Consider the following 288,358-nt stretch of genomic DNA (forward strand, 5'->3'; position numbering starts at 1 on the left):
TCAGTAAGACAGAGATGTATATAAGTACGTCTACCACAATTACCAGTAAGATATATGTTCCACTGTTAAAGAAATCTGGAGCTTCATAGCATTACATGACAATTTTTTAACATAGGTATCATGACATCACCATTGAATACCATAAAATAAAAAGAAAATGTGTTTATTTCACATGTAAGATTGAAATATATTTCACTTGTGAACACCATAAATTACATTAACACATGTAGCTGCAATTGCATATGTTATTCACTCAGTGAAATATATTTCGATCTTACACTGAAACTAACATAATAAGGCTTAACTAAACAAGAGGACCATGATGGTCCTGAATCGCTCACCTATCCCCACAAGACCCAGTGTTGAACTGAGTATGACGTCGTTATTTCTATTATTTGACATAGTTACCTAGTTTTTGAGCACATCTGACCTAGATATCATCAAGATAAAAAATTCTGACCAATTTTCATGAAGATCCATTGAAAAATATGGCCTCTAGAGAGGTCACAAGCTTTTTCTATTATTTGACCTAATGACCTAGTTTTTGAAGGCACGTGACCCACTTTTAAACTTGACCTAGATATCATCAAGATGAACATTCTCACCAATTTTCAAGAAGATCTCATGAAAAATATGGCCTCTAGAGAGGTCACAAGGTTTTTCTATTTTTCGACCTACTGACCTAGTTTTTGACCGCACATGACCCAGTTACGAACCTGACCTAGATATCATCAAGCTGAATATTCTCACCAGTTTTCATGAAGATCCATTGAGAAATATGGCCTCTAGAGAGGTCACAAGGTTTTTCTATTTTTAGACCTACTGACCTAGTTTTTGACCCCACGTGACCCAGTTTCGAACCTGACCTAGATATCATCAAGGTGAACATTCTGACCAATATTCATGAAGATCTCATGAAAAATATGGCCTCTAGAGAGGTCACAAGGTTTTTCTATTTTTAGATCTACTGACCTAGTTTTTAACCCCACGTGACCCAGTTTCGAACTTGATCTAGATATCATCAAGGTAAACATTCTGACCAATTTTCCTGAAGATCCATTGAAAAATATGGCCTCTAGAGAGGTCACAAGGTTTTTCTATTTTTAGACCTACTGACCTAGTTTTTGACCGCATGTGACCCAGTTTCGAACTTGACCTAGATATCATCAAGGTGAACATTCTGACCAATTTTCATGAAGATCCATTGAGAAATATGGCCTCTAGAGAGGTCACAAGGTTTTTCTATTTTTAGACCTACTGACCTAGTTTTTGATCCAACATGACCCAGTATTGAACTTGACCTAGATATCATTAAGGTGAACATTCTGACCAACATTCATGAAGATCTCATGAAAAATATGGCCTCTAGAGAGGTCACAAGGTTTTTCTATTTTTAGATCTACTGACCTAGTTTTTACCCCCACGTGACCCAGTTTCGAACTTGACCTAGATATCATCAAGGTGAACATTCTGACCAATTTTCATTAAGATCCATTGAGAAATATGGCCTCTAGAGAGGTCAAAAGGTTTTTCTATTTTTGGACCTAATGACCTAGTTTTTGACCCCACCTGACCCAGTTTCGAACTTGACCTAGATATCATCAAGGTGAACATTCTAAACAATATTCATGAAGATCTCATGAAAAATATGGCCTCTAGAGAGGTCACAAGGTTTTTCTATTTTTAGACCTACTGACCTAGTTTTTGATCCCACGTGACCCAGTTTCGAACTTGACCTAGATATCATCAAGGTGAACATTCTGACCAATTTTCATGAAGATCTTGTGAAATATATGGCCTCTAGAGAGGTCACAAGGTTTTTCTATTTTTAGACCTACTGACCTAGTTTTTGATGGCACGTGACCCAGTTTCGAACTTGACCTAGATATCATCAAGGTGAACATTCTGACCAACTTTCATAAAGATCCCATGAAAAATGTGACCTCTAGAGTGGTCACAAGCAAAAGTTTACGGACGCACGGACGCACGCACGCACGCACGGACGGACGGACGGACGACGGACGCCGCGTGATCACAAAAGCTCACCTTGTCACTTTGTGACAGGTGAGCTAAAAAGAATTCATGATAGTTGTTTACACCAGAATTCCATGTAAGCCTGAGGGGTGTTGCACACTTCATTACATTTTATTTACAGACTCAGTCACACCGAGTCTGCTATCATTGCTTGGTTGCATTCTGTCCTTCCAGGGGATCTTATAGATTTTATTATATCTGACGTACAAATAAATACAAATACAAAGACAGTGTTTTATTACAAAGTGAAGATACTGCTTTAATTTTCTCATAGGATTGTGAAAATATTTTAATATATGAATAAAAGCACCGGACGATCACTTTAAATGTTTGTAGATATCTATTCCTTTCCCATTTATCACAGTTTACTATAACTGGTTCCAAATGAATTGGTTCCAATATCACAAAACTTGTTGCATCACAAATTGATCAAGTTTACAATCTGTCGAATGGTTGCAACAAGAAACTGCACCAAAAGATCTTATCACAAGTTATTATAGCTGGCTACAACTTGTTCTAACATTACAAAGCTATCAACAAAATCCTCCTCTGTCAACCCGTGTTTCACATACTGATGTGTGTAAGCTCTTGATGAAAACATATTCCAAGCTTTGTCTATCACAGAATTTAATGAAGCGACTGGGAATTTATTATTAGTAACAAGTGTAGCACATTTTTCATATTTGTTGAAAGTTCTCTGCTGTTTATACACAGATAACATGCCATCTGCTGGTACCCAAGGTGGGTAAAGTCGAGGATCAGAGAAAGCCGACATGTCAACATCATCCAAATCCTTCCCTCTAAGAATCAATGTGTTAGCCAAAGACCTGCGACTTTCCTCCAGCTTAACCTGCCAATCAATACCTGAAACACATACATATAACAAGCTTTACTAGCATTTGAACATAAAATGTATATAAGAAATAGGTATGATTTGCCGTCAATTTGCTGTTAATGTCAGTAATAATGTATCACGTGTCTTCACAAAGTTACTGTATAAAATTAACTGATCCTTGTTCTATCTTCGTATTATGTATGTTACACTGTTGTCTATATATGATACATTTTGTTTCACTTTCCAAAGAGCTACTGACAACAGGCATGTATATATTTGTTGCATCACTTAGTATTTCATCTACATCCTTCACCAATCTTTTTTGACAGCTACATTTTAATGGCTGTTACATAATATTGCGCAGGCGAAGTGAGCCACAGAACGACAGTGGGTTGTTGCACAGAGTTGTTTTGATCCAGAAAGGAGGAATTTAAGGACAAAGCTGGTGTCGTGGTGGGGGGGGGGATTGTCTTCCAGGATTGTCGTAGGTACACGCCTCTTAAAAGAGTTGGATCTTTGCTCCATCTAAAACTGAAAAAAAATTTGAAGGGTCTGGGTCCAAACCACTCAATCATATGCATGTTTGTATATGTGCTCTTAGCATTCTCATTGTAAGATTCTAATTTCGATTTCCAATGTAGGTGGCAACAATTGTTTGGATAAATTAGCAGTTTTCATTCCCATTTTTCCAGTCCAAATATCATTTCTGATATCAGGCAGCCTTTTAGCACCTTTCATTTCGCAACAGTCAGCAAAAAACTGATATTGTCCATATCCCAACTACATCTCCAAGTTTGTCAAACTGGATATAACGTATTTGAATAATAGTGTTCTACTATTAAGACAGCACAAGGATGAGTTAATTTAATACAGTAACATTGAGACGACACTTGATAAATCGATATTGTGGTTCCTTCTGTGATACTTGAAGCGTAACCATTGCCATATATGCCGCCTATGCAAGTGTAGCTTGTGCTGTAACTAACCTCATACAAAAATCACAGTGCGCATTTAGGCTTTCTTGTTTAACACCACCATGTTGACATTTACCATTACGTCACTGTCATCTACTTTGACGTGTTGCAAATCAATTAACCATTTTATCATTGGACAAAATAGTCAATTTGTTTATGTTTTAACAATGAAAAAACAAACAGATATTTGCTATTTCTATCCAGTGACGGCAACCAATATCCGAATACATGAGATCACAGAGTGATCTTGGCGCCCACCATTGAGCCATTTTTGATTGTTTCAAATTTCAAGACTAGCTCAAGGTCAAATTTCATTTCAGTACACATCACTGTGCATGTGGTCCATGCATGTGATCTAAATTTGAAAGCTGTAGCTTGAGAAATGTGAAAGTAGGTCACAAGATCAATTTCAAGGTCAAAGTTCATTTCGGTATACAAAACTATGCATGTGCTTCAAATTTGGAGGCTGCAGCTTGAGAAATGTGAAAGTAGGTACTAGATAAAAATCAATGTCAAATTTCAATTCAGAACACAAAAATATGCATGTGGTCCAAATTTAAAGGCTGTAGCTTGAGAAATGTGAAAGTAGTTCACTAGGTCAATCTCAAGATCAAAGTTCATTTCGGTACACAAAACTACGCATGTGGTCCAAATTTGAAGACTGTAGCTTGAGAAATGTGAAAGTATGTCACTAGATCAAAAACAAGGTCAAATTTCATTTCGGAACACAAAACTATGCATGTGGTCCAAATTTGAAGCCTGTACCTTCAAAAATGTGAAAGTAGGTCACTAGGTCAATGTCAAGGTCAAAGTTTCTTTCGGTACACAAAAGTATGCATGTGGTCAAAATTTGAAGGCTGTAGCTTGAGAAATGTGAAAGCAGGTCACTAGGTCAATGTCAAGGTTAAAGTTTTTTTTTTGGTACACAAACTATGCATGTGGTCCAAATTTGACGGCTGTAGCTTGAGAAATGTGGAAGTAGGTCACTAGGTCAAAATCAAGGTCAAATTTCATTCCGGAACACAAAACTATGCCTGTGGTCCAAATTTGAAGCCTGTACTTCAAAAATGTTAAAGTAGGTCACTAGGTTAATGTCAAGGTCAAAGTTCTTTTCGGTACACTAAACTATGCATGTGGTCCAAATTTGAAGGCTGTAGCTTGAGAAATGTGAAAGTAGGCCACTAGGTCACAATCAAGATCAAATTTCATTTAGAAACATAAAACTATGCATGTGGTCCAAATTTGAAGCCTGTACTTCAAAAATGTGAAAGTAGGTCACTAGGTTAATGTCAAGGTCAAAGTTCTTTTCGGTACACTAAACTATGCATGTGGTCCAAATTTGAAGGCTGTAGCTTGAGAAATGTGAAAGTAGGTCACTAGGTCAATGTCAAGGTCAAAGTTTTTTCCAGTGCACAAAACTAGGCATGTGGTCCAAATTTGAAGGCTGTAGCTACATAAATGTGAAAGTAGGTCACTAGGTCAAAATCAAGGTCAACTCATGTCAATGTTCATCTGGCCACTCAAAACTATACATGTGGTCCAAATTTGAATGTTGTAGGTTATTGACAAGAAGATTTTAAAAGCTTTTCCCTATACAAGTCTATATAAACCATGTGACCCCCAGGGCGGGGCCATATTTGACCCTAGGGGGATAATTTGAACAAACTTGATAAAGAACCACCAAATAATGCTGCATTACAAATATCGAAGCCCTAGGCTTTGTGGTTTGGACAAGAAGAGTTTCAAAGTTTTTCCCTATGTAAGTCTATGTAAACCATGTGACCCCCAGGGCGGGGCCATATTTGACCCTAGGGGGATAATTTGAACAACCTTAGTAGAAGACCACTAGATGATGTCACATACAAAATATCAAAGCCCTAGGTCCTGTGGTTTTGTACAAGAGGTTTTTCAAAGTTTTTCCCTATATAAGTCTTTATAAACCATGTGACCCCCAGGGCGGGGCCATATTTGACCCTAGGGGGATAATTTGAACAATCTTAGTAGAAGACCACTAGATGATGTCACATGCAAAATATCAAAGCCCTAGGCCTTGTGGTTTTGGACAAGAGGTTTTTCAAAGTTTTTCCCTATACAAGTATATATAAACCATCTGACCCCGGGGCACGGCCACATTTGACCCCAGGGATATAATTTGAATCATCTTGGTAGAGGACCACTAGATGATGCTTCATACCAAATATCAAAGCCCTAGGCTCTGTGGTTTTGGGCAAGAAGATTTTCAAAATTTTTCCCTATATAAATCTATGTAAATTATAAAAACTAAGGGCCATAACTCACTCAAAAATTGTTGAACCAGTCTGATTTTCAGGGGGACACAACTAGGGTACCAATACATCATTCTGACAAAGTTTGGTCAAAATCCCCCCAGTAGTTTCTGAGGAGATGCGATAACGAGAAATTGTTAACGGACGGACGGAATGACGGACGGACGGACCACGGACGTAGAGTGATTTGAATAGCCCACCATCTGATGATGGTGGGCTAAAAACATATCCGAAAATGTGTTCCATGAACAGTAGTCACACTTCGTTTAGCACAGACAAATTTCCACCATTATACCTTTATCTATTATACATATGCATTACCATTATCTTCTAGAATCAAATTTTACAAATGCATAGATTGGGTTTTTTGAAATCCTCCAGTGTATTCTTAATGTTATTTATAGCAAACTGATCATGAAAATCATACCACGTTCTTATATATTTTTTGTATTCAAATTGTTATGCTTTTGAATAAGAATATCCATTTTATCCACCTCTTTGTTATAAAATTACTGAAGAATCATTTAAAGTGTTATAAACATTTTCAGTTATTACAAGTAATCGTATATGGTAGGAAAACCTGCATAATTAGAGTGTCTAATGCAAAATATAGGCATTTTCCATTTTGGCTGCCATTTTGACTGCCATTTGGGATTTTTCAAATGACTTTGTTCTTTTAAATATACAATTAATGCTGATTTTGTTACCTCTAGCAACAAAAATAATATATACATTATTAACCCTATTCAAATCTTCTATATTAATTAGGAGATAAGTCAATTTTGCATTTGAGGCGGCCATCTTGAATATTAAAAATTGCTCAATGATGACAAAGTTGCATCATCCATTTTCGATGAAGGTACATGTTTTAGAACCTTTTTATGCAAAAACATATTGTGCATACTGTAATTTGAGGTTAGGTAGCTAATTGGCATTTGGCAAACTTACTAAAACTGACATGATGTATTCCACATCAGATTAGTAACTGTCTGATTTGGGTTTTGTACAATGTAGTTCTATTAGTAATGTAATACAGCCGAACATTGTTAACTTGAACTCGTTGGGACCAACAGAATTTGTTTGAGTTATCTGTAGTTGGTGCCAACAAATAATATACAATACACAGGGATTTTGCCGGGACCTGACCAGGAGTTCGAGTGAAGGGTGGTGTCTGAATTATCCGAGTTCAAGTGAACGAAGGTTTGATTGTAGACGGCATATCAACAATTATTACACAGTGCTATTGACCAGCCTATAGTTCAACACCAAATTCTGACAGGTTAGAGTCAAAATTTGGAGACAAAAATACCAAAATCTATTCATGTAATAAAATCCTGAAAGAATTAGTGGCAGTAAAAATCACTGCTCGAGGTCCGAACGTCAGTATTTCAGTATAGACCAGTACTTCAATATTATACTCATACTGAATGGCTTTCTGGTTAATAGTGAGAACTATTGCTCGAGGTCCAAAGGTCAATAGTTTTGACAAGTGGCTGGCAAGCCATTCAATAAGAGTATAATAATGAAGTACAATCAAGGTGGTTGCAAGAGAAGACATGGGTGGATGAGGAGAATAACTCTATACTATACTCACATACCAGATTCTAACAAACAACGTAACTAATAATGCACCATGATTCAGACATGGCAAATGGAAGCTAAAGCAAATTTTATGTACTTAAATAGGAGTACCTGTTGCATGCTTATGTTAGCAATCAACATTACAAATACAGACCTAACTAGAGCTATCACTAAAGGTGATGAATGTACCCCCCGCATGCAGTGACACAGTACATTGCAATTTGACACACACAAGACTGCATAATTATGTGGACTGTATGTATATAGACTGTATGTATACAGTATAGTAACAAAAAACAAAGTCCCATAACTATGCAGAATATTTATCTAAAAGAATGTAACATGCACCATGCACAACTAGGGTTGGTACTGATCACTTGTGTGAAGTTTCATTAAATTGTGTGTAAGGGTTTGGTAGATTAGGCACGCACAAGATTGCATATGCAGACTGTATGTACATAGTATGTTAACAAGAAACAAAGTCCCATAACTCTGCAATTTTTGTCGCTGAAAGAACCTAACATGCCCCATGCACAACTACTGTTGTTACTGATCACTTGTTTGTCAGTTTCATTAAATTGTGTCAAGGGGATGAGAAGAGATGGTGCGCACAAGATTGTGTCAATGTATATAGTATAGTAACAAAAAAACAAAGTCCCATAACTCTGCAAATTTTTTTTCTGAAAGAACCTAACATGCCCGATGCACAACTACTGTTGTTACTGATCACTTGTGTGAAGTTTCATTTAATTGTGTCAAGGGGATGAGGAGAGATGCTGCGCACAAGATTGTGTCTATGCATATAGTATAGTAACAAAAAAAACAAAGTCCCATAACTCTGCAAATATTTTTTCTAAAAGAACCTAACATGCCCCATGCACAACTACTGTTGGTACTGATCACTTGTGTGAAGTTTCATTAAATTGTGTCAAGGGGATGAGGAGAGATGGTGCGCACAAGATTGTGTCTATGCACATGATGTATATAGTATAGTAACAAAAAAACAAAGTCCCATAACTCTGCAAATTTTTTTTCTAAAAGAACCTAACATGCCCCATGCACAACTACTGTTGGTACTGATCACTTGTGTGAAGTTTCATTCAATTCTGTCAAGGGGATAAGGAGAGATGGTGCGCACAAGATTGCGTCTACGGACAGACGGACAGACGGACAGACGGACAGACAACCTGAAACCAGTATACCCCCCCCCTACAACTTTGTTGTCGGGGGGTACAATTACAGATCTGTTACAAATGAAAAGTTAATCAGACTGATTTTTGTCCTATATAGTATAGTTTGAAATAGAAGCCATTCTAAACAAAATGAAAAATATCTTTGCTATGTCTTTACACAATCAAGTTATGGCCAGTACCTTCTTCCATTGCAGCGTTTGCTATCAACATCTGTCTAAGATGTTTCAGTAAACCATGCCACTGATAGCTGCTAAAATCCTTGGATATATCTGACATCTGAGGTATGTTTTTCACAGTCAGCAACTTGTAATCTGGGCAGGGAACCAGATGTTCCAACATTTCACCTGCAAAATTCCATGTCTAGAAAATTTACGTAAAGCTAGGTTAAACCTTCCTGTCAACATTTTAGAGTGTATTACATTTTGTCACTGCATAAACTGATTGTAACAAGTGTCAAAGCAAATGATACTGCACAAATAAGAATTGTAATACAGGTTTTACACAGCTGTAAAGTATGCACGAGGAGGGCTTTTATACAATACCTTCAAAGCAACACAAAATTTTAAAGACCTTCTCAATGTTTTTTTTTTTTTTGGTATGTGACCTATTAAAATCAGAAGATACAAAGTATCACTCCTCTCATGTATAGCTGTGTGCATGACATGATATTTCTTAATATTGGTAAAACTGAACAAAACTAGAGCTATCACTAAAGGTGATGAATGTACCCCCCGCATGCACTGACAGTACATTGCAATTTGACGCACACAAGATTGCATAATTATGTGGACTGTATGTATATAGAATGTATGTATACAGTATAGTAACAAACTAGAAATGTGTCCATGGGACACAGATGCCCCCACTACATGACATTAGTCAGGGGCCAGAACTCCTACAATACTGAATGAATCCGGATGCGAAACCCCAGGTGCATAACTACACATGCTGACCAACATTCCTGTAAACTTTGGTGATTCTAGGTCGAATACTTTTGGGGCTATGCGCGACACAACATTAAAATGACCAATTTTTTACTAAGTCAGGGGCCATAACTCCTACATGACTGGATGAATCCGGATGCGAAACCCCAGGTGCACAACTACACATGCTGACCAACATGCCTGTAAAGTTTTGTGACTCTAGTTCATATACTTTTGGAGCTAGGCACGACACAACATTAAAATGACCAATTTTTACAAAGTCAGCACCCATAACTGCTACATGACTGAATGAATCCGGACGCGAAACCCCAGGTGCACAACTACACATGCTGACCAACATTCCTGTAAACTTTGGTGATTCTAGGTCAAATACTTTTGGAGCTATGCGCGACACAACATTAAAATGACCAATTTTTTACTAAGTCAGGGGCCATAACTCCTACATGTCTGGATTAATCCGGACACGAAACCCCAGGTGCACAACTACACATGCTGACCAACATGCCTGTAAAGTTTTGTGACTCTAGGTCATATACTTTTGGAGCTAGGCACGACACAACATTAAAATGACCAATTTTTACAAAGTCAATGGGCCATAACTTCTACATGACTGAATGAATCCGGACGCGAAACCCCAGGTGCACAACTAGACATGCTGACCAACATTCCTGTAAAGTTTTGTGACTCTACATCAAATACTTTCAGAGCTACGCGTGACACAACATTTTCGGAAGGACGGACGGACGGACAGACGGACGGAAGGACGGACGGACAAGAGCAAATCTATATGCCCCCCCCAAAGTGGGGGCATAAAAACAAAGTCATAACTATGCAAATTTATACTAAAATGAATGTACGCAACCATGCACAACTAGGGTTGGACTGACAACATTGTGTGAGTTTCATTAAATTGTGTCAAGGCGAGAGGAGATAGGGCGCAAAGAGGTGTCTATGTATAATAGTATAGCCACCAAAAAAAAAAAAACAAAGTCCCATAACTTGCAAATTATTTTCTGAAAGAACTAACATGCCCCATGCACAACTAGGGTTGGTACTGATCACTTGTGTGAAGTTTCATTAAATTGTGTCAAGGGGATGAGGAGAGATGGTGTGTACACGATTGTGTCTATGTATATAGTACAGTAACAAAAAAACAAAGTCCCATAACTCTGCAAATTTTTTTTCTGAAAGAACCTAACATGACCCATGCACAACTACTGTTGGTACTGATCACTTGTGTGAAGTTTCATTAAATTATGTCAAGGGGATGAAGAAAGATGGTGCGCACAAGATTGTGTCTATGTATATAGTATAGTAACAAAAAAACAAAGTCCCATAACTCTGCAAAATTTTTTTCTAAAAGAACCTAACATGCCCCATGCACAACTACTGTTGGTACTGATCACTTGTGTGAAGTTTCATTAAATTCTGTCAAGGGGATAAGGAGAGATGGTGCGCACAAGACTGCGTCTACGGACAGACGGACAGACAGACAGACAGACAACCTGAAACCAGTATACCCCCCCTTACAACTTTGTTGTCGGGGGGTACAAATATACGTCAACAGGTAATCCCATATGATACAAAATAACACAATAATTACTATTCATAAAACCTACAAAATAATTTCAGGTTAATACTTACTAACAAATAAACATCATGACTTTGGGTGCTTTTTTGTTTGATTTTTGTGTCAAATTTATCAATCAGTGAACATTATACAGAGAACTTACCTAAATTATTAGATGTTACATAGCCAGTGTATTTCTCTGTGATGGCTGGTAATAAAATACCCATCAGTTTGTGACAAATCACTTTGTTTATGTCCCGAAAACCAATCTTCTTGATATTTAAAAGTTGTGTACATATCTTATGTAACTGGTCATTTTCCATAAGTAATACAGCATCGGAACACTGGTATAGGTGGGACAATGTTAACACTGCATTGTAATTCTGAACTATCACTTCTCCCATAGAATATGGCCATACTACCTGGTTTAATAAGAATGCATGTGGAAATTCATCTTTCACACACTGTGTAATATAGGCACCTACACCAGACCCTGTGCCCCCGGCTAGACTCATGAATGTCATAAACCCGTTCAAATTGTCACATTTCTCAGCCTCTGTCTGAATCATTCCCATAATCCTTTCCTCTGCTGCTGGACCATGAATCCTGAAAAATGGATACAAATTACACTTATATAATAATTTTTTTCCACATCAATGCATACAACTTTAGCCGGTGAGAAATCAAACAAGAGGACCATGATGGTCCTGAATCGCTCACCTCTTCCCACATGACCCAGTTTTGAGTTTGACGTCGTTTTTTCTATTATTTGACATAGTGACCTAGTTTTTGAGCTCATGTGACCCAGTTTTGAAATTGACCTAGATATTATCAAGATAAAAATTCTGACTAATTTTCATGAAGATCCATTGAAAAATATGGTCTCTAGAGAGGTCACAAGGTTTTTCTATTATTTGACCTATTGACCTAGTTTTCGAAGGTACGTGACCCTGTTTTGAACTTTACCTAGATATCATCAAGGTGAACATTCTCACTAATTTTCATGAAGATCTCATGAAAAATATGGCCTCTAGAGAGGTCACAAGGTTTTTCTACTTTTATACCTACTGGCCTAGTTTTTGATCGCACGTGACCCAGTTTCGAAACTGACCTAGATATCATCAAGGTGAACATTCTGACCAATTTTCATGAAGATCCATTGAAAAATATGGCCTCTAGAGAGGTCAAAAGATTTTAATAATTTTAGACCTACTGACCTAGTTTTTGACCGCAGTTGACCCAATTTCAAACTTGACCTAGATATCATCAAGATGAACATTCAGGCCAACTTTCATACAGATCCCATGAAAAGTATGGCCTCTAAAGAGGTCACAAGGTTTTTTTATTACTTGACCTACTGACCTAGTTTTTTAAGGCACGTGACCCATTTTCAAACTTGACCTAGATATCATCAAGGTGAACATTCTGACCAGTTTTTATGGAGATCCATTCACAAGTATGGCCTCTAGAGAGGTCACAAGGTTTTTCTATTTTTAGACCTACTGACCTAGTTTTTGACCGCACATGACCCTGTTTCGAACTTGACCTAGATATCATCAAGGTGAACATTCAGACCAATTTTCATACAGATCCCATGAAAAATATGGCCTTAAGAGAGGTCACAAGGTTTTTCTACTATTTGACCTACTGACCTAGTTTTTGTCTGCACATGACCAACTTTCGAATTTGACCTAGATATCATCAAGATGAACACTCAGACCAACTTTCATACAGATCCCATGAAAAATATGGCCTCTAGAGAGGTCACAAGGTTTTTCTATTATTTGACCTACTGACCTAGTTTTTGAAGGCACATGACCCACTTTCGAACTTGACCTAGATATCATCAAGGTGAACATTCTGACCAATTTTCATGAAGATCTCATGAAATATATGGCCTCTAGAGAGGTCACAAGGTTTTTCTATTATTAGACCTACTGACCTAGTTTTTGACCGCACGTGACCCAGTTTCGAACTTGACCTAGATATCATCAAGATGAACATTCAGACCAAAATTCATACAGATCCCATGAAAAATATGGCCTCTAGAGAGGTCACAAGGTTTTTCTATTATTTGACCTACTGACCTAGTTTTTGATGGCATGTGACCCAGTTTCGAACTTGACCTAGATATCATCAAGATGAACGTTCTGACCAATTTTCATGAAGATCTTGTGAAATATATGGCCTCTAGAGAGGTCACAAGGTTTTTCTATTTTTAGACCTACTGACCTAGTTTTTGATGGCACGTGACCCAGTTTCGAACTTGACCTAGATATCATCAAGATGAACATTCTGACCAACTTTCATAAAGATCCCATGAAAAATGTGACCTCTAGAGTGGTCACAAGCAAAAGTTTACGGACGCACGCACGAACGGACGACGGACACCGCACGATCACAAAAGCTCACCTTGTCACTTTGTGACAGGTGAGCTAAAAACATCCACCAAATGTACCCATAATAAACATGATTAACTTTTTTCTATAACAGGTTAAAACTAACGCATGGTAGACAGGTTAAAACTAACATATGGTAAACAGGTTAAAACTAACACATGGTAAAACTCACACATAGTAAACAGGTTAAAACTTACATATGGTAAACAGGTTAAAACTGACACATGGTAAAACTCACACATGGTAAACAGGTTAAAACTTAAACATGGTAAACAGATTAAAACCCACACACGGTAAACAGGTTAAAACTAACACATGGTAAACAGGTTTAAACTAACACATGGTAAACAGGTTAAACTAACACATTTTCATGGTAAACAAAATGCTTTGGTTTAAATGAGCATTCCAGCAGTTTCTAATTCAAATATCAAACTTTTTTAGTTTATGACTCATAAATTCCACTTATCTTGTTGGTCAATAACTGGTCACATGGATGTCCATAGAAAGTGATATTCACTATAAAAAGTGATATTTTGTTAGCAAACTAGAACAAGCAGCTATTCTTCAAAACAAAGTCTTGCAGATATTTAAATACAGATCTATCAAATACCAGCCAATTATAACTGGTTTCGTTAAATGCATAATCCAATCTGCAGCCTTGTTACATTCCAACAAAATTGTGTATTGATCTCTGTAAACATTTCAGCTTCATTAACTTAAATATTAACTTGATCATCATACAGTATTTGTTCACCATCAAATATGAAAAATATTATATGCTTTTATGAGACTGACAGGAAATTTAATTTTTTCACATCAAATTTGTGCATTTATTTATGACTTTTAAACAAAATATTTAAGAAAGCTATAATCTGCCTATTTTACAGACTACATAAATCTTATAAATTCTGACTTTTTTTACATAAATCTACAATGAGTAGATGAAGATAATACATTCTAGGTAACCAAACCAGTATAACATAAAATATCTGTTCTCTGTAAGTAACTGACAACTTCCCCACTTGATCACATAACTTCCACATTATCAGACAACTTCCCCACTTGATCACATAACTTCCACATTATCAGACAACTTCCCCACTTGATCACATAACTTCCACATTATCAGACAACTTCCCCACTTGATCACAAAACTTCCACATTATCAGACAACTTCCCCACTTGATCACATAACATCCACATTATTAGACAACTTCCCCACTTGATCACAAAACTTCCCACATTATCAGACAAATTCCAAACATGATCAGACACCTTCCCCACATGAATGGGACAACTTTTCCACATGCTCAGACAACTTCCCCAAACAAACAAGTCACCTTCCCCACACAAATCAGACGACTTCCCCACATGGTAAACAATTTCCCCACATGAATCAGAGGGTGAGGTCAAATGACCTGATACATATTTCCTTTAATCAATCATCCAATATTATTGACTTGCTAAGAATTCAAATGTGGGCAATAATGCAGTTGTTTAATTGTTAAGGTGTATTATAATTTTATTTACTATCACACAACATGAATTCATCTAGTTCATCTCAAGTGTAGATTAAGGGAAGAACTAGAATCCTGACGCCCAAAGAGCATCAATGTCAGCAATGTCAAGTCTGTTATCTGTTGACACACCACATAAATATCTCAAACATTTCAGCCAATAAAAAAACATAAGCTTTAGCAAGATAAAGTTACAGCACCAACCACATCTGCTATGATCATTGACTCCTTAGTGAGACCTCAACCTTTGTTGCTGGGTGGGGTGGGGGGGGGGGGGGTGGATCATGTGGCAAAAGAAGTTTCATTGAGGTAATTTTCTCTTCCAAATAAAAAAAAACAATTGCATAGACAAGATCATACATGATCTTTGAGATAAGCACTTGAGGTTTATGTCTTACAGTTTGTCACACTGAGGCAAATGCTTATACTAAACAAAATTAAGATTAGACTGCTGCATGCATGTTTAAGTTACTACCCTAACAAGCTCTAAAAGGACTTTTGGCCCCTAAGAGTGGCCTTGACCTTTTTGACAAGAGACATGAGGTTTGTTGTTGAAACAATTATGCCAGATAAAAAGATTGCACCCACCATGCATAATAATGTTATGGCCCAGATAAGATCAGACATAACCTTCGACCCCTAAGTGTGACCCTGACCTTTGAAATAGGAATCTGATGTTTGAGTGGCAAACCCAGTCTGATTTAGATATACATTCATGCCAAATATAAACAAAACTGCTCCATCCATGTCAAAGTTATTGATCGATACACACCAATCTTCAGCCCGAGAGTTAAGTAGAGTTAAGGCTGCTCTCTATGCTGACGATCTGGTGTTATGGTGTAAAGAAGAACAAGCCTCATACAGGATGCAAAAAGCCATCAACAAGCTTTCAGCTTGAGCTGAAGATTGGTGTGTATCGATCAATACAGAGAAATCGTCCACCACACTATTCTCCCTGTCATCAAAGCAGAAGGCGGGTAAAATCATGATGGAAAATACTTCACTGATTGAAGCAGATGAGGCAAAATACCTCGGAGTGACCTTTGACAAACGGCTAACCTGGAAGCCCCACATTAGACAAGCAGAAGGGAAGGCCTGTAGGAAGCTTGCCATGATGCACAAACTTGCTGGAACAACGTGGGGAGCAAATGAGCAAATACTCAAGACAGTATATCAGGGAACAGTGAGACATTTAGAGTATAGTTAACATTTAGAGTATAGCTCAACTGCCCGGTCCACTACTGCCAAAACTAACCAACAGGCTTTAGACAAGGTTCAGAACCAAGCATTGCGGATCGTGACAGGTGCTACAAAGTCTACACCAATCTCCTTGATGGAGAAGCTAACAGGCTCCTTCATGGAGAAGCTAACAGGTACACAGCCGTTACAAGACAGAAGACATGCAAAGGTTCTGCTTCAAGCAGAGAAGTTCAGGTCTTTTCAAGACCATCCCATGAAAGCCAAGCTAGATGGCTACACAAAGAATCGGCTCAAACGTAGCAGCTTCGTACATAAACCAAAGAAACTCAACCGAGAGTTCAAAACTGAGCTGAGCATACCAACAACTCCCCTAGGTAGTGAAGACATTATAAACCCACTAGCGAATGATCTGTCCTCAGTGACTGTGAGACTTGCTGTTCCTCGTCTTGACCGCGGGAAGCAAGAGGATGAAGGCATTCGGAAGAGCCTCACATTTGCTATGATCAATGAAGACTATCCTCTGGAATCATGGACTCATGTCTATATAGATGGATCAGCCACATGCGCCGTCAAAGATGGAGGAGCTGGAGTTTTCATTCAATACCCATCTGGCAAGAGAGAAACACTACATGCAGCCACAGGAAAACACTGCAGCAATTACAAGGCAGAGACTGAAGCACTCATGAAGGCCGTCTCAATGGTTGAAGACTCGGCAGAAGAAAGCTCCTCAGTCGTCTTTCTCACAGATGCACTGTCTGTCATGGAAGCTCTGATCAACAATAAAGCTCCGCAGCTAGCCAGGAGAATGCAGAGCCTGAGAATAACCTGCAAAGTAGCACTTCAGTGGATTCCATCCCATTGTGGACTTCCAGGCAATGAAGAGGCAGACAAACTGGCCAAGCTAGGCGCTCAGTCAGAACAACCAACAGAACCTATGAGTTACAAGGAGAAAGTCACCATCCTCAAGGCACTAACGAGACCAAGGATGGAGGAAGATGCTTTTCATCTCCTTGATCGGCCTGAACAAGTGAAGATGGTCAGGCTCCACTCAGGGCACAACAAGCTCAATGCTCACATGTACAAGAAATACAGACTGACATCATCGCCAACTTGTCCATATGGTGAAGAAGATCAGACTGCGGAGCATATACTTCAGAGATGTAAAAGGCATGACCAGGAGCGAGCTGCGACTTGGCCGATAGATACCTCAATCCACCAGAAACTGTATGGAGGCACTGAGGATCTTCAGCAAACCACAAGTTTCATCGAGGCTACTGGTCTGACAGTGTAGTCGCGAACGAAGAAGAAGAAGATGTCAAAGTTATTACCTAGACAAAATCAGATGGAAGCACGCACAAATGCATGAAATTTCGTGGTTTTGGTCAAAACGGCAAAACAGTCAAATTTTGAACATACAATTAATGAGAATTTTACTTGTTCATTGGGATTAAATTTAGCAGATTGACTCAACCATGAAATCCACGAAAATTAGTCCCCCATGAATATAAATGATTTCACAGTATAAAGTCACTTTGACCTCTATGTTGGGCTCACTGTAAAGGTAGCTCGACAAAAAAGATGCACTGAATATGTAATTTACTCTTTTGTTTATTTGTGAGTTTTCATTCATGCTGCTAATTACTACCAGAAACCCTTCTCCTGATAAAATTTTGTTTCTCTCCCAACTGTGAGCCCAAATATTACCGGAATATTACCCATTTTCAAATAATATTGTTGTTTCTCCCCTCGTACCTGTAACCATGTGCCCAGTTATTGCCGGAACCCCTCTTCTGATAAAACTGTTGTTTATCTGGGTACTTCCATTTCCCAGACTTCTTTGCTTCCTGACATGTCTGGGCAATTGCCTGTAAAACCACGAAAATTTACTGATATTAATTTGACATTTGCACACAAGGTTTTATTGCACCATTGTTATACTGAAGGAATATCTGAACAAAATCCCTGAAATTTTATTCATAAAACCACCTCACTTGAAAATCTACAACAGAGTCTACAAACTGTTATTACTGTGTAAACAATTTAGTTGGTATAAAATCATATGGTTTCTGCACAAACAGTTCTTTTCAAAGATATCAGACTCCTAATTTTTATGTTTAACAAGAGCTGTCCATAAGACAGCGTGCTCCACTATTGGGCGATTTGACAATAAAATGAATTTTAAGTCATTATCTTATATAAACATGTAGTACCAAAGTTATGTCTAGAAAAGGAAGTTTGTCAAAACATTTAAGTATGAAAGGGGCATAATTTGGTCAAAAATACAAATCAGAGTTATGGGGATTGTTACCACACATGCAGTCCCTGCATATACTTTGTTTGTATGCTGGACAATGTTCATGTGAACTTACAGTAAGATATAAGAAATAGTAACAAAGAAATGATAGAAAAAACTTTAATCTTAAAAATAACCTTAAGTATAACACCTTGGTGACCTTAACCTTGGGTATAATGGGCCCTGCACATACTTTGTTTGCATGCTGAACAATGTTAATGTGAATATACAGCAAGATATAAGCAATAGTAACAAAGAAAAACAAAGGTTGCCGAAAAACTTTAACCAAGAAAGCTCATGCTGGCTCTTCAAAAGGGGGTACATTATCATGGGTCTAAAATAAAATACATTGGAATTTTACAGTTACATTTGTATGTTCTCTTGAACATATTTTTATTTTAGTGATTTCCATGAAAATTAGTTCCTTCGCAAATAATTATGATTTCACAGTATTCTTAATTCATTAATGTTAGAGCACAATTAGAAACAAGTCTTTCTGAAACAGGCTGATACTTACTCTAACTGAACCAAAACTTCTGGTATTCAAGCATTTTATTTTTTTGCATGCCAGGCAGGATTTTCCAATGTCTTGCCAGTGCTAGAAAAACTTGAAAAACTTGTTTAACACCCCAGGGTGTAAGATGACTCATGACCTGTACTACTAAAATTAAATAGTGCTTAAAAGAAAAGCATTCATTTCACTTTATTTCTTCTATCAATCTAAGAATACAGTATGCAAAAAAAAAATCAATCACTAGTTAAAGATGTGGATGGAAATATCCATTCTCATTCATCACATGTTCGGCATGGTACCGAGACAAAAATTTGGTATGCGAGAATGGGAAATATCTGGCTCTCGGATAAATGGTAACTCAGTAGAACCTTTAGGGATTTTTCTAGAGCAGAATAGCAGGGCACTGCGCCATGCCTTTTTTTAGCGCCGCCCTTCTGCACAAATCGCCGCCCATTTGCCTTTCTTCAGCGCCCTTTTACCCTTTCAGCACCGCCCCTTTGAATTACCCGCCAATCATCTTTCAAAATAGCAGACGTCCCAAATAACTGTCAATCGATATGCAGATATGACACTAGGTGCTGTGTATTTGCCCGAGGTGTGTATGCAGCGATTAAAAGACGATGACCAACTGAATCGTAACAAACAACAATTAGAGAGGTCTGCAATGAAAGCAAATAGGAAAACAGAATTAAAGAAAAAACCTAATTTAGAACAAAGTCTGCTGTTTATTAAATGGCCAGTAATTATCGGCAATTGGCGTGACACCTCGTGTCAGTTTTGTTGTTCACAGTTTGATCTCGGATGAAGATAATACTCGATCTTTAATTAGTATCATAATATCTATGATTTTTTTTATATATTTCTTTCATCAAAATACTATTAAATTTATATGAAAATTTCAAATTAAAATTGTTTAAGAAAAAAAAAATAAACCACTCGATCTATTACAGAACATAATGGCAATCTTAGATTTTAGCGTAGCAGTTAGTGCGGAGAGTAGTTTCCCTTTACCCAAATAGCGAAAAATCGTAAACAAACTTATTTTGAAGTTTGAAAATCATCTATACCCATGTAAACTACCCACTGAAATATGTGCACCTATTTACACGAGTATCAACGGCCTGTTCAGTAATATAATGAATGTATAATGACATTTATTGAAAATGTATTCAGATTTGCACTAGCAGAAGAAACTTGCAATGAATTCGAATGAAAAAAAAAACAAAAATACATTATTCCTGTTTATTTATATAACATTCTTATCATTAATAAATACATACTGCTTGTTCTATCATTGCATTCATTATTGCAAGTTTTCTTGATTAGAAATACCATAAAATGTTATGTTCTGCATAAAGATTGTATTGCACAACCTCATATACAATGTAGTAACTTACAAAACAGACACTTATAACCAACAAGAGCTGTCGGAGGACAGCAACGCTCGACTATTCGACAGCCTTGTCAGTTGAATGAAAATAAAAGTTGCAAAGTGGAATAATTTTGTAAAACTGCAGAACAGGGTTATGTAACCTGTAAAATGCATATATCAGTTCATGACAGGGGACAATTATGTGAAGTTTCAATCCATTCCCATTAGTGGGTACTGAGATACCAGCTTACGTACAAAAACTGCTAAGTCAAAAAAGGGACAAAATTTTGTAAAAATGCAAAGAAGAGTTATGTAACATGTGCCTCACATATCAGATCATGACAGTGATAGTCATGCTAAAGACCATGGAAATCTACTTTTTGGTTTTTGTAGACAACGCGCAAAATGCACCCTGCCCCTTTTTAGCAGCACCCTGCCCTTTTTAGAGGTCTAGAAAAATCCCTAACCTTATTTCCACCTGAACAGTTACCCTTCAGCTAGATATTTTCATCCTCACCTTCAACCAATAAAAGATTCTTATAGTAGCAAAACAAGATATTTCATGACATTCATCATTGTTCCTACCCATATATCCCCTGAATATACAAGTCTATGTGAGGTTATATGAACCACGTGTGTATTCTGAGAAATCATTTTAATTTTGTGGGCATGAAATTTTGTTCATTCAAACAACTTTGCTAGAGGAACATCTTGGCCAAGTTTCATCTAAATCCATTCTGTGGTTTTGGAGATATCGTTTAAACACAATTGTTAACAACGGAAGACTTGACGGATGGATGCACGCATGATGGATGACAGATGATAAACACAGCGTGATCACAATAGCTCATCATGAGCACTTTGTGCCCAGGTGAGCTAAAATTACACAAATGTCTCCTCTTGAAATGTGCAGTTCTATTCCCCGACTTCTAAAGAAGAAAACAGTTTAAAAACAAGAGCACTGTATTACGGGTGCTGACGCTCATCTGATTTTTTTTGTATAATAGAAATATTGTCCTACATATGATTTTCTAAGTCTAAAAAGGGCCATCATTCTTGCAAAAAGCAGGATAGAGTTATGTTTCTTGATGTACAGCGTCCGCTTATGATGGTTAACAAGTGTTGCAAGTTTTAAAGCAATAGCTTTAATAGTTTAAGAGAAAAGGTTGACCTAAACATAAAACTTAACCAAGAAATCTGATATTTTCTAAGTCCAAAAGTGGCCATAAATCTTGCAAAAAGCAGGATGGAGTTATGTTTCTTGATGTATAGGGTCAGCTTATGATGGTGAACAAGTGTTGCAAGTTTTAAAGCAATAGCTTTGATAGTTTAGGAGAAAACTGACCTAAACATAAAATTTAACCAAGAAATCTGACTTAAACATAATACTCAACCAAGAAAACTGGTTTTCTAAGTCCAAAAGGGGCAATAATTATTGCAAAAAGCAGAATGGAGTTATGTTTCTTGATGTACAGGGTCAGCTTATGATGGTGAACAAGTGTTGCAAGTTTCAAAGCAATAGCTTTGATAGTTTAAGAGAAAAGGTTGACCTAAACATAAAACTTAACCAAGAAATCTGATATTTTCTAAGTCCAAAAGTGGCCATAAATCTTGCAAAAAGCAGGATGGAGTTATGTTTCTTGATGTACAGCGTCCGCTTATGATGGTGAACAAGTGTTGCAAGTTTTAAAGCAATAGCTTTGATAGTTTAGGAGAGAAGCTGACCTAAACATAAAATTTAACCAAGAAATCTGATATTTTCTAAGTACAAAAGGGAGCATTAATCTTGCAAAAAGCAGGATGGAGTTACGTTTCTTGCTGTACAGGGTCCGCTTATGATGGTGAACAAGTGTTGCAAGTTTCAAAGCAATAGCTTTGATAGTTTAGGAGAAAAGCTGACCTAAACATAAAACTTAACCAGGCAAGGCCGACGACGATCAAGTGATGACAATAACTCATCATTTTTTTTCTCAAAAATCAGATGAGCTAAAAAGAACTCTCACCTTTGGTTCCATATCAACCATGACAGCTCTAGCCTCTGGTACACTGCCTGGCTTGTCAGGGCAGTTAAAGAACCTCTGTTTCACTTCCTCTATATAATCATTATTAACCTGTGTTGAAACATTGACCTAGAACCACAAAACATGTAACTTTTTAATAACAAAACATTTTATGCATTTGTATTTTGGTATAAATTCTAGGCGCTTATGATAATTAAACTTTTATCCAAATTTCAGACAGTAAGTTGAAACTTAATTATAAAACTGTTCAAACATTAAACAGTCCCAGGGCAAAGAGACTCACAATGGTCACACAATATTATGATAATTTCTATCAAATCACATCTTATTTCACTAAATCCTTACCAAGTTCCATTTTGAATTAATTCAGACTGTTAGTTTTAGATTTAGTGTTTACAAAATGATACACAGAAAGCATTGTCTTTAACTCAATATAAACATTTTACAAAATCTACTATTTTGTCACATCAGTGTAATAATTTCAATTAGGGAGCAGATCTACAACAGTGTTGTAATGAAGCACCTGAGAAAGTTTGGTATATATGTCATCAATGAGGCCGGCAAACAGTTGTCCTCCTACCTGGTTCCCACACTGACCCACTTGCAGCGTCACTACTGACATCACTCTTTACTGAAAATAGAATTATGAGTAGTTACTGTTTGAGACTGGTTAAGTAAACAAATGTTGTTAGGCCAGAAATTAATGGATGTTACAAAAAGAAAATAAATAAAATAAATACATAAAACAAATAATAGTGACCAGTTATCAGAACCACAGTCCATTATATTTATGTTATAACAAAACAATTGGAGTAAAATTTGCATATATAAAAACCTACAGCTGTTTTCATATGAAATTTTCCGGCCGATTATAAAGAAGTTATCATATAAAATATTTATAGTAACAACAAAGAGAAATTAATCCTAAAAAAACTAGAGCTATCACTAAAGGTGATGAATGTACCACCCCATGCACTGACACAGTACATTGCAATTTGACGCACACAAGATTGCATAATTATGTGGACTGTATGTATATAGACTGTATGTATACAGTATAGTAACAAAAAACAAAGTCCCATAACTATGCAGAATATTTATCTCAAAGAACGTAACATGCCCCATGCACAACTAGGGTTGGTACTGATCACTTGTGTGAAGTTTCATTAAGTTGTGTGCAAGGGTTCGGAAGATTAGGCGCGCACAAGATTGCATATGCAGACTGTATGTACATAGTATGTTAACAAAAAACAAAGTCCCATAACCCTGCAATTTTTTTTTAAAGAACCTAACATACCCCATGCACAACTACTGTTGTTACTGATCACTTGTGTGAAGTTTCATTAAATTGTGTCAAGGTGATGAAGAGAGATGGTGCGCACAAGATTGTGTCTATGTATATAGTATAGTAACAAAAAAGAAAGTCCCATAAATCTGCAATTTTTTTTTCTAAAAAAACCTAACATGCCCCATGCACAACTACTGTTGTAACTGATCACTTGTGTGAAGTTTCATTAAATTGTGTGCAAGGGTTCGGAAGATTAGGTGCGCACAAGACTGCATATGCAGACTGTATGTACATAGTATGTTAACAAAAAACAAAGTCCCATAACTCTGCATTTTTTTTTAAAGAACTTAACATACCCCATGCACAACTACTGTTGTTACTGATCACTTGTGTAAAGTTTCATTAAATTGTGTCAAGGTGATGAGGAGAGATGGTGCGCACAAGATTGTGTATATGTTTATTGTATAGTAACAAAAAACAAAGTCCCGTAACTCTGCAATTTCTTTTTCTGAAAGAACCTAACATGCCCCATGCACAACTACTGTTGTAACTGATCACTTGTGTGAAGTTTCATTAAATTTTGTCAAGGGGATGAGGAGAGATGATGCGCACAAGATTGTGTCTACGGACAGAGAGACAGACTGACAGACAGACAACCTGAAACCAGTATACCCCCCCTTACAACTTTGTTGTTCAGGGAGTACAAAAATTCTATGTAATGTAAGTCCAAATCAAACTCTACCAGGTAGTGATATGTCAAAACAAAGAAGTATAAAATACACAGAATGGCAACAGGAGATAACCTCGCATAAGCGTGTGTCACTGCGTTATCTTATTGAAGCTTTTGCTGACTTGATCAATTGATCATTCCTTCCCCATGTAGAAAATACTAACAACATTTAAAACACCATTATCATTATTAACAAACTATCTGATAGAAAGTTTTTCCGAACACAAAATTTTATCCTTCTGCTGTCTGTTTTATACACAGGTAAAACGAGATCTCATTCAGTTCCCACGTGATGTTGGCGAGATTTGCTCTATAAGCCTTTCAAGTTGCTGATCTATTTATTTTTATAGCTCTTTGCTCAAAATACACCTGAAGATTGGATGTAACATGCATGTTGTACCACAGAAGAGTGGTCTCGATTTTTCCCTACGGCCAGTAATAACAAGAGCTGTCACAGGAGACAGCACGCTGGACTATTCGATGCTGGATAGTGAAACTGGGCACATCTGTGGAAGCTGGAGCTGTCACTGGAGTGTTTAATGACTCAAATGGTGGATGAAGATATTGCACAACAGTCTGTGTCAATAATATTAAGTTATAAGAGAGATAAAGATAAAGTGTATCAAAACACTAAATAAGTATAATTCTAAGCAAAAAGGGGGCATAATTCATAAAATCTTGGTGCAAGAGTTATACACCTTGTGTCATATGATGTGGGTGATGATGTGGAACAACTACTTCAAGTTTGAGTAATTACTAAGATATAATGAATATGCATTAAAATTAACACTAAATTCTAAGTAAAAGGGGGCATAATTCATAAAAAATTGGTGCCAGAGTTATGCACCTTGTGTCATATGATGTGGGTGATAAGGCGGAACAACTATTTTAAGTTTGAATCAAATCCATTTAGTAATATTATAACTGAGACAGAGTGAAAGTGCACCAAAACTTTAACCTAAAATTCTAAGTAAAAAGGGGAGATAATTCATCAAATATTGGTGCAAGATGATGTGAGTGATGATGTTGAACAATGTGGAACAACTACTTCAAGTTTGAGTAATTACTAAGATATAAAGAATATGCATCAAAATTAACCCTAAATTCTAAGTAAAAGGGGGCATAATTCATGAAACATTGGTGCCAGAGTTATGCACCTTGTGACATATGATGTGGGTGATGATGTTGAACAACTATTTTAAGTTTGAATCAAATCCATTTAGTAATAACAGAGATAGAATGAAAGTGCATCAAAAATTTAACCTGAAATTCTAAGTAAAAGTGGGGGATAATTCATTAAATATTGGTACCAGTGTTATGGACCTTGTGTTATATGATGTGGGAGATGATGTGGAACAACTACTTTCAGTTTGAATCAAATCTATTTAGTAATAATTAAGATAGAGTGAAAGTGCATCAAAACTTTAACCTGAAATTCTAAGTAAAAAGGGTGGATAATTCATGAAATATTGGTGTGAGAGTTATGGCCCTTGTGCCTTATGATGTGGGTGATGATGAGGAATAGCTATTTAAAGTTTGAAACAGATGTATCAAGTAATTACAGAGATAAGGAGAAAAAAGAGAAAGTGTAAAAAAAACTTTAACCAAGGTGGGGACGCGGAAGGATGCCGACGCTGGGTTGAGTTAGTCTTCCATATACTTCATATAGTCGAGCTAAAATGTTACAATATAATCTATTTATATCAAAACAAAGGGAGGAAATTCTAAAAACAAGGCTGCCTCTTGGTGGTGAACATTTGTGCCAAGTTACATTAAAATCCCTCCTTGCACGAAGAAGAAATGCTTCTGACAAAATAATTCTTGAATTTGACCTTTGATCTCCAAGTGTGACCTTGAACTTTAAGCTAGGGTTCAGGGTGTTGCCCATTACACATCGTCTCATCATGGGGAACAATTATGCCAAGTAATATGGTAATATCTTGATGCATGACAGAGTTCTGGACCAAACAGGAAAAAAATCCTGTTGACATTTGACCTCAAATTGTCACCTTGACCTTTGAGCTAGGGGTCCAGGTTTGTTGCATGACACTTCGTCTCATCATTGGAAACATTTGTGCAAAGAAATATTAAAATCCCTTCATAAATAGCAGAGTTACTGACCGGGCAGGAAAAAGGCCCTGTTGACCTCTGACCCCCAATTGTGACATTGACCTTTGAGCCAGGGGTCCGGGATTTGCGCATGACATGTCGTCTTATCATGAGGAACATGTGTGCCAAGTGATATTAAAAACCTTTCATGAATGACAGAGTTATGGACCGGACATGAAACATACCCTGTTTATGCCATGTTAACATTTGACTGCCAAGTGAGACCTTATCCTTTGAGCTAGGGGTCTGAAACTTGTGCATGACACCTGGTCTTAATATGGTGAACATTATTTGCCAAGTTATTACGAGGTACATTAATTTTGTGCCAAATAATATTAAAATCCCTTCTTTGATGACAGAGTTTTGGACCAGACTCGAAAAAAACCCTGTTGACCTTTGACCTCCAATTGTGACGACCTTTGAGCTAGGGGTCCGGGTTTTGTGCATGACATGTTGTCTCATCATGGGGAACATTTGTGCCAAGTAATATTGAAATCCCTTCATGGATGACAGAGTTATGGACCGGACACGAAATTGCAGATGGATGGACAGATGGAAAAGCGCATTGCTATAGTCCCGAAACTGGTTTTCAACCAGTAGGGGACTATTAACCTCAGTTATGTTGTTGTACCCAGATCTATATGTAGTAGGGTAAAGTATAAGGGTGCACTTATACTTCCTTGCTATTGAGCTAGCTTTTATAGCGACATGGTAGAATGTCCGCCTTAGGTGTGAGAGATCCCTGGTTCGATTCCCGGTCAGGCCTGAAGTATTTTCAGTCTGTTACATTTGGCGCCCTCTAGTAGATATGAATGGACACCTTGGAACGTTCCACAGAGGTTCAAACTCCTGGAATTTGAGGACGAATTCTAAAATGGAGGGGATGTATGTAGCGTATAAGGGTGCACTTATACTTCCTTGCTATTTAGCTAGCTTTTATAGCGACATGGTAGAATGTCCGCCTTAGGTGTGAGAGATCCCTGGTTCGATTCCCGGTCAGGCCTGAAGTATTTTCAGTCTGTTACATTTGGCGCCCTCTAGTAGATATGAATGGACACCTTGGAACGTTCCACAGAGGTTCAAACTCCTGGAATTTGAGGACGAATTCTAAAATGGAGGGGATGTATGTAGCGTATAAGGGTGCACTTATACTTCCTTGCTATTTAGCTAGCTTTTGTAGCGACGTGGTAGTGTCCGCATTAGGTGTGGGAGGTCCCGGATTCAATTCCAGGTCAGGCCTGATGTATTTTCAGTCTGTTACATATATGACACTCTGACACAGTCAAACTGATTATGATACAATGGTGAAATTCCAGTGACAGGTGTTAAAGTGAGATAGGTCTAAACAATTAAACTGTTGAAAACATAAACAAGTCCACAATGCTATCTACAGCTAAAACAGGAAAAATATCTAAATCTAATAGTATAGCAGCCAGCTACCAAGTCTAGGTCAGGACTAAGCAGTCAAGCCCATCCATGAAGATCCATATTAACTAAAATCTTCCACATATATGTGATTAAGTTCGAATTCCAAAACTAGAGGTTTGCTATTTTTCAGCTATTCTGAGCTGAGGTCTCAGAGCTGGAGGTTTTTCATGGACAAAAATCAAGCAAAGTGCAGTTTTAGATACAAAGTCCAACATTTTATGTAATTCATTAAAAATACTGAAAACATTCCCAGATGGACTGCAGTGACTGAATCAGAAGGAAGTTAAAGGTAAATCAAGATGTAAATTTGACTAGATAAAAGTAGATATGTCTCTTTCAATTATTAAATAACAATATTGTTCAAGTCAAGTCCAACTTCCGGAAAGTTGGGTAAAATGACATTCGGTCCGGCTATGTCTAAAAATCTGTCGAACCAAAAAACAGTTCACCAGACCGAAAATGAAATTGAAATGCAGAACCAAAAAAAGTCTCATGTAAACTACCAGTTTTTACACGCTGTTTTACAAGCTACGCACGAATCTTTGCCATTTATCATTTATACTAAGACAGGACTTCTTCATTTCGTACTCATTTTTGCTTGACAATTCGGCAGGCATGTATTTTCATTAATTTCTGGATTCTGCAATGGTATTTTTTTTTAATGAAGCCATCTTGTCCGAGATGTTGCGGTTCTCAGGATACACTGAATGCCAGTCAGTCGGACCGCATCCGGGTTAAAAAACGGCAGACCACAGGTGACCACACCAAAATCTTGCGGTCATGTCCGTCGGACCGACGACTTTCCGGATGTCTGCAAGTCAATGTTTATTTATTGTTGGTAGTTAAAATAACATTATAAACATAAGCTATGTATAGCTTAAAACAGAGGGACAACATGTCTGAATACCAGGCGAGAGTATATGGAAACAAAAGAAAATTTGACTAAGAAAAGCTATAGTGTATGGCTTTGTCTATAGACTAGGGGATGTGCCTGATGAGTCAGTCTCCTGGGTTTTTCAAAATATCCAGATTCCTGGTACAGGAATTGCTACTAGTGACTGCACAACTTTGTAAAATATTTTTAATTTGCATCAGTTCATGAACTTCATCTGTTCACCAAAGATCTTTAAATGAGAGAATTGTGCGTATCTCGGACACTGTCATATGTGGAAATGTTGCTGTGCATCCATCTGATGGCTATTCTTTGTACCATATCTATTTTATTGACATTAAGTTTACTAAACTAAACACTAAACTGTTTAGTTTAGATTGACCAGACAAAAGATTATTCTACCTGAGGCCTGACAAGAGTTTTATCTGCCATTTCTTTAACCTTTTTAAGGATGGATGTAACATTTTAAGAAACCAAGTGTTCTGTATGCTGTTGTGCAGATTTTGTTAATTTATGAGTGTTTAAAGAGAGGTCATTTTTCGGTCTACAACCAAGGTATTTTGTTAATTTGTTATAGTTTCAAGGATCTGGTCATGCAATATATAATCATGAATTAATTTATTATCAAATATACTGTATAAGGCTTTTATAAACATTCATAACATTGCATTATCATGATTATGTTGAAATGTGTCAGACTCTGTAAATTATATGTGAATACAGATGAAAGAAAAATAAAATGTTATTTTTGTTAGATTTTTGTACTTATTTGCCTTAAACTTTCCTGAATTATTGAAACAGCTGTCAGTTCAACACAAAAATGATGTCAGAAATGGATTCTACATGAAAAAAAACCATAAGACTGTGAAGTTTCATGACTATATCTTTTAAAATAAAAAAGTTATGAAGTTTTAAAGCTAAAAATTATGAATTCTCGGGTCCGCGAACACGATTCGATTTCCTATATAAATTACATGTGAAAATTTCCTGAAAATCTGGCTTTTTGCTGAAATTAAAATTCTCATAACTTTTTATTTTTTAAGTTATTTCAAAAATTTAAACTGTTCTGTGTTCTGGAAAACCAGCTCTTTTAAATGCACACATTTAAAATGCAGTATGAGCACTTTGAAAATTTAGCTGTGGTTGCTATCATGATGTCATGATGACAGTCTCTTGTATTATAGGAAGATTCGTACCTCAGATGATGCCAAAGCCTTACAAGAAGACCTAGACAGATTACAGCAGTGGGAATGAGACTGGCTTATGTCCTTCAATCCCAGCAAATGCGAGGTCTTGCGCATTACCAGGAAGAGGAACCAGATTAAGACCACCTACCACATCCATGGCAGTGAATTGCAGACGGTGAAGGGTGGCAAGTACCTGGGAGTCAACATCGACTAAAAGCTGTCCATGAATGCCTACATCGCATCCATTGCAAAGAAGGCAAACAACAGCCTCACCTTCCTCAGGAGGAACCTGACGACCTGCCCGTAAGACATTAAGGCACAGTGTTACGAGACCCTTGTCAGGTCCATCCTAGAGTATGCCAGCATTGCCTGGGATCCGCATACGAAGTCCAACATCACACAACTAGAGACAGTTCAGCGCCGCGCTGCAAGATTCGTCAAGGGGAACTACCACACAACAAGCAGCACCAGTCAGATGATTGCCGACATTGGCTGGCAGCCCCTTGAACATCGCCGCTCCAACGCCAAGCTCGTGATGGTCTACCATATCACCCACAGTCTCATCGAAATCCCTGCAAAGGTTCTTCCATCCAGCCTCCATCAACACATGGGGTCACTCCATCAAATTCCTTCTCCCCTTATGCCCTTTTTTTTTTTTGGTTTTACCTGCTGTTGTACATACTTGCATGCCTCACACAGCCTTGTACATCAGGGTTCTAGCCAGGATTTTTTGAAGGCATGTTGCAGAATGATATGTTTTGACAAACAAAGGGGTGGGTACAGGAGGGGATGTCCCCTCCCTGTGGGGGGTATGGGGGTTACCCCAGAAAATTTTGTGTTACTACAACTCATTTTGGTGCATTCTGGTGCATATCAGAGTGAAAAACATAGTGGTATTTTTAGTGATTAATAAGCATCATTTACATGTACAACAAGAACAAATAAAGACACTGGGTCATAAAAAATCCTATGGAGTTTATTTGCTGAATGACAATTAAAAGTTAATCAATTTTAAGTTGCTAAAAATGTTCATTTACTATTTATTGTACATAAAACAACACAATTTTAGCACTGCACACAGATCTATTTGTTTCTAAAGTTTATGTTTTCTATTCCTGTGGAGTTTATTTTCTGAAAACTTATCCATTTTTAGTTTTTGAAAATGTCCACTGTTTGCTGTACATAAAACAACACAATCTGAGACTGTCATCCAGGAAAACCCTGGTTTCCATTTTGGATCAATGCCCGATTTCCTTCGGCCATTCGGCGTGGCTGGGAGGGATTCTGAAATTGTGACAGGGGCCTCCCTGGCCGAGTGGTTAAGGTGATGTCACTTTTTGAATTTCCGGTGAATAACAAAAAAACAAAGAATATTCAGTTCTTTCCAAAAACTGTTATACTGTGATTCAACCAAATAGTTTCCATTGTCTACCAGAAAGGAACAATTCTTATATCTTAATATTGAGATTTGATACCTTTATAACAGACAGTAAACTAAAACAAAAACAACTAAGACATTCATATGTGACGTCGGTGAGCTCAACAAAGCAATTTCAAGCACAAATATTAATGTGGAATGTAAAGTAAAGCAATTTTGTTTTTGAGTAAATAATTAAGTAATTGCATTGTTGTATCAATATTTAAAATGAAGCAGATAATAAGATTAGCAGTCATTAATACTTGGAATTTACACATAATTATACAGGACTTACTGTTAAATTTTACCTGATCTGTGAGTGATTAATTTCTAAGTAACAAAATTCTTGGAATACGTTTGTTGTGATATCTGAGATGCCAAGTGTAAAAAAAACTCAAAAACAGTCTTTGGAGGTCAACTCTCTAGATCTAACTAACTTTGGTTTTACCGGTCCAGCAGTGCCACCTCCTCTTCCTGAGTAACAGCTTGTAACCATTGCTACAGTTAGGATTCTGGTTCCTGCACCCACTGCAGGTACTACACAACACTTTATTTTTAAAAAAAAAATACAGATCCAAAAAAAAAATGAATGGTATCATTCAGTCAGAGATAAGATTAATTCTTGTATTAGCTCTACAACAAAATATTTCTTGTTTTGCTGTTGATGTTTGTTTCATTCTATTACTAGTAATGCCAGTGTCCTTTTCTACTTTCAGACTGTGAAAGAGGGTTTTCTTCACTGAAGGGAATAAAAACAACACATAGGTCAAGACTGATCAACACAACACTGAACTGTCTCTTAATAATTGCCATTCAAGGACCTAAGTTGGAAGACTTTCAATTTGAACATTCAGTAGGGTTCTGGCATAAGGAGAAGCCAAGAAGATGTGTGATATAAACTAAAAAGTGCTTTACAAATAACTGTGAACTGTGACAGTGAGATGAAAGTGATGTGATGAAAGTTATTTATTATATAATGTATGTGATTACTATACACAGTAGTAATATGATCAGCATAAGGACAAATTTGTGTGTAATAAAAACTCATATGAACTGCAGAAGTACATGTGTAAGTTAACAAAAACAAAGTTTCATTAGAACACATTTGTAGATTGTATAACTGCTTATAATTAAAAGTGATTAAGATACAAATGTTACACTTAAAAGTATATGTGGTTAAACTTGCTAAAAAGAAAATGTCGGCATCGCGCCCCTCAAATCAGATGGTTTACCTACACGGACCCCATCCAAAAGGCTACTATCTTAAACAAACAATTTGAATCTGTCTTTTCTCCTCCCCAGCCCCTTAGTCTGAAGCATATATGTTCCAACATTCTCTCATCCCCAGTCTCCAAGATGAATAAGATCCAGGTCACCACTGAAGGTGTGGAAAAACTGCTCCATGGCCTATCCCCACATAAAGCCTCAGGACCTGATGAACTATCCCCACGCATCCTAAAAGAACTCCACCATGAGATTGCTCCTGTACTTGCCCATATATACAGGTTATCTCTCGAATCTGGCCTAGTACCCAGTGATTGGAAAAAAGCCACTGTAGCCCCCGTATTTAAAAAAGGTCTCAAGTCTAAACCTAGTAACTATCGCTCAATTTCCCTAACTTGCACTGCTTCTAAACTCCTTGAACACATTGTTGTTTCCAATCTTATGACCTATTTTGACAAGCATAAGCTACTTAGCCAGTTCCAGCATGGCTTTAGATCAGGTCACAGTTGTGAGACTCAGCTCATTAATTTCACTCAGGAACTTTACAATAACACTGAACAGGGTCAACAAACAGATGTTATTGTTATGGACTTCTCCAAGGCGTTTGACAAGGTCGATTACATAAGACTAATTTATAAACTACAAAGCCTTGGTGTCAACCCTCAAATTACCAATTGGGTCAAATCTTTCCTGTCCAACCGATCCCAGAAAGTCGCTGTTGATGGTCATTTTTCCAGTGAACTTCCTGTACTGTCTGAGTTCCCCAGGGGTCTGTTCTTGGGCCATGTCTCTTCCTGGTATATATCAATGACTTACCAGACTCGGTCAAATGTAACGCAAGAATGTTTGCAGATGACACCATAATATACCTTACCATCAACTCCATTTCAGATAGTGTATCTCTGCAACAAGACCTCATTAACTTAGAAACCTGGGAGAAGACATGGTCCATGGAGTTCAACCCGGACAAGTGTGAAGTCCTTAGAACCTTTAGAAAGAAAAATCCCGTGGTCTACCCCTACAAACTTCACAACATAGAGTTAAAAACTTGTGAAGCAGCTAAATACCTAGGCATAACCATTTCCAAAGATCTAAACTGGTCCAAACATATTGACAATATCACTTCCAAAGCAACTTCCACTCTTCGCTTCATACAACGGAATGTGAAAACTGACAATAAAAAGGTCAAAATTGCTGCCTATAACACCTATGTCCGCCCTCAACTTGAGTACTGTTCAAGCGTCTGGCATCCTTGGCAAAAAACCCTCACTAGCAAAGTCGAAAATGTCCAAAGGTCAGCTGCTAGGTACGTCATGTACGACTACAGTTACACCAGTAGTGTTACACAAATGCTGAAAACTTTAGAATGGAATACACTCCAATATAGAAGGTTACACAACTCATTAGTAATGTTTTATAAAATAAGGACCCAGACAGTTGCAGTCAATCAATCTCATCTTATTCCAACTAGAAACCTAAATTACTTAAGCCCCATGTCTCACACTCAGTACTTTTCTAACTCCTACTTCCCAAGGACCATCCATCTCTGGAACTCCCTACCAACTTATGTTAAATCTAGCCCCAGTCTCGGTATCTTTAGAGAGAGGCTGGCGGTGGTCAGTATGTAATTCTATTGCCTCTGCCCCATTTTAACTGTAGCATACTGTCTTTTTTAGCTTTTATTATTTTAACATTTTAACATATCATTTCTTTAACAACTGTTTCTCTGACAGCGCCGCCCAGTGATAGTCGGAAATCGACGGTCGGGTGAAAGATGTAGATGTCAACCCTCTTAAGCCCCTCACAAACACACCAGTTTGACTACCGCGCGCTTCCAGCTATCCCTTAATTTTTTTCTGGGGAGAACCCTGATAAGGGATGTCGAATATACAACTCAAAGTCTGAAGGCGATAATAGCCTGGCGAGAACCCTGTATATATCACATAGTCGGTTCAAAGCACCTAGAGTGTTATGTTGTATTGTTACTTGTATTTATCTTATCAGGTTATCTTACACAGCAAGACCAGAGTGGGGTTTATATCATGTGTTTCATGAAATATAAAGAACCTGGCATTTATTTGGGTTGAAGTGCATTTCAAATGTATTTTACCATTTCCTTAGGCAGTCAAGATCATGTTGAAATTTATTGCAATCAGCTGTGTTACTAAGACACAGACAGTCATCAGCAAACCCTTGAACCTCTGTCTTGCCATATCTAAGGCTTGCCATTTAACCCGTATAATCTAATTTGTAAGTCTGTTTTTAAAATCTGAAGCAACTCAAATTAAGCAACACGTCACTTTGGCAAGTCGAAAAGATCTTATCCGAGCACTACACAACTTTGTTTAAAATTTACCATGTACTGTGTGATCGTCTCATAATTTAAATCTTTCTTATCATCTACTGTTACATCATTAAGTTCTTTCTATGCAAGAATGATCGTTAATTACATTATTCTTGTAGAAAACTGTGAGAAAAATACTAGTTGTACTAATATTTCTTTGTTTTTGTTTATTCGAGGACGAATACAAATATTGTTATCAGAAGGATCAGACTAAAATGCTCACGACTTTCCTTTCCTATTTAAGTTTAATAAGGGTCCATCCGCCCGTAAGGGCACAGTATAGCATGAAAGCTTTGTGGAGTATAGACCCCCGGCATGTCACCAGGCATGCCGTTAAAGATACTTTTTGAAGCCAAAGTGGTGAGAATTTACCTCTACGCAATTTCCGTAGAGTATATGCCAAAGATAAGTAATTTTGATGCCGAAAATGAGTCACTGTCGCGGCCAATGAGACCTAAATGACAGCTCCCATGTGGTAGCCAATAGACAATATCCAAGAACGTGTGGCAAGCATCGCCCTTAAAAGGGCGGTTGAGGCCTCTGGTCCAAGGTGTCTCCCGTGGTGTCGCTGCCCCTCCCCACTCGCCCCTCACGTTGAGCGTGAAGTTTGAGCGGCTCGGGGTCTTCTCTGCATGCCGTCTAAGTACTGGCAGGTCTTCTATCTGGTCAACACATCCGTGCCACGCAGAGTGTCCCGCGAAGATCTGTCGCAGCGTTCTGTTGTTGCTTGTCATCTATCGCCATGCAGGAGTTCCATCATTACCACCCGAGTTGAATGGAGCCGGGTGGCCGAAGCCTTTTTGTTAGATAAAACAACCGAAGTTGAGTAGTTTGGCTGCCCCGGGTAGAGTTGTTGGAAGTCTGCATGGCCCATCTCATCGTCCCAACCTTTGCAGGGCCACTCCCTCCGGAATTAGTCAGGACACCGACAGCTGTCTTGGCTCCACTTCTGTCGATGCCCTGTGCCTTCTCCGCGACGAGCACGCTCCGGAGGGCTGGCTTGATCTCGTTTATATAGGGGGGCAAGGGACGGTTAATTTGAAAATTCCACAAATCTGCGCTGATACCAGTGCGAAAAAAAAATCATGAAAAATCCAATTTTGATAAATTCAAGGCAAATCTTGAGCGAATGTATTGCATAGACTTAGCACTTCATTGTGTGACATTTTCAGCCTTCCCATTCTGTTGCTTCTGTGATAAAAACGAGTAAAACGCAGGTTTCAGGACACTAAATTTTGAGGCAAAAATGGCCCAAAATACACACCTTGCGCGACCTGTACCGTATTATCTGCAAACGACTGACCTAAAACACATGCATACTTTTAAAGCATGTGGCCAGACGAAAATAATGGTGGGAAGAAAAGTATCTCAACAAATCCCCAAATCAAGCTAAGAACCAGAAACTGAAGTCCCTAAAATCCTATATACAAAGGCAAATAAGAGCCTCATACTGGTCATACATGGAAAACGTCATCTTTAGCCATGATTCCCAACCTGGTAGAAATAAAAAATTCTATAGCTACATCAAACATAACAAAAAAGAAAATGTCGGCATAGCCCCTCTCAAATCAGATGGTTTCACCCATACTGATCCAGTCACTAAAGCAAACATCCTTAATAAGCAATTTGAATCAGTTTTCTCCCCAACCTAAGCCCCTAAGCCTTAAACATTTGTGCTCCAAACTGTTAACATCCCCTTCCTCCCTAATGGACCAAATAAATGTAACTCCAGAGGGTGTTGACAAACTCCTTCTTGGCCTATCCCCACATAAAGCGTCGGGGCCAGATGAATTATCCCCCGGTGTTCTCAAGGAACTTCATCAAGAAATCGCCCCCGTCCTTTGCTACATCTTCAATTTATCCCTAAATACAGGCATTGTCCCTCAAGACTGGAAAAAGGCAACAGTTGCACCAGTCTTTAAAAAAGGTCTCAAATCGAAACCCAGCAACTATCGACCAATTTCTTTGACCTGTATTGCGTCCAAACTCCTTGAGCACATCGCGGTTTCAAATCTTATGTCCTTCTTTGACAAACACAATATTATCAGCCAGTTCCAGCATGGTTTTAGGTCGGGTCATAGTTGCGAAACTCAGCTTATTAATTTTACAAAGGAACTTTATAGTAATTTAGAACAAGGCCAACAAACTGACGTCATCGTAATGGATTTTTCTAAGGCGTTTGACAAAGTCGACCATTTGAGGCTAATTTACAAGTTACAATCCCTAGGTGTTAGTCCCCAAATAACTAATTGGGTCAAATCCTTCCTTTCTAATCGTACTCAGAAGGTCACAGTTAAAGGTCACCTGTCCAGCGAACTTCCGGTCCTGTCTGGAGTTCCACAGGGGTCTGTCCTTGGGCCTGCCTTTTCCTTGTATACATTAACGACCTGTCTGACTCAGTCAAATGTAAAAACAAAGAAAAATATCAAACAGGGAGTGCCACGCACCAAAAGCGCAGCCTCCTCAAAACGAACCCACCAGCACGCAAACGCGTGCACCACACACACACTCAAAGCTTACACATCAGGACAAAACGAACAACACACACACACACACACGCACACACGCACGCACGCACGCACGCACGCACGCACACACGCACACACACACACACACACACACACTCAAAGCCAACACATAAGGACAAGACGAACAATTAGCATACACACACGCGCGCACACAAAGTCAACACACAAGGACAAAACGAACAAACAAAGGAACACAGTGGGGCACCGCCTTGGAACGGTCAGTGGCAAAAACACCACTGGGGAGCTTAAACCGGTTTATGGTGCGCACCCAACCTCACTCTTACCCCCACCATGTTCCAAAGACATGGGACAGTGTAAATAAAAGTAATCCCCTCCAGGTAAATCTCTAACACACGTAATGGAAACAAAAAGGCATGGCACGTAAAACACAAAAATGCTCGTGTATAAATATATAAAAAGCAAATCTTAAGAACCAAAAACGTATGTACTCAATGCCTTTTCAGAAGACAGAGCAACAAAAGAAACACCCTTAAGGGCCCGACGAAACAGGCCAGAAGACAAATATCAAAACAGTTCAGTCCTGGTAGGATTTAAAAACTGCTCATCATAGAGTCCTCCCCCTCTTCCGTCAGACGCAATCAAAGAGGGAAGCGTAGTGTCCAACTGTAAACGGGTTGAACACTAAACATGCGGTATGTCTCAAAACAGTTGGGTCGTAACCTCTTTTAATAAAACGTTTGATAATCTTTTCAAATACATTTGGAAAATTACCATGACCCAAGCCCATATGTTTGCAGATGACATGGAATTTAACCCCGACAAATTTGAAGTCCTTAGAGTAAGTAGGAAGAGAAATCCCTTTATATATCCCTACAGGTTACACAATACAGAGTTAAAGTCCACCTCATCAGCTAAATACCTAGGAATAACTATCTCCAATGATTTGAACTGGTCACAACACATAGAAAACATAACTTCTAAGGCAACCTCTTCCCTTCGATTTATTCAGAGAAATGTCAAGACAGATAACATAAAGGTCAAAGAAGCTGCATACACCACCTATGTCCGCCCCCAGCTAGAATACTGTTCAACTGTGCGGCAACCCTGGCAGAAAACCCTAACCCATAAACTTGAACGAGTACAAAGGTCAGCAGCTAGGTATGTTATGAATGATTACAACTATACAAGCAGTGTAACTGAAATGTTGAAATCCTTAGAATGGAAAACTCTCCAGTACTGTAGGTTAAACTGTTCATTACTTTTGTTTTACAAAGTAAGGACCCAGACCGTTGCTATTGATCAAGGTTACTTGACCCCCATTAGAAATCTGAACTACTTGATCCCTTATTCCAGCACTCAATACTTTGCTAACTCTTATTTCCCTAGAACCATCCGTCTCTGGAACTCCCTCCCCACATCAGTTAAAGCTAGCCCCAGCCTCAGTATCTTTACAGAGAGGCTGGCGGCGGTCACTATGTAATTCTTCCATTCTGTCCTATTTTAACTGTAGCATACTGTCCTTCTATCTTTTACTTTTAATACTGTAATATACTAAATTTCTTTAACAACTGTTTCTCTGACAGCGCCGACCAGTCATAATCGGAAATCGATTGTTGGTTGTACCGATGTAGATGTAGATCTCATAACCGTTTACTTTTTCTGCTATTTTGAGCTGAATCTGGATGGATGAATGGCCGTTTCCATTTCGTCTGAATTCCGTTACCTCAGGTAAGACTTTAGACCCGGCCGTCTACAAGGAGCTAGGAAAATCGATTCAAGTACATTACTTTACACAATAACTACTCGTATGCAGGAATCCTCAGTTCTATAAACATCATAAATAACCAGTTGAATATAAATGCCCTTAAAGTGCATCTGTCTATTGATCAGGTCGGATATCCGGGCACTTCAGCGTATCGCGTTGCGTAGCAACAAGCGGAGGTGACAGCAAACGCTAAATTGTAATTGAAAAGCGTTTCATGTTTCACTAGTGCTGGTTGTTTTTCTTTGCTTAAAGTAAAATTTTGGGCAATATTAATAAGTCAGTGAATTTATAATGTAGCATGATGTTCCAGAAATCACTCCCGAGAAAGAATTCAACCTTTCTTTTTTAGGTTTCAGACGCGATATTCAACATTGATCCGTGTAAGCTGCAAGGTCTCATATTTGTGACGGACTGGATGAAAATTATAATTTAAAAAATCGGAGGTCTTTTTAAAGTAAATAAAACAGAAAATCTATTTCATCTAATTAGGTTTCTCCATTCGTTTCACTTTTCTCGTTCTATTCAGTAGCCTGCCATTAAAATAGTTCTGAAAGCCAGAGAGCTTATACTGTGGTGTCAAAAGTGATTCAGTCACTCCAAATTTAATCAAATCAACACCTCTTACCTAAATCCTCATTCGTATGAAATTTAATGAGAGGTGTCACAATTTAAAGCTTAATAGCACATTATGCGTAAATACTGGAGAAGGGATTTTTTTTCTCCCTCGAAGGGTATCAGGATCACAATAGCATTTATAACACAAAGCGGTTTTTTATATGTTACAATTGTTTTAAATGTAATATGACATCTAGAGCTACTGTGTTACACGCGGAGATAAAATGATATATATAATAACTGCATGCTAGTTTCTTTTTTACGAAAAGCCAGGACGTATCAATAAATTGATGACTTCCAATTACGAAAATACTAAAAAAAATACTGATCTCTGTTTTGTCAATTATTTAAAACTGAGAACGATAATTTGCATGCTTTGTCTAGAATAATGTAAGACATATCTTGTAGTTTTCAATATCCATTTTTTTTTGTTAATTGTTAGACTGTCACAATTGACTGCTTCCACATACCACAAAATTAAAGCATTCATTCCAGTCATAAATCACTATGGAAACCAATCAGTATGTGGTATATTGATGAAAATCAGTTTTGACCAGTTCCTAATGACTATCACTTTTTAATAGATTGATTTCCTGTTTGTTTTATCCCTCTGATGTACCCCTTTGGGGCCTTATGGTAATTTCCTGTCTTATCCGTTTGATGTATGCCTTCAGGGTCTTATGATATTTGGAAGATGCACATTATTGTTATTTGCGTGTCAATTGACAAAGGGATTAATAGAGCTACTATACATAAAAAAAAACTTTAACCAATACACATGCCCGAACATTTAGTTCATTTGAAACTTTAAAATTAATTCACCAAACTATTTTTTGGCTGGAAGGACATTTCTTCAAAAAAAATGTCTGCAATAAGATTACATATAGAATAAAGTATAAGTTTTCAACTTTATTTAAATGACTTTCATACTTAATGTACTTCGACATTATAGCATTTTACATTAACTAAATAAAATATATCGCACAAAGTACATTTCAGAAAATGGCAACAATGTAATCATTTCAGAGCATTAAAACATTTAGAAAATCAGCTTATTTAAAAAAGACATAAGAATATCAGAAAATTAATTTACTATTTATTTGATCTGTTCTTTCTTAAAAAGAAAAAAAATCAAGACACTTGAAAGAGATGAAAGAAACAACTGCTACGATTTCAAGCAAAGAAGTTGAATAAAAAAATGTTTTGTTCTCAGATATTTAGTTTAGATTAATATATATATAGCAAACTGAGAAAATGTTGAATAAGCTTGGGAACTTGTTTTAATTATATCTGATCCGTAGCGCCGAAGAGCAGACAATACATAATCTGTCACTTTTTCCAGACCGTTTAAAAATGCCACAAAATCAATTATCACAAAAACCCTACTTTTTTGAAAAATATATAGATTGTACCATAGCGTAAGGGCTGCAGATGATAAAAAAGATGACTCTTGATTTGTTTTATTTGAGAATTAAAACATCACAACCACAGCGCTAGTTAATTCGCTACGAATTGCGAGGTCCTGCTTTCACCTCCAAGGTAATTTGCATAATCGATTGCTCCGGATGTAACGTCACGCCGACCTGATCAATTTTATTTAAAAAACACAGAAAAAAATGGAGAAGTGTATTCCCCGGAAAAACCGGAAATATTACGGCTAATTTCCGGAAATCACTCGAGAGGTTATAAAGTAATCATTTTAAAAGGGATTCGTCTAATTTTAGTAAATATCTAAACTAGAGCCTCTATACTCACAAATGTATAAAAATAAATAGAAATAAATAAATTTTAATAGGCTAATTTGACTGTCAAAATACCGTATTTATCTACGTGAAATAGGCTAGTTGCATTTTGGAAAACCCGGAAATCATAAAATTACTCAGAAATTAAATATATCTAAAGCAATTAATTTAGTTTTATATGTATCTAAAGAGGACCCTATATGCTACGACATATATAAAAAGAAATAGAAACTATTGAGATTTAATAAGGTAATCTTATCGTCAAAATACCGTATATTTCGATGTGAAATTGTAGCATTTTGGATAATCTGAAAATCATAAAAGTGGTTAGAATTAAAATAAATTTAGAGCAATATTTTGCTTTTTTTTTTTTTAGATATCGAAACAATAATCTTTATCATATCATACATGCATAAAGAAACAGAAATATTGATATTTAATACGATAATTTGATCATGTTTCTATTTGAAAGCATATAGCATTTTGGAAAAATCGGAATAGAAATAACTTACAAAGCAAAGATTTCTTTTCAAATATGTTTTCTTTCTACATTGTACATTGTATTTGTATATGTATATCTTATACTTGGATCAAACATTTAATTGCTTAGGAGATAATCTAGCTATAACTTATTTTTTGTTTTCCGAGTTTTCCCAAATTCTTTTAATAAATTTTATACTATTTTACTTTGTGAAAATCGGAAAGAAAGTTATACTAATTAACTCTTTCAAACAAAGTTATTTACCAAAGGAATGGTGTTATATAACATTTATATGAAAGCATGATAAAAAACGAATAGTGTATTCTCAAGCTTTAAAAGCGAATTTAAAAGACAACAAAATTTAAGTACAATTATACGCAGAAACGTCCGTAAAATTCACTATAAAATTTATAACGGATGTGTACTGTGTTATTTTGCCTTCAAACAAATCACGAGAAGTATTTCTTCCACATATACCCTTGCAATTAAGACCAATGATAAATAACTTGAAATACTGGCAATATTTTATTTGATTTATCACACAAGTTCTAATAAGTACCTTTATTGTGGTGTTTCATCGAAGTTACCATATAAAGTAATAATTAGAATTATTATTATAAAAGGTTGAAATGTTAAATTGTTTACGGGTATAATGATATTTAAAGAAACAGAACACAAATACTCTATCATGCCTTATTTCTTTTTTTATTGCTACCAGCGAACAAGTTTTCACCTCTGATTGAATTACCACACCTTCATTAATTGCCTGATGATATACCGCACGTGTATGTTAATCGAGTGTGCGCATTACAATAAACAATCAATTTAGCAATTATGGTGACATCGGTACACACTTTGATTTATTATCTTTGAAGATGGTAATCAGTTCCGGTGTATTTTAAACAAATATTTCTTTATATATTTTGAGAAAGTGCAATAAGGTCGTTTTGGCATGATGTATTTTCACACTTGATTCGTAGGATATAAAAAAAAAACTTTTGATATTTATTTCATCATTTATAAGCAAAATCACAGTAAACATAATAGCCAATAGTGTCTTAAAGTTTGCAAGAAAGATTACATGTAATAGATAAATAATAATGTATGTATGTTTAAAGTTATTTTCGTCACCATTTCATGTATGCTTTTATGTTTTAACTGAATATACAGAATGATATAATGCTATTTCTGATAAATATTTATCCAACTATTTCTTTAACACCAAGTGCTAAACAACTTCTCATTTTGTATTTTTTCTTCGTGGACATTACTTTGCATGAACATTTTATCAATTTGAAATTTAATATTAATATTTGCTATTAAGTTTTGTAAATATTATTCAAAGTCAATTGCCGATTTGCATTTTTTTTTTACTTTTATGAACCGTACATTGTTATTTTTGAAAATAATAATAGTTATAATTTCATGATGTGTTTTTATCAATACCTAGACATGGAGATAGTTAGTGAAAATAAAAAACAGAAAACCTTTGACCAACTATCCGATTTCCGTCTTTTCTTAATGCGGCGATTTCGCCGGCTAAAAATGCTAAAATTTGGCGGTCGTTTAAAAGTCATACATTTAAAAAATAATTCAAGATTTTCTTCCCATTTCAAGCTATGATACTTGAAAATGATATGCTGACCACGTAAGTAACGAAGGAAAATGCAAACATGCTGACGATATATTAAAGAAGAAACTATATCCAATAGTCATAGTTACTCTATAATGAACGAAATGATACAAAACATTGAAATTTAACACATTCTATCTTTAAAGCTATATTAGATCCGAATTTCATATCTAAAAACATGAACAGTTACTTTATATAGTTTGTATAAACACAGAATTATCAAGGTTATGTGTATTAACAGTACTTAGACTTACAAAGTCTGTTGAGATCAAATAATCTGTAATAATATTAATTTCTTCAAACTGACACTGATATTTTCTCAGAAAAAAACATTTTCTCTCTAGGCTCATCTCAACTCTCAATTAGAGACAGAGGCAAGAGATATTGTAAATTTTTGAGAAAGCGGTATCAGAGAGGACTGATTTTATGGCCAAGTGCTTTACATTTAATGATTCTAACGACTGATGCCAGTCTAAACAGTACTGTGCATTGGGTTTAAAATAGTACAAACTGTATACAGGTATAGATAAACACAGTCCAAATGTGTAGATGTACTACCATTAAAAAATGCCTGTTTTTTTTTTTTTAACGATTAGATGTTATTGCATGACATTTAATTATAAATGTTGCACTATATGTAAACTTAATATACTTATTTTTCAGTACTACTATTATTGTACCAATATTTCTTCTTGTTGATGACAACATTAAAAGAGAACAAAGATTTTGTTTGACTTTGGGCCCTTAAGGGTGTTTCTCTTGTTGCTCTGTCTTCTGAAAAGGCATTGAGTACATACGTTTTTGGTTCTAAACGTTTGCTTTTTATATATTTATACACGAGCATTTTTGTGTTTTACATGTCATGCCTTTTTGTTTCCATTACGTGTGTTAGAGATTCAACTGGAGGGGATTACTTTTATTTACACTGTCCCATGTCTTTGGAACATGGTGGGGGTAAGAGTGAGGTTGGGTGCGCACCATAAACCGGTTTAAGCTCCCCAGTGGTGTTTTTACCACTGACCGTTCCAAGGCGGTGCCCCACTGTGTTCCTTTGTTTGTTCGTTTTGTCCTCATGTGTTGGCTTTGTGTGTGTGCGCGCGTGTGTGTGTGTGTGTGTGTGTGTGTGTTTGTTTGTTTGTTTGTTTGTGGTGTGCACGTCTGCTTGCTGTGGGTTTCGTTTTGGGGAGGCTGCGTTTTTGGTACGTGGCATTTCCTGTTTGATATTTGTCTTTGTTGTATTTTTTGTTATTAAAGCCCTGAAATAGATACCAAGACATTTGAAATGACACTTTTAATCAAATGTTTTGTTTATGACTATTAAAACAAAATTAAATTATATATTTATCATCAATACTTTCTAGCGTTATATAAGAAATGTGGGAGATTACTGACCATAGAAATGGAAAAAAATCGTCAATTAACTTATACACAACGGTCTTCAGTTTCTTTAAATCAATGGAGAATTGCACTATTATTAATTCGTCAGCACTTTCTAGCGAGGTAAGAGATGTGCAAAGTTGCTTACCAAATAAGGATAGAAGAAAATCGCCAGCAATTTGTATAAATTGATTTTACATAGGATCGGTCAGCAGGTTTTATGCACTAAGTTTAACTCGTCAGCGCTTCATATATAGCCTTAATTCTATTCCATTTTCAATTTGACATAATATCGGTATGTACATTTTGATACATAGTACATCATGTATTTTTATATTATCATTATTTACATTTAAAAATACCACATTAATTTTTAAAGAAAAAAATATAAAAACACAATTACTTAGCACAGTCTTCGCACTCTATAATTGCATATGTACTGCAATTTACTAGTAGGGTCTATAGCACATTGCTGAAATTTGACTGGCCTGACCAGTGTTTATTTGGCCTACATTTGAAACAGTTGAGTGTTCGTGCTTCAGTTATACTTGTAGGGAGTGTATTCCATGTGTTTACAATCCTATGACTGAATTTTTTTCTTGTGTTTACTTTGGCACTAGGCTTGAAAAGTTTTTGTGTGTTCACCCTTGTACTAGTATTTGTTCTGATAGTGAGCATGTTAGTAAGAAGTTTTGTCAAGTTCATGCTTAAGTTTGTATACTTCAATGGCATCTGCTGTAGTTCTCCTTAATTGTAGCGTCGGCAACCCAAGTAAAGTTTTTAATTATCAGTCCAAGATTCCTGCTTGCAATAGTAACTTTAGTACTTATATATTTACTAAAGGTCAGTTTATCATCAAATATTACCCCTAGGTCTTTCTCTTCAGTTATTTGTTTGATCTTATTTATTCTGTTATCAGTATCTTTTATATAATATTCTTTATTAAATTTAATACGTAGCATACCTTAACAAAATGCCATTGAGCAGCTGTGTTACTGGAGTTAAGACTTTTTACAAGTAGACTAATTTACCTCTTCTTTAACAATATCCCTTTATTTTTAGACGTTTACCACAGAATCTCAAAGTGTCAAGGAAAAAGTTAAGTTTTTTTTCTTAGTTACAAGATGAGATTATTTGATTGCCCTTCGTCCGTCGTCCGTCAGTCGTCCGTCCGTCCGTCGTCCGTCCACAATTTCTTTCGAACACGATAGAGACCTCATTTTTCAATTTTAATCCCTGAAGGAGCCAAAATGTTCACCTTATGAGCATTATAGCAGTGACATTTAACTTTCGACTTTAACCACATTTACACACAAATTAAGCCACAACTAGAGTTGTCACAGGAGTGACGAATTATACCCCTACAATATGGCCTTGTCACAGAACTAAGCCAATGTCAAAGCTGCACTTGCTTGACCTTTGACCTACTGACCTCAAAATCAATAGAGGTCATCTGCTGGTCATGATCAACCTCCCTAAGAAGTTTCATGATCCTCGGCCCAAACGTTCTCAAGTTATTGTCCAGAAAAGGTTTAAATGACCTTTGACCTTTGGAACCAAAAATAATTACGGGTCATCTGCTGGTCATGACCAACCTCCCTATTAAATTTCATGATCCTAGCCCCAAGCGTTGTGAAGTTATTGTCCGAAAACCGTTTAAATGTTCCGGGTCACAATGACCTTGACCTGTGACCTGCTGATCTCAAAATCATTAGGGGCCATCTGCTGGTCATAACCAACCTCGCTATGAATTTTCATGATCCTAGGCCCAAACGTTCTCAAGTTATCATCCAGAAACTGTTTAACTCTTTCATGTTATTGTGACCTTGACCTTTGACCTACTAATCTCAAAGTCAAACATGACCTGTATTTAATCATGTTACATCAGTGTACAAAAATTTAAGATCCTAGACCCAAGCGTTCTCAAGTTATCATCTGGAAACCGTGTAACTGTTCCGAGTCACTGTGACCTTGACCTGTATTTCATGATGTTACATCTGTGTACCAAAAATTATGATCCTAGGCCCAAGTGTACTCAAGTTATCATTTAATTGTTCCGAGTCACTGTGACCTTGACCTTTGACCTACAGACCCCAAGGTCGAACTTGACCTGTATTTCATGATGTTACACCTGTGTACCAAAATATATGATCGTAGGCCCAAGCGTTCTCAAGTTAACATCTGGAAACTGTTTAACTGTTCAGGGTCACTGTGACCTTGACCTTTGTCCTATTGACCCCAAATTCGAACTTGACCTGTATTTTCTGATGTTATACCTGTGTAGCAAAAAATTTTCAAATCGGTCAAGCCTTTCATGAGTTATCATCCGGAAACCACAAAAACCAACAGACCGACTGACCGGTCGCCAAGCTCACTCCTATATACCCCCACCAAACTTCGTTTCGTGGGGGTATAATTAGATCTCGGTCCCTATTGAAAACCAGCTAGATTCCATCATATGTTCAAGAGATACTACAAGGCATAAGTTTTATTATTCAACATATTGTGTTAATATCAAGTACATCATTCGAAATCTATTTGAAAGTGGTTACACCGGTACTAGTTGTCCCGCCAAAACCTTCTCGTTTTAACGTTATTCCTGTTCAACCACTTTCGATAGTATACAACTCAATGTGCAAGTTAATTAAACATGAATAGTAGTAAAACGAAAAGCTTTTGGCGGGGAAATCGTAGTACTGGGGATAGCACTTTCAAAGAGGTTTCGAATCATATGCATGATATAAACACAATATATAGATTGAAAACCTTACGCCCTGATTTTCAATTTTTGTTTACCTTTCTACTTTCACTTTCGAGCTCAAACTGACGTAGCGCGATCACGTGATTAGGCAGACTGTGCATGGAATTCTCTAGGTCAAGTTCGAAACTTTGTCATGTGGGGTAAAAATCTAGGTCACCAGGTCAAATCAAAGGAAAAGCCTGTTAACGCCATACGCCACATTCATAGCATTATCTTCAGTAATGTTTATCTTGATGACTCTAAGGCTAAGTTTAACACTGAAAGACAAACGGAGAAACAGAGTACAAACATCAAACAACAGACAAGCAGAAAAAAATGTTACAATAAATGAAAGACAAAAACTTCATTCTCCTCTGAAAACTCTCACAGCGTCAATCAAACATATTAATTTAAGAGACCTTTAACTCTTTGTTCTAGTGCCAAGAGGACGACAAGGAATCAACTCATTTCAGTTATTCTTATTATAACAACTGAAGAGAAATTACAACTGGGATCATACTTAAATATGCTAAAACATGATAAAAAAATCTATAAAAATGATAAATGGTTGCAGTATGTGCAGTGTGTTGGAGAATACTCCCCCGCCCCCACCCCAATGCGAACCCGACTTTGATATTTTGTGGCCAAAACAAAAATAAGAGACAGCAGAAACCCTGTCAGTTTGTATATAAGATAAGTTGGTCTGTTCTATGATGTAAAAGTCGCTTGTGGTAAGCATTTAATAAAACAATCGATATTGTCAGTTGATATTTTGTATATAATAAGGGAAAAGGAAAATGAAGAAAACCTTCATGCTTTAATATCAATAATCATAATTGAGGTGTATTCAGTACGAAAGAGCATGGCGTTATTATTTGGCAGTTGAATTAGTAAAATAATTATGGTTTAAAGTAAAATTTTTCGTGTGTGCTTTCAACAGAACGGAAGTGCAAATCAATAGCATATTATAACTAAACATTAAGTTGCTGTCTGATGTCAAAGTGATTTCAATCAAAATCCCAGGAAAATGCTGTTTACTTAAGTTAAAAGTCCATAACGAGCATTAAAGAAACAAGATCCACCGTAATGCGTTGTAATTGTACCCACCGCACACTGCGTTGGAATCATTTTTGGTCGATTTTTTCATATGCCTGTAATGAAAATTTACCTATTACGAAGAAATAGTTTTTGCTTGATAGGGCTGTACTTACGATTTGCTGCGAACGTGCTTAGGGGTCGTTTTGTACAAGATTTTACCATTTTTAATGGGATTTCTACAAAAACGACAGTCCCTCGCCAAACTGTACAGAAGTGTTTACATTAATGACAAAGAATTGCACTGAATAAGTGTTTCTGGTTGGAAGAGTACACATGTGGGCTCCTGTCTCACTGGTTGTTTTCAGTCAAACGTGAAAATGTCATTAGAAAACGTACCGATGATAGCATAAATGTAGTCAGTCGGCCATATATCTCCACCGCTTCTGCGACGAATCTTCCACCGCCGCGGCGTTGGAACCACCGCTTCTGCGAAAGCTATGGCCAGTGTGATAATAACATCCCTCACAAAACACTGTTCTATGGTTCTTTGTGACCGGCCTTGCACAAAAGCAACACGGGTATTTAGGAGGACCTACATGGGTTTGTTGCCACATCTCCAGCAAGTACTATCGAATAAAGTTTTATAATACGACATGTATATTGATTATGACCCCTAGCCACTTCCTAAATTTATTCATCATCATCTGGTATAGCATAGCATAAGGATGGATTTTATTTTATCAGATTTTATTATTTACATTTTGGGACAAGAAAATATGCACTGGAAACTGCTGAGATGTTCTTGAGTTAAGTACCTATGAAAATTTCTTATACCACGCAAGCACCAGTACGGGTATATGCCAGATGATTGGTATCTGTACTATAAAGAAGAAGAAGAAGAAGAGTGTCTCACTCCTAATTATAAGAGGCCACCTGGAAAGACGGCTTCACGCGTATATGTGCTAAAGACTGTGCAGGTTAAAAGAACCAGGCTGTCTACTAGAAAAGAGCTAGGCTAAGTCAGCCTGACAAGGCTATACATGTATCTTCTGGCTTTCTCTCTTCCTCTGCCTGGAGGCTTTCTCTCGCTCTGTCCCTCTTATCAGACACTGTTTCTATACTTAAGTAAAGGATTAATTTGGCGCAATTAATGTCTGGACGCAGGAAATCGCAACAGCACTTAAAACCTTAAGAAGTACGTTCAAAGAATGGGCAAATGCAGGGAAACCAACAGAATTCAATAATCCTTTATTTAACCAGATGAAAAACTGTAAGAAATTATTCAGAAGTGAAGTACGACAGGAGCAGGCCAAGCGTAGAGCCTATGACAGAGAAACTATCATGGAAACTAGAATAAGGGATAGTAAACTCTTCCATAAACTGGTAAATAAGCAAAGGAAAACAAAACTAAGCATGATAGATGACTTGAATGTAGGCGGGAACTCGTATTGTGGAAAAGATGAAATTGTTAATGGTTTTCGGCAACACTTTGCGACCTTGGCGACTGAGTCAATGAATCCAAGTTATGATGAAAAATATGATAAACAGGTTAATTCTGAAATCAGGCATATCGACGATCTTCTTTGCCAAAAGGACATTCCTCAAATCACTATGGAAGAACTAAAAAAAGCGTTTTCTAGAATAAATAAGGGTAAAGCTCCAGATTATTATGGTCTTACAATCGAGAGTATAATACATTGTGGTGAAGAACTCCACAATTCTATCCTGACTTTACTGAACAAGATATTCGAACAGGGTCATGTACCATCTACTTTTAAACTCGGTCTTTTAACTCCTATATTTAAAAATAAAGGTATACAAACAGATGCAGTTAATAATAGGGGTATCACTGTGTTACCAGTTTAAGAAAAAGTACTAGAAACAATCTTAAAAGAACGAATCGTTGACGTGTTGGACCAAAAGCAAAACATGTATCAAATAGGATTCACTGCGAATACTTTACCTTTACATGCTGCACTCTTGGTAGAAGAAGCAACACGCGAATTGAAAGACAATAATGAACCAATAGAATTCATATTTTTGGATGCCAAGGCCGCGTTTGATGTCGTTAGCCATAGTCACCTGCTTCGTAGAGTGTATAATGCAGGAATAGATAACAAACACTGAACAATACTTGGTGATATTCATAAAGGTTGAATGAGCGTTGTTAAGTGGTCGGATACAGTCTCTGAATCATTCAATATCTTTCAAGGAGTCCGTCAGGTGGCGTACTATAAGCACCGACTTTTATAAACTATACGTAAATCCATTACTAGATAGGTTAGAAACATCTTCACAAGGGTATTCCATAGGCAACATAAAGTGTAACGCCAGTGCGTGTGCAGATGATATTACATTGAACTCGAACTTAAAGTGTGAAACAGAAGTCTTGATTAGTATGGCAGAGGATTTTTCAAACCTAGAACGTTATGTGCTCCAACCAAAGAAAACAGAAGCCCTGAAAGTAGTACCGGATTCAGAAAGCACGAAGAACTGTTTATAGCTTCATGTCAGCGGGACTACACGGTACGGGGGCGGGGGTGTTAGATGTCCAAACAGCGCTCCATATTGTTGAAACTTATGTATTACCAATTCTACTATACGGGTTTGAAATCATTCTTCCGAACAAAGGACTTTTGAATAAATTTGAAATATATCAAAAAAGACTACTTAAACAGTTATTAACACTTCCGAATAATACTTCTGATGTAGCAGTATATACTATAACGGGCTTTCTTCCTGTAGAAGCATACATTGATAAAAGATCGAGCACTTGTGCTGTTCAATAACATTTGTCTACAACCCGAAAATGCAGTAGAAAAGAGAGTGGCACGCCGACAGTTAACAGTGAAATCTCAATTATTGGGCAAATGAAATTAAGAGAAATAGTGTTAACTTAAAAACTCTTGGAAATCTGAACGTTGAAATTGTGAAACCAAAAAAACTACATCCGCTAATTCAAATGAAGCCAACTTCTTTTCGAGATGCAAATATACTTTTTTTAAATTAAAGTTTATGTGTGGAGTGTACACCATTCAGTCCGTTAGAGCTGCATTTAATCAAAATGAGATAGATAAAACGTGCAAATTGTGCAACCTAGAAGACGAAACAATGGAACACTTTCTCCTATGTGAGACCCCATTCTACTGGACCTAGTACATGAACTGAAAATGATAAATTTTGCACTCTGGGATCAACTCCAACCGAAAGAACAAGTGCAAATTATAATAGACTGTACCCACCTGTGTCAAAGACTTACTCAAGGCTGTTTGTATTAGGAAAAGTCGAATTTCAATGTAGAAGGCTGCTCTTTAATTTACACACAGAAAGATATAGGTACTTAACTGCAGTTAAAAAATCAGAGAACTTTAGAGTGCACAAAACGGCGACGGCCACCAATATATATAATAAGTTTCCAGTGAATAATAGAACAGTCCATACATTAGAAACTGTAAACTGTTTGTGACGTGGTCAGAACACGGTTTGTCTACAGAGGCAGTAGACTCTTCCACGCGTTAGATACTACATATTAATATTCGATAAGACAGATCAGAGAAACGGACTACAGAGGCAGAGAAGACTTGGATAACGATAACGATAACGATTTGGCGCCCTGAATACCCTGAATAGCTACCTTTGTAATATGGAAAAAAACTTTTAAAAAACGTGTTTATCATGAAAAGGGTACTAAAAAGCCTATATAAATCTTGTATGATATAGATTATTTCAACGAAATCTGTGGTGAAACGGATGGATGATTTAGACGACAACAATAATTATCTATTCGTTCGTTCCTTTTACTAGACTACAAATGGCGTCCCTACAAGGGAAATATGACAAGTAGACAACCAAATGAACGGTAGTTCCCTCTCTTATCACTTAAATCAAGCGGAATTTCTTTTTTCTTGAGCCAAACGTATTTGTCTATATTAACATGAACGGTTTTGTAGAAATCGATGGACAGACCGACCGCGTTGCAAGTTGCCAAAAAAAAAAATGCAACAATTTTTTTTTTTATGCAATGAAACCACTATATACAAGCCTGGGTCTGTCATTCACTCATTGAGGTTAATATGAAATAAGGCAAAGCCTCAAAGCGAGCTCAAAGAAATCGGATTTATCTGAAAATATTATGCATCATTTATTTGTCACAAAGAAACTATTTACTAGTCACAAGAACTCAGGAGAACCTATTCACTGAAAAAGTCTACATTTAGTGTCACCATACCTATAACAGTGAATATCATACATTGCAAAATTTATGGGAAGCCGGTGTCACGGTGACGTCATTACCGCGTTCCCGTTTCTTTTGGCTTATTATGACATTTTTTCCATTTTCTGGCCGATGCTTGATCTTTTAAATGAAAACAATATTTTTTTCAAACAACTGGAAATCATTTTTAGCTCGACTATTCATAGAATAGTGAGCTATTGGACTCGCCCATGCGTCGGCGTCCGCGTCCGCATCCCGATTTTGGTTAAGGTTTTGTATGTAAGCTGGTATCTCAGTAACCACTTGTGGGAATGGATTGAAACTTCACACACTTATTCACTGTGACAAACTGACTTACATTGCACAGGTTCCATAACTCTATTTTGCTTTTTTACAAAATTATGCCCCTTTTTCGACTTAGAAATTTTTGGTTAAGGTTTTGTATGTAAGCTGGTAACTCAGTAACCACTTGTGGGAATGGATTGAAACTTCACACACTTATTCACTGTGATGAACTGATCTACATTGCACAGGTTCCATAACTCTATATTGCTTTTTTACTAAATTATGCCCCTTTTTCGACTTAGACATTTTTGGTTAAGGTTTTGTATGTAACCTGGTATCTCAGTACTTACTAATGGGAATGGATTGAAACTTCACATACTTGTTCACTGTCATGATCTGACATGCACTAAGCAGGTCCCATAACTCTACTCTCTTTTTTTTCAAAATTATGCCCCTTTTTCGACTTAGCAGTTTTTGGTTAAATTTTTGTATGTAATCTGATATCTCAGTATCCACTAATTGGAATGGATTGAAACTTCACACACTTGTTCACTGTCATGATTTAACATGCACTGTGAAGGTCCCATAACTCTACTTGGCATTTTTACAAAATTATGCCCCTTTGACTTAGCAGTTTTTTGTTAAGTTTTTGTATGTAAGCTGGTATCTCAGTATCCACAAATTGGAAAGGATTGAAACTTCACACACTTGTTCACTGTCATGATATGACATGCAGTACAGAGGTTCAATACCTCTACTTTGCATTTTACAAAATTATGTCCCTTTTTCAACTTTTGTATTCATTCAATTGACAAGGCTGTTGAATAGTCGAGCGTTGCTGTCCTCCGACAGCTCTTGTTTTCATTATTGTTAAGTGATGAGTAATTTTTAGCAATTGAATGAAGTTCTGTATTCACTCCGGAAAGAAGTACTTCCTGTGAGCACCAGTCCGCTAGGGTGCGCTTTTTTAAAACTTCCGACGAAACTTTTCAAAACCATCACCAAGTGTGAAAGTATACTTGCGTTACCGTAAAGCTCGATTCTCGAGCAGGCCCTTTGGGCCTGCTCTTCGAGCTCGCTATCAAACAATTTAATTCCCAACTGTTGGTAGTTAAAATAGTATTGTGAAGGGACAGCATGATAACTTTTGACTGTCTGTCGCCTATGTAAGCGGACGCCCACCCCGATTCTAGCTGTATCCGTCTGGTTAGTAACCTGATGAGCCGATGCCTAGCCTATACGGGTTTTTGTATGAATATTATAATGAATTGATCAAATTCATATATATTTTGTTTGCTTAAAATAGCTATACAGGGGTTAATCCAAATAATAGCAGGTAGATATTTCAGTGTCTTTTTAAGATAAAGCCTTTTCATTTCAAAAATGATGCAGATGTGTTTATTAACATTATATCTTTCATAATAATACAGTGTTTTACCATATAAATTGTTTTACAAAAAACTACAGCACTTTCAACTTTCGCCTCCCATATTTTGTAGGTCACTATTTTTCATAAGAAATGTAAGTAATTAATTTCAGCGACAAATATTATAATTCTTGTATTTTTCCTCTAATTATGTGTTTAGGTATTGAGCATGTCATGGTTTATCATTCCAGGAGTTAGCAGTTTCTCAGAAATGTTCATATAGATGAAGAAGGAATTATTGGAAGTGGCCACATTTTTCTAATTTTTAACTTATTTTGGATAAAAAGAATTTCTGCAAAGTTGTATCACCCAATTCAGAATATTATTAAGATTAATAAGCAAAGTGTTTTGGATGAATTTATTGATTCCTGACTAAGCTAAAGACACTTTTCACTTTAAAAAGCTTTGTTGACAATAGGGGTCAAGGTCATTGAAATACCTATAGCAGGTCAGAGAGATGGCCTGTTTGCACCAGGCTGGTTCATTTGAACAAGGCTGGTCCAATTGACCCACAACAAGACATGTACACATGGGCCTAATGAACCATATTTGTCATAAATATCATATTGTGATGAAAAACTTATAAAAATATGCGCATAGAAACACATTCGCAATCTTGTTTTGGCGTGTACGCTTACTTCTGAGCATGCACTTCATGCTCAGACAAGCTACATAAGCTGTCTTGACTAGATTTTTGCCACAGAACAAGAGAATACGGAACAGATTTAGAACTGTCAGTAAAGCATGAGTTTTTGCATCGAATTTACGGTAATTTTCAACTTCTATACATTATTTTGGTGTGTTTCATCAGTTTGTTGCCATTTTGCAATTTTCCCAACTGTATTATGATCATGTGACTGAAACTGAAAGTAGCCATTTCATGCTGGCGAAAGCAGGGAGATAACTGAAATAGTATAAAGGGAGATAAATGTTGCCATAGTTTAATTACGGATGCAGGGGGATACAAGTATGCTCTTGCATCTCAGATCAGCTGAAGTCAGTATGTTTTCTTCCTCCTTTATCTCTCGGATTTTATAAATGACCGAAATAAAGATTTTCCAACAGTTACCTTATTATATTTTAAGAATTTTGTAAAATCTATGGTGACCTAAGTGTACAAAATAATATACCTGTTTGCAAATCATTTCGCATGTTGTTGTAAGTGTCAAACTCATTGAAATGTAGTTGCATTGCATAAGTAAAAGTTCAGTAAACCATAAAATGCCCATACCATGATGCGAATATCCATACAAAGATTGTTAGTCCTCTTCTTAAACCAAAAAAAACGTGCTGCACATGTTTTATGGTTCATTAAGCCTATGTATACATGTCTTGTCATGGGTCAATTAGACCAGCCTGGTGCAAACAGGCATCTCTCTGACCTGAACAGGACATTTCGGGGCGTGATAACTTTTGACTGTCGCCGTCTCCGTCACGTCCAAACTTATTCTGCATATTTCTGTTGGGAAATCCCCAATGAAATCCGTTAGGAAAGTTTTCTGGTACATGTACAAAGTAATTGTAATGATTACATCTCTGATAATCAATTTATGTTGACATTAAAGCATAAACTTGCCTTTCTGGCATTTTATGAATGTATATTTTGTGTTTTGTTTCTGCAATTTTGTGTTATCGGCAGTCTGCTGTTCATTGAAACTGGTGTCAGGGAAGATATCTCCTTGCACCTATCACATCATATTTTCGAAGATTTTAATCTCTTAATTTAAAAATATGGATTGATTAACTTCAACCCATTTGAAGTTTCTACATGAATATTAATATTTAATTTATTAAAGCAAATAAGTCTTACCAGTATATTATGACTTTTTTGGATTTGTTAATGTCTTCGTTTTCCTAACAGTAAAATGCAGATACGGGTAAGGCTTAGAGGGATGACAACTATAAAATATTAGATCATAAAATAAGTCATCCCAATAAGGTACACATACTTTCATTTAAAAAATACCCTAGGCTAATGGAAATTACAAAAATTTTCAAAGCAGGAGAGGAAACCCTTCCTGCACCCAACCCACAAACTGTCTGTAAATGTGGCTCAAACTTTCTTCAGCCCAGTGTGGGTCCTGCTCAAACTTGTTTTACATTTTTACAAATGCCCCTTTTTTAGCTCACTTGAGCACAAAAAAAAAGTTTAAAGTGCTCAGGGTGAGCTTGTGTGATCACTCACCGTCCAGCATTCACCTGACCATCCACAGTTTCCAGAAAATGACATCTCTGAAACTGTGTTGCAGAAGTTTATGAAATTTGTCCTGGATTTTCCTTTGGTGGTCTTCTCCCAGAGTTGTTCATTGTTGCAAATTAGGGGCTGCCAGAGCTAAAAATAGAAAAATCTTCAAACAACATCTCTTAAACAGCTAGCCTGATTTTGAAATTATTTAACACAAATGGTCCTTAGGTAACCCTCAACCAAGATTGTTCAAATTAATCTGATTCATCAAAAACATGGCCACCAGGGGGCACTTTTTATATGTCCAAAGGGACGTATTGAGTTATGACGCCGGTGTCCGTCCATCCGTTTAAATAACAATTTTGTGTTCACTCTGTAACTCTTGAATCCCTTGAAGGATTTCGAAGAAACTTGACACAAATGTTCACCACATTGAGATGACGTGCAGAGTGCATGTTTTGGATGGCTAGCTTCCAGGTCAAGGTCACCCTTAGGGGTCAAAGGTCATATGACTTTGTTTCGTGTCCACTATGTAACTCTTGAATTACTTGAAGGATTTTGAAGAAACTTGGCACAAATGTTCACCACATCGAACAATGTGTAGAGCACATGTTTCGGATGGCTCGTTTCAGTCAGTGTCACACTTAGGCGTCAAAGGTCATACCTTTGGGCGTATATTGCTCTGCATTGCATTGCTCTTGTTCCTGTATGTATTAAGTGGAAACAATATCTTCTTGTATGAAACTGCTGTCCTGACTTTGAATTATTTCACATAAATGGTCCCCGTGTGACCCTCTGCCAAGATTGTTCAGAATGTTCTAATTTGTCAAAAGACTTTGCAGCCAGAGACTGTGGTCACTTTTCCCTGTTTGTATATAGTGGAAAGTTAAAAATCTTCTTGTATATTTCGATGCTGGTGCGATTATGAAATAATTTCACACAAATGGTTCATACATGTGTGACCCTCTGCCAAGATTGTTCAAATTATTTAGATTCATCAAAAAGCTGGGGGGAGTGGGGGGAGGTGGACGAGCATAGTCATTTTTACCTAATACGCTATATATGTATTTTAGAAACTTTAATAATCTTCTTGTTAGAAACAGCAAGCCAAATTTAGTTTCCACAAAATTAATGTTTTTTTGTTGTCCCTTCACAAAGAATGTACAAATTATTCTGTTTCATAAAAAAACATGGCTTTTCACTCTATGTATGAGTTTGATATTGTCCCTTTGTATCTTGTCAAGTTATGTCATCATTCCCCCTACGAAATGGATTTGATTCAAACACTTGGAAGTAGTTGTTCCACATCATCACCCAAAATCAAAAGACACAAGGTGCATAAGTCTTGCACCAGTATTTTATGAATTATGCCCCTTTTTTGCTTAGAATTATACTTATATAGTGTTTCGATACACTTTATCTTTACCTCTCTTATTACTTAATATTTTGACACAGACTCAAGCTATTGTGCAATATCTTCATCCACCATTGGAGTCATTAAACACTCCACTGACAGCTCCAGTTTCCTCAGAATAGAATAGAATAGAATATTGTTTTATTACCAATCATGGGTCACATTACTTGACATAATAATCACATAGATAAAGTATTTGAAGGAAATAATAATAATATTAGTAACACAAATAAGGCATGATTTGTATTGGTGTAAAAACAACTAACTAAGGCTTAATAAATCTAACAGTGCCTACTACAAGGCTTCACCCCCACCACAAACAAAATAGTATACCCAATAGGCCTAACACCTATATATGCAAATACACTGCAAAATATTATAAGCTTCAGACGAGACAGCCTGTTGTCACAATCAGGCACTATTCAAAGAATATTTGTCAGACTCTAAAGCATCAAGGGGCTATCTATAGTTTTGCAGAGAGTTGTCTATAGTTTAGCAGACAATTACATGTAATTTAAATAACATTAGATGTACAGATTAACTAAAATATTTCCTGTGGAACTGAAGATTAATAAAATATCAAAATGTGTTTATAAGGCATGTATAATATCATCTGTAGTATTGCAGATGATGTTATTTGTGAAAAAGATTGTGTAACAGTATAGTAAAACCCGAGAGTTATCATTATCAATACTATAAACATAAAGCTTGATAGAGACATCATACTGTTATGTAACCAGGCCCTTCCCCAGAAATCTTTTAAGGAGCTGGGGTTGTTTGCGTGGCGGGATATGGGGTGGGTGCGGGAGGGGTTTCCCCTCCCGTGTTCGATTTAAAAAAAAAAATCGAACCCAAATGGTGCTTTTTAGCTCAATCTGACTAAAGTACTTGATCTTCTAAACGAAGATCTGAGAACGACCCATTCACAGTCGTCTTCTGTATATTTTGGATTTCCAGTATTTCTTTTTAGCTCGACTATTCGAAGAATAAGTAGAGCTATCCTACTCACCACGGCGTCGGCGTCACACCTTGGTTAAGTTTTTCGTACCAGTCCACATTTTGACAAAGTCTTTTGAGATAAAGCTTTGAAACTTTCAACACTTGTTTACCATCATCATGGCCAGTTATAGGCAAGAGCACATAACTCCATCAATGATTTTGGCAGAATTATGGCCCCTTTTGACTTAGAAATCATGGTTAAGTTTTTCGTACCAGTTCATATTTTGACAGTCTTTTAAGATAAAGCTTTGAAACTTTCAACACTTGTTATCCATCATCATGGCCAGTTATAGGCAAGAGTACATAACTCCATCAGGGATTTTGGCTGAATTATGGCCCCTTTTGACTTAGAAATCTTTGTTAAGTTTTTCGTACCAGTTCATATTTTGACAAAGTCTTTTAAGATAAAGCTTTGAAACTTTCAACACTTGTTTACCCTCATCATGGCCAGTTATAGGCAAGAGCACATAACTCCATCAATGATTTTGGCTGAATTATGGCCCCTTTTGACTTAGAATTCATGGTTAAGTTTTTCGTACCAGTTCATATTTTGACAAAGTCTTTTAAGATAAAGCTTTGAAACTTTCAACACTTGTTTACCATCACCATGGCCAGTTATAGGCAAGAGTACATAACTCCATCAGGGATTTTGGCTGAATTATGGCCCCTTTTGACTTAAAAATCTTGGTTAATATTTCGTACCAGTTCATATTTTGACAAAGTCTTTTCAGATAAAGCTTTGAAACTTTCAACACCTGTTTACCATCACCATGTCCAGTTATAGGCAAGAGTACATAACTCCATCAAGGATTTTGGCTGAATTATGGCCCCTTTTGACTTACAAATCTTTGTTAAGTTTTTCGTACCAGTTCATATTTTTATAAAGTGTTTGACATATGGCTTTGAAACTTTTATCACTTGTTTAGTATAATAGTCTCTATCTGTAGGAAATAACTCTGTCGTCTATTTTGGCTGAATTATTGTCCTTTTTAGCTCGACTATTCGAAGAATAAGTAGAGCTATCCTACTCACCACGGCGTCGGCGTCACACTTTGGTTAAGTTTTTCGTACCAGTCCACATTTTGACAAAGTCTTTTGAGATAGCTTTGCAACTTTCAACACTTGTTTACCATCATCATGGCCAGTTATAGGCAAGAGTACATAACTCCATCATGGATTTTGGCTGAATTATGGCCCCTTTCGACTTAGAAATCTTGGTTAAGTTTTTCGTACCAGTTCGTATTTTGACAAAGTCTTTCAAGATAAAGCTTTGAAACTTTCAACACTTGTTTACCATCACCATGGCCAGTTATAGGCAAGAGTACATAACTCCATCATGGATTTTGGCTGAATTATGACCCCTTTCGACTTAGAAATCTTGGTTAAGTTTTTCGTACCAGTTCATATTTTGACAAAGTCTTTTGAGATAAAGCTTTGAAACTTTCAACACTTGTTTACCATCACCATGTCCAGTTATAGACAAGAGCACATAACTCCATCAAGGATTTTGGCTGAATTATGGCCCTTTTTGACTTAGAAATCTGGGTTAATATTTCGTACCAGTTCATATTTTGACAAAGTCTTTTGAGATAAATCTTTGAAACTTTCAACACCTGTTTACCATCACCATATCCAGTTATAGGCAAGAGTACATAACTCCATCATGGATTTTGGCTGAATTGTGGCCTTTTTTGACTTAGAAATCTTGGTTAAGTTTTTCGTACCAGTTCATATTTTTTGTAAAGTGTTTGACATATGGCTTTGAAACTTTTATCACTTGTTTAGTATAATAGTCTCTATCTGTGGGAAAGAGTACATAACTCTGTCATCTATTTTGGCTGAATTATGGCCCTTTTTGGACTTTGAAATTGGTTCTGTTTTCATACAAGTCCACGTTTTGTCAAAACTTTTTGACATATGGCTTTTAAACTTTGAACACTTGTTTATCATTATGATTTCCATCTGTAGACAAGAGTACATAACTATTTTGACTGAATTATGGCCCTTTTTGGACTTTGAAATTGGTTCATACATTGCCATTTAGTGCAAGACTTATCGAAATCAAAGAAATACAGGAACATTGTTTGTCTAATCTATTTATTTCTTTTGTCTGAATATCTGTGGAAATATTTTGACCCCATTCTTCAATCAATTCTTCGAATAGTCGAGCGCGCTGTCATCAGACAGCTCTTGTTTTATTTTATCCAATCAGACGACTTGTTCGAATGTCAAAGAGTAAGAAAAATGTGCAGTCATTCTAGGGCTCGAACCAGGAACCCCTCGCTTACAAAGCAAGTGGCCTACCGACTGAGCTAGCCGGCTATCTGATACATTACGACATAAGAATTGTAAATATCAAAAGTCAAGGCTACAGGTAGATTTGCAAGATGTTGTAAGTTAGGCTCTGATTGGCTAGCAAAAGGGTCGTCAGAACAAAGCTATGAATAGGTCGTTCTCAGATCCTATGCGTAGCGTAATAGGAGATGTACTTTAGTCAGATTGCTTTTTAGCTCACCTGTCACAAAGTGACAAGGTGAGCTTTTGTGATCGCGCGGTGTCCGTCGTGCATCCCTAAACTTTTGCTTGTGACCACTCTAGAGGTCACATTTTTTGTGGGATCTTTATGCAAGTTGGTCAGAATGTTCATCTTGATGATATCTAGGTCAGGTTCGAAACTGGGTCACGTCTCATCAAAAACTAGGTCAGTAGGTTTAAAAATAGAAAAACCTTGTGACCTCTCTAGAGGCCATATATTTCACAAGATCTTCATGAAAATTGGTCAGAATGTTCACCTTGATGATATCTAGGTCAAGTTAGAAACTGGGTCACGTGCCATCAAAAACTAGGTCAGTAGGTCAAATAATAGAAAAACCTTGTGACCTCTCTAAAGGCCATATTTTTCATGGGATCTGTATGAAAGTGGGTCTGAATGTTGATCTTGATGATATCTAGGTCGAGTTCAAAACTGGGTCACGTGCGTTTAAAAACTAGGTCAGTAGGTCTAAAAATAGAAAAACCTTGTGACCTCTCTAGAGGCCATATATTTCGTGAGATCTTCATGAAAATTGGTCAGAATGTTCACCTTGATGATATCTAGTTCAAGGTCTAAAGTGGGTCACGTGCCATCAAAAACTAGGTCATAGGTCAAATAATAGAAAAATCTTGTGACCTCTCTAGAGGCCATATTTTTCATGGGATCTGTATGAAAATTGGTCTGAATGTTCATCCTGATGATATCTAGGTCAAGTTCGAAAGTGGGTCACGTGCCATCAAAAACTAGGTCAGTAGGTCGAATAATAGAAAAACCTTATGACCTCTCTAAAGGCCATATTTTTCATGGGATCTGTATGAAAGTTGGTCTGAATGTTCGTCTTGATGATATCTAGGTCAAGTTCGAAAGTGGGTCACGTGCCTTCAAAAACTAGGTCAGTAGGTCAAATAATAAAAAAACCTTATGACCTCTCTAAAGGCCATATTTTTCATGGGATCTGTATGAAAGTTGGTCTGAATGTTCATCTTGATGGTATTTAGGTCAGGTTCGAAACAGGGTCATGTGCAGTCAAAAACTAGGTCAGTAGGTCTAAAAATAGAAAAACCTTGTGACCTCTCTAGAGGCCATACTTGTGAATGGATCTCCATAAAAATTGGTCAGATTGTTCATCTTGATGATATCTAGGTCAAGTTTGAAAGTGGGTCACGTGCCTTCAAAAACTAGGTCAGTAGGTCAAATAATGAAAAAACATTGTGACCTCTCTAGAGGCCATATTCTTCATAGGATCTGTATGAAAGTCGGTCTGAATCTTGATCTTGATGATATATAGGTCAGGTTTGAAACTGGGTCAACTGCGATCAAAAACTAGGTCAGTAGGTCTTGAAATAGAAAAACCTTGTGACCTCTCTAGAGGCCATACCATTGAATGGATCTTCTTGAAAATTGGTCAGAATGTTCACCTTGATGATATCTAGGTCAAGTTTGAAATGGGTCACGGGCCTTAAAAAACTAGGTCAGTAGGTCAAATAATATAAAAACCTTGTGACCTCTCTAGAGGCCATACTTTTCATGGGATCTGTATGAAAGTTGGTCTGAATGTTCATCTTGATGATATCTAGGTCAAGTTTGAAATTGGGTCAACTGCGGTCAAAAACTAGGTCAGTAGGTCTAAAATTAGGAAAATCTTTTGACCTCTCTAGAGGCCATATTTTTCAATGGATCTTTATAAAAATTGATCTGAATGTTCACCTTGATGATATCTAGGTCAGTTTAGAAACTGGGTCATGTGCAGTCAAAAACTAGGCCAGTAGGTATAAAAATAGAAAAACCTTGTGACCTCTGTAGAGGCCATATTTTTCATGAGATCTTCATGAAAATTAGTGAGAATGTTCACCTTGGTGATATCTAGGTAAGGTTCAAAACAGGGTCACGTACCTTTGAAAACTAGGTCAATAGGTCAAATAATAGAAAAACCTTGTGACCTCTCTAGAGACCATATTTTTCAAGGGATCTTCATGAAAATTGGTCAGCATTTTTATCTTGATAATATCTAGGTCAAATTCAAAACTGGGTCACATGAGCTCAAAAACTAGGTCACTATGTCAAATAATAGAAAAAACGACGTCATACTCAAAACTGGGTCATGTGGGAAGAGGTGAGCGATTCAGGACCATCATGGTCCTCTTGTTTAAGTATACCATATGCAAAAAAACACAACATGTATTTCATTACTTCTACATTTTTAGCTCACCTGTTACAAAGTGACAAGGTGAGCTTTTGTGATCGCGCGGTGTCCGTCGTCCGTCCGTGTGCGTCAGTAAACTTTTGCTTGTGACCACTCTAGAGGTCACATTTTTCATGGGATCTTCATGAAAGTTGGTCAGAATGTTTATCTTGATGATGTCTAGGTCAAGTTCGAAACTGGGTCACATGCCGTCAAAAACTAGGTCAGTAGGTCTAGAAATAGAAAAACGTTGTGACCTCTCTAGAGGCCATATTTTTCATGGGATCTTCATGAAAATTGGTCAGAATGTTCACCTTGATGATGTCTAGGTCAAGTTTGAAACTGGGTCACGTGCCATCAAAAACTAGGTCAGTAGGTCTAAAAATAGAAAAACCTTGTGACCTCTCTAGAGGCCATATATTTCACAAGATCTTCATGAAAATTGGTCAGAATGTTCACCTTGATGACCACCAGATGACCCCTATTTGACTGTCTTTTGATGATAACTTGAGAACGCTTGGGCATAGGATCATAAAACTTGATAGGGAAGTTGATAGGGAAGTTGATCATGATCAGCAGATGACCCGTATTGATTTTGAGGTCATAAGGTCAAGGTCACACTGTCCCGGAACTGTTAAATGGTTTCCGGATGATAACTCAAGAAGGCTTGGGCCTAGGATCATGAAAGTTGATAGGGAGGTTGGTCATGACCAGCAGATGACCCCTTTTGATTTTGAGGCCAAAGCTCTAGGTCACATTGACCCAGTACAGTAAAACTGTTTCCGGACGATTACTTGAGAATGCTTTGACCTAGGATCATGAAAGTTGATAGGGAGGTTGGTCATGACCAGCAGATGATCCAGAACAGTAGAACTTCTGTGTACAGTGACCAAAAAATTGCTGTTCCTTGTGCAATTACTGAATGCATCAAGTGGGGGGAGGCATTTCGTGTTCTACGAGCTCTTGTTTTCTTTGCATTTTTTTTTTTTTTTTTTCAAAAATCACATGGTAGATCTATGCTTGACATGTAGGTAGCATTTTCATAATGAAATAACAACATGACAGAATTTTTCATGGAAACTTAGATCATACACCACCACTACAATTTGGGGTCTCATTTTTTAGCTGATTTTGCAGTTTGTGTGTTTGACTGAAAATATTTTTCTTGCATCAGACATGACCACCACTTTTCTTTTGATTTTTAGCTCACCTGTCACATAGTGACAAGGTGAGCTTTTGTGGTCACGCAGCGTCCATCGTCCGTCGTCCGTCCGTCCGTCCGTAAACTTTTGCTTGTGACCACTAGAGGTCACATTTTTTGTGGGATCTTTATGAAAGTTGGTCAGAATGTTCATCTTGATGATATCTAGGTCAAGTTCGAAACTGGGTCATGTGCCTTCAAAAACTAGGTCAGTAGGTCTAAAAATAGAAAAACCTTGTGACCTCTCTAGAGGCCATATATTTCACAAGATCTTCATGAAAATTGGTCAGAATGTTCATCTTGATGATATCTAGGTCAAGTTCGAAACTGGGTCAGGTGCCATCAAAAACTAGGTCAGTAGGTCTAAAAATAGAAAAACTTTGTGACCTCTCTAGAGGCCATATATTTCAAAAGATCTTCATGAAAATTGATCAGAATGTTCATTTTGATGATATCTAGGTCAAGTTCAGAAGTGGGTCACGTGCCATCAAAAACTAGGTCAGTATGTCTAATAATAGAAAAACCTTGTGACCTCTGTAAAGGCCATATTTTTCATGGGATATGTATGAAAGTTGGTCTGAATGTTCATCTTGATGATATCTAAATCAAGTTTGAAACTGGGTCATGTGCCTTAAAAAACTAGGTCAGTAGGTCTAAAAATAGAAAAACCTTGTGACCTCTCTAGAGGCCATATATTTCATGAGATCTTCATGAAAATTGGTCAGAATGTTCACCTTGATGATATCTAGGTCAAGCTCGAAAGTGGGTCACGTGCCATCAAAAACTAGGTCAGTAGGTCAAATAATAGAAAAACCTTGTGACCTCTCTAGAGGCCATATTTTTCATGTGATATGTATAAAGGTTGGTCTGAATGTTCATCTTGATGATATATAGGTCAAGTTCGAAAGTGGGTCACGTGCCATCAAAAACTAGGTCAGTAGGTCAAATAATAGAAAAACCTTGTGACCTCTCTAAAGGCCATATTTTTCATGGGGATTGTATGAAAGTTGGTCTGAATGTTCATCTTGGTGATATCTAGGTCAAGTTCGAAACAGGGTCATGTGTGGTCAAAAACTAGGTCAGTAGGTCTAAAAATAGAAAAACCTTGTGACCTCTCTAGAGGCTATACATGTGAATGGATCTCCATAAAAATTGGTCAGAATGTTCATCTTGATGATATCTAGGTCAAGTTCGAAAGTGGGTCATGTGCCATCAAAAAGTAGGTCAGTAGGTCAAATAATGAAAAACGTTGTGACCTCTCTAGAGGCCATATTTTTCATAGGATCTGTATGAAAGTTGGTCTGAATGTTTATCTTGATGATATATAGGTCAGGTTTGAAACTGGGTTGACTGCGATCAAAAACTAGGTCAGTAAGTCTTGAAATAGAAAAACCTTGTGACCTCTCTAGAGGCCATACCGTTGAATGGATCTTCATGAAAATTGGTCAGAATGTTCACCTTGATGATATCTAGGTCAAATTTGAAACTGGGTCAAGTGCCTTAAAAAACTAGGTCAGTAGGTCAAATAATAAAAAAACCTTGTGACCTCTCTGAAGGCCATATTTTTCATGGGATCTGTATGAAAGTTGGTCTGAATGTTCATCTTGATGGTATCTAGGTCAAGTTTGAAACCGAGTCAGCTGCGGTCAAAAACTAGGTCAGTAGGTCTAAAATTAGAAAAATCTTTTGACCTCTCTAGAGACCATATTTTTCAATGGATCTTCATGAAAATTGGTCAGAACTTTTATCTTGATAATATCTAGGTCAAGTTCAAAACTGGGTCACATGAGCTCAAAAACTAGGTCACTATGTCAAATAATAGAAAAAACGACATCATACTCAAAACTGGGTCATGTGGGAAGAGGTGAGCGATTCAGGACCATCATGGTCCTCTTGTTATTCAACACTGACAATATTCTTTAAGTAAATGTAAGTAACAGACATTTAATATGGGTCCTGGTGTGTGCTGCTGTCATTGGAAATATGTCAGATTTATATAAAATAAAATAGAACAGCTATTAAATGTGTTGTGACCTAGAAAGAGACATTTTGCTGTTTACTCCACACTGGAAGTTGATATTTTAAATCAGCACTGCTTTAAAATACACTACCATACCATCAATATTAAATCCCAACTATTTGAAGCTTGCCCGCTTAGCTTAGTAGGGAGAGCGATGGTCTGCGGATCGCAGGGTCGCGAGTTTGATCCCCGGGCAGGACGTATGTTCTCCATGACGATTTGATAAAAGACATTGTGTCTGAAATCATTCGTCTTCCACCTCTGATAATTCATGTTGGAAAGTTGGCAGTTACTTGTGGAGAACAGGTTTGTACTGGTACAGAATCCAGGAATGCTGGTTAGGTTAACTGCCCATCGTTACATGCCTGAAATACTGTTGAAAAACGGCGTTAAACCCAAAACAAACAAACAAACAACTATTTGATTTACGTACACATTGAGTGTATAATTAAGAAATAATAAGTTCCCATACGTGGTTTTATCGTAGAATAACCCGAGTTTTGAGTTCTTATGTGTAAGAATATATCACGAAGGCCAGATCCCATCATGAATCATGAACCCTAAAAGGGCCAAAATTTGCCATGTTGGCATGTGAACATGATAGAGACAACATTTTGCAATTGATTTTAATCAGACTTGCACACAATTTGTATTGGCGTAATATCTCGGTTCCTTTTGAAAACTGACCAGATCCTGTCATGGGTTCCAGAGTTATGGCCCCTTAAAGGGCCAAAATTTGCCATGTTGGCATGTGAACATGATAGAGACAACATTTTACAATTGATTTTAATCAAACTTGCACACAACTTGTATTGGCATAATATCTAGGTTCCTTTTGAAAACCGGCCAGATACTATCATGGGTTCCAGAGTTATGACCACTTAAAGGGCCAAAATTTGCTATTTTGATTTGTGAACGCGATAAGAGACAACATTTTGCAATTGATTTTAATCAGACTTGCACACAACTTGTATTGGCGTAATATCTTGGTTCCTTTTGAAAACTGGCCAGATCCCATCATGGGTTCCAGAGTTATGGCCCCTTAAAGGGCCAAAATTTGCCATTTTGGCATGTGAACATGATAGAGACATTTTGCCATTGATTTTAATCAGACTTGCACACAATTTGTATTGGCATAATATCTTGGTTCCTTTTGAAAACCAGCCAGATCCTTTCATGGGTTCCAGACTTAAAGGGACTGGACCCATTATACCCAAGGTTAAGGTCACCAAGGTGTTATACTTAGGTTAATTTTAAGGTTAAACTTTTTTGGCAACCTTAGCTTATATCTTACTGTAAGTTCACATAAACGTTGTCCAGCATATAAAAAAGTATTTGCAGGGGCTGGGCCCATTATACCCAAGGTCAAGGTCACAAAGTTGTTATACCTGGAATTAATTCATGTTAATTTTTTTCGAAAGCTTCCTTTATAGACATTTCTTTAGTACTTTAAAAGATAATGACTTGAAATTAAAAATATTTCTTTATAATCATCATCTGCATGTGTGGTTACAAGCCTCATAATTCTGATTGTATTTTGACTGAACTAGGCCCCTTTCATACTTAAAGTTTTTTGGCAATCTTCCCTTTCTGGATGTAACTTTAGTACAATATAAGATAAAGACTGGAAACTTAAAATGTATCTTTATCATCATCATCTGCATGTGTGGAACAAACCCCATAACTCTGATTTGTATTTTTGACCAAATTATGCCCCTTTCATACTTAATTTTTTTGACAAACTTCGTTATCTGGATATAACTTTGGTACTATATAAGGTAAAGACTTGAAACTCAAAATATATTTTTACCATCATCATCTGCATGTGTGGTAACAATCTCAATAACTCTAGTTTGTTTTCTTGATAAAATTATGCCCCTTGGTGTATTTTCCTTTTAAAGTAGAGGTCTCTTATTCAGACATATATTCATTTTACTGTCAAATCCCCGAATAGTGGAGCGCGCTGTCTTACAGACAGCTCTTGTTCATACTGGGACAACCAACTTTTTCCAGGGAGGGAGTCCAGGACTCCTACTTTGAAAATCCTAGCGAGAACTTTGTTAATAATTCTAACACATTCTTGTACAGTTGAGTACTTTGCAAGGTAATGTGTGGCTGCAGAAACCAATTCCACAGGTACAGGATAAAAAAATAACAAAAACACGGCCAGGTGTTTGTAAAGTGAGTCCTCTCTTGATAGACTTTTCCTAATCCTTGAGTTGGTAACCATGGGCTGTACTGTTTCCATAGTCTGATGATGGAAGAAGTGAAGATAGACATCGGATTGGCAGGATGGAAATGTATGTAATGGGGGTTGCGTCTGGTGTTGATGGCAGTCAGGTGAAAGAGGACTAGGTATTTCAGCCTGAGAAAGGTCAGCACATTTTGCTTTGATACAGCATTCATATAGGGTCTGCTGGTCAAAGTGGAGGATGTTGGGATAGGGACTGTTTTCATGTGACTGTGTGTGTGTCGGGTCTTCATGTGTGGAAACGCAAGTGTAATGGCCCCTTTGGTGGCTGTTGCTCAGATCTACTACATTTGACTTCAGGGTGTTGGGTTAGGTCTTTTCTTCAGTCTGTGTAGTTCGGTATTAACATTTAACATGAAGGCAGTGAATAGAGCAGTTTTATAATAATGGGTTCATAAATACACATTGTTGATAAAACAATTTCAAGATATTATTAGCAACAATGCTTTGAAACATATTTGCGGTATCCTGGTTGCATATGCACTGCATATTATTCTTTGATAGCATAGTTGGGCATATTTATTTTTAAACTGCAGAGGCATTTTTGTTACCAGGTAACAGTGTAGAAAAAAGTTTCAGTTTTCAAGATGAAAATAGAGTAAAAGTTACATAATTCATATATTTATTTATTATGGTCTCTTTTGCACCAGTAAATTAATACAGTTCTCTAAATGCATATATTTCCAGTAAGTCTTTAACTGTAAACTTATAAGGTAAGTAAGATGGTGCTGAACATAACCTGAATTGATTGATTTAAGGTACTAATCATTTTTCATATAAACAGTTCTCTTTCACAGTTTGTATATAGATCTATCATTTATATTCTTTGACAATCTGGACACTGGGTAAGACCTGCGAACTTGTGAACTGTCAATAGCATATGCTGTGAAACATTTCAAAGCTAAACTGCAGGAAAATAGTTTGTCAAAGTGTCATGGTGATTTTGTCAGTTTTCTGGTTTAAGAGTACATTTTGGCTCATCTTTTAAGACTGTTTATGAAACCTTTTTCATTCTTTAATAAGCGGTACTTTTTGCTGATTGAAATCCTCTGTAATCTTTACTTTGCTTATTGAGCAGCCTGTAGCCCTGTGCTATCTCTTCTTTGCTCTTCGGGCAGAATGTAGTCCTGGGCAATTTTTGCTATACTAATATTTTGTGAAATGAATTCAAATTTGCAGACTATTTCTACTTTGCTAAATGGGCAGCCTGTAAGTGCAATCTCTACTTTGTTAAATGTGCACAGAATGTAGTTTCATGCAATCTCTGCTTTGCTAAATCGGCAGACTGTAGTCTAGTGCAATCTCTACTTAGCTAAATGTGCAGATTGTAGTTTCATGTATGTTCTGTTTTGCTAAGTGGACAGACTATAGTCTTGCGATCTCTACCTAGCTTACGAGTGGTCTTTAGTCCTGTGCTATCTCTGGAGCCTCTGTGACCGAGTGGTTATGGTCACTGACTTCAAATCACTTGTCCCTCATTGAAGTGGGTTGGAGCCTCACTCGGGGCTTTGAATTTTCATGTGAGGAAGCCATCCAGTTGGCTTACGGAAGGTCAATGGTTCTACCCAGGTGCCCGCTTGTGATGAAATAATGCACAGAGGGGCACCTGGGGTCTTCCTCCAACATCAAAGCTGGAAAGTCGCCATATGACCTATAATTGTGTCTGTGTGATGTTTAACCCAACAAAATAAATAAATAAATATGCTCTGCTTTGTTAACCAGGCTAATTGCAGCCCTTTGTTTTCTAGACATTCTGTAGTTATGCACTATCTCTACTTTGGCACTGGTTTCCGTCAATAAAACACATACAAAGCAAAATAATACTCCACTAGCCTCTACATCACTGCAAGGTGTGAAAGTGTTAGGGGGTATTATGTTTTATTGACCGAAACTGATGCACTGTTGGCCAGTGCAATATATCTGCTTTGCAAATTGGGTAGACAGAAGTTCTGTGCAATCTCTACTTTTCTATATGAGCATGTGTTATCTCTGCTTTGCTAAATAAGCACTGCAGACTAGAGTCCCTTGCAATTACGACTATGTGAAATGTGCAAACTGTAGTTCTACTCTATCACTACTTCGTAAATGGGGAGACTGGTCATGCACGGTCACTGCAGACTGTAGTCCTATGTTATCTCTACTTTTCTAAATGGGCAGACTGTAATCATGTGTTATCTCTACTTTGCTAGATGGGCAGACTGTAGCCCTATGTGAAATGGGCAGACTGTAATCATGTGTTATCTCTACTTTGCTAGATGGGAAGACTGTAGCCCTATGTGGAATGGACAGACTGTAATCATGTGTTATCTCTATTTTGCTAGATGGGCAGACTGTAGCCCTATGTGAAATGGGCAGACTGTAATCATGTGTTATCTCACTTTGCTAGATGGGCAGACTGTAGCGCTATGTGAAATGGGCAGACTGTAATCATGTGTTATCTCTACTTTGCTAGATGGGCAGACTGTAGCCCTATGTGAAATGGGCAGACTGTAATCATGTGTTATCTCTACTTTGCTAGATGGGCAGACTGTAGCCCTATGTGAAATGGGCAGACTGTAATCATGTGTTATCTCTACTTTGCTAGATGGGCAGACTGTAGCCCTATGTGAAATGGACAGACTGTAATCATGTGTTATCTCTACTTTGCTAGATGGGCAGACTGTAGCCCTATGTGAAATGGGCAAACTGTAATCATGTGTTATCTCTATTTTGCTAGATGGGCAGACTGTAGCCCTATGTGAAATGGGCAGACTGTAATCATGTGTTATCTCTACTTTGCTTGATGGGCAGACTGTAGCCCTATGTGAAATGTGCAGACTGTAATCATGTGTTATCTCTACTTTGCTAGATGGGCAGACTGTAGCCCTATGTGAAATGGGCAGACTGTAATCATGTGTTATCTCTACTTTGCTAGATTGGCAGACTGTAGTCCTATGTGAAATGGGCAGACTGTAATCATGTGTTATCTCTACTTTGCTAGATGGGCAGACTGTAGCCCTATGTGAAATGGGCAGACTGTAGTCCTTTGTTATCTCTACTTTGCTAGATGGGCAGACTGTAGCCCTATGTAAAATGGGCAGACTGTAATCATGTGTTATCTCTACTTTGCTAGATGGGCAGACTGTAGCTCTATGTGAAGTGGGCAGACTGTAGTCCTGTGTTATCTCTACTTTGCTAGATGGGCAGACTGTAGCCCTATGTGAAATGGGCAGACTGTAATCATGTGTTATCTCTACTTTGCTAGATGGGCAGACTGTAGTCCTATGTGAAGTGGGCAAACTGTAGTCCTGTGTTATGGTTACTTTGCTAAATGGGCAGACTGTAGTCCTATGTTATAACTACTTTGCTTAATTTGCAGACTGTAGTCCTGTGTTATGGTTACTTTGCTAAATGGGCAGACTGTAATCCTGTACAATAACTGCTTTGCAGTCTGGGCAGAATTTAGTCCTATGCTGTCTACTAAGCATGATAAAGTGTAGATACCTAAATGCTGTTTGTACTTATTTAATCTTGAGCTATTTACTTAGCTAAGTAGTCAGACTGTAGTCTTGGGCTATTTACTTAGCTAAGTAGTCAGACTGTAGCCTTGGGCTGTTTACTTAGCTAAGTAGTCAGACTGTAGTCTTGTGCTATTTACATATCAAAATGTGACTGTGGTATTTTGATGTATCTGCTTCTACAGTTGGGCACACTGTATAGTATCTGTATGCAAGAAAATGAATATATTGTTTTAAATGTGCTATTTTTTTCCTGGAGTATAGAAATCTCAGCAACTTACCTGTTTAATAATACTCCTTTACTTGACCATATTGGGATTATCAGTGCATAGTCTGCATCTATAATTAGTACTAAGTAATAAGGCTTTGTCTTCGATGACAGGGATTGGCTTTATTCTGTGAAGGATCGCAGTTTGTGATGGCACTTCTATAATTGCGATCTTTAGAGTCTGTCAAGGTACCTTATTACTGATGGATTTAATTATACCTGGATATGGATTTTCTTCACTGTCAGAAAATTGGTGATATAGACAGACTGTGGTGAAATATTGTGTATACGATAAATAAATGGGATGATAAATATTCAGTTTAGGAATAATACCATATTTTTTGTTAAAATAAAGAAGTAGTTACATATAATTTTATAGAAAATAAGAAACAATTAGGTTTTTCCATTCATTTAAAAATCAAGTGGTTGTGATTCAAATTTCTGTTTCATTGGGATATGAATTCCTGAATTTCAAACTTGAGAAAACTGAAGAAAATGCAAGAAGTGTGTATTTTCCATTTGATAAATTTCTTCTCTTACAATTCCACACAATTTTTAGCTCCACTATTCAGAGAATAGGGGTGCTATTCTACTTGTCCCTGTGTTGGCGTGAGCTTTCTAGGGTAAAGTTTTTCGGCAACCTTTGTTTTTCTTTGTTACTATTGCTTATATCTTACTGTAACTTCACATTAACATTGTTCAGCATGCAAACAAAGTATGTGCAGGGGCTGGGCCCATTATACCCAAAGTCAAGGTCACCAAGATATTATTCTTAGGTTAAATTATTTTTAAGGTTAAAGTTTTTTGGCAACCTTAGTTTTTCTGTCATATCTTTGTTATTATTGCTTATATCTTAGTGTAACTTCACATAAACATTGTCCAGCATACAAAGTATGTGAAGGGGCTGGGCCCATTATACCCAAGGTCAAGGTCACCAAGTTGTTATACTTGGAATTATTTTCATGTTAAATTTTTTTCGAAAACTTCGTTTATAGACATAATTATCTTTGGTACATTAAAAGATAATGACTTTAAATTAAAATATTTCTTTATAATCATCCTCTGCATGTGTGGTTACAATTCCCATAACTCTTAATTGTATTTTTGACAGAATTATGCCCCTTTCATACTTAAAGTTTTTTGGCAGTCTTTGCTTTCTGGATATAACTTTAGTACAATATAAGAAAATGACTTAGTGTATCTTAATTTTAAAGTAGAGGTCTCTTATTGAGACATAAATTTATTTAACTGTCAAATCTCTGAATAGTGGAGCGTGCTGTCTTACGGACAGCTCTTGTTTATTCAAGTTCTTGTTTATTCAAGTTAAAGATATTAGGTTTATATTGTTCTTTATAATACAGTGATAAGAGTATCCATTTGAAGAAACATGTGTATTTATGGGATGGGTAGGAGTCTAAATATGCTGTACATACTGTACAAGACAATGTTAAATAATCTTTTTATTCTGTGCTTATTTCTGTCAGTAAAAATTTGGCACCAAACACACGATATCATCTTTCAAACATATACAGAAACATCGTGTCAAGTGTTGAAATTGTTGGTGTTGATATTCATTTGGATTCTTCTATCTGGCAAAGGCTTTAATTTGTTGGCATGGAGAGTTGCATTGACCAATAAAGAATATTATATATCCAGTAAGGAAAGATAATGGACAGCCACATGGTACAAATATAAATTGTTGATTGGAAGAGAGTAATAAGTATAGAATAAATATTAATGATTTGTAGAAAACATTTTATGGAATATGACAAAAAAAGCAGTTTCTGATGGAATTTTCAAGTTTTAGTGTTTGCAATTGCAGCATCTAATTTCTGAATGTATGTCTCAATTTTGAAAATTGTTACTGTCATGTAATACTGAAATGGATACACCTGCATAAAGGCGTCATGCATGCTATGATGTTGTTCTTTTTTTTGTAAAACGTGCCATTTTTTCATGCAGAATTTAAGACAACAAAACAGACTAATGTATCTTACTAATACATTTTAAGCTCTAAGGCAGCTTTTGTTTTTTTGCCAACATCATAGATACTTTTTGTAATTTCAAAAACACACATTTAACATTTTGGAATTACAGCAAAATCAAATGGTGCAGTCATATAATTTTAGATTTTTCAAATTGTAACCCTTTTGTTGGTGTTGGCGTCCTTGTCACGAATGTTAAAGTTAAAGTTTTGAGTCTAAGTAGGTTTCTCAGAAACTTCTAGACTAAATTCTTTCTAACTTCACACATGTCTGCATCATGAGATGACCTCATGTGGCAAGTTACATTACTCTAGCTTACGTTTTTGCAAAATTATGCCCCTTTTTCAACTTAGAAATTTTGTGACAGTTTTTCATGTAAGCATGTTTCTCAACCAAATCTTTTCAGATTCTCCACATGTCTTTGGCATCATGGGAATGACCTCACATAGCAAGTTTCATTATTCTGGCTTACATTTTACCAAAATTATGCCCCTTTTTCAACTTACAAGATTTTGCTAAAGCTTTTGTATTTAAGCTAGTATTAGATGGAAGGGCTTCAAATCGCCAGGCGTCATTAGACAGCTCTTGTTTTATTCTGATATCACATTTCATTTTTTAAAAGTTGAAAAATGAAAATTTTGGAATTACCGGTAATATGGTTTATTAATGTAACTCATTATCTTAGGGTAGAGTTGAGTTATCAAAAACATTTGTTAGTCCCCTACTGGTTGAAAACCAGTTTCGGGGACTATAGGAATGCACTTTTCCGTCATTCTGTCTGTCCGTCCGTCCGTCCGTCCACAATTTCGTGTCCGGTCCATAACTCTGTCATCCATGAAGGGATTTTAATATTACTTGGCACAAATGTTCCCCATGATGAGACGACGTGTCATGCGCAAAACCCAGACCCCTAGCTCAAAGGTCAAGGTCACAATTGGAGGTCAAAGGTCAACAGGGCTTTTATCCTGTCCGGTTCACAACTCTCCCATCCTTGAAGGGATTTTAGTATTACTTGGCACAAATGTTCCCCATGATGAGATGATGTGTCATGCGCAGATCCCGGACCCCTAGCTCAAAGGTCAAGGTCACAATTGGAGGTCAAAGGCCAACAGGGCTTTTTTCCTGTCCGGTCCATAACTCTCCCATCCATGAAGAGATTTTAATATTACTTGGCACAAATGTTCCCCATGAGGAGACGACGTGTCATGCGCAAAACCTGAACCCCTAGCTTAAAGGTCAAGGTCACAATTGGAGGTCAAAGGTCAACAAGGCTTTTTTCCTGTCCAGTCCATAACTCTCCAATCTATGAAGGGATTTTAATATTACTTGGCACAAATGTACCTCATAATAAGACGATGTGTCATGCACAACTTTCAAACCCCTAGCTCAAAGGTCAAGGTCACACTTAGCAGTCAAATGTTAACATAGCATGAACAGGGTCTGTTTCGTGTCCGGTCCATAACTCTGACATTCATTAAGGAATTTTAATATCACTTAGCACAAGTGTTCCCCATGATGAGACGACGTGTCATGCACAAATCCCAGACCCCTAGCTCAAAGGTCAAGGTCACAATTTGGGGTCAAAGGTCAACAGAGTTTTTTTCCTGTCCCATCCATAACTCTGCCATCCATGAAGGGATTTTAATATTACTTGGCACAAATGTTCCCCATGATGAGACAACATGTCATGCGCAAAGCCCAGACCCTTAGCTCAAAGGTCAAGGTCACAATTGGAGGTCAAATGTCAATAAGGTTTTTTCCCTGTCCGATCCAGAACTCTGTCATCCATCAAGGGATTACAATATTACTTGGCATAAATGTTTCCCATGATGAGACGACGTGTCATGCGCAACACCCAGTACCCTAGCTTAAAGGTCAAGGTCACACTTTGAGATCAAAGGTCAAGAGGATTTTTTTCCTGTCCGGTCTATAACTTTGTCATGCAAAGCAGGATTTAGATATCAGTTGGCACAAATATTCCTCTGGATGAGACAACATGTCATGCGCAAGAACCAGGTCCCTAGGTCTAAGGTCAAGGTCATATTTAGAGGTCAAAGGTCAAATTCAAGAATGACTTTGTACGGAACATTTCTTCTTCTTGCATGGAGGGATTTTGATGTAACTTGGACCAAATGTTCACCACCATGAGGCACCCTTGTTTTTAGAATTACGTCCCTTTGTTGTTACTATAAATAGATTTTATTGTAACTTTTTTATTACTGGCGGTAGAGAAAAATCGAGACCACTTTTCTGTGGTACAGCATGCATGTTACATCCAATTTTTAGGTGTATTTTGACCTATCTCTACCTGGTAAAGAGTTTCTTGTGGACTTATATTATATAGATTTTTTTTTTTTTATTTATTTATTTTTTTTTTTAAAGATTAATTTCCCTTTGTTGTTATTATAAATAACTTACATGATAACATTTTTATAATCAGCCAAAAAAATTCAATATGAAAACAACTGTAGGTTTTTATATATATAAATTTTAATCCAAGTGTTTTGTTATAACATATTGTATATATAGTACAATATTGTTTATACATCATTGACAGATATCAGTTCATTATGTTATACTGCAGTAGAGAAAATTAGGTGCCTTCCAGTAGGGGACTTTGTATTGCATGGCAATACTTCATTCACTTGTTTCAAAAGTTCTGCATTGTTGAAAGTGACAAGAAACCTTGGGTCTTCCTTCATCCGTAGACACCTCAGAAAAGATGAGTAAAATGAATATTTGCCTGTGTTTTACAAGCAGTTTTAAAGGATTTCTTGTAATATCACAGATATTATCTGCATGAAACTGTGTGTATAATTATGAAGACTTTACAAGAATTGTAATAATGCTCAATGAGTTTGGTATTACTCCTATCACAACAGTGTTCTTGTAAATTTTGTTTTTTGTTTTCACCCTCTATTCAAATTTTCTTGACTCTTTAAAAATGGGAGGTGGTCATAAAATGATTTTACTGTAATTTCTGTAGGATATAAATTAACAAAATAATTGTTTAAATGAATGTCAAATTTCAGAAATGTACGAATAGTAAGGTATGAGACATTGACAATAAACTTAGTATTTTATTAGAAAAATTGTTGATCATATAGCATAATGCTAATTTAAACTATATAATTATGAAAACTTTGGAAAGACAATAATACATCAGAATATACTATAAAACAAATACTTAACATTAAAAAAATCACATTAGGTTTGAAAAATTCCAAGGTGTTTAGTTTTGAGAGACCACAAAGTCTTTGTTCATAGAAAATCATGAGTTTCAGTGGACATTTTTATGCGCCTCCAATCTACAAGCAACAACAAATATGCTATTGGAGGAACAGCTTTTCACCAAGGTATTTTGTTCTGTTTGTATAATCATTTTTAGTGTTTTAACAAGCCTTTAGTTTTGTCTAAAATATAATTTATTTATTTATTTGGGTTTTATGGCACACCAATACATTATAGGTTATATGGCGCCAAACAGGACTACAAATTTTGGTTCCACATCTCATTTACATCGAAATGAAAACATGAGCTATGGAATCAAAATTTGCATACCTGCTGGAATCACAGAGTTACTGCAAAACCAAGTGTTAAGACCCTATTAATCGCCTCTTACGATCATGCAAGGGTAAGACAGTGGTTCCAATTCTTTTCATACACAGATCGTCCCAGAACCACATGGGGCCTAAAATATAAGGAACTGAGTTACATTGAAATGAAAAAATAGCTGGAATTAATGTATAAGCTTGTCTAGCAGTTCTGCTGCTTATGTCAGAGAAATTCTAAAGTTAAATCAAAAGAATAGGTAGAGCTATTGGACTCACCCATGCGTCGGCGTCCCAATTTTGTTAAGTTTTTTAATGTAAGCTGGTATCTCAGTAACCACTTGTTGGAATGGATTGAAACTTCACACACTTCTTCACTGTGATAAACTGACTTACATTGCACAGGTTCCATAACTCTATGTTGCTTTTTTTTTTTACCAAATTATACCCTTTTTTCAACATAGAAATGTTTGGTTAATGTTTTATATGTAAGCTGGTATCTCAGTGCCCACGAATGAGAATGGATTGAAACTTCACACAATTGTCCATTATCATGAGATGATATGCATTGTACAGGTTCCATAACCCTTTTTTGCAATTTTACAAAATTATGCCCCTTTTTCGACTTTAATATCCATTCAGTTGACAAGGCTGTTGAATAGTCGAGCGTTGCTGTCCTCTGACAGCTCAATTTACTTCATTTTATAAAAATTTGAGTTGCCAGCTCTCTGCTTCTGTTGTAAGGAACAATATATATATATATTATATATTTTAAAATGATGTAAAAACGTCTCACATAGATCTTTCTCAAGATTTTTTTAAAATGGTTAAGCATAAATGACTCTGTTTTGGAGGACTGGTTGCTGGACTTGTTTGAAGGGGAAAATTGCTCTGTACTGAAAATTTGGTAGGGGCAGAGAGGGGAGGGGGCCTTGACCTCCTAGTGTCTGTGGAAAATGGGAATAACAAGATTTTTCATAAATATGTGACACCTGAAAATCTAATAGAAAATGTCTTAGAATGCACTTTTAAAATGATATAGCTGATGAAGTTATGTAGATCTACATAGAGTTTTGGTTGGAATAGGTAAAATAAAAAATTGTTGTATATATAGATATATCTTTATTTTTTGTTGCGAATTTTTGTCAAAAAATGGAGGGGGATAGGTGAACATACTTTTTGGAGAGTTGAATGGGGCCGAATTACTTAAAAAAAAATGGCCGAAAAAAGTACTTGCATCTTTGGATGGATTTTAATTAAATTTATCTAGTAGCGTCCTTGTATCCCCTCCAAAGCATGGTCACTTTATCTAAAATTGTTTAATGTTGACCCAAAGATCTTTTAAGCTGGGCTATTTGAACAATAGGTAGAGCTATTTGACTCGCCCATGCATCTGCGTTGGCGTCTGATCATCCCGCGTTGGTTATGTTTTTGTATGTAAGCTGGTATCTCAGTATCCACTTGTGGTAATGGATTGAAATTTCACACACTTATTCCCTTACATGACATAATTTCCATAACTCTATTTTGCTTTTTTACAAAATTATGTCTCTCTTCATATAAGCAATTTTTGTAAAGTTTTGTTTTGAAGCTGGTGTCTCAGTACCCACAAATAGGAATAGATTGAAACTACTGTGATGATTTAACATGCAGTGCACAGGTTCCGTAATTGATGACTCTGTTTTGCTCACCTGTCACGTAGTGACAAGGTGAGCTTTTGTGATCCCCCTTCCTCCGTCGTCTGTCTGTCATCTGTTCATAATTTCTTGTGAACACGATAGAGACCACATTTTGCAATCAACCTTAATCAAACTTGCACACAAGTTGTATTGGCGTAATATCTCGGTTCCTTTCGAAAACTGGCCAGATCCCATCATAGGTTCGAATGTTATGGCCCCTTAAAGGAATTTTTAAAAAGTAATTTTAGGCTTTCGGTCATTTTTGTGTCGATTTTTAAGAAGCCCTGTGAAATTCCGATTATTTTTCGAGAACAATTGTGAAAATCGTGATTAGTGACATGCTTGAATTCAGTGATCAAACAACAACTTGACTGAAAATAATTTAATAGCTAGAAGTGTATCAAAGATCATATAAATAATGTAGGTGGCACCAGAGGTGTAGTTATTATGAAGGAGTTGATTAATTCTTCACAACATGCTAGACAAGTAAATGTTTCATAGTTTCCTTGAGAAACGAAACTTCAGGACAGTAAGGAAACAAAATGAAAAAAAAAGAAAAAAGAAAATTTGCAGAGTGCAGAGCCTGTATTAATTAAAAAACTTTAGACAACACTTAATCTAATGACGTGGATATCAGTTAGAATCAACCAAAGATGTATTTGAGTACAGAAAAGTACAGAAAAGTGCAGAAAAGTGACAAAAACAAGCCAGATATAATGCTTATTTTGATATAAATGCATTATCCAATTGATATTATGGTAAGAAATGATCTAAGCAAAATGTAACAAATAAATGCATTTCATATGGTTAACATTTTGATTAAGTACTCTATATTCTAACAAGTTGTGTAGTTAAGCTAATTATTTGTTCATATTGCCCTCATTAGATTCCCCCACAGTCTAAAACTCTTCATTTAATTGAAAATATTATTCTTGCTATTAGCTTAATCTACAGTAGACATGTTTAGCTCGACTATTCGAAGAATATTGAGAGCTATACTACTCGCGTCGGCATTGGCATTGGTAAAAGTTTTTATGAAATGGTAATATCTTGTATACTATCAAAGATATTTACTTCAAACTTGGAACACTTTTTAGCTCGACTATTCATAGAATAGTAGAGCTATTGGACTCGCCCATGCGTCGGCGTCCGCGTCCGCGTCCCGATTTTGGTTAAGGTTTTGTATGTAAGCTGGTATCTCAGTAATCACTTGTGGGAATGGATTGAAACTTCACACACTTATTCACTGTGACAAACTGACTTACATTGCACAGGTTCCATAACTCTTTTTTGCTTTTTTACAAAATTATGCCCCTTTTTCGACTTAGAAATTTTTGGTTAAGGTTTTGTATGTAAGCTGGTATCTCAGTAACCACTTGTGGGAATGGATTGAAACTTCACACACTTATTCACTGTGACGAACTGACTTACATTGCACAGGTTCCATAACTCTTTTTTGCTTTTTTACAAAATTATGCCCCTATTTCGACTTAGAAATTTTTGGTTAAGGTTTTGTATGTAAGCTGGTAACTCAGTAACCACTTGTGGGAATGGATTGAAACTTCACACACTTATTCACTGTGATGAACTGACCTACATTGCACAGGTTCCATAACTCTATTTTGCTTTTTTTACAAAATTATGCCCCTTTTTGGACTTAGAAATTTTTGGTTAAGGTTTTGTATGTAAGCTGGTATCTCAGTACTTACTAATGGGAATGGATTGAAACTTCACATACTTGTTCACTGTCATGATCTGACATGCACTAAGCAAGTCCCGTAACTCTACTCTTTTTTTTTCAAAATTATGCCCCTTTTTCGACTTAGCAGTTTTTGGTTAAATTTTTGTATGTAATCTGATATCTCAGTATCCACTAATTGGAATGGATTGAAACTTCACACACTTGTTCACTGTCATGATCTAACATGCACTGTGAAGGTCCCATAACTCTACTTTGCATTTTTACAAAATTATGCCCCTTTGACTTAGCAGTTTTTGGTTAAGTTTTTGTATGTAAGCTGGTATCTCAGTATCCACAAATTGGAAAGGATTGAAACTTCACACACTTGTTCACTGTCATGATATGACATGCAGTACAGAGGTTCAATACCTCTACTTTGCATTTTACAAAGTTATGCCCCTTTTTCGACTTTTGTATTCATTCAATTGACAAGGCTGTTGAATAGTCGAGTGTTGCTGTCCTCCGACAGCTCTTGTTTATTATAACAGTCGCTACCTGTAGGCAAGAGTACATAACTCTGGAAATAGGTTCAGATTTCGTAAAAGGCCGTGTTTTGTAAAAACTATTTTGACATGTGGCTTTGAAACTTTGAACACTTATTTATTATAACAGTCTGTACCTGTAGGCAAGAGTACATAACTCTGTCAAATATTTTGGCTGAATTATGGCCCTTTTTGGACTTGGAAATTGGTTCCATTTTCGTACAAGACCGCGTTTTGTCAAAACTGTTTGACATGTGGCTTTGAAACTTTGAAATTTTACTTATCATCATGATTTTCTTCTGTAGGCAAGAATACATAACTCTTGTCAAGTATTTTGGCTGAATTATTGCCCTTTTTGGACTTGGAAATTGGTTCAGTTTTGTACAAGTCCACGTTTTGTCAAAACTATTTGACATGTGGCTTTGAAACTTTGAACACTTGTTTATTGTCATGATCTCCATCTGTAGGCAAGAGTACATAACTCTGTCAAGTATTTTGGCTGAATTATGGCCCTTTTTGGACTTGGAAATCAGTTAAATTTTTCATACCAGTCCATATTTGCCTAACCTGTTTGTCATCTGGCTTTGAAACTTTGACCACTTGTTTACCATCATAGTCTACATATGTAGGCAAGATTACAAAACTAGGACATTTGTTTGTTTGTTTATTTTGGGTTTAACGCCGTTTTTCAACAGTATTTCAGTCATGTAATGGTGGGCAGGGAGGCATATAGTGATCGTCCTGTCCGTCCGTTCGTCCGTCCGTCCGTACGAGGTTAACCAAATGGGACCGTTTTGTCTAGCATCAATACCCCTTACTAGAATGACTTGATACTAATGCAGATGTAACCTGTGACCATTCCTCATCTTCAGACATCACCTGACTTCAGTTTGACCTTGACCTTGATCTCATTTTGGACTTAGGTTGCTTTATATGGGCCATCTCTTGGTTAACCAAATGGGACCGTTTCGTCTAGCATCAATACCGCTTACAAGAATGAATTGATACTAATATAGATGTAACCTGTGACCGTTCCTCATTTTCAAACATCACCTGACCTCAGTTTGACCTTGACCTCGTTTTGGACTTAGATTGCTTTGTATCGACAAGGATGCCACCGGGGTCATCATGCGTTTATTGAACGCAGCTCCTTGTTAGCTCACCTGAGCACAAAGTGCTCAGGGTGAGGTATTGTGATCGCTCACCGTCCGGCGTCCGTCCGTCCGTCCGTCCGTCCGTCCGTCTGTCCGTCCGTCCGTCGTCCGTCCACACTTTCCTTTAAACAACATCTCCTCCTAAACCAACAGGCCAATTTTGATGAAACTTCACAGGGATGTTCCTTGGATGGCCCCCTTTCAAAATTGTTCAAAGAATTGAATTCTATGCAGAACACTGGTTGCCATGGCAACCGAAAGGAAAAACTTTAAAAATCTTCTTCTCAAAATCAGAAGACCTAGAGCTTAGATATTTGGTGTGAAGCATTGCCTAGTGGACCTCTACCAAGTTTGTTCAAATCATGACCCCGGGGTCAAAATTGACCCCGCCCAGGGGTCACTTGATTTTACATAAGAAAATCTTAAAAAATCTTCTTCTCAAAACCAGAAGCCTTAGAGCTTAGATATTTGACATGTAGCATTGCCTAGTGGACCTCTACTAAATTGTTCAAATCATGACCCCGGGGTCAAAATTGACTCTGCCCAGGGGGCACTTGATTTTACATAGGAAAATCTTCAAAAAATTTCTAAAATAACCAGAAGGCCTAAAGCTTAGATATTTCACATGTAGCATTGCCTAGTGGACCTCTACAAAATTTGTTCAATCATGGCCCCCGGGGTCAAAATTGACCCGCCCCAGGGGTCACTTGATTTTACATAAGAAAATATTTAAAAATCTTCTTCTCAAAAACAGAAGCCCTAGAGCTTAGATATTTGACATGTAGCATTGCCTAGTTGACCTCTACTAAAGTTTTTCAAATTATGACCCGGGGGTCAAAATTGACCCCGCCCTAGGGGTCACTTGACTTTACAACGGAAAATCTTCAAAAGTTTTCTAAAACAAACCAGAAGGCCTAGAGCTTAGATATTTCACATGTAGCATTACCTAGTGGACCTCTACAAAATTTGTTCATATCATGACCCCTGGGTCAAAATTGACCCCGCCCCAGAGGTCACTTGATTTTACATAGGAAAATCTTCAAAAATTTTCTAAAATAAACTAGAAGGCGTAGAGACTAGATATTTGACATGTAGCATTGCCTAGTGGACCTCTACAAAATTTGTTCAAACCTTGTCCCCCGGGGTCAAAATTGACTCCGCCCTAGGGGTCACTTGATTTTACATAGGAAAATCTTAAAAAAAAATTCTAAAAATAAACCAGAAGGCCTAGATCTTAGATATTTGACATGTAGCATTGCCTATTAGACTTTTACAAAGTTTATTCAAATCATGACCCCTGGGGTCAAATTGACCCTGCCCCATGGGGTTACTTGATTGTACATAGAAAAATCTTCAAAATTTTCTAAAAATAAACCAGAAGAGCTTAGATATTTGACATGTAGCATTGCCTAGTGGACCTCTACAAAAAGTTTTCAAATCTTGTTTTTAAAGTTACTTAAAGAAAATTTCAACTATATTTTCTCATAATTCTTTTGATTGATTTCTATTATGATCTTTTGACCTTGAAGACTTGTCCTTAAGTGCAATGATAACAGGTGAGCGATATAGGGCCATCATGGCCCTCTTGTTTGACATAGAAGTTAGTTAAGTTTCGCATATTTTAACCCCATACTTCCATCAATTCTTCGAATAGTCTAGTCGAGCATGCTGTCAACAGATAGCTCTTGTTACATTAGGACTTCTACATCTTTTTAATATTTCCCTTTCACAGCAAGTTTTTGAAGTTAAGAGCTTTTACTGTCTTTTAGCGCCATGTACATATTCTCCTAGAGGGGTTATTATCACATAAAACAATAGTGTAAGTTGAAATGCTGGTTGGCAAGCATTGTTTGATTCATAACTTCGACTTTCTGTTTAACAAAGCACACAAGTGCTTAGTTGGTTGCCAGGTCCAAAAACATTATTCTCCAATCCCTCTTCAACCGGCCAGTGCTAATCAAATATAAGTACAGCACAGTTTTGTGGTATTCTTAATCTTATTTTTAGCAGTATGTAAGTAAACAATCAGTACCATTTTGTTTTAAGGTTTAATAGCTATGTTTTTGTACTTTTAATAATGGAACAGTCTCTTATTTAGGTAATTTTTTTTTCAGTACGATAGTGGTTCATACCTAAATTAGGCAAAGTAAATCCTGCTTATTTCAGTAATCAGCACTCAGCAGATGAGTCTGTTAATAAAACTCTCAAATATCAAAATCAAATTATACCGTAAATATTTTTGTTTGTTTTGCATTACGTGCTTCGTGTAACGTTGTTTTTCTCTGGTTTCCAATCCATGTCTTGTTCTTATTTTGGACAAAATCTGCAAAACCTTTAAATTAGTTGTTTAGTAGTTCATGGGAGACATGAACATTTCAGACCTGGCAATGAGCCCACCTGCGTAAGGAGAGCGCAGGTCTGGATTGCGGGGTCGTGAGTTCGATCCTCGGGCAAGGCGTATGTTCTCTGTTACGATTTCATAAAAGACATTGTGTCTGAAATCATAGGTCTTACACCTCTTATTCATGTGGAGAAGTTGACAGTTACTTGCGGAGAACAGGTGTGTACTGGTACAGAATCCAGGAACACTGGTTAGGTTAACTGACTGCCATTACATAACTAAAAGACAATAAAAAAACTGCATTAAATCCAAAACAAACAAACTAACAAAAGACCTGGCAATGTACAAAGCATGTGTGACAGACCACTACATTGCAAAATCATTAAATTAGAGTTTGAAATAGGTTACTGTTCTAGAAATAAATTTGCCATGTTAATAATTTATATTGCCAATGTAGAAGTTGTAAGTATCAGTCCCTCAGAGCTAGCAAAGTAGTCCTTGACAGCTTGGAAGGATACATCTGAAAGCAGTTTTCTTCCTTTGACTTACATGTGGAAGTTGAAAGAAATCTGTTCATATTTGTGGAGAGCAAGTTAGTACTGGTATGAAATCCAGGAACACATTATAGGCTGACTAAAAGTTATACATGTATTACACAAATATTTGTATTACTACATGTTTACCAAACAGAGAGAATTACTACTTATTATGACCCCATTTGGCCCCTTAGGAAACCTATATTTGATGGTACTATTGTGCTTATTACATTTTCGGATGCAGTAGAAACTGAAGTTTATGCAATATGATTTTCATTGATGTAAAAAAAATTGAGAAAAGGATTAAGGAAAAATACAAAGATTTGGTTGGCTACTTGTTCCAAGCCAGTATAATAATAATATTGACACAGAATTTTGGAATATTGCAGAGAGGAACTGGCCTATTTAACATCATAGATTTTGGCATAATGTAAATGTATACAGTTTCAAAATAAAACGGTTTGGTCAATGTTGTGTATTCTTAATATTTTCAGGGGCCCAGGGGGATCCCAGCATGATGCTTCTTCTCCCTACAAGAGGTCCCGACCACAGAGTCCATCTGGCTCACAGATGCGGCCTGGTCCGGCATACTACCAGGACCCTAGATATGGAATGGCAGTGGCTGCTGTAGCTGCAGGAGGATACGGCAGTATTTACAGAGATCCTTTCCAACCTACAGTAAGTAACAGTATAATTATAAAACTTACAGTATGACAGTAGTTGATGTGCAGTGATCTTAGAAAGACAAACTAGGCAGTACATCTCATCCTAATGTTTCTGCCTTCCAACTTGGCTTATTCAGTTGACCGCTAATTTAATCACCCTAAGAGCTATTGTGATGACTCGCAGTCTGTTGGATGTTATGCATTAGTTCACACTTACTCAAAAGACATAACCCCTGAAACCACTTGATGGTTGTTAAAGTTACTTGGCCAGGATATTCCTTGCATGGTAAGTTACAAGAATTTATTCCATGCAGATCTTTGGTTGCCATGGCACTTAAAAAATCTTCTCAGAAACCACATTCTGGATTTCAAAATAATTTTATAGAAATATATTTTGGGTAACCGTCTACCAAGATTGTTCAAGTTATTCTTCTTATTTGCCGAAAAATTTGACCACTAGAGGGTATGGTCACTTTTCCCAAAATGTATGAAGTGTGAATTTTGAAAACTGCTGGTCCTATTTTCATATAGTTTCATGCAAATTTTTCTTGGGTGACTGATTTGGGTGAAATTGTTCAAGTTATTTCGATTTCTCAAAAATATTGCTGCCAGACTGTGTGGTCACTTCTTCCAGTATGTATGTAGGAGATCCATGTATATTGGAACTTTTAAAAACGACTTTTTAGCTCATCTGAGCTCAAAATGCCCGGGATGAGCTATTGTGATCACTCACCGTCTGTTATCCGTTGGGCGGTCCACGCTTTTCTTCAAACAACATCTCTGAAACTATGTGGTGGAAGACAATGAAACTTGTCCTAGATGTTCCTGAGGTGGGCTTTATCCATAGTTGTTCATGGCCCTCTTTTTAGCTCACCTGAGCGAAAGGCTCATGGTGAGCTTTTGTGACCGTTCATTGTCCGTCGTCCGTCCGTCAACAAGTTGTAAAAAAATCTTCTTCTTGAAAACCACTGGGCAGAATTACACCAAACTTCACAGGAATGATCCTTCAGTGGCCCCCTTTCAAAATTATTCAAAGAATTGAATTCCATGCAGAACTCTGGTTGCCATGGCAACCGAAAGGAAAAACTTTGAAAATCTTCTCCTAAAAAACCAGAAGCCCTAGAGCTTAGATATTTGGTTTGAAGCATTGCCTAGTGGACCTCTACCAAATTTATTCAAATCATGACCCCGGGGTCAAAATTGACCCCGCCCCAGGGGTCACTTGATTTTACATAGGAAAATCTTAAAAAATCTTCTTCTCAAAAACCAGAAGCCCTAGAGCTTAGATATTTGGTGTGAAGCATTGCCTAGTGGACCTCTACCAAGTTTGTTCAAATCATGACCCCGGGGTCAAAATTGACCCCGCCCCAGGGGTCACTTGATTTTACATAGGAAAATCTTCAAAAATTTTCTAAAAATTAATCAGAAGGCCTAGAGCTTAGATATGTCACATGTAGCATTGCTTAGTGGACCTCTACCAAATTTAATCAAATCATGATCCCCGGGTCAAAATTGACCCCGCCCCAGGGGTCACTTGATTTTACATAGGAAAATCTTAAAAAATCTTCTTCTCAAAAACCAGAAGCCCTAGAGCTTAGATATTTGACATGTAGTATTGCCTAGTGGACCTCTACTAAAGTTGTTCAAATTATGACCCCAGGGTCAAAATTGACCCCGCCCCAGGGGTCACTTGATTTTACATAGGAAAATCTTCAAATTTTTTTTTAAAAATAAACCAGAGGGCCTAGAGCTTAGATATTTCACATGTAGCATTGCCTAGTAGACCTCTACAACATTTGTTCAAATCTTGACCCCCCCCAAGGGGTCACTTGATTTTACATAGGAAAATCTTCAAAAATTTTCTAAAAATAAACCAGAAGGCCTAGAGCTTAGATATTTCACTTGTAGCATTGCCCAGTGGACCTCTACAAAAATTTTTCAAATCATGTTCCCCGGGGTTAAAATTGACCCCGCCCCAGGGGTCACTTGATTTTACATAGGAAAATCTTAACAAAAATTTCTAAAAATAAACCAGAAGGCCTAGGTCTTAGATATTTGACATGTAGCATTGCCTAGTAGACTTCTACAAAATTTATTCAAATCATGACCCCCGGGGTCAAATTGACCCCGCCCCATGGGGTTACTTGATTGTACATAGAAAAATCTTCAAAATTTTCTAAAAATAAACCAGAAGAGCTTAGATATTTGACATGTAGCATTGCCTAGTGGACCTCTGCAAAAAATTTTCAAATCTTGATCCCCCAGGGTCAAATTGAGCCATCCCCAGGGGTTACTTTATTCTATGTTACTATAAATAGCTTATTTTGTAACTTCTTTATTATTGGCCATAGGGAAAAACCGAGACCACTTTTCTGTGGTACAACATGGATGGTACCTTCAATTTTTAGGTATATTTTGACATAAATGTACCTTTAAGAAAATTTCAACTATATTTACTCATGTTTCTTTTGATTGATCTTGATTATGATTTTTAGCTCATCTGAGCATAAAGTGCTCAGGGTGAGCTATTGTGATCGCTCACCGTCCAGCCGTCGTCCGTCCGTCCGTCATCCGTCCGTCCACACTTTCCTTTAAACAACATCTCCTCATAAACCACTAAGCCAATTTCATCCAAACTTCACAGGAATGTTCCTTGGGTGAAGCTCTACAAAAATTGTTCAAAGAATTGAATTCCATGCAGAACTCTGGTTGCCATGGCAACTGAAAGGAAAAACTTCAAAAATCTTCTTCTCAAAAACCAGAAGCCTAGAGCTTAGATATTTGTTGTGAAGCATTGCCTAGTGGACCTCTACCAAGTTTGTTCAAATCATGACCCCGGGGTCAAAATTGACCCCACCCCAGGGGTCACTTGATTTTACATAAGTAAATCTTAACAAAAATTTCTAAAAATAAACCAGAAGGCCTAGGTCTTAGATATTTGACATGTAGCATTGCCTAGTAGACTTCTACAAAATTTATTCAAATCATGACCCCGCCCCATGGGGTTACTTGATTGTACATAGAAAAACCTTCAAAATTTTCTAAAAATAAACCAGAAGAGCTTAGATATTTGACATGTAGCATTGCCTAGTGGACCTCTGCAAAATATTTTCAAATCTTGATCCCCCAGGGTCAAATTGAGCCAGCCCCAGGGGTTACTTTATTCTATGTTACTATAAATAGCTTATTTTGTAACTTCTTTATTATTGGCCATAGGGAAAAACCAAGACCACTTTTCTGTGGTACAACATGGATGGTACCTCCAATTTTTAGGTGTATTTTGACATATCTGTACCTTTAAGAAAATTTCATCTATATTTACTCATGATTCTTTTGATTGATCTTGATTATGATTTTTAGCTCATCTGAGCATAAAGTGCTCAGGGTGAGCTATTGTGATCGCTCACCGTCCGGCTGTCGTCCGTCTGTCATCCGTCCGTCCACACTTTCCTTTAAACAACATCTCCTCATAAACCACTAAGCCAATTTCATCCAAACTTCACAGGAATGTTCCTTGGGTGAAGCTCTACAAAAATTGTTCAAAGAATTGAATTCCATGCAGAACTCTGGTTGCCATGGCAACCGAAAGGAAAAACTTAAAAAATCTTCATCTCAAAAACCAGAAGCCTAGAGCTTAGATATTTGTTGTGAAGCATTGCCTAGTGGACCTCTACCAAGTTTGTTCAAATCATGACCCCGGGGTCAAAATTGACCCCACCCCAGGGGTCACTTGATTTTACATAGGAAAATCTTAAAAAATCTTCTTCTCAAAAACCAGAAGCCCTAGAGCTTAGATATTTCACACGTAGCATTGCCTAGTGGACCTCTACTAAAGGTGTTCAAATCATGACCCTTGGGTCAAAATTGACCCCGCCCCAGGGGTCACTTGATTTTACATAGGAAAATCTTCAAAAATTTTCTTAAAAAAAAAAACAGAAGGCCTAGAGCTTCGATATTTCACATGTAGCATTGCCTAGTAGACCTCTACAAAATTTGTTCAAACATGACCCCTGGGGTCAAAATTGACCCCGCCCCAGGGGTCACTTGATTTTACATAGGAAAATCTTCAAAAATTTTCTAAAAAATAAACCAGAAGGCCTACAGCTTAGATATTTCACATGTAGCATTGCCTAATGGACCTCTACAATATTTATTCAAATCATGAACCCTGGGGTCAAAATTTACCCCGCCCCAGGGGTCACTTGATAGGACATAGGAAAATCTTCAAAAATTTTCTGAAAATAAACCAGAAGGCCTGTATCTCAGATATTTCACACGTAGCATTACCTAGTAGACTTCTACAAAATTTGTTCAAATCATGACCCCTGGGGTCAAATTGACCCCGCCCCAGGGGCTTACTTGATTGTACATAGAAAAATCTTCAAATTTTCTAAAAATAAACCAGAAGGCATAGAGCTTAGATATTTCACATGCAGCATTGCCTAATGGACCTCTACAAAATTTGTTCGAATCATGACCCCCGGGGTCAAAATTGACCCGCCCCAGGGGTCACTTGATTTTACATAGGAAAATCTTCAAAAAATTTCTAAAAATAAACCAGAAGGCCTAGAGCTTAGATATTTCACATATAGCATTGCCTAGTGGACCTCTACAAACTTTGTTCAAATCATGACCCCGCCCCAGGGGTCACTTGATTTTACATAGGAAAATCTTCAAAAAATTTCTAAAAATAAACCAGAAGGCCTAGATCTTGGATATTTGACATGTAGCATTGCCTAGTAGACTTCTACAAAATTTGTTCAAATCATGACCCCCGGGGTAAAATTGGCCCCGCCCCAGGGGTTACTTGATTGTACATCGGAAAATCTTCCAAAAAAATTCTAAAAATCATCAGTTTGACATTTGAAACATGTAGCTCATATTACTCTGGTGAGCGATCCAGGGTCATCATGACCCTCTTGTTTGACCTTCCTGTCCTGAAGTGCAATGATAACAGGTGAGCGATATAGGGCCATTATGGCCCTCTTGTTTAAGATACAGCCTTGAAGTTTTGATACACAGTTTTGCACACCAATCGTAAAACTGAATTTCATTGACCATGAATATGACCTACTGACTTTCTTAATATTTTATTATCAGTTTGACATTTGAAACATGTAGCTCATATTACTCAGGTGAGCGATCCATGGTCATCATGACCCTCTTGTTTTTAAATGCTTCCGTTTGACTGCAATATGGTTGAAAAATTGCTTACCAGACTGTCCAGACAATAGTATATGACTTAGTTTGCGGAAATGTTCCTTTGGTGATTTTCTACCAATGATAGCAGTTCCGATAGCCTAAAAGCCTATGCTGCCATGCGCTGGCTTGTATTATGTTGAGGACCCTTTGAAAGATCATTGGAATTTGCATAATAATTTCACAGTGATCCTCTAACAAAACAGTGGAATCATGTTGAAAATCATCTTTTCTGGTATTAAGGGGAGATAATGTATAAGATAAGTTTTCAATCTTTTTGTAACAGTTGTTTCCCTTGAACTGTCAATGATTTAAAAGTTAGTCATATTAGGTAAAGGTCATATTAAGTAAAATTCAGTTAACTCATGGTGTTTGGTCATTTGTTCTACATTCTTTCTTGTTGTATAGTTTAATTGTCAAATGTTTAGTACAGTTGAACCTGCTTAATTAATCACCTGTATTACATCTTTAGCAGCCATCTGCCTTGTGCATAGCCAGTTTGTGTGGCTCCTTTAGCTGGCTGGCTTGGCTGTTAACCCTTTTTTTTTCAAACCTTAATTCATTACTTATGCTTTCTAAAGGCATTTTCATTCTGGTCCACAATCTGGTTATAGAAATACTGATTTTCTTGTTGCCTTCAGTCTGACTGTCAAGTCTCAAATATTTTAGATATATGAATTTAGAAGAATTAACTACTAATTTCTGGATGAACAAGGATGAGAATTATTTTGTTGTTAGTAATTTATGTAGAAAATTGATTAATGCTGGTCTTATTGTTGGAGTTTAACTTGATAATGCTTGGGCCTAGTATAATGAAACTTGATTGGAGGTTGAGCATGATCAGCAGATGACCCCAATTGATGTTGAGATTAATAGGTTTAAGGTCAAGGTCATAGTGACCCAGAACAGTAAAACAGTTTCTGGATGATAACTGAAGAACACTTGTGTCTAAGATCATGAAACTTAATAGGGAGGTTGATCATGACCAGCGGATGAACTCTGTATATTTTAAGATCAATAGGTCATAGGTCAAGGTCACATTTACCCAGAACAGTAGAACTTTTGTATACAATGCCCAAATAATTTCTGTTCCTTGTGCAATTACTGAATGCATCAAGGGGGGCATTTCGTGTTCTATGAGCTCTTGTTACATAGAAATCTAGGATAAAGTTTTGGTGCACTGTTATTACTGAATTGATTTAATTCAAATTTAAAACAGAGATGTGCATAAGTTGGATAGCTTAAAGATATAAAATAGAATTGCAACTCTGAAATCTGTACTGTTCTGTTATGTACCACATTACCGAGGTGCTTGAAAGTCGATAACAAGGTTCTGGTATATACCTTTTTCAACAGACTTCGAGCTGTCATTAATGCCATAGATACCCATGTATAATGCACAGTTTTTTTACCCCCAGGACCACCCCGAATCGTGGGTGCGCATAATACACAGGTATAGACAATTTTGCAACTTCATAACAAGTTTGTTACAGATGTTTGCCATTTTGGTAAAGGGAAACTACTCCCCGCGCTTACTGTCGCCGCTAAAATCTAAGACTGCCGTTACGTTCCGTAAAAGATCGAATGGTTTTTTTTTTCTTTCAAACAAAATTAATTTCATATAAATTTAAAAGTATTTTGATAAAAGAAATGTTAATAAATCACAAAAATTGTGATACTGATAAAAGATCGAGAATTATCTTTAACCGAGATCAAACTGTGAACAACATAATTGACACGAGGTGACACATTAATTGCCGGTAATTACTGGCTATTTGATCGTGACAAACACACCTTTTGTTATCGGTTTGAATTGAGAAGCTCATGTCATTTTGAAAGATACCATACCGAAATATTGAATCAGCTGCTATTTATTTATTCAAAATAGTTAATTAAAAAAGGTAAAACAACAAAAATAACAATATTTTACTGGTTTTATTTTCGAGAAAACAAAAATCGATAGTACCGCGAGACCAATGCTGCTCTCCGCCGCGGAGATAAAATTTATTACCGGTGTCGATGTAAACTCTACTTTCGTTTCCCATCCACCTCAAAGTTGACCAAAAATGTTTTTTCCCGGGATTTTGGGCTAAAATCGGGGTGCGCATTATACACGGGTGCGCATTATACATGGGCATCTACGGTAGTTGTTTTCTTAGTGAATTGCCGGATGAGTACATCTGCAGCAGGATGAGTGAAAATTCTAGGCAGCTCATCCCGCAAGACGACTTGCTTTCAAAAAATTTGTTAATCCCAGCAATACATAAGTGGCCATTTAATTGAACATGCCAATAGTATTTACTGGTAACATCACTGTGAAACATTATTATAATTGTGATCTAGCAATCAGTACATTTAGGATGGAATGCACAATCAGCTAGGACTGTAATAATAATAATAATAATAATAATAATAGTATTCATATCTGGATATAAGATAACCTTACATTTAGTTAGGTTGTTAGACCATTCGGTAATAAATAAGGTTCACATAATTATCCATGTTTAACCTCTCATTTAGAAAAGAAAGTAACTGTTTTAATCATGATTACTTTCATTGAAAATAATTATAAGTACATGTAATTGTTTACTTACAAAATATGCATAAGTCTTGATTTAGTCGATTTCTGTATAGAGAACCGCCTCTTGGAGTGTTGGCCTGTTAGTTCAGGGGTCCGCCTGGGTCAGGCTTTTGGCAAATACCAAAGGAGTTTTTCAGGATTATAAGAAAATAGAACAGAGGCCATTTTCAAGTTTTACTGTAACATTTATTTACTACAATGATACAGAACAAAACACTAGCATGGCACAGCATTAGTTTTGTATCACTATGTAAAATAAAATGGAAATTTTATGAAATTTTATAAAGACAGTTTTTAACACTGTGAAATTATTTTTGTTCGAGTAGGTCAAATTTTCAATATAAGATTATACAATATATGATTATAAGTTCACACCATAATACGCCATTGGTATTTGGTATCATACCACTGGTCTAGGGGCCAGAAACCCCCACCCACTCTGCTCTCCTCCACCCCTAGTTAAGTTTAGAGAATATTTTTAGCATTTTAACATGTATTAAGCATAGGTGACGATCATAAAACACATTTTTGTAACAATTTCAGCGTGTTTCAAAAATGCATTTTTTACCATCAATTTTACAATCAAGTCAGATGGTTAAGGTTTTTTTCAGGTAAGCAGCTTAGGCCCGTTTGGGCCTCTCTCTTATTTAATACTGGAGTAAATGGATTAAAATGATTCAAAGCTAAATTGGTTGTTCAGCATTATCACCTACAAGTTCCATCACTCTGTGAGAAATATTCCATGAATTGTGTCCGTTAATTAGTACACAATACAAAGGAGTATTGATGCACTTTCACTTTATCTCTGTTATTATAGTGATTTTTCAATATTTTGGTTTTATTGACAATAAATAACTGCTAGTATCAGGATGATAATGAAAAAGGTCATACAAGTCAAAGTGACCTAATTTTATATACAATACTTACAAAAAATGATGAATAATTTTGTCATAAATGTGCAACCACTGTTACTGGAATGTAACAATTATATGAGATAAAATAAAATTAGCATGTTTATTTAAAACTTTAAACAGTTGTTCCACTTCAACACCTGCATCATATATGACAAGGTTCATGAAGTGTAGACGTGATTGACATTTTTTTTTCTAAGATAGAGGAAAGATTTGGGGACACTTATAAACTCTAATTTTTACTTACTCAAAAGAAACTTTCCATTTCCGTTGGAGGAGGGGAGAGGTGGGTTTGGGTGGGAGTGGGGTGGAGGGGTAATGACCACAGTTTCCATAGATATACTTGTCACTGAGATAGTGGAGAATGTTGTCTTCTCTGGCAATTCTTGTTTTGCATGACCAATAATCTAATTATATTATTGATAACTTGTCAACCTATTTTTATGAAGAAAAGATTTTATGTGTATTTAAGGGTGCCGGCAGCTTAGAGATAACGGGTAAAACTTGAAATTTGATGAATGAAATCTGAGGTGAATATAGGCCACTGGAGCAGGTAATCATACATGAACTGTAGTGTACTGTAGTATTGAGTAGGTAAAAACAGTTCACTTGCCTGATCCTAGAGTAACTGAATCAATTCATAAATGTACAAGTTAATAGGTCAGTGCTCTACTGTGTAATGTTATGAACTTTTGTGTTTTCTCTCTTCATCACAACTCTTAGGGGACTTGTTTAACTGTGGCTTTATTAATGAAATGAGCTTTTAGAAAGAAAGTTGTTAATTTTTATCTTGCTTTATCCTGAAGGAAAAATATAGATGTTAGTAGTTATCAAGTGACATTTGATCCTTTCAAATAAAAATGTACAAGAATTAACAAAGTGTACATGTAAATACGGTTGGATAATACAAAAGAAGGTATTTATTTTTTCGCATGTCTTAGAAGGAAGGTGTAAATTAGTTATTGCAATGTCCGATAGTTTACTTGTTTGTTTGTTTTATATACTTTGTGCCACTGAATGCAGATTTAAAGTGTGTTAGGAATGTGTATGACACAAAAGGGAGTCGAAGCTGTACCATGAAGGTCAAGGTCACAGAAGGATACACTCCTTAACCTGCTAAATTTCTAAAATTGACTTGTCCATCCTTAAATTTTGGCAGTACCATTTATTAATCAAAGGGATGTTCACTGAAAATTGATGGAGTGAAAAGCAAACAGCGCGGACCATGATCAGCCTCCACGGCTGATCATGGTCTGCAATGGTCGCAAAGGCAGATCACTTGCCAACAGCAGGCTGAAGGTTAATAGTAATAGTATAGAGAAAGGGGAGGGTGCAGGGTATTTATCAGTTACTAGTTTATTGGTACTACTGTCACATATTTTCTGAGGATTTTAGTTTCCTCTTGACTTGTTTTCACAGTTTTACATTAAAATCTTTACAGTATATAAACTAGTGAAAATTGGTGTAATATCCATGCATAGTGATAATTTTGTTGCAGCACAAGGGTTGATCATGAAGAAGCGTTATGAACTTGCCACCAAAGTTTTAACAGCAGACTGACTTGACATCATTATAATTTCATGTTATTTGGGGGTATAGTTTGAGGTTAATTGGTGTTCTGTCTTTGATAAATTTTCCCGTTTATGGTTCAAACACTGTTTTAGTGCACAGAGAAATGGTGTTGGAGCTATACTTGGAATTTTTATGTATTTAAAACAAAATAATCTTAGAAAATATTTTAATAGTAATAATACCAGTATAATAAGAATTGAATTACTTTACAACTTGAAATATTTTTATGATGGTATAACTATGAATTAAAGTGCAATCATGGACACAATGCTGTTACTTCTGGATCAACCATTGTATAAGCCTTTCAGATCTCTAATTATGGTACAATATTTAGCCTCACTGTACCAGTTCTCGAACGGTACCATCTCTCTACCAATGTTGACATAACACTAGATTATCGGTATCTGTAGAGGTGCTTTACATACCTGGATACAAGATTTTTATGCTAATTGTTTAGTTTATTTCTTTTCGTTTTGATGAGAATAAATATTTATCCACTGACTATTCAAGTGAAAACAATAAAACACTGTTGACAAAACTTGTTTTGATTTAGTGGCATGATGCCTAAAAGGTCAAAGGTCGAGAATTGGTTCTCTGAAGTTCGTCAGTATCTACCATTACTCTCTGTATTTAAAAATGCCATATAACTTCATGAAGTGGAATAAACATGCAAAATAAGAATACACAGCTTTGAAAAGGGTCTGTCTACTAGCCAATGTCGGTGAAACATGTGAAAATACTTTAATAGTCTTTATTTACTTGGTAAATGGTGCAAAATGGGTCGAGAAATGGTACAGTGAGGCTACTTGTTTGGTGAACAATTATATGCCAAAACTGGTTTTTTAACAGAAATAATTTTGTGCTTTTTTTGCGATGAGATCTGTACATGAGTTGATGATGTAAACTGAACATGATTGATGATATTTGGCTTTTAACTCCAAGCTAAGGGAGGTGACTGGTGACAAACATTAAATAGAGTTTTAAATTGCCTCCCTTTATGGATTTTCCATTACCCTTACTTAAGAATGATTGATATATACTTCCAGTAAATGTGTCTAAAGGAAGTTGAGAAGCACCAATGTCAACATTCTTCCAGCAGTTCTCAAATATTTACACTGTTAAGAAATATGTAGTAGTGTTCATGGGACTCTGATTTTCATGGCATGTCATTGTGGCATCCATTCCCAAAATTTTAATCCCAACAAATGAATGAATTTCTTATTAATTGTGTCTTAATCATTGAAGGTCCACATATTCATGTTCCCACAAAGTAGCCATTTTTGCAGATTATAACAAAATTTATAGCCCACAAAATTAACTGACTTCACAAGAGACTTAAAAAAAAAAGATGAAAGAAGTGGGTGTTTATAATGATAGATGATATTCCAGTAAGAGCAGGTTCAACATATATATAACAATTACTGGTATTACACAATACCGAAAATGCCAAACCATTGCTACTGATCTACATTCATAAAATACTGTAGAGCCCACAAGACATATTAATTGTTATTCATAATTCATACTGCATATTTTTTTCTCTCTCAAAATGTCAAGAATAACATTTTTTGGTGTCAGAATAGTTACATAAAGTGCAAATGTATATGAACAGCATTTTTGTCTGAATTAACAATATGTTAGTGACTGAACTTGTAACATTTGCTTTATAATATCTCATCAGTGATTTCTGCATTTAGCTTTCACCAAATTAAAACATTGTTCATCAGATTTTTTATGCCCCTGAAGGGAGGCATATTAGTTTTCAACTGTCCGTCCATTAGTTTGTTTGTTCGTCACAACAGGGTTTTTTCTAGCTAATTTGGGAACATAGCCTATACCCGCAAAATTGGGAATTTTTACGTGCAAATGTTCCAAACTGGGAAATATTTAGTCCCATAGGATATAGTAAGGACGGATTTAGGCACTTTCTCATACACTTGTTTCACATTGTACAACCTCTTTAACATACTTCCATTACAAAATTGTCCATAATTTGGTTGAATTTTTGTGCAATTTTGATGATTTTTTTTTTCAGAATGTAGATTGGGAATTTTTGCACTCATTTTGGGAAAAATACATACTTTTTATCATTGGGAATATAGCCGAATAACGGCTATAAAAACAGCCAAAAAAAACCTCTGCACAACGTTAACTTTTTGCATGAAAGCACTTTACTTGCGAACCATTGAACCCAGGAACTTCAAACTTCACATGCTGATAGTACTTATTGAGTACACGACCCCTACTGACTTTGGGTAACCAGGTCAAAGGTCAAGGTCACAGGGGCCAATGTTAACTTTTTGCATGAAGGCACTTTACTCGCGAACCACTGCACCCAGTACCTTCAATCTTCACATGCTGATAGTACTTACTGAGTACACGGCCCCTATTGACTTTGGGGTCACCAGGTCAAAGGTCAAGGTCACCAGGTCAAAGGTCAAGGTGCTGCGGGGGCATTTGTCACCATAAGCTCTTGTTTCTGAAAAAAAAATGAGGTAGCATGTGAATTAAGAAAACCTTAAACCCTGTTTTACATAAACAAGAATTCACAAGTGATTATGAAAATGGTTGCAAATGAAATGCTCTTACCCGCAGACCACAACAGAGTAATAACATTGGTCTATAGTGCAACTTATTCAGTTAGTGCAGGAAAACAATCATTTTCAATTTAATATCATTACCGGTAATTATCTACAGAAAATGGGCATGGCTATGGGCAGTCCCATGGCAACAATGTACTTGCGTCTTTATTAAAACTATAATTCCAGAGGTATGGCTATGGCTTTTAGACAGTACACTGGGACCCCGTTATAACGCTGTCGTCGGGGTCCAAGGTTCGAGACCCGCGGATCTAGCGGGGTTAAATTTATAACGCGGGTTGATCGTATCAGCGGTATATGCAATACCCCACCCACCGGTAACGTATTTTGGACGCTGTTTTATGTTAATAAGAAATAAGAATCGTATAAACGGGACATTTATTTACCTTAAATGCTACTGAAAAATACATTAAAAGAATTATAACGCTGTGTCATCTTCTCATTTTGTCGTGATTATAAAAGAAAATTGGATTTGTGTATCCCGGAAGTAAACATATATAACGCTGTGTGAGGAGTGCGCGGTCGTGAGAATTACATATGCACTGGGGGTTTATGTAACTAAAAGAGAAAGGCTGACAGTCTTAAAAAAATAATTTTGAATAGATTTACATGAAGATAATCGATAAATAAGATAGAAATTTTTTAAATCAGCGTCGTTGATATACGATGTTAAAAAGGGAGCACATTCTCAGTAAGGCTTTCAGTGCGTCGAATCTTCGTTATTTCCGATGAATTGAGTGTGATGATTACGAAAAACGGCTGCAGTTTATTACAAAATTCGATTTTTTATTCACTCAAGTGATCATGTCATCTGCTTAATTGGTGCAAACTTAAACGGTTTGATAGTTGACTGACCAATGTTACACGCTTGTTACGCAAACAATCTAATATTGACACGGTACTGATTGCATAATTGTCACATGTCTACATGTATTGAAACTTAAACAAAGGCGATAAGCAAACAAGTAAGCTAGCAGACGATTATTGATTTTTGTGACAGTTGTCATGGAAAGGTGTTAAAGTACACAGGTACTTGTAGTTTTAACGCTGGTTATGATCAAATTAAGTAACATCCGCGGATTTTTTTTTTTTTTTTTTTTTTTTTTTTTTAATTTTTTAAATTTTTTTACCCTCTAAAATTTGGGCGCCAAGGCCATACAGCGTTATACCGAGGACCGCGGTATATCGAGAAGCGTTATAACGGGTTTCGAGTGTATTTTAATATGGTATGATATGACTCACTAAAGATAACTTAAAGAGTTTTATTGATAAAATCAAGAGCTTTTATTCCTCAGTTAAGTTTACCAACACTATTTCGCAGTTACTTTCCTGAATGTTATAGTAACAGTTTCAAAAGGTAAATAATCTGAAATCATCACTGCAGATGTGAAGGACACAAAATTTTAATGTACATCATCATATTTACAATATTCTTTATTGACATCCTTACTTATGTAATTTTACTAGGTTCAAAGATATAGACATGTCATTTCTGATAGTACAGTTTGATATTTTACCTGAATTATGACAATACTTTATTGATAGAAAGTGTCCCGCTATTATTGTTGACAGTTCATTAAACAAAATTTTCACAATGTCACAGACAGATGAACTGAAACAGAGGAAAAAATGGTAGTGAGGTCATATTGTTCACTGTGTTACAAATCAGCCTTGCCGATTATAGGTTGTATGTTGCATAAGTACTGGCATTTGTTACAGCTATCAAACACTAGAAGTGTCAAACATTTGCATCGTATAAACCAAATTTTATTTGCCTCATTACATGCTAAAACCAATTGTTACATTCAAACATCCACAGAACATAAAGGACATAATTATTAGTAAAATCTAGATGTTTTGATTGCAGCAATATCAATTTCAGTTTTGTTAAATGTGAGAGGCGTAGATCTCCAATTGTTGTACCATTTTAGAAGATTCAGTTGTTACCAGTTCTGCTACCAGTGAGAATTTGACTTGTATTTTGGTACTTACTGTACATCTAAAATGTTATTTGTCTCATTACATGCCAAAAGATATCAGAAACAATATGTTGGTAAGACAGATAAAAATGTAACGAAATGTATGAATAGCCATCGCTTTGAAATAAGAAACTTCTCAGATCCAGATTACTCTTCTCACATTGCAGTGGATTTCAATGGTTTTGTTAGAGGTATCACTCACCAGGCCAGAGTTATGGCCCATGTCTTAGTCAAAAATATGCTTAAAAGGTCATAGAAGTTTGTGTGCTTATATCTCAAAAAGTATTTGACGAAGGTCATGAAACATTACAGGAATATTATTCAGCATTATGAAGTTTTCCACCTAGGATTTTATTACGATTTCTGTCAGTCAGGCCAGAGTTATCACCCTTGATTGTCAGAATAAAGGGCATACAAGTTTGTGTCCCATGTATCTAAAAAGGTATTTCACCTATGGTCACGAAACCATGTATTTTGACAGGAATGGGGGGTGGGGTGTACATCTAGTTTTAACTTGATTTTCTTCAGTTATCTTGGGTAAAAAAATAGGTCATTAGGTCAAATCAAAGAAAAACCTTGTGTATGCGATAGAAGCTGTATTTTTCAGTTGATCTTCATGAAATTTGGTCAGAATGATTGCCTTGATGAAATTTAGGTCAAGTTTGAATATGGGTTATCTGGGATCAAAAACTAGGTCACTAGGTTAGATCAAAGAAAAACCTTGTGTATGTGATAGAGGCTGTATTTTTCAATTGATATTCATGAAATTTTGTCAGATTGATTGCCTTGATGAAATCTAGGCAGAGTTCGAATATGGGTCATCTTGGATCAAAAACTAGGTCACTAGGTCAAGTCAAAGAAAGACCTTGTGTATTCGATAGAAGCTGTATTTTTCAATTGATCTTCATGAAATTGGGTCAGAATAATTGCCTTGATGAAATCTAGCTAGAATTTGAATATGGGTCATCTGGGGTTAAAAAGTAGGTCACTAGGTCAAATCAAAGAAAAAACTTGTGTATGTGATAGAGGCTGTATTTGTCAATTGATCTTCATGAAATTTGGTCAGAATGATTGCCTTGATGAAATCTAGGTCATGTTTGAATATGGGTCATCTGGGTCAAAAACTAGGTTACTAGGTCATATCAAGAAAATACTTGTTTAAACTCAAGAGACCACATTTTGGGTCCAATCCTAATGGAAATTTGCCAGAATATTTGTTTCCATGAAATCACTAGGTCAAACATGTTTACACTGTAATTATGATGTGTTTCTCAGGTGAGCGACCTAGGGCCATCTTGGCCCTCTTGTTTACTGCAGTTATGGCCCTTTCATAGTTTTGCAATATAAAATATATAGAAAAACCTTGTGTGTCCAACTACTCAAACATTATAAAAAGAGTATGCCTCAAACGTTTACAGATGAACAAGTTTGATGTGCTGATGAACATAAAGGAAGGAACTTTTGCTGTGACTATTTTACCACAGTTTGCTATATATAATTTGAGAAAAATATGAGTTGTCCAATTCCTCAATCAGTATTGAAAGGATATGCTTGAAGGTTTCACAGATGAAGGGCATTGATGTGAAGATGACCATAAATAATGGACATTTTTCTTTGGCTATTTTTTAGCCCACCATCATCAGATGGTGGGCTATTCAAGTCACACTGCATCCGTGGTCTGTCGTCCTTCCGTCGATCTGTTAACAATTTCTCGTTATCGCATCTCCTCAGAAACTACTGGGGGGATTTTGACCAAACTTTGTCAGAATGATATATTAGTACCCTAGTTGTGTCCCCCTGAAAAACAGACTGGTTCTACAATTTTTGAGTAAGGTAAGTTATGGCCCTTTGTTTATTTTTTTAATTTACATAGATTATACAGGGAAAAACTTTGAAAATCTTCTTGTCCAAAACCACAGAGCCTAGGGCTTTGATATTTGGTATGTAGCATCATCTAGTGGTCCTCTACCAAGATGATTCAAATTATTTCCCTGGGAACAAATACGGCCCCGCCCCGGGGGTCACATGGTTTATATAGACTTATATAGGGAAAAACTTTGAAAATCTCTTGTCCAAAACCACAGGGCCTAGGGCTTTGATATTTTAAGCCCACCATCATCAGATGATGGGCTATTCAAATCACTCTGCGTCCGTGGTCCGACGTCCTTCCGTCTGTCCGTCTGTCCTTCCGTTAACAATTTCTCGTTATCGCATCTCCTCAGAAACTACCAGGGGGATTTTGACCAAACTTTGTCAGAATGATGTATTGGTACTCTAGTTGTGTCCCCCTGAAAATCAGACTGGTTCAGCAATTTTTTAATGAGTTATGGCCCTTTGTTTATTTCTATAATTTACATAGATTTTTATAGGGAAAAAATTTGAAAATCTTCTTGTCCAGAACCACAGAGCCTAGGGCTTTGATATTTGGTATGAAGCATCATCTAGTGGTCCTCTACCAAGATGATTCAAATTATTTCCCTGGGGTCTAATATGGCCCCGCCCCGGGGGTCACATGGTTTGTATAGACTTATATAGGGAAAAACTTTGAAAAATCTCTTGTTCAAAACCATAGGGCCTTGGGCTTTGATATTTTGTATGTGACATCATCTACTAAGATTTTTCAAATTATCCCCCTAGGGTCAAATATGGCCCCGCCCCGGGGGTCACATGGTTTACATAGACTTATATAGGGAAAAACTTTGAATATCTTCTTGCCCAAACCACAAAACCTAGGGCTTTGATATTGTTATGTAGCATCACTAGAGGTTCTCTACCAAGTTTGTTCAAATTATCCCCCTAGGGTCAAATATGGCCCGCCCTTGGGGTCACATGGTTCATATAGACTTATATAGGGAAAAGCTTTAAAATCTTCTTGTCATAACCTATAACATTCAAATTTGGACCACATGTATAGTTTTGAGTGGCAAGATGAACCTTGACATGAGTTGACCTTGGTATTGACCTAGTGACCTACTTTCACATTTCTGTAGCTACAGCCTTCAAATTTGAACCACATGCATAGTTTTGAGCACTGAAAAAAACTTTGACCTTTACATTGACCTAGTGACCTACTTTCACATGTTTGAAGGTACAGGCTTCAAATTTGGACCACATGCATAGTTCTGTGTTCCGAAAAATTTGACCTTGATTTTGACCTAGTGACCTACTTTCACATTTCTTGAGCTACAGCCTTCGAATTTGGACCACTTGCATAGTTTTGTGTACCAAACAAACTTTGACCTTTACATTGACCTAGTGACCTACTTTCACATTTTTAGCCCACCATCATCAGATGGTGGGCTATTCAAATCACTCTGTCCGTGGTCCGCGTCCTTCCGTCCGTCCGTCCGTCGTCGTCCTTCCGTTAACAATTTCTCGTTATCGGGATCTCCTCAGAACTACAGGGGATTTTTGACCAAACTTTGTCGAATGATGTATTGGTACCTATTGTGTCCCCTGAAATCAGACTGTTCAACAATTTGTATTAAGTTATGGCCCTTTGTTTATTTCTTATAATTTACATAGATTTATATAGGGAAAAACTTTGAATCTTCTTGCCAAAACCACAGAGCCTAGGCTTTGAATTTTGGTATGAAGCATCACTTAGTGGTCTATCTACAAATGATTGAAATATATTTCCTGGGTCTAATATGGGCCCGCCCCGGAGTCACATGGTTTATATAGACTTATATAGGAAAACTTGAAAACCTCTTGTCCAAAACCAAGGGCTAGGGCTTGATAATTTGTATGTGACATCATTCTAGTGTCTTCTACTAAGATTGCTTCAAATTATCCCCTAGGGTCAAATATGGCCCTGCCCCGGGGTCACATGGTTTCACATAGACTTATATAGGAAAAACTTTGAAAATCTTCTTGTCCAAACCACAAAGCCTAGGGCTTTGATATTGTAATGTAGCATCGCCTGGTAGTTCTCTACCAAGTTTGTTAAAATTATCCCCTAGGGTCAAAAATGGCCCCGCCCTGGGGTCACATGGTTCATATAGACTTATATAGGGAAAAGCTTTTAAAAACTTCTTGTCAATAACCTACAACATTCAAATTTGGACCACATGTATGGTTTTGAGTGGCAAGATGAACCTTGACATGAGTTGACCTTGATCTTGACCTAGTGACCTACTTTCAACATTTCTCAAGCTACAACCTTCAAATTTGGACCACATGCATAGTTCTGTGCACTGAAATAAACTTTGACCTTGACATTGACCTAGTGACCTACTTTCACATTTTTGAAGGTACAGGCTTCAAATTTGGGCCACATGCATAATTTCGTGTTCCGAAATGAAATTTGACCTTGATTTTGACCTAGTGACCTACTTTCACATTTCTCAAGCTACAGCCTTCAAATTTGGACCACTTGCGTAGTTTTGTGTACCGAAATGAACTTTGACCTTAAGATTGACCTAGTGACCTACTTTCACATTTCTGTAGCTACAGGCTTCAAATTTAGACCACATGAATAGGATTGTGTATCGAAACAAACTTTGACCTTGACATTGACCTAGTGACCTACTTTCACATTTTTGAAGGTACAGGCTTCAATTTTGGACTACATGCATAGATTTGTTTCTGAAGTGAAATTTGACCTTGATTTTGACTTGGTGACCTACTTTCACATTTCTCAAGCTACAGCCTTCAAATTCGGACCACTTGCATAGTTTTGTGTACCGAATTAAACTTTGACCTTAAGATTGATCTAGTGACCTACTTTCACATTTCTCAAACTACAGCTTTCGAATTTGGACCACATGCACAGTTTTGTGTATGGAAATGAAATTTGACCTTGAGCTAGTCAGTAAGTCTTGAAAGTTGGAACACTCAAAAATGGCACATTGGTGGGCGCCAAGATCACTCTGTGATCTCTTGTTGAAGGTACAGGCTTCAAATTTGGACCACATGCATAGTTCTGTGTTCTGAAATAAAATTTGACCTTGATTTTAACCTAGTGACCTACTTTCACATTTCTCAAGCTACAGCCTTCAAATTTGGACCACTTGCATAGTTTTGTGTACCGAAATGAACTTTGACCTTAAGATTGACCTAGTGACCTACTTTCACATTTCTGTAGCTACAGGCTTCAAATTTAGACCACATGCATAGGATTGTGTACCGAAACAAACTTTGACATTGACCTAGTGACCTACTTTCACATTTCTCAAGCTACAGCCTTCAAATTTGGACCACTTACATAGTTTTTTGTACCAAAATAAACTGTGACATTAAGATTGACCTAGTGACCTACTTTCAAATTTCTCAAACTACAGCCTTCAAACTTGATGCACATGCATAGTTTTGTGTACAAAGAACTTTGTCCTTGAAATTGATCTAGTGACCTACTTTCACATTTCTCAAGCTACAGCTTTTGAATTTGGACCACATGCACAATGTTGTGTACGGAAATGAAATTTGACCTTGAGCTAGTCAGTAAGTGTTGAAATTTGGAACACTCAAAAATGGCACATTGGTGGGCGCCAAGATCACTCTGTGATCTCTTGTGTATGTGACATCATCAAGTGGTCTTCTACTAAGTTTGTTCAAATTATTCCCTTAGGGTCAAATATGGCCCCACCCTGGGGGTCACATGATTTATATAGACTTATGTAGGGAAAAGCTTCGAAAATCTTCTTGTCCAAACCACAAAGCCTAGGGCTTTTATATTTATAATGTAGCATCATCTAGAGGTTCTCTACCAAGTTTGTTCAAATTATCCCCCTAGGGTCAAATATGGCCCGCCCTTGGGGTCACATGGTTCATATAGACTTATATAGGGAAAAACTTTGAAAAATCTCTTGTTCAAAACCATAGGGCCTTGGGCTTTGATATTTTGTATGTGACATCATCTACTAAGATTTTTCAAATTATCCCCCTAGGGTCAAATATGGCCCCGCCCCGGGGGTCACATGGTTTACATAGACTTATATAGGGAAAAACTTTGAATATCTTCTTGCCCAAACCACAAAACCTAGGGCTTTGATATTTGTTATGTAGCATCATCTAGAGGTTCTCTACCAAGTTTGTTCAAATTATCCCCCTAGGGTCAAATATGGCCCGCCCTTGGGGTCACATGGTTCATATAGACTTATATAGGGAAAAGCTTTTAAAATCTTCTTGTCAGTAACCTACAACATTCAAATTTGGACCACATGTATAGTTTTGAGTGGCAAGATGAACCTTGACATGAGTTGACCTTGGTATTGACCTAGTGACCTACTTTTACATTTCTGTAGCTACAGCCTTCAAATTTGAACCACATGCATAGTTTTGAGCACTGAAAAAAACTTTGACCTTTACATTGACCTAGTGACCTACTTTCACATTTTTGAAGGTACAGGCTTCAAATTTGGACCACATGCATAGTTCTGTGTTCTGAAATAAAATTTGACCTTGATTTTAACCTAGTGACCTACTTTCACATTTCTCAAGCTACAGCCTTCAAATTTGGACCACTTGCATAGTTTTGTGTACCGAAATGAACTTTGACCTTAAGATTGACCTAGTGACCTACTTTCACATTTCTGTAGCTACAGGCTTCAAATTTAGACCACATGCATAGGATTGTGTACCGAAACAAACTTTGACATTGACCTAGTGACCTACTTTCACATTTCTCAAGCTACAGCCTTCAAATTTGGACCACTTACATAGTTTTTTGTACCAAAATAAACTGTGACATTAAGATTGACCTAGTGACCTACTTTCAAATTTCTCAAACTACAGCCTTCAAACTTGATGCACATGCATAGTTTTGTGTACAAAGAACTTTGTCGTTGAAATTGATCTAGTGACCTACTTTCACATTTCTCAAGCTACAGCTTTTGAATTTGGACCTCATGCACAATGTTGTGTACAGAAATGAAATTTGACCTTGAGCTAGTCAGTAAGTGTTGAAATTTGGAACACTCAAAAATGGCACATTGGTGGGCTCCAAGATCACTCTGTGATCTCTTGTGTATGTGACATCATCAAGTGGTCTTCTACTAAGTTTGTTCAAATTATTCCCTTAGGGTCAAATATGGCCCCACCCTGGGGGGTCACATGATTTATATAGACTTATGTAGGGAAAAACTTCGAAAATCTTCTTGTCCAAACCACAAAGCCTAGGGCTTTTATATTTATAATGTAGCATCATCTAGTGGTTCTCTACCAAGTTTGTTCAAATTATCCCCCTAGGGTCAAATATGGCCTTGCCCTGGGGGTCACATGGTTCATATAGACTTATATAGGGAAAAGCTTTTAAAATCTTCTTGTCAATAACCTGTAACATTCAAATTTGGACCACATGTATGGTTTTGAGTGGCAAGATGAACCTTGACATGAGTTGACCTTGATTTTGACCTAGTGACCTACTTTCACATTTCTGTAGCTACAGCCTTCAAATTTGGGCCATATGCATAGTTTTGTGCACTGAAAAAAACTTTGACCTTGACATTGACCTAGTGACCTTCTTTCACATTTTTGAAGGTACAGGCTTCAAATTTGGACCGCATGCATAGTTTTGTGTTCCGAAATGAAATTTGACCTTGATTTTGACCTAGTGACCTACTTTCACATTTCTCAAGATACAGCCTTCAAATTTGGACCACATGCATAGTTTTTTGTACCGAAACAAACTTTGACCTTTACATTGACCTAGATACCTACTTTCACATTTTTGAAGGTACAGGCTTCAAATTTGGACCACATGCATAGTTCTGTGTTCCGAAATAAAATTTGACCTTGATTTTGCCCTAGTGACCTACTTTCACATTTCTCAAGCTACAGCCTTCAAATTTGGACCACTTGCATAGTTTTGTGTACCGAAATGAACTTTGACCTTAAGATTGACCTAGTGACCTACTTTCACATTTCTGTAGCTACAGGCTTCAAATTTTGACTACATGCATAGGATTGTGTACCGAAACAAACTTTGACCTTGACATTGACCTAGTGACCTACTTTTACATTTTTGAAGGTACAGGCTTCAAATTTGGACCACGTGCATAGATTTGTGTTCTGAAGTGTAGGTTGACCTTGATTTTGACCTAGTGACCTTCTTTTACATTTCTCAAGCTAAAGCCTTCAAATTTGGACCACTTGCATAGTTTTGTGTACCGAAATAAACTTTGACCTTAAGATTGACCTAGTGACCTACTTTCAAATTTCTCAAACTACAGCCTTCAAACTTGATGCACATGCATAGTTTTGTGTACAAAGAACTTTGTCCTTGAAATTGATCTAGTGACCTACTTTCACATTTCTCAAGATACAGCTTTCGAATTTGGACCACATGCACAGTGTTGTGTATGGAAATGAAATTTGACCTTGAGGTAGTCAGTAAGTCTTGAAATTTGGAACACTCAGAAAATGGCACATTGGTGGGAGCCAAGATCACTCTGTGATCTTTTGTTTTGAGGTCATTAGGTCAGAGTTCAAGGTCACATTTGCCAGAAACAGGTAAACAGTTTTTAGGGTCTAGGATCATGAAACTTAACAGGGAGGTTGATTATGACCAGCAGATAACCCCTGTGATTTTGAGGTCAATAGGTATAAGGTCAAGGTCACATTGAACCAGAACAGTAGAACTTTTGTTTACAGTGAGCATATAATTTCTGTTCCTTGTGCAATTACTGAATGTATCAAGGGAGGCATTACATGTTTGACAAGCTATTATTTTATTTTGTTTTTTTTGAATGGTCTCCATCCATCCTTCCGTCTTCATCCTTCCGTAACATTTTGTGTCCGCTCTGTTTCTCCTAAACCCCTTGGAGGATTTTCATGAAACTTAGGTCAAATGATCAACTCATCAAGAAAATGTGCAGAACCCATGAATTCAGCCATGTCGGTTCAAGGTCAAGGTCACAACTCAAGATCAAAGGTTCGAGCCTTCCATTTCGTGTCCACTCTGTATCTCCTAAACCCCTTGAAGGATAATCATGAAACTTAAATCAAATGATCACCTCATTGAGACGATGTGCAGAACCCATGGGTCAGCCATGTTGGGTCAAGGTCACAACTCTAGGTCAAAGGTTTGAGAGTACCATTTGTTGGCTCAAGGTCAAGGTCACAACTCAAGGTCAAAGGTTTGAGACTATGATGTGCAGAATTGATGAGTCAGCCATGCTGGCTCAAGGTCAAGGTCACAACTTAAGAGTCAAAGGTTTGAGCCTTCCATTTTGTGTCCATTCTGTATCTCCTAAACCCCTTGAAGGATTTACATTAAACTTTGGTCAAATGATCACCTCATCAAGAACTCATGAGTCAGCCATGTCAACTCAAGGTCAAGGTCACAACTCAAGGTCAAAGGTTTGAGCTCTGTATCTCCTAAATCCCTTTTAGGATTTTCATGAAACTTGGGTCAAATGATCACCTCATCTAGAAGATGTGCAGAATTCATGGGTCAGCCCTGTCAGTTCAAGGTCAAGGTCACAGCTCAAGGTCAAAGGTTTGCCCTTTCACTATCCATACCAGTGGCGGGGGATTTAGCTGTCTTTCAGACTGCCTTGTCTTCATGGTGTTGAAGACTCACACCACCAATCCAAGGTATTAGGAAAGTTTAAAAAATAAAATCCATTTGTTCTGCTTTTCGTTGTGTTAATAAAGGTTTGATATTTCAGTCACAAGTGGTAGAGCAACATGCACGTGATGTGAGAGAACAGTTCAGTCGTGACAGAATACCAGTCGCACAACCGTCAAGCCATGATGCTGATTTACTACATATACAGAAACATCGTCGTCCAACTCTCCTCGACTACCATCATGGTACCCATGCTCCTGGGGTAGATAGGACTAGACAATATAGGTAAAAACTACAAGGTCTTTATTGAAGCATACTCAGGGAACTTAAAAAGTCAGAAGTTTGGTTTTTGTTATGCCCCATTTCAAAGAAGTGTGGATATATTGTGCTGCTGATGTCTCTTGGTCCATTGTAAAACCATTAAGTTTGTGATCAGTAACTGGTGAGAACTTTTACTTGATAGGATTGATGACTATGGTCAGTAGATGAACCTTATTGTTGTTTGGGGTTAATAGGCCAACATCACTGACCTTGAGACGGAAAATGGTTTCCACACAATAACTATAGAATGCTTAAGCATGCAGTATTACCGTCATCGTACGAGTATAGGTCGCACTTGTGTAAGATGCAGTGAAAAAAAGATCTACAGAATTCTGGAAAAGTGCTTCTCAAACATCTCCTAATTATTGGCCTGTGTGTTGCGGCAACTTGTAATTGCAGTCGATTTGATGTATTTGCAAAATGTGTGAAAACACGTTTGGAGTATTTAAACAAGTTTTGGTAAAAACTTAATGTTGAGTTATAGAAATGTGTTGTAAATATATTTTAATGAAAACAGCATTTCTTTAAAGCTCTTGCAGGAGCTCTTAATTTTACATTTTTTATACAAAATTCATTTAAGACGCCGGGTCCCGATACTGGCTTTAAGCTATGCCCAGGTCATATGTAGTTACTCCCTTTGAATTCTCTTCAATGTAAAGGTATGCGGTGTAAACAAAGATCGATTTTCTTAATTTTTTGAGCCAGGGAAAACTTGTGATCTTGTCCTATACCCACGTATAGGTCGCATCGGTCCTTCCTGACAAGAATCTCGGTAAAAAAGGTGAGACGTATACCCGTACGATTACAATATTCATAAAAATCTATGTATATGCAGATGTTGTGATGGAGCAGCTGTTGATTTTACATTGACTTCAGATTTCTGATAAACAAATGATCGTCTCTATTTTGTGATTTAGTTAAACAGATGTCAGTAAACATTTAACTATAATAGGAAACAAATTATATTTTCAGTGAAAGTAAACCATTTTATTTTGATCACTCTTGTTTACCAAGACTACAGTATAATGATATATAAATTACAACAGTATCAATGAAACAAGTATATTTCTTGGGCATGAAATGGTAAAATAGCTGTTTCATTGCCATATAGATTTGTGGGCATAAAATGAAATGAAATTATTTGTTTGTTCAATTTCATTTCATGGATTTCATGATCCGCAGTTATTTATAAATAATAGAATTAGTATGTTAATGCTAGAACTTTACGAGTAGCAAAAGAACATTTGTTTATTCTTCAGACCGGAGCCTCCATCAGCGTACGGACAGCATTATAGACAAGAGACAATGGGGAACCTCCAGGGAGGCCTGCCTGTGTCCATGAGTAGCAGCGCTGCCCAGCCATCTGGACCCACAGCACCTAAAAGACCCCGCCTTGGACCCATTGATCGTCCTGATTTAGCACAGCCTCTAAGCATTGATGTCAGTCAGACAGAACCTAAACGGGTGAGCATGAAATGCAGATTTATATTTTAGATATTTTCATATATCATCCTGTATATTGATAGAAAACTCAGTAACATGAGCACAAGACTATCACACTACAGATAGCTTGTTCAATACTTGACAAGGTGGGCAGCCCCTCAGTGATGTGGGTACAGTGTAGAATTCTCCATGTGAGGAACCTATCTACTCACAGAAGGTTGATCATTCTACCCATTGTCCATTTTTGTCTGAAACAGTGCGCAGTGTGGCACCTTGGGTGTTCCTTGATCATTGCTATATAACCTAAATTTTATTTGTTTAACTCAACATATCACCAAGGTGAGCAGTTTTCTTTCTTCTGAACAGTACACCCAAGTCATTTGTCCTCAACTTCTGATTCATAATTTACTTACTTTACTGAAATACTATGAAAAAATGGCATACAACACTTACATAAACAAAAATTTGAATGCAGTTTTGGATAAGGTTATGGATAGTCTAGCACATTCCAAACTGACTTTAGCACTTAAATAAGCAAGAATTTAAATGTTGACAAATACTTAATTCTCAGTGTTATACTTCAGTCAGCCAAAGGCAGCATGCAGAAAAGGTGATCATTTGTAAATGTTATATTTATGTCTCCCCCAGGAGACATATTGTTTTTGCCCTGTCCATCCGTCCGTCCGTACGTACGTCACACTTCATTTCCGAGCAATAACTGGAGAACCATTTAACCTAGAACCTTCAAACTTCATAGGGTTGTAGGGCTGCTGGAGTAGACGACCCCTATAGTTTTTGGGGTCACTCCGTCAAAGGTCAAGGTCACAGGGGCCTGAACATTGAAAACCATTTCCGACCAATAACTAGAGAACCACTTGACCCAGAATGTTGAAACTTCACAGGATGATTGGTCATAAAGAGTAGATAACCCCTATTGATTTTGGGGTCACTCCATCAAAGGTCAAGGTCACAGGGGCCTGAACATGGAAAACCATTTCCGATCAATAACTAGAGAACCACTTGACCCAGAATGTTGAAACTTCATAGGATGATTGGTCATAAAGAGTAGACGACCCCTATTGATTTTGGGGTCACTCCATCAAAGGTCAAGGTCACAGGGGCCTGAACATGGAAAACCATTTCCAATCAATAACTAGAGAACCACTTGACCCAGAATGTTGAAACTTCATAGGGTGATTGTACATGCAAAGTAGATGACCCCTATCGATTTTGGGGTCACTCCATTAAAGGTCAAGGTCACAGGGGCCTGACCATTGAAAACCATTTCCGGTCAGTAACTTGAGAACCACTTGACCCAGAATGTTGAAACTTAATAGGATAATTGATCATGCAGAGTAGATGACCCCTAACGATTTTGGGGTCACTCTGTGAAAGGTCAAGGTCACAGGGGCCTGAACATTGAAAACCATTTCTGGTCAGTAACTTGAGCACCACTTGACCATGAATGATGAAACTTCATAGGATGATTGGTCATGCAGAGTAGATGACCCCTGTTGTTTTTGGGGTCACTCCGTTAAAGGTCAAGGTCACAGGGGCCTGAACATTGATAACCAGTTCCGATCAATAACTTGAGAACTACTTGACCAAGAATGTTGAAACTTCATAGGATGATTGAACATGCAGAGAAGATGACCCCTGTTGATTTTGGGGTCAGTCTATTAAAGGTCAAGGTCACAGTGGCCTGTTCATGTAAAATTATTTTTTGGAAATAACTTGAGAACCACTTGACCTACAATGTTGAAACTTAATAGGATGATTGGACATGCAGAGTAGATGACCCCTATTTATTTTGAGGTCACTTGATCAAAGGTCAAGGTCACAGAATCCTGAACAGTGAATTGAGAACCACTAGGCCAAGAGTGTTGAAATTTAGCAGGATGACTGGACATGCCAAGTAGATAATCCCTATTGCAGCCAGCCATCAGTGTCTCTTTGACTTTCGCTCCTGACCCCTTTTGACTTCTTGCCTATAGGACTTTGCATTGGGGGAGACATGCGCTTTTTTACAAAAGCATTTTCTAGTTTCTTTTTTTTTGGCTCACTTGAGCACAAATTGCTTATGGTAAGCTTTTACGATTGTTGAATGTCTGTATTCCATCTGTCCATTGTCTGTCCTCCACATTTTTAGCTCACCTGTCACAAAGTGACAAGGTGAGCTTTTGTTATCGCGCGGTGTCCGTCGTCCGTCCGTGCGTGCGTGCGTGCGTCTGTAAACTTTTGCTTGTGGCCACTCTAGAGGTCACATTTTTCATGGGATCTTTATGAAAGTTGGTCAGAATATTCATCTTGATGATATCTAGGTCAAGTTTGAAACTGGGTCACGTGCCATCAAAAACTAGGTCAGTAGGTCTAAAAATAGAAAAACCTTGTGACCTCTCTAGAGGCCATATATTTCACAAGATCTTCATGAAAATTGGTCAGAATGTTCACCTTGATGATATCTAGGTCAAGTTCGAAACTGGGTCACGTGCCATCAAAAACTAAGTCAGTAGATCTAATAATAGAAAAACCTTGTGACCTCTCTAGAGGCCATATATTTCACAAGATCTTCATGAAAATTGGTCAGAATGTTCACCTTGATGATATCTAGGTCAAGTTCGAAACTGGGTCACGTGCCATCAAAAACTAGGTCAGTAGGTCAAAAACCTTGTGACCTTTCTAGATGCCATATATTTCACAAGATTTTCATGAAAAATGGTCAGAACGTTCACCTTGATGATATCTAGGTCAAGTTTGAAACTGGGTCGCGTGCCATTTAAAACTAGGTCAGTAGGTCAAATAATAGAAAAACCTTATGACCTCTCTAAAGGCCATATTTTTCATGGGATCTGTATGAAAATTGGTCTGAATGTTCATCTTGATGATATCTAGGTCAAGTTCGAAACAGGGTTATGTGCGGTCAAAAACTAGGTCAGTAGGTCTAAAAATAGAAAAACCTTGTGACCTCTCTAGAGGCCATACTTGTGAATGGATCTCCATAAAAATTGGTCAGAATGTTCACCTTGATGATATCTAGGCCAAATTTGAAACTGGGTCACGTGCCTTCAAAAACTAGGTCAGTAGGTCAAATAATAAAAAAATCTTGTGACCTCTCTAGAGGCCATACTTTTCATGGGATCTGTATGAAAGTTGGTCTGAATGTTCATCTTGATGATATCTAGGTAAAGTTTGAAACTGGGTCAACCTCGTTCAAAAACTAGGTTAGTAGGTCTAAAATTATTAAAATCTTTTGACCTCTCTAGAGGCCATATTTTTCTATGGATCTTCATGAAAATTGATCTGAATATTCACCTTGATGATATCTAGGTCAAGTTCGAAACTGGGTCACGTGCGGTCAAAAAGTAGGCCAGTAGGTATAAAAATAGAAAAACCTTGTGACCTCTCTAGAGGCCATATTTTTCATGAGATCTTCATGAAAATTAGTGAGAATGTTCACCTTGATGATATCTAGATAAAGTTCAAAACAGGGTCACGTACCTTCGAAAACTAGGTCAATAGGTCAAATAATAGAAAAACCTTGTGATCCTCTCTAGAGACCATATTTTTCAATGGATCTTCATGAAAATTGGTCAGAATTTTTATCTTGATAATATCTAGGTCAAGTTCAAAACTGGGTCACATGAGCTCAAAAACTAGGTCACTATGTCAAATAATAGAAAAAACGACGTCATACTCAAAACTGGGTCATGTGGGAAGAGGTGAGCGATTCAGGACCATCATGGTCCTCTTGTTTAAAGAACATCTCCTTAACTGATTAGCCCATTTCAACCAAATTCCACAGAAATATTGTTCGAATGGCCCCTTTAAAGATTGCTTCAAATCTAGGTCATCCCTTTAGAATTCTGGTTGCTGTGGCAACTGAAAGGGATGAAATTATTCCACAGAAATGTTTTTTGTGTGAACCTCTATTAAATTCTTTCAGATTATTTGTTTAGTTAAAATGACTACTAGGGTTGATTTTCCCATTATGTCTGTATGGAAAACTTTGAGAATCTTTTGGAACTACTGGCCAATAATAATTTTGTAGCAAACGTTCCTTGGGTCACCCTCTACCAAATTCTTTCAAATGCTCCGGTTTTGTAAAGAAAACATGGCCACTGTTGGGCGGGGCTAGTTTTCTCTATATGAAGATATATGGAAAATGTTTTAATCCCTCGCCTCAGGCTACTGGCTTGATTTGAAAATATGGCTGTTTGGAAAACTTTGAAATTCTCCTGAGTGTAAAACTGTTATCCCAATTTTAAATTAATTTCGTGGCATTGTTCCTTGTTCCAAAATCCAGCTGTGATTGTCAGGTAAGCGTAAATGTATACTGGTAAATGATTTAAAAAAAATAAAACAGTTTGATTTTAAGAACGAAAAGGCAGACAAAACCTGAAAAAAAACAACAATCTTTGCAGTATACAGTCAAAGGAGTGGCTAGGAGTGTGGCTGCTAGAGGCAGGTAGCTCATTAAATCAGGTGAATATTAGAACAAAAGACAAGTTATAAAAAAAAATACTGACTGGCTGCATATGGCAAGTGCTTGCTTAATACAGGTGACTACTAAGGCTGTTCAAACTGTATTTGTTACATTATGGTTTTTTTTCTACATGTATCTTAGGAGCCAGCATATAATCCACAGACAGAGGCTATTTCCCCCACCTTACCACCAGAGGAGACTCTCAAGGTTCAGAAGGTCAAGGATGAATTATTACAGAATATCAGCAGGATTGATCGGGAAATTGCCTTAGTGGAGCAACAGATACAGATGAAACTGAAAAAGAAACAGGTATAAAAGAGTGGAAGAAAGTCCCAGCATAAACTGATGCTTTAAAATACATTTTGGAAAACGTGTTTCTGCTTACATCTGTAAATGCCTCTCTAAATCTTCACTACTTTTCCTAGTGGCAGGAAGAGAGTAGATGTTTTTCCCCCAAATGCTTGCCCAATATGCATAACTATCACTGTTCGTCTTTTACTGATAATGTTAGAGTTTTCCACACCCTGTTTTTGAAATAAAGTGACATTTAGATGCTTGTGCCCCTTGAGATTAAAGGAATAACATAGCTGAAAATAGAAGTGGCAACATTGTAATATTCACCAAAGACAGTATTAACCAGACCAAAGATTCATTTCATTTGATCAATCAGTAAAAAGGTTATAAATCACATTTTCATATATAGAGTTTCTCTTTCTATAGCAACAGGAAGAAGCTGCAAGCAAACATAAAGAGTTTGTAGAATCTGAAGAAGTTCCTGAATCAATTTCTGTCGACATGAAACACCAGAGTATTGCTCAGATAATATATGCTGAAAACAGAGTAAGTTACAACTAATTAGAATAGTTTTTATTGAGAAACAGAATTAGTATTGTTGTGGAATTTCTTTATCATCAGCAACAGATTTAACCCTAAGAATAAAGGCTAAAAGAAAATGTTTATGCGATATGAAAACTATCTTACTTAAGAAATAAAGCTAGTAGATTTGTACAAAGATCAGGTTGAAAATGGTTATAAAAATGAAAGAAAATATGTTAGAATTTACACTATTTCTTGGGGTTTTTTTTATCATTTATAAAGTCTATGAGGTTCAAGTTTAATCACAGTAAAGTGTTTGCAGGGATCATCCTACAAGGCGATTTGAGGGATATCGTCGCTTTAAAGTCAGCCGCTTCGCCTAATTATCGTCTCCGGGCGAAATCTGAATCGCCGAGTTTTTCAGCGAGTTATTATCTGTTTACTTAAAGTTGTAAAACTTGATGCATATTCTAGATTAAATTATCGATAAATCCATAACCCCGCCTACTCGCCATCAAACTTCTGCCAATCGTAGCATTAATATCCCACAGTGTCAGTAATATTGTAAGCCGCCGCCATTTTGAAAATTTTCAATCGACGTGTAAAAAGCCGATTAACTTAACGAGAGCATGATCTTATGCAACAGTTGTATATTATTCTTTCATTTTATTAAAGATTACTTCAAAAATTATTTCAATTACCATTATTACGGCCAATTTCTGTAAATGAATGGTTCGGGTACAGTGGATAAAAAATGATTTCGCGGACGTCAGAACTGCTGTACAAAATATTGTAAAAAGATCGCCATTATCTACGAGATTGGTATTATTTTCGAAAAAATAAATAAATTAAATGTATAAATCTGAACAAGTTGATGCAAAAATCAGGCATTATAAAAGCACGAGAATCAAAACATGAATGAAAATTTTCACTGCGTTTTGATTGTGCACCTGATAAATTTACGAGTCTTAGACATGTAAATTTCGGATAAGAATTTAAAGGCGACTTTTTCATAGCTAAGTTTATACTTTATTTAGAAATTCATGAAAATGATAATGCAAGAATCAATTTCCTTAAATAATTACTGTTTATAAGTTACAGCTAGACCCATAGAAAGTGGATATATATAGGCAGGAAACTGAATGCTATGCCGATTCTTCTTAAATTCCTCAACTTCTCTCTAAATTCTGTGGAGGGGAGAAGTCACTTCTCCCTAAAATTTTGACATAGGATGATCCCTGGTTTTGTCTTCTTTGTACATGACTATCCAAACAGGGGCTACAAGTTTGATCACCAGAATAAGGCAAATATTCAGAAAGATGAGAATAATATGATTTCTGTCAAAGTTGTCAGTTGGTAGTGGAGAACAAGTTAGTTCTAGGTCAGCTACAAGCTTCAAGGATGGAGGCAGAAAATTGAGAGTTGTAGAAGATTGTTCTGTTTGATGATTTAATTATAGAGTTAAGCTTTAAAAGTCAGTTAGTGTTAGCCATTTATTCATTACAGGCTGTTATGAACTACTTGTCAGGCTTATGAACCATTGACACCAAAAAAGTAAAACCCTGTTTGTGGACAATGTTAATACTGGTACTGGCTGAAAAAAACAAAAGTTAAAATATCTTTTTAGTTGTAAAACATCTGTAATGCTGTTGGCAAAATAGTCAAAGTAAAGGAATGTGTTTGTTATGTTTTGTTGTCTTTTCAGAAAAAGGCTGCTGAAGCACACAATATTTTGTCCAAGTTGGGTCCTAAAGTTGATCTGGTACGTGTTCATCTGTGTCATCTGTTTTTTACTGGGGGTCACCTCTGACTGAGCATTTAAGGTCTCTTACCTCTAATCACTTGCCTGTTACCATAGGAGGTTTGAAATCCTCCAAAGGATGAAGAATCTTAGATACGAGGCAGCTTTCCAGATGGCTTTAGGAAAGTTGCTGATTCAGCCAAGGTACACAGTGCCTGAAATAATGCCTGGAGAGATTGCTGATGTCTTCCTCCACAATTATAGCTGGGAAGTTGCCAAATTATCAAGAGTTTGTCAATTTGATTTACAACAGAATAAAAACAGAGCTGTTTTGTATTATAAATGTGAAGTGAAGTGAAGTTTATTTCTAAAAGAAAACTTCCCCAAAATCTTTGTTGTTGGGCCATTTTAAAGTATCTCTTGTTATATAATAGATTTTCAGTATGTCTAGAGAAGTTGACTGCAACGTCTTTTAAAGTGACACAGCAGTTTCAGAAATATACATGTAGAAAAAAATCAACTGAAAATGCAAAATGTGTAAGTTCCCTGTATTTATAGAATCATGGGACAGTAATATTAATGTTTTCAAAGATGTATTTAGACTGCAAGTTTAGTTCTTCTGAGGAACCCATAAAGAAATTCTTCACATTGATATTTGTTGTTTATTTTCCTTCAGTTTGTATTGATGTTGTCTTGTAAGTTTAGTCTGCCCTATTTTTACTGTTTCAGCCTCTGTACAACCAGCCGTCAGATGCTCCTATATATCATGAAAACAAACGAAAGTGAGTACCAGCAAATCTTGCAGTTCAATGAACTAAACTGAGAGAGAAATCAGCTTTGTTTGAATTGGACCTTCACGGTCCAGTAGTTAGGGTCTTTTTGTATTACCCTGACTTTTGTGGGTTGGAAGTCTACTTGATTCATTTCCATTGAGAAACCATCCTTCTAGCTTGTAGAAGGCTGATGGTTCTGTACCAGAGGTGATGCCCAGATGGTCACCTTGAGTCTTTCTTCAACATTAAAGCTGAAAGGTCAGCATATGAACCAAATTTTGTAGGTATAACTGAAAACAAAACAAACATATTAATGATCTGGTGAATGTTTGAAACTGTCGCGGATGATCACCAGTGGAGGGCTTATGCACTTTGAATAAAGAATTGCTTTAGACAAGGCATGTTTTTTTTTGTGTGTATATCAGATATATAGCAAGAATATATAAGTTTGGAGAAGGCCGGGTCATTTGTGTTTATTGTCAAACTTTTGTATATTTTACAGGTTTGCATTGTTCAAGCCAAGACTAATTCTACATTTCAAGAAGAGGCACCAGGCCAGAAAGATAAGGGTATGCTTAGTTTATGTTTTGTTTATGAAGATGCTGCTTTAAAACTGTTAGTAGAATGTAAACAAACATCATAAAATCATGTAAGAACTAGCAGGGGTATCAGTATACTGAATAATCTCTTTATACTGGTGTCTGTGTAGCTCAGTGGTAAAGGTTGTACACTTCATACAATATATGCCTTACTACTCTCAGTTTTTATCAGCCAAATTTAATTTTTTTCATGAAAAAGTCCTCAAACTAGCTGGTATAATATTGGTAGTTCTACCTATCTGTTTATGTCTTTGCTTATTAATGGGAGAGTGCATAGGTTCAAACACTGGAAATTTCTTAGCTCTTAGGTCTCGGAAATTTCTTATTTACCTAACTAAGAGGTCAGTACTGGTTCTTTCCAGGAAAGATGGCACTGTATGATTTGGTGCTATACACCAGACACGTCAAAGAACCAGACTGTTTGCAAAGAGCTAGGCTAAGTTAGCCTTACAGGCCTGTATCTGATGGATTTTTCTCTCTCTGTTTTGGGGGCTTTCTTTCACTCTGTCCCTCTGGTCAGATTGCTCTGTGTCTGTTCTAGTAGAGGATTAATTTGGTGCCCTAAGTAGCTGCATTTGTATGTATGTAAAGCGCCTTTGAATGTGCTTATCATGGAAAGGGCACTTTATAAATATGGTATAATATAATACTATATAGGCTGGCACATGTGGTCTTTCTCCTTCACTGAAGCTGGAATGTGGCTCCGTGGCCCTGTCACTGTGACCTTAATCCAGTTCATTGGAATTTCCCTGTCAACAAAGATTTAAACATTAAAATCAGAAAACTTTACTGATCTTTTTTGTTTAACTTCAGTTTACAAACAACTGCAACTTATTGTGTGTTTTACTGTATATGAAATTTTTAGCTTAATTGTAAGGTGGAAGAATTGAAATTTCTTCACTTATGAATGATTAATGATTGCAGGAAAGATATCTGACCCAGAGATATGATCAGCTGATGCAGGCCTGGGTAAAGAAAGTAGAAAAATGGGAAAATAATCCTAAAAGAAAGTAAGTTTTCTTGTCTTAACTGGAAAATATAAGATTTTTTCCATTTCATATGCAGTAGTCTGATAGACAAATATCTACCAGTTATTGTTTGTAATGTTATTGAAATAAATACTAAAATATATCTGATAATTTCACATTGAAAAATATAGTTTTCATCAGTTGTGCTGTTCAGTGGATTTACAGGCAAGATTTGTAAAATTATGTAAAAACAAAACAATGAAAAAGACAGGCCCACAGTCAGACCACTTAGTACAGATCTGCGGATCACATGTTCTGAAGTTAGACATGGGCAATACTTGTGTTCTCTATGACAATTTGATAAAAAAGACATTGTATCTGAAATCATTCATCCTCCACCTCTGATTTATAAGGAAGATCAAAATATTTAGATAATTTAGTCTTTGCTAAGAATGTACATGCACTTCAAAAGAAACATATCAGTTTATCTTAATCCCATTAGTAACTACAATTTTGCTGTTCATTGAAAGCATGAGTATTCAGAGATAACTAATTTTCATGTATTTGGTGGTTCAGTTAATCCATGAAATTTATTCCCATTGAACAAGGTTACTTCCCATTCATTTTATTTTCAAAGGTTGAAATTCAGGAATTCATGTCCTCATAAACAAAAATATGTAAGGATTTGACTGTATATTGTCTCCATCGCCTCAGTTGTCTAGTGGTAGAGTGTCCGCTTTGAGTGCGGGAGGTCTAGGGTTTGATCCCCGGCCACGTAATACCACAGATATGAAAAATTTTACTGGTAGCTCCCTTGCTTGGCACTCAGCATTAAAAGTATTGTACCAGGAGGTAAAATAAGCACAGGTAAGTACCTAGTTTGTTGCACAAGAGCTTTGTAGCTCGTGTTGTATGTTGGATTATATACGACGTTGAATAAAGCTTACCTTTACCTTTCATATTTTATTCCATCAGAGCTAAAGAGGCAAAACTACGAGAATATTTTGAGAAGATTTTCCCTGAATTGAAGAAGGCGAGAGATGATAAGGAACGTCTGAGCAGGTATGAAGGATAATGCATTTATAAAATCTTTACATTGTTATTGGTAGCTTAGCCTCTTTCCAGGATTGTCTCAAATTTGCAGAAGAACATGGCAAACTCTTGTTAATTTCAAATAAAATTCTACATCAAAAAGGGCCTCAATAGCCAATTTGTTGATATTTTCTCTAAGAAAGGGCCTCAATAGTCAGTTTTTAGCTCCACAATTCGGAGAAAAGGGGGGCTATTCTACTAGTCCCTGTGACCCCTCTTGGTTAAAGTTTTTCGACAACCTTTGTTTTTCTGTCATATCTTTGTTACTATTGTTTACATCTTACTGTAACTTCACATAAACATTGTCCAGTATACAAACAATGTATGTTTAGGGGCTGAGCCCAGTATATACCCAAGGTCAAGGTCACCAAGCTGTTATACTTTGGTTATTTTTAAGGTTAAAGTTTTTCGGCAACCTTTGTTTTTCTGTCATATCTTTGTTACTGTTGCTTATATCTTATTGTAACTTCACATAAACATTGTCCAGTATACAGTTAAAGTATGTATAGGAGCTGAGCCCATTAAACCCAAGGTCAAGGCCACCAAGGCGTTATACTTGGGTTATTTTTAGGGTTAAATTTTTTTTGGCAACCTTTGTTTTTCTGTCATATCTTTGTTACTATTGCTTATATGTTACTGTAACTTCACATAAACATTGTCCAGTATACAAAGTATATGTAGGGGCAGAGCCAAGGTCAAGATCATCAAGATGTTATATACTTAGGTTATTTTTAAGGTTAAAGTTTTTCGGCAACCTTAGTTTTTCTGTCATATCTTTGTTACTATTGCTTATATCTTACTGTAAGTTCACATAAACACTGTGCAGCATACAAACAAAGTATATGCAGAGTTTGGGCCCAATATACCCAAGGTCAAGGTCACCAAGTTGTTATACTTGGAATTATTCTCAGGTTAAATTTTTTCGAAAGCTTTTTTTATAGACATATCTTTGGTACTTCAAAAGATAATGACTTGAAATTAAAAATGTTTCTTTATAATCATCATCTGCATGTGTGGTTACAAACCCCATAACCCTAATTGTATTTTTGACAGAATTAGGCCCCTTTTGTACTCAAAGTTTTTTGTAATCTTCGCTTTCTGGATATAACTTTAATGCAATATAAGATAAAGACTTGAAACTTAAAATGTATCTTTATCATCATCATCTGCATGTGAGGTAACAATCCCTATAACTCTTGTTTGTATTTTTGACCAAATTATGCCCCTTTCATACTTAAATTTTTAACAAACTTCGTTTTCTGGACATAACTTTGGTACTATATAAGGTAATGACTTGAAACTCAAAGTATATCTTTACCAGCATCATCTGCATGTGTGGTAGCAATCCCAATTACTCTAATTTGTGTTCTTGACAGAATTATGCCCCATGGTGTATCTTCCCTTTAAAGGAGAGGTCTCTTATTGAGACATGTATTCATTTTACTGTCAAATCCCTGAATAGTGGAGTGCGCGCTGTCTTACGGACAGCTCTTGTTTGGACATAGAAATTAGTTAAGTTTCGCATACTATTCGATATTTTGTTTATTAACTGTTTGATATATGACTTTGAACACTTGCTTACCATCATGGTCACACATTACCATACAGTGCAAGACTTATCCAAATCCACAAATGAAGGTACATTGTTTGTCTTATCTATTCCTTTATTTTTGTCTGAAAATCACAGGTAATATTTTTACCCTATACTTCTATCAATGCTTCAAATAGTCGAGCACGCTGTCAACAAACAGCTCTTGTTTATACTTTCATGTGTTCATTCATTAGACAAGGCTGTTACATAGTCAAGTGACAGACCTGACAGGACTTGTTTTTAAAGAGTGGCACTTTTAGTCTTTCCTAAATAAGAAGAAGTCAAATGTTGCTATAAAAAGTTCGCCATTAATGCAACTAAAGCCAAACAAAACAGACTGTAGAAAATTTCTGTAGAAACTGAGAAGTTCAAATTTTGAATCCTTGCTATTTTGTGTAATATATGGTTTATGTCTAGTGTTAATGCATATGGTATATCTTGCATTCTGTGGTTTATGTTGTGTTAAATATTACAGAGGTGGTACCCGTACCGGGTTGCCAGTGTATGCAAGAAGTGAAGCTGAGCTAGAACAGATTATGGATGGTATACATGAACAAGAGGTGAAGCTTTGATAATGCTATTTGTACAATTATGAATTATAAGCACTATGGTAGGCAAAAAGATTACACATTTACAAAGAATAATATAATGAAGCCAACCTGTATCACTAAGATATATCCTAAAATAAATATAATAGTGAAAAAAGTCAAGGATACATGATTGTTTTCTTGAAATCTTTATGTAAGCTTGGATGAAGCTAGGATGTACTGCTTTGTGTTACGATCCACTATGAAAGCAAAATGTTTTTATGTTCATCCACAGAGTTTTGTTTTGTGGCTAGTAGCATAAAAGTTAAGGCTTTTCATCGTATTGTATTACCCTAAAATAAAATGTGCTAGTGATTTTAAGTGGAGTTAGTGGTCCAGTAGACAGACTTGAGTCTATGAAACTGTTAGTAGCAAGTTTAACCTCTTGGTCCTTGAACTAGAATAATTTTCTTGCCAACAATATGCTGTACACATGTACTGCTATTGTATTTGACAGGAGGAAGACAGAAAAATGAGAAACCTAGCTGTAATTCCTCCAATGATGTTTGATGCTCGGCAACGTAGTCTCAAGTTTGTCAACAAGAACGGTCTAATCACAGACTGTATGGAGGAATATAAAGAGAGAAAATACATCAATGTATGGACAGCCCAAGAGAAACAGATCTTTAAGGAGAAATACCTGCAGCATCCAAAAAATTTCGGGCTTATTGCTTCATTTCTTGAGAAGAAGGTAATTGTTTGACTGTCATGAACATCATTTATCTATTATATGAGTTTTATAATTGTATGTTTTATATGTTATGTTTAACATTGTATAGATGATGTATTTCATGTTTTTCTCAGCTAAGCAGAGTTTTTTTTATAGTTTACAAAATAACATATTTTCTGAAAATGTGACTATTGAAGAACTTTTGGAATTTGTTGGTAGAATCTTCATCAGGTAAGCCTATTTTAGTTTGCATATTGTTTAAACTTGGAGGAGCCAGTTGAACCTAAAGTCTCTTTTTTTCTCTGCTTAGCAGAAACATTTTATTTGCAGAAACTTGAATTCATACCAAAGCGAAATCCAGTAACCTGAAATAGTTAGTTGGCTCCTAGTTGCATGACTGAATTTTGTTGAATAGAAAATGAATTTGCCATAGCCGTACCGATAGAAAACTGGAAAACATAATGTTCAACCATAGTAATTATTTTGATATTGTAAAGCAATTTTCTACTGTTGCTATATTACTTTTTACTTCCAGAGCACAATGGATTGTGTAGAGTACTACTATAGATCAAAGAAGAGCGAAAACTATAAACAGATGTTGAGAAAACAAACAGTGAAAAAGAAGAGACAGCAGCAGAAAGCGCAGGTAGATATATCTTGTTGAATTTGAACTCTATACTGTTTACGATCCACAGACTTTAGTATAGTAAATATTTTGCACTGTCTATCTGGCTGAATTAACATTAATTATCTATTTTTGTTTACTATCTAAGACATGGATAGGTATGAATTTTGGCCCTGGTAAACAAGTCATCAAATCTCATGTATGCCTAATTATCTGGTTTTATGCCTCAAAATGAACATGATTAAATGAACTAACAATCCACAAAAAAAAAAAATGAAACAAAAGTATGATTTTACAAACTGTTTGTAGTATAGATAGAGTATCAGTGTACAGATAGAGTATCGGTGTATAGGTAGAGTATAGATTACTAAATTTTTACCAGGGTTACTTCCGTACCCACCCTACTTCCTTCAGACTTGCCCTTTCTATGAGTACCTTGGCAATTTTTTACATTCACTCAATTTATTGTAAGAATTCTGACACAGTTACTTATTATGCCCCCAAAGGGAGGCATATAGTTTTTGAACCGTCTGTCAGTCTGTCGGTCTGTCAGTCTGTCCGCAATTTTCGTGTCCGGTCCATATCTTTGTCATCGATGGATGGATTTTCAAATAACTTGGCATGAATGTGTACCACAGTAAGACGACGTGTCGCGCGCAAGACCCAGGTCCGTAGCTCAAAGGTCAAGGTCACACTTAGACATTAAAGGATAGTGCATTGATGGGCGTGTCCGGTCCATATCTTTGTCATCGATGGATGGATTTTCAAATAACTTGGCATGAATGTGTACCACAGTAAGATGACGTGTCGCGCGCAAGACCCAGGTCCGTAGCTCAAAGGTCAAGGTCACACTTAGACATTAAAGGATAGTGCATTGATAGGCGTGTCCGGTCCATATCTTTGTCAACCATGGATGGATTTTCAAATAACTTGGCATGAATGTGTACCACAGTAAGACGACGTGTCACGCGCAAGACCCAGGTCTGTAGCTCAAAGGTCAAGGTCACACTTAGACGTTAAAGGTCATTTTTCATGATAGTGCATTGATGGACGTGTCCGGTCCATATCTTTGTCATTCATGCATGGATTTTAAAATAACTACGCATGAATGTGTGGCACAGTAAGACGACGTGTCGCGCGCAAGACCCAGCTCCGTAGGTCAAAGGTCCTAAACTCTAACATCGGCCATAACTACTCATTCAAAGTGCCATCGGGGGCATATGTCGTCCTATGGAGACAGCTCTTGTTTTAATGCTGGTTTTGAGTTATTTTCAGGACTGAAAGATTGAAACTTGAAATATTTACAGAATTGAACCTGTTGAAATTTAACATATTTTTCTGCAATGAGTTTTGAAGTCTGTCAAGGTTTGTGTGAATTCTGCCAGACATCCTTACACATGGATAAGGCCACATCAGTATTAAGGGTCAAATATTGTAAACAGATAAATTATGTCAGTTAATAAAGCAGATATTTTCAAATTATGTATAGCTTTGTATGATTACTAGTATATAAACCATCATGTCTGGTTATAGGAGATCTGTATCTTATCATAAAAAAATGAAGAAATGAATTTTTTTTTTGTCAGCCCCAAGCTGTGTTACCAAAGGAAGAAGGTCTGGAACCAATAGCTTCATCATCAGACCTGGCATCACAGGCAGCAGGAACAACAGCAGCTGCTGATGATAATGTGAACATGTATGTTTTTATCTTTTTGTGCGTTATTCCTTTAACCAGTCCAGCTGTTTGTGTAATTTGATACTGTTGATTTTGTAATCTTGGTCCACAGTTTGGAGTTGTTAAGATGGGAAACTCCTGCATCTAAGTAGTAGTTTCTGTGTACAGTTTCGAAATTAAGCATTGGCAAGCTTGCATTCACAGTTGTGTTTCAAGGTGCCGTTTTTAGCTCGACTATTCGAAGAATAAGTAGAGCTATCCTACTCACCACGGCGTCGGCGTCTGCGTCACACCCTGGTTAAGTTTTGACAAAGTCTTTTGAGGTAAAGCTTTGAAACTTTCAACACTTGTTCACCATCACCATGTCCAGTTATAGGCAAGAGTACATAACTCTTTCAAGCATTTTGACTGAATTATGGCCCCTTTTGACTTAAAAATCTTGGTTAAGTTTTTCGTACCTGTTCATATTTTGACAAAGTCTTTTGAGATAAAGCTTTGAAACTTTCAACACTTGTTCACCATCACCATGTCTAGTTGTAGGCAAGAGTACATAACTCCATCAAGCATTTTGGTTGAATTATTGCCCCTTTTTGACTTAGAAATCTTGTTTTTTTCGTACCAGTCTACATTTTGACAAAGTCTTTTGAGATAAAGCTTTGAAACTTTCAACACTTATTTACCATCACCATGTCCAGTTGTAGGCAAGAGTACATAACTCCATTAAGCATTTTGGCTGAATTATGGCCCCTTTTGACTTAGAAATCTTGGTTAAGTTTTTCATACCAGTTTATATTTTGTGTAAAGTGTTTGACATATGGCTTTGAAACTTTTATATCTTGTTCAGTATTATAGTCTCTATCAATAGGCAAGAGTACATAACTCTGTCATCTTTTTTGGCTGAATTTTGGCCCTTTTTGAACTTGGAAATTGGTTTTGTTTTCGTATATGTCCATGTTTTGTCAAGACTATTTGACATATGGCTTTTAAACTTTAAACACTTGTGTATCATTATGATTTCCATCTGTAGGCAAGAGTACATAACTCTGACAACTATTTTGGCTGAATTATGGCCCTTTTTGGACTTTGAAATTTTTGTCAAAACTATTTGAACTGTGGCTTTGAAACTTTTAACACTAGTTTATCAACATGATTTCCATCTGTAGGCAAGTGTACATAACTCTGTCAACTATTTTGACTGAATTATGACCCTTTTTGGACTTGGAAATTAGTTAAATTTTTCATACAAGTCCATATTTTGCCTAACATATAACTTAACATATTTGCCATCATGGTCACACATTGCCATTTAGTGCAAGACTAATCGAAATCCACAAATACAGGAACATTTTTTGTTTAATCCATTTTTTTCTTTTGTCTGAAAATCTATGGAAATATTTTGACCCCATTCTTCAATCAATTCTTCGAATAGTCGAGCGCGCTGTCATCCGACAGCTCTTGTGTTATTTTGGGGCCAGAATTTATAAAGGATACTATCTTGAAATTTTTTAAGAAAGAAGTATAGCGTTTGTAAATCTGTACAAATGCTATCAATTCCAATTTCAACAAATTTCATTTAATCCTGTTTAAGCAATGTAAATTTTGAAAATAGGTCAGTGTGGTCCACCAGCTTGTCACTTAGTAAGATTAACAAAATGACTTTTACTAAGTTTTCAGTAGATTGAATATGGATAATAATATGGACTCAAGTGGACCTCTTGTGATAACAATATTACTTTACCTCTCAGTGTAACATCATCAGCCAGTGGGGAAGCACAGATCAGACCAGAATCAACAGTCACAACAACAAGTGGTAAAGAGAAAGAGGACGATGATAAAGAAATAGATGATTCATCTGATGATAATGATACCGTGAAAGGTGTCGACGGAGAAGGTATAGGTCTCACAACATCACTTTAGAAATTTACCTTACAATGAGTTTACGTTACAATGAGGGGCCTTTGTGGCGGAGTGGTTAAGGCCACTTACTTCAAATCACTTGTCTATCAATGCTCAAACCTTGCTTAAAGTGTAGATTTCTTTCATTTGATGAAGAAATGCAGTGGTTCTACCTAGGTGTCTGCTTCTGCCTAAAAATGATGGATAGAGGGGCATTTAGAGTCTTCTTCTAACATCAAAGACAAAGAGAAGGTTTTATTAGAAAGATATCAAGGAATGCATGTGCTGTTATTGACATTTTTATGACCTCTTGAAATTTAACTTTTTTGTCCAGACAGATAAAATCTTACTATTAATTAAAGAAAATTCAGTTAATTACGCACAGTGTTTGGTCATATGTTTCACTTTCTTCCTTTTTTATGGTTTAACTAAAAATGTTACTATGTTAAAAACTTGCAAATACTACAATTGGCATGTTGGTGACCTTGGATTATGATGAAGTGGTATGTTTTATCCAGACACGAGTAATATAAACTTTTTAAAGAATAAATAGAACATCTTTACCTGAAGGTTGGTTTGCTTATACATATAATGATTACATGACAGGTGGTGTTCACCCATGTGCTATATGCAAGACGCAGCTGGAACATTATGGTTTGAGTCGTCCTTTAACTACAAAGAACTGCGAATTGTATGGCATCATACAGTCAGATTTGACACCAGAAATGAGGGTGTGCAGTAACTGTTGGTGTAAGTCTGTACGGAGGAGATACACACAGTAAGTACAGTATTTTTACCTTAGTGACATGATTTTAGCTCGCCCAAACTGAAAGTTCAGGGTGAGATCTTAGTTTAGGTGCATGGTCCAGCATCAGCATCCTCAGTTGATATAAACATCTCCATCCCTGAAACTACATTAGAAATAGCATCATGGCAACAGCCTTTCTCAAATTTGTTTAAATGGTTCCGCTTGACTCCTTTTAGGGGATGCAAGAGCTAAATATAAAAAAAATCTAAACAACATCTTTTCATGTACCACTTGATGGATATTTATCAAGGTTGGTCTGTGGCATCCCTCAGTTTTGTTGAAATAGTTCCAGTAAGCTCCTTTTAGGGCCTGAAGAACCAAAAAAACCTTTCTAACAACTTTGTCAGTAGAACCCTTACATGGACCTTCCCCAGTTTGTTGAAATGGTTCCACATGGCCTCTTTCAGGGACCACCAGAACCAAAAATAGAATCTTCACTAAACTTGGTCTGTAGCCTCATTTTATGGACATCACTCTGTCAGGCTTGTTTAAATGGTTTTACTTGACTGTCTTTAAGGGGCTGCCAGGGTTAATATTTCACAGGTGAACCACTTACAGACATAATAGCCCTCTTGTTTAGACACTTTACCTATGATTCATGTGGGGAAGGTGTCAATAACTTGCAGAGAATATGTCATCACTTGTAAAGAGTCCAGGAACGCTGGTCAGGATAATGCATTAACTGAAATAATGTGTAAAAAGAGGTTTAAAGTTAAAATGAAATAAACATAACTGTACAATAGGAAGTAATATTTTACAGTAAATGTTGCAAAGAAATCTGTTTGCTACACATTACCTGATCATTCTTTGTTTAAAATTTATTATTGCAAGGAAATATATGGAGATATGGTCATGAATCGTGAGATTCCGTTAAATTTTCATATCCTTTATTACTGTCCAGACAAATTGTAAGAAGCACACAATTGTTGATCATTTTTATGATAGGTCACATACGATTAACATAAAAGCTACAGTATAACCTGTCTTAAGCAGCCAGCCAGGGGAAGCAGACAATTTGGCCGCTTAAGCCAGGTGACCGCTGATCGGAGGTGCATCCAGTATATGTATTTTTCAGACTTCTGAACAGTTTAGCCTTTAGGCCCATTTCTTTTTGGTTTTCTATTATTATTTTACCAGGATACATTGACGTGCATTTGCCTTCGCAATATGAATGGTCTTCTGAGCAATCTAAAACTCCGGCGTGTTTTTTTTTTTACAGCAAAAATGGTTACTGATAATTTTCAAACTTGAAAAAAGTTTGTTTACAATTTTCGCCATTTTGGCAAGGGAAGCTACTCCCCGCGTTTACTATCTAGGCTAAAGTCTAGGATTGCCGTTATGTTCCGTTAAAGATCGAGTGGTTTAATTTATATTTCTTTCAAACACAATAAATTTCGTGTAGATTAATAGTATTTTGATGAAAGAAATATGAAAAAAATCACATTATTATGCTACTAATTAGGTATCAAGTATTATCTTTAACCGAGATCAAACTGTGAACAACAAAATTGGCACGAGGTTAAACACTAATTGTCGATAATTACTGGCCATTTGATCTAACTAAAAGAGGATCACACCTTTGATTATCAGTTTTTATTGAGAAGCTCATGTCATTTTGTTGTGGTGAAGTCACGCGAAACTTAGCAATCATGCGTTTCTCAAAATCACAAAAATCTGGTATCTTCGGTGATTATCACCAAAAAAATAACTGGTTTTGGAAGAAACATGGCCGCTGAAAGGGGTCAAATACGGTCGGGAGGCAATTTCGGTGGCCGCTGGCCGCGGACAGGAGGTGACCGCTGAATAAAGTGATGAAATAGAGGAAAATCTGTTGGGGGCGTCATAAAATGACCGCTGAACGGAGGTGACCGCTGATCAGAGGTGACCGTTAGTACAGGTTAGACTGTATAAGCATTTAAAAGAAATACTTAAATGTGTTACTATACATCTATCATTCATGACAAACTCCATGCTTATTCACAGAAAGGTATCGTAATGTTGAACTGAAGTATGTCTAATTTGACAATTGTTTCTTTAGATGTCCTGTACCGTCATGTAAGACTCCGAAAAGAAAAGTGAAGAGATTGAGACCACTACCAACAAAATGGGCTGACCTGACAGCTGAATTAAAGGAACCTATCATGAAAGATTTACGTAAGTTTTTTCTCTTGGAACTTTTTTATGCCCCCTGCATCTTCTGATGCGGGAGGCATACAGTGATTGTCCTGTCCGTCTGTACGAGGTAAACCAAATGGGACCATTTCGTCTAGCATCAATACCCCTTATTAGAATGTCTTGATACTAATGCAGATGTAACCTGTGACCATTCCTCGACATCACCTGACCTCAGTTTGACCTTGACCTCATTTTGGACTTAGGTTGCGTTAACCAAATGGGACCGTTTCGTCTAGCATCAATACCCCTTACTAGAATGTCTTGATACCCTTACTAGAATGTCTTGATACTAATGCAGATGTAACCTGTGACCATTCCTCATCTTCAGACATCACCTAACCTGAGTTTGACCTTGACCTTGACCTCATTTTGGACTTGGGTTGCGTTAACCAAATGGGACCGTTTTGTCTAGCATCAATACCGCTTACAAGAATGAATTGATACTAATACAGATGTAACCTGTGACCATTCCTCATCTTCAAACATCACCTGACCTCAGTTTGACCTTGACCTCATTTTGGACTTAGGTTGCTTTGTATCGATAAGGATGCCACCAGGGGGCATCCAGCGTTTATTGAACGCAGCTCCTTGTTTTTATCAGTAATTACTTTTATGCCCACCCCCATCTGCTGAAAAACATTTGTGGTGGGAGGGCGGGGCTTAAGATTTGCCATTGTCAGTACATCTATCAGTCTCTCTGAATTTGTGTCATGCATATATCTCAAAAATGTATTCCACATGGAGTCATCGTACCTCACAGGATTGTCATTCAGCATATGGAGTTATGCACCTTGTGTTTAATTGAGATTTCTCACAGCCAGACATCAGTTATGGCCATAGACTTAGATTATAGGAGTGGGGGCACCAGTGTCCTATTGACACACATCTAGTCAGAACTGATTCAATTTGACTCTGTTAATGACTTTTATCTTGAATGTAAAACTTTGAGGTTTCTGAGTTTGTGTCAGTGTTGTTGCAGGTGATAGTGAAGTTGATGATGGAATAGTAAAAGACTCTAAGTTTTCAGTAATTCATGGCTTACCTTTTATACAGTTCTAACCCTAGAAACAATGTTTTAAAAGGTGAAATCTTACAGAATCATGTAGCACAATCCACAAAATTAATGAGAAGTTATGTTGTTGAAAGTAAGAAAAAGACCAAAATTTTTAAAAAATCCTGAAATGTTTACTCTGTTATTGTATATGAAGATGTGATTATACGAGCATTATGTATTACAGAGATAACAGACGAGACTATGAAATGCTGCTCCGCCTGCTTCAACAGGATCGCTCGCAGGATGGAATGTAAACCCCCGACAACAGAGCCATTACCTGTGACATCAGAGCCGACACCAGAAGTCAAACAGGAACCGTCTGAACCTCAGCCAGCAGAGAGTAAGATTAACAAGTTTTGTAAATTTTCTATATAAGGAAGAAGGCTAGAAAAGTAGTCCTGCATCAAAGGAGTCAAGATTTTTGAATTACAGGTCTTTCATTAGCTTATTTTAATGTTGTAGACTAGATAACTATATGTGTTAGTATATATCAGACATAGTCTCTTGTATCTTGTTATGCCCCCCAAGGTGGGCATATTAAAATCGCACTGTCCGTCCATGCATGCGTCTGTGTAAATTCTTGTTAGGACTGTATCTCTACCATCCATAAAGGGATTTTGAAATAACTTGGCAAAAATGTTCACCATATTGAGACCAGGTGTCATGCGCAAGACCCAGACCCCTATCTCCAAAGTCTAGGTCATACTTAGAGGTCAAAGGTAAACATGGTCTGTTTTTCTTGTCCGGTCCATAACTCTGCCATCGATGAAGAGATTTTAAAAGTACTTTGCTTAAATGTTCCCTATAATGAGATGACGTGTCATGTGCAAGACCCAGACCCCTAGCTCTAACGTCTAGGTCACACTTAGAAGTCAAAGGTTAACATGGTCTGTTTCTAGTCTGGACCATAACTCTACCATTTATCAAGTGATTTGAAAATAATTTGTCCCAAATGTTAACCATATTGAAGTGTGTTTCGCTTATGACCCGGGTCTCTCAGGTCAAGGTCCCAAAATGATTCATACCTAAACTATTCTGGCATATTTTGCGCAGACAACTGTAGCATTCTTGGGCAAGCGTCGGTATATATAAATATATTTTCACAATTATTTCAGCACAAGAGGCTGCTGATTCAGCAAAGTGGACAGATGAGGAAATAGAACTTGCCAAAAAAGGTAAAGAAATGTTTATATGTAGAAGAGTAGACCATTTCTTTGTTATCCATCATACATAGCAAAGTTTCAGTCATTTGCTATATATTTAGCATAATGTAGTACAGTAAAAACTAGCGTGTATATTATGCACACTTGATCTTGTATCAAAATCTTGGGAAAACAAAAGCATTGGAATATAATACACATTGAAAATCAGCTGAGAATATTGTTTACAATCTGGCAGTTGCGGCTCGCGTAACGAAGACTTCTCATGAAAACTGCACTCGCTTCTTAACTGGTAATGGACATTTAAAAAATGTCATCAATATTTACAGTTACTCTGTGTCGTCAAAGGAGAAGTTAATATGCGTGTTTGTTTCACAATGTATGGTTGACTGTGTTGGCTTGGAATAAAGAAATAACAAACAAACTGTTTTTATTTGAACAGGCCCTAAAAGAAAATGCTTTTACAGATTTTACACATACATGTAGCCCAGAGCTGCAAAATTTTGCATTTGGTGGACGGATAGCTCAGTGGTTTGCACACTGGCCTTCCAATCCTGAGGTTGGGGGTTCGATCCCCGGCAGCTACTCGGGAATTTTCAGAAACGCTTTTGAGTGTTTCCCACCCAACTAGAGGTGTACTGGTCAGACATCCCAACTTTTTCTGAATGCCAAGTGGGAGTTTTGCTTTCCAGTGGGAGGATTGAGGATGTTTAAAAGTAGTTTTGTATTAGCCCTATAACAGTTCATATAGAAACAATGTTTTAAAAAGGTGAATATTACAAATATTGCACAATCAAACAAGTTTAAAAAGTTATTGTTTAAAGTAAGAAGTATAAAATTTAAAAATCTGAACTGGTTTACTCTGGTTTTGTATGTGCAGACGTGATATCGCGTTACTGTATTCCAGAGAAACAGGCGAGCATGAAAGTTCCGACCTTTAAACAATCTGCAATAATGTTAACCAAAACAAGCCTATTAATGTGAAATAATCCAGACACAAAGTCAAAAAACGTTTTAACCATACAAAAGTAGTATAACAATTTGTAAATTTTCCATATGAATAATTGATGGCTAAAAAGTGCCTGCATGAACGAGTCGATTTTGAATACAGGTCCATTGCAGTTTTTGTCTACTTGGTGTTATGCGACATGTTCTTCTATATGCTTTATCAAGTGCGATTAATCGCTACTGTTCATAGCTCGTCTGTGTATATCTATTTAGATCTGTATTTTTAAGGGTTTTGAAATATGGCAAAAATTACATATGAGCCATTGGAAGACCAACTATGTCAAATATTATATAAGTCAAGGTATGGCTGTTTATCTTGTCGTAAACTCCACATGAAGAATTTTAAATGTACTTTTAAAATTTCTTTGAGATGAGAGAAGACAGACCCCTAGCTGAATTTTACATGACAAACGTTAACAGGTCGTTTTAGTCTGGTAAAACATTAAAGTATTTAGTAAATAATTTAGTTCACAATGTTAAATTATAAGTTGTTTCTATGACCCGTCACCAGTATGTCAAAACTGTCATACTAACTATTTATATTGAGACAAACTTTTATCCAATTTGAAGCGTCGGTATTTATTACTTTTCGCTAATATTTGCAAAACTGCCTGATTCAAAATGTTTTGACAAAATTGTAATTGCAAAAACAGTTTAAGAAAGTTTATTGTAGAAGAGAATTCTTTTTACCATAAACATTTTCATCATTTGCAAATATTTTAAGCGAAATGTAGTAATAAAACTAGCGTGATATGGCACACTTGACTTTCGAATTTCGAAAAAAGTTAAATAAAAATTGAAAGTCAGTATAATTTGATTTACAATTTGGGAGTTGGTAACATTTATGATATAATGCATCTGCTTTTAATTAATGCATTTAAAAATTCAATCAAAACATACCTGTTTGTTAAATCGTGTTGTTTCACAATAATGTGCTGGGTTGGAATAAGTGAAAATATCAAAGCTGTTTTTATGACTCGGCCGTAAAGAAATGTTCAGATTAGCCATAATGTGGATTCCGCAAATTTTGTTTGGTGGATTAGTTGTGTTTTTGCCTGGCTTCAATCGAGGTTGGGGGTTCGATCCGGCAGTACTCGGGTTTTTCAAAAACGGGATGTTACCCACGAATCTGAGAGTGGTGTTACTGGTCAGGAACCCAGGCAATCCTTGCGTGTATCAGTGCTATACACTGGGCACGTTAAAGAACCAGGCTGTCTATTCGCAACGAGCTAAGCTGTTAGCCAGACAAGCCTGTATCTGATTTCTGATCTCTCTGCCGTGGGGGCTTTGTCTCACTCTGTCCCTCTGGTCAGATCGCTCTGTGTCTGTACTAGTAGAGGATGAATTATACGCCCTGTGTGGCTGCATTTGAACTATGTAAAGCGCCTTTGAACATGAAATTGATCATGAAAATGGCGCTGTATAAATCTGGTATAATAATAATAATAATAATAATAATTTCACATGGTTTGAATAATTCTACTGGCCCATTATCCATTGCTGTTGGATATGTATGACAGTTGACAGACATCGTGAACACATGGCCTCTTAAATGATTAATTGAAAAAGAAAACACGCAATTAAAACCAACTTTATGGTGTATCACGGTTTGGTACCCTACCTGCTTTTTGACTCAGCCAAAAGTGCCCTTCGTAGGAGGTGCAAATAATATAAACACCAGACAGCTGACAAAAATGACAAACATTGTCTGATTTTCGGCGATATTTATGTGCTGTCAGACTAAGAAAAAGATGTATGAAGCTCTACTTTGGTGTATAATACGCACCCCTTTGTTAAAATGTAAAAAAAACAGCACCAAAAATGCGTAATATATTCAAATGTTTATGGTAATGAACAATAAAATTGGAAATTACATAGTGCACACATTACTGTATCATACAGATGTATTATTAAAGAAGTACAGATGGATATGAAGGAATTGAAATATTATCAAGGAAATGTTAAATAAATGCTGTACAAAAGAATTTTCACATATGGCTTAACTGTACATTCAAATGCATAACCCGTACCTTTGTTTTTTAGCTCATCTGATTTTTTGAAAAAAAAATGATGAGTTATTGTCATCACTTGAGCGGTTGTCGGCGTCGGCGTCGGCGTCTGCGTCGGCGTTGCCTGGTTAAGTTTTATGTTTAGTCAGTATCTATGCTTTAATCTACCTATAACTATATAAAAAACTATATCACTTTTAAAAATAAAAATCAGGTTATGAGGTCACTTTTCCAAAACCGCGCAATGGCCCGGTGTGCTCTTGCTTTTGTTTATTAAAATCATGTTGGAAATAAATAATAGTGAATTGATTTCCCCTAGTGATGTAAGGAAACTCTTCTCGAGCGAGTAGGGGGGGAGGGAACTTCAAATTATATAGCAGAGGATTGTTTGCATATGCTTTGGTTGAAATCATATTTAGAATTCTTATCCGCTAAATTAGTGGGAAATCAGAAAATATCATTGGCCTTTTGGAAAATGAGGCTTTTTTTACTCATGGAACGCAAGCGGTTATCGTTATGTGTACTCACACTTGACGGTGTAGGTTTGAATCGACTGCAGAATTGCTTTAGAAATTGTCTTTCTAGTTGTGAATCATCTAAGTTACTGCTTGTGAGAATTTTCAGAGGAAGCTGGAGGAGTTGGGGTTTCCACCAAAGTGTCCTCCCCTGCCTGAACTAATGCTGGGAGGGGCACCTGGGCTCTTTCTCCACCATGAAATGCTAGAAAGTTGCCATGTGACATATAACTGTGTTGGTCTGATGGTTAACACAGTGAAAAAAAGAAATAACATTGAAAATAGAAAAACATTGTTAAATGTGTAGTGGACATGCCAAGTTTCTCAGCCGGGGTGTTGTGGGTTCAAACCTGTCTTAATACATAATCTCATTTCCTGGTATGACACCAGAAGATGTTTTGCTGGAATAAGCCGGTATCTAATAAAGTTATGAGGGATCTTGATAATCTTTTTAAAATATATTATTAAAAAGTCAAAATGCAGTTTTTAGCTCACCTGTCACAAAGTGACAAGGTGAGCTTTTGTGATCGCGCGGTGTCCGTCGTCCGTCCGTGCGTCCGTCCGTAAACTTTTGCTTGTGACCACTCTAGAGGTCACATTTTTCATGGGATCTTTATGAAAGTTGGTCAGAATGTTCATCTTGATGATATCTAGGTCAAGTTCGAAACTGGGTCACGTGCCCTCAAAAACTAGGTCAGTAGGTCTAAAAATAGAAAAACCTTGTGACCTCTCTAGAGGCCATATATTTCACAAGATCTTCATGAAACTTGGTCAGAATGTTCAACTTGATGATATCTAGGTCAAGTTCGAAACTGGGTCACGTGCCTTCAAAAACTAGGTCAGTAGTTCTAAAAATAGAAAAACCTTGTGACCTCTCTAGAGGCCATATATTTCAAAAGATCTTCATGAAAATTGGTCAGAATGTTCACCTTGATAATATCTAGGTCAAGTTTGAAACTGGGTCACGTGCCGTCAAAAACTAGGTCAGTAGGTCAAATAATAGAAAAACCTTGTGACCTCTCTAGAGGCCATATTTTTCATGGGATCTGTATGAAAGTTGGTCTGAATGTTCATCTTGATGATATCTAGGTCAAGTTCGAAACTGGGTCATGTGTGGTCAAAAACTAGGTCAGTAGGTCTAAAAATAGCAAAACCTTGTGACCTCTCTAGAGGCCATATATTTCATGAGATCTTCATGAAAATTGGTCAGAATGTTCACCTTGATGATATCTAGGTCAAGTTTGAAAGTGGGTCACGTGCGGTCAAAAACTAGGTCAGTAGGTCAAATAATAGCAAAACCTTGTGACCTCTCTAGAGGCCATTTTTTTCATGGGATCTGTATGAAAATTGGTCTGAATGTTCATCTTGATGATATCTAGGTCAAATTTGAAAGTGGGTCACGTGCCATCAAAAACTAGGTCAGTAGGTCAAATAATAGAAAAACCTTGTGACCTCTCTAAAGGCCATATTTTTCATGGGATCTGTATGAAAATTGGTCTGAATGTTGATCTTGATGATATCTAGGTCAAGTTCGAAACAGGGTCATGTGCGGTCAAAAACTAGGTCATTAGTTCTAAAAATAGAAAAACCTTGTGACCTCTCTAGAGACCATACTTGTGAATGGATCTCCATAAAAATTGGTCAGAATGTTCACCTTGATGATATCTAGGTCAAGTTTGAAACTGGGTCACATGCCTTAAAAAACTAGGTCAGTAGGTCAAATAATAAAAAAACCTTGTGACCTCTCTAGAGGCCATATTTTACATGGGATCTGTATGAAAGTTGGTCTGAATGTTCATCTTGATGATATCTAGGTCAAGTTCGAAACTGGGTCAACTGCGGTCAAAAACTAGGTCAGTAGGTCTAAAATTATTAAAATCTTTTGACATCTCTAGAGACCATATTTTCAATGGATCTTCATGAAAATTGGTCAGAATTTTTATCTTGATAATATCTAGGTCAAGTTAAAAACTGGGTCACATGAGCTCATAAACTAGGTCACTATGTCAAATAATAGAAAAAACGACATCATACTCAAAACTGGGTCATGTTGAAAGAGGTGAGCGATTCAGGACCATCATGGTCCTCTTGTTTGATATTTTAGGATTGAGAGAACATGGTAAAGACTGGGCTGCTATAGCAACTGTTGTTGGTACAAAGTCTGAATCCCAGTGTAGCAGTTTCTACAGTAGTAACAAGAAGAAATATAACCTCGAACTTATCACTGTTGAGAAAGACAAGGTAATATACACATTCATCACACATTTTTCAGTGTAGAATTGAAATATAACATTATGTATAACAGTGAAATTGTGAAATACGTTTTTCACTGGTATGTAAGTAGAATGTTAGTAAAATTTTGTTAAGTTTAGTTAAAACCATCAAAAATACCCAAAATTTTATCAGCTGGTTAAATTTTGAATGTCTAAATTTTTAACTCTCTTGTACACCAAAAAGTGTTGCTGAGTTAGACAGTAATGGCACTAAATCTGTTAAGAACCACAGTCTATCATTATAAGTTTGCTCTTAGACATTGCGACTAAGGAAAGTTACAAGTAGGAGTATGTAAAGGTGGTCCTTCGGAAAGGATCATTTGTCAAACACTTTACTTCTAGAGTCTGTCTGTCTTTCTTTGTTAGAATACTATTGTATGAAATTTTATGTTACTTGCAAACAATAAATCAGTGCAGTTATATTCTAAATGCTGCTAAGTGCTGCACCTTAGTTTAAAAGAAATTTGGGAGAGAATGGGGGTAGAGATTTATGGAAGTAAAAAAAAAAATACTCAGGTGAACATTGATACTGATAGCTTTTGATAATAAATACCTGAAATTTATTCATGTAAAATATCTCTTCCTGGAATTTACCGATGGTACATGTGCATAGATAATAGTGTGGATTTGATGAGTGTAGCTGTCAAACATAACTTGATTAGGTTCTCTTGATCTGTACTTTCTAACGAATTGTATTAATGAAATTAAAGAGAGAGAGAAGAATCTGGTAGGTTGGCACATAAATGTTATAAGCCTAAGACGTACAGATACATAGTGTTTCTGCTGGTCATTTTCTTCTTGATTTGTTGTAGCTGTTAATGAATAACAGGCATAAATGTGTGTTTCTCTTACATTCATATTTATCTTGTCAGCCTTTATTTCAAACAAATGTAGACTCATTTTGACATTATTTTCTACAAGTTAAAAATTGTTTTTGTACTTTGTTTAAATCTTGAAAAAAAAAAACAGAATACCACTTTATGTGAGAAATGCACATTTATTTTGCTTCATCTCCATTAGCTAACTATATCATATATCATCATTTCCTATCATTTTAACAGCCTAAACAAAAGTGTGTGAGTAAACTCAAAGTAAGTGGTATCTTTGCTGGATGTAATAACGCTACATTATAGCACACTTAATTTGGCTGTATTTAGAAGCTTTCTTGAGAGTTTATGGGAAAACTGTTCATTATTTTAAAGTTGTTTTTGAGTTAGAACAGTTTTCTACTCTGCTCTCATTCTGACAATATATGCAGTGTAACCTTATATGTTGCTGTAATTAATTTTCAAGTATTTTATATTACCGTAATTTCCTGAGGATAACCCATACCATGGTATATCCCACATTTGACCTCAAACCTGCAGTTATAAGGGAAATGAAAAAAGGATTGGCATGTAATATTAGATTACCAACAAGTTCCTCTGACAGAAAAACAAACAATATCAGTAACACATTTGTTTCACCATTTGTAGGATAGGCTGACAGTTCATTACAGCTTTACTGTCATTATCACTAAAACAGTTCCATATAATAATTCGCAAACTAAGGAAAATACTAAGTTATAAACGGCTCTATATAACGCAGATCACAGATTTGCATATCAACGCCATGCCGGATTCAGCACTGCATAAAAGATTTGTTGAATCATACATAGCGTCACATAACCTGTAGTAACATTCATATGAGCTTAATCTGATAACCTGCAGGGAATCTGCAGGAAGTTACGGTACTTAAAATTAGCTGGCCTTATTCTTAGATTAAGGTCTACTGATAAGGACATGTTACTAATGTTTTTTTTTTTTATTACTGAATGAAATTGTAACATAAAAAAATGACTTATTTAAAGTTGTAATTGCTTGTGAAAATTGCTGTATTTTTGGAAGACTTGGTGAAAAACTTCTTTTGTGATGGCTTTAACACTAAGCTAAAAATAAAACAAACACTACTATACCTTCTTGATTTGTAGTAAAACTTCAAATAAAAAAGGAGTTTTACTTTTTGCCTTATTATTGTGTTTTATACATTAAAATATTACATGAACTGTTTGTTGTTGTCAGTAACAGCACAGATAGATTTCTGTATAACATAGATGTTTAATTTGTTGTTTGTATATGTAAATGTATACATGTATATTGTGTTAGTTTGTATCTTAGGAACTTAGTCTATTTTAATTTTCTTGTATTTTGTTCAGAATTTTTATTCATAGGAAAAGCAAACTGTACCAAATTCTTAATATCAAGATCATCTTAGTTAAGATTATGTTCCATAGATAGCAATGTTTGTGTAAGGCACAGCACAGGAAATTTCTCGGGTTTGACCAAAATGGCTATTTCATTGGGAATATGAATTTAAAAAGATTAAAGCAATGGAATTTTATTTGTACTACTGAGTTGACATAGACATGAAATCTACTGAAATGTATATGCACTGAATATTAATGATTTCATTGTACATTTTTTATGTGGTTGCACATTTACTCATTCATATTTACTGTGTAAACATATTTAGGTGCTTATGTGTACATGTACATGCATAGAATTATGTTATGCTGGAATATATCTCTTACTTGTTGTAGCTTTTTAAACAGTTTTCTTAAAACAATATTTCAAAAGATACAAGAACTTTATCATACTTATTTATCTTGCAGTTGTACCTTGAAACTTGTATTCATTCATTCTGTTGAAAATACTTCTAGAAAGATGTAGTCATTTTTAGAGAACTGGAATTTTTGCAGTAGCTGTTTTACTTGTTCTTTCTTATTTTTTTTTCATTGAAAAAATCAGTTCTGTAAATAAAGGTAGACTTAAAAACTTTCTGTAAAAATATGTTTTATGTCTATTCTTTCTTTGCATTTATTTTCAGATTATGCAAGAAAAAATAAGTGTTAATGTTAAAATATGCAGAATTGCTCTCTGTAAGTGAATATCGTGTCTGGTAATTTGTGGGAATCGGTTTAAAGTTATTTGATTCAGCATTACACACTTTCCTTTCTTCAGGAGGAAGATGGTCGTACCATATCAATCTGTGAGAGCGTTGCTTCCACTGTGACAGCGCCCTCTGATGGTGAGCAGTTACTCTCTGACAATGAGGAGAATCGTGACACTGATGACAGTGGAACAGCAAGTGCTCCCAGTCCTAGACCCTTGCATCTTGATGATAGAGGTATTGTAAGATATTATGTTAAATGATCATTTTTTGGGATTTTAACTCGATTATATGAAAAATATAAAGAGCTTTCCTAAATACTAAATACTCAACAACTTGGTTGAAGTTTTAATGTACTTTCAGACCGATAGAGATTAAGTAGTTTGATGTTATGTATGTAATATTCCATTTATTATATGCCTAGAAATTATTTCAGGCACAAAGTAAAAGTGCAACAATATCTATTGCTAGAATTATGAATTTAGTAATGCTATAGCATGACTTCATTTGCAATTAGAGATACAGTTAACCTAAGAAGCCAATCAAAATAGCAGCACAATGTTACTGCTTAAGGCAGGTGGAAATATAAACATGATGTTAATTTTTATGCCCCCGAAGGGAGGCATATAAGTTTTCAACTGTCTGTCCGTTCGTTCGTTAGTTCGTCACAACGTTAACTTTTTGCATGAAGGCTCTTAACTCGCGAACCACTGCACCCAGGACCTTCAAACTTCACTTGCTGATAATACTTATTGAGTACACCACCCCTACTGACTTTGGGGTCACCAGGTCAAAGGTCAAGGTCACAGGGGCCAACATTAACTTTTTGCATGAAGGCACTTTACTCACGAACCACTGCACCCAGGACCTTCAAACTTCACTTGCTGATAGTACTTATTGAGTACACCACCCCTACTGACTTTGGGGTCACCAGGTCAAAGGTCAAGGTCACAGGGGCCAACGTTAACTTTTTGCATGAAGGCACTTTACTCCCGAACCACTGCACCCAGGACCTTCAAACTTCACGTGCTGATAGTACTTATTGAGTACACCACCCCTACTGACTTTGGGGTCACCAGGTCAAAGGTCAAGGTCACAGGGGCCAACGTTATCTTTTTACATGAAGGCACTTTACTCGCAAACCACTGCACCCAGGACCTTCAAACTTCACATGCTGATAGTACTTATTGAGTACACCACCCCTACTGACTTTGGGGTCACCAGGTCAAAGGTCAAGGTCACAGGGGCCAACGTTAACTTCTGGAATGAAGGCACTTTACTCGCAAACCACCCAGGACCTTCAAACTTCACATGCTGATAGTACTTATTAAGTACACCACCCCTACTGACTTTGGGGTCACCAGGTCAAAGGTCAAGGTGCTGCGAGGGCATTTGTCACCATTAGTGACAGCTCTTGTTTAAGTAAGCTGAATTGCTGCTTAGAGTATACTAATTTATTTTAGCTCGATTGTGATGCAAGCTTTAAGCTTATTTGAACCACTCTCAAGTCCGCTTCCTGGAAAATCCAGTACTGCTTGAGGCATGTGTCATTTATATATACGTGGCTGCTAAGGCAGGGTCAATCATCTATACATTGCTATATAGTGGTAGTTTACTTACGCAGCTGTAGAATACAGAGCAGAAAATAAGACTACTTCCATATCTTTTGTCGTTTCAGATGTACAGAAGGATGAGAAGCCAGACTCATCACAGCAGTCAGGTGGTGAGCAGGGCCCTATGATCACAACCAGCTTAGCCACACAGAAATCATTGAGTACATCCGAGGGCAGTTTAAGAAGTATACCAGACAATGACAGCACGGCTACATTGAGTGCTGATGAAGGAGGTACACACGGAGAACGACAGGGGGATCGGCAGGGAGAACGACAAGTTGGACAGGGATTGATGCCTGCACAACAGCAGACTCTCTATCCTGGCAGTATCTTACCTTCAGCCTTGCCCACTTGCAACCAACCTGGTCAGTTTCTTTATGAGACCATCAGCAAGTATATAAATGGTGTAAAGAAAGTTGGCTGCAGTTAGGAAAACAGCTATATTATTTCATTAAGTAGCCAAATAATTTAAGGTCCTTGGTTGTACCTAGGTGTTTGGTCATGCTTACAGGGTCTTCCACTACCATTAAAAGCTGGTAACAATGTTGCAGTTTGTTCAGAAGTTATTTTTGTTCTTCAGTGTAGTAGTTTGTTAATGCATTTCTACTTATTAAAAGTCTGTCCTAAAACGTTAATGTTATTATCGATAACTGAAGTAGTGCTTGTTCATTTTTGAAAGTTGACCTACTTTGATCTGGATAAATTGTATTTTCTCCAGTGTTAAGTTTAGGAAGGACTCTTTTGATTATAGATTTAATTTACCCTATAGGCAGTAGAACATACTGGAAGATCTGCTTGTTTTGTTTTAAGACAAACTGACACAATGTGGATTGTATGGTGAGTTCAGCAGCTTCTCAAGTTTCCTCATTATGAAACATGTAGCATCCCTTGCAAGTTTTCGAACCTTTAGCAGTATGGAACAGAGATATCAGTCTTAACCAGCGGGCCACGAAGGCCCAGTAACCTTGAAGAACGTAATTCAAGTTATAACGCTGCTTCAGTTTGAATGAAAAACTTATAAAGTAGAGAAAATGTCAATTCAATTTGCCAGTGTGAACATTGGCCTGATTTTTCCAATTTTTGTGAATTTAATCTTTTTCTCCACACACAGATATAACAGCTCAGAGAAATCTTGCCCAAGTAGGAGCCATGGGTCTCGGACTGGTACCACGTGCAGGCTTAAGTCCTACTCAGAGTCATGGTGGAAACTCTAACCAGAGTTTCCCATCAAGGCCAGGTTCAAGAGCAAGTCCTGCTGTCCAAGGTCAGATCCCAGGGAAAGACAACCGGCCAAACTCAAGGCCGTCTAGTAGTCATGAAGTTCCTATCATCCGAGAAGCCAACCCAAACCAGGCAGGAGGGAACCCAAATGTGCTTGATTTTTCTCAAAGCACGAAGCAATACTCTCCATATCAGTCAGGGGTTCAGCCTCGCCGACCAACAAGTGCAATGTCGGAACCAGGAATGTCCTCTCACAGGGCTGTATCCCCTCACATACCACCTGGTACCCAGCCACATATGATGATTGGTATGTTATATATGCGCTATGTTCATTGTTAAGATGAGATATTACCCTATTTAGTTGTACCAGTATGACTGAAAAGTGGGCAACATTTCATATTGAATACTTCATTTAAGATAATAAGATATTAAATGTCTGGAGATTGAGAATATGAATATGGCCCCTTTGTGCAGTCCTTTTCCAGAATTCAATGTATATACCAGTAAATTGACAAGTGTTTTGTAGAGAAATATACATGTTTTATTTGCTGTTCAATTTTTAGCCCACCATCATCAGATGGTGGGCTATTAAAATCACTCTGCGTCCGTGGTCCGTCCGTCTGTCCATCTGGCCTTCCGTTAACAATTTCTCGTTATCGCATCTCCTCAGAAACTACTGGGGGGATTTTGACCAAACTTTGTCAGAATGATGTATTGGTACCCTAGTTGTGTCCCTCTGAAAATCAGACTGGTTCAACAAATTATGAGTGAGTTATGGCCCTTTGTTTATTTCTATATTTTACAAAAATTTATATAGGGAAAAACTTTGAAAACCTTCTTATCCAAAACCACAGAGCCTAGGGCTTTGATATTTGGTTTGAAGCATCATCTAGTGGTCCTCTACCAAGATGATTCAAATTATTTCTCTGGGGTCAAATATGGCCCCACCCTGGGGGTCACATAGTTTATAATGACTTATATAGGGAAAAACTTTGAATAACCCCTAGTCCAAAACCACAGGGCCTAGGGCTTTGATATTTTGTATGTGACATCATCTAGTGGTCTTCAACTAAGATTGATCATATTATACCCCTAGGGTCAAATATGGCCCCGCCCTGGGGGTCATATGGTTTACATAGACTTACATAAGGAAAAACTTTGAAAATCTTCTTGTCCAAATCACAAAGCCTAAGGCTTTGATACTTGTAATGTAGCATCATCTAGTGGTTCTCTACCAAGTTTGTTCAAATTATCGCCCTAGGGTCAAAAATGGCCCCGCCCCAGGGGTCACATGGTTCATATAGACTTATATAGGGAAAAGTTTTAAAATGTTCTTGTCAATAACTAAAACATTCAAATTTGGACCACATGTATATTTTTGAGTGGCGAGATGAACCTTGACACAAGTTGACCTTGATTTTGACCTAGTGACCTACTTTCACATTTCTGTAGCTACAGCCTTCAAATTTGGACCACTTGTATATTTTTGAGTGGCAAGATGAACCTTGACATGAGTTGACCTTGATTTTGACCTAGTGACCTACTTTCACATTTCTGTAGCTACAGCCTTCAAATTTGGACCACATGCATAGTTTTGTGCACTGGAAAAAACTTTGACCTTGATTTTGACCTAGTGACCTACTTTCACATTTTGAAGGTACAGGCGTCAAATTTGGACCATATGCATAGTTCCGTGTTTCAAAATGAAATTTGACATTGATTTTGCCCTAGTGACCTACTTTCACATTTCTCAAGCTACAGCCTTCAAATTTGGACCACATGCATAGTTTTGTGTGCCGAAAAAACTTTGACCTTCACATTGACCTAGTGACCTACTTTCACATTTTTAAGGTACAGGCTTCAAATTTGGACCACATGCATAGTTCTGTATTCCGAAATAAAATTTGACCATGATTTTGACCTAGTGACCTACTTTTACATTTTTCAAGCTACAGCCTTCAAATTTGGACCACTTGCATAGTTTTGTGTACCGAAATGAACTTTGAACTTTACATTGACCTAGTGACCTACTTTCACATTTTTAAGGTACAGGCTTCAAATTTGGACCACATGCATAGTTTTGTATTCTGAAATAAAAAATTTGACCTTGATTTTGACCTAGTGACCTACTTTTACATTTCTCAAGCTACAGCCTTCAAATTTGGACCACTTGCATAGTTTTTGTGTACCCAAATGAACTTTGACCATTACATTGACCTAGTGACCTACTTTCACATTTTTAAGGTACAGGCATCAAATTTGGACCACATGCATAGTTTTGTATTCTGAAATAAAATTTGACCTTGATTTTGACCTAGTGACCTACTTTTACATTTCTCAAGCTACAGCCTTCAAATTTGGACCACTTGCATAGTTTTTGTGTACCCAAATGAACTTTGACCTTTACATTGACCTAGTGACCTACTTTCACATTTTTAAGGTACAGGCTTCAAATTTGGACCACATGCATAGTTTTGTATTCTGAAATAAAATTTGACCTTGATTTTGACCTAGTGACCTACTTTTACATTTCTCAAGCTATAGCCTTCAAATTTGGACCACATGCATAGTTTTGTGTACCAAAATGAACTTTGACCTTTACATTGACCTAGTGACCTACTTTCACATTTTTGAAGGTCCAGACTTCAAATTTGGACCACATGCATAGTTTTGTATTCCGAAATAGAATTTGACCTCGATTTTGACCTAGTGACCTACTTTTACATTTCTCAAGCTACAGCCTTCAAATTTGGACCACTTGCATAGTTTTGTGTACCGAAATGAACTTTGACCTTAAGATTGACCTAGTGACCTACTTCCACATTTCTGTAGCTACAGGCTTCAAATTTAGACCACATGCATAGGATTGTGTACTGAAACAAACTTTGACCTTGACATTGACCTAGTGACCTACTTTCACAATTTTCAAGCTACAGCTTTTGAATTTGGACCACATGCACAGTGTTGTGTACGGAAATGAAATTTGACCTTGAGGTAGTCAATAAGTCTTGAAATTTGGAACACTCAAAAATGGCACATTGGTGGGCGCCAAGATCACTCTGTGATCTCTTGTCATGTAAAACAACCCTTTCTGTAATTTGGTGGTGTTTGAATTTTTATGCCCCCGGCATCTACTGATACGGGAGGCATATAGTGATCGTCCTGTCCGTTCTTTCGTCTATCCGTGCGAGGTTAACCAAATGGGACCGTTTCGTCTAGCATCAATACCCCATACTAGAATGACTTGATACTGACGCAGATGTAACCTGTGACCTTTCCTCATCTTCAGACATCACCTGACCTGAGTTTGACCTTGACCTTGACCTCATTTTAGACTTAGGTTGCTTTATGGGCCATCTCTTGGTTAACCAAATGAGACCGTTTCGTCTAGCATCAATACCACTTACAAGAATGAATTGATACTAATACAGATGTAACCTGTGACCATTCCTCATCTTCAAACATCACCTGACCTCAGTTTGACCTTGACCTTGACCTCATTTTGGACTTAGATTGCTTTATATGGGCCATCTCTTGGTTAACCAAATGGGACCGTTTCGTCTAGCATCAATACCACTTACAAGAATGAATTGATACTTATACAGATGTAACCTGTGACCATTCCTCATCTTCAAACATCTCCTGACTTCAGTTTGACCTTGACCTCGTTTTGGACTTGGTTGCTTTGTATTGACAAGGATGCCACCAGGGGGCATCAAGCGTTTATTAAACGCAGCTCCTTGTTTTTCTCAAAATATGGGGATAAGCGTTGAATAAGTACCATTATTCCCCATTTTACTGTTTAAACTACATTATGCCTGTTTCTCGTTGATTAGAGCTTTCTTATCGATTTGAGCCCTTGTGTTTTAGTAAAATTCATGCTCAAGAAGCATGTTCTGCCATCAGAAACTAGTCATATACATTTTAAAAATCCTTGGAAAATATTAGTCTTGAAAACACTGAAAAATTGAGTAAGCACCTGTTTTAATATTTTGCATCAAAAATTGCTTATTTCAAAAGGAAATTACACTTGGGTAACATTGTGATTAAAAGCATCCTGAGCATATTTCGACTGTTGTAAAGAGTTAACAAGAATTCTATCTTGATAGAAATTTGCTTTATGGAAATAGACTGTGTAAACATTAAAACTTATTGACCTACCAAACAAAGGGCTCAAATTGATGAGAAAGTTTTAAAATGATGTGGAGTTTGACCTCGTGCAAAAAAGTACATATAAAAGATGATAACATTGTAATTCTTAATGTTCATTGTTAAATGCAAATATTTTTTGTAACAACAAACAAAAGTTATTTAATTGAACAAGTTTACAAAAATATGCACACCCCGAAAAGATTTAAGAGGCTGGAATTAAGGAGAAAGCAGCATATAAAAAAGACAGAAAGAAGATATATATACAAAGTTATACACTTTGTGTTCCAAAAAATATACTGTGAAGATTTTGTTGAGTTAATTCTTCAAAACTATATCGAAGCTAACAAGCAAAGTCCCATCCTTTTATCTTGATTAATTGAAATCGAGGAATCGTATCCCAGTGAAATAGCTGGGTTTTTTTGGCAAAACTATGAAGTTTTATACTAAAGAAATAAAATGGTTTCACTACATGTGTATTGATATAGTTGTATTTTGATATTTCCCTTGGAAGCATATATATGTTATCTCTTCATGGCAGAGTTGCACACATATATATGATCATCTTTTAAGATTTTAATGTTATCAGTGTCACCTTACTGATGACAAATGTTCCAGGCAGTTTATGGAAACACATCAGTGTACATAGGAATTGTTTTGCAGACTTTAAACTTTTAAATACAGCATTTTTTATCTGCTACTATTGAACCTATATACCAGTTTAATCTTGAGTGGTTAAAGTTGCTGACTTTGAATCACTAGCCTGTCACTGATGTGGACTTGAGTGGTTAAAGTTGCTGACTGAATCACTAGCCTGTCACTGATGTGGACTTGAGTGGTTAAAGTTGCTGACTGAATCACTAGCCTGTCACTGAGGTGGACTTGAGTGGTTAAAGTTGCTGACTGAATCACTAGCCTGTCACTGATGTGGACTTGAGTGGTTAAAGTTGCTGACTGAATCACTAGCCTGTCACTGATGTGGACTTGGGTGGTTAAAGTTGCTGACTGAATCACTAGCCTGTCACTGATGTGGACTTGAGTGGTTAAAGTTGCTGACTGAATCACTAGCCTGTCACTGATGTGGACTTGAGTGGTTAAAGTTGCTGACTGAATCACTAGCCTGTCACTGAGGTGGACTTGAGTGGTTAAAGTTGCTGACTTTGAATCACTAGCCTGTCACTGATGTGGACTTGAGTGGTTAAAGTTGCTGACTTGAATCACTAGCCTGTCACTGATGTGAAGGTTCAATATCATGCTTGGAATTTACAATGCTTAACTATGAAAACCATCAGGCTGGGCTACGGAAGGTAGATTGTTATACCAAGGTGACTGCCTTTGATGAAATAATGCCGAGAGAAGTACCTGGGGGTTTCCTTTTCATCAAAAGTTAGAAAAGTCTCCATATGTGTGCATGTGATGTTAAACTTAAAAGAAAACAAAACAAAAAGAATTTAACTAAAAAAAATATGTATATATAATGCATAAAGACACCAGATGATTTTTAATGGAAATAATTGGATTTGTACAATCTTATATAGTCTTTTGAACTGAAAACCAGTATTTTATCATATTAACCTGTAATCCTCAAAAAACAGGGTTGGATCCATCCAGAGTTGGAACTCCTCCCACTGACAAGAAGCCTCTAAAGCCAGCCACCTGTGTTCGAGACCTGATATATTCAGCTATTGAAATGAATTTGAGTCGAGAAAACCAGCAGGAGAGGCCACAGCAGCCAACTCAAGATAGACCAAGTATGTGTGAATGAATTGAGTTTTATTTCTCTTTAGGCTGAATTACCTATTAAATTAGAGAAAAATGTTACAAGTCACATGTGTCTGAGTGTTAAGACTTTGATACTTTCCATATACATTGTAAGGTGCGTCGCAAAGACATTACAAGTTGCAGAATGTCAAAAATTTTATGTAACAATTTGCATGTATTTTAGAACCACTTCGCAGACACAAATGTTCTTGTTGCACTTTTACAGTTGTTACTGTTCATTATAAATTATGTGTTGATCCAACAAGTTTGGACATTTAGGACTGTTTGTAAGAGGAGCTAAATTTTGAGAATTATGCATTACATTCTCTTTGTTTTTAAAATCAAGAGTTGCTTTTAATATGCAGTGACAAAATTTATATTCCTCTTATTAGCTTGACTATTCAAAGAATAGTCTAGCTATTCTACTCACCCTGGCGTCGGCGTCGGCGTCACACCTTGGTTAAGTTTTTGCATGCAAGTACATACAGCTATCATTTAAAGGCTTATAGCTTTGAAACTTATTTTTTCTTTTTCTAGGTCAATTACCAACGTCACTGGGTCAAGTTCCATAACTCTGACATGTATTTTGAGCAAATTATGCCCCCATTTGGACTTAGAAAATTCTGGTCAAAGTTTTACATGCAAGTTACTATCTCCAAAACTAATGCAGATATTAAATTGAAACTTCACAAGTGTCTTTGGGGTTATAAAACTAGTTGATAGCACCAGGTCCCATAACTCTGACCTTCATTTTGGCCAAATTATGCCCCCTTTTGGACTTAGAAAATTCAGGTTAAAGTTTTGCATGGAAGTACATACAGCTATTATTTAAAGGCATATAGCTTTGAAACTTCTTTTTTCTTTTTCTAGATCAATTACCAACCTCACTGGGTCAAGTCCTGTAACTCTGACATGTATTTTGGGCAAATTATGTCCCCTTTTGGACTTAGAAAATCCTGGTTAAAGTTTTCATGCAAGTTACTGTCTCCAAAACTAATGCAGATATTGAATTGAAACTTCACATGTGTCTTTGGGGTTATAAAACTAGTAGATAGCACCAGGTCCCATAACTCTGACCTGCATTTTAGCCAAATTATGTCCCCTTTTGAACTTGTTAAAGATTTGCGTGCAAGTACATACAGCTATTACTTAAAGGCATAAAGATTCGAAACTTACTTTTTCATTTTCTAGATCAATTACCAACTTCACGTGGTCAAGTCCCATAACTCTGACATATATTTTGGGCATATTATGCCCTCTTTTGGACTTAGAAAATACTGGTTAAAGTTTTACATGCAAGTTACTATCTCCAAGACTAATGCAGATATTGAATGAAACTTTACATGTGCCTTCCGGTTATAAAACTAGTTCCATAACTCTAATATGCATTTTGGTCAAATTATCTCCCCTTTTGAACCTCTTTTGATATTTTAACATTTTGGGTAATATTGTCCTGCTTTTGGGACAATATTTCAAATAGTCGAGCTTGGTTGTCTTACGCTCTTGTTTTATTATTAATGTTATTTTCTGTGAATTGCTTAGGTATTATCTTGCAGTGCTAAGATTATCAAAATAGTTAAGAAATTAGTCAATCCTGAGTGTGAACCATGTAAGATGTTGATCTTTTCAATTTTAGGGTCCACAGACACAAGTGGATTCAGACCAAGTCCCCAGCAGCTTGCACCTGGAATGCCTCATGATCTTAGAGCAACAGACCTCAGGAAGGACCCAAGAGGACAAGGTTATGATCCAAGGGGTTCACCTTACCAGTTACCAGGTCGTGATCCCAGAGATATACGTGGTGACCCTCGTGATATACGTGGCGACCCCCGTGGTCCTCCATCTGGGGGAATGGATCTTTCTATGAGACAGCCTGATGGGGTAGATAAAGTTGCACATGGATATAAAGGTGATCCAAGGGACTTTGAACCCCTCGGCTCTCACAGAAGCAGTGACCCCTACAGAGGTCAGAGTGATGACCCCCAGCAGAGAAAGGTGATTTCCATGGCAACACCTCCACCAGCACATGCTCACAGGAGGTCTCCATTTCAGATTCAGGAAGCTATAGCATTAAAGGGAAGATCAGAGGGAATGGAGAAGTCTCCCAGCATGTACCAGGACAGACACTCCCCTAATGTCAGAGGTAATGTATTCAGTACTTATTAGATTTTAATTTTTTACAGTTAAAGCTAAAGCTTTACTTAAGATGGCAAATGATTAGTGAATAACATCACAGCAAAGCCTTCTATTTGATTCCTGCCATTATTATTAAATCCATGGCCATTAAAAAATCTGTAAGCCCTGTCCTTGAGTATTTGGGCCTGTCTGTCAGTATGTGCATATGTTATCATGTCTGGCCGATACTTTCATTATGCATTGTCAGATTTTGAAATGATTTGGCACAAATAACCAGTGTAACAAGAGGATAATGCCACATGAAAGACCGAGACTCCTTACTGGAAGGTCAAGGTCACAAAGGTTGAAGATTTAAAGTCATTTTTTTGGCCGCTTTATAACTTCTTCCAGCATGTATGGATATTCAGTTAACTGCACAAGCTTTCATGATAACAAGAGGATGTGTCACGTTCAAGCCACATACCTATACCTTAGAGGTAAAATATTTTATGTCTCTAAAACTTCTGTATAAATGGATGAATACTCATACAACAAAAAACAAAACATTTACCTTAACTAGACAATATGTCCTGTGTAAGACCTACACCCTTGCTTAAAGTTCAAGGCCAAAGATTTTACTACATTTTTGTTGTCGTGTCTATAACTTTAGTACATTTTTTTGCTATATTTACAGGTTTGCCTCAAGCATCGTCACCATACAGTCCACATGGTGGTAAAGCTATACCCCCTCCTCCACCCCTTATAAACAGTACAAGTTCTAGACTGCCAAAGTCTCCTCCCACAAGTCATCTACAAGCGCCACCATCTGGCTCTATCACTCATGGAACACCTGTGGGGCCTCACACCATGGCAACAACTTCTCCATCTGTTGGTAAGTCAAGGATTTTATAGAACATTATGTCTCCCCCCGCACTGGGGGAGACATATTTTTTTTGCCCAGTCCATCCATCCGTCAGCCCATCCGTCCATCCATCACACTTCATTCCCGATCAGTAACTAGAGAACCATTTGACATAGAACCTTCAAACTTCATAGGGTGGCAGGGCATGTAGAGTTGACCGCAGATGATCGTTATTGATTTTTGGGTCACTTGATCAAAGGACAAGGTAACAGGTACCAGAAAATGGAAAACGTCCGATCAATAAATTGAGAACCATTTGACCCAGAACCTTCAAACTTCATAGAATGATAGGACTAACAGAGTAGATGACCCTTATTGTTTTTGGGGCCACTTGAGCAAAGGGCCTGAACATGGAAAACACTTTCCCATCAATAACTTGAGAACCACTTAACCCAGAATGTTGAAACTTCGTAATATGATTGGACATGCAGAGTAGATGACCCCTATTGATTTCGGGATCACTCGATCAGAGGTCAAGGTCACAGGGGCCAGAACATGGAAAACCATTTCCAATCCATAACTTGAGAACCACTAGGCCCAGAATGTTGAAACTTTGTGGGATAATTGGACATGCCCAGTAGATGATTCCTATTGCAGCCAACCATCAATGTCTCTTGGACTTTTGCCCCTGTCCTCTATTGACTTCTTGCCTATTACTACTATGCATTGGGGGAGACATATGCTTTTCTACAAAATAGTTTAATAGTATATAACAGAAGTTCAACCTCTATGCAGTGAAAACCACTGGTCATGGGTATCCTTGGCAGAAGATATACTGAGAGTGACCATGACGAAAAGGTTTAGCTGACTTGCCCCACACTGCTATATGTTCGAAGCCTCACTTAGGGTTTAGAATTCTGTTATGTGAGGAAGACATCCAGCTACCATACAGAAGGTGATAGAGAGTTTCAGATAAGCTTAGCCTTCTACTCAATCCTTCATGCCTTAATAATGTAGCATTTCATGTTGTAAATGTATATATATGAATAAAATATTGTTTAAACCAAAAAAGACCAGCTGATACTGTGTTGTAATGAAACAATGTGTACTGTCAGTTTTTAGAGCATGTTTAAGTATTTTATAAATAATTACCAAGATATGGTTGAAAATACAAAATTTACAGTGATGTGTTTTGCAGTTAAGGTTTGTATCTTCTGTCTGGTTTGTGCTGTTGTGAAGTTAAATTGTATACCGGTAATTAATCAATCTAAGAGTGGTCCACTCATGAGCTCAAAGTAAGGTACAATAATCAAGTTAGAGTATATGCTACTCAATCCAAATTTATACAATATACAGTATACCGTGATATTTGGTTGTGTAATGCACTACAATATGAATTCTAATTAACGAGTATCAAGTAAGACTTACTAAAGTAAAGGTACATTGTTAGTCATATCTCTGACCTTGCTTGGTCTTGTATGGAGAAATTAATGTTCAGGGGTGACTAATTTTAGTGTATTTTGTGGTTCTGTCAGTTGATGGAATTAAATCCCAATGAATAGTCAAATCAACAGTTTGTTTTCTCTTCAGAAGTTGAAAACCACAAATTTATATCCGCATGAAATAGCTGTTTTGTCAAACACCATGTAATTCCATACCAATGAAATTAGATAATTTTGTAGTATTCTTTCTCTTACGGGGATGGTATTTTGACAACAGGTAATTAAACTGAATGTTAAGTAGTTTGATTGTATTTATTTTTTGGTTGATTATAGGAATGCGACCTCAACAGCCAAATGTGGCACGAGGTTCTATCACCCAGGGAACCCCTGTAAGAGAGATGGGACGAGGAATGATGCATCCTGACCAGGGAGCACCCAGAGGACAAGGTTTGCTTCTTTCTCCAGAATAAGATAATAAAATACAATGTAGTGAGAATTGTATTCAGTCTATTACTTTTATCCCCATGTAAAACTGTTTCTAACTTATATTAGATGATATTCATTTGATTGTAAAGATAACTGTGATAAAGTTGTTTTAGTTTTCTATAGTGTTTAGTAAATCGGCAAGTTCAGTATTCTCCATATATGCAGTTTTAGCGTTCTCCGTTTTTCACAAAAAGCCATTGTGTGTACTGGACTACATTAATATTTAATATATAAAGAATGCAAAATTGCCTAAAGAGAATATGTAATAGTAGGAAAGTTGCTGAGTGTCATTATAGGTCCTCTGTCTTAATATGTTATGGATGATTAATAAATTATAGTGTTTGTTTTGCAAACAGATTGATAGTTGTGTTTAATGTTTATAGGTCAGTATGATATGCGTATGATGGAGCAGATGCGAGGTGTTCAGCAGATGTATGATCCTCGTATGATCCCAGAGCAGCTTCAGCGTATGCACCATCCAGCATACCAGCAATCCCAGTACCAGTACAACGCTTCCCAGCCCCCTAGCCAGCAACCGTCTGATTATAATTCTAAACAAACACTTCTTGGTGACTTTATTACTGCACGCACTCAAATGAGACATCCACCATCTCCCACAGATAAAGAAGGGCGGGACCCAAGGGATCAAAGTATCAGTCCTAGAGCACCTGAACACCCGGCAGGTCCACCACCGGGACAGAAAGGTTATCAAATAGACCCACGGACTGGCTACCATATTCCAGTCTCAAGTTACATGCAGGCAGGCCAGCAACCCCCTTCCTCATCGAGGTAAGTCTTATTGATTTTCGGATCCTTCATGGCCGAGCGTGGTTGCTGACTTTGCATCACTGGCCCCTCACTGCTGTGGGTTTAAAACCTCACTTTGAAACGGAAGTTTTTCATGTAAGGGAACCATAAATCTGGCTTACGAAAGGTCATTGCTTCCATTTGGTGCCCTCTCATACCTGAAATAATGCCTAGAGGGTCACTTGGGGTCTTCCTCCAACAAAAAGAGCTTGAAAGATACTGTATTACTTGTAGTAGTGTCGGTGTTGCTAAACACACAGTAAAACAAACTTATTTATATTCATCTGGCTTGGAGAAGGGTAGTGGTTCTAATCAGGTACCTATGTGCCTGAAATAATTTCAGTAGAAGTGCCTAGGGTTTGCCACAACATTGAACTGGAGAGTCATATATCCTGAACCATGTGCATGTGAATTTAAAACCAATCCTTTTTAAACCTAGCAACATGTTCATGACAAGTTGATAACATTACAATGTATGACAGGTTAGTTTAATACAACTTCAAGAAGAGAATTGTTCTTTTATTTAACATAGTTGTTATGAATAAGTGTAGTTATATTTCTCAAATGGTACAATGCAGTAATGTTTCTTTATTTAAAAAATAATATAAAGAAACTTGAATTTTGCCTTTTTTGTATGTGCATACTCTTAATAAAGTATCAACTACAAAAAATGTTTAACTTTGTTTAAAAACAGGGTTTCACCTCGGCCCTCCTCTAGCATGCCATCACCTAGAGATGACAAAGCTGGTTCTCCCTGGTTGATGGCTCAAAGACCAAGTCCCGGGAACCATGCTAGTCCACATCTGGACCCAAATCATCAGTATCAGGGTCAGGGACCTCCGGGCAGACCAAGTATCACGCAGGGAACTGGGAGACAGTCTGTTATAACTGATTCAAGAAATGAAGATAGGTAAAGATTACATTTTTTCTTGAAATGAAACAGGTGTCTCTAACTCTGCAGAAGATGATTCAGCACAGTCTCTAAGCTTGTAATTTAAAACTGGTTTTGATGATCTGTAAAGTCAGCTCTTTAGCAATGAAACTGGTTAAATTATATAAGCGTTTTATACAGTACCTTCTTTTAGTTAGAATTAGGTTGTTTTCGCCATCAAAGTTTCAATGTTTTTATACCAAGTTTCTCTATATTTTTGAGTAGATATTAAAAAAAATTATAGTATTTTTAGCTCGACTATTCATAGAATAGTAGAGCTATTGGACTCGCCCATGCGTCGGCGTCCGCGTCTGCGTTGGCGTCGGCGTCCACGTCCGCGTCCCGATTTGGTTAAGTTTTTGTATGTAAGCTGGTATCTCAGCAACCACTTGTGGGAATGGATTGAAACTTCACACACTTATTCACTGTGATAAACTGACTTACATTGCACATGTTCCATAACTCTATTTTGCTTTTTAGCTCACCTGTCACAAAGTGACAAGGTGAGCTTTTGTGATCGCGCGGTGTCCGTCGTCCGTCCGTGCGTCCGTAAACTTTTGCTTGTGACCACTCTAGAGGTCACATTTTTCATGGGATCTTTATGAAAGTTGGTCAGAATGTTCATCTTGATGATATCTAGGTCAAGTTCGAAACTGGGTCACGTGCCATCAAAAACTAGGTCAGTAGGTCTAAAAATAGAAAAACCTTGTGACCTCTCTAGAGGCCATATATTTCAGAAGATCTTCATGAAAATTGGTCAGAATGTTCACCTTGATGATATCTAGGTCAAGTTCGAAACTGGGTCACGTGGGTTCAAAAACTAGGTCAGTAGGTCTAAAAATAGAAAAACCTTGTGACCTCTCTAGAGGCCATATTTTTCATGAGATCTTCATGAATATTGGTCAGAGTGTTTACCTTGATGATTTCTAGGTCAAGTTCGAAACTGGGTCACGTAGGGTCAAAAACTAGGTCAGTAGATCTAAAAATAGAAAAACCTTGTGACCTCTCTAGAGGCCATATTTTTCATGAGATCTTCATGAATATTGGTCAGAATGTTCATCTTGATGATATCTAGGTCAAGTTCGAAACTGGGTCACGTAGGGTCAAAAACTAGGTCAGTAGGTCTAAAAATAGAAAAACCTTGTGACCTCCCTAGAGGCCATATTTCTCAATGGATCTTCATGATTATTGGTCAGAATGTTCACCTTGATGATATCTAGGTCAAGTTCGAAACTGGGTCACGTGGGATTAAAAACTAGGTCAGTAGATCTAAAAATAGAAAAACCTTGTGACCTCTCTAGAGGCCATATTTCTCAATGGATCTTCATGAAAATTGGTCAGAATGTTCACCTCAATGATATCTAGGTCAAGTTCGAAACTGGGTCATGTGGGGTCAAAAACTAGGTCAGTAGATCTAAAAATAGAAAAACCTTGTGACCTCTCTAGAGGCCATATTTCTCAATGGATCTTCATGAAAATTGGTCAGAATGTTCACCTTGATGATATCTAGGTCAAGTTCGAAACTGGGTCACGTGGGGTTAAAAACTAGGTCAGTAGGTCTAAAAATAGGAAAACCTTGTGACCTCTCTAGAGGCGATATTTTTCAATGGATCTTCATGAAAATTGGTCAGAGTGTTTGCCTTGAAGATATCTAGGTCAAGTTCGAAACTGGGTCACGTGGGGTTAAAAACTAGGTCAGTAGATCTAAAAATAGAAAAACATTGTGACCTCTCTAGAGGCCATATTTTTCATGAGATCTTCATGATTATTGGTCAGAATGTTCATCTTGATGATATCTAAGTCAAGTTCGAAACTGGGTCACGTGGGGTTAAAAACTAGGTCAGTAGGTCTAAAAATAGAAAAAACCTTGTGACCTCTCTAGAGGCCATATTTCTCAATGGATCTTCATGATTATTGGTCAGAATGTTCACCTTGATGATATCTAGGTCAAGTTCGAAACTGGGTCACGTGGGATTAAAAACTAGGTCAGTAGATCTAAAAATAGAAAAACCTTGTGACCTCTCTAGAGGCCATATTTCTCAATGGATCTTCATGAAAATTGGTCAGAATGTTCACCTTAATGATATCTAAGTTCGAAACTGGGTCATGTGGGGTCAAAAACTAGGTCAGTAGATCTAAAAATAGAAAAACCTTGTGACCTCTCTAGAGGCCATATTTCTCAATGGATCTTCATGAAAATTGGTCAGAATGTTCACCTTGATGATATCTAGGTCAAGTTCGAAACTGGGTCACGTGGGGTTAAAAACTAGGTCAGTAGGTCTAAAAATAGGAAAACCTTGTGACCTCTCTAGAGGCGATATTTTTCAATGGATCTTCATGAAAATTGGTCAGAGTGTTTACCTTGAAGATATCTAGGTCAAGTTCGAAACTCGGTCACGTGGGGTTAAAAACTAGGTCAGTAGATCTAAAAATAGAAAAACATTGTGACCTCTCTAGAGGCCATATTTTTCATGAGATCTTCATGATTATTGGTCAGAATGTTCATCTTGATGATATCTAAGTCAAGTTCGAAACTGGGTCACGTGGGGTTAAAAACTAGGTCAGTAGGTCTAAAAATAGAAAAAACCTTGTGACCTCTCTAGAGGCCATATTTCTCAACGGATCTTCATGAAAATTGGTCAGAATGTTCAGCTTGATGATATCTAGGTCAGGTTTGTAACTGGGTCATGTGCGGTCAAAAACTAGGTCAGTAGGTCGAAAAATAGAAAAACCTTGTGACCTCTCTAGAGGCCATATTTTTCACGAGATCTTCATGAAAATTGGTGAGAATGTTCACCTTGATGATATCTAGGTCAAGTTTAAAAGTGGGTCACGTGCCTTCAAAAACTAGGCCATTAGGTCAAATAATAGAAAAACCTTGTGACTTCTCTAGAGGCCATATTTTTCAATGGATCTTCATGAAAATTGGTCAGAATTTTTTATCTTGATGATATCTAGGTCACATGTGCTCAAAAACTAGGTCACTATGTCAAATAATAGAAATAATGACATCATACTCAGTTCAACACTGGGTCATGTGGGGATAGGTGAGCGATTCAGGACCATCATGGTCCTCTTGTTTACAAAATTATGCCCCTTTTTCGACTTAGAATTTTTTGGTTAAGGTTTTGTATGTAAGCTGGTATCTCAGTACTCACTAATGGGAATGGATTGAAACTTCACACACTTGTTCACTGTCATGATCTGACATGCACAAAGCAGGTCCCATAACTTTATTTTGCTTTTTTACAAAATTATGCCCCTTTTTCAACATAGAAATTTTTGGTTAAGTTTTTGTATGTAAGCTGGTATCTCAGTATCCACTAATGGGAAAGGATTGAAACTTCACACATTAGTTCACTGTCATGATATGACATGCAGTGCAAAGGATCAATAACTCAACTTTGCATTTTACAAAATTATGCCCCTTTTTCAACTTAGGAGTTTTTGGGTTAAATTCTTATATGTAAGCTGGTATCTCAGTACCCACTAATGGGAATGGATTGAAACTTCATACACTTGTCCACTGTCATGAGCTGATAAGCACTTTGCAGGTTCCATAACCCTATTTTACTTTTTTACTAAATTATGCCCCTTTTTCGACTTTCTTATTCATTCAAGCGACAAGGCTGTTAAATAGTCGAGCGTTGCTGTCCTCCGACAGCTCTTGTTTTTTTTGATGAAACAATGTGTCAAAGCATGATCAATGCTTGTCAGTTAAAGGTCAAGGTCACTGTTCAATGTCAAGTAAATACTTGTTTCTGCTCCATTACTTTTAATTGCATCGACGGATTTTTTAGCACTACACAGAGATGTTCCCTATGATATGTGTCGGGCATATGACCCATAGTTGTAGGTCGAAGGTCAAGGTCACTATTGAAGGTCAAGTAAAGTTGTTTTTTCACCAGTAGGGTTGTCGGTCACTTTCAATTTTGCAACCATCCTCCTCTGATATAACCATTTGGGCATATATTGCCCTGCGTGGCAGAGCTCTTGTTTCTGTGTGTTTAATTGCTATATTTTGTGTTAAGAAACAATATCTCTACTGCTTTTTATCATAAAATAGTTCTATCAAAATGCTATATCAGGTACCGAAATATACCCGACAGTTCAGGAGCACACCATTCCCCACGTGTTGGACCAGGAGAGAGTTATCTACAGATGCCTTCGCAGACAGGCGACCATAGAAGGTCTCCAAGTATGCACCCAGACTACACCCGTCAACAGTATGAACGGGAAAGGGAAAGGCAAGAAAAAGAAATGAAAGATAGAGAACAGCAAATGGCTGTTAGGGCAGTCAGTAAGTTATTAATTTACTGTGGATAGGGTAATAATCTCGAAGGTTTTACTTTTGCTAATATTTGTGAGTATTGCCACTTGCGAACTCAGAATATTTATGAATATTAATTTACATCATGTTATCAATCAAACTACTTGAATTTCATGAATTTTACACCACAGACAAGGCTGCTAACCATGAAATATCTTAATTAAGCCTACTCAAAAATTACCTAGTTGACAGTATATCATGATTGGCATTTTTCTGATTAAGCCTCGCATTGAAAGGAAGGGTTGCAGTTACTTTCTACATTACAAGGTGTATCAGCCATACAAAAATGTACAGTTATGTCAGAAATATTCATAGTGATACAGTATTGCTAATTCTGTGTTTTGAAGACATAGTGAAAAAGGTCATCTCAGAAACACATATATACGTAAATTTACAGGTTATTCTCAAGTTTCAAAACTTTTTTTAAAACTAGTGAGTTTTCAGACTGATACTTCAGTAGTTGATAAATGGTTGCAATAATTGTTTTTGTAGGAGAGCAGTATCAACAGGGTGTTCATAGATATGAGGAACAGAGACTGAAGGCAGAAGCAGAAGCTAAGATGAACGAACGAGCAAGGGAGGAATATCTGTCAAAGATGAGAGCAAACGAAGATCCAAACAAGAGATCGCCAAAATTGTCACAGCCAACTGACATTCTTAAGGCTTTTGTGCCCGATTCTCAGCAAGGTCAGAGAGCCGCTGGGAAACAGTCTGGCGACACAGCAGGTGGTAAAGGAAACCGAAGCATGACTGCAGCTTGTTTGATTGATGCAATAATTGTACATCAGATTAATCAATCAACAGAAGAAACTCCAACTTCAACAACTTCAGTCAGCCAGGCAGGAAGTAAACCCGGTGCAGTTAAACAGGAAGTTAAATCAGTTGTATCACAGTCAAGTGCACCTGCACCCCATCTGTTCAGGCAAACACCGCAACCTCAGTCGTATCCTGGACAAGGTAAAATATATATTTATAAAATCTCAGCAGTATTTAGTATACGCCTGCTTGGTTAGCTCTGTTGGTAGAATACAAGACTAGAAATAGAGCGGTTGTGAGTTTGATCCACAGGTGAGGGCTATGTTCTCTGTGAACATGTGACAAAAGACAATGTCATTTGTCCTCTGCCTCAGATGCATGTATGCTAGCAGGCAACAGGTCAGTACTGTTGTAGAATCCAGGAACACTGGTTAGATTAACTGACATAACTGCAAAACTGTTTAAAATCAGTGTTAGATTTGAATCAAATGAACATAGTAAGCAGTATCATGTATAATATATATTATGGAAAATGGTCCTACAATCTAACCTGTCCTAATTGATGACTCTAATGTCCATCTATAACATCCGATCTGAATTCACCTAACCAATTTTATTCTATAATTACTTGTTTTAAACGATCACCTGTGTTCCACTGACAGTCTCAGGTGATTTCACTCCAAACTGCATGCTTTGACACAAATTAATGGTTACTTAAAACATTTTCTTGGTTGTATTTGGTCAAGTACTGGATTATAATCATTGATTTGTCGTCACAATTGAAGGCGCTAAATACAAGGTAGGGGACAAAGGATTTCTCCAAAAGAAAGGGCTTATTGTAATGACACAGATAAGAATGGCCTGGATCTCTATACAATATGAATGGCACATGGGCATTTTTAAATTTTCTATGTATAGTTTTTATCACATTTGTGAAACAGATACTAGTAAATTAATGGGGAAAACAGCAATTTGTGTTGCAGTTCATTTATCAGTATATCTTGTTACATGTTTGCCCCATTAATGCAGAAAGGTACCATAATCTTCTTTAATTATTAGCATTTGGTACCTTTTTGCATTAATGGCTGTGATATTATTTTTGATTGTGTTTGCAATGAGCAGTAAACAGTTATTAGCATGTTTAAGTACTGTTGTCAGTGCAAGTAAGTAGGGATACAATTCCTGTCTCCTACATACAATCATAATTTTACCAAAACAATAAAATCAGAGAATTGAGATCCCTTCTATATACAGTATATACAGTAATTCCAAAGACTTATGCCAACGGATGATAAAAAAGAGACTGGAAAAATCCACACCTGTGTAGAGAGGTCTACTGTAGTCAGTTTGGCTGTTCCTTGACTGCCCACTTGTTGTGAAGTAACTCAATGATAATTAATAGATATATGATTTTGCGCCCTGTGTGGCTGCAGTATATGTAAAGTGCCTTTGAAGGTGTTTATCATGAAAAGGGCGCTATAAAAATCTGGTATAATAATAATATATATTTATAGGCCAGCCAGCTCAAGGTCATATTGGGCAAGGTCAAGGGTATATGTCTCAAGGTCAGCCACCAATGGCAGGTCAACAATATCAGGGTCAGCCACCAGTGGCAGGTCAACAGTATATGGGTCAACAATACCAAGGTCAGAAGGTTCAGCATGAGAGTAAATCACCACCTGCGCAAATGGCAGGTAATATGTGACAGCAAATTTTCAAACATTTTTGGTAGAAAGTATAATTATTTATTAAATTCTGTTTGATTCATCTCTAGTCTTAAAAAGTTTTAGACCATTGATATTATAAACCATTCTTAAGAACTCAGAGAGGTGGTATTGGAACTTTTTGAAGTTCAGTGAGTTCATTATAAGTTTTGAATTTGTCGTAAGAAAAAACGATTTTGATGGGGTTGTTTTCCTTTTTGACATAACATATTTTCAAAATTCAGTTTTGGCTTTATTTTTAGCTCACCTGAGCAATGCTCAGGTGAGTTTTTCTGATCGCTCGATGTCTGGCGTCCGGCGTCCGTCATCTGTCGTCTGTCAACATTTAGCTTGTGTATGCGATAGAGGCTGTATTTTTCAATTAATCTTCATGAATATTGGTCAGAATGATAACCTTGATGAAATCTAGGCCGAGTTCGAAAATGGGTCATCTCGGGTCAAAAACTAGGTCACTAGGTCAAATCAAAGAAAAACCTTGTGTATGCGATAGAGGCGGTAGGGAAATAAATTAACTTTTGTAGGTGACATTAAGACCTGAAGTATTATTTTTAGCTCGACTATACGAAGTATAAGGAGAGCTATCCTACTCGACCCGGCGTCGGCGTCTTTCCGCGTCCCCACCTTGGTTAAAGTTTTTTTTACACTTTCTCTTTTTTCAACTTATCTCTGTAATTACTTGATGGATTTGATTCAAACTTGAAATACTTATTCCTCATCATCATCCACATCATCTGACATAAGGGCCATAACTCTGGCACCAATATCCCCCCTTTTCACTTACATTTTCAGGTTAACGTTTTGATGCACTTTCACTCTATCTCTGTTATTACTGAATGGATTTGATTCAAACTTAAAATAGTTGTTCAACATCATCACCCACATCATATGACACAAGGTGCATAATTTTGGCACCATTTTTTCATGAATTATTCCCCCTTTTTACTTAGAATTTCAGGTTAAAGTTTTGGTGCACTTTTACTCTACCTCTGTTATTACTGAATTGATTTGATTCAGACTTAAAATAGTTGTTCAGCATCATCACCCACATCATATGACACAAGATGCATAACTCTGGCACAATTTTTCATGAATTATTCCCCTTTTTACTTAGAATTTTAGGTTAAAGTGTTGATGCACTTTCACTCTGTCTCTGTTATTACTGAATGGATTTGATTCAAACTTAAAATAGTTGTTCAACATCATTACCCACCCCATATGACACAAGGTGCATAACTCTGGCACCAATATTTAATGAATTATGCCCCTTTTTGCTTAGGATATACTTATATAGTGTTTTGATACATTTTATCGTTATCTTATTACTTTAAGTTGATATTTTTGACATAGACTCAGGCTATTGTGCAATATCTTCATCCACAGTTGGAGTCATTAAACACTCCAGTGACAGCTTTAGTTTCCTCAGATGTGCCCAGTTTCATTATCCAGCATCGAAATAGTCGAGCGCGCTGTCTCCTGTGACAGCTCTTGTTTTAAGTCTTATCCAGCATTCTCGAAAAGAACAAGTTATTACTCAGTAGTTGCTAACAAAAGTTTTTAATACTTTATCACTATGCAGGTTTTCCTTAGGGAAAATCTTGGAAGGTGTACACATGTCTTCTGATAATGTGAGCCAAGTAAATGAGCTCTATCAAATCCTGACCTCACTATATCATTCTGTAATGGTTACTGATTAAGGTTCCCTTACTGTATGTTGATGGAAATGCATTTTCTCTATAGATAATTGCATATCTTTGTCACTAGACCACTAACGAGACAAAGTTAATTTTTCACAGACAAAACACTTGTTTAATTATTTCGTAGGAAAGAAAAGGTGGATGCAGTCACCAGTACCAACCCCAGGTTCAGCTGGATCCAGCTACTCTCCAGGGGCATCAACTAAATCTGACCCAGATAGCAAACCAGACTCGAGACCGTCTAGCCGAGGATCTGGTGGTGGATCATCAAGACCTCAGGTATTTCAAATTAAACAAGTAATTTGTCATACAATGATATATAAAGTCACATACTTTTAACTATGCTTATTGTCAAGACTTAACTCTTGTCTTTATACTATTGCCAGATATTGCACATCCAGTCATTTTTAGCCCACCATCATCAGATGGTGGGCTATTCAAATCACTCTGCGTCCGTGGTCCGTCGTCCTTCCGTCCGTCCGTCCGTCCGTCCGTCCGTCATTCCGTCCGTCCTTCCGTTAACAATTTCTCGTTATCGCATCTCCTCAGAAACTACCAGGGGGATTTTGACCAAACTTTGTCAGAATGATGTATTGGTACCCTAGTTGTGTCCCCCTGAAAATCAGACTGGTTCAACAAATTTTTAGTAAGTTATGGCCCTTTGTTTATTTCTATAATTTACATAGATTTATATAGGGAAAAACTTTGAAAATCTTCTTGCCCCAAACCACAGAGCCTAGGGCTTTGATATTTGGTATGAAGCATCATCTAGTGGTCTTCTACCAAAATGATTCAAATTATTTCCCTTGGGTGTAATATGGCCCCGCCCCGGGGGTCACATGGTTTATATAGACTTATATAGGGAAAAACTTTGAAAAACCTCTTGTCCAAAACCACAGGGCCTAGGGCTTTGATATTTTGTATGTGACATCATCTAGTGGTCTTCAACTAAGATTGTTCAAATTATTCCCCTAGGGTCAAATATGGCCCCGCCCCGGGGGTCACATGGTTTACATAGACTTATATAGGGAGAAACTTTGAAAATCTTCTTGTCCAAACCACAAAGCCTAGGGCTTTGATATTTGTAATGTAGCATCGTCTAGTGGTTCTCTACCAAGTTTGTTAAAATTATCCCCCTAGGGTCAAATATGGCCCCGCCCTGGGGGTCACATGGTTCATATAGACTTATATAGGGAAAAGCTTATAAAAACTTCTTGTCAATAACCTACAACATTCAGATTTGGACCACATGTATGGTTTTGAGTGGCAAGATGAACCTTGACATGAGTTGACCTTGATTTTGACCTAGTGACCTATTTTCACATTTCTGTAGCTACAACCTTCAAATTTGGACCACATCCATAGTTTTGTGCACTGAAATAAACTTTGACCTTGACATTGACCTAGTGACCTACTTCCACATTTTTTAAGGTACAGGCTTCAAATTTTGGACCACATGCATAATGTCGTGTTCCGAAATGAAATTTGACCTTGATTTTGACCCAGTGACCTACTTTCACATTTCTCAAGCTACAGCCTTCAAATTTGGACCACCTGCATGGTAATTGTACCAAAACAAACTTTGACCTTTACATCGACCTAGTGACCTACTTTCACATTTTTGAAGGTACAGGCTTCAAATTTAGACCACATGCATAGTTCTGTATTCCAAAATAAAATTTGACCTTGATTTTGACCTAGTGACCTACTTTCACATTTCTCAAGCTACAGCCTTCAAATTTGGACCACATGCATGGTTTTGTGTACCGAAACAAACTTTGACCTTTACATTGACCTAGTGACCTACTTTCACATTTTTGAAGGTACAGGCTTCAAATTTGGACCACATGCATAGTTTTGTATTCTGAAATAAAATTTGACCTTGATTTTGACCTAGTGACCTACTTTCACATTTCTCAAGCTACAGCCTTCAAATTTGGACCACTTGCATAGTTTTGTGTACCGAAATGAACTTTGACCTTAAGATTGACCTAGTGACCTACTTTCAGATTTCTGTAGCTATAGGCTTCAAATTTAGACCACATGAATAGGATTGTGTACCGAAACAAACTTTGATCTTGATATTGACCTAGTGACCTACGTTCACATTTTTGAAGGAACAGGCTTCAGATTTGGACCACAAGCATAGATTTGTGTTGTGAAGTGAAATTTGACCTTGATTTTGACCTAGTGACCTACTTTCTCATTTCTCAAGCTACAGCCTTCAAATTTGGACCACTTGCATAGTTTTGTGTACCGAAATAAACTTTAACCTTAAGATTGACCTAGTGACCTACTTTCAAATTTCTCAAACTACAGTCTTCAAAATTGATGCACATGCATAGTTTTGTGTACAAAGAACTTTGTCCTTGAAATTGATCTAGTGACCTACTTTCACATTTCTCAAGTTACAGCTTTCGAATTTAGACCACATGCACAGTGTTGTGTACGGAAATGAAATTTGACCTTGAGCTAGTCAGTAAGTCTTGAAATTTGGAACACACAAAAATGACACATTGGTGGGCGCCAAGATCACTCTGTGATCTCTTGTTAGCTCTTCTCATTTTTGAAAAAAAAATCTACGAGGTGTTGTCACTTGATCGTCGGTGTCAGCATTGGTTAAAATCTTTGTTTAGGTCCACCTTTTCTCAAAAACTATAAGAACTACAGCTTTGAAACTTTGCACGTTGTTTATCATCAGTAGTAATATGTGTAGGTTAAGATCCATAACTCTGATATGCATTTTGTCAAAATTATGGTCTGTTTTATACTTAGAAAATTTGAGTTCCTTGGTTAAATTTTTTGTTTAGGTCCGCCTTTTCTTAGAAACTATAAAAGCTGCAGCTTTGAAATTTTACACACTTGTTTATCATCATAGGCCAAGAACCATAACTCTGATATTGCATATTGTCAGAACTATGGCCCTTTTTGTACTTAGAATTTCTGAACTATAACTCTTTTCTTACATACTGTCCTGCACTTGCAGACGAGTGATGGCACCCGTAGGCGGTGCTCTTGTTTTCATTTGAAGTAAGTGGTATTCGGAGACATGACTGTGCTTTTACTTTTACAAAGCAATCGTTAGTTAATATCATTGGGGGACTCATTTTCATTGTTACCCAAATCTATCTTTTAAAATTGAAGTATATTAATTCAGATCTTCATGAAATAAATATTATAGACAAAGCCATGAAATTTCATGCCCATGAAATGAAATGTTTTCACAGTAACTGGGAAGTTGACTTTACCCATATATTGCAGACGACATGAAGTTAGAGCTCTAGTCACGAGTTTCCCCAGCAGTGCTTTCAATGATACAAATGAAAAATAAAAGATAAAAATTAGCAGATGTGATCCTAAGCTGTGTAGTAGTACTACAAAGCATTTAATTTGATTTTCTGTTTCAGGATTCTGCCTTGCGTCAAGCAGTGCTGGGATCTAGTGACATGAGGAATATGACGTTGACGTTAGGGGACCATATCAATGACATTATACACAAGGACTATGAAAAAAATAACCAATCAGCACCACTAATGATAGGAGGGAAGTCCTTCCTCAGTCAGATAAATGGATCCATACAAGCAGGTAAGAATCTCCAGACTGTAGTTAGAATAATATGCAAGGAAATAATATCTTTGTTACACCCTAACTGTCACAAAACAGTTAAAAAGTAAATTCTTAACTGAAACTTTGTGTTCTTGGTCCGAGATTATAAATAAAACACATCTTTGGAATTGACAAAAGGTGAAATCTAACAGCATTTGAAGACTTTTCTCTAGTCTCAGTTATGTCACCTTAGGTGTCAGGTTTCATTTCAGAATTGAAAAAAACAACATGAAATCTAGCTTAATGTTTATCAGGAATTGTTTTTGAAATACAAGTTTAGATAAATTAAATTTCACTGTTTTTGGAAAAATGTTGTTTTAGAACATTTTTAGACATCTGTAATTTGGAAAGATTGACAGAAGTTCATAGCAGGATGTCTTTTATCTTTATTCATATGTTTATGTGTAAGTCTCAGGTAAATTGTATAATATCTATATGGCCAATTTTGTTTATAGTTTCGCACTCGGCCCTCGATACAATAATAATAGTTTCATAATTCCAACACTGAATATACACTTACTGAATATCTTGCCGATCAATGTTTAAAACTATTTACTTGAAACTGAAAGTTTTTGACATGCAAGCCATTCAGGGTTTTATTACATGACAAAGTAAGCTGTCACAGATCTTTTCTCAAGTTTTGACTTCATCCTAGCAAATATGCATTGGATATACACTGGCCATATAGCACAAACTATGGACTGGCAAAGTATACAAGTCCTGTAATAAATAAGTATATACTTCATAAGAAGGAAAAGTGGAACACATGACCAAACACCGAATGTAGATAACGGTAATTTTATTTAATCCAACAAGTTTCGGGCTATATTAGTCCTTCATCAGGGATACATATAAATAATTATATGTAATTGTTTAGATGCATCAAGCAGTAAGACTGTAGCCACTTCAAGACCTGGTAATGTATCCAGTACCTCGGTCTCCATGGAGAGCACTACAACCTGGTCCACAGCATCTTCATCTTCTTCATCTACTTCCCTGGACAGTCAGAAATCACAGGCTTCTTTCCCTGGACCGAAGAAATTCAAATGGCGACAGGTATATAGACTAATAAAAATCACTGGCCATTAGACATTAAATTTGTGAGGGGGGCATATAGTGCAGTTAAAGTCTGTAAGTGTAAATACATCTGTCTACGTGAATGTTTATGTATGTGTTCGAAATATGTGTCTGACCTAGAACTTTTGCTTGCTTTGTCAGATTTCAAAATAACTTTGCACAAATGGTGAACGCCAAGAAGAAGAAGAAGACTTTGCACAAATGATCTTCATATTGCATGCAGTAACTGGTCAAAAAATTTTTATCATCTTTTTGTCGAGTCCGCTTGCGGAAGCAAAGACATAGTTGTCCAAATGGCTGTTCGGTGTATGTGGGTGCGACAGTGTGTCCGTGCGTGCGTCCGTCTGTCTGGCTTTGTTTGTCCGGACCATAACTTTGACATGCATGGAGCAATCTCATTTATATTTGGCATGAATGTTACCCTCAGTGAGATGGAGTGTCATGCGCAAACCCCGGGTTCCTAACTCAAAGGTCAAGGTCACACTTAGAGGTCAAAGGTCAAATTCAATAACGACTGTCCGGAGCATTGCTTCTTCATGCATGGAGGGATTTTAATGTAACATGGCACAATTGTTCACCATCATGAGACGGAGTGTAATGCGCAAGAAATAGGTCCCTAGGTCTAAGGTCAAGGTCACACTTAGAGGAATGAAAACTTTGTCCGGAGCATTTCTTTTTCATGTATGGAGGGATTTTGATGTAACTTGGCACAAATGTTCACCACCATGAGACAGAGTGTCGTGCGCAAGAACCAGGTCCTTAGGTCTAAGGTCAAGGTCACACTTAGAGGTCAAAGGTCAGATACAAGAATGACTGTCCGGAGCATTTCTTTTTCATGCATAGAGGGATTTTGATGTAACTTTGCACAATAGTTCACAATCATGAGTTGGAGTGTCATGCACAAGAACCTAGAATTACTTCCCTTTGTTGTTACTATAAATAGCTTATATTGTAACTTTTTTATAACTGGTCCTAGGGAAAAATCAAGACCACTTTTCTGTAGTACAACATGCATGTTACATCCAGTTTTGAGGTGTATTTTGACCTATCCCTACTGGTAAGGATTTTTGTGTGGACTTAGATTTTTTTTGATTTTTTTTAATTATTTTTTTTTTTATAAGATTTACTTCCCTTTGTTGTTACTACAAATAACCTATATTGTTACTTTTTATACGCCCGTTTGAAAAACGGGACGTATTATGGGAACGCCTCTGACGGGCGGGCAGGCGGGCGCGCGGGCGGGCGGGTGGCGTCCACAGACCTTGTCCGGAGCATATCTTCTACATGCATGAAGGGATTTTGATGAAACTTGGCACAGTTGTTCACCATCATGAGACGGAGTGTCATGCGCAAGAACCAGGTCCCTAGGTCTAAGGTCAAGGTCACACTTAGAGGTCAAAGGTCAAATTCAAGAATGACTTTGTCGGGAGCATATCTTCTTCATGCATGGAGGGATTTTGATGAAAGTTGGCACAGTTGTTCATCATCATGAGACGGAGTGTCATGCGCAAGAACCAGGTCCCTAGGTCTAAGGTCAAGGTCACACTTAGAGGTCAAAGGATACAAGAATGAAAACTTTGTCCGGAGCATTTCTTCTTCATGCATAGAGGGATTTTGATATAACTTGGCACAAATGTTCACCACCACGAGGCGGAGTGTCATGCGCAAGAACCAGGTCCCTAGGTCTAAGGTCAAGGTCACACTTAGAGGTCAAAGGATACAAGAATGAAAACCTTGTCCGGAGCATTTCTTCTTCATGCATAGAGGGATTTTGATATAACTTGGCACAAATGTTCACCACCATGAGACGGAGTGTCATGCGCAAGAACCATGTCCCTAGGTCTAAGGTCAAGGTCACACTTAGAGGCCAAAGGTCAGATACAAGAATGACTTTGTCCGAAGCATTTCTTCTTCATGCATGGAGGGATTTTGATGTAACTTGGCACAATTATACACCATCATGAGACGAAGTGTCATGCGCAGTTCCCTTTTTAGAATTACTTCCCTTTGTTGTTACTATAAATAGCTTATATTGTAACTTTTTCATTACAAGTCATAGGGAAAAATCGAGACCACTTTTCTGTAGTACAACATGCATGCTACATCCAATTATGAGGTGTATTTTGACCAATCTCTACCTGGTAAAGATTTTTGTGTGGACTTACAATTTTTTTTTTTATTTTTTTCTTTTTTTTTTTTTTTTTAAGATTACCTTCCCTTAGTTGTTACTAAAAATAACTTATATTGTGACTTTTTTTATAATTGACCGTAGGGAAAAAACAAGACCACTTTTCTGTGGTACAACATAGATGCTACTTTCAAATTTTAGGTGTATTTTAAGGCATCTCTACCTGGTAAGGAGTTTTTTTGTGGACTTACAATGATTACTAAACAACCACAAAATTAAAATTCCATTTGCAAATACAGGTGCTAGAGTAAGAAATTTGCTGTGATGGGCGTATATTGTGACATTCTGGCACTCTTGTTGCAATTTTTTTTTATTTGGCATAAATGTTTAAATGTTTGCCTCAATGCGACTGTCGTGTGCAACTCCCAGTCCTTTTGACAGCTGACGGGCTCGACATGTTGCCTGTGGGCATCTAGTTTGTCTTGTTGAACATTTTTATTGCATTCATGGATATTCAAATTACTTATTGCAAACTTGTCAAGTATGGCTGTATGCCATGTCAAGTTCAAGACTTAAACCACTAGCTCAAAGGACAAGATCACTTGATTTTACATAAGATTTTTTCTTTTTTATATATGAATGAGTATTGAAATAGCTGGACACAACTGGACAGTGTGTCACATGCAAGACCCAGACCACCCCTAACTATAAGGTTAAATATCAAGCATAGAGGTCAAAGCATTTATTTCTGTTTCTTTGTCTGGTATGTTACTTTTATATGCATGAATGGATATTCAAATATCTTTGCACAAACATTCAGCATATCAAGACTAAAGTCCTGTGTGCATCACTAAACCCTAGCTGAAAGGTCAAAAGACACACTTGGAGGTACCTCTGGTTAATGTTGCTGGATTACTTGCCCTATACTGCTATATGTTTGAAACATCCGGCTGGCATACATAATGTTGTTAATTCTTTCGAGATGACCGCCTCTGCCTTAAATAATGCCCATATTTTTGCGATACAATGTAGATTTTAATTAAGCTTCTCACAGTCATCAATAAACATATAGTGAAATAAAATGTATAGGTCTGTGCACTTGATTTTGAGATGTTTGCCCATGATTAAACAGATTTGCACATTATACACTGATAGTAAGATATTAATTGGAATTATTAAAGGTATCAAAGGTTTAAATGTCGTATTTTATCTTTAGAAAGATAGTAACATTGTGTGTACAATAAATTTATGCACAGGTTGATTAATTCATAAAACGATTTTCATTTCCATATACTGTAGGCGTTCATTTATTAGCGCGGCAAAAAATTTAACGCAAACGCAATTTTTGGTGAAATATCTAATTAATGCGTGGACGTGAATTAGCGCTCTCGCGAGACCGCTAATTTCTAATTTTAGCGCTGTCCGAGATTTACGGAGATTCATGAAGATTTTCGGAAATAAACTTAACCGTCGGTAATTTTTATGTAATGTGTTTTTGCTGTAATTATACGTCATACTGATTATGAAATTAACTTTTTTCACTGTCAGCGGGCTAAAGAAAGTACGATTTATTTGAAATTATTTACTTAAGTGTTATACCGTAAATCTTTCGAAAATGCGATAATTGGTCTGTGAACGTATTGTGAATACCAGTTACTACAAGTAAATATCTGATAATTGATTAAAGTCTAATAAAATTCAGTTTTCATTCTGGTCGATGCACACAGAAATGTGAAAAAAAGAATCAGTCATGACAGGGTGGCGCCTTATAGGTCTAATGGACGCAATAAAAAAAATCCGTGATACTTGATTATTATTATTAGTAATAGCCTTGTTTAGAAAAAACGTATATATTGGTAAGCTCCTGTATGATGGATCGGCTTGTTTGCTGACGGTTAATTGCGGAATAACGAGGGTGGTCACACATTTAATCATTGATCCCATTATTCCTACATGCATTGTGGTTTTATAAACTTCACAGCTTTCCGATAAACGAGTCACTGCAACAAGAGACAGTCCCTAGGTACTAAAGGTCAATCAACAAATTGATCAAAGGTCCAAATACAAGAATGATTTATTTGCCCTGATGCATAATCTAATTATATGCATAAAGGGAATTTGATTAAAAAGTATCAGTGCACAAACTTTCAACATCATGAAAGAAGTGCATTTCGCAAGATATTTCATTGGGCAATAAACGGACTAATAGGTCAAGGTCACACCTTAAGCGGTCAAAGGACACAAAATGCTAAAACTAGTCCGAGGCTTTCTTCTTCATGCTTGGGATTTTGATATTAACTTCAACAATGTTTCACACATGAAACTACGTTAGGCACTGTACTTGCTCGCATGAATCAGGCCTGTTCAGGGTTAGTCAAGGATCTAACCACTTAGAAGGTAATGGTCTACAAGATACCAACCTGTGCCAGAAAAATGCATTATGTCTTCTCATACAAATGAAAGAGCGATGATGTGACTATAAGTCTTTGCACAATGACACCGACAAAGCATCGTTGTTGTTCAGCGCAAGTGACGCAGGCCAGTAGTAAGGTCACAAGTGTCACATCTGAGGAGGTTCAGATTACACATGAGGCTTTGTCCGAAGCATTTTCTTATGCAGAGGATTTGATGAACTTGACCATTACATACCCTACTGACGAAGTGTCATGCGCATTCCCTTCTTTAGAATTACTTCCCTTTGTTGTTACTATAAATAGCTTATATTGTAACTTTTTCATTACTAGTCGTAGGGAAAAATCGAGACCACTTTTCTGTAGTACAACATGCATGCTACATCCAATTTTGAGGTGTATTTTGACCAGTCTCTACCTGGTAAAGATTTTTGTGTGGACTTACAATTTTTTTTTGATTTTTTTTTTTTTTTTTTTTAAGATTAACTTCCCTTAGTTGTTACTATAAATAACTTATATTGTAACTTTTTTATAATTGACCGTAGGGAAAAACCAAGACCACTTTTCTGTGGTACAACATAGATGTTACTTTCCAATTTTAGGTGTATTTTAAGGTATCTCTACCTGGTAAGGAGTTTTTTTGTGGACTTAGAAAAACAAAACACTTAGTTATTACTAAACAACCACAAAATTAAAATTCCATTTGCAAATACAGGTGCTAGAGTAAAGAAATTTGCTGTGACAGGCGTATATTGTGACATTCTTGCACTCTTGTTTCAATGATACTTTCAACTGTGAAGTAGCTTTATGTTTACGTACAGTATATAAAGTATAATATTGCCTGTATTGTCTTCTTGTATTTGATTATAATGATCTGCGTGTTTTATATTCTGTATACTAGTTATAATTGCTGAAATAAAACGAGATTGTCACACATTTTAATCATTGAATCCCCTTTGTCCTACATGCATTGTGTCTTAATACAAACGTTCACACCTTTCCGTAAACGAGCGACTGCAACAACGGACATGCCCGAAGGTGATACGGAAATCAATAACAAATTGATCAAATGACAAAAAACACAAACTACAAGCTTAAATATTTTATTTTGCATGATCATATATCTAAAATAATAATATGAACAATAAACAGGAATATCATACGAACCTTAAAATAGTAGCAATCAGTGTAACTAGTGCAAACTCTCAACATCATGAAATGAAAATGCTTGAAACTGAAACTGCTTTTTATTTATTTTTTTTATTTGGGCAAATTAATGCGCGGACATGAATTAGCGCACGTGCGACAGCGCTAAAAGCGCTGTTATTAGTACACCGCTAAAATAAGTAAGCCTACAGTACCTAGTCCAGGCTGTATTCTATGTTGTTGGGATATGTGATATTACATCATTACCCATGTCTGTCAAACATGCAAAACTACGTTAAGGCCACTTGCTACTTGCCTCTGCTGATTCAGGCCCTGTTCAGATTATCATATGAGGAATCTAACCATCTGGCTTACAGAATGCTAATGGTTCTATCAAGGTACCAACCTGTGCCAGAAAAGATGCTCAGAGTGTCACCTTGGGTCTTCTACCACTAACAAGCTGGAAAGTAGCCATGATGTGACCTAAATTTTGTCGTTGTTGAACAGACAGACCGACAGTTACTGCATCTGTTGTTGTTTTCTAGGCCAGTGAGCAGGCAAGTAGTACAGGTCAACAAGTGGAATCTGGAGGAGGTGTTTCCCAGTCTAGCACTGATGAGCCGGGCTCAAGGCCGCAAGAAGTTGATTGGACAAGACAAATGAGACCTGACCAGTCACATTCTCCTACTGGAGGTCAGCCTACTTCACCTCCAGGTCGGTTAGCATCTAAAAATAGATAGATTGAAAAATACGTTAAACTGGTTTATTTCCATATATTTAAAATCTGTCCATATAAACGCATTTCAGATAGTTTCAAAGACAGAGTTTAAATTTTGTTTGCTAAAAAGTGTTCCTTACTGTACATGCTGTTTTCAGTTAAAATAGTGCAAAGATATAGATTTTGTTAAAGTAGATGGAATTATATTACATTCATAAAAGTTCCAAGTCTTAAGCTTATAGAGCTTCCTGTCCAATCCTTTATTGTATATTTGTATTCATGTTGTGAAAATAATTTAGAAATAAAATATGTTTAAACCAAAGTACAAATGTGTATGTATAGTTAAAGACATTATGTAGTTTCCATTTAAACATAGAATACAATGGCATATTTTAAGTGTGCGATGCCAACTTTTTCATTTATTTTCATTTTTAGGTGACATGGTTTTGTAGTTGTTTTGTCTGCAATAGATCAAAGTATCCCATGTCTATGTTTAAGAAATATTCCAAGAAATAGAAGATTTTAAATGTATATTTATTTCCATGTAGATTTATGAGGAGGTACATGTAATTTTATTGTTGAACAGGTCAGGCTGACAGCAGTAGCAGTTCAGCAGAGGTAAAATCTGCCCTCCGGAAAGGTATGGGCATACAGGACTCAGAGGTGTCGCCCCTAGAGTATGTACAAAATAAGATAGCCCAATGCTTGCATGATGAGTCTAATGATGGTAAACAAGGTCCAAGTAACCCACAGGGCCAGTCAGCTACAGATATACAACAAGCCATGAGTGGCAGAGGTTCCCATTCTCAGGTGATTACTGTAAAATAATTGATATTCATGAGGGAATTATTTTCATGGAATTCATGATTATGTTAATCCATGAAGTTAAATCCTAACAAATGTTTTTAGCTCGACTATTCAAAGAATAGTCTAGCTATTCTACTCACCCTGGCGTCGGCGTCACACCTTGGTTAAGTTTTGCATGCAAGTACATACAGCCATCAATTAAAGGCATATAGCTTTGAAACTTATTTTTTTAGCTCACCTGTCACATAGTGACAAGGTGAGCTTTTGTGATCACGCAGCGTCCGTCGTCCGTGCGTCCGTCCGTGTGTTCGTCTGTCCGTAAACTTTTGCTTGTGACCACTCTAGAGGTCACATTTTTTGTGGGATCTTTATGAAAATTGGTCAGAATGTTCATCTTGATGATATCTAGGTCAAGTTCGAAACTGGGTCACTAGCGGTCAAAAACTAGGTCAGTAGATCTAAAAATAGAAAAACCTTGTGACCTCTCTAGAGGCCATATTTTTCATCAGATCTTCATGAAAATTGGTCAGAATGTTCACCTTGATGATATCTAGGTCAAGTTCGAAACTGGGTCACGTGGGGTCAAAAACTAGGTCAGTAGGTCTAAAAATAGAAAAACTTTGTGACCTCTCTAGAGGCCATATTTTTCATGAGATCTTCATGAGTATTGGTCAGAATGTTCACCTTGATGATACCTAGGTCAAGTTCGAAACTGGGTCACGTGGGGTCAAAAACTAGGTCACTAGGTCTAAAAATAGAAAAACCTTGTGACCTATCTACAGACCATATTTTTCATGAGATCTTTATGAATATTGGTCAGAATGTTCACCTTGATGATACCTAGGTCAAGTTCGAAACTGGCTCACGTGGGGTCAAAAACTAGGTCAGTAGGTCTAAAAATAGAAAAACCTTGTGACCTCTCTAGAGGCCATATTTCTCAATGGATCTTCATGAAAAATGGTCAGAATGTTCACCTTGATGATATCTAGGTCAAGTTTAAAACTGGGTCACGTATGGTCAAAAACTAGGTCAGTAGGTCTGAAAATAGAAAAACTTTGTGACCTCTCTAGAGGCCATATTTTTCATGGGATCTTTATGAAAATTGGTCAGAATGTTCATCTTGATGATATCTAGGTCAAGTTCGAAACTGGGTCACGTGCCTTCAAAAACTAGGTCAGTAGGTCTAAAAATAGAAAAACCTTGTGACCTCTCTAGAGGCCATATATTTCACAAGATCTTCATGAAAATTGGTCAGAATGTTCATCTTGATGATATCTAGGTCAAGTTCGAAACTGGGTCACGTGCGGTCAATAACTAGGTCAGTAGATCTAAAAATAGGAAAACCTTGTGACCTCTTTAGAGGCCATATTTTCCAAGAGATCTTCATGAAAATTGGTCAGAATGTTGACCTTGATGATATCTAGGTCAAGTTCGAAAGTGGGTTTCGTGCGGTCAAAAACTAGGTCAGTAGGTCTAAAAATAGAAAAAAGTTGTGCTGTCTCTAGAGGCCATATTTCTCAATGGATCTTCATGAAAATTGGTGAGAATGTTCATCTTGATGATATCTAGGTCAAGTTCGTAACTGGGTCATGTGCGGTCAAGAACTAGGTCAGTAGGTCGAAAAATAGAAAAACCTTGTGACCTCTCTAGAGGCCATATTTTTCATGAGATCTTCATGAAAATTGGTGAGAATGTTCATCTTGATGATATCTAGGTCAAGTTTAAAGGTGGGTCACATGCCTTCAAAAACTAGGTCATTAGGTCAAATAATAGAAAAACCTTGTGACCTCTCTAGAGGTCATATTTTTCAATGGATCTTCATGAAAATTGGTCAGAATTTTTTATCTTGATGATATCTAGGTCACATGTGCTCAAAAACTAGGTCACTATGTCAAATAATAGAAATAACTAGGTCATACTCAGTTCAACACTGGGTCATGTGGGGATAGGTGAGCGATTCAGGACCATCATGGTCCTCTTGTCTTTTTCTAGATCAATTACCAACTTCACTGGGTCAAGTCCCATAACTCTGACATGTATTTTGAGCAAATTATGCCACCTTTTGGACTTAGAAAATTCTGGTTAAAGTTTTGCGTGCAAGTACATACAGCTATTACTAAAAGGCATATAGATTTGAAACTTATTTTTCCTTTTTCTAGATCAATTACCAACCTCACTGAGTCAAGTCCCATAACTCTGACATGTATTTTGGGCATATTATGCCCCCTTTTGGACTTAGAAAATTCTGGTTAAAATTTTACATGCAAGTTACTATCTCCTAAACTAATGCAGATATTGAATTGAAACTTCACATGTGCCTTCGGGGTTATAAAACTAGTTGATAGCAGCAAGTCCCATAACTCTGATATGCATTTTGGTCAAATTATGTCCCCTTTTGAACTTAAAACTCTTTTGAAATTTAACCTTTTTGGGTAATATTTTCCTGCTTCTGGGACAATATTTCGAATAGTCGAGCTTGGCTGTCTTACGGACAGCACTTGTTCTATTTATTGTATCTTCCAAAAATGAAATCTGTGATATCTTGTCCCTATGAAATAGCTGTTCTGGCCAAAGTGACTAAATTTTATGCCCATGAGATTAAATGATTTTGCAATGAATTGATCAGTATTATTTACTGTGTTATGAACTTCTATTATTCTATCAGTGATAGATTTAAGACATGTGATCCTTATAATTAATTATACCCCTACAAAACAAAGTTTGGGGGGTATATAGGAGTGAGCTTTTCGGTCTGTCGGTCCGTCGGTCAGTCCATTGGTTTTTATGGTTTCCAGACAATAACTCATGAAAGGCTTGACAGATTTAAATAATTTTTGGTACACCAGTATAAAATAATAAAATACAGGTCAAGTTCGACTTTGAGGTCAGTAGGTCAAGGTCAAAATGACACGGAACAGTTAAACGGTTTCCTGATGATAACTTGATAATGCTTGAGCCTAGGATCATAAATTTTGGTACACGAGTGTAACATCATAAAATAGAGGTCAAGTTTGACTTTGAGGTCAGTAGGTCAAGGGTCAAGGTCGCAATGACCTGAAACAGTTAAATAGTTTCCGGATGATACCTTGAGAACCTTTGGGCTTAGGATCATAAATTTTGGTACACAGGTGTAACATCATAAAATTCAGGTCAGGTTCGACTTTGAGGTCAGTAGGTCAAGAGTCAAGGTCACAGTGACCCGGAACAGTTAAACGGTTTCCGGATGATAACTTTAGAATGCTTTGGCATAGAATCACGAAAGTTGCTAAGGAGGTTGGTTATGACCAGCTGATGACCCCGATTGATTTTGAAGTTTGACTTTGATATTGGGTTACTTCTGTGACAAGGCTGTATTGTGGGGATATAATTTGTCACTCTGTGACAGCTGTAGATTTAATTAGGTTTTTCCAAGGTCTTTAAGTTTTTGCAAATGTTAGGGTTGATCAAGAGAGTCAGTTTTGTTAAATGTCAAGATCACTAACCATGGCCTCCAATCTGTAACTGGATATTGCTTTCACCTACAGCCATCAAACTTCTTGAGAAGATAGCTTTGTTGTAAGAAGATGACCCTTTACATTGCAGTCAGTTGGTCAAAGCCACAATGTCTTTGAAATTGAAACAGTTTTTGATCAAAAACTGGAGAATGCTTGAGACTTTGGCCCTCAGTCTTCATATGATTATTGCCAGTGGTGATTAGATGACCTCCGTAGTTTGGAGATCATTAGGTCAAAGGTCATGGTTACATGTTACTTGAGCCAGACAATGCTTCATACCCAGTTTCATCCAGCAGCCCATTATGTGGGATGGAATATATGTTAAGACTAATATTTGTTATTATATTAATTTACTGTATGATTCAGTCCTGCACAAAGGATGGATATTTTGAAGTTGTATAGGCTATACCTAGCTTGCTTATTTTTTTTCCCCCAGATGATGCCACAGCCAACTCACTCATCTACAAAGTCTCGCACACAGTCCCCTGTCTCTTCACAGATGGCAGTAGGAAAGGAGAATTCACACAAACATGCACGGCCAGAACCTAGGCAGGGAGGACCTGTGGTGAGCACTTCAGTTGAAATGCACGGTGGTGTCCCCCGTCAACAAGATATATCATCAGTTTCACCTTCAAGTTCTTCTCTACCTTCTCCAGATCAACATTCACAGGTAGTTTTAACTTCTTCAGCTAATGAAATGTGATGTCACTATATATTCTGTGTGGAAATGAACTTTTTAATCTTTTTAGGTCACCTGTCAGAAAGTGACAAGGTGAGCTTTTGTGATCTCGCGGTGTCCGTCGTCCGTCCTTCAGTCCGTGCGTGCATGCGTCCGTAAACTTTTGCTTGTGACCACTCTAGAGGTCACATTTTTCATGGGATCTTTATGAAATTTGGTCAGAATGTTCATCTTGATGATATCTAGGTCAAGTTCGAAACTGGGTCACGTGCCATCAAAAACTAGGTCAGTAGATCTAAAAATAGAAAAACCTTGTGACCTCTCTAGAGGCCATATATTTCAAAAGATCTTCATGAAAATTGGTCAGAATGTTCACCTTGATGATATCTAGGTCAAGTTCGAAACTGGGTCACGTGCCTTCAAAAACTAGGTCAGTAGGTCTAAAAATAGAAAAACCTTGTGACCTCTCTAGAGGCCATATATTTCACAAGATCTGTATGAAAGTTTGTCTGAATGTTCATCTTGATGATATCTAGGTCGAGTTCGAAACTGGGTCACGTGCCATGAAAAACTAGGTCAGTAGGTCTAAAAATAGAAAAACCTTGTGACCTCTCTAGCGGCCATATATTTCACAAGATCTTCATGAAAATTGGTCAGAATGTTTACCTTGATGATATCTAGGTCAAGTTCGAAACTGGGTCATGTGCCTTCAAAATCTAGGTCAGTAGGCCTTAAGATAGAAAAACCTTGTGACCTCTCTAGAGGCCATATATTTCAAAAGATCTTCATGAAAATTGGTCAGAACGTTCACCTTGATGATTTCTAGGTCAAGTTCAAAACTGGGTCACGTGCCATCTAAAACTAGGTCAGTAGGTCAAATAATAGAAAAACCTTGTGACCTCTCTAAAGGCCGTATTTTTCATGGGATCTGTATGAAAGTTGGTCTGAATGTTCATCTTGATGATGTCTAAGTCAAGTTCGAAACTGGATCACATGCGGTCAAAAACTAGGTCAGTAGGTCTAAAAATAGAAAAACCTTGTGACCTCTCTAGAGGCCATATATTTCATGAGATCTTCATGAAAATTAGTCAGAATGTTCACCTTGATGATATCTAGGTCAAGTTCGAAAGCGGGTCACGTGCCATCAAAAACTAGGTCAGTAGGTCAAATAATAGAAAAACCTTGTGACCTCTCTAAAGGCCATATTTTTCATGGGATCTGTATGAAAATTGGTCTGAATGTTCATCTTGATGATATCTAGATCAAGTTCGAAACAGGGTCATGTGCGATCAAAACTAGGTCAGTAGGTCAAATAGTAGAAAAACCTTGTGACCTCTCTAAAGGCCATATTTTTCATGGGATCTGTATGAAAATTGGTCTGAATGTTCATCTTGATGATATCTAGATCAAGTTCGAAACAGGGTCATGTGCGGTCAAAAACTAGGTCAGTAGGTCTAAAAATAGAAAAACCTTGTGACCTCTCTAGAGGCCATACTTGTGAATGGATCTCCATAAAAATTGGTCAGAATGTTCATCTTGATGATATCTAGGTCAAGTTTGAAACTGGGTCACTTGCCTTAAAAAACTAGGTCAGTAGGTCAAATAATAAAAAAAAACCTTGCGACTTCTCTAGAGGCCATACTTTTCATGGGATCTGTATGAATGTTGGTCTGAATGTTCATCTTGATGATGTCTAGGTCAAGTTTGAAACTGGGTCAACTGCGGTCAAAAACTAGGTCAGTAGGTCTAAAATTATTTAAATCTTTTGACCTCTCTAGAGGCCATATTTTTCAATGGATCTTCATGAAAATTGATCTGAATGTTCACCTTGATGATATCTAGGTCAGTTTCGAAACTGGGTCACCTGCGGTCAAAAACTAGGCCAGTAGGTATAAAAATAGAAAAACCTTGTGACCTCTCTAAAGGCCATATTTTTCATGAGATCTTCATGAAAATTAGTGAGAATGTTCACCTTGATGATATCTAGGTAAAGTTCAAAACAGGGTCACGTACCTTCGAAAACTAGGTCAATAGGTCAAATAATAAAAAAAACCTTGTGATCCTCTCTAGAGACCATATTTTTCAATGGATCTTCATGAAAATTGGTCAGAATTTTTATCTTGATAATATCTAGGTCAATTTCAAAACTGGGTCACATGAGCTCAAAAACTAGGTCACTATGTCAAATAATAGAAAAAACGACGTCATACTCAAAACTGGGTCATGTGGGAAGAGGTGAGCGATTCAGGACCATCATGATCCCCTTGTTATGTCTAAGATATTTATACCACATTTTGTTTGTTAGACACCAGGTTAAGTTTAGACACCAGGTTAAGTAGAACTGTAATTGCTAGGAGTGGTGATTTTGTTAAGTCGTTAGGTTGTTAATATTTTTTTTTTTTTTCATTTAATTGTTCTAGACATAAGTAGCAAGTTTTTATGCCCCCGAAGGGAGGCATATTAGTTTTCAACTGTATTTTTACTATCCAGGATGAAGATCCTTTAAGGGGAGGTAACTACCAGAAGTCTGGCTCCCAGGCTCAGTCTCCTGTGTCATCTGCTGGAGATAACAGAGACCAGGTACATTCTTCCCAGCATCCTCACAGGAAGGGACGAATGTTCACACGACCTCGATCTCGCATGGAACAGGAAGAGCCAGAGAAAAAGCCTGGGGCAGCTCCCCCTAGAGAGACATTGAAACAGTCACAGAGAGCTTCACCGTCTGCATCAGTGCAGGAAGGCGGGAGAGTTATGGCACCTTATGATAAAAAAGGACCGAAATCTGAGTATGATTTTCCGGATAGTCCAGATGATGAGGGGAGAGGAAAGCCAACATTGAGCAGTTATATGGCTCTATCAAGCAGTACAAGAAGTCCAAGACGTGGCATAGTTGATAGTTCAGAAAACAGAGTGCAGCCAGGGGGAGATAGCAACAGAGAAGGGGAGGTAAATGTTGAAAGTTCAGAAGACATATCTACTGTAGACTCGAAGGTCAGTGATAGTGGTCCAGGAAAGGACAATGAGGCACAAGAATTTGAGAGATTTGGTGCTGATCAGATTGTGGACAGTTCAAAATTACAAGATCATGGAAGGAAAGGGGATGAGGGTCATGTGAGCAGCAGAGTAGGTGCTGGTTCTTCTCATAGAAAACAATCATTAGAAGCAGATGATGGATCAAACATTTCACACACCAGTGCAGACAGCACGGATAGATTAATGGTTGATGAATCAGCAAATATAGACAGTTCAGCTACTGGTGAGGTGTCCTCTGCAGGTGGGAGCAGACGCAGTTCAAAATCTTCACGTGACAGTGACAATAGCCCCCATCCATCAACAGATTTCTCTGGATCGGCTGAACATTCAAGTCATGGACGCCAAGGTCATAGGTCAAGAAGCCCAAGGTCTTACCCACAATCTAGTTCAGATTTAGGGTCGAGTGCACAAGCAGGTTCTAGTGTGCAATACTCCCGGCGAGGACCAGACGGGGAGTCAGGGACCGAGTCCAGAGAACAAGAGCCCCAACCATTATTATCATCTCAGTACGAGACACTTTCAGATGATGAACAATCCTGATCTCGTATCACAAACATTCATTATCATTCTGTTTAGTGTGTAAACATTCTGTTGGATGTTGCTGTGTCACACTTTATTTTATAAAGGAGGTGGAAAACTTACTGTTACCAAGCAACACTTACTGTAAATAGTGAATATGGATGGTACCGGTAAATTGCATCATGCTTGAAAAGAGATTGTGGAAAATTTCTTTTGGAAAATGTTAATCAGCTGTTAGTTCTGTGGGAAACTCCATTGGGAAAATGTTGAGTGGCTGATATTTTGTGGAAAATTCCTAGAAAATGTTGAGCGGCTGATAGTTTCATATGTTTGTTACCTGAGATCTGGAAATTTGTCATCAACAAGTTAATTATGTCTCCCACCACACAGTGGTGTGGGAGACATATTGATTTACTCCTGTCTATATGTGTGTGTGTCTATCACAAACCTTGTCCGCACTCTAAGTCAAACATTTCTAATCCGATCTTCACTAAACTTGAACAAAATGTGTTTGACCATAAGACCTCGGCCAAGTTTGATAACTAGCCAAATCCGCCTGGGCACTTTTGAATTATGGCCCTTGAATTACTGATTGGATTCAGTTGTCTAGCCCATCCAGAGAAACAAGGCAGATGTGGGAGACATGTGCTTTTCTCAAAAGCATTTCAAGTGTTTTAATTGTTTTGAGTAATATTGTTTATAAGTGATAATGTCATATGAAGTGATTGTCAAGAAGTGTATGTAAGTATCTTAGCCACTTTCATTCATTTGTATATAGCTTTGAGCTTTTGACTTTAAGGTAGTTTAAGGATCAAAGTTGTTTCTACAATGTAGAATTGGTTAAACCCTGCTATAATATTGTGGAATGAATGTATAGATGTATAGGTCTGTGTGCTTGTTTTTATGATATTTCACCATGATTAAAGAGATTGGCACATTTCAAGCTGATTTTGAGACATTATTAAGAATTATTTAACTTGTTAGACTTTTTAATATCACATTTTATATATGGATAGGTTGCAATTTTAACAAGGTGATCGGTAACACCGATGGATGCGCCCTGAAATTACTGTGCCGGATTGGGCTATTCAGTTATGGAGGTGATGTTAAGGAGAAATATGGTCAGCAAGAGGGAGAAATATTGTTGTGATTCTTCACTGCCCTCCCTTTCACTGACATTTGTGAATATTTAAAGTATAAAGTCAATACCTTACATAGTATTAGAGTTACCGGTATGCCCCAGACAAGGTTTTCAACAAAAAGGGAGATGATTAAAAAAATGGGACCACCTAGAGTTATGGTTCCTTGTCACTGCACTCCCTCTTGTTGACTTTTACCAATATGTAAAGTATGAAGTCAATACCTTACATAGTATTCAAGGTGTGCCCTGGAAAAGGTTTACAAAAAAAATGGGATCAACTAGAGTTAAGTTGTCACTGTACACCCTCTCATTGACTATGAATATGTAAAGTATTAAGTCAATACCTTATATAGTTTTCAAGTTAGGCCCCAGACAAGGTTTTCACAAAAAGGGAGATAATTCAAAAATGGGACCACCTAGAGTTACGATTCCTCGTCACTACACTCCCTATCATTAACCTCTATCAGTATGTAAAGTATAAAGTCAATACCTTACATAGTATTGGAGACAAGTTGTTATTGATTTAGCTGCTACATGTGCTTTGAAGACATAGTATCTTTGTTTTAAGATCTACAGGTTTTTTTTAACTATTCAAGGTTCAAATCCCTCCTGCCTTTCTTCTATCTGTTGTTAATCCAACAGAAAAAAAGGAGTCTCACAAAGAATAACAGTAAATACATGTATACAAACTGTGCTGCAAAAAAAAAGCCAGTGTTTTTTTCTGGTATTGGAATATGTAAATTGCCATGTTAAATTCTTATGTGACGCTAATTTCTTACTTTCAAAGAAGAATGTTGTTTTTGTTGTGAAATTCTTGTCATGTTTTGAAAATGTCTTGGCTATAGTGCTTGTAAAATAAATATCAAAAGTATTCAGGTGTTGTGTACTGTACTTAACATTTTGTTAGGTGAACATTTCTTGCTTCGTCCTGCAGTAAACACTAAGTGAAACAAAGTTGAACTTTCTTTCCAATCAATTTGTTTGTTTTGCCGTTTTTCAACAGTATTAGCAAGAAATGTCATAAAACTTTATTTTCCTAAGTGTCATTATACTGTGTATTCTTCAAGTCATTTGGTTAACACATTAGGATAGAAGAGCAAACAGCTAATTCATATTTCTAATATTTGTATCTTACACCTATTTTTAGCTCACCTGTCACATAGTGACAGGGTGAGCTTTTGTGATCACCCTTCGTCCGTCATCTGTCAGTCCACAATTTCCTTGTGAACAAGATAGAGACCACATTATGTATTTGATTTTTACCAAACTTGCTCATCTTGTATGGGCATAATATCTCGGTGCCTTTCAAAAACTGGCCAGATCCCCATCATGGGTTCCAGAGTTATAGCCCCTTAAAGGGCCAAAATTTGCTATTTTTGGCTTGTGAACACGATAAAGACCGCATCATGCAATCAACTTTAATCAAACTTGCACACAACTTGTATTGGCATAATATCTCGGTACTTTTCGAAAACTGGCCAAATCCCATCATGGGTTCCAGAGTTATGGTCCCTTAAAGGTCTATAATTTGCCATTTTTGGCTTGTGAACACGATAGAGACCACATTTTACAATCAACTTTAATAAAACTTGCACACAAATTGTACTGGCATAATATCTTGGTTCCTTTTGAAAACTGGCCAGATCCCATCCTGGGTTTCAGAGTATAGCCCCTTAAAGGGCCAAAATTTGCTATTTTTTGCTTGTGAACACGATAGAAACCACATTTTGCAATCAACTTTAATCAAACTTCACACAACTTGTATTGTTATAATACATCGGTACCTTTCGAAAACTGGCCAGATCCCATCATGGGTTCTAGAGTTATGGTCCCTTAAAGGGCCAAAATTTGCTATTTTTGGCTTGTGCAGTCATATAGAGACTTCGTTTATGGTTTGATTTGATACAGACTTGCAAAATATCTTCAACAACAATAAATTTTGGATTCCATGATGAATCTGTCAGAAACAGCCATAGGTTCTGGAGTTATTTTATATCTGATTACCTCCCCTGATTTTAATCAAACTGAATTTGTATCAGTAAGTACTTATTGGACTCATTTGAAATTTTATTATTGTCATTAGTTGGACTCCAATCAGGGTAGATAACTATTGACTGATTTTATGTCAAATTACCTCCCTTTGTTTCATATTAAAATTGGTATATCTCCGTAACTAATGAAGATACTGATCTGAAATTTTATTTATGCCATCAGATGGACTTGAACAATCAGTGAAGATACATATTGACTGAATTTATGACAAATTACATCCCTTTATCTTTTATTTAAATGAATATACTAGGGATGGGAACGAATGTTCGAATATTCGAATATTCGAAAATCGGTCGAATATTCGAATATGAAAATCAAATACGAATATTCGTAAATTATTGTATTTTTTTTAAAAAATAAGTTTCTTTGATTTTGGGCAGTATGAACCAGACATACAGAATAAAACCATGTCATGTTAGTTGATCACGTATCAAAAGATGTCCAATTAACAAGAAAATAGCAATGCATAATTGGCAGGGGCCATCGTTACTTATTAACAGTTTGCAACAGGCGTCAATGTGTCAGATGCATGTCAAAAGATGTCCAATTAACAAGAAAATTGCAATGCATAATTACCTGGGGTCATCGCTACGGATTAACAGTTTGTATTAGGCGTAAATGTGATATCTTTTTATCTTTTGTTCATTTTTATTGACGCCTGTTTTATGTAACAAGTTGTAGATTTTTTTTTCGAAAACACTACCAAACTTGTAGATATTGTCGATCTTTTCACAATATTTTCTACGACGTTTCAGACCATCCGCAGAATCGGTTTTCATCCGCAATCGGTCGTATTCGAATTAAATTTTGAAGTAGTTAATAATAAAATCAAGAAAAACGTATGATTGATGCACAAGTTCATGTTGAAGGAGGTTTAAGTCTGCCTTACTTGCATTTTACACGACGATTTTTACACGCCGATTGAAATTTTTCAAAATGGCGGCGGTGATACAACAGCGCATCACGTGTTTAAATGGGACGACCTGCTATTTTTAGATAAAATTGCGACGGTCTAAATTATAATCGTTTTGATTTTTTGTATCATTTTGAAGCTAAAACACTGAATTAGTAAAACATGTTCATGATTATACTAACAGAATCGTGAAATAAAACGCTAGGATCGGCGGGTTTCGCTATGTAGGATCGGGTTACCCGAAACAAACATTTTTTGGCCTTATTTACGATGATCCACGCTTTAAATAAATGAATACGTTGTGTATATGCCAATCACTTAATAAGAATTTAAAGCTTCCATTAAAACTAACCGAATATTCGAATATATTCGAATATGGCAAACCGAATATTCGAATATCGATTTCAGTATTCGTTCCCATCCCTAGAATATACCTAGCAGCTTCTAATGAGATTGGTTTGAAACATTATGTCTTCCATGGTAATAAATTTCTACTATTTCTTACTTTTCTAATATATTGTTGTAAAGGCTTGTACTATGTATCTTCTGCATGCATTTACCAATGCATGATTACTTCCCCTGATTTTAATAAAAAATGGATTTATCTTAGTAAGTATTTATAGGACTTACTTGAAATTTCATTATTGTCATTAGTTGGACTGAGACAATCTGGGTAGATAACTATGGACTGATTTTATGTCAAATTAACTGCCTTTCTTTCAAATTAAAATGGGTGTATCTCGGTAACCAATGAAGATACTGACTTGAAATGTCATTTATGCCATCAGATGGATTGGGACAATCAGGGTAGATAACCTTTGACTGAATTTATGACAAATTACCTCCCTTTATTTTATGTAAATGAATATACCTCAGCACCATCTAATGAGATTGGTTTTAAATGTTATTTAAGTCTTCCAGGGTAAGGAATATCGTGCTAGTACAAAAATACAGCATTTGAGCCAAGGACCCTCAAATTTGGTATGGAGATTGGCTATGACTAGTATGTGACCCAAAGGTCAAAAGGGACTGTTACAAGAAAACATTTCTTCTTCATGCATTGAGGGATTTTGATGTAACTTGGCACAACAGAGTGTCATGCGCAAGAACCAGGACCCTAGGTCTAAGGTCAAGGTCACACTTAGAGGTCAAAGATCAGATGTGAGAATGACTATGTCCAAAGCATTTCTTTTTTATGCATGGAGGGATTTTGATGTAACTTGGCACAGTTGTTCACCATCATGAGACGGCGTGTAATGTGCAAGAACCTGGAATTACTTCCCTTTCTTGTAACTATAAATAGCTTATATTGTAACTTTTTTATTACTGGTCGTAGGGAAAAATCAAGACCATTTTTCTGTACTACAATACACATGTTACATCCAATTTTGAGGTGTATTTTGACCCATCTCTGCTGGTATGGATTTTTGTGTGGACTTTTTTTTTTTAAGATTTACTTCCCTTTGTTGTTACAATAAATAACTTACATTGTAACTTTTTGCAATCATTTTTTATTTGGCATAATGTTTGCCTCAATGAGACGGGGTGTCATGTGCAACTCCTAGTCCTTTTGACAGCTGGTGGGCTCGACATGTTGCCCCTGGGCATCTAGTTTCAAAATGGGCGTGTAAAAAGACAAATTTTTTGGTGGTGTTTTCTTCGAGCAGGAAATAATCTATTAAATGAAGTAAAACTATAGTATACTGGGGGTATAAGACTTGGTCAAAAATTGATAATGGGTAAGACATTTAATTCCCTTTAGTGCCAGTCATAAAGATTATAACCACTTAACTTTTTTCCATGAAAGGATTTAATAGACCTTTCCAAAAATGTCTGCAAACAGAGGTAAGTTTTGAAGACAGTCAGTCAGTCATTTAGACTACTGTATCTAGTGTCTAGAACTGTACACACAATTCAGACATGAGCACACAGTCAAAGCAATGGGCCCCCCACCCCACAGTGGCAGAGAAGTTTGACACACAAGCTGAATTACATAGGTACAAGATACACTGTATGCTGGGCATTTTGGGCAATAACTAGGGCTGTCATCGATAGAAACGATATCGATGTATCAACGATATTTTTTGGTCGATCGATTATCGATTCCCATTTTCAAAAATCGATATTTTACAGAGAGAAAAAAACAACTGTCTAGATAAACACTCAGACCCTCTAAAACAACTTTTTCTGCCTTCAAAAATGTGCCGAAAGTAACGGAAGTTGTCAAAAAAGGTCATGTCTAAACTTGTACCGTAGCAGTCTTTTCCAACTAGCCGGCACTACCTATATGGGTAGAAGTAAAAGGGCTCAACTTCAGAATCTATTTGCAAAAAGTTAAATTGTCCTGTCTTGAAAGGTCGCTTCGTTGTTTGTGCATGTAAAAACATAGAGTATATATACTGTTTCTACGTCAATCTCGGCTTTTTACTTGTTCGCGTATAGCTGATCACTCAGTAAAAGGTACAGAATTTAGCTAGTGCCCGTAACAATAACAATCAAAGATGGCCGAAGAGGAAGCCGTCGCCGGCTTAAATAGTGGAAAAACAGTCAAAAGACGGAAGGAAAAGCTTTGTTTGGGTTCGTAGAAACACAGGGTGTTGCTTAAACATGCCTTTCAGTACAACAAACAAACAGTCAAACACTACAAATCTGAGGCCCATTGAAAACTTGGGCAGAAGTTAAAAAAGAAAAAAGAAAAAAACAACAAAAAAAAAAAAAAAAACACGCGGTGCCAGTACCTAATCCGAATGTAAACTTGTGCAAGGTAAAAATTAAGACAGGGTATGAAACAGGCTAAAAATAAATAAAAACATTGTAAATAAATAAATTAATTAATTTGATAAATAAATAGATATCTGTGGAAGAAAAATGCAGAATTTTAGCTGTTTGAAACCCAACTCCAGTGCCTGGTATTATAGTTTACTAGGTTGTAAAGTAGGATAAATGCAAAAGAGGAGTGAAGGCACAATGAAGATCTATAAAAGATTTCATTAATTTTCATTTATTTTATTTATTTCATAGATACAAATGCAACACAATCGAACAGTAATATAAAAAGTAGGCAAAAAAAAGAAGACATAACATTAACAAGAAGGTATATAGCATGCCCATAAACAAAGAGATTGTTAATCTAACTTAATAATCGATATATCGATGTATCGTCGATATTTGTCTTCCGATATATCGGTATCGTCGATATGCAAAAGACCCGATCAATGACAGCCCTAGCAATAACCATGTGATTTTGAAACAAAAAGGATATATCCTGGCGGGTTTGTAATACAACACTTGTATAGTACATCCTAGACCACAGGCAGGTCAATATTAGTATTACTCTGGGGCAGGTAAAAGTCGGTATTACTTTAGGGAGGTCAAAACCAATATTTATTTCTGGAAGGTCAAGGTTAGTATTACTTTTAGCAGTTTAACAAAAAATTTAAATAAACCTAGACATAAATCTATAACTGTTTAATAATCAACAGACCAGAGCTATCGAAGACATACAAGACTTGCCCTAGAACTTTAACCCATATTTAACAGAAGCATGATTGAAGAAATTACCAAATACAACAGTAAAAACAATTTCGAAATAAAATAATATTTATTAGTGAATTTGACACATTGTTACATAAATGCAAAAACAAGTAATTAACACATAAAATCCAGTGTTAAACACCCAACAATTGGATACATGACTATAAGATAGTACAGCTACAGTAAATGTCTGATACAGACTTGTCTCTTGGAGATGGTAAGAAATGAAGATGGTTAAAAATGTCTTAATACTTTTAAATTAATACAAATTATCTCGTACTGGTACATTATCATTAAAAAGCTATCTGAAAACGAATCTTATCTATTCAATAGCAATTGCATCCAAACAAAAACATTTCTAACAGTGCCAAATTATCAGTTGAATCCGAAGAAAAGTTGATTTAGATACTATAACTAATTTCTGCTGTAAAGTGGTGGGTCAAAATTTGCAACAAGTCTGAAATAAAGAAAGCTTCCACTCATACGCCTGTAGTTTGCATATCAGTGAAGCTCATTTTTACAGGTTATGAACTGGTTTTGATCAGAAACATAAATAACTTTCTGTTACAGTGAGCAGTGAAAGGACTGGAGTGGCATAAGTAATATTACGCATCATTCAACATGATACCTTAAACTTGGACTGATAACATGAAAACAGAACCCTGTAAAACTAATCCTCTCAAAAATATTTTAACATTCTGTTTCCTTTCCTTTTCTACTCAGAATCAGCAGTGTTTCCCCTTTGAGTCAGAAACAACACTGTTTTGTCTTCTAGTCAGATGCTAAAGTGATTCCATTCCTATCAAAAAGAACAGTTTTTCCCTTCCGAGTCAGAAATAATAGTGTTTCCTCTTCCATCCAGAAACAACTTTGTTTCCTCTTCAATTCAGAAACAACGGTGTTTCCCCTCTAAGGCAGAAACAACAGTTACAGTGTTTCCTCTTAAAGTCAGAAACAACAGTCACAGTGTTTCCTCTTAAAGTCAGAAACAACGGTGTTTCCCCTCTAAGGCAGAAACAACAGTCACAGTGTTTCCTCTTAAAGTCAGAAACAACGGTGTTTCCCCTCTAAGGCAGAAACAACAGTTACAGTGTTTCCTCTTCAATTCAGAAACGACAGTGTTTCCCCTTTAAGTCAGAAACAACAGTCACAGTGTTTCCCCTTTAAGTCAGAAACAACAGTCACAGTGTTTCCTCTTCAATTCAGAAACAACAGTGTTTCCCCTCCAAGTCAGAAACAACAGTCACAGTGTTTCCTCTTCAATTCAGAAACAACAGTGTTTCCCCTCCAAGTCAGAAACAACAGTCACAGTGTTTCCTCTTCAATTCAGAAACAACAGTGTTTCCCCTCCAAGTCAGAACAACAGTGTCTACTCTTCGAGTGAGAAACACTAGAAACAAAAATACTAAAAAAATTAAAATCACACAAAAAAATAATCATGCCAATAATAAAAGGTTATGCCACAAAAGGATAATAGTCACCAATACAATACTCCTAAATTAAAACATTTAAAATGACAGTATATCTATCAAAATATTTTACTATTACCACCATGGCAACTTTAAATTATAACAAAACAACACTTCGAAAGAAATAAGAAACTGTAAAATATCATTAACTAATTTTGCACAAGATACATTACCATTTGGTAGATATTTTCCTAACATTTACAAACCATAACATTAACTGCAACAAAAACATTGCTATAAACAAGTATGGCAACACTGGTGTAATTTTCATCACATCAGCCCTAAAATAAATTACAATATACTGAACTTTTGTTGAACTATCATATAAATATTATTTACATACAATACACAATTTAAAGAATGATCAATAAATAAATAATATCAGTGAGCAATACACAACCAATGGATTAATAAGCTGCTGAAATTTAGTCTCCTTCATCATTTTTTTTTTTCAGCATACTTCAACATTTAACCAATGATGCTGATCTGAAGTTCAGATAAGACAAGTATGAGTATAAGTACCAAGTGTCTACACCTTAATATTTTCTTAACCAACAGAAAGCAGTGATAGACACTTTAACATATCTTGAAAAACAGGTGACAGAGTATTGCAATGGCAATACAGAAGTCCCCTACTGCTGGAAAACTTTATTAATCCCTTGTGGTTGTTGGCAAGTGTTAGGGCTGAAAATGCTTCGGGGCATTTAGGAGATGTTAAAGAAAAAAAAAATATTTTTACTTAAATTTCCATAGTGAACTTGACCTACAAGCATAGATCATGCGCATAGCACATTGTCTCCTCATGGGGAACATTTGTGTGCAGTACTAAGCTAATCCATAAATGCACATAAAAGTTACGGAGCAGAAATAATTTTACTTGACCTTCGATAGTGACCTTGACCTTTGACCGACAACCATGGGTCATGTGCGTGACACAGTTTAATCATGGGGAACATTTCTATGTAGTAATAAAAAAATCCTTCAATGAATTATAAGTAATGGAGCAGAAACAGGTTTTTACTTGACCTTAAACAGTGACCTTGACCTTTAACTGACAAATATAGACCTGTTGACATTTTGTGTGTAGCATTAAAAAAAAAGATAATCCATCAATGCATATAAGTTATGGAGCAGAAACAATTTTTACTTAACCTTCAATAGTGACCTTGACCTTTGACTTACAACCATAAATCATGTAGGTGCATAATTTTATCTATATATTGCCCATACCAAGTTTTATGAACCTATCTTGAATACCTTTTCGAGTAATTGCAGAATCTAGATTTGCGGAGAGATGGACGGAGTCGGAGGGCATTCCTACAGTCACCTCCTGTTTTCCACCAGTAGGGGACTAAAAACACATTAAATTTACTTAAACTTTAACCTTCTTAATAGGGCTGTAACGAGTATCCCAGTACTCTGATATCCACGAATTTGATCAAAAGTTCGAGTACTGATATTCGTCATTGTCAAATTCGTTGGATCCGATCTTTTTCATTAATACATGCAATATTTAAAATTCTATCAATAAAACTAAATAAAAGCCATACTGAACGTCTTCAATGAATTTTCTTGCACATCTAAGATGATTAAGCGTTGTCAGATTCTAAACCAGATGTAAACAAATGTCTTGGGTAGAGTTAGCATCGGTCTTATATTCAAACTAAAATTAATATGAAATCTGTCAAAACAGTGAATAAACATTTATCATTTAAGAAATTAAATTTAATAAAAAGTTAAATACAAAATTTCTTTCCAGCAAATAAAGTTTTCTTATCAAAAAATGCGAAACTGTTACTAAATATTGTGATATTAATCACCGACATCATAGCGTTCATCTGCAAGAATGGCCGAACATTACACAAGTCCACCCGCTAAACCTGGCTTTAATTAATGAGTAAAACATTAAACATAAGTCATAATTGTTAAACTGAGCACCATGAGAACTGCAAAGTTTAGATTCCATAAAGAAACGGTACTTCTATAACAGTCTTGCAGTTTTGTATCATTAAAGAAGTTGTTGCTGGTGATTTGTGGTTCGAACTGTGAATCGCCAGCCCCAACTCGCGAATCGGATCGGATTGCCACTTGTCCGACGATCCACAGCCCTACTTCTTAAAGTGAAAAAAACTCTCTAATATCTATTATAATATCACCATATAACCATACCAAGTTACTGTTTTATAAAGCCATACAAAAAATTACATCTGTTACCAAATAATAAATTCTTACAATGTTAATACCCAAACAATTACAATGTATTACTAGTTTTATACTTAAATCACCAAGATTCTGATCATGTTTCCTGTTCTTTCTGATCTTGACTTTCAAGTTTTTACTTTATATTAATAAGTTACCAAGTTATAACCCAACATCAATTATTGAATAAGAGTTAACAAGAATTTCTTCATAAAATCATCTTAGCTACAATGTAAGTTGTTAAAATCTAAAAAAAAATAATCTTTACAAAAAAAAAATATCTGATAAAATTATGTAAACTACTTATAATAAAATTTAGCTGTAATACAACAAAATCTTTAACAAATTATAATCTAACACAGTCTGACTGAATACTCAAATTTATTCTTTACAATTGGTATTGTTTGAAACTCTGTATACTGTGAAATCATTTATTTTCATCGGCACGAAATTCCGTGGTTCTGGCCAAAACAGCTGTTTCGTGGGGGCATAAATTCGTGGATTTTCATTTTTTGTAAAAAAAAATTCGTCGGCACAAAATTTCGTGGTTCTGGCCAAAACGGCTGTTTCGTGGGGGCATAAATTCGTTGATTTTCATTTTTTGTAAAAAAAATTAAATAAAATAAAAATAAAAAAAAACATAATTTCTACAGGAATAGATCTACAGATGCTTGGGTTCCTTACATGTGAAACCTACACGTGTCAGACAGCGCTACCATGGTTACTGAATTTGCAATCTATGCAGCAGGAGATTAGTGAGTGATCATGTGCCAATTAATGACCGCGTTATCTATAATTATGTGATCCCTAATTTGCAAAACATTTTAAAACTGTGAAATATTCAGTAAGAAAAGTCGGTGCCAATTAAAAAGTGTCAAAACCATAGTAGCTTGCACAATTAGCATTCATAATCGAAACAAATATAAAGTTGATCGTTGATCATTTGACCGTGTTTTCAACAAAAACTAGTTATTATACTGCAAATTAAAACAAACTATAATAGATTTAAATAATGTTGTTTTTAATCTGTAGTACTAGTAGTAATCCTTCATAAACTATTATAAACTGGTCCGATTTTTTTTTTCAAAATGAATGGCACGTCTGCATCTAAAATTACATGCTGTTGAAATTGTGCATGTGTTATTTCCTGCCGAGATACGTGTAATGTGAATTAAGTATTTATGCATAGGACGCAAATCTAGCAATTAATTTATGATATTTAATAGTTCCAAAGTCGTAGTATTTTACTTCAGGTCAGTAAAAATAACGGCTAGTGTATAAACATTGCATAGCGAGGCCGAAAAAAAATCAAATAACAGCCGTATTATAGTCCGGCTGGTGCATGACGCTATGTCAAACTTCTATTTTTACTATCTACTTTTACTTTGAAAAGCATGTCATAAACAAACCATTGGTACATTTCTAAATTAAATAGTCAGTTTTGTTTCCACGCATACCTATGTTTATCGTTGATGGAGCCTCAATAACCTACACGAAAGCTGCAGGTTAGTACTGCCGCATGCATACAACTACGAATCAGATTGAACGGCTATGGTGTCTTGTTTTGAGAGTTTGTTTACTATTTAAATTATAGTGGGCACAATTTGTTCGTTGGGACTTAAATTCGTGGTTGAGCTCATCCACGAAAATTAATCCCCCATGAATAATGATTTCACAGTATTTACTTTGTACGAGGGCTCTTCAAAAATAACGTAGACTTTTTCTCTAGCTTTTATAAACTTTAATAAAGCAAAACAAGAAATATACCATCATGATGCAGTCTTTCTACTAACTGCACTGCAAATTTGACGTGATTATGATCATGCATTCAGAAGTTACGCTTCCTCGAAAACAGTCACTTACACGGACCACGGCGATCATATTCACGATGTTAACGATGTCGCGCCTTCATTGTGATGCTTTCATTAAGTTTACATTACTTCATATTTATAAATTTATTTTATAAATTTTAATGAGCAATACTTAAGTCATAAGAAGTTATTTGGTTAGAATGCTAAAAATGTATGAACACTTACGACACGCATCTCAGACAGAGTACTCAATGTGAGTACTTAGTCTTTATCTACGGCGTCATACATTGTTGTTAACGTCCATTCGCAGTTTTTTCCGTTTTCTCCCTCAATCTTTACTATTTTAAGCAATTCTGGACCATTTGAGAATCGTTTGTACCACTTTAAGATAAAGACACAGATGACTGAACATTGTTGTGGTGTCTGCTTCATTAAATTATGATTTTCAGTTGTTCCTCGCCATAACTAAGCAACTGTTTTACCATCCATGTTAGTCGATGACGACATCACATGCATTATTAACAGTAATACTCAGTTAGTTCAAACGCTGTTTTCTTCCGTCTCCCACATCAGAATGTCGCCATACTCTAGGTACATGTCGCCCTGACGATTTACTGCTCTTTGGCATATTTTTGGACAAGCAAGTGTACTATTAGTACGAACATTAGCGATTGAATTCAAATCATGACAGATCAAAAAGCGACTGCGCCGTTATGCGTAGCTATGGTAATAAAAACGTTCGACACGCTTCGCCTAACAGAAAAAATGTTACAAAAAATATATGACCACATTACAGAAAGATTCCGAATAACAACGATATATTTCACATTATCATTTACACAATAAGCAACATCCGGCAGCAAAAGTCTATGTTATTTTTGAACAGCCCTCGTATAACCATTTTATATAGCTATTTCCATCTGTCATACCATTTCACTCATATAATTCATTGTCTATACAATGTCATAATTTACCATTTTCCTGTAGGTGACATATAGGCCCACTGGGCTGGGTGCTGTTTAATATTCATATTCATTTATTTTGTTGTATAAGCAAATGCACATGTCACTATATTAAAATATTTATTTACTTACTTACTAAATTACTTAAGAAATAATTCATAGCAAAAGAGTGTTTTAACACTATTTATGCACCATGGGCGGTTATACTTCGAGCATTGGTACGACATATTACCGCCAGAGTGTATAAATGGTGCTAAAACATGCCTTTGCTATGAATTATTTCAATTCTAATATGCCCTTAATCTAAAACAGTAGATAAAATATAGTAGCGCTCTTTCTTGGTCGCAACAAAAACTCTGACGTCACCGCACGTTAACATGACGTCGTTCTAGCTAAGTGTGTTTTAACAGAGACAGCCATATTAGAATAACTTATATTCTCTGATGAGGTAATTCAAGCTGAAGTTATATCCAACATTCTAACATGACTTGATTTGATTTCCTGTTAAACAAAGAATACAGAAAATCATGTGTTATTATGCAACAATTCACTGTTTGTATGTCACAGTTATTACAGCCAAAATAATAAAATCACCTCGATGCAAAAATGAATATATGCACTGGTACAAAGAAAACTTACCCACTTTTTGCCACGAGGTAATGATATACAACAGTAAACGTAAAACAAATGGGACTTTTGCAATAAAAAGAAATAATTACAATGTAAAATATATAACATAATCAAGTTTCAACATTATTTCATTTCTCTAAATAACTAAAGTCGAGCAGATTTCACAATACAGCACACTCAGCATACATTTGATAGAAAACCAGCATTACCCGACAAAACTACTCTTGAACTATAACAGACTAAACAATTAATGCTATATTACCAAGAATATTATTGATGTTTAAAGCCTAAACTACTATTATGTGTAAAAACTCTGGCAGCTGTGAGCTTCATGAAAGATAATGCTAAAGGGGCATGCCTCCAGATTTTAAATCAAATAATAATTATTTTTTAATTTAGAAGCTGTTTGCATTAATATAGTGCAGGGAATATAGTGCAGGGTGCATGAAAAAGTACAGTAATTGCGTATGTTCCAGACAGTGTGTACAGTATAGCACTGAGTGCACAAGGTCAAAACAGAATGAGGAAAATGCTTGAGTAATCAAGGGTAGTTTTGAACAATTCAAACATAGAAGATATTAGGAAAACCGGAAGAGACTAAATGAACTGCTTGAGTGAGCCCAGATGCTCCAATCATCAATTCGTTTGTCATGCAATAGCAATGGGGCATGAAAAAGAAGAAATTTAGCTGTGTTTTTTATCAAAGTCATAATTACCGAGAAATACTGATTTATAGTTTTAATTACACATCAAGTGTTGGTGCAAGAACTGCTATTTTATTCAAAACTGTCATCCAGAAAGTGTACATGAATTATTCTAACATGCATTAAGGAAAAAAAAAACTGTGGTTGTTTTTTTAAATCATTCTATTTTCACAGTGATCCAGCAAAAACTACTGTATATGTAGGAACTACAAGTTTTATTGCAACTCTATTGTACATATCATTTCTATTAACTGTTTCTACAATTTTGATCAACATCTGAAGGCAAGCCCCTTTAATTAATGAGCAAAATACAACACATGTTACAAAATTTACAATGTAAAATACAAGATTCATAGGTAAAACATATTAAACAAGAGCTGTCTCCATAGGATGACACATGCCCCCGATGACACTTTGAATGAATATATAGTTATGGCCGATGTTAGAGTTTAGGACCTTTGACCTACGGAACTGGGTCTTGCGTGCGACACGTCGTCTTACTGTGTCACACATTCATGCGCAGATATTTTAAAATCCATGCATGAATGACAAAGATATGGACCGGACACGCCTATCAATGCACTATCATGAAAAATGACCTTTAACGTCTAAGTGTGACCTTGACCTTTGAGCTACGGACCTGGGTCTTGCGCGCGACACGTCGTCTTACTGTGGTACACATTCATGCCAAGTTATTTGAAAATCCATCCATCGATGACAAAGATATGGACGGGACACGAAAATTGCGGACCGACAGACCGACGGACCGACAGACTGACAGACGGTTCAAAAACTATATGCCTCCCTTCGGGGGCATAAAAATTCAAACAGGTAGTAAAGTTAACATGTGTTTTAAACTTGTGTTATTGCACGATTTCTATCGAGGCCATTTGGCTGACATCTTGATTGTGACATGGTAGACTTGACTGGTGATTTCTGCTGATGGAGAACGTGTTCCAATTCCTGGTGAAAAGGGTCTTGTGCTGGTATTGACTGCCGCTTCTTTTTCCTTGACTGTGAGCCTTGACTAGAACTACGTGAAGCAGAATTCACCATGTCTCCTCTCCCGAGAGATTTTGACCTTTTTCTTTCACTTTTCCCTGAACTGCGAGTATTAATCAAGTCTGGCCTTTCAGTATGTTCATTTCTATATATGTTTAATGAAGTAGGCCTTTCAGTTGCTACATGAGATTGTAAAAGATGAGGTGGAGTTAAATCTGTCACTTTAGGAGAATTTTCCCACCCAAAATGAAGCAATTTTTTACTTGATTTTCTCTCTCTACTCGATACCCTTTTCCTTGAATGATCTTTAGCACTATTCTCTGAAACTCTTTGCACATGCTGCCTGTCATGTGTTTTTGAACTTTTTAAACGCTGATATTGTTTCTGTATAGCACGTGGGGAGTGTGTTTTGGGTTCGGGGACAGGCATGGGCATACAGCCTGCAGAATGCCTCTTAAATAAATTCTTCTTTTTGTCTTTCTTTCCTTGCAATTCTTCAGTTTCGTAATTATATAACTGTGATGCACAGGCTCTCATTTCACTACTTGGAACACAGTTTTTGTCTATTTCAACTACTGAATTGCTTGGTTTATAATATGGAAAAAACATGTTTGAAACATCTTTATCCAAGTAAGTTTTCTTTTCAAAGTTTCTATCAACATTTCTCCCTAAAGTGTTCATACTGAACCTTCCAACAGAAACATTGTCATCACACGAGTCCATCTGTCCGCCATGCCAGCTATGCATCATTGAAATATCTGGCAATTTTCTTCTTGTCTCCATTTTAGCACTATCTTTCTTAGGTGTGGACTTACAACTGGATATTTCACCTGTTGAGGAATATGCTGCCTGGTCTCTTGCCTCTATGTTATTTTGCCTCAAAGGCAACTGCTGATCTGGTGGCAAGGGTTGATTAAGAGGCAAGTGTTTATTGGATGGCAACTGTTGACTCGGTGTACCGTCTGCAGAGTCTGACCTATTTATCAGACAAGACTGAAGAAAGTTTTTGTAAGAGTTTGTCGGGTATGGTGCATCATTGCTAATGGCAACATCAGCACCATTTTTCTCGCCAGTCTCTGAGCAAACACTCATAGAGTTCACAGAATTCTCACTCAAAGACCTTTGTAACTGTCTAGGATTACAAGTATGATTAGAACAATCCACACTTGTTGAATCTAAAGAGAAAGTTTGTTTATTTAGCAAGTGACTTAGTCTCAATTTGCGCAACTCATCTTGTCTTCTGGTCACAATAATGTCTCCAGGATCCAATATGGCTGCTGTTAGTCTCGATGACTCAGTTCCTACTTGACCAGAATGCACGCTAGCATTAGAATCTATGGCATCATCTTGACTAGAATTTGTCGAGCGGAAATTTGAATCGCATGAATTTCTCTTATGCAAATGTTTGCGGCAAAGCTCATCTGCTTCTTTATAGGCAACCCTCACTGCATGCCCTGCGTGTGGCATGTTTCGAGACGGGCTTTTGGTTACACCTTTATATGGCTGATTGATTAAACTACCATTTGTTTTTAAATGTTCTGATTTTGACCTTGATAAATTCTGTCCGCCAACATTTGCAGCAGACATCATACTGGAACTTTTTTGAACTGTCTGAGATTCTGGTTTTGGAGGGAATGATCCTAATGAAATACTCTGTCGGAAACTTTGGCCAGGCGGTGATACTTGAGCACTAGTCCAAGACTGCGACATTGTAGTTGGATAGCGTCGGTTCTTTGGCACTGGCCCAAACTGACGATCTAAAAATCTTTTCACTGTAGAATTAGCATCATCTGCCAATATATCGCCTGCTAATCTATCAAGGTTTCTTGGTTCAGCATCAAAGTGTGGTGATTCTGGACTACTTGATAATGACTCTGCTGAAGTTGTTGACTCACCAATATCTGTCGTACTAGATGATATATCACCAGTATTGGGAACACTATGCCTATTAGAATTAGTCATCTGAATATTTCTATTTCTAAAATTTCTAACAGTATTCTGTAGTTCTAAATTTAAAGCTGCAGTATTTTCATTAAAAGCTACTGGCATATTTCTATTTGAAACATTCCGACTGGGACTTAGATTAAAATTTCCATCGGAATATCTATTGCGATTATTTCTGTTTCTATTCTGCACACCCATTGTTATACTCGATTGTCCAATAGGATTATTTTTAAAATGAACACTTGTTAAATTCCGATTTTCAACATTTGATGGCTCCAAAGTTTGCATATTTCTAGACCTCTGCTGTAGGGAGCTATTTTCTATTCGACAGTCATTATCCCTAGTGAGATGACTTACATCATTTTGTATTCTTACACATCCATTTATTCCAGCACTATTATTTCCATTTGTTATAACATTACTATTTGCATTTATCCTTCCACTACTATTACCAATGTTTCCATTATTTCCAGCGCTTGATGAATTACTTCCATTAGCAGCATGTGATATTCCTTCAATATTTATATCCCTGCCTGCATTATTTCCATTTAGTACATTATTGCAATTTTGATCAAAGTTAGGTGAAGTGATATCGCTCCCTTGCTGCCCCTCATTCCCTTGTTCCCCTGGGTTACCATCTATTAACTCATATGGAGGTGGTTGCTCTCCAGGCAGAGGTTTAGGTGGGGTGTATGGAGGTGGTGGGTCCTCATATGGAGGACACTGGACATGATAGAAGTCAGGCGAATAACTTATGCTATCTAGGTCATCCAGTTGTTCTCGTCTCCGACTATACCCTGAAAACACATACATAGTTAAGTTTAAATCACTTCGGCAATTATCAGAAAAAGAACACTATAATTTTAGTAAGAAGTGTCACCATCTCCTCACAAGTGACACAATTCCCAAATGAGAATTTTTTAACCCAACTTATCAAAAATCCAACAATCTCCCTTCTCAAAAACATGCTTTCAAAGAAATGGAAGGTGTAATATTCATTATAAATTCTTATTTTTCTATACTTTCAAAGATCCTTGCCAAAATGCTAGAACCAGTAGTCTCCCTTTGCCAACAAATTTTCATGAAAACAACTATACTGTATGTTCAAGGAGACACAATGATGCAGGGGTAGAGCATCTGGCAGCTGATCAAATCATGGTCAGGATGGAATTTGGCTGTTGGCCCCAAAATCTCTTACCAATGTGGAAGTACTACACAAAGTTCGAGCAGCAGTTATCAACAGTAGCTAAAATAAATTGCAAAAACGTTCACTACAACCAATGTAGAACTAGAGCTATCACTGAAGGTGATCAATACAAAATGCTTCGATACAGGGAATATAAGATTTGTTTTGATGATCACTTTTGACTTAGAGTAACCTTGAACTTGGATACATGGACCTCATGACTGTAAGACTTTAAAATGTGAAATTTTTTTTTTGCTCCGTCATTTTTACTAAAGAATAAACACAAGATGAAACTTTGCCTGATAGTGCATTCAGCAGCTGCACAATTTTAGCCAAATTTCCTTAGTTAATATGCTTTAAACTAAATTTTGGCAAACTAAATATTTTCCTTTTTTTTTATTGTTTCAGACTTTAATCGATGAATAGGGGCCCTGAATTGTATGCTTTGCAGGATAACTTTCTGCGGTAAACAAAAGCGATGCTAGTTTCATTAAAAGAATTTATAAGCAGTTAAGAAGATTAGAAGTTAGAGCAGACACACAAAAAAAAGCTATTTGACCTTGAAGTTTGATGTTGTCCTTTGACCTATGACCTTGGTCATGTGTGTATCTTTTTGTATTATGACGGTGAACATTTAGGATAGTTAACTGAAAATCCATGAACGGGTTTGGGCATATGCCTCCAACACTGTGCCTCCATTAACTAAGCCTCCAATATATTATATTCTTTGTATCCAGAGGTCAAAAAATATATTTTAGGTAGTGGACCTGTAATGACAATTGGTAATTTCCATTCAATTACGTTTTCCCCGTATGTGATTTCAGCATTCTCCAGTTGTTATGGATACCACTGCTCGTATGCGCTACATTTATATCCAAAGAATGAAAGATTGCCGGAATAACAGACAAGGATATAAAATTGCAAGGGAATTGCTGAGTATCATTTATATGGGTTCAATACTTATATTAAATCCGGTATTTACTACTTACTTCTTAGAGTCATGAGTAGCCTCCTCTGCCTGAACCGGTGTATCAGAAACAACAACAGTGCCAGGATCAGAAACGTGGTCACTGTGCTAGCCACAAGTCTCAAACCCAGATCAGTTACTGTGTTGTCTGTTGGTGTTCCTAAAATAGAAGTTTACATTGTGTTATAAATAACAATGTTTAAGTTACAGTGTATGTAGTGGCAATCATATTCATAGTGAGAACACAGAAGCAGGTTTCTAACATACCTGGACAAAGTTTCTAACATAAAGCCAAACTCATTTGCTAAGATGAAAAAAAAAAATTCATTGTGAAATGTTAAGATAGGGAAAAATCAAGGGGATTTTGATATACACTCGTAGAAATATAACTTCAGACTATATTTTTCCCTATCTTAACATTTCACAATGAATTTTTTTTTTTCATCTTAGCAAATGAGTTTGGCTTTATGTTAGAAACTTTGTCCAGGTATGTTAGAAACCTGCTTCTGTGTTCTCACTATGAATATGATTGCCACTACATACACTGTAACTTAAACGAGTGTATATCAAAATCCCCTTGATCAAAATCCCCTCCACTGAAAAATGACTGGGTGTTACAAAATCCCCTTCATACTTTTGCAGGGGGTATCATAATCCCCTCTGTGATTTTCATTATAGATATATAGATATCAGTGCTCCAAATTATATTATGTTTGCTAAATGCATTGTATTTACGTGTTTTATGCAATAGACTTTTAAATTGTATATAGATGTATTTGAACTTAATGAAATCAGTAAAAATCACAGAGGGGATTATGATACCCCCTGCAAAAGTATGAAGGGGATTTTGTAACACCCTGTCATTTTTCAGCGAAGGGGATTTTGATCAAGGGGATTTTGATTGTCTCCCTATTTCTACAACTCTCAATATTAATTCACTGAAAATCATTAGAAAAGTGGTTTAACAGTGTTAAAATATCACTTCAGAAATTCAAGACTTAAGCATAGGCTACTGTTAGCTTGGTAAGCATTTCTGATTATTTTCAAGTAAATTATTTCTAATGAAAACTTGTACTGCCAATAGGATTTTTACTGAATTTCCAACAAATTTCCGACATTGCATTGCATCTGCAAATGCAGTGAAAAAACTGGGTAAGAAACATACCAACAACAAGATAAACCAGTGAGTTTGATAAGCTAACAGGATTAGCCTGGAAACTATAACAATAAATTGTCTGACTGCAGCTTTCCCATCTGAACTGACACAGATGTGTCATCTATTTCAAGGTTTTTGCATTGACTGACTGGAGTCAATCAAAGATGCTGTAATGTGAAATCATTTAATTTTGTTGGCCTGAAATGTTGTGGTTTTCAGAGCTTACACCCTTCATGTGAACTTTCATCTGCTGGTCTAAGGTTTTCAGAGCTTACACCTTTCATGTGAACTTTCATCTGGTGGTCTAAGGTTTTCAGGGCTTACACCCTTCATGTGAACTTTCATCTGCTGGTCTAAGGTTTTCAGAGCTTACACCCTTCATGTGAACTTTCATCTGCTGGTCTAAGGTTTTCAGAGCTTACACCCTTCATGTGAACTTTCATCTGCTGGTCTAAGGTTTTCAGAGCTTACACCCTTCATGTGAACTTTCATCTGCTGGTCTAAGGGTTTCAGAGCTTACACCTTTCATGTGAACTTTCATCTGCTGGTCTAAGGTTTTTAGGGCTTACACCTATCATGTGAACTTTCATCTGGTGGTCTAAGGTTTTCAGGGCTTACACCTTTCATGTGAACTTTCATCTGCTGGTCTAAGGTTTTCAGAGCTTACACCTTTCATGTGAACTTTCATCTGCTGGTCTAAGGTTTTAAGGGCTTACACCTATCATGTGAACTTTCATTTGGTGGTCTAAGGTTTTCAGAGCTAATACACCTATCATGTGAACTTTCATCTGCTGGTCTAAGATTTTCAGAGCTAATACACCTATCATATGAACTTTCATCTGCTGGTCTAAGGATTTCAGAGCTTACACCTATCATGTGAACTTTCATCTGGTGGTCTAAGATTTTCAGAGCTAATACACCTATCATGTGAACTTTCATCTGCTGGTCTAGGTTTTCAGAGCTTACACTTATCATGTGAACTTTCATCTGGTGGTCTAAGGTTTTCAGAGCTTACACCTATCATGTGAACTTTCATCTGCTGGTCTAACGTTTTCAGAGCTTACACCTTTCAACTGCTGGTCAAATTTCATGGGTTGACACAATCAAGAAAGCCACAAAATTAATTCCCCACCAATACTTATTATTTCACAGCATATAAACTTGTAAAGCTTATCATGAAAACAATGCTATAAAAATTTGTTATATTGATTTTAATGCCCTTCAATTTTCTGGCAGTTGGTGTTTGTCAAGGTTTTGACCTTCTTCACATAGATTTTCTGGCAGTTGGTGTTTGTCAAAGTTTTGACCTTCTTCACATAGATTTTCTGGCAGTTGGTGTTTGTCAAAGTTTTAACCATATCCAGATCACTCAACTGTACTATGATATTGTCTAAAAAGCAACAGATCTATATCTAATGGCTTTTTAAGATAAAACCATTTACCAATTAGAGATAACTCTTAAACTTGCTTAGAAACAGTAAGGGTATATGTATATACATGTCCAACAAGTGACTATGGCATGCCCTAGGGGTCAGTGTCAGCTTAAAATGTCTAATATTAACACAAACATGTCAAAGATTAGCTCAACATATGCTTAATATTCTAGCATACCATCATATCAAAAATATTCTAAATTTGGAGCCTGGGTGCACCGATTCTCTTTTTTTTCACAAATATAAACACAACTAATGTAGCAGTTCACCCAATGGCAATAGGACAAAAACTATGAAACTGGAGTGGTATCAAAATACAGATTTATTTAGTTTTTATTGCTGTTCAACTGTTTCAAAAAAAAGAAGTCTGATCTCTCAAAAGCTTCAATGCATGAGATCACTTTTAATTAGGGATGGGAACGAATATTCGAATATTCAAAAATCGGTCGAATATTCGAATATGAAAATCAAATTCGAATATTTGTAAATTATTGTATATATATTGTTTTTTTTTTTTTTTTTGTTTTTTTTTTTTTTTCAAAATAAGTATCATTGATTTTGGGCAATATGAACATGCTAATTCTACAGAATAAAACCATGTCATGTTTGTTTATCGCGTATCAAAAGATGTCCAATTAACAAGAAAATAACAATGCATAATTGGCAGGGGCCATCGTTACGGATTAACAGTTTGCAACAGGCATCAGTGTGTCAGATGCATGTCAAAAGATGTCCAATTAACAAGAAAACTGCAATGCATAATTACCTGGGGTCATCGCTACGGATTAACAGTTTGTATTAGGCGTAAATGTGATATCTTTTTATCTTTTGTTCATTTTTATTGGCGCCTGTTTTATGTAAGAAGTTGTAGAATTTTTTTTTTGAAAACAATACCAAACTTGTAGATACTGTCGATCTTTCCACAATATTTTGTACGACGTTTCAGATCATCCGCAGAATCGGTTTTCATCCGAAATCGGCCGTATTCTAATTAAATTTTGAATTAGTTTATAATAAAATCAAGAAATATCATATGATTGATGCTTAAGCTCATTTTGAAGGAGGTTTAAGTCTGCCTTACTTGCTTTTTACACGCCGATTGAAAATTTTCAAAATGGCGGCGGTAATACAACAGCGCGTCACGTGTTTAAGTGGGACGACCTGCTATTTTTAGATAAAATTGCGACAGTCTAAATTATAATCGTTTTGATTTTTTTGTATCATTTTGAAGCTAAAACACTGAATTAGTTAAATATGGTCATGATTATACTGACAGAATCGTGAAAAAAAACGCTAGGATTGGCGGGTTTTGCTAGGTAGGATCGGGTTACCCGAAACAAACATTTTTTGGCCTTATTACGTACGATTATCGACGCTTAAAACAAATGTATACGTTGGGTATATGCCAATTACTTAATATGAACTTAAAGCTTCCATTAAAACAAACCGAATTTTTCGAATATATTCGAATATGGCAAACCGAATATTCGAATATTGATTTCAGTATTCGTTCCCATCCCTACTTTTAATTTTATCAAAGAAATTTTAAGAAATGAAACAAAAAGTCCCATGCTATTATTAAAGGGAAATAACAATTTGTTCACAATTGGAACCTATATTTATCACCTTGTTATGGGGAATGTGCCAAATAAATAAAAAAAATCAGCCATATAAAAAAAAGTTATGGACCAGACAAGGAAATTGAACCATTTAACCATTTAGTATGGGGTTTTAGTCTTACAAGGAAAAAAGTAGTCTTACTATAGTGAATATTTGAATATCCATCCATGAATAACTCATAAATTATCGCCAAGACCTGATAACCCACTCACAAAAGCCCTCGCCTGAGAGCCTGATCTTGCGAACTTACAACCTGAACCAGACTCTTGCCCGAGAGCCTGAACTTGAGAGTACACCTAGACTCTTGCATGAGAGCCTAACTTGCGAGTACACCTAGACTCTTGCCTGAGAGCCTGAACTTGAGAGTACACCTAGAATCTTGCCTGAGAGCCTGAACTTGAGAGTACACCAGTCCTAGATTCTTGCCTGTGAGCTTTACCTATGAAGGTACAACCAGACTCTTGTCTGTGTGTCTGACTTTGGAGGTATAACCTTACTCTTGCCTGTGAGCCCGGCTTTGGAGGTACAATCAGCTACTGCCTGTGTGCCTGACTGGAGTTACAACCAGACTCTTGCCTGTGAGCCTGAACTTGCAAGTACACCTAGACTATTGCCTGTGAGCCTTACCTTTGAAGGTACAACCAGACTCTTGTCTGTGTGCCTGACTTTGGAGATATAACCTTACTCTTACCTGTGAGCCTGACTTTGGAGGTACAATCAGCTACTGCCTGTAAGCTTGACCTTTGAAGTAGAACCTGACTCTTGTCATTATTCCTGACCATGAAGGTTTAAATCTGACTTTTTCCTCTGAACCTGGCCTTAGAGGTATGACCTGACCAATGCCTATGAGTATTACCTTCGAGGTATGGCCTGACTCCTGCCTGTGAGCCATACTTTGGAAGTATGTTCTGATTCCTGACTGTGAGCCAGACTTTGGAGGTATGACCTGACTCCTGCCTGTGAGCCAGACTATAGAGGTATGATCTGACTCCTGCCTGTGAGCCAGACTTTGGAGGTATGACCTGACTCCTGCCTGTGAGCCAGACTTTGGAGGTATGACCCACCTGTGAGCCAGACTTTGGAGGTATGACCCGACTCCTGCCTGTGAGCCAGACTTTGGAGGTATGACTCGACTCTTGCCTGTGAGCCAGACTTGGAGGTATGACCCGACTCCTGCCTGTGAGCCAGACTTTGGAGGTATGACCCGACTCCTGCCTGTGAGACAGACTTTGGAGGTATGACCCGACTCCTGCCTGTGAGCCAGACTTTGGGGGTATGACCCGACTCCTGCCTGTGAGCCAGACTTTGGAGGTATGACCCGACTCCTGCCTGTGAGCCAGACTTTGGAGGTATGACCCGACTCCTGTCTGTGAGCCAGACTTTGGAGGTATGACCCGACTCCTGCCTGTGAGCCAGACTTTGGAGGTATGACCCGACTCCTGCATGTGAGCCAGACTTTGGAGGTATGACCCAACTCCTGTTTGTGAGCCAGACTTTGGAGGTATGACCTGACTACTGCCTGTGAGCCAGACTTTGGAGGTATGACCCGACTCCTGCCTGTGAGCCAGACTTTGGAGGTACGACCCGAATCCTGCCTGTGAGCCAGACTTTGGAGGTATGACCTGACTCCTGCCTGTGTGCCAGACTTTGGAGGTATGACCTGACTACTGCCTGTGAGCCAGACTTTGGAGGTTTGACCCAACTCCTGTCTGTGAGCCAGACTTTGGAGGTATGACCTGACTCCTGCCTGTGAGCCAGACTTTGGAGGTATGACCCGACTCCTGCCTGTGTGCCAGACTTTGGAGGTATGACCTGACTACTACCTGTTAGCCAGACTTTGGAGGTATGACCTGACTCCTGTTTGTGAGCCAGACTTTAGAGGTATGACCTGACTCCTGTCTGTGAGTCAGACTTTGAAGGTATGACCTAACACCTGCCTTTAACACACCTTTTCACCACACTTATCCTTTGAATAAAATTTCACCTGAGACACAAAGTGTTTCCGGCAGCCAGACAAACTACTGAAATAACTTATAGACAGTGCAATTACTGTAATGCTTTTCTTCAGGTGACACAAAAAGCATATAAAGACCAATACCTGAGACATCGCCATTGTGTGAGGGTGGTCCTGTACTGTTCTCTGGTTTTGTAGCTACTCCATTCTTGTCCAAACACTCAAACCTACAACAAAATCCAGCAATTGCTTTCCAATTTGGACAGTTTGGTGGGGCACATGAAACTGTTTTACACATCGTAGAATAGCCCTTTTCACAGCGACAGTGCAAGCAAGGATCGTTCTCTTTTGGGTAAAAATCAACGCCATCTGCTACCGCCTTACCCTGCCAGTCTGTGCACTCCAAGGCAGACAACACTGAAAATATAAGATAACAGTTTTTACTACGTAGAAATATTTCCTGGAAGGGACTATATCTAGTTAATCGCTTCACCTGTTTTTTTGACCTACAGAAACATCAGAAGCATTATCACCTAAAATAACAGAATGTCAATAAAATTAGCTATGGTTGGCTTTAACTTTAGTCTTACAATTTAAAGCACTTGCATGAACCACTTGGGGGAGTATGGTCTATCTTGAAAACTACAGAATCTATCCAAATTTGTAGAATCTGTAGAATCTATCCAAATTTGTAGAATCTATCCAAATTTGTACCTATACTTATTGGACAACAGTTACTGAACAACCTTTAAAGCGCAATAAACACCACATAAAGATCTTTATACTTTTATCACTGTTATAAGATTTACCGGTAATAGTATGCAGTAAGACAGGATGGAATAAAGCTTATGTTGCAATTGTTATATCAGAGTTACACTTTTTATTGTCTGCTTACCTTTGTGTTACATTAAAAGAACATTATGATAACAATCACATATCAAGCAAAAACAATGTATGAATATAGTGCAATGCCACAATGATTATGTATCTGCTTGTAATTTATAATGCTGCTTAAAAGCTTGAGTAATAATTCCAACTCACTTGCACAAACTCACAGGTAACTCCACATAAATATCAAACATCTGTTTCCTTTTACATAAGAATCTCTCACTTCATTTTTTTTTCTAAATTACAAACATTACAATCAGTGTTAAGTTTTATGGAACACTGATCTCAGTTTTTCAGTCTAAATGTTATAGATCTAATGCATTACAGCATTCTTCCTGCTAACAAAACCTTTCACAAGCATACTTCTCTCTACAGATTCACAAGTAAAGGAGGAAACTATTTCCCTAACCCATCCTCTGAAATTTTCAAGCATATTTTTGAAAAAATCCCTCATCATTCTTTCAATTATGCCCCTGTCTTATTGTTACCTGTATCTTCAAATTATAAAACAAAGGTTACTTTTTAAACATGAAAAAGAATAAACTTTTGACTATTTTGTTTAATGTTGCTCTTTGTTTGTTTTAATTTTTTTCTTTTTCTTTGTGGGTTTGGGGAGATTTCTGTTTCTTGTAACTGAGGTTACAAAGTAAGTCTTAAAAAACAAATTTTAGGGAATTTTTCAAGTCAAATTACAAACAAGAGCACCACAATGAGGAGCAATATACGCCCGAAGGTATAACCTTCGACCCCTAAGTGTGACCTTGACCTTGAAGCAAGCCATCCAGAACATGCATTCTTTACGTTGTCTCGGTGTAGTGAACACTTTTGCCAAGCTTTTTAAATTTCTTCAAGCAGTTCAAGAGTTACAAAGCGGACACGAAACATTATGTCATATGACCTTTGATCTCTAAGTGTGGCTTTGACCTTGAAGCGGGCCATCCAGAACATGCATTCTGCACATTGTCTCAATGTAAATTAAATGAACATTTGTATCAAGTTTCTTCGAAATTCGTTTCAGGTACGACCTTTGATCCCTAAGTGTGACCTTGACCTTGAAGCGAGCCATCCAAAACATGCGCTCTGCATGTCGTCTTGATGTGGTGAACATTTGTGCCAAGTTTCTTTAAAATCCTTCAAGCAGTTCAAGAGTTACAGAGCGGACATGAAACAAAGTCATATGACCTTTGACCCCTAAGTGTGACCTTGACCTTGAAGCGAGCCATCCAAAACATGCGCTCTGCATGTTGCCTTGACGTGGTGAACATTTGTGCCAAGTTTCTTTAAAATCCTTCAAGCAGTTCAAGAGGTACAGAGCGGACATGAAACAAAGTCATATGACCTTTGACCCCCTAAGTGTGACCTTGACCTTGAATCGAGCCATCCAGAACATGCACTCTGTACGTCATTTGGATGTGGTGAACATTTGTGTCAAGTTTCTTTAAAATCCTTCAAGGGGTTCAAGAGTTACAGAGCAGACACGAGACTGCTAACAGACTGACGGACGGACAAACACAGGGGGTATGACTTAATACATCCCTTCGGGCGTATAAAAAAAACAAAAGTCTATCCTGTTGCTTAGAAATGTAAATAACAAGAGCTGTCGGAGGACAGCAACGCTCGACTATTTAACAGCCTTGTCGCTTGAATGAATAAGAAAGTCGAAAAAGGGGCATAATTTAGTAAAAAAGTAAAATAGGGTTATGGAACCTGCAAAGTGCTTATCAGCTCATGACAGTGGACAAGTGTATGAAGTTTTAATCCATTCCCATTAGTGGGTACTGAGATACCAGCTTACATATAAGAATTTAACCCAAAAACTCCTAAGTTGAAAAAGGGGCATAATTTTGTAAAAAAGCAAAATAAAGTTATGGGACCTGCTTTGTGCATGTCAGATCATGACAGTGAACAAGTGTGTGAAGTTTCAATCCATTCCCATTAGTGAGTACTGAGATACCAGCTTACATACAAAACCTTAACCAAAAAATTCTAAGTCGAACAAGAGCTGTCCGTAAGACAGCCAAGCTCGACTATTCGAAATATTGACCCAGAAGCAGGAAAATATTACCCAAAAAAGTTAAATATCAAAAGAGTTTTAAGTTCAAAAGGGGGAATAATTTGACCAAAATGCATATCAGTTATGGGACTTGCTGCTATCAACTAGATTTATAACCCTGAAGGCACATGAGAAGTTTCAATTCAATATCTGCATTAGTTTTGGAGATAGAAACTTGCATGTAAAACTTTAACCAGAATTTTCAAAGTCCAAAAGGGGGCATAATTTGCCCAAAATACATGCCAGAGTTATGGGACTTGATCCAGTGAGGTTAGTAATTGATCTAGAAAAAGAAAAAATAAGTTTCAAATCTATATGCCTTTTAGTAATAACTGTATGTACTTGCACGCAAAACTTTAACCAGAATTTGCTAAGTCCAAAAGGGGGCATAATTTGGCCAAAATGAAGGTCAGAGTTATGGGACTTGATCCTATCAACTAGTTTTATAACCCCGAAGACACATGTGAAGTTTCAAATCAATATCTGCATTAGTTTTGGAGATAATAACTTGCATGTAAAACTTTAACCAAAATTTTCTAAGTCTAAAAGGGGGCATAATTTGCTCAAAAAACATGTCAGAGTTATGGGACTTGACCCAGTGAGGTTGGTAATTGATCAAGAAAAAAAAAAAATAAGTTTCAAATCTATATGCCTTTTAGAAATAGCTGTATGTACTTGCACGCAAAACTTTAACCAGAATTTTCTAAGTCTAAAAGGGGGCATAATTTGGCCAAAATGAAAGTCAGAGTTATGGCACTTGCTGCTATCAACTAGTTTTATAACCCCGAAGACACATGTGAAGTTTCAAATCAATATCTGCATTAGTTTTGGAGATAGTAACTTGCATGTAAAACTTTAACCAAAATTTTCTAAGTCTAAAAGGGGGCATAATTTGCTCAAAAAACATGTCAGAGTTATGGGACTTGACCCAGTGAGGTTGGTAATTGATCTAGAAAAAGAAAAAATAAGTTTTAAATCTATATGCCTTTTAGAAATAGTTGTATGTACTTGCACGCAAAACTTTAACCAGAATTTTCTAAGTCCAAAAGGGGGCATAATTTGGCCAAAATGGAAGTCAGAGTTATGGCACTTGCTGCTATCAACTAGTTTTATAACCCCGAAGACACATGTGAAGTTTCAAATCAATATCTGCATTAGTTTTGGAGATAGTAACTTGCATGTAAAACTTTAACCAAAATTTTCTAAGTCCAAAAGGGGGCATAATTTGCTCAAAATACATGTCAGAGTTATGGGACTTGACCCAGAGAGGTTGGTAATTGACCTAGAAAAAGAAGAAATAAGTTTCAAAGCTAAATGCCTTTCATTGATGGCTGTATGTACTTGCATGCAAAAACTTAACCAAGGTGTGACGCCGACGCCGACGCCAACGCCGACGCCGACGCCGACGCCAGGGTGAGTAGAATAGCTAGACTATTCTTCGAATAGTCGAGCTAAAAAGGGGCATAATTTTGTAAAAAAGCAAAATAGAGTTATGGAACCTGTGCAATGTAAGTCAGTTTATCACAGTAAATAAGTGTGTAAAGTTTCAATCCATTCCCACAAGTGGTTACTGAGATACCAGCTTACATACAAAACCTTAACCAAAAATTTCTAAGTCAAAAAAGGGGCATAATTTTGTAAAAGAGCAAAACAGAGTTATTGAACCTGTGCAATGTAAGTCAGTTTATCACAGTGAATAAGTGTGTGAAGTTTCAATCCATTCCCACAAGTGGTTGCTGAGATACCAGCTTACATACAAAAACTTAACCAAATCGGGACGCGGACGCGGACGCGGACGCCGACGCAGACGCCAACGCGGACGCCGACGCACGGGCGAGTCCAATAGCTCTACTATTCTATGAATAGTCGAGCTAAAAACAAATTTAATGGTTACAGAAGTAATGATAAGGCAGTACACCTACTTAATTCCATACTTTACACTAATTATCCCACTGCACACAACAGCTGCACTTTATTAAATATATCTCCTTTCCTATATCCACAAAATATAATTACAAATCACAATCCTACTAGTTCATTCCAAATTCCAACACTATCTTTTTGAGCATACAGTCATGTAACTTTGAATTTTGCAATTTAGATGTATGATCATTTTAAGTCCATTAATTTATAACCTTGGGTTATCTTTATCCAAATATCTATTATCACCATTAAACTAGAACAACAGTCCACAGTTCATGCCCACTCATTGGTTCAAGTATTCCAAACAATGCACTTAAATGATCAATTGATGATAGCTGATGTATAACAATCAAGACAAGAATGAATAAAATGCTGGATCTGGTATAAAAATTTTTAAGAGAAATATGCTTAGAAACTAAACATGAAAAAAACAGAATAGAGATAGATCTATCTAATTTAACAGATGATTAATAGTTATTTTTCACACATTTCGATATATCAAAGTACATGTATTATCAGATAAAGCATTTTATCTTAAAAAGAAATGAAAGGACAATCACCTAAAAATCCTCTTTTTTTAAGAAAATCATAATACAAGTTAAACCCTCTTTTATATAATTCAATTATGTAATAAATTCCTTGTATGACAATCTAATTAGAAGATATTAAAAAGAACTTAAGATAATCCATATCACACATAAAATCACCTCATGCACTGTTTTACTTTCAATACAAAATAATTGATATATACAAGTACAAATATTTCATTCTAAATTCTCATAAATGATGCATTTTCAAAACATTAAAGTTTTTATTTTACATCATCAGTTTTATTATTTTGTAATCTCCTAGGCATTAGAGGTAATAATATACAAGATCACCCAGTACAAACATGTTACATGCAGATAAAATTTTCTAATGCCAAACTCAATTTTCTCCAGTTTTTCTTCTTGGGAATTATATAGATACCAGTATTAAATTAATGCAGATGAAAACTCAGTACAACAAACTACCTCTCATGTTTCTGAGTCCAGAACTATAAAGCTGACAATTCTGACAGGTTGCTTGTGACCTCAATCTTAAATTGTCCAATCTCAAAGCTGCATTCTGGCCTCAATCTTAAATTGTCCAATCTCAAAGCTGCATTCTGGCCTCAATCTTAAATTGTCCAATCTCAAAGCTGCATTCTGGCCTCAATCTTAAATTGTCCAATCTCAAAGCTGCATTCTGGCCTCAATCTTAAATTGTCCAATCTCAAAGCTGCATTCTGGCCTCAATCTTAAATTGTCCAATCTCAAAGCTGCATTCTGATCTCAATCTTAAATTGTCCAATCTCAAAGCTGCATTCTGACCTTAATCTTAAATAATTGTCAAATCTCAAAGCAGCATTCTGAACTCAACCTTAAAACTATCCAATCACAAAGCTACATTTCAATATTGTTTTCCAAATTCAGTTTTATATAGCATAACACTAAAAATAATACTTCCCCTGAATATCAAAAAAAAAAACAAGATATTATAATAATTCTGTTTTGTAAAATTAATTAACTGTCACAATTTTTTCTATTTATAATTTTAATTTACAAATTTCACTGAAGGTTTCGCAACAGATGCTTACATACACTTTAATAATTGCTATAGAGCATGTGCAATGCATCAAGTTTAAGATTTCATGAATGATTCACCTCTGATAAATACAGCTCTCAATTTCTCATCTGATTGCAGTTTAACTTCAAACAAATCATCTTTTAAACTATCTAGCAATTTCCTTTGTGTTAAACTGATGCTTCAAAAACTGAGATTTTCACCCCATTAAATTTTATGCTTTTTCTTATGTGTGGGAGTGGGGCACTAAAATATTAAAAGAAGCAAAATTTCTGACACACACAATAGGACTTCAAAACATATACTTTTTGAAAATATGATCCATGAAGATTTTCGTAATGCAAATATTTATGAAATATGCACATTACAGTCTAACCTGTCTTAAGCAGCCAGCCAGGGGAAGCAGACAATTTGGCCACTTAAGCCAGGTGACCGCTAATCGGGGCTGCAGCCAGTATATGTATTTTTCAGACTTCTGACCAGTTTAGCCTTAGGCCCATTTCTTTTTCGGTTTTCTATTATTATTTTACCAGGATACAATGACGTGCATTTGCCCTCGCAATACGAATGGTCTTCTTAGCAATCTAAAACTCCGTCGTGTTTTTTTTACAACAAAAATTGTTACAGTCAATTTTCCAACTTCAAAACAAGTCTGTTTACAATTTTTGCCACTTTGGTAAGGGAAGCTACTCTCCGCGCTTATTATCTACGCTAAAATCTAAGATTGCCGTTACGTTCCGTAAAAGATAGAGTGGTTTATATTTTCTTTTAAACAATTAATTTCATATAAATTTAGTTGTATTTTGATGACAGAAGTATAAAAAAATCACAAATATTATGCTACTAATTAGTTATCGAGTACTATCTTTAACAGAGATCAAACTATGACATGCTAATTGCCGATAATTACTGACCATTTGATCATAACAAAAAGGGGATTACACCTTTGGTTATCAGTTTTAATTGAGAAGCTCATGTCATTTTGTCCTTCTTATGGTGAGGTCAGGCGAAACTTAACAATCACTTGCTTCTCAAAACTCGGGTATCTTCAGCGATTATCGCCTAAAAATAATTGGTTTTAGAAGAAAAATGGCCGCTGAAAGGGGTCAAATATGGCGATCCGGAGGCAATTTCGGTGACCGCTGATCGGAGGTGACCGTTAGTACAGGTTAGACTGTATAAATAAATCTATGCTAAGCAGAGACTGACTACTGCTAATGAAGCTTATATTCTGATTATTTTATTTATTTTACTGTAATGTAGACATTATTTTGGTTGTTGTCATTGAAAAAGAATATCAAATATCTATTTAACTTGTCTGACTGTAAAAAAACATAAATAAATTGACCAGCTTTAATCATTTTTCCAATGATAAAATTATCAAATAATCAATGACTTCTAGCGGTTTGTAGCCTGATCAATCACAGTTCATGGTTCAGATCCAGAGGAATAGAACCATCAGGACTTTACCATGGTAAACTTTCATTCTCAATGAAATATTCTGCTAAAATCATGCTGACCTACATTTACCTGAGTAGTAATGAACTGGACATCATGTGGCTATTTTACAACAAAGGTAACATCATAATCTTCCCTAACCATTCCCTGTGTCAACTTTTGTACTTTCACCTTCTTCTTTGTTGAACTGGCAATCAAATCAAGCTATGTCAGAATGTTAACCTTTAGCCTGCTGGCGGCAAGTAATTTTGCCTTTGCAACCAGTGCAGACCATAATCAGCCTGCACGTCTGCATTGTTCGAATAATAAATCATACAGCCCAAATGGACCGATAGACCAGTCCATTTTAGAAATTTTAGCAGGGTAATGGTTAAATTGACACCAACATAGGTGACATTGTCATAATTCACAATGTTCATGTAGTGGAGTCAAACACGAAACCATAGAGCTGCTGTCTGTCCAGTATAATTTCCATGGCTCTCCCTTACTTAAGAAATCATTTATAGCAAAACTGTTTAACACTATTTATACACGAAGAGCGGTTATACGTCAAGCGTAATAATTTCACTAGGGCGTAGCCCAAGTGAATTATTTTGTACGACGTATAACTGCCAGTGTGTAAAAATACTGTTAAAATACTGTTTTCAATTGCTATAAATTATTTCGATTCTAATACGTCTTTTACTGTAACAAGAGATCACAGAGTGATCTTGGCGCCCACCAATGTGCCATTTTTGAGTGTTCCAAATTTCAAGACTTACTGACTAGCTCAAGGTCAAATTTCATTTCCGTACACAACACTGTGCAATGGTCCAAATTCGAAAGCTGTAGCCGGAGTAATGTGAAAGTAGGTCACTAGATCAATTTCAAGGACAAAGTTCTTTGTACACAAAACTTTGCATGTGCAACAAGTTTGAAGGCTGTAGTTTGAGAAATTTGGAAAGAGGTCACTAGGTCAATCTTAAGGTCAAAGTTTATTTCGGTACACAAAACTATGCAAGTGGTCCATTTGAAGGCTGTAGCTTGAGAAATGTGAAAGTTGGTCACTAGGTCAAAATCAAGGTCAAATTACACTTCAGAACACAAATCTATGCATGTGGTCCAAATTTAAAGCCTGTACCTTCAAAAATGTGAAAGTAGGTCAATGTCAAGGTCAAAGTTTGTTTCGTTACACAATCCTATGCATGTGGTCTAAATTTGAAGCCTGTAGCTACAGAAATGTGAAAGTAGGTCACTAGGTCAATCTTAAGGTCAAAGTTCATTTAGGTACACAAAACTATGCAAGTTGTCCAAATTTGAAGGCTGTAGCTTAAGAAATGTGAAAGTAGGTCACTAGGTCAAAATCAAGGTCAAATTTTATTTCGGAACACAGAACTATGCATGTGGTCCAAATTTGAAGCCTGTACCTTCAAAAATGTGAAAGTAGGTCACTAGGTCAATGTAAAGGTCAATGTTTGTTTCGGTATACAAGACTATGCATGTGGTCCAAATTTGAAGGCTGTAGCTTGAGAAATGTGAAAGTAGGTCACTAGGTCAAAATCAAGGTCAAATTTCATTTCAGAACATGAAACTATGCATGTGGTCCAAATTTGAAGCCTGTACCTTCAAAAATGTGAAAGTAGGTCACTAGGTCAAAATCAAGGTCAACTCATGTCAAGGTTCATCTTGCCACTCAAAACCATACATGTGGTCCAAATCTGAATGTTGTAGGTTATTGACAAGAAGATTTTAAAAGCTTTTCCCTATACAAGTCTATATGAACCATGTGACCCCCAGGGCGGGGCCATATTTGACCCTAAGGGGATAATTTGAACAAACTTGGTAGAGAACCACTACATTAAAAATGCCAAAGCCCTAGTCTTTGTGGTTTGGACCAGAAAATTTTCAAAGTTTTTCCCTATATAAGTCTATGTAAACCATGTGACCCCCGGGGCGGGGTCATATTTGACCCTAGGGGGATTATTTGAACAATCTTAGCAGAAGACCACTAAATGATGTCACAAACAAAATATCAAAGCCCTAGGCCCTGTGGTTTTGAACAAGAGGTTTTTCAAAGTTTTTCCCTATACAAGTCTATATAAACCATGTGACCCCCGGGGCGGGGCCATATTAGACCCAAGGGAAAAAATTTGAATCATCTTGGTAGAGGACCACTAGATGATGCTTCATACCAAATATCAAAGCCCTAGGCTCTGTGGTTTTGGACAAGAATATTTTCAAAGTTTTTCCCTATATAAATCTATGTAAATTATAGAAATAAACAAAGGGCCATAACTCATTTAAAAATTGTTGAACCAGTCTGATTTTCAGGGGGACACAACTAGGGTACCAATACATCATTCTGACAAAGTTTGGTCAAAATCCCCCTGGTAGTTTCTGAGGAGATGCGATAACGAGAAATTGTTAACGGAAGGACGGACGGAATGACGGACGGACGGACGGAAGGACGACGGACCACGGACGCAGAGTAATTTGAATAGCCCACCATCTGATGATGGTGGGCTAAAAATGAGTTCAAATGTGATAGAACTATTTCTTTGCGGATGTATGGTGCCAAATGGTAGGTCGTCATGCTCCTTTGTTTATGCACACCTGGACCGGAAATGGTAATACGTCTTGCAAAATAGTTAAAGCCCAAATGATGGCAAATTATTCGGCACAGCAAATTACAAACTCAGTGTGTAAATCAATCAAGACAGTTCTGCTATGCGACATTTCATTTTTAACGTGTTTTTAAGTAAAATATTTGATCAAATTTGAAAGCGCCATTTCTCAATGCGTATATATGGCACTAAATATCAGGTCAACATAATATTGTTGTGATGATTTAAGCATTGCCTGGTCATATAAGAATGATATATTAATAACTGGATGCTGTTTGATAATACTTTAAAGCTGCTTAATAAAACATTTTGAGACTGTCATTATTTTTTTTTTCGTGATAAACAAATAAAATGGAAGTTATGTTACATCAGAATGACTTAGCCTTCGATTGCGGATTCATACAAGTAATAAATATATAATTCTGCATAAGTCCAAGTATCATTGCCATGAAATATAAATATATAAAATGAAAACAGCTTGAAATGCAAATTTTATTAGCTTGAAATGAGGTATTTTGCTACTTCTGAAGAAGTGAAAAGTTTTTGCTAGTTTTGAAATTCACTTACAATGATATATAATTAATATGACTATCATACTGATTATATCCAAATCAAAATACAACATCAGTGTAATTGATAAATATACTTAATTTTCAAAATTCTTGCTACCATTCTTTCCTATAAATTATACTATAAACAATAATTGTAGTCATGCCAACCTTCTCATTTTTAAATTTAATGTGCTACCAAGGATTCTTCTTCCTTGCTTTAAAAATTACCATCTTGTTTAAATTTTGATTTATTTCAGAAATTTGCTCATTAGCACCTATCACATGGAAGACATAAAATTTAAGATCTGCAAACCTGAATCTTTCTGCAGTCTATATAGCATGCCAGCTCTGATACACTCCTCACTTCAATGTATACCATCCCATATTAATGATACTGCTATTTCTTCTCACAGCTTACAAAATCAACAGTATTACAACAGTTGCAAAAATGTGGAATTCTAATTAAGAAATGCCAGATCATGTCAACACAGCTTACTTCTTCACAAAAATAAATATCAGAACTTGTTTCAGAATTCTGTAATTAACTCCCATAATGTAATGTTCTTCATACAGAATTATTAAATTAATATGCATCTTTTTTTCTTATTCTTCCATCTGGAATAAATTTTAGAAACATAAATTTCCTGTTAATTTCAGCTATTAATATCCCCTTTAACTTCAGCTTAAAATAAACACAATTTATACTTTTATAAACTTTCCATTATACAGAGAATTATCTCATACTTCTTGAAAATTCAGTTCAAAATGAATTATCAATCAGAATAATCCATGAACCACATTTACTGCATCACAGTAACTTTGAAATTACAGTAAGAAAATCCACAGCATCTATTTCAGAAAAGAAACAAGAACGCCGCCAAGCAGGGCAATATACGCCCGAAGGTTTATTTCAGAGGACGGGAGCAAAATTTAAAGAACTTGACTGCTGAAGCCCAAAGGGCAGGAACAACAAAAAGAAGAAATTAAAAAATAAAAAAAAAAAATTCTAAGTCCACAAAAAAATTCTTACCAGGTAAAGTTATGTCAAAATACATCTAAAAATTGGATGATTGGATGTACCATCCACGTTGTACCACAGAAAAGTGGTCTCGGTTTATCCATGCTGCCAATAATAAAAAAGTTTCAAAATAAGCTATTTATAGTAACAAAAAAGGGAAGTAATTAAAAAAAAAATTATTGTAAGAGAACAAAAAGGGATCTGCCAAATAAAGATAAGAGCACTGCAATGCATAGCAATATACACAAAGCAAAGTCATATATGACATTTGACCCCTAAGTGTGACCTTGACCTTGAAGCGAGTCATCCAAAACATGCACTCTGCACGTCACCTCTGTGTGGTGAACATTTGTGCCAAGTTTCTTTGAAATCCTTCAAGCAGTTCAAGAGTTACAAAGCGGACACAGCGAAGTCATATATGACCTTTAACTCCTAAGTGTGACCTTGACCTTGAAGCTTGTCATCCAAAACAAGCGCTCTGCATGTCGTCTCAGTGTGGTAAACATTTCTGCCAAGTTTCTTTGAAATCCTTCAAGCAGTTCAAGAGTTACAGAGTGGACACAAAACACACCCATATGACCTTTGACCCCTAAGTGTGACCTTGACCTTGAAATGAGACATCCAAAGCATGCGCTCTGCACGTCATCTTGGTTTGGTGAACATTTGTGTCAAGTTTTTTTGAAATCCTTCAAGGGGTTCAAGAGTTACAGAGCGGACATGAAATTGCTTACAGACGGACAGATGGACTCAAGGAAGGACGGACGGACAGACGGACACCGGGACCATAACATAATATGTCCCTTCGGGCGTATAAAAAGTGACACTTCTTGAAGAAGACAAAATCTTCAACATTAAGCCAAAATTGGATTATATTTATCTAAAGTTCCACACATATGGAGGCTTGTGGCTGTCAGTGAGAAAGCAAATAAAAGCAAATTAACAGAAAGTCTCTGAAATGGTGTTAATAACAGTAATTCTTTAATAACAAGTGCAGGAAGAACTAATCCATCCCTGTATTTATTTCAATCAACAAATACCTGCCATCATACCATTGTAATCCATTAACAAACAAGAAGGCCTAACACCTTTTCAAAAATGTATGTATAAGTACCGCACAGTATTATGGCGTTTTTATTTTCAGCAACATGTAAATAAACAATCAGTACTTAGCAATCTCTTTTAAAGGAAAGATATTGAAAGTAATAATAATAATAACGACTTTATTTTGAGAGGCTACACATTTGGGTGTGCCCAATCTTCCATGTGGGCCTCATGACATTTAACAATATTATAATACATTGTATTTACAAGTTTACATCATAAAATGTTCTACTACATGAATGACAAAAAACAAAAAACAAAAAGAGATGCAATTATTTTAACTAAACACAAACATAGAATTTACAAGGAATTCAACATCCACCAGAAAACTTCCAGGACAGGTAGAGTTTCTTAAAGGAAGTTAATGCAGTTCGAATTTGAAGGGGAATTTCATTCCAAATTTTGGGTCCTGAATAAGATAAAGATTTCCTGAAGAATTCCAGGTTAGGTTTTGGAATATTTAAGATTTTATTGTTAAAGGATCGTAATGACTTATTTTGAGAGTATGTAAACTTTACTTTTAGATAATCAGGGCTCAACCTATTTAAAGATTTATACATCAAGATTGCTTTTTTGTAGTCAATTCGGTCATGGAATTTCATCCAGTTGAGCTCCTTGAAAAGTTCTTCCGATGGTGCATCGAATGGTTGATCTAGGATAATACGTGCAGCACATTTTTGAAATTTAAGTCAGATCAATAGTTGGCTTGATGGCGCAGTAGGTTGAGTGGATAGACATGTAATCATTTTGTAGTGATAGTTTTGATGGTTCGAACGTTGCATCCGTCATTTTTTTACTTTGCATTTTATTTATAATTATACTTTGTGTAAGTTTGTTTTTCTCTGATTTCTAATTTATTCACAAAAGCCTCAAAAACTAGATCATATTAAATTAAAGATGAAGCATATTTAAACATGATTACGTGTTAATAATGACATATATAACTTAGTGAACAAGTTAGTATTAGATTAACAAATTTGTTGTTTTCATTAAACCCTATTGGAAAACAAAAGAAACTAGAAAATGCTTTTGTAAAAAAGCGCATGTCTCCCTCAATGCAAAGTCCTATAGGCAAGAAGTCAATAGGGGTCAGGAGCGAAAGTCAAAGAGACACTGATGGTTTGCTGCAATAGGGATCATCTACTTGGCATGTCCAGTCATCCCGCTAAATTTCAACTCTCTTGGCCTAGTGGTTCTCAAGTCACTGTTCAGGCTCCTGTGACCTTGACCTTTGATCAAGTGACCTCAAAATAAATAGGGGTCATCTACTCTGCATGTCCAATCATCCTATTAAGTTTCAACATTGTAGGTCAAGTGGTTCTCAAGTTATTTCCAAAAAATGATTTTACATGGACAGGCCACTGTGACCTTGACCTTTAATAGACTGACCCTAAAATCAATAGGGGTCATCTACTCTGCATGTTCAATCATCCTATGAAGTTTCAACATTCTGGGTCAAGTGGCTCTCAAGTTATTGATCGGAACTGGTTATCAATGTTCAGGCCTCTGTGACCTTGACCTTTAACGGAGTGACCCCAAAAACAATAAGGGTCATTTACTCTGCATGAACAATCATCCTATGAAGTTTCAACATTCTGGGTCGAGAGGTTCTCAAGTTATTGATTGGAAATGGTTTTCCATTTTCAGGCCCCTGTGGCCTTGACCTTCAATAGAGTCACCCTAAAATCGTTAGGGGTCATCTACTCTGCATGACCAATCATCCTATGAAGTTTCATCATTCTGGGTCAAGTGGTTCTCAAGATTTCTGACCGGAAATGGTTTTCAATGTTCAGGCCCCGGTGACCTTGACCATTCACAGAGTGACCCCAAAATCATTAGGGGTCATCTACTCAGCATGACCAATCATCCTATTAAGTTCCAACATTCTGGGTCAAGTGGTTCTCAAGTTACTGACCGGAAATGGTTTTCAATGTTCAGGCCCCTGTGACCTCGACCTTTAATGGAGTGACCCCAAAATCGATAGGGGTCATCTATTTTGCATGTACAATCATCCTATGAAGTTTCAACATTCTGGGTCAAGTGGTTCTCTAGTTATTGATCGGAAATGGTTTTCCATGTTCAGGCCCCTGTGACCTTGACTTTTGATGGAGTGACCTCAAAATCAATAGCTGTCATCTACTCTTCATGACCAATCATCCTATGAAGTTGCAATATTCTGGGTCAAGTGGTTCTCTGATTATTGATCGGAAATGGTTTTCAATGTTCAGGCCCCTGTGACCTTGACCTTTGACGGAGTGACCCCAAAATCAATAGGGGTCATCTACTCTTCATTGCCAATCATCCTATTAAGTTTCAACATTCTGGGTCAAGTGGTTCTCTAGTTATTGATCGGAAATGATTTTCAATGTTCAGGCCCCTGTGACCTTGACCTTTGACGGAGTTACCCCAAAAACAATACGGGTCATCTACTCTTCATGGTCAATCATCCTATGAAGTTTCAACATTCTTGGTCAAGTGGTTCTCTAGTTATTGATCGGAAATGGTTTTCAATGTTCAGGCCCCTGTGACCTTGACCTTTGATGGAGTGACCCCAAAAACAATAGGGGTCGTCTACTCCAGCAGCCCTACAACCCTATAAAGTTTGAAGGTTCTAGGTCAAATGGTTCTCCAGTTATTGCTCGGAAATGAAGTGTGACGTACGGACAGACGGACGGAAGGATGGACGGACAGGGCAAAAACAATATGTCTCCTGGGGGAGACATAATTAAATACAGTTTACAGGTCCAGGAATCGAACTCCCGACGAAAAAGTGAGACGGATACCAATACTGCTCGGCCAACGAGGAATTACTATTTGCAGCGTAAACGTTGTGTATTGACTTAAATTTATGCTATTGTTTTGTTTGTTTACATTTCAAAGCGCCTTTTTACTGTGCGATACCTATATATTGGTAAGATGCACACCACCTTTTAAGCTTTCTTTTTGTACTTCAATAGATACACTTAAGGTGTTGTACCAATAATGACAATTTAAATCATGTATTCTTCCTGTGCAACTGCTGGGTCTTATCATGAGCTACAGTAAAACAAAAAGTATGCAAAGAAAAAAATTGCATGGAACTGCAAAAGCTCATTATTATACTGAGGTTTAATTATTATAACATAAAAGTATGACTCAAGAAACTTCAAAATGAAATAGTTCTTCATAGTATTTAAAGGATTTTTATTGACTCCGACTTTCCATTAGAAATTTAAATGTGAGCAAAGAACAATTATCCAATGAGTGTTATGTGCTATAAGCTTTTATTATCTGATGACCAAATCAATTAAACTCGAACCATTATACAACTAATTCTTGAACCTAACTTCTATGAATCCTTCTTACTTTTTCAATCTACAATGCAACCCTCCCCAGAATATTCACCCTCCTTAAGTTCTGTATAAAAACTGTATTATGAAATTGTACCAGTTTGCATTAGAAGCATAATAAATTTACTGATAAGAATCTCCTGGCTCACACAAAAATAAATCTCAAAATGCAACAGTGATAATAACATTGAACACAATACGAGCCTCTTATCTGAGCAACACCACTTCATATCCATCAAAATTCCTCCACCTCTGTTTATATCATCACATTCAATAATCAGAAAATATGAAAAAATGAAGGAAAAATTCAACCCTTGAATATCCTGAATTTTATGAGATAAATAGCATTTTCAACAGTTGACTGGCTGTAGATTATCTCTCCAAGCAAACCATGAAGCTATACCATTCAGATAAAAATATGGAAAAAAAGTTCTAGAAAATTCTGGATGAAGTTGTAAAATGGTAGATGCAAACCAAAATGATATCTCCTCAAACATGTTTATGAGATGTTAGGATGCACCTATTTCAAACAGAAGTATTACACAAATGTTACATCTGTTGTGAATTACAAGGCAAACTATAGTCTGGCAAGTATTTACATGGATTTTGTTTGGAGTTCATAGTCCTTAGGTGTAAAAAAAAAATTGTTTGTTTCCGGTATCCTGAACTACCCTAAATTTTTGGCCTGACCCTAAATGTTTTTATGGCCTTGGAGAATTTTTTTTTTCAACTTTTTAACAAAAAGAACAAAAAGTTGAAAAACTGCACTTTTTATGCTTTAAACATGGCCAGTGATGTTAGAAATCAACTTAATGATACTCTAAAGGCATAACCTCCTTACTTGTATTCATTTTTTGACAAAAAAATAATTGATGAAAAGTCTCCCTTAATAAAAAAAACATTTCCAAAAAAAAAAATTTCCGACCTACCTACCCTAATTTTTTTTAGCATGTTACCGGAAACAAAGAATTTTTTTTTTAGGCCTTGAAGTTATCAAGGGTTTAAACAGAATTGTATTTAAATCTTAGTAGTCACAGTGCACAGCAATTTGATGTAGATTCTTAAGTTCCGTTTCCTTGATTTCTGCACGAAACATAGTATTACATCTTGGCAAAATTGCGTCAGAATAGATATGTTTAATATGGATTTTAATATTTGCAGATCTTAAGACTACATCAAAGTTGTAGACTTCAAACACTGATGAATACTGACCCAGCCATGAGTAGAAACTTCTATAACATTACCACCTAAACCAAAGTTTACCTGTGGCAAAGAAGATTATTGTCAGTATACTTCAAAATTCATTAGCAGTAAACACATAAATTTAACCTTTTCTGTTAAGATATATGATATGAAAACATTATCTAAATGTAACAGTATCTAATAGTAATAATAAAGGATGTGGATATACTATCCTAGACCTGTGTGAAAGTGGAACAACTTGAAGGCTCACATATATTTAGGAAATTGTACCTGCTTAACAATTTATTTAGAAGTTTCTCACAATATGTTTTTTTTCTTATTAAGTAACAATATTGGTTTGTTTTGTTGGATTTACTACCAAATTCCAGAAGTATATCAGTAAAATATACAAAATGTATACAGCAGTCAGTTACGTTATCTATTTTCCTATATTTCATTCCAGCTCTAAAATTTTAGACTGGCTCCCGTCCCTATGTTTGTTCTTATTTTCTTCATTAAGAGAGAAGTAATTCCAGAAGGTTGTTTCTACACTGAGATTTTTTATTGCCCCTGGCTCCGAACATATGGTTCAGCCATCAGATAAAATTGTGCTATTTTAGAAATTTAAAATTTTCTTACAAAATGTTTCCAGTATTTATATAAAAAATAACCATGCAGCCAGGGAGCCAGGCTACTAAAATTTTTGCAAGTAACTGACAACTTCCACACATGAATGAAATATTTCAGATGTACTGTCTTTTGCCAAATTATCTGAAAAAAAAATTCCTTGGGCAAGAAAACACACTTGCAGCCCCAGATTATCTAATGATTATAAACTGAGCAGAAATACCAGTCTCAGATTGGTCAGTTTCAGGTTGGAGCTCAAAATCAACCAATCTGAGTGACATTCTGACAGATGCTGGAAATATATGACTTATGGGGCTGAATAAGCTAGCTAAGGGCATGCCCTTAAAACTGAAACATCTATGTATCATGAATATACATGTACAGCTTTCAACTGTTTTAACACAGGAATGCATAAATAATTAAAGTACAAAATTATTATTCATTATACTTACATGATGGCATCAAATCACAATAGTAGCAACCCACTTTGAATAGTATTAACTGTCAAGCTGTCAAAATACAAACTCCTGTTAATTTTCTACTTATTCATCAAATAATTTACTTGCAAGAAGAATAGGCTGTTAGTTTACCAAAAAGTCCTGATTCTGGTTAGCCAGACCTTATATAGCAGAAGTGAACAGTGATACAAATGTTGCTTTTAATTACATGTATAAATTATCATAAAATTTTGGAATTCATTCTATTCATATAGTCCCTGATCCTGAATGACACCTACTTTTCTTACTCTGTATATTTAGTAAATTAACAATACCAGAACATAGCTACATTTGCTCAGCCAGCCTAATAAATCATTGAACTAGACACTCCCTGTCAAATTATTACATTATATACTTGTGTAACATATAATGGCCATTTGTTCCAGCCTAAAGCTGACCAAAACTGTCAATATCAACTATTAAAGCTCTCTGTATCAGCTATCAAGGACATTTCAAATAACAACAAGAGCACCGCCTTGCGGGTGCTGACGCTCATCTGATTTTTTTTGTGTAATAGAAATATTGTCCTACCTATGATTTTCTAAGTCTAAAAAGGGCCATCATTCTTGCAAAAAGCAGGATAGAGTTATGTTTCTTGATGTTCAGTGTCCACTTATGATGGTGAAAAACTGTTGCAAGTTTTAAAGCAATAGCTTTGATAGTTTAGGATAAAAGCTGACCTAAACATAAAACTTAACCAAGAAAACTGATTTTCTAAGTCCAAAAGGGGCAATAAATCTTGCAAAAAGCAAGATGGAGTTATGTTTCTTGATGTACAGGGTCTGCTTATGATGGTGAACAAGTATTCCAAGTTTCAAAGCAATAGCTTTGATAGTTTAGGAGAAAAGTTGACCTAAACATAGAACTTAACCAAGAAATCTGATATTTTCTAAGTACAAAAGGGGCCATAAATCTTGCAAAAAGCAAGATGGAGTTATGTTTCTTGCTATACAGGGTCAGCTTATGATGGTGAACAAGTATTCCAAGTTTCAAAGCAATAGCTTTGATAGTTTAGGAGAAAAGCTGACCTAAACATAAAACTTAACCAGGCAACACCGACGCAGACGCTGACGCCGACAACCGCTCAAGTGATGACAATAACTCATCATTTTTTTTTCAAAAAATCAGATGAGCTAAAAAGGGTTTCTTAATACCAACCCCTGCCATGACATATTTCATTTCTATTCTGCAGTTGAAAGATTTCTTCTGAACACCCTAACTAGAAATTGTCATCAAGTAAGACATATTCATATTTAAATGGAAACAGATTTTCAAAAGAGTCAACAATCTGACATTGACCATAAAGAACATATTTTTTTAAAAGTCATATTAGGCCTCACCAAATTAAAAAGTTGTTCATCGGATTTGCCGCTCATATATTTTCAGAAACACAAAAAAAATATTTTTTTTTGTTTTTGGCTTGCGCTCGCCCCATTGAAAAAAATCAATCCAAACTTTTTTGGTGCGCTACTTTTTACGGACGTAAAAGTGTATAAATGCTTATACTTCCAGTCCCAGATTGTTCTCAAATGGATTTTAATCAAGATAAATACATACTACGCACACATCGTCTATAATAAATCATAATACTTATATCTAGTTACATTAAAGTTATTTCCCCTTTATGCAGTTATGCCATTTTCCTCAAATGTTTACCAAATTACATACTACAAACAAGAGCACCGCCTTGCGGGTGCTGACGCTCATCTGATTTTTTTTGTGTAATAGAAATATTGTTTTGATAGTTTAAAAGAAAAAGTTGACCTAAAGATAAAACTTAACCAAGAAATCTGATATTTTCTAAGTCCAAAAGGGGCCATAAATCTTGCAAAAAGCAGGATGGAGTTATGTTTCTTGCTGTACAGGGTCAACTTTTGATGGTGAACAAGTGTTGCAAGTTTTAAAGCAATAGCTTTGATAGTTTAGGATAAAAGCTGACCTAAACATAAAACTTAACCAAGAAAACTGATTTTCTAAGTCCAAAAGGGGCAATAAATCTTGCAAAAAGCAAGATGGAGTTATGTTTCTTGATGTACAGGGTCTGCTTATGATGGTGAACAAGTATTCCAAGTTTCAAAGCAATAGCTTTGTTAGTTTAGGAGAAAAGTTGACCTAAACATAAAACTTAACCAAGAAATCTGATATTTTCTAAGTCCAAAAGGGGCCATAAATCTTGCAAAAAGCAAGATGGAGTTATGTTTCTTGATGTACAGGGTCAGCTTATGATGGTGAACAAGTATTCCAAGTTTCAAAGCAATAGCTTGCAAATTAACAAGAACCTGATCTTTTGATAGTTTAGGAGAAAAGCTGACCTAAACATAAAACTTAACCAGGCAACGCCGACGCAGACGCCGACGCCGACGCCGACGCCGACAACCGCTCAAGTGATGACAATAACTCATCATTTTTTTTCAAAAAATCAGATGAGCTAAAAATCGATTTATTTCATTGAAACTGGATGAAGAAAAACATACTAATTTGTTTGATAACATCAATCTACATTATTTTGGTAAGAGTAAATACTTATTGATGCTTGTCACTTATCTGTTTTCTGTTTTTTTCCTGTCCAAATGATCAGCATTTGCATACGAAAGTTGGTGGGGTAAGGAATTTACATTACGAGTTGTTTTCAGGACAGTTTTGATTTTCAAATTTTCCAATCATTTAGTAGACTAACGTTAATGCACGTTAATCTCCATTTCAGACCTTAATTGAGACTTTGTTTCAACAAATTTAATATGTTATGAAAGTTTAAAGTTAGAAAAAAGAGCTGTACATAAGACATCTTGCTCGACTTTTCTAAATCAGAGCTTTGCCAGTAAAAGGGACATAATAGTCAGAAGCTATTAAAGTACAGAGCTATTTGTCATTATATAAAACTTAATTAAAAATATTCTATGTTAAAAAGGGGCGTAACTCTAGATTCAGACTTAAGAGTATTGTTTCTCCTGGTGTAGACTTTGACAGTAAATAACTGTTCTAAGTTTAAAAACAGAAGCTTTAATAGAACTAGCAACACTCACACAGATATTTGATGTATCAAAAACTTTGTAAAGTCAGCTAAGAATGCTACATTTTCATAGCAGTAAATATTTGATTCGATATTTGATTACAGTGTACTGTATGACAATGTTATTACCTTTTTTCATGAGTTCGCGTTGTTGTGCGTCTGCGGGTTAGATTTTCTCAATCCCTGGGGACTTACTTTTTAATTTAAAAGGGCTATACATTCTATTTTAAGGTTTTTATTAGTCAGTCGAGAGCCAAATGAAGACAAATATATTTCTTCGCTCTTCGCTCGCTCCTGATTTTCTCAAAAACCAAAAAAAATATTTAAATTATTTTTTCGCTCGCCGCCTCAAATTTTTCAGAAAAAAATCCGATGAACAACTTATCAATTTGGTGTGGCCTTACTGGAAAATGGCAGCTTTGATCACACTCTTCCTTGAATTATCGCTGAAAGTGATCATTACCCCACAATACCACTTTGCCACAGGAAATAAAGGCCCTATACAAGTGAACTAAAACTCAAGCACATCAGATTCTACATTTCCAAGCTGATTTCATTGGAATCACATTTAAGTGTGGAAGTAGTAAGGGCATAAATTCAATAGCAGGGGCTATTTCCAGGCATCTGCCCACAGAAATTTTCTTCTAAGTCTTGCAGTCAGTTTTCTAAAAACAGTGAAATTATAATTATGAGGATTTTTATTCACCTTTTGCCTAAACAAAACAAGAGGACCATCATGGTCCTGAATCGCTCACCTGTCCCCACATGACCCAGCTTTGAGTATGACGTTGTTTTTTCTATTATTTGACATAACAACCTAGTTTTTGAGCTGATGTGACCCAGTTTTGAATTTGACCTAGATATCATCAAGATAAAAATTCTGACCAATTTTCATCTTCCACTGAAAAATATGGCCTCTAGAGAGGTCACAAGGTTTTTCTATTTTTAGACCTACTGACCTAGTTTTTGACCGCGCGTGACCCAGTTTCGAAAGTGACCTAGATATCATCAAGGTGAACATTCTGACCAATTTTCATGAAGATCCCTTGACAAATATGGCCTCTAGAGAGGTCACAAGGTTTTTCTATTTTTAGACCTACTGTCCTAGTTTTTGACCACACATGACTCAGTTTCGAACTTGATCTAGATATCATCAAGATGAATATTCAGACTAACTTTCATGAAGATCCTATGAAAAATATGACCTCTAGAGAGGTCACAAGGTTTTTCTATTATTTGACCTACTGACCTAGTTTTTGACCGCACGTGACCCAGTTTCAAACTTGATCTAGATATCATCAAGGTGAACACTGACCAATTTTCATGAAGACCCATTGAAAAATATGGCCTCTAGAGAGGTCACAAGGTTTTTCTTTTTTAAGACCTACTGACCTAGTTTTGGACCGCACGTGCCCCAGCTTCGAACTTGACCTAGATATCATCAAGATGAACATTCTGACCAATTTTCATAAAGATTCTATGAAAAATATGGCCTCTAGAGAGGTCACAAGGTTTTTCTATTATTTGACCTACTGACCTAGTTTTTGACCGCATGTGACCCAGTTTCAAACTTGACCTAGATATCATCAAGGTGAACACTGACCAATTTTCATGAAGATCCATTGAAAAATATGGCCTCTATAGAGAGGTCACAAAGTTTTTCTTTTTTTAGACCTACTGACCTAGTTTTGGACCCCACATGACCCAGCTTCGAACTTGACCTAGATATCATCAAGATGAACATTCTGACCAACTTTCATAAAGATCCCATGAAAAATATGGCCTCTAGAGTGGTCACAAGCAAAAGTTTATGGACGCACTGACGCACGGACGACAGACCTAGATATCATCAAGATGAACATTCTGACAAACTTTCATAAAGATCCCATGAAAAATTATGATGGTGAAAAACTGTTGCAAGTTTTAAAGCAATAGCTTTGATAGTTTAGGATAAAAGCTGACCTAAACATAAAACTTAACCAAGAAAACTGATTTTCTAAGTCCAAAAGGGGCAATAAATCTTGCAAAAAGCAAGATGGAGTTATGTTTCTTGATGTACAGGGTCAGCTTATGATGGTGAACAAGTATTCCAAGTTTCAAAGCAATAGCTTTGATAGTTTAGGAGAAAAGCTGACCTAACGCAAAACTTAACCAAGAAACCTGATCTTTTCTAAGTCCAAAAGGGGCCATAGTTCTTGCAAAAAGCAGAATGGAGTTATATTTCTTGCCGTACAGAGTCAGCTATTGATGATGAACAAGTGTTGCAAGTTTTAAAACAACAGCTTTGATAGTTTAGGAGAAAAGCTGACCTAAACACAAAACTTAACCAAGAAATCTGATTTTCTAAGTCCAAAAGGGGCCATAATTCTAGCAAAATGCAGGAAGGAGTTATGCATCTTGCTGTACAAAGTCAGCTTTTGATAGTGAACTTTGATAGTTTAGGAGAAAAAATGACCTAAACATAAAACTTTACCAAAAAATCTGATATTTTCTAAGTCCAAAAGGGGCCATAATTCTTGCAAAAAGCAGAATGGAGTTATGTTTCTTGCTGTACAGAGTCGTTTAAACAAGTATTTTCTTTAATATGACCTAGTGACCTACTTTTTGACCCCCAGATGACCCATATTCAAACCTGACCTAGATTTCATCAAGGCAATCATTCTAACCATTTCATAAAGATCAACTTAAAAATACAGCCTCTATTGCATACACATGGTTTTTCTTCGATTTGATCTAGTGACCTACTTTTTAATCCAAGATGACCAATATTCGAACTCGACCTGGATTTCATCAAGGCAATCATTCTGACCAAATTTCATGAAGATCAATTGAAAAATACAGCTTCTATCACATACACAAGGTTTTTCTTTGATTTGACCTAGTGACCTACTTTTTGACCCCAGATGACCCATATTCGAACTTGACCTAGATTTCTTCAAGGCAATTATCCTGACTTAACTTCATGAAGATCCACTGAAAATACAGCCTCTATTGCATCCACAAGGTCTTTCCTTGATTTGACCTAGTGATGTACTTTTTGAACCCCAGATGACCCATATTCAAAATCAAACTCGACCTTGATTTCTTCAAGACAATCATTCTGACCAAATTTCATGAAGATCAATCGAAAAATACAGCTTCAATCCCATACACAAGGTTATTCTTTGATTTGACCTAGTGACCTACTTTTTGACTCCAGATGACCCATATTCGAACTTGGCCTACCTTTCATCAAGGCAATCATTCTGACCAAAATTCATGAAGATTAATTGAAAAATACAACCTCTATAGCATACACATGGTTTTTCTTTTATTTGACCTACATGTAGCTACCTACTTTTTGAACCCAGATGACCCATATTCTAACTCGACCTAGATTTCATCATGGCAATCATTTTGACCAATGTCATGAAGATCAATTGAAAAATACAGCCTCTATCCCATACTGTACAGTGTTTTTCTTTGACCTAGTGACCTAGTTTTTGACCCAAGATGACCCATTTTCGAACTTGGCCTAGATTTCATCAAGGTTATCATTCTGGCCAAATTTCATGAAGATCAGTTGAAAAACACAGCCTCTATCGCATCCACAAGCTAAATGTTGACAGACGACAGACAGACAAATTACACAGGTGAGCTAATAATGAATGTAGAGAAATATAATACATAAATGCAGTCTCAATCAGCCTTCCTCAGTCTAGCTCAATAATGAACAAGCAATTAAAAGCGGTTCAACAAACAGCTGACAGTTCTTCAGCTACAAAAACTAACTTCCTCTAAGTGGATTTTTTGTATAAACTATAATTATATCACATGCAAAAGCAGAGATAAAAGTAATTGTCTGCTTCTTGGAAAAACATGCTAGCATCAAAAATAATGTAAATTTTTTTGTGTACTATTTTTCTCAAAGCAATTTTTATTGACAAGGAAATGTACTGCATCATAGTCATCCAGTATCATTACAATACCTAATAATATTATACATGTATCTATTTCCATATTGTGTCAACTTCTAGCATAATAAAACTCAACTGAACTATCCATTGTTGATTCCATTGCAAACTCATGATTACAGCCAAACCTTAAAATTCAGTATTTCAGTGTTCCACATTATTTTTTGGGGGTGGGGGTGGGGGGGGGGGGGGGATGGGGTATGTCCTCTAGGAGAGGAAAATCATGTCCTTATGATAATGCAACCTGAAAACTGGTACTTTTTTATAAACATTTCTGTCAGAATAATTTGTATGTTTGATATATTGATAACGTAACACATTAAGCACAGGTAATGCTTGACTCACTTTCTATGCTATCATTGCTATACCGTATTTTCCCGAATTAAGGCCCCCCCTCTAATTAACGCCCCCCACCCGTTTTGGAGGGGGAAAAAAGTCAACAAGAACTAAAAACAAGAGCTGTCGGAGGACAGCAACGCTCAACTATTCAACAGCCTTGTCAATTGAATGAATACAAAAGTTGAAAAAGGGGCATAACTCTGTAAAATGCAAGGTAGAGGTATTGAACCTCTGTACTGCATGTCATATCATGACAGTGAACAAGTGTGTGAAGTTTCAATCCTTTCCAATTTGTGGATACTGAGATACCAGCTTACATACAAAAACTTAACAAAAAACTGCTAAGTCAAAGGGGCATAATTTTGTAACAAGAGCACCGCCTTCCGGGTGCTGACGCTCATCTGATTTTTTTTAGTGTAATAGAAATATTGTCCTACCCATGATTTTCTAAGTCTAAAAAGGGCCATCATTCTTGCAAAAAGCAGGATAGAGTTATGTTTCTTGATGTACAGTGTCCACTTATGATGGTGAAAAACTGTTGCAAGTTTTAAAGCAATAGCTTTGATAGTTTATGAGAAAAGTTGACTTAAACATAATACTCAACCAAGAAAATGATTTTCTAAGTCCAAAAGGGGCAATAATTATTGCAAAAAGCAGGATGGAGTTATGTTGCTTGCTGTACAGGGTCAGCTTATGATGGTGAACAAGTGTTGCAAGTTTCAAAGCAATAGCTTTGATAGTTTAAGAGAAAAAGTTGACCTAAACATAAAACTTAACCAAGAAATCTGATATTTTCTAAGTCCAAAAGGGGCCATAAATCTTGCAAAAAGCAGGACGGAGTTATGTTTCTTGCTGTACAGGGTCAACTTATGATGGTGAACAAGTGTTGCAAGTTTTAAAGCAATAGCTTTGATAGTTTAGGATTAAAGCTGACCTAAACATAAAACTTAACCAAGAAAACTGATTTTCTAAGTCCAAAAGGGGCAATAAATCTTGCAAAAAGCAAGATGGAGTTATGTTTCTTGATGTACAGGGTCAGCTTATGATGGTGAACAAGTATTCCAAGTTTCAAAGCAATAGCTTTGATAGTTTAGGAGAAAAGTTGACCTAAACATAAAACTTAACCAAGAAATCTGATATTTTCTAAGTACAAAAGGGGCCATAAATCTTGCAAAAAGCAAGATGGAGTTATGTTTCTTGCTATACAGGGTCAGCTTATGATGGTGAACAAGTATTCCAAGTTTCAAAGCAATAGCTTTGATAGTTTAGGAGAAAAGCTGACCTAAACATAAAACTTAACCAGGCAACGCCGACGCCGACGCCGACAACCGCTCAAGTGATGACAATAACTCATCATTTTTTTTCAAAAAATCAGATGAGCTAAAAATGCCAAGTAGAGTTATGGGACCTTCACAGTGCATGTTAGATCATGACAGTGAACAAGTGTGTGAAGTTTCAATCCATTCCAATTAGTGGATATTGAGATATCAGATTACATACAAAAAATTAACCAAAAACTGCTAAGTCGAAAAAGGGGCATAATTTTGAAAAAAAAGAGAGTAGAGTTATGGGACTTGCTTAGTGCATGTCAGATCATGATAGTGAACAAGTATGTGAAGTTTCAATCCATTCCCATTAGTAAGTACTGAGATACCAGCTTACATACAAAACCTTAACCAAAAATTTCTAAGTCGAAAAAGGGGCATAATTTTGTAAAAAAGCAAAATAGAGTTATGGAACCTGTGCAATGTAGATCAGTTCATCACAGTGAATAAGTGTGTGAAGTTTCAATCCATTCCCACAAGTGGTTACTGAGTTACCAGCTTACATACAAAACCTTAACCAAAAATTTTTAAGTCAAAAAAGGGGCATAATTTTGTAAAAAAGCAAAATAGAGTTATGGAACCTGTGCAATGTAAGTCAGTTTGTCACAGTGAATAAGTGTGTGAAGTTTCAATCCATTCCCACAAGTGGTTACTGAGATACCAGCTTACATACAAAACCTTAACCAAAATCGGGACGCGGACGCGGACGCCGACGCCGACGCATGGGCGAGTGCAATAGCTCACTATTCTATGAATAGTCGAGCTAAAAATCACCTACCTCATTTTTATAAGTCCACATAATAAGTAATTTACAGTAAGTATCCAATGTATTAAGAATTAAACACACTATTAAACAGTACATGTAACGTAAATCCAAAACGTTTATACTAAGTACCGTACGTATCCAATCATCAAATAGAAAAATAAACGGTAAATCCATTTTTGATTTGTTTTTGCACCACCCGCGCACAAGCTTCCTGTCGACTTTAAACAAATTTGCGGCAAAGTGTTAACCTTTTCTTCGGCAGTTGTAATAACTTTTAATTTAAAAGCCGGCACATAAACAGCGTGTCAAACCACTGACATTGTGTATTGCAGTACCCGCATGTACTAAGGAAAATATTATCGGAGTACACAGCTGTTTGGGTATGATGACGTAATATGTAATGTCGCGAGCGTGTCACGGAATACATGAGGTACCGTATTTAAATGCATAATTTTAAGATAAACTGCATTAAATTAGATGCCAAATAATTACCTTTTGGGGGAATTAAACAACACAGAAACACTTTACAGTTGGTTTGAACGATGTTTTTAAGTTTTGTAAAAATTTTAATTCTTATTTTTTTTACCTCAAATGAACGCCCCCTCTTTGGAAAATGTAACGCCCCCGGGGGCGTCTATTCGGGAAAATACGGTAATTATTGTTGAATTGCTGTTAAATGTAAAATTTGGGTCATTTATGGCTGATTTGGGTTCATTATGTGGATGGCTGGGTCCCAGCTTCGCACATTATGTCATATATAAAAGTTAAAGGGAACCAGATATTTGATAGAGCAAGTACTCGTTGTAAAACATTACGTTTAAATTTGGACCAATCAGAAACAAGTTCTAAAAATAGCACGTCTGCTGGGGTATAAATAGGAAGATGGATGACAGAGAGCTCATTCGGTATCCAGCGGTTGAAGAAGACACATAGAGGATTCAACTAATAATTTATCCCAGTACCTTGAGAAGGAAACTATTGCAGTTACCCTGTCAAGGCGGATAAATTATTAAAAAGAAGACTTTGGAAGTTCTTAGACTAAAGAAGAGTAGCAGAATTTCGATAAGGTTTCGAGCTATAGGGCCAGGGCATAGGAGTTTTACCTTAAAGGTAATTGAATGCTACAGACGATAGCATATATAGGCTGAGCATCGGGAAACTGAGACAGAGACCTAGTGTTTGGTAATCTACTGAGATAGTAGGAGAGTTCCAGCTTATAGACGGTTCAGCATTATTGGCGAGGTACAGCCAAGGCATCGGGGATAATACCTATATGGTAGTTGAATGCTACATATGATAGCATATAGGCGCTGAGCATCCAGGAGTCAGGGCAATCTTATAGTGTTTGAGAGGACAGAGGCCGAGCATCTATGCGATAGGACTTGTATGTTGTTGATTCAAAGACATTGTCTGACCGGAACTTCAACAAAAAGACCAGTCAAGTATAGAGTCTCCAGCCTATAGGAGTTTGAACTAATCATTTTTAATTGAAGATTGACAGTTTGAAACACTTAGTGATCTGCCTGATCCCTGAAATTGTCTAGCTCATAATAGAAATCATTTACGAATCATTGGTACACGAATCATTTAGGCAAGGTAGCCTGAGGAAAATTCTATACATGAGATATTTGGTCTCACCAGCTCTACGTTTTAACAAAGGACATTCTACATTCGTTTGTCAGCTAGTCTACGACATAGTCACCTTAGCGATTGGACCCAAACCATTGTTCAAGATACTAAAGGCGTAGGCACTTCCCTGGGTCATATAATTCGTATCCTGACAATTTCCCATTTCAAAAGATTTCCTTATTAAAGACTTTCAAACCACATTTGGCATTTAGAATTAAGGCTGACATTTATAATAACCATGCACTATGAGAAAACAATCACACACAGCAGCTACAGGTACATTCTTTATATGACATTTTGTTACTAGTTGTATCTAATCAATATTAAAGCATAATAGCTGCCACCAGTAAACCATATTGGAGACTCAAAAATAATGTTAGTATTATAGCTGGAGGATAGTGCAAGACACTGCAAATCTATTAACTTCCTCTCCACAAGTTACTGCTACACTCACTCCGTTCACAAAGCCCTTCACTGGTCTATAAACACTATACAGACCTATTCCTCGAAAGTAACTTATTCACCTCTTCGTTTTACACGAAACGGTTTCAGTATGTATTAGACGGCGTCAAGTTGCAGTGAGTCATTCCGTTTTGCACTGCACAAATTAAGTTTTGTTGGACAGTTTTACATTGCGCTGCAAGGCATCAAGATTTAATACATTGCTTACTAATATTAATTAAACAATGTGGTTTCAAAATGCATTAGACTGCTTCAAGTTATAACATCTCATCTCATTTTACACTGAATGAACTCAGGTTGCATCAGAAGTATCCTCACTAAGCTGCATGACACCATAACTTGTCTGACAGTTCCTCATTGCACTGATTGGCAATGATGGCATCAATTTTTTATACACTGCTATGTAATAAACAATGCAGTTTCATTATGCATTAGATGGCGTCTAGTTTTAATACATCATCTAAGTTTACACTGCACAAACTAATGATGTGTTGAACATCTTCACATTCGGCTGCATGACATCATAATCTGTCAGACGCTTTTACATTTCTGTGCATCGCAACATTTTTTTAACTTATCGCTTCATGTTAAAATGGATGGAAAATAGTTTTGGGTTAAATGGCATTGAAATTCAATGCACTGATTGAAAAGTTACTGAACAGGATGGAATTTTAGCCTAGACGGTCTTAAGATGCACTGCACAGACAGGCTTGTTAATGGATGGGTTGTATATCTATTAGTTTTGGCGGTAACCGCCACCCATACAAATCAAGGGGTGAGTACAATAAATGCTCCATATTGCATAAATGTAGAGTGACACGTGCAGCAGCACTAAAACTCTTATAAATAAATGATCTGAATGTTAGCAATTTTGGTCTCATCAACGGGCTACTGCATACAAAAGACTTATGCATTTATCGGAGTCAATGCATCGCAGATCTATAACCTGCACCACTTTAGACTGAATAGAATGTCATGATGTTTCAAAGGTGCTAATTCTAATGCAAACAACTCAACTAGACATGATGAATGCCCAAAACAAACCAATTTAAACATAACATACCAGTGCGAAAAGTATACTGGTCTGAACACCTATCAGTGGGCCCTTTGAGCCAACAGGGCCCTCTGAGGTCAACATTTACAGTCAGAAGTGACTCCTGACCTTATTACGAAAGAAGAAGGGGCTTTTGTTAACCAGATTACCTGACTCAAATACCAATGTTTCTACTTCTTAAAGGCAGTGGCTAGAGAACCGTAATCGGTTCCCTAGACTGCGAACTTATTCGTCCAGAACCGGTTCTCTAAAAATACTGTGCATAGGCTAGGGAACCAGAATTTTATTTCTATGCATAATTCTGCCGAAATCCACTTTGTTTCTTGTTAAGTGTCATGCATATTATTATATTAATTAATTTCACCATGTCCTTGCATTTATCTGCGTTTACTGTCTCCAAAGTGTACTCGCCGCGTATATACCATGTCTGCCGTATTTGAATGATATAAATTAGTATGAATGAATGCGTGAAAACTACTTTGCAGTTTTTAAATGTTATTAAATTTTGCTTTAAACTTGTACTATGTTTAAATTAATCAAATATAAAATAATATTGGTTTGTATAATTTGCGTCATTACATGTTTATAGATGAACAAATTAATTTAATTGCCCTTAAAACGTCATACAGATTCTTTGATCACTTTAAATACTGGTTTGTAACACCTCGGCATTTTACGTTCAGAGATATGTAATCAATACTAATTAACAGAAATTAACAGTGCCGACGATTTCGCATTCATTCGTACTAGTTTATTTATCATTCCAATATGGCGGACAGTATGCAGCGAGTACACTTCTGGAGACACAGTAAACACAAATAAATAAAAGGGCATAGCTTGCTGAAAAAGTAAAATTAATTAACTTATTAAGATAAGAACATGCACATGATACTTACCAAAAGAAACAAAGTGAATTTCGACAGATTTATGCATAGAAATAAAATTCCGGTTCCCTAGCCTATGCAAGGTACTTTGGCTAGAGAACCGGTTCCGGACAAATAAGTTCGCTGTCTAGGGAACCGATTCCGGTTTTCTAGCCACTTAACGTAACAACACTCTACTAGAGTGGACAGACCAATGCTCGGCGTAAAAACTACATATTTTAAATCTAAAAACTGATTTTACATTATCTTACCGTACTTTTTTATCGTCAGTTTGTAGAAACAATCTCTGAGTATTCAACCATATTGTTTACATATTTCTAGTCACACCGTGACGTAATAGGCGGGAGCTAAAAATAGTACCAGTAAAACTTGTGCGGTTCATGCGGAAGTATACCAACGCTCGGCGTACAGCATATTAATCTGCAGGTTGTAATTTTGAACTATTTATGTATTAAAGTGAAGTATAAGACATATCTAACACAAGACGTAGGTTGTATTGATTAACTGATTTTTTTAAGTACATAAACATGTACGTAAATTACCCCTCTCTCTATTATGCATCTATAAGTTGAATAAACACATTTTATACAACAATTATCTTAAGGAATTCATTTGAAGATAATTTATCACAATTCTGTGAGTCTAATTTCAAGAAATCAATAAATTATGATATCTGATGATTTATTTCCATTATTTTTGGAAATCTTTTGAAAAGTATCATTAGTCCACATAGTATATCAATTACTTCGACAGCATAAGCTACAGAAAAGTGCAGTACAATGGGTCCGTATAAAATGCCATGATAAGGGTTTATAGTTTATTTAAGTATAAAGAAATAAAATTATTAAAAAGAAAAATGCTTTTATTCTCCATAATTCGGCCTGCAAGCTACTTTTTTAATACCTGTTTTACCAGAAAATCTGTTTTAATGAGAGTAGAACACAAAACTGATCGGCCTTTAGCCTTGCATCGTCTGCTCTACTGTGACCGGAAATGAACCGCACTTGGATAAAATTACGCGTGATGTAAACAAACGAAAAGGGACTCATAAGAGCTGATATTTTAAATATATATTAAGAAATTCCCAGAGAAACGTGATATACGCCGAGCGTTGGTATGCACCGAGCATTGGTCTGCCCACTCTACATAACGAGTGGCTTTTGTAAAATGGTATACTGATAATCAAAGAAGGTTATGCCTATGCTACCTTTTTACTTTAACTCCTTGACTTTAACTTCTTATGTGTCATATATTGTCAAAGATTTGCAGAGCGTCATATACATCACAAGTTCAATGCTGCACTTGAATCCTACAGTCCTAGACGATTGTTCGGCAGTAGATAGTTGCAGTTGGAATCCTGATAAAAATATCTTACCCCACCCAGAAAACCTACACAGGGGAAAACTCGGCAAGAAAAATATTACTCACCAACACCTTGAAGACACAAAAAGACTGTCACGCTAATAACAATCATTTTAATTTGACTAGTAAGTCATTTTTTGTTTTAGAAAAATGCGTTAAATGTCATTAATTCATCACAAATGATATATCAATTAGCTGTCAATTTACGGCCTGTAAATCCCGCACATTCTCGTGCATTAACGCACTTCGCGAGATTCAAGATGTCTGCGCCCATGGAAGATCGTCCCAATTTTTGAACGCAAATAAGATATCTAGTTCAACTGCAAGGTCCATATCAGTTTGGAACACGTTGGAGGCAAGATGAGTTGTAGCAAAGAAAGTAAGGAGAATGTCTTTGAGAGTATCCTCAACAAGTATTTAAAACTGTTGAAAGAGAAACCACTCATTACAAAGGCTTGTACAAGGTGGGTGGAGTTCTTTGCTTTTATCATTGTTTATTTATAAAGAAACTGTAATTGATAAATTATATTTAGTCACTGACAGCACACACATATGTTTTCATATCGCCATTCTAATTTGAACTTAGGTGGCCTTTTTGAACCAGGCTGGTTTGTTTGAAACAGGCTAGTTCAACTGACCCATAATAAGACTGTTTACATGGGCCTAATGAACCATAAATCATGAGAGGCATGTTTTTTCTGGTTTTAGAAGAGGACTAACAATCATTGGGTGGATATTCGCATCATGCAAAGAAGTATAAAATACACAGAATGGCAACTGGCTGTAATCTCACGTGACCTCGTGTCAGAGCATGAATTGGCGTTATCTTAGTAAAAACAAACATTGGCAAGCATGGAGTTACAATTTGTACCTTTAAAACTTAGTATACATTTAAAATACATGTTAGCATCTAAAACAACTTTAGTTTAATTGGAAATAGTCTTAAGACACAAAGTACAAGTTTCTTGCCATCAAAAGAAGCATGGTCATTCGGTGATAATTAATTTACCGATGAATAATTGCTTTCGCATACAAAATGGCGTGTGGAGAAAGCGTCACTTACGGTAAAGCAGATCTCATTCAGTTATCACGGGATGTTGGCCAGATTTGCTCTATATGCCTTTCAAGTTGCCGATCTATTTATTTTTATAGCTCTTTGCATATTGGTATGGAATTTTATGATTTATTGGACTTCAACTTATGCAATGCAACTAAATTTCAATGAATTTGACACAGCAGTCTGCGAATCGCTTTGCAAACAGGTACGTTATTTTGTAAACTTAGGTCACCATAGATTTTACAAAATTCTGAAAAAAAAATAATGTAAATCATGCTATCGGTAGAAAAGTTGAATGCGTACATAAATCAAGTACCATCCACGATTAGTCAGAACAATGCATCCAATGATATGCCCGTTCTTAGAATTGTCGTGATGTTGAGAGGGGTTTCCACTGTTTCTATTTTAAGGGTCAATCAAACAAGTGCTTACTAAATATAAGTTAGACAACAATTTCTTGGGATTTCATGTTACAATATTAATGAAAGTTTGTTGGTTTTTTTTGTTCAAACTTTAGCCAAACCGGCGAGGAGTTTCTTCTTATTTTATCATATTTTTATCGGACACTCGGTCTTGTGAACTTGAAATATCACGGCGCACCGAATCAAAATTTACCGGACATGTCCAACGGTCTGACGGCTTTCGCAACCTCTGAATAAATGAATAAACAAAAGAAAAAACAAGATTATGTTGCTGTTATTCCCTATTAAAGTAACCTTTTCTTTTTCAATATTATTTCAAACAGAAAAATCATTTTTCTAGTCCTTGATTACTTTTAATCCATCATGTTTCAGATGCATGTGACCTTCACTTTTACCAAGGGAGTTAATTCTGATTTCGCGGTACGGCATCCAACTTGATAAAGTACTTCTTTCTATTTTAAATATAGAAGTTTAAAAGCAATTCCTATTAGTCACTGTAACAGTGTTATTTACTCACACAGTAAACAAATTTTGATCACATTCCAAATCTTCAGTCCCAAGCAAGACCTGAATTTAGTGAATGATTAAAAGACTTAGGTGTTTGCGGTCGATGTTGTTTCTCTGAATTAAATACGTAGTAAAAACCTTTTTTTTCCTGTCACTTGCAATATCGTTAAAACCACAAAAAAAGGAGAGCAAATTTCTGAAATCATCTCCTGTTTTTTTAGCCCACCATCATCAGATGGTGGGCTACCGGTATTCAAATCACTCTGCGTCCGTGGTCCATCCGTCCGTTAACAATTTCTCGTTATCGCATCTCCTCAGAAACTTCTGGGGGGATTTTGACCAAACTTAGTCAGAATGATGTATTGGTACCCTAGTTGTGTCTCCCTGAAAATCAGACTGGTTCAACAATTTTTGAGTGAGTTATGGCCCTTTGTTTATTTCTATAATTTACATAGATTTATATAGGGAAAAACTTTGAAAATCTTCTTGTCCAAAACCACAGAGCCTAGGGCTTTGATATTTGATATGAAGCATCATCTAGTGGTCCTCTACCAAGATGATTCAAATTATTTCCCTGGGGTCAAATATGGCCCCGCCCCGGGGGTCACATGGTTTATATAGACTTATAGAGGGAAAAACTTTGAAAATCTTCTTGTCAAAACCACAAAGCCTAGGGCATTGATATTTTGTATGTAGCATCATCTAGTGGTCTTCTACTAAGATTGTTCAAATTATCCCCCAGGGTCAAATATGGCCCCGCCCTGGGGGTCATATGGTTTACATAGACTTATATAGGGAAAAACTTAGAAAATCTTCTTGTCAAAACCACAAAGCCTAGGGCTTTGATATTTGTAATGTAGCATCATCTAGTGGTTCTCTACCAAATTTGTTCTAATTATCCCCCTAGGGTCAAATATGGCCCCGCCCCGGGGGCCACATGGGTCATATAGACTTATATAGGGAAAAGCTTTTAAAATCTTCTTGTCAATAACCTACAACATTTAAATTTGGACCACATGTATAGTTTTGAGTGGCAAGATGAACCTTGACTTGAGTTGACCTTGATTTTGACCTAGTGACCTACTTTCACATTTTTGTAGCTACAGCCTTCAAATTTGGAGCACATGCATAGCTTTGTGCACAGGAAAAAAACTTTGACCTTGACATTGACCTAGTGACCTACTTTTACATTTTTGAAGGTACAAGCTTCAAATTTGGACCAAATGCATAGTTTCATGTTCCAGAATGAAATTTGACCTTTATTTTGACCTAGTGACCTACTTTCACATTTCTCAAGCTACAGCCTTCAAATTTGGACCACATGCATAGTTTTGTGTACCGAAAAAACTTTGACCTTGACATTGACCTGGTGACCTACTTTCACATTTTTGAAGGTACAGGCTTCAAATTTGGACCACATGCATAGTTTTGTGTTTTTGAAATGGAATTTCACCTTGATTTTGACCTAGTGACCTACTTTCACATCTCTCAAGCTACAGCCTTCAAATTTTGACCACCTGCATAGTTTCGTGTACCGAAATGAACTTTGATACTGAGAATGACCTAGTGACCTACTTTCACATTTCTGAAGCTACAGGCTTCAAATTTGGACCACATAATAAAGGTGACATGCATATTTTTGTGTTCTTAATTGAATTTTGACATTGATTTTGACCTAGTGACCTACATTCACATTTCTCAATCTGCAGCCTCCAGATTTGAAGCACATGCATAGTTTTGAATACTGAAATGAACTTTGACCTTGAAATTGATCTTGTGACCTACTTTCACATTCCTCAAGTTACAGCTTTCAAATTTGGACCACATGTATGGACCGCATGCACAGTGTTGTGTACCGAAAAGAAATTTGACCTTGATTTTGACATTGAGCTAGTCTTGAAATTGGAACACTCAAAAATGGCTCAATGGTGGGCGCCAAGATCACTCTGTGATCTCTTGTTTATATAGATAGATTATAGTCTCCTCCCTTTAAATACCATTTTCAGTATACCTTTTTATTACCAGACCTTTCGACAGCCCTATACAGGTTGTCTAGAAGTTCAGTCACTGGACCGACATAGAGGTCAGGTTATCAGACCTCTAACCACTGCATTATGATTGTGTGAGCCAGTAATAAGATTTTTCCAGTTAGTCTGATTCGTCAAAAAGTATGACCACCTAGGGGTGTGGTCACTTCCCCTATAATGTATATAGTGGAAGCTTTAACAGGGCCATTGCCGGCTTCAAAAGAGTGGTCCAGCCTTTGGCATCCAGCGAGTGCTGAAGGCAATTAAGGGGAGAGAGAATCCATGAGGTAGGGATTTCTCCTACCCTCTCTTTCACTTAAGGGGGGTTCGGGGGTTCTCCCCCAAGAAAATTTTAAGATTTGGGAAGCCAATAAGTGCGTTTATCTTGCATCTCGAAAGCAGTTTTGTTAAGATTTTCAGTCAATTTCATGATATTTTTCAAGGATAACTTTTCAACATTGGCCAGTTTTAGCAGATCGCTATAAATGTTGATGTATTGTTTTATAGTCGAGATGTTTGTCGGCATTTTGTTTGATATAAAGCGATTAATTAAGATAAATAATCATATCTTAAAAAAAAACAAATGGCGTCCCATGAGTGCTGAAGGCAGGAGAGGGGGGAGAGCTAACTATCCAACATTTAGCCAATTGTAGCAGATTGCTATAAACATACAGAGTGTTTTTATTTAAACACTGACGGATACCGCTCTTGGTGGATAATTACTTTAACAAGGCAATATTTCGACATTTTTTATCAAAGAAAAAAATGAAATTTAATGCGAAAAAACTGGTCCGGACGATTACGGCCGATATCATGCTCGGCCAAAAAACTGGTCCGGCCATGGCCGGATCGGCCGGACCGTCCGCGACGGCCTTGTTTTAAAATGTCATTGTCAGAAGCAGCAAGCAAAGTTTTAAGATAATTTTACACAACTGTTCCTTTGTTGACCCTTAGAGAGAAAAAAATAGCTGCTAGTGGGCATGGTCACTGTTCCCAATTATGTATATAGTGGGCATGGTCACTGTTTCCCATTATGTTTATAGTGGGCATGGCACTGTTTCCCATTATGTTTATAGTGGGCATGGTCACTGTTCCCAATTATGTATATAGTGGGCATGGCACTGTTTCCCATTATGTATATAGTGGGCATGGTCACTGTTCCCAATTATGTATATAGTGGGCATGGTCACTGTTCCCAATTATGTATATAGTGGGCATGGCACTGTTTCCCATTATGTATATAGTGGGCATGGTCACTGTTTCCCATTATGTATATAGTGGGCATGGTCACTGTTTCCCATTATGTTTATAGTGGGCATGGCACTGTTTCCCATTATGTTTATAGTGGGCATGGTCACTGTTCCCAATTATGTATATAGTGGGCATGGCACTGTTTCCCATTATGTATATAGTGGGCATGGTCACTGTTCCCAATTATGTATATAGTGGGCATGGTCACTGTTCCCAATTATGTATATAGTGGGCATGGCACTGTTTCCCATTATGTATATAGTGGGCATGGTCACTGTTCCCAATTATGTATATAGTGGGCATGGTCACTGTTTCCCATTATGTATATAGTGGGCATGGCACTGTTTCCCATTATGTATATAGTGGGCATGGTCACTGTTCCCAATTATGTATATAGTGGGCATGGTCACTGTTCCCAATTATGTATATAGTGGGCATGGCACTGTTTCCCATTATGTATATAGTGGGCATGGTCACTGTTCCCAATTATGTATATAGTGGGCATGGTCACTGTTTCCCATTATGCATATAGTGGGCATGGTCACCACAGTTCATCTTTTGATTCAGTATCATTCTTTTAAGATGTTAAAAACAAAGATTGAAATTTTGTTTTTATGGCTAAGGAAGATAATCAGTGCAAATCTTTATATTACTTGCTACCATACTATTTAGATGAACAAGTTGTAACAAATATAGGTACAACTGAAATCATCATATCAGACAATGACTACTGTTATCAACAGTGGACGCTTGTCCAAAACTTTGATAAAAATTGGAAAAAGTTAAATGTTAGGTTACTGGTTAAAAGCCAGGTTGTTTCATCGTTTTTTGAAATGCCACCAACACTGGTTGAACTTTGAAAATGTCCTCAGAATTTGTCTTGATTGGGAAACATGACATAAAACATATAAAGATATCATTTTTGGAAGGTATTTGCAAATGTTGGATGGTAAAATTGTATACTATATTATAGATCTGTTGTTTACTTAACCTAAATACTTATACACACTTAGTAACACAGTAGCAAAACTATTAGAAAACAACAAAAGCCCTCTATAGCACACTCCTGTGCTCTATAAATAGAACATACAGCAGTTATACCATAATGCAATGTGCGAATTGCGGACAAGGGAGCGTTTTTTATATATGACGAATCATCAACTATCTCAGGGAATTAGAAAAAGTTATATGCCACCTGTATAAAATTGTCGCACCTGTTAACAGAATAATTAAAAGAGATGAAACAATAACTAATTAAAGAAATATATTAGAACTGAAAGGAATATACAAAATATACATATCATTTTAACAGGACTATTCAAAACGGGTCAACTAAGCAAATAAAGAGCACTGTGTAAAAGCATGTTGCATGCACATTACCCCATATTCTGCAATAATACTATAAAATGTTGCATCAGAAGAACGGTTTACAGTCTTAATAACAAATTACAATATTTTCGAATGCGACACACCAAAGAGCACTTGTGGTCAAAACTTTTAATGCTAAAACATTTTGATTCATGACGTTCAAAGAATGTATCAGCACATTTAAAATCATAACTACAATAAGTACATGCAGGAAGGTCTAATGCGTATCAGTTGTTCCAGGTACATGTATTTCATTTTGAACAATTTATTCACACCACACAAGACGCAAACTTGATGATAATCCCCGATGTCAGCCGTGGTCGGTGTCCGTCAAATATTTTAAAAAGTACATATATATGCATGGTTTGGTAGAATATAATAGTGTTGCATTAGATTAGCAACATGTTTCATCAGATAACATCTAAATATAACTACCAAAAGTCAGATATCTACATGTCACACTAGTGGTCATTTGTAATAAAACACAACATATGTATATCACAGAGGTGTTAATTGTTTCAATGAATAAATGAATAGGTGGCCGAAAATAACAGTATATATTACAGTTTACTTTAAAATATACATGTTGTTAATCATATTTCGAAATCTCGATAAATTTAAATTATGCGATCATAAGATTTCTTTTTACATTCACAAGTGGATCTTAAATTTATAAACATTTACAGAAGAATTCTTTACAAAACTATAATGCTAATATATGACGGTAACTAAGAAGAATAATTTAGAATTTTTTCTGTTCTGTGAATACATTTTTTTTAATTAACGCTTTCTATTTGGTTTTAATACATTCTCCCGTGTTATTCTATTTTTTTTCTAAATATTCTTTTTTTAAACTTGATGTGTCACAAAATGAACAATATTAATAATAACGTCATCCATTCATCCATATATATGTTGATGAAAAAGCGATATGTTATTTCTAACATGGATATAGGTGAGGAGTTTTTCGGCTAGTTACATTTGTTTGCGATGTGCAAGCTAGAAACCTGAGCAAAAATAACGAAATAAATGCAAAATATACGGTTTACTTATGCTATTGTACAATGAATGCACTGATTGTTTGTCTGCAAATTGCGTCCTGTGCTATTTTTAGATAGCAGACCTTATCGGTGACATCACAGATCCTTACATACGGGAGTGTGCTATTAAAATCGTTTAGAAATTTTCTATTCTGACAGTATTTGAATAAGCATACTTTTTTGTTTTGGGACTGCCTCATTCAACTGGAGGTAGCTTTTTAAGCGAAAAGAGCTCTAAACACAGATTATAATTTTTTTAAGTCTTCTTTTTTTATTTTTCAGTGCATCAGTATCAGCACTAGGTAACTTTATCTCTCAGAAGGTTGCCCCTCATCCTGACGGAAAAGTAAAATGGAGGAGTGTAGGTGCATATGCAACTTTTGCGTAAGTTTCGGTGTCTTTATTAGATTACTTTGTCACTTGATTACCTTCAATACTCAGAATACCATTGTTTAAAGCTACTATATAGGTCTGATGTGGTGTTTTGAAGCACAAAATTAATACAAGGCAGTCTGAAAGACAGCTAAATCCCCCGCCACTGCTATGGTTAGTGAAAGGGCAAAACCTTTGATTTTAGCTGTGACCTTGACCTTGAACTGACACGGCTGACTCATGAATTCTGCACAACGTCTTGATGAGGTGATCATTTGACCAAAGTTTCATGAAAATCCTTCAAGGGGTTTAGGAGATACAGAGCTGAAACCTTTGACCTTCAGTTGTGACCTTGACCTTGAGTTGACATGGCTGACTCATGAGTTCTTGATGAGGTGATCATTTGACAAAAGTTTGATGAAAATCCTTCAAGGGGTTCAGGAGATACAGAGTGGACACCAAATGGAAGGCTCAAACCTTCAACCCTTAGTTGTGATCTTGACCTTGAGCTGGCATGGTTGACTCATAATTTCTGCACATCATCTTGATGAGGTAATCATTTGACCCAGGTTTTATAAAATTCCTTCAAGGGGTTTAGGAGATATAGAGTGGACACGAAATGGAAGGTTCAAACCTTTGACCTTCAGTTGTGACCTTGACCTTGAGCTGACATGGCTGACTCATAAGTTCTGCACATCACCTTGATGAGGTGATCGTTTGACCCAAGTTTGATGAAAATCCTTCAAGGGGTTTAGGAGATATAGAGCGGACACAAAATGGAAGGTTCAAACCTTTGACCCTAAGTTGTGACCTTGACCTTGAGCCGGCATGACTGACTCATGGGTTCTGCACATCGTCTTGATGAGGTGATCATTTGACCCAAGTTTTATAAAATTCCTTCAAGGGGTTTAAGAGATATAGAGCATACACAAAATGGAAGGCTCAAACCTTTGACCTTGAATTGTGACTTTGACCTTGAGCTGGCATGGCTGACTCATGGGTTCTGCACATCGTCTTGATGAGGTGATCATTTGACCCAAGTTTTATAAAATTCCTTCAAGGGGTTTAGGAGATATAGAGCGGACACAAAATGGCAGGCTCAAACCTTTGACCTTGAGTTGTGACCTTGACCTTGAACCGACAAGGCTGACTCATGGGTTCTGCACATCGTCTTGATGAGGTGATCATTTGACCCAAGTTTCATGAAAATCCTTCAAGGGTTTAGGAGATATGGATCCGACACAAATTTGTTACGGACGGAAGGACAGATGGAGGGACGGACGCAGACCATTCCTATAATCCCTCCGCCACGGCGGGGGATTAATAATACTATATGCTGATATATATTGTCAAAATGATGCTTTGTTTATAAGCATTTTCATGTATGAATACATTCAAGCTGTATCTAAATATCTTTGTTTCTACAGCAGGAACCTCCACGACCAAGTAGTTATAGTTGTTGACTTTACATCATCCTTCTTTCATCAATATGAGTCCAAAACATTGCTTAGGATGTAAAAAATTTATGTGAGGAAGTCATCCATGTTATGGAAGGTTGGTGGTTCGACCAAGGTTCCCCCCCCCCCCCCTTTCATATAACAAAGTTTCCACTGCAAAAAGCTTGAGAAATCACCATATTACTTCTGTTGAGTTAATGTGACTTGTTAGCCAACAACAGCAGATGTTTCCATGTCATTGGTTAGGCAAGACTGCTCCATATATACCATATTGTCCACAAAATAAATGCTCCACTTAGAATACCCCCCCCCCCCCCCCCAACACACACACACACACATCTCAACTCTTTTAGAGTCTTGAACGGGTATTTAAGTTTTTTTGTAACAGATCATAACAAATAGAGTATAAGTGTTTGTTTTAGTGTAAGATTGTAATATCTTTAACAAGTGAACACCAGAAACAATATTTTCATGAGTGGCATAGCCACAAGTGAAAATGTAAGCTATGGTTTTTGTGAGTGAAAGATATTTTGCTCTTACACTAAAAAACAAACCAAGTTTTTAGCTCACCTGAGTCTGTCCGTCCGGCTGGCATCCATCCACACTTCCCATTAAACAACACCGCCTCCTAAACCATCAAGCCAATTTTGATGAAACTTCACAGGGATGTTCCATGGATGGTCCTCTTTAAAAATCAAGTGAGCGATCCAGGGTCATCATGACCCCTTTGTTTGAGATACAGCCTTGAAATTTGGGTGACATGTACAGTTTTGCACACCGATCTTAAAACTGACTTTCAGTGACCATGAATATGACCTACTAACCTACTTTCTAGTATTTTAGCATCAGACTGCCATTTGAAGCATGTGGCTCATATTACTCAGGTGAGCGATCCATGGTCATCGTGTTTTGACTAAAGTTACCCATTTTATAGTTTCTTACCAGTGGAAAATATATATGATATTTTTCAGTGTGAAAATACCTTTTACATGTCACTCTTATATTGTGATTATTCACTAGAAAACATGCAATAAACGTCTATAAATTAAAAATGTATAACAACAGATAAAGGATACTACAGTAATTATAATATATACTGGAACAGAAAATTATGCATTAAATTATCTTATTGAGGTGTATTTATGATTTCAGATTTTGTCTAAGTGCCCCCATCATTCATTATTTCTACATATTTTTGGAGAAGATTCAACCACGGAAGGAAAAACCAAGTCAAATAGACAATATAAAGCGACTGTTGATTGACAGATTTCTGTTTACACCACCATTTATTCTACTGTTTCTTTATGTAGTTACCATACTTGAGGTAAAATTTCAACAATTATTCATCATTGCTATTTAACCTTCACAAACTTGTAAGTTAATGTGGAAAAAATACGTAAGGATCTCAGGCTGTTGTAGCATGTGACAAGTATTGTATTTGATTGGTATAATGAGAAAAGGGACATAAATGTCAAATATAGCTTTATTACAATTTTGATCTGGATATCTAGTTCAGGGGCCAATCACATCAGTAAAACCTAGAAACAGCAAAGTTAGTTGCCTACCTGTCTGGTGCCTGGCATTTAAGAAATAGGAACCAGGAAGTAATGTTGTTCAATGAATGTAGGTATCTCATCAGCCAACTCTACGGTGCTGTGATAAACAAAATCTTTACTTTACTTTATGGCGAAAGCTGAGATATAGAAAACAATATTTTATTCTATGATATTTTTGCCCTCTTTATTTCATATAAAAATCTACCTGTCTACCTGGGTTATAATATATTATTACAACTCAGTCAGCACAAACTTTTACAGAAATGTAAATTGTTGTAACAAGTTATGTTTTGCTTGACTGTCCAAAGAATGAGGGCTGTTGCACAAACAAGTCCAATATCTTCTTTCATTACTTAAGCTATTTAATATAAACTTGCTGTACCTTCTCATAGTAACAATGTTCAATAGCATGGCAAGATTGATTATTCTACCTCCAGTATTTTCAAAGTTATCCCTCTTTAACTTTGGTTTAAAGTTTTCAGAGTACAATACCATGTTTTTAACCATTGCAGCTTCAGACTTATCTGTCATGTAATTACACAAGGGTGTAGCATCAAGTTTTATAACCCTTACATGAACTTAACAGAATTATTCCCCTTCATGGACTCAGAAAATCTAGGTTGAAGTTTAGCATGCATATCGCCCTCTCCAGAGTCAATGTAGATATTGAATTGAAACTTTATACAAGTTATTGAGATTATACAAGTTATTGAGGTGGATAAAAAATTGTGCAATATGCATGTCACATAACTCTGATTTGTATTTTTGCAAAGTTATGCCCCTTTTTGAATTGAAAAAAAGCTGGTAAAAGGTTTACATGGAAATCAATATCTCAGATACTGATGCAGATTCACACAGATGTTGTGTGCAATTGAACAAAATGACAGCACCAAGTCCCATAACTGTTACATGAATTTGGACAATATAACATTATATCTGTTAATAGATTGAAAAGCCATTTTACTAGCTGTCTGTCATAAGTTGATTGTGCTGTCATCAGAGCTCTTGTTATCATTTTGTTCCAGTCTTTTCCAAAGATCAAAATAAACTCACAACAAACCGAGGTTATAAGGGAGCCATTTCCAGTGTCTCAACAAGTTCGCTATATCTGAGTTTTATTGTGTTTTGCAAATTTCTTGTTGATTTAAAGATTCTTCCACAATATATCAATGTCTATCTGATTTTTTCTGTAATGTTGAATGTAAGAAAAAACCTAGACATTGTTACTACGTGACAACTGCTTTTGTTTTATTGGTACCAGTGTAAAGTTTTCGCCCAAGTCAGGGATTTTTCTTGAGGAAAAAACTGATTGGGGAAAGTGCTGAATGTTAAACCAAGTAAATACTTGAACTATATTGGTCACTTTCCTCACAATATCACAAAAAAATATGTCTTAAATTTAGGAAATGTATGTAAATATCTGGACACTATATAATTTTTTACAATCATTTTGAAACAAATATAAAGAATCTTTTACCAGTGTCTGGACAAAATAAATTTATTTAATGAGTTCAATTAAATGATACAATATGAGGCTGTGCAGAGCAAGTTGAATAAAGTAAATGTAGAAAGACACAAATGCAAGTTCTTTTTAGTTTTTGTCTGCTGAGACATTGGAATTTCTTCTTTCTTTTACCTGAATAGACAAAGTCTGTTTAATCGCCGAAACTATCCTTAAAATGTCAGTGTGAAAAGTCTCATTACTGTGATGTAGTACCAAAGTTTGTTAGCTTATTTGTAGTCACCATTAGAAACCCATGTGGTGGCTCCAATTCCATAAGCTTCCCTGGTTTCTTTTCCATGCCAGGTGTAAATCACAAAGTCATGCAGTACAAGGGACTGTTATCCTAATGTTAGTAGTTTTATTTGGATGAGTAGGGGTTCAAATTCACGACCCCTGCTTTCATAATCAGAGGTCATTTTACACTTATGAAGTCAAATGTGATAAGTGCTTGCAAGTTGTGAAGTGATACTAAAAAATCTTTAATACATAAAAGTATATTAAAAAAGGTCTAATTAAAGTAAAATTTTAATTTTCTCAACATGTTTAAAGAATTCTCCACATCTTGTTTAACCATCATGATTATGTAGATTTTTTTCTGCATCTGTTGGATTATGGTTGTTGTTTGTTTTAGGGGCAAGGGTCAGCTGTAGCCATTGAAAAGATCAAAACACAGTTCTGGACAATTTTGAAGATGAACTGGAAAGTCTGGACCATTTTCACATTCATTAATGTAAATTACATCCCTGTCAGAGTAAGTATTAAGTTCTTGTGTTTAAGTCAAGCTTTTCTCATGTTGAATTTTGTCTGGTTCATTTAGTATGATAGGGAAGTTTGGTGTAAACTCAGGTTATGTGGTTTCACCTTTGTAAGAGATGTTTGTCACATATAGTCTAACTTTGTTCACTCAGACTTAAAGGCCCAATTACCAGTAAATTTATCTAAATTTTCATCCAGGTATTACATGGAAATACTTCTACTTTATGTGTGTATTTAGGTAGATTAAACTATACACTTGAGAGATACAATTTATTATAGCCTTAATATGAAAAATATGACTTTCATTTCTTGTGGTAGGAATTTTTGGGCAAAAAGATTCATCTTACTGTTGGGAATATTACCCATTTACAGCTATAGACAGTAGGAGAAACAACACTGTTGGTTATATTAAGAAGAAGACTTGTAACTGGACTAATGTATGTGTTTTCTGTTTTCAGTACCGTGTGCTATTTGGGAATATGGTAGGACTGTTCTGGTCTGTATTTATTGCTGTCAAGAGACGTCAAATGGGAGTGTGAAAGTTCTTGCTTTCCCTGATCATTCATATGTTAAATGTGATATCTTCCACATTTAATCCACTGGCACAGTTTTATTTGAACTACTGGTTGATTCACCTGTGTTATAACAAGGTTTTTGCTTGATTGCTCCTTAAATCGAAGAAAATACCATTTATCTTATACACTGTTATGAAGAATTCCAAGTGTAGTAACTGGAACTTTTAAAATTGTAAATATTAAAATTTGTTTAGGCATTTTTGGCAAAGAAATTTCACAAAAACAATTTAGTTTGACTACAGGTGATGCTGGACATAGATTTTCTGATCATCTTTATTACCATGAAAAACAAAATACAGTTCTAACCATTTGATAAAATCTTTAAAAAAAGTAAATTTTGTCTGTGGCAAAAAGTGCAATATAAAAATTTAAATATTGAAGATGTCTTCAAAATTTAAAAAGCTGTTACTACCGTCTATAGAGAACTGTAGAATTATGTATGACTTTTATCTGGATCTTGCAAAATAAACAAGAAATTTCTGAAAACCTCTGCTTCAAACACTTGGTGGACCAAACAGTAATTTGGATATCAGATTTCATTATATATTACATAATGTAAATTGTCGCATTTAAAAGAACCATATGGTGAAATTCTGTAAATTTATATGATTGTATATGTACATACTTTTGGTTTTGTTAAAATATACCCGATATAAATGAAGTTGTAAGGGGTGGTATACTGGTTCCAGGTTGTCTGTCTGTCTGTCCGTCTGCAAAAATCTTATGCACACCAACTCGCCCCTTGACATAATTTAATGAAACTTCACACAAGGGATCAGTGACAACAGTAGTTGTGCATGGTGCATGTTAGGTTCTTTCAGAAAAAATATTTGCAGAGTTAAGGGACTTTGTATTTTGTTACTATACTACATTCATAGTCTGCATATGCAATCTTGTGTGCGCTTAATCCCCTGAACCCATACACATAATTTAATGAAACTTCACACAAGTGATTAGTACCCACCCTAGTTGTGCATGGTGCATGTTAGGTTCTTTCAGAAAAAAATTCTGTAGAGTTACGGGACTTTGTCTTTAGTTACTATACTATATACATACAGTCTGCATATATGCAATCTTGTGTAGGCCTAATCTTCCAAACCATTGCTTACAATTGAATGAAACTTCACACAAGTGATCAGTACTAACCTTACATGGTGCATTTTAGGTTCTTTCAGAAAAATATTCTGCAGAATTATGGGACTTTGTTTTTTGTTACTATACTAAATACATAGAATCTATATACATACAGTCCACATAATTATGCAACCTTGTGTGTGTCAAATTGCTATGTACTGTGTCAGTACGTGCAGGGGGGTACATTCATCACCTTCAGTGATAAGTCTAGGTAGATATACTGTAAACTTAGAAATGATTTTGTGCATTCTGTGTTAACAATAAAAAAAAATTTGCAAGCAAATTTGGATAGTCGAAAAATTCACCATTAGCTAAATATAATGCTATACTTTTACTGTTGAGTCAAATATTACACTATAGTTGAGAAGATGGTAGTCAATGGAGAATGTGAAAAATTGCCAATACCATCATTGCTATCTTTACAGTAAATAATATTTTTAAAGATGTTTTCCTGCCAGATTTTTAGGCACATAATTTTAATATATATCAAGAATAAATTAGGGAGTGAGATGTGAGGTTGCGGTTGTAAATGTGCATCAAAATAATGTAAAATACCCAGATTTACTATTAGGGTAAAGATTTTTTTACTAGATATAAACTGAACACATTATTGTGCTCTTCATACTTATTTTGATGTTTTGGCTTAGTCTGTACCTGTGAGAAAAACTTCTTTTAGTCTTTGATTTTATATTTTCAGTGTTTTTGTTTTCTCTCTGACGTAAATCTCCAGTAAAGTTTAAAGAAATGATTTCTGTGTCATATCTTTTAAGACGTCAAAACATCTGACATTGATAGAGAGAAAAGTCCCATGTGGCTGCCACATGCATAGATATGTAGACTGTGCCTAATGCTTTACCGTTTTAAAATAAAAGGCAATAAGCAACATGTTTGAGTTACCCAGGGTTTTGAGCAATCCTAGCATAAAAATATATTTAGAAAAATGTGTCTGGGGACTAAATGAACTGCTTGACTCTACAATTGTACCCATGCCATCATTGCCTGAACAAGCAGTGATTTACTTTACACTAGAAACAGCCTCAGGGACCAAAGGAATAGTTCAGTTTAGAGGGGTTTAAAGAATTTATTTTTCAATGGAAGGAAATCATTTTGAGGAAGACAATTGCTCAGTTTGGAGATGTTTCTGCTTTTATGAAGTTCAAGGTTATTGGGGTTCCACTGTAATATATAAAAGATGACTTTTACAGAGATAGTGGATAGCATGTAAGATTATGTACAAAGGTTGTAATCAAGGTTTAGATATTTTAGATTTAAGTTCCTACCCACAAGGTAAAGTTGATCACATAATTGGTTGAAATTGAAAAGTGATTGGTTGTCAATAAACCTTGTACTAATATGTTGCAAACATTATTCTAGGTGGTTCTGTACTTCCAAACTCTTTTCTTGATACTTTTGTTTAAAGCTTTAAATGCAAAAATGTATTTTGAATGCATGCTGTATTGTTGTTCTGTAGTAATACCAATTTGTCTGGGCTTTGAACTATTTTCATTTAGTGGAAAATGTAAATGATCTTATTTGTGATAAATTTATTTTATGTACTATAAAATCATTGATATTCGTAGGGGACTAATTTTCCTGGATTTTGTGTTTGAGTCAGTCCACGAAATTTAATCTCAAGGAACAAGTAAAATTCCCATTCATTTTATGTTCAAAAAGTTGATATCCACGAATTCATATCCCCACAAAATTGCCGTTTTGACCAAAACCACGAAATTTCATGCCCACGAAATTAAATGATTTTACAGTATTGAAAGTAGACTACCTTATTTTGAAATTTTAAGTTTTACGACACCAGTAGGAATTGTTGATATGATTTTATACGTAGACAAGTTCTAAAATGTTATGAATTCAAGAAGACAAAGGGCAAAATGTTTTGTTTTTTTTTAGTCACATTTTTCTACTATTTTGATGCCCCCCTTCGAAGAGGGAGGGGTATATTGTTTTGCAGATGTCGGTCGGTTGGTTGGTCGGTCTGTATGTAGACCAATCCATTTCCGGATGATAACTCAAGAACGCTTGGGCCTAGGATCATGAATGTTGATAGAAGGTTGGTCATAACCAGCAGAAGACCCTATTGATTTTGAGATAAGTAGGTCAAAGATCAAGGTCACAGTGACCCTGAACAGTTAAACAGTTTCCGGATGAGAACTCAAGAATGCTTGGGCCTAGGATCATGAAAGTTGATTGGGAGGTTGGTCATGACCAACAGATGACCCCTATTGGTTTTGAGGTCAATACGTCAAAGGTCAAGGTCACAGTGACCAGGAACAGTTAAACGGTTTCCGGATGATAACTCGAGAAAGCTTTGGTTTAGGATTATGAAAGTTGATAGGGATGTTAATCATGACCAGCAGATGACCCCTATTGATTTTGAGGTCAGTAAGTCAAAGGTCATTGTCTTAGGTCTCAGTGACTCTGAATACAGGGTTCCCACGCTACCGGGAAAACGGGAAAAGTCCGTGAATTTCAAAAATTGACTCCCGGCCGTGAAAATACCGGGAATTTGGCGAGAAAACGGTAAAGGTATGGGAAAATACCAGGAATTATCCAATTTTGCTAAGGGAAGTAATTCATGATTCAAAATGGCGGACATGGATGTCATTTCAATTTCCTTTTTTGAAAATACCGATGTTTTTGTGGTTGATGGGCCTATATAGTAGCTATGCTTGAATTTTTAAACAGTAATTTTAGGCTTTCGGTCATTTTTGTGTCGATTTTTGAGAAGCCTTGTGAAATTCCGATTATTTTTCGAGAACAATTGTGAAAATCTTGATTAGTGACACGCTTGAATTCAGTGATCAAACATCAACTTGACTGAAAATAATTTAATTGCTGGAAGTGTATCAAAGATTATATAGATAATGTAGGTGGCACCAGAGGTGTAGTTATTATGAAGGAGTTGATTAATTCTTCACAACATGCTAGACAAGTAAATGATTCATAGTTTCCTTGAGAAAAAAAACTTGAGCAGGCTGGTCACATTGCCCGATCGGGCTTTCGACATAAAAACTAATATTTCTTGAAAAATAGCAAAGGTATTTCTTTCAAACTTGGTCCATTTATTAAGCATTTCATATGGTACAAATTAAGATAAAAATAACTTGGTTGCCTTCAGTTTTGGTAGAATTATTTCCCCTTTTCAGATTTTTATGATGCATAATTTTTGAAGTCCAAACAAAATATGTTCTAATGCTAAGTTTAAAACAAAAAAGGGTTCAATGGCTTTCTAATGCTCTAAATTATTGCGCTAGTACATGAAAGTATACATTGTACTGTGCTTTCACTAACAACATTATAGAAATATGTTAGTTTTAAAAAAATTGTTCATACATCTGCACTAGAAACAAAGTATTAACCTTAAATACATAGAATAAAGGTATTGGCGCACAAGTTTTGAGCAATAGAAACCCATTATACCCTTTCCTGTTTTAAAAATTGCATTAAAACATAATTTATTTGGACTTCAAAAATTACGCATCATAAAAATCTGAAAAAGGGAAGTAATTCTAACAAAACTGAAGGCAACAAAGTTATTTCTACCTTAGTATGTGTCATATGTTATGCTTAATTAATGGACCAATTTTGAAAGAAATATCTTCATTATTTTTCAAGAAACATTAGTTTTTATGTCTAAAGCCCGATCGAGCAACGTTACCAGCCTGTTGAGGACAGTAAGGAAACAAAAAAAAAAAAAAAAAAAAAGAAAAAAAGAAAATTTGCAGAGCCTGTATTTATTAAGTAGAAATTTTTAAGCAATATCGGGCCATTATGGCCCTCTTGTTCTTATATTTTTACACTGAATCTAGAAAAATTGATGGGAACGTACAACCGATATGTCGTACAGAGGTCCTTGAAAATCGCAACAAGGTCCTGGAAAAGTCCTTAAATTTCATAGACGAAAAAGTGTGGGAACTCTGTGAATAGTTAAACCATTTCCGGACGATATCCTGAGAACGCTTGGGCCTAGGATGACGAAACTTAATAGGGAGGTTGATCTTGATCATCAGATGACCCCTATAGATTTTTAGGTCAGTTGGTAAAAGGTCAAGGTCACAATGACCCAGAACAGTTAAAACAGTTTCCAAATGATAACTCAAGAAGGCTTGGGTCTAGGATCAAGAAACTTGATAGGGAGGTTGATCATGATCAGCAGATGACCCCTATTGATTTTGAGGTCAATAGGTCAAAGGTCACATTGACCCAGAACAGTAGAACTTTTTTGTACAATGACCAAATAATTTCTGTTCCTTGTGTAATTACTGAATGCATCAAGCGGGGCATTTCGTGTTCTACAAGCTCTTGTTTTTGTGTGTCTCAGGTGTTATACTTAAATCCTGTTTACCTGTTGTAAGGTTTTCATACAGCATTATATTCAGACACGTTACTATTCAGATATTTGTACCTTTTTCTTTTTATTGTTGTCATCTCTTCATGCATTTTGATATACATATTTGATAAGAAGATTTCAAGGGAAAAAGCATTTCTGATATAAAAAAAGAACAATTCTTATAAGAGAAGCATACTGTTTCTTCATTCTGATTAGTCCTTATACACTTTCTTTGACATCAAGGATTTATAAGTACAATTTTGATATGTAAGTGGATCAAGATTGAAGGACAAATGCTTCATGCTTGTATATACTGTATTTACTTTGGAATTGAGAGCTGTTTTCAGATTTTTTATAGCAGTATTAGAAAATGTTTTGTAATGTTTTGCTTAGCCAAAATTTGTGTGCGATTTCTTTTTGACTTTGCTCAGTTAATAACAAACATTATGTTTGACTTAATGGAACACAGTTAAAACTCATTGATTTGATGCGAGTCAAGACAGTTTTCTGTCTGATCATCGTATTATACTGTGATTTGCATGTATATATGAAACTGAAACAATGTTGCATTGAAAAGATCTCTGCCCTAACATTCATTTTTTAAAAGAAAATCTATTCCATTTACAAAGCCCACCTTTTTATGGGACATTAGCTGTATTGTTTTCTGTGATTCAGTTTGAAGTTGTAAGTTTTATATATTTGTTAGCCACAAGAATTTGCAAAATATGTTATCTAAATATTGTGCATGTGACTTGATACAAGTCTTGGGCTGAAATGTTTTGGCAGAGAATGTAATGAAATAGTTTTTATCTGTTTTTAATAATTAAATTTTATTTAAGATAACGTAGTTGTATTATGCTTTTCTGTCCCATAAGCAACCATAATTATATATGATATATTACTCCATTAATGGGAGGTAATGTAATTACAAAATGTTGTAATTACTTTTCGTTAACCACAACTGGGTAAGTAAGTTATGAAACAAATTATTAATATAAATCTTAAGAATATGAAAACAGTGAAATGTAGGAAAATTTATATGATGAAGGAAACTTATTTTTATATTAGTAATCTAGTTACAAATAGCCTATTTTAATTTTTGAGATAAGGCTAGTTTGTGCATTTTATGTTGGCATTTCACTATTGATTAAACAAAAAAGATCTCTGTCAAGTCAGTGTGACAGCATACTTTACACGTTAGTATATGTCTCCTGTGAGAAACCATCATATAGAGTATATGTTTTACAATTTTTATGCCCCCAAAGGGAGGCATATTAGTTTTCAACTGTCCATCCGTTTGTTCGTTAGTCACACATTAACTTTTTGCATGAAGGCACTTTACTCGCGAACCACTGCACCCAGGACCTTTAAACTTCACTTGCTGATAGTACTTATTGAGTACACGACCCCTACTGACTTTGTGGTCACCATGTCAAAGGTCAAGGTCACAGGGGCCAATGTTAACTTTTTGCATAAAGGCACTTTACTCACGAACCACTGCACCCAGGACCTTCAAACTTTACATGCTGATAGTACTTATTGAGTACACAGCCCCTACTGACTTTGGGGTCACCACGTCAAAGGTCAAGGTCACAGGGGCCAATGTTAACTTCTTGCATGAAGGCACTTTACTCGCGAACCACTGCACCCAGGACCTTCAAACTTCACATGCTGTTAGTACTTATTGAGTACACGACCCCTATTAACTTTGGGGTCACCAGGTCAAAGGTCAAGGTCACCAGGTCAGAGGTCAAGGCGCTGTGGGGGCATTTGTCACCATTAGTGACAGCTCTTGTTAGTTGATGATATGGCTGCATACAACTTCCTTTATAGTTTTAGTCATTTCCCTTTCTGTTTCAAAACAAAAATTGTATCACAAAATGTCTTTGTGATATGACTGGATATTGCATATTATAAGACTCTTTCACTGGTTGTAGGTGCAGATGGGAATTTCTGGCCTTGAGGGTTACTGTTTAGGCAGAGCCTTGATACCGCGTTAACAGTTACCCATGAGTCAGCTATTCCCATCTGCACCTACAACCAGTGATTGAATCTTTTTCTTGCATACCATATTCAAGAAATAATAATAACAAGGGGCTGCATTCAATAAACACTTGATGCCCCCAGTGGCATCCTTGTTGATAGATTTTGCACCAAAGTCCAAAACGAGGTCAAGGTCAAACTAAGGTCAGGTGATGTTTAAAGATGAGGAATGGTCACAATTTTCATCTGTATTGGTATCAATTCATTCTTGTAAGGGGTATTGATACTAGACGAAACGGTCCCATTTGGTTAACCAGGAGATGGCCCATATAAAGCAACTTATAAGTCCAAAATGAGGTCAAGGTCAAGGTCAAACTGAGGTCAGGTGATGTCTAAAGATGAGGAATGGTCACAGGTTACATCTGCATTAGTATCAAGTCATTCTAGTTAGGGGTATTGATGCTAGACGAAACAGTCCCATTTGGTTAACCTCATACGGATGGACGGACAGGACAGTCACTGTTTGTGTGTTGGTTATCAATTTCCCTTCCGCTAGAGTCTGTAACTCTTGAACCCCTTTATGGATTTCAGAGAAACCTGACACAAATGTTCACCTCATTGAAACCATGTGCAGAGTGCATGTTTCGGATGGCTCACTTCAATGTCAACGTCACACTTAGGGGTCAAAGGTCATATGACTTTTTTTGTGTGAATATTGCTCTGCATTTGCATTGCATTGCAGTGCTCTTGTTTTTATTTGGCAGATCCTTCTTTTGTTCTCTTACGATAATTTTTTTTTTAATTACTTCCCTTTTGTGTTACTATAAATAGCTTATTTAGTCACTTTTTTATTATTGGCCGTAGGGAAAAACCGAGACCATTTTTCTGTGGTACAGCATGTATGGTACCTCCAACTTTTTAGGTGTATTTTGACATATCTGTACTTTGTAAGAATTTTCTCTTTTTGTTTTTGGTTAAAGCAATGGTACTCAGGTGAGCGATATAGGGCCATCATGACCTTTTTGTTTTGCTGTTGTCATCTGTCAGTATATTCATCCACTTTTACCTTGTTTTAGGCTGTTGCCATTTGTCAGTATAGTCATCCACTTTTAGCTTGTTTTTGGCTGGTGCCATTTGTTAGTATAGTCATCCACTTTTAGCTTGATTTTGCTGTTGTCCTCTGTTCGTATATTAATCCACTTTAAGCATGTTTTTGTTGTTGTCCTCTGTCAGTATATTCATCCAATGAATTATAAAATACACAGAATGGCAACTGGCTGTAATCTCAAGTGATCTCATGTCAGAGCATGAATCGGCATTATCTTAGTGAAAACAAACATCAGTGAGCATGGAGTTACAATTTGTACCTTTAAAACTACATTTAAAATACATATTAGCTTCTAAAACAACAATAGTTTTATGTGAAGTAGTCTTATGACACAAAGTACACATTTCTTACCATCAAAAGAAGCGTGGTCATACAGTGATAATTAATTTACCAATGAATAATTGCTTTCGCAAACAAAAATGGCGCATGAAGAACGTGTCACTTCCGTTAAACGAGATTTCATTCAGTTGTTACGGGGTTTTTTGGCGAAATTTGCTCTATATTCCTTTCGAATTGCCGATCTATCTGTTTATCTAGCTCTTTGATTCATCCACTTTAAGTTTGTTTGTTTGCTGTTGTCATCTGACAGTATATTCATCCATATTTAGCTTGTTTTTCCTGTTGTCCTCTGTCAGTATATTCATCCACTTTTAGCTTGTTTTTGGCTGTTGCCATTTGTCAGTATATTCATCCACTTTAAGCTTGTTTTTAGCTGTTGCCATTTGTCAGTATAGTTATCCACTTTTGGTTTGTTAGCTTGCCTTAGCCAAAGGCTCATGGTGAGCTTTTGTGACTGCTCAATGTCTGTCGTCTGTTGCAGTCGTGCGTCCGTCAACATTTTCTAAAAAAATCTTCTTACTGAAAACCACTGGGCAGAATTACACAAAACTTAACAGGAATGATCCTTGGGTGGTCCCCTTTCAAAATTGTTCAAAAAATTTGATTCCATGCATGTTCCAAACTGAACCTTTGAAGAGTTATCAAACGGACATGGATATTTTGCTGAATTTAATGTCAGAGGTGCCATAACTTAGGCAAATATTAGGGGATTGTAACGACAAAGTCTTAACCTGGATCTTATGATTATGTACAAGTGAACCAAAAATGAATTCAATCTACCCATTCTTTCATGAGTTATTAAAGTTGTCTTCCCTGACTGGTTTCATTCAGCAGTTGTGAATCAAAGTGTGTATCATCTGGCACGGGCACCAGAAAATATACAGTGCAACCTCTATAGAGCAACACCCTTTGGGAGATACAATTATTGACTGATATGTAGAAGTTGTTGTTCTAGAGAGGTAAGTTTGATATTATATTTCAGCTTAGGGAAATTTTGATGATGTTGTTAGGAAGGTTTTTGCTTAAGAGAGGGCTGCTCTGGAGAGGTTTTACTGTATAAGCAGTATGCAGTATCACACTGCACATAATGCAAACTAAACTTGTCTAGTCATTACAGTCAAGTCCTCTGAAGAAGTTAACAACTGCTGAAGGGAACCGGTCAGGGAAGATGTCTAACCAACAAGAGAACACATCCTCCACGGCTCAGACCCAACCAAATCATACTGGAAGCAACCACGCTTCGGCCCGCCCTGGGGACCTGCTCTGCAGCAACTCCAACTACGAATCCCATCTCTTGGAGTAACTCCAGTATCGGCAACTATTTATGCAACCTTACACTTGCCTATAGCTCTGCCAGCACAGTAGTTAACGCATGCATTAACAATATAGTGGCCCAGAACAGAGTAAAACTGAAACAACGCCAAAGATGAGGATAACCTTAGACATATACAATATACGGATGCCTCTTTACAAAGAAGCAATGTAGATCGTAAGAAAAGAAAAAAAAATATGTAGAGTCTCATGGCATTATAGACTACACACTGAACGTGAAGCAATAGTACGATATCAAATCAAAAATCAATGAGGTCATGCATTGTGGTCCAGAGACAAAATAAAACACAAATATATAAGATGTAGCATAAAATACTTTTGGATCCACGAGCTTCGTACTCTCCACCCAGTAGTGATCAATATTTCTGGATAGAATGGGAATACTCAGTCAATTCATTTAACTCATCCTAAACTTTGTTTATGAGAATACAACAACCAGTGTTACTCTGAATATTTACAGGAATGCCCTGATAAAGTGACATTTTAATGTTCATATAGTCTCCAGCACAGATTCGTGCTGTTTTAAGTTGTGACCATTTTCAGCATCTTAGACATATTTGAAATGTTTCTTTTCTAGGCCAGAAGGCACTGTACGCGGTTATTGTCGACTTCAAGTGACAATTTCCTAGCCCTCAGCCACCAAGAGTGCGCTTCGTTTAGAGATATCTGTGTATAAGTGGGTAAGAACTGAGGCAAGAAAAATCTGGTCAATACTGGTTTAGGTTTATTACTGTAGTGATTCGAGGCTTCTGGTAAACCAGGAGCCCATTAGCTCAGTCGGTAGAGCACCTGACTTGCAAGCAGGGGTAAAGGTAAGTTTTAAGAACAGTTAAAACCAGTTATACCTCACCCTCAGCAATTTACTGGTACCCATTTACAGCTGGGTCGACTGAGGCAATCGTGATAAAGTGGCTTGCCCAAGGACACACTGCAATGGTCGTAGGTTCGAGTTCTACACTGGGTAGATGATTTTCTCACCAAAATACAACATTACTAATAACTAATTTGATGTTAAACCTTTGTGGTTTGAATTATCAGGTGTTGTGCTAAAAAAACGAACTATTTTTCTACGCTCGTATGAAAATCGGGACATATGTTTTCACCCTTTACTGGTAGCCGGGCGAGTGTGGCAGCGGGCGGAAATAACTAGGATATTTTGTGCTAGAACTAAATTAAATATACACAAAGTGTATATCATCTAGGCCAAGTTCAGTAATCACCCAGTTCGGACCTGTATCTCCATCTCCTGAATTAGTCAAAATTGACAGTCCACTCGATAACAGGAGTATTTTTTCAATAGAATCTAGGCAGCCAGTTCGACCCAGTATCTTCAGAATTATGGCCCTTAGATTGGTTAAAATTGACAATGTTCACTCAGTTAATGAGATTTTTTTTCTCAGAACTAAACATAACTTATCTTAATAAAATCTAGGTCAAGGTTTATAAACAGCCATTTCGGATCAGTATCTCCAGAGTTATAACTCTCACTTATTGAAAAATACAGAAAAATAAAAGTGTCCGCACTCTACATTGAGTAGTTCTTATCCTGTGTTCACTTAACTTGATTGCAATGTTTAAGGGCATAATATCTCGGTCAAGTTCATAGTCGATTGGATAGTCCCAGTCAGTCTTGAGTTATGGCTCCTGAATTACTGGAAATTGTGACAGTTTATTGTCCGTTTGATACCTTTACCACTTCATATCCAATGTACCACAAAATTAGTCAGAATGTTTATTGATATATTATCTTGACCGTTCAAGTTCAATAACCAGCAGGATAGACTTAGTCACTGGAGATATGGTCCTTGCATTACTTAAAAATTAGAAAATTGACAATCACTCTGCTCAATGAGTACAGTATTTTAAAAGTCTAAGGTAATTTTCTATAAAGGGTGTGTTTTGTGACTGTTAATCATAAAACTACATGAAATACATTTACTGTAAGTTTTCTAGCTTTTGATTTCGTAACCCAGATTTGTTTTTCATTAATTATTAACATATCTTATTTTTATTATTGTTACTATTATATCACACTTATATAGCACTCTTTTCATACTCATATTCACGGTCAAAAGTGCTGTACAGAATACTTTGCAGAATAACAAACAATCACAAATTTAGCAAAAATGCCTTTTTAACATGAACAAAGACGAGTATAAGAAGTAGATATATTATAAAACAAGGCAGTCTGAAAGACAGCTAAATCCCCCGCCACTGCTATGGATAGTGAAAGGGTAAACCTTTGATTTTAGCTGTGACCTTGACCTTGAACTGACATGGCTGACTCATGAATTCTGCACAACGTCTTGATGAGGTAATCATTTGACCAAAGTTTCATGAAAATCCTTCAAGGGGTTTAGGAGATACAGAGCTGAAACCTTTGACCTTCAGTTGTGACCTTGACCTTGAGTTGACATGGCTGACTCATGGGTTCTTGATGAGGTGATCATTTGACCCAAGTTTGATGAAAATCCTTCAAGGGGTTCAGGAGATACAGAGTGGACACCAAATGGAAGGCTCAAACCTTCGACCCTTAGTTGTGACCTTGACCTTAAGCTGGCATGGTTGACTCATAATTTCTGCACATTGTTCTGATGAGGTAATCATTTGATCCAAGTTTTATAAAATTCCTTCAAGGGGTTTAGGAAATATAGAGCGGACACAAAATGGAAGGCTCAAACATTTGACCTTCAGCTGTGACCTTGACATTGAGCCGACATGGCTGACTCATAAGTTCTGCAAATTGCCTTGATGAGGTGATCATTTGACCCAAGTTTGATGAAAATCCTTCAAGGGATTTAGGAGATATAGAGAGGACACAAAATGGAAGACTCAAACCTTTGACCCTAAGTTGTGACCTTGACCTTGAGCCGGCATGACTGACTCATGGGTTCTGCACATCGTCTTGATGAGGTGATCATTTGACCCAAGTTTTATAAAATTCCTTCAAGGGGTTTAAGAGATATAGAGCGGACACAAAATGGAAGGCTCAAACCTTTGACCTTGAGTTGTGACCTTGACCTTGAGCCGGCATGGCTGACTCATGGGTTATGCACATCGTCTTGATGAGGTGATCATTTGACCCAAGTTTTATAAAATTCCTTCAAGGGGTTTAGGAGATATAGATCGGACACAAAATGGCAGGCTCAAACCTTTGACCTTGAGTTGTGACCTTGACCTTGAATCAACAAGGCTGACTCATGGGTTCTGCACATCGTCTTGATGAGGTGATCATTTGACCCAAGTTTCATGAAAATCCTTCAAGGGGTTTAGGAGATATGGACCGGACACGATTTTGTTACGGACGGAAGGACGTCCGGACGGAAGGACGGACGCAGACCATTCCTATAATCCCTCCGCCACGGCGGGGGATTAATAAGATGCAAGTAAATATACCTATTAAAATAACTACATAATTTCGTCTTTTTATGGTAAAATACTGTTCTATGCTTTGATGTGGAGAAACATGTATCTGTGTTTGTGAAATGTAGAAAAGTAGTATAGTAATTGTTTGTGCGGAAACAGTTTAACCTAATTTAACCTTTAGTCTTTGGTCCTGATTGACCAATGCCGGACAATTAAAAACCCACAGGTTTAAACCCAGTAAAAAGTTTTAAAGTTAAATTTAAACACATATAATATAATGAGTTTACAGAATAAAATATATTTTTGAAAGAAAGAAAATTTACTGATAATATAAATCCTCATTATGTTACAACAAAAAACGGGAGAAAAATGATAATGGCTACCTGTTCGTCTTGTGGAAAAATGAAATCAAAGTTTGTTAAAAGTACAGGGGGTAATTTAGATATCCATAAAGCAATGTTACCTTTATTACCTAAAAAAGGTTTAACACTTCCAGGATATAACTATTGTGGGCCAGGAAATCCTTTAGATAACGGACCCCCCATTAACGAACTAGACGCAGTATGTATGGACCATGACTTTTGCTTTGACAGCGGTGTGAAAAAGGGTACATGTGATAAGCAAATGCTTTCCAATTTAAATAACACTAAATCAAAAACATTTGGAGAAAAGATTGCAAAACATTTAGTTGTAAAACCTATAATTAAAACGAAATACAAACTTGGGCTGGGACAGGAACAACAGTTCCCTATGGGCTTAACACCCAGACAAAAACGAAAGTCGAAAAACGGGAAAAGGGGGTAGAGTACAACCCCGAAATAACTGTACCAAGCTACCGCTGGGGCGATGAATTAGCAGAAGAATTACACAAACCAATTAAAAGAAAATTTAGGAAACGAAGAGTGATAGTTAATGACATTGATGATACTTGGTCAGCTGATTTAGTTGACATGCAAGCTTTTTCAAAATATAATAAAGGAGTAAAGTACTTTTTAACCGTTATTGATATATTCAATAAATATGCTTGGGTTATTCCATTAAAGAATAAAACTGGAGAATCTGTTACTGAAGCGTTTGAAAAAATAATTTCTGAAGATAGAATTCAGGGACGAAAGTCCCCGAAGATTGCAAGGATTCCACAAAATTTATAGGTAGATGAAGGAAAAGAATTTTATAATAAAAAGTTTGAATCATTTTTGAATAAAAATAAAATTAACATGTACCATACATTTAATGAAGGAAAGGCTGTAGTTATTGAAAGATTTAATAGAAGTTTAAAAAGAATAATGTGGAAATATTTTACAGCAAATAATACTTATACTTATTTAGATAATTTGCAGGATATGGTTGATAAATATAACAAAACAAAACATTCTAGTATAAAAATGACGCCAACCGAAGCTAGTAAAAACTTAAATAAAGGTACTGTTTTCGTTAATTTATACGGTAATTTAAAGATACCAAAGAGTAAAGCAAAATTTAAAATTGGTGATCGAGTTCGCTTAAGCAAACTTAAAAGACATTTTGAAAAAGGATATACACCAAACTGGACAGAGGAAATATTTATAATTTATGGAATTAATAATACAAATCCCAGAACATACACTATTAAAGATTGAAATGATGAAATAATTCAAGGTTCATTTTATGAACAAGAACTTTTACCTACTACACAAGAGGTTTTTATAATAGAAAAAGTTATCAGACGAGACTATAAGAAAAAACAAGCTTTAGTAAAATGGAAAGGTTACAATGAAAAATTTAATAGTTGGATTCCCGAATCTTCGATTCGTTAACGAACCTATGGTTTGGTACCGTTTAGTGAATTGGAAGAAATTTAAGTTGAAAAATATTAATATTGATTATATAAATGAGTAATAAAAATCTAATTTCTAATAATAATGGAATAGAAACAATAGATCAGTTAATTATTCACTTAACTAAACTAGCTGCTGCTTACAGAAAAAGTTATAAATTTTGCGGGAGAGTAAGTGCTGGGTTATATATTACAGCAGGTATCTTTGGTTGCTCAGCTGCATTAGCACTTGTTCCAGCTATTCCTATATTTGTAGCAGTTGCTGGCGCGGTTCCAACAATAATTACCATATTTACTAATAGACTAAAACTTGATGACAAGAAATTTATTTTAAAAACACATCATCACAAAATAAAACAACTTATAACAAAAGCACGGATCGGAAAAGTAAATAAAGAAGATCCAAATAAAGTTATTCAGGATATTTTTACAATACTATTAGAAATGCAGAAAGAAAAAAAATTATTCAACACCTCTTGAAATGCATATGAAGGAATTTAAACTTAACGGATATAAAAGTAAAAAAGAAGAAGAGTTGTATTAAAGGTTAATAAAGATTATTAAAGATTATTAAAGATTTTTTATATAAATGAGAAAAATTATATCAGTTGAAGGTAATATTGCATCAGGAAAAAGTACGTTTTTAGATATTATTAAAGAATATAATCCTAATTTTAATATAATTCCAGAACCAATTCACGAATGGCAAAATGTTATGGACTCTGATCATAATTCATATAACCTTTTTGAACTTGCTGCTCAAGAACCTTCCAAATATTTATTTCCTTTTCAGCTAACAACTTTAAACAGTCATATAAAAATGTTATCTTCTGCTAAATAGTTTGATGGTGTTTCTGTCCTTGAACGTTGTTATTTAACTAACAGTAACGTTTTTACAAAACAACATCACGACAACGGTGTTATAAATGACCCCGAGTGGGCAGTATACAATCTTTTCTTAACTGATCATATTATAAAACCATACGGAAAAAGCCCAATTGATGGATTTGTTTATGTTAAAAACCAACCCAGAAATATGTTTTAAAAGACTTCAAAAAAGAAACAGAACGGAAGAAAACAGAGTTGGTTTAGATTATTTAGAAAAACTACACAAATTACACGAAGAATGGTTAAACAGAATGTCTCAAGAAGGTATTAAAATTTTAACAGTTGATAACAATTTAGAAAAAATGACTTTAAAATCTTATTCAAAAGATATAGATAATACAAACAAATTTCTCAAATCAATATAATTTCTTTAGGTGCGTTTTTAAAGATTTTTTTTCTATAAGTATATTATATATAGATGGTTAATAGAAAGATAGATAGAATGATTATGCCAAAATTATCTAGCACTTTAGGAGAAATAATGAATCCAGACAAAAATTCATATAAAAAAGTTCTTAAAAGAAGAAATGTTATTAAATATCGGTTAAATTAAATAGTTAGCGATGAATATAAAAAAGCATGTCATTGATAAATTACAAAATGTTATAGATCCTTATCTTTTAAAAAATAATTTATTTGAATGGAACTGCGGTTGTCTATTAACTGAAGAAGAAAATGCTGAAAGATTATGTGATTGTCCCAGACCAAATAATATTCGAAACAATCCTAAAAATGTTATTGCAACCGATTGTGACACTAATGAAGAAAAAACATATAAAAGCACTTATGCAGCATCCAAAGACCTTAATATTAATTCAGGGTTAATAACAATGTGCTGCAAAGGAAAAAACCAAGTTAAAAGTGGAATATCAAAAACCAGCGGAAAAAGATATAAATTTAAATATTTTAGTTCTTCTTAAACTTTATTTATTTTATTATTTTTTAATCCTTTTTTCCTTAGTAATTTTTTTTCTAAATATAATATATAGATGGAAATTGAGAGATCTACAAAACAATATTATAAGAAATTTGAAATTAAAATTACATATAGACAAGATCCAAAGAATCAATTATATTTAACTATAAACGACTCTTATGAAATACTTAAATCTGAACTTAAAACTTTAAAAGGTATAAAAATAAACGTTGTTTTAAAATTAACTTTTGTAAAAATGAGTGCAACAGATACAATATATAAATCAGCTTATTTTCAATCAAAGGCTTTAGAAATTATTAACACAAATGAAATAAAAAAAACTTTACGTCAAAGCTTTTGATGAAATAATAAATAGAATTGGCAACTGGATTTCAGAAAGAAGTGGCTGGAGAATAGAGTCAGTTGATGCTCATTATATAAATAGATATAAGTATAGTCCACTGGCTGCTTCAAGTTATTTAGAATTACCAAAACCATTACAAAATTCAATGAAAGGATTAATAAATATAAAGAATGATGATAACGAATGTTTTAGATGGTGTCATTTAGCTTACAAATTTCCTGTTAAAGAAAACCCTCATAGAGTTTCAAAATATTAAAAACATACAAACGATCTTGAATATACTGGAATTAAATTTCCTGTTACATTAAATCAAATACCTAAAATTGAAGTTTTAAATGATATTTCATTTAATATATTTGGTTATGAAGAACCTACGGGAATTTATCCATTGTACATATCAAAATATTACGAAGAACACTGTGATATGTTGCTAATTACTAATGATAAAATAACTGATGATGACTGTAAATCACCAGGGACCCCGGTTCATCATTATGTTTGGATAAAAGACTTTAATAGATTAATGAATAACAAAACAAAAAATACAAACAAGAAACATTTTTGTAGATCTTGCCTGCAACACTTTACTCAAGAAAGAATATTAAATGAACACATACCAAATTGTTTAGCTATTAATGGTACCCAAGGCGTAAAAATGCCAACAGAGGGAAGTAAATTACAATTTAAAAATTATCATAAAGGTTTAGCAGTACCTTTTGTAATTTATGCTGATTTTGAATCAATAACTAAAAAAGTTTTAACTGCTTTACCATCAACTGAATCTCCATTTACTGAACCATATCAAAATCATATAGATTGTGGTTACGGCTATAAAGTTGTTTGTTGTAATGACGATAAATATACTAAACCAACCCAGATTTACAGAGGTCCTAACGCAGTTTATAAGTTTATTGAAAAAAATGCTTGAGGAAGAGGAATATTGTAAAGAAATATTTAAAGAGCATTTTAACAAAGAACTAAGAATGTCTAAAAAGACGAAATTGAATTTAAAAAACAAAAGTTTTGTCATATCTGTGAAAAAGAATATAAGGAAAATGAAAATCCTGTAAGAGATGAAAAACAAAGTTTTCCAAACGGACCAAAGGTCCGGGATCACTGTCATATAACAGGAAAATTCAGAGGAAGTGCTCACTCAGAATGTAATATTAATTTTAGACTAACACACAAAATTCCTGTTATTTTTCATAATTTAAGAGGTTATGACGGTCATTTTATTATGCAGCAAATAGGAAAATTCAAAAAAGAAATTAATGTTATTCCGAACAATATGGAAAGATATATGGCATTTATGATTTCCGACTTGGTCTTTATTGATTCATTCCAATTTATGTCTCAATCATTGGATAACCTAGTAAAAAATATTCCAGAATTTAAATATTTATCTCAAGAATTTGATTACATTGAATTATTAAAGACAAAAGGTGTTTATCCATATGATAACATGGATTCATTTAAAAAAATCAAAGAAACAAAATTACCTTCTAAAGAAGATTTTTATTCAATTTTAAATGAAACACACATATCTGACATCGAATATGAACATGCTAAAATGTTTGGAATAAATTTAAAATTAAAACAATGGGAGAATATCATGATCTATATTTAAAAACTGACGTATTACTTTTAGCTGATGTATTCGAAAATTCTAGAAAATTATGTTTAGAGTACTACAAATTAGATCCTTGTCATTATTTTAGTAGCCCTGGTTTAGCTTTGGATGCAATGTTAAAAATGACTGGAATTAAGTTAGATTTAATAACTGATATTGATATGTATCTTTTTATTGAAAAGGGACTGAGAGGAGGGCTAAGTTATATTTCAAACAGATACAGTAAAGCAAACAATAAATATATGAAAGATTATGATCCTAAACTTGACAGCAAATACATTATGTACCTCGACGCCAATAACCTTTACGGTTGGGCCATGTGTCAACCTTTGCCCTCTGGAAACTTTAAATTTATATCCGAAAAACAATTCAAGAAATTAATTGCAAAAGGTAAAACTAACTTATAGTTGAATGTGATCTTGAATATCCAAAAGAATTACATACTGTACATAATGATTACCCTTTAACTTCTGAAAAAATTAAAATACCAGACAAATGGCTTTCCAATTATAGTAAAACTATTAAAGAAGAATTTGAAATAGGAAAAAGTAATGTAAAAAAATTAGTTCCAACTTTAATGAAAAAAACAAAATTATGTAGTTCATTATAAAAATCTTGAACTATATACACAATCAGGGTTAAAAGTAACAAAAAATACAAAAAATATTAACTTTTGACGAAAGTCCTTGGTTAAAAGAATATATTGATTTTAATACTCAAAAAAGATCTAAAGCAAAAAATTCATTTGAAAAGGACTTTTTTAAGTTAATGAACAACTCTGTATTCGGTAAGACGATGGAGAATTTACGCAAGAGGGTTAATATTAAATTAACTCATGATGAAAACCTTTTATTAAAATATATAGCAAAACCTTCATTTGTTAGTTCAACGATGTTTAACAAGAATTTGTTTGGTATTCATAGAATAAAAGAAAGTTTGTTATTAATCAGACCTTGTTATGTTGGAATGTGCATTCTAGATTTATCAAAATATTTAATGTATGATTTTCATTATAATTACATTAAGGAAAAGTACGAGGGTAATTGTAAATTACTATTCACTGACACTGATTCATTATGTTATGAAATAAAAACCAAAGATGCATATCAGGATTTTTATTAGGACAAATATTTATTTGATAATAGTGATTACGATAACAACTCAAAATTTTATTTCGACAATAATAAAAAAGTAATTGGAAAATTTAAAGATGAAGCTGCCGGCATTCCCATTGTTGAATTTGTTGGATTAAGAAGTAAAATGTATTCATATTTATTAGAAAACGAAGTAAATATTAAAAAATGTAAAGGAATTAAAAAACTTGTTGTTAAGAAAACAATAGTTCATAAAAATTACAAAGATACTTTGTTTAATTCAACCCAAACTAATCACACCTTTAAAGTTATTCATTCTGATAAACACAATCTTTCCAGTTATGTTATAAATAAAACATCTTTATCATGTTATGACGATAAAAGATATATTCTTGATAATGGTATTGATACCTTAGCTTATTCTTAAATTAACTCTTAAATTATAGAACCATAAATTGTTAACTGAATATTCATAACGTTTTAAGAATTAATATAAATAACATCATTTATTTTAAATTTATTAGCATAATTAATAGAAATAGATTCATTTTTTTCTGTTATTTTTTGCATTGTAACTTTGAAGAATTACATTTCTTTATTTTTTAGTTGTAATTTAGCTTCTCCTTTATCTAATTTAATTGCATCAACAAGAATAATTAAAATGCAATTAAAATTAATTCTTACATTATTACCATTTTGAACTAAACCAGGACTAGCATTTACAGTTTTCCATTGAAATAATCCACAATCGGTATCTTGAGTATAACATGTTAGAAACAATGGAGGTTTTCTTATTAATTGTCTTTCTATTTGTTTTTCTATTTTATTTACTTTTTCATTTATATTATTAAATATTCCCATTATATTAATTATTCCAGTTAAATAAAAACACAGTAATTAATAAAAACTAAAGATTAACTCAAAAGTTTGTTTTTATCATAAAATGCATATTCATCCGATATGTAGAATCTGATGTAACTATCCGTCAAAAGCGTAAAATTTATTTCTATAGATGATGAACTGTCATAAGGATGAATGTCAAACATGTCAAACCCTTGTTTTAGATAAACTTTAATTTTTTTCTTATACATAGATATTGTTTTGTCCGATCCAATGTCAAAGTCCTCGGCTACTATATTTACATTATCGGTAAATATACTAAGAAATGAATCAAAACCAGCATTCCACCACCTAAATATAAAATACGATATTGGGCTTTTCCTCAGTTCATCTTTAAACCCGGCCCCCGCTAATAAAATCTTAATATCTATTATATAAATTCCGGTTTTTTCGACTATAAACACACCTTTTAAAAGTATATCTGGTACAGCTATTTTATGTTTTTGGTTTATGCGCATAAAATCTTTATAATCTACAATATTTCCAGATCCTAACTGAAATGCATTTAAATAGTTCAGACCGGTCATATTTTCATATGTTGAATGTATCCAGGCACCCAGACGGTCAAAATACTTTTTCATTTTCATGTATTCATGAGGACTGTATTTAAACCTTGGATCTGTTTCATAAAAACTGTTTTATTCAAAAAGAAACACTTCATGTTTTACTTTCTCTAGTTCTTTTTCCAATTCTTCTCTATCTTTTCTATCTTTCCTTTTAAGTTTAAGAATTATTTCAGCTAAATCATCAAATAGTTTTGTTGTAGCAACTTCAGAAGCAGATAAATTGTCAACAGTATTCTTTGTTTTAGCTAATTGTGTTTCTTGTTTTAGAAAAGCATTTTTTACTTTTGTAATTTCTTGGGTATTAGTAGAAATTTATTGAGTATTAGCAGTGATTGATTCTCCTTGTTTAGTTGACATTTCAACTACAGAGTCCAGATCATTTATTTTATTTTTTTAATTTTATTATTAAATTCACTGATATCTTTTTCTAACATTTCTGTAAGTGTACTTAATTCCGCGTACTTTAAATTGTGGCGTGTGTCAACAGTACTAATCAAGTTCCGAAGTTGTTTCTTAAAATTTTCTAGCTGATCATTAATTGTGTTAATTGCTTTAGCATTAGCAGTAATTGATTCTCCTTGTTTAACTGATTTTTCAACTACAAAGTCCAGTTCATTTTTATGTTTTTCAACTTTAGCATTAAATTCATTAATATCTTCTTGTAATTTTTTTGTAATATTACTTAAGTCTGCATACTTTAAATTATATCGGTTGTCAACAGTACTAATCCAAATTCGAATTTGTTTTTTAAAGTCATCTATTTTAGAATTGAGCTCTTTTTTAAGGTTACCTAATGCTGTGTCATGATCATCACCTCTTTGTGAAGCTGCCTTTTCCAGTTCAGATTTATATTCTGTAAGTTTATTTGAAAATGTATCAAGTAAATCTTGATTCCCTTTTACCATTTCAGTATTTAGTTTATTTACTTCTGTTTTGATTTCTAACTGATACATATTTTGTAACTTTTTCTCAGCTTCAATAATCTTGTCTTTTAGTTCTTCATGTTTAATCATACTGTCCTTTAGTTCTTTTATTTGACTATGAACTATAGCAATGTTTTGCTTAAATACTTCTATTATTTGCTCATCTGTTGTGTCAGATTTCTCTCTAAGTTCTTTTAATATTTTATCTAAAGTTTCCATTTCTTTTTCAATTTTTTCTTGGAGTGAAATTATTACTTTGTCATTATTTTTAAAATCTTTTATTAATTCTTCAATATTCTTTACTTGTGCTTCTAGTGTCTGTTTTATACTTTTAATATCTTCAAGATTATAGTCATCTATCACACTTTGAACATTTTTAAACATAAATCGTCTTGAAACTGCATCGTTGGGTTTATCTGGATCTCCTAGGTTGATTATTTCATTACCTCCCATATCTAATGCTCTGTTCATTGTGTTATCAAGTTCCTTATTTTTGTGAAGATACGATTCCGTTTCCTTTTTAAGTTTTTTGAATTGTTTTTTAGTAGCATAATCACTTAAATCAATATCAAATTTAACTTTACTTATACTGTCAGGTTCATTTATTTGTTCTATATTATTAAAAACTCCCATTATATATTACCAGTAAAGTTTTTTCTAAAAAACTTCCTTGGTTTGTCAATATATAAGAAATCATATTTTTGATTTGTTGCATTAGCAAAAGATTTAGGGTTAATATTTTGTTCATTACAAATCATATCATTTTCTCGTTTACCTGGAATTTCAAATAAAATAATAATGTGAACAGTCAATTCGGATATCTTTTGGTGTTTTATAGTAAGACTGACTTAAATAAATAACACAACAGTTTTTGTGACGTCCTTGAATAAAGTATTTTGTTATTTCATTCTGAACCTTTTTATCTTCACATACAAAATCATCAAATATTACTACTTTTTGTTTTTCTGATTCAAGATTCTCACAAGGTTCAATTTGGTTGGAATCGGCCGAATATTCAAGTATTTCATTTGGATCTACTTTAAATTTTTTTGCAATTTGACTTAATTGGTTAATTAAATCTTGATATTTAGATTGTTCTAGGTTTTTAGCATATAGGTATAATTTATCATAATATATAAGAGGTTTTCGAAGTATATGCATTAATGTATTCGTTTTTCCAGATCCAGAAGATCCACATATTAACATTCTAAATCATGAATCTGGCATAAAAGGATAATGTTGTTTAAAGTTATTAGATTTATCATTTTTTGTATCATAATTTGGAATTTCCATTTATATATAATAATACATTATCTTACATTATTTTACATTATTTTACATTATCTTACATTATCTTACGTTATTATATAAATGCAATCAAAACTTAATGAAATAAGAATAAGAAAAAACTTAGTCGGGCAAAAGATGAGAGCTCTTAGAGAAGAAATAATGAAAGAAAAAATTAAGAAAGCTACAAATCGGGATATGTACACTGAAATTTATAAACCAATTACTGAAGGAATAGAAAGTAAAAAAAATGATCAAATCAGTTAAAAGCATTACCTGGAATAAAACAACAATTAGAGTCATTTGGTGATGAAATGAAAGACATACAAACATATCAGGGTTTACCACAGCTATTCCAAGAACCAATACGATTATTTCTACCGAAAGATCATATGGGTTTGGATGATGAAGATGATGAGTTTGAAGACACTAAAGAATTTCCTGAAGAATTTCCTGAAGAATTTGAGGCAAATTTAGATATAAATATCGATAAAAATGTATTATCAGATTGGAACTTACCTGTATTATCAGAGTTAGCAATAAACAAAGATAAAGATGATTGGATAAAAACAAGAAAAGAGGTTACCGAAAAATTAAAGAAGTGTACTCGTAATATAAATAAATATAGTAAAGAAGAACCATACGAAAAAATTGAATTTTCAGATGCAGAACCTATGGCTGCAGGTGAGTATGTTTCGGAGCTAAAAACAGACAAAGAAAATCTTAAAAGATATGGTAAACGCTTATCAAAAATGATTAATGACTCAGAAGTATTTGGGAAGCGAATAAGATATCATAACCCATATAAAGTTTCACCAAATGGTCAATATGGAAATTTAATTATTGATCTTAATAAACTTTATGGTCAAAACAAATTAATTGCTAAGGATCAAAGAACTGGAAAAGAAGTAATTAACACTAAAGTAGATGATGATTTAATTGATTTGATTAATAAAAGATATAACAATAATAAAAAGCATTCAATTCATTCTAGAAAAATATTTAAAGAATTAACAGAAAAGTCAGAATTGCCTATCAATAAAAGATCTATAAAATTTAAAAAAGTAATTAGAGGACAAGGTTATGATGTTTGTCCATGTAATCCAGAAGAATTGGTTAATGAGTTGGAGTTAATTTGTGGTTCAATTAATGCTGGAAATAATAATGAAGAACTAAAAAATGAAGGTATTAGAACAATTGATGAACTATTAAAAATGAATTCACTCTTACCAAAACAACATGAAATGTTATATAAAAATTATTTTTCT

General features: G+C 36.2%; 4 protein-coding genes across 10 annotated transcripts; 2 read left to right on the forward strand and 2 right to left on the reverse strand.

Moving 5' to 3' along the window:
- Positions 1-2,254: 2,254 nt before the first annotated feature.
- LOC123534305 (tubulin delta chain-like) lies at positions 2,255-35,530 on the reverse strand. 4 transcript variants are annotated; one of them, XM_053520319.1, is made up of 7 exons: positions 35,364-35,530; positions 23,313-23,363; positions 22,715-22,840; positions 18,285-18,397; positions 11,580-12,022; positions 9,082-9,246; positions 2,255-2,898 (listed from the first exon to the last, which is right to left on the reverse strand). In XM_053520319.1, the coding sequence occupies exons 2-7, from the start codon at positions 23,352-23,354 to the stop codon at positions 2,519-2,521; spliced, it is 1,269 nt and encodes a 422-aa protein (XP_053376294.1). In that variant the 5' UTR covers positions 23,355-23,363; positions 35,364-35,530; the 3' UTR covers positions 2,255-2,518. The 4 variants fall into 4 exon arrangements, with proteins under 4 accessions (XP_053376294.1, XP_045172413.1, XP_045172415.1 ...); XM_045316478.2 differs by having other exon boundaries at positions 23,256-23,363; XM_045316480.2 differs by having other exon boundaries at positions 23,256-23,363; positions 35,458-35,524.
- A 17,430-nt stretch (positions 35,531-52,960) lies between these two features.
- LOC123533472 (nuclear receptor corepressor 1-like) lies at positions 52,961-190,923 on the forward strand. 3 transcript variants are annotated; one of them, XM_053520313.1, is made up of 41 exons: positions 52,961-53,090; positions 87,669-87,852; positions 112,293-112,477; positions 113,773-113,977; positions 118,581-118,748; positions 119,160-119,279; positions 120,961-121,017; positions 121,726-121,778; positions 122,272-122,338; positions 123,293-123,378; positions 124,312-124,398; positions 126,495-126,579; positions 127,064-127,297; positions 127,812-127,922; positions 129,488-129,597; positions 131,322-131,467; positions 132,079-132,250; positions 134,319-134,434; positions 135,694-135,849; positions 136,625-136,684; positions 142,306-142,442; positions 143,536-143,565; positions 145,474-145,639; positions 147,081-147,380; positions 148,127-148,543; positions 153,981-154,136; positions 155,783-156,289; positions 156,956-157,153; positions 158,899-159,012; positions 159,435-159,840; positions 160,553-160,768; positions 164,878-165,089; positions 165,612-166,076; positions 167,390-167,569; positions 169,421-169,572; positions 172,701-172,878; positions 173,777-173,955; positions 180,207-180,375; positions 180,966-181,189; positions 185,117-185,350; positions 187,850-190,923. In XM_053520313.1, exons 1-41 carry the CDS (start codon positions 53,065-53,067, stop codon positions 188,930-188,932), a joined length of 8,151 nt encoding a protein of 2,716 aa, XP_053376288.1. In that variant the 5' UTR covers positions 52,961-53,064; the 3' UTR covers positions 188,933-190,923. The 3 variants fall into 3 exon arrangements, with proteins under 3 accessions (XP_053376288.1, XP_053376290.1, XP_053376289.1); XM_053520315.1 differs by lacking the exon at positions 167,390-167,569; XM_053520314.1 differs by lacking the exon at positions 143,536-143,565.
- Positions 190,924-196,594: 5,671 nt separating this feature from the next.
- On the reverse strand, positions 196,595-249,448 carry LOC123535423 (probable WRKY transcription factor protein 1). 2 transcript variants are annotated; one of them, XM_045318081.2, is made up of 4 exons: positions 249,274-249,448; positions 215,733-216,005; positions 209,448-209,585; positions 196,595-208,069 (listed from the first exon to the last, which is right to left on the reverse strand). In XM_045318081.2, exons 1-4 carry the CDS (start codon positions 249,317-249,319, stop codon positions 205,179-205,181), a joined length of 3,348 nt encoding a protein of 1,115 aa, XP_045174016.2. In that variant the 5' UTR covers positions 249,320-249,448; the 3' UTR covers positions 196,595-205,178. The 2 variants fall into 2 exon arrangements, with proteins under 2 accessions (XP_045174016.2, XP_045174017.2); XM_045318082.2 differs by lacking the exon at positions 249,274-249,448 and adding an exon at positions 220,452-220,646.
- LOC123535426 (peroxisomal membrane protein 2-like) lies at positions 249,448-269,421 on the forward strand. Its single transcript, XM_053520320.1, has 5 exons — positions 249,448-249,671; positions 257,162-257,263; positions 259,861-260,032; positions 262,400-262,519; positions 262,983-269,421. The coding sequence occupies exons 1-5, from the start codon at positions 249,568-249,570 to the stop codon at positions 263,061-263,063; spliced, it is 579 nt and encodes a 192-aa protein (XP_053376295.1). The 5' UTR covers positions 249,448-249,567; the 3' UTR covers positions 263,064-269,421.
- The last annotated feature ends 18,937 nt before the right edge of the window (positions 269,422-288,358 follow it).

Source organism: Mercenaria mercenaria, chromosome 12, assembly GCF_021730395.1.
Source record: "Mercenaria mercenaria strain notata chromosome 12, MADL_Memer_1, whole genome shotgun sequence".
Lineage (NCBI taxonomy): Eukaryota > Metazoa > Mollusca > Bivalvia > Venerida > Veneridae > Mercenaria > Mercenaria mercenaria.

Excerpts from the sequence above, each read along its gene's own strand:
- LOC123533472 (XM_053520313.1), top strand. The coding sequence starts at position 53,065 with ATGACAAGTAGACAACCAAATGAACG. Across the intron at positions 166,077-167,389 it reads TCAGTCGTATCCTGGACAAG|GCCAGCCAGCTCAAGGTCAT; the intron begins GTAAAATATATA and ends ATATATTTATAG. Across the intron at positions 172,879-173,776 it reads AAATGGATCCATACAAGCAG|ATGCATCAAGCAGTAAGACT; the intron begins GTAAGAATCTCC and ends GTAATTGTTTAG.
- LOC123535423 (XM_045318081.2), bottom strand. The coding sequence starts at position 249,319 with ATGATTGTTATTAGCGTGACAGTCTTTTTGTGTCTTCAAGGTGTTG. Across the intron at positions 209,586-215,732 it reads ACACAATGGCGATGTCTCAG|GAACACCAACAGACAACACA; the intron begins GTATTGGTCTTT and ends CTTCTATTTTAG. Across the intron at positions 208,070-209,447 it reads GCTACTCATGACTCTAAGAA|GGTATAGTCGGAGACGAGAA; the intron begins GTAAGTAGTAAA and ends ATGTGTTTTCAG.
- LOC123535426 (XM_053520320.1), top strand. The coding sequence starts at position 249,568 with ATGAGTTGTAGCAAAGAAAGTAAGGAGAATGTCTTTGAGAGTATCCTC. Across the intron at positions 249,672-257,161 it reads ATTACAAAGGCTTGTACAAG|TGCATCAGTATCAGCACTAG; the intron begins GTGGGTGGAGTT and ends TTTATTTTTCAG. Across the intron at positions 257,264-259,860 it reads GGTGCATATGCAACTTTTGC|ATTTTGTCTAAGTGCCCCCA; the intron begins GTAAGTTTCGGT and ends TTATGATTTCAG.
- LOC123534305 (XM_045316478.2), bottom strand. The coding sequence starts at position 23,354 with ATGTCAGTAGTGACGCTGCAAGTGGGTCAGTGTGGGAACCAGGTAGGA. Across the intron at positions 22,841-23,255 it reads TATATACCAAACTTTCTCAG|GTCAATGTTTCAACACAGGT; the intron begins GTGCTTCATTAC and ends TTGTGGTTCTAG. Across the intron at positions 2,899-9,081 it reads AAACGCTGCAATGGAAGAAG|GTATTGATTGGCAGGTTAAG; the intron begins GTACTGGCCATA and ends TATGTGTTTCAG.